This window comes from Lithobates pipiens, unplaced genomic scaffold (genome assembly GCF_037356315.1).
Source record: "Lithobates pipiens isolate NorthernLeopardFrog02 unplaced genomic scaffold, aLitPip1_a1.2 Scaffold_22, whole genome shotgun sequence".
Lineage (NCBI taxonomy): Eukaryota > Metazoa > Chordata > Amphibia > Anura > Ranidae > Lithobates > Lithobates pipiens.
This window is the reverse complement of record NW_027507784.1, coordinates 194,162,201-194,450,558: the sequence shown is the minus strand read 5'-3', so window position 1 is coordinate 194,450,558 and position 288,358 is coordinate 194,162,201. Positions and strand designations below refer to the sequence as shown.

General features: G+C 42.7%; 1 protein-coding gene and 1 non-coding gene across 2 annotated transcripts; one reads left to right on the top strand and one right to left on the bottom strand.

Annotated features, from left to right (window-relative positions):
• Nucleotides 1–31,463: 31,463 nt before the first annotated feature.
• Nucleotides 31,464–31,621, bottom strand: LOC143925772 (U1 spliceosomal RNA). Its single transcript, XR_013262046.1, has one exon. It is a non-coding gene; the product is annotated as a U1 spliceosomal RNA (small nuclear RNA).
• Nucleotides 31,622–45,166: 13,545 nt separating this feature from the next.
• CARD11 (caspase recruitment domain family member 11) lies at nt 45,167–287,535 on the top strand. The gene is made up of 24 exons (XM_077448780.1): nt 45,167–45,330; nt 158,632–158,841; nt 164,197–164,334; nt 172,141–172,466; nt 184,067–184,246; nt 191,289–191,441; nt 195,147–195,272; nt 203,336–203,533; nt 205,576–205,737; nt 209,133–209,181; nt 209,888–210,000; nt 217,361–217,464; nt 217,579–217,616; nt 221,024–221,156; nt 228,115–228,316; nt 233,745–233,871; nt 234,131–234,371; nt 238,244–238,337; nt 240,784–240,876; nt 244,814–244,931; nt 268,744–268,923; nt 270,648–270,772; nt 273,021–273,136; nt 280,022–287,535. Exons 2-24 carry the CDS (start codon nt 158,640–158,642, stop codon nt 280,215–280,217), a joined length of 3,414 nt encoding a protein of 1,137 aa, XP_077304906.1. The 5' UTR covers nt 45,167–45,330; nt 158,632–158,639; the 3' UTR covers nt 280,218–287,535.
• The last annotated feature ends 823 nt before the right edge of the window (nt 287,536–288,358 follow it).

Sequence of the window (288,358 nt, the reverse complement as noted above, 5' to 3'; positions counted from 1 at the left end):
AAAATGCGTCTACATGACCACAGTTTGGTGTCCTTGGTGTTATCTTTGTGAACAATAAAAGGCAATCGGAAGTTCAGGATGTGCAGCCATTTCTTTCTTCTTTACAAGTTTCCCACGGAGGCAGGCCGGGCTGGCACTCCATGAGACATTCCAACCAGTTCTATTTCATTCACCTGGAGCACCGGTTCTTTTTCTTGGAAGGTGGCTTTGGATGGCCGTCAAAGAAGCTTATAGGGCCTCGGAAGTAGAACCTCCCACAGGGGTAGTGGCCCATTCAACTCATGCTGTGGCAACATCCTGGACAGAGCTAGCTGGGGCTTCACAAGGACGAATCTGCAAAGCAGCCACATGGACAAGTTTCTCCACCTTCACGCGTCACTATAGGATGGACTTGCTCACAGCAGCAAAATAATCTTTTGGCAGGAGGTTCCTGCAGGCGGTGGTCCCACCCTAGAGTAAGTACTCGCTTATCTCCAGGTGCTGTCCTGAAAGACGATTTGAGAAAACCTTAGTTTGACTTGTTAGTAACGATATTTCTACGAGTCTTTCAGGACAGCATCTATGACCCTCCTTCAATTTTAATTTTACTGTGGTATTGTTGCTATGTTCTGCTTATATTTTTCAGCATGGCTGGAGGTACTCGATAACTGAGGCCATGGTGGAATTGTCCAGGCTTTAAAGTGGTGACTGCAGTGTTTCCTGGGAAGTTGGATGGAGCTGTGCTTTCTCTCCAGGTGCTGTCCTGAAAGACTAGTAGAAATACCGTTACCAATAAGTCTAAGGTTTTTTTTTTACCCATCGTTAAATCCTTTTCTTTGAGTCCAGTGAGGGACACTACTCTCTCTGCTCATTTCTCCATATTTTCTCTTTGGTTTGAGGAGGAGGGAGGTGTTATGTCCTTAAGGGTAACTCCACTTTTATTGAGAAAAAAACATTCCCCTCTGCACATTGCAAGGGTTGCAACAAACTTTGTTGCAGATTCCTACCTTTTGTTATTCTGAAGAAATCAATGTTTGTTCCTCTGTGCCTCAGTACTGAATGGGTCTAAAGGGAGTGGTTTCATAATTATCAGTCAGCTGTGCACCTGCAGAGCACTAATGAGGAAATCTGCTGAGACATCTCTTTAGGCATATTCCTATTGGGAGTATCTCACCAAAAATGACTAAAATTACAGCGGTTGCAGATTTGAAGGGAAAGGTAATTTTTAATAACATTCAATTACAATATGACTTGTCGCAATTGTATACGCTATATTATTTTTTCTTTATTTGCTATTTTTCTTTTTCCCCACGAAAGTGGAGTTAGGCCCCTTTCACACATGCGGATGGTATGTCCGTATTTCATCCATCCGTTTGCGGATGAAATACGGACATACATTCATCCCTATGGGATAGCGGGTGTCTGTGGATGAGCATCCACAGACACCCGATTTCGTCCGCCTCCGCAACAGTCCGATTCTGCAGACGGAGGAAAATCCTATTTTTCTATCCGTCTGCAGAGCGGATCGGATGAACACGGACAGACGGTCCGTGCTCATCCGATCCCCATAGAGGAGAATGGAGAGCTGACAGGGCGGTCCCCGCACAGTGTGCGGAGACCGCCCTGTCCGCAGCCAGCTCAGCGGGGACAACGGAGCGATCCCTGCTGAGCGAGCGGATCTTCACGGGGCGGATCATTACTGATCCGCCCCGTGTGAAAGAGGCCTTACCTTTTAAAGGGCCAATGTCCATTTCTCCTTTTAAAGTTGTTGTAAAGGCAGTTTTTTTTAATCTGATTGCATTCTGACTTTTTCTGATTGTTACTTTTAAGGCCCCTTTCACACATGCTGACCGTACATTCGATCAGTTCAGTCACGTTTTTTATCATCAGTTGTTGTCAGTTTTTATCCTTTTCATTTCAGTTTTTCATCCGTTTTTCATCCGTTTTTCATCCGTTTTTCATCAGTTTATGTCCGTCTTCATCCATTTTTTGTCAGTTTTTCATCAGTCTTTGTCAGTTGTTATCCGTTTATGTCAGTTTTTCATCCGTTTTTGTCCGTTTTCATCCGTTTTTCATCCGTTTATGTCCGTTTTTCATCCGTTTTTGTCCGTTTTTCATCCACTTTTTTAGAACTGTATGCAATAATTTGTTCATGAATTAGGTGGATTTTCCCATGATTCCTTGTTTTCCCCAGCATGCATTGTGCTTCCCATGCTGCTTTGTGGTTTCAGCTGGCTTTGTGCTTCCTGATTCCTTGCTGTAGTGTATGTGCTTATTTAGCAATGGATTTGGACAGATTTTTTGAGCATGTGACATTATTTGTCATGCTATCTTATTTGAGGAGACAGAAACGCATGAGCAGGAACAAATCTGCAATAAGACGCAGGTACTGGACACATCCCATCCTGCTGAAGAGGCCCACTGAAGGGTTTTTTGCTCTGCACTATGCAGATCTGCGACAGTTCCCGCAAAATTTTTTTAATTTTACGCGAATGTCTCTACCAACGTTTGAATTTTTATTAGAAAAGTTGCAACCCCGTTTGGAAAGGATGAACACGGATATGAGACGTTGTGTGCCTCCAGAGGAGCGACTTCTACTTACCCTGAGGTAAGCCAGCCAGCCTTTCTGCTTATGTCCAGCATAATGTAGGGTTACTTTCATTATTTGTTCTACTCTTCCCAGGTTTCTGGCATCTGGACTATCCTATACGTCCCTAAACCACTACTTTTTGTTGGGAATCTCTACAATTTCTGGAATTGTGCACGACACCTGTCAAGCAATATGGGAGGAGCTTCGGTGTACTGCAATGCCTGTTCCAGATACATCTATGTGGCAGGAAATTGCAAATGGGTTTTGGAATAAGACCCAATTCCCTAATTGTGTTGGAGCCCTGGATGGGAAACACATCCGAATTCAGATGCCACCTGGATCTGGCTCACAATATTTTAACTATAAGAAATACTTCTCCCTTGTGCTTATGGCTATCTGTGACAGTAATTATAAGTTTGTAGCTGTAGATATTGGGGCGTATGGATGTACTGCAGACTCAAGAGTGTTTACAGCATCGAAAATAGGGAGAAGACTACTTGAGGGCCACTTCCATTTGCCATCAGACAAACCTCTTCCAGGAACTGTGGGGCCAGATATGCCACATGTACTTGTAGCTGATGAGGCATTTGCACTTTCTATGAATCTCCTAAGGCCTTATGCCAGGCACAATCTAACTCCCCCCAAAAAAAAATTTAACTATCGGTTGAGTCGCGCAAGGCGACTTATTGAATGTACCTTTGGCATTTTGACCAGCAAGTGGCGCATATTCCATACAACAATTCAACTGAGCCTGAAGAATGCCGAACTAGCTATACAAGCATGTTGTGTCCTCCATAACATTATACGTGAGAAAGAAGGAATTACTGTTGAGGAAGAGGACGAGATCGATTTACCTTCTGTACGGTTTACTGGACTGCGACCCAACAATTCAGTTGGTACCATGCGTGATACGTTTGCAAACTATTTCATGTCCCCAGAGGGAGAGGTTCCGTGGCAGTATCAACATGTGTAAAAACACTCACCAGGCACTTTATTAGGTATACCTTTGTTAGTACATGTTTGACCCCCTTTTGGTACCCTGCATTGTATTTGTTTTCCCACATAAACTGGAAATGCAATAGTTTTAAGAAATAATGCATTTTCATGTTAGCAGTATAGCAGTCTTGTAACTGCTATCAGTGTATAAAGCTTGTAGTTTTCATTCTCCTAGTGCCAAGATCAATCACCATTGACCCTATGACCATCACATTCTTTTGTATCAGTTGTTTTTGTGTTATATAGAGTACAATAAATACAATAAAATATTCCATGCAGTCAATTATGTTTATTAATGTCAGTGACGACAACATAAAAACGCAAAAATAAATTCAAATCTACAACCATATTTCCAAAAATATATATAACCCCAACAAAAAAAATATTGCTGCAGTGCAAACTGGGTGGCCAACTACAATGGGGCAACATAAAATGTTTTTTTTTAAAGGTTTTGATAATAAGGACTGTGGGAAGTGGGATAGGGATTGGACGACTGGGGAGAACTAAGGTAAGAAGTGGCCGGGGAACTGGATGACTCAAAGGTGGGTGCAACTTGAGGTGGGGGTGCAAAATTTTGGGCAGTGGGGGCTGGAGCATGTTGGTGATGGGGGATAATGCCTGGGTGGTGATATGGATGGGGATAAGGATGCTGCGGAGCTTGCTCACCATATGGACGTTGGGGATGGGTAATAACTGGTGGCATGGGATCTCCAGATAGTGCAGCCCTTACGCACACACCAGTGAAATTGAAGATGGCCATGTGAACGTCCATTTTCCGTGCAGTCGGAACCTTTGAAATGTGGGGGTATAGGTTTTTCACAAAACTTGAATCTTCGTTATTGGGGTCGGAAAATGGATCGTTGCTATCCGCCCGTCTCATTGCCCTCATTTCTTGCATAAATGACAGCATAGCTCCATCCATGTCAGGCCTATGCTGTCCGTGTCGTTTGCTTCTGGAAGCAGTAGCTCCAACAGAACGAATCTGAGGGTTGGAACATTTATTAGTACATTTTATTCTATCAACATTTCAAAATGGGACATTTTATATAGGATACTTACAGGCACACGTTGTGGCACACGTCTTTCAAGCGTGGCTGTAGATTGTGAAGATGGGATTTCCTCAGGAGCTTGCTCCCTACCACCAACTCCAATGTCTTCCTCTGCCGCAGGCTGGGTATCCACTGCACCCCCCTCCTCTTCTGTATCTGAAATGTTGCTGGTGGTACTGTAAAATATTTGTTAATAGATAGATTACAGGTGAGTACAGTAGAGTTATTACAATACATGGATCCATGTGTGTCATTAAAGTGGACCACTTATACATACAGGTAGGTGCAAGAAATATCCCCTAAACCTACACGGTTTGGAGATATTAGCAGAAAACCCGTAGACAACGGCGCCTAAGCGTGCCGTTTCTGAAAACGATTGTGCCATGACTGGTGGATCCCACGTGCATGACGTCATTGTGGCTAGGGCCAGTCACAGTACCGAAGCCATAATACGCAGAAGTCACTCAGGGAGTGATGGCGGCAACGGAGGAGGGGAACGGGGACCACAGCGGGGGCTTCCATCACAGGTAAGTAATTCATAATGAGCTAGCATGCTTGTACTTTTCTGTACTTTTGTACTTCCTCTTTGGAGTATATCATTTTTTTTACTCGGCCAAATAATTTAATATAGGGGAAAAATAATGTATTTACTTACTTTCTTAAGTTCATAACACTTCTCAAGAAGTCCAGTGACTCAAAAAAGGGGCTTTTTTTTGTGGATGGTCCTGCTCCACTCCGGCTTTCTCTTTCCTCCTCCTTTAGCTCCTGTCTGTAGCGGTCTCTAAGGGATCTCCACCTTGTGATGATTTTATCACCTGTATAGGAACAGTAGACACAATGAACTGATAGAACTCCAACATGACAATTACTTATAATATGAGGCCACGTGGCCTCTTGACCATGTGGCCACGTGGCCACGTGACATGCCACATGGCCACGTGGCCATGGGACATGCCACATGGCCACGTGACATGCCACATGGCCACGTGACCATGTGGCTACGTGACATGCCACATGACCACGTGAAATGCCACATGACCACGTGACATGCCACGTGACCACGTAACATGCCACGTGAAAGGCCATGTGGCCACGTGACATGCCACATGACCACGTGGCCACGTGACATGCCACATGACCACGTGGCCACGTGACATGCCACATGGCCACGTGGCCACGTGACCATGTGGCCACGTGACATTCCACATGACCACGTGGCCACCTGACATGCCACATGACCACGTGACCACGTAACATGCCACGTGAAAGGCCACGTGGCCACGTGAAATGCCACGTGACATGCCACATGGCCACGTGACATGCCACATGGCCACGTGACCACATGGCCACGTGACATGCCACGTGGCCACGTGACATGCCACGTGAAATGCCACGTGACATGCCACGTGGCCACGTGACATGCCACATGGCCACGTGACATGCCACGTGAAATGCCACGTGACATGCCACGTGAAATGCCACATGGCCACGTGACATGCCACATGGCCACGTGACCATGTGGCCACGTGACATGCCACATGGCCACGTGACATGCCACATGGCCACGTGACCATGTGAAATGCCACGTGGCCACGTGACATGCCACATGGCCACGTGACCATGTGGCCACGTGACATGCCACATGGCCACGTGACCATGTGGCCACGTGACATGCCACATGGCCACGTGACCATGTGGCCACGTGACATGCCACATGGCCACGTGGCCACGTGACATGCCACATGGCCACGTGACATGCCACGTGGCCACGTGACATGCCACATGGCCACGTGACAGGCCACGTGACATGCCACATGGCCACATGACCACGTGAAATGCCACGTGGCCACGTGACATGCCACATGGCCATGAAATGCCATGTGTTTAACCATGCCAAGCCACAAACTGCTTACCACGTATTCGACAGTGCTTATTACTAAGCGACAACCAGTTTGGTGTGACCTCCTCGAAAATCTCCTCCCACTTCATACTGGTGATGTTGCGGTCACTGTACTCGGCACATGTTTTGTCCCATAAGCCTGGCCTGGCATGCACGAGCTGAATGAGCCTTTCATGGGAGACATCTCTGGCCATTTCTTCACTTCTCTCCAGGCTGCTCTCCTCTCTCTCTTTCTTGGCAGGTCTCCTCTCTCTTCAAATCACACAGGCTCAGGCAGATTTCTCTCTACAGTAGGCAGCTCTCTTTCTATGCAATCTCCTCTCCTCTCTCCACTAGCAGCATGTGCTTGTGCATGTGACTGACCACTACCTGGGTCAGAGGTCACCTGTACATTAATGTATATTTTTTGCATAAAAACGGATGTCCGCGGAACGGATCGTCCGCAAACGTCAGTTTTACGTCCGTTCCATTTTTTTGACGGAAGAGACAATAGGGTTTTCTTCCGTTCAGAAAACCGGAGCTGAACGGAAACGGACGTTAACGGACGTTAGCGGATGATCATCCACTAACGTCCGTGATGCCATTGACATGCATTGTGCTCCGTTTTAATCCGTAAACGGATGTAGGGAAAAACGGACGAACGGTCCGCACATGTGAAAGGGGCCTAAGTGAAGCTGGAAAAGAATGACAATGGGTAAATAAACATTGCAAACTGTGAAAAAATAGAAAAAAGACAGACCTGCGTTTCCTGTTATCCTTCTCGTCAAGGAGAGAAGACATTAGTATTATGAAGATGTAGTTCCAGCTGTAATGATCTGAGAGCATGAATTAGGTTTCACAAAGCTTCTGGGGCAAGTAATATATTAAATTTCTCTATTGTTCCTCAGGTGGTGATACAATGCGATACTATGACTTGATAATTGCAGATAACATTATCCTAAAGCTAGTCATACACTATTATATTTTTAAACGATCTTTGATATAATAATTTGTAGGAAAAGTCTCATCAGTACATTTGATGACATGACAAATGGTCATCAAAAGTACTGTACTGTTTGCTTTTAACATTCAACATCCTGAACAAAAATGACCGGATACACTGTTAGAAATTTGTTGGTTTGTAAAAAAAATTTCCATCCTGATTCTTCAAATTTTCTTGCCACTGCTGCCAATTTGACCCCATTAACAATTAGAAAATTGAATGAACATTCTTAACCCTTTCATGCCTAAGCCTATTTCTGACATTTGTTGCTTACAAGTTAAAATCCGGATTTTTTGCTAGAAAATTACTTAGAACCCCCAAACATTATATATAGATTTTTATTCCGAGAATCTAAAGAATAAAATGGTGAGCGTTGCAATATTTTATGTCACACTGTATTGGCACAGCGGTCTTTCAAGCTCAATTTTTTGGGGGAAAAAAACAGGAAAGTTAGCCCAATTTGTTTAATAATGTGAAAGATGATGTTATGCTAAGTAAATAGATATCTAAGATGTCACGCTTTGAAATTGAGCACACTCGTGAAATGGTGACAAACTATGGTACCTAAAAAGGTCCATAGCTTTAAAAAAAAAATAACGGTTACCAGGTTAGAGTTACAGGGGAGGTCTAGTGCTAGAATTATTGCTCTCAATCTGGCGATCACGGTGATACCCCCCATGTGTGATTTGAACACTGTGTACATATGCGGGCGCGTCTTGCGTGTGCGTTTTCTTTGCTGTACGAGCTCGCAGGGACGGGGGTGCTTTAAAAAAATAATTCTTATTTTGTACAAAGCGGGCCAGGGAGCAGCGGATACGGGAGTTGACCTCCTTGTTAGAAGCGGCGGATGCGACGTGGAAGGCGCGTCCTTCGGTAGCCCATAGGCGGACACGTGACAACTTGGCCACTGAGTTGGACCTGCTCGCCTCCGCTCAGGCGGAGAAAGCTCTGCGCTGGTCCAAATATAAATTTTATAGTTGCTCGAACAAACCTGGGCCCATGTTGGCTAGGAAACTTAATTCAGTGGGGGGTCTGGGCAGGCCGGTTCGATTACAGGTGACGGGTGGGGGATTCACGTCCAATCCTTCCAAAGTAGCTGCTGGCTTTGCCTCCTTCCTCTCTTCCCTCTATAGTGGACCAGCTGCCTTCGACCGAGACAGGGCCGAGAGTTTCTTCCAATTAATTAGTCTTCCTTTATTGTCCTCAGCGGCACAGGCTAACTTGAATGCTCCCATAACTGAACTGGAGGTCGCCCAAGCCCTAAAGTCCCTTAAGCCGTCCAAGGCCCCGGGTCCAGACGGCTTTACCGGTCTATACTATAGGACATTTGCATCCCTGCTCACGCCTCATTTAACATCTTACTTCAATGCCTGGCGGGAAGGTGCGAGACCCTCGCCGGACTCGCTGAAAGCCCATATCTCTATGATCCCTAAGTCATCCGAGGAGGCCACAGACCCACAGTCCTTTCGTCCCATCTCCCTGTTGAATGTTGACCTGAAGGTTCTGGGAAAGGTTCTGAGCACGCGAGTCAACAGATATCTTCAGGCCCTCATTCACAGGGATCAGGTGGGCTTTGTGCCCGGTCGCCAGGCGGGGGACAATGTCCGCAAGGTGGTCCATCTTCTTCATATACTTCATCAGCGTAAAATACCAGGACTTTTGCTATCCCTAGATATTTATAAAGCGTTTGATTCGCTCTCCTGGGATTACCTTTACTTTGTTCTAACCAAATGGGGATTTGGTAATTAAACAGAGGGATAGGGTGCGCTATGGAATCTGTTATACAGAGAGTCTGTAGTGTAATGTAAGGTAAGAGCAGCCTCTATTATGTTTCCATCCAGATGGATGGAACAGTAAAATAGGGGAAAGAAGAAAAATAGATGTGGCGCTATACCTTATAAAACTCCCTAGGAAATATAATATAAATAAAATTGTACAAATTTTCCAGCTTGCTGGCTAATATTTTAAAAAACAGCGAGAAACCTTAATGGACTATATAGTAAAATCAATAGTAAAATCAATAGATAATAATAAAGTGCTAGGGGTTAGTCCTTATTAATTAGTGAATGCAAAGTGAATATAAATTTTCCAGCCTACTGGTTAGTAAATGGCCAGATACGTACACCTTCAGCACAAACGGCGTGTCAGCCGAGTGGATGTTCCGAACGCTTTTAATACAATACACGTTTTTTTCGTACTAAATGTGAGTATTTTTAAGGTTGTTTCAAATAAACTGAGTTTCAAACATACTACACCATGGGCAGTCCTCTTTTCTATCATATGTAAACGAGGTACAACATCCCCACGGAAGAACGAAGGATCTCCCCAGCAGCATAGCAGAGACAGCCCAAGAAGCGACACAGTGGCTTATACTGTGGAGGCTGATCCACCCCGGACGGGGTCATATCTCTGGTGAGAGTAAAATCCATAAACGTTCACTGCAAACGTTCACTGCGAACGAATATCGATGTCACTTTCTTCACTTACTTTTTTCACCACCAAATATTCATTTCATGTTTAAATATCAATTTTAAACTTTATTCAATTGGACTTTCATATTAGACTTATCACCGCAAGACTTTTTAGATTTTTTACTTTTTACTTTTTACTTTCTGGACTAAAATATTTTTAATTTTTTATAATTTTTTATCATTTTTCATTTCCTCACTAGTTTTAATTTTCTATTTTTCAATTTTTTATTGTGGTATTTTTATTTGACACAGTGTGTTTACACCCACCACCCCACCAGTATTCACGTTTATATAGGTTTGATTGTTCCCCTTGTGTCCATTCATTTGGTTGTGCTACAATCACAGTCACAAGCAACTCTAGTAGCTTTCACTATTAAGTATTGATTGATTCATGATAGTTTTATTTATCTAAATATTTATTTATTCACCTTTACCTAATTTGAGTGGACCGTACAGTTTTATTGCATTTACTAACCAGTAGGCTGGAAAATTTATATTCACTTTGCATTCACTAATTAATAAGGACTAACCCCTAGCACTTTATTATTATCTATTGATTTTACTATTGATTTTACTATATAGTCCATTAAGGTTTCTCGCTGTTTTTTAAAATATTAGCCAGCAAGCTGGAAAATTTGTACAATTTTATTTATATTATATTTCCTAGGGAGTTTTATAAGGTATAGCGCCACATCTATTTTTCTTCTTTCCCCTAAATGGGGATTTGGACCACATTTTCTACAATGGATTCAGGCCCTCTATTCCGCACCGTCGGCATCGGTGAAATATGCGGGCTTCCTTTCTGAACCTTTCCCGATACTCCGGGGGACTAGACAGGGATGCCCCCTGTCCCCGGCACTATTTATCCTGGCATTGGATGATGCCTGACTGTGGTGATATCTCGGGAATCCCTTACGCGGGCACTCAATACAAAGTGAACCTCTTTGCGGACGGCGCCCTATTGACCCTGTCCAACCCGCTTATCTCCCTGCCCAACTTGCAACTAGTATTAGACCGATTCTCGGCCTTCTCAGGTCTTCAAATTAACCTCTCCAAGACCACAGCGATGAATGTTATCCTCCCTCTGGAACTGGTGCAGCGCCTTCAGGACCATTTTCCATACCGTTGGGCTTCCCACTCGATTGATTATTTAGGTGTCAAATTGACACCGTCTTATTCTTCCCTTTTCTCGGCCAACTATTATCCCCTGTTGCGAACGGTGTCCACCCTTATGCAAGCCTGGCAATTCCCCACACTCTCATGGGTAGGCAGGATCTCTGGGCGAAGATGACCATCCTTCCTAAAGTCCTTTATTATTTTCGTACTTTGCCTGTCCGGGTACCCCCTTTTTTTCTTCGACTCTTGCAGAATAGGATCCTCCAATTTATATGGGCGCGCAAACGTCCCAGGATACCTAGAGCGACCCTTTACACCCATAGGCTCCGTGGAGGCCTGGGGGTCCCCAATATCTCTAAATACTACACAGCGGCCCAGATCGCTCCGTTGACTATGCTCCATGCAACCACGGATGTTCCTCTGTGGGTGCTCCTGGAGGTGCCTGGCTGTGACCCTTGTGCACGTCAGGCACTCCTCTGGCTCCCCAGAAATCTGCGCCCTCCCTCCCTCAGCCCCATGCTCCTACATAGTCTGCAGGTGTGGGACTCAGTTCGCTTTTCCAGCAATCTGATGTCCCCCTTTCTACCCCTACTTCCCATCACCCATAACCCTCTTTTCCCCTGGGTCTGGAGGAGCCCCAGGCATTTTCCTGGTGGTCCTCACATGGCTACCCACGAGCCCAAAATTTTCTTTCCTCACGCTTATTCCCCTCCTGGGAGAGTATCCGGGAAACAAAAGGGGCGCCGGCTAGCGAACATTATCGCTTTATCCAATTAAAGCACTGGATTGCAGCGTTGCGCCACAGGTCCACCTACCCCTTCCAAAAAATGTTTTTTGAACATTCAGGGTCCCCAGGCCTTATTTCGGCCATTTATGCCTCCCTGAATAGCCGTTCGCCATCAGCATCCCTCTCTTATATGACTCATTGGGAAAAGGACCTTCAGACCCCAGTGGACCCAGAGGACTAGAGCAGGGCCTGGAAAACAATCACCAAATGCTCGTTCAACACAAATACCCTGGAGGCTGCATATAAAGTAATGCTCCGATGGTATTGGGTACCTGCCCGCACAGCTCGGGCTTTCCCTGGGAGTACGGACAGGTGCTTCCGCAACTGTGGACAGCGAGGTGATGTTATGCATACATGGTGGGCTTGCCCAAGGCTGGTGGGGTTCTGGTCTAGGATTTTTGGTTTGCTGCAGACACTTTTCCACCTAACCATCTGAAGGGACGCTAAGCTAGCTCTCCTACATTGCCCGGTACCTGGTTTGCGGGGCCCTCAACAGAAGTTGGCTACTTATCTATTTATAGCGGCCAAGCGGACTATTGCCCAAGCCTGGAAGTCCCAACGGGTAGATTTTCAAGGTGTTAAAACCCGCATGACTGCAATGTTACTTCAGGAACGTATGTCCAGTATTGTTCATGATTCTCATGCTAAATTTCTAAAAATCTGGGAGCCGTGGATCTCCTATGAGTTCCCCGCTTCAAGCTGCATGCCTGGGCTTGGTCTGACTCCTCTTGGCGAGGCACCCACACCCGAATCTCTCCCATTGCTAACAAATTCTGCTGCCCCCCCGTAGGAGGGGGTGGTGGAAGAAGGGCCTGCCCTCCGGAAACGACGAGGGAACGAGTTGCCTGGTTCTGAAACCAGTCTCGATACCATCCCCTACTCATATACCCTCCTTTTTCTTCTGTTTATTATAAGTATAATGTGATGGCTGGCCCTTTGGTTTTACGTTCATGCTTTGTAGCCCCTGCGAGGGCGTACAAGGAGCAAATTGTAGTCTCTTGTTTATTCCTGTTTATTCAACTTTTCAATAAAAATATTGAAACAGAAAAAAATAATTCTTATTTATTTTATTTATTTGTATTTTTTTTACATTGTCACTTTAAAAAAAAATTATTGATCACTTTTATTGCTGTCACAAGGAATGTAAACATCCCTTGTGACAGTAATAGGTGGTGACAAGTACTCTTTATGGAGGGATCGGGGGTCTAGATGACCCCAAATCCCTCCTTTGCACTTCAAAGTATTCAGATCTCCAAAAACGTTGATTCTGAATACTGTAATTTTTTTTTAACACGGCGCCATTGGGGTGGTATAGGGTAGGTTGGATTAGTATATTGTCAGGTCGGGGTGGTACAGGGCAGTTTGGGGTGGTGCATTGCAGGTTGGGGTGGCACAGGGCAGTTTGGGGGTGGTACAGGGCAAGTTGGGGGTGGTACAGGGCAGGTTGGGGTGGCACAGAGCAGTTTGGGGTGGTACAAGGCATGTAGGGATGTGTGACAGTGTGCTGTGCAGTAACTTATAGCATATCTCTGATTACCTCATGCTTGCAAATGAACACTCCCGCGGGTGGGCTGGGCTGCTGTGTCCTGACCTCTATTTCCTTCAGCTGTGGGATCGGCGTGAAGGGGTCTGTGGGAGGAGCGGAGGAGGCAGCCACACCCCCAGCTCCGCCCACCTAATCCAGCTTCCACGGGAGATATTGGAGATCCTGGCGTGAGTGACAGCTGGGGAGTGTTATAGGCAGCCTCCCCCGCATGGCTGAATGCCCTGCTCGCACGGCATTTAGCGTTTAGTGGCAGCCCCGGTGTCACCCGGTGCGGGCCACACCCCCCAAACCGCCATAGCAACACCACTGGGGATAATGCCTGCAGCTGCGATATAACCCCTGAAAGCCGAGGCCGCATATGTGTGTAGGGGTGGTGGAAAGGGGTTAATTTCTTGAATAAAATTCTAGTAGTGTACCCAGACTGTGCAAATGGTTTGAGCTGTGGAGATGTAGAGAAGCAGTGAGTGAGTTCTGTTATTTTGCTGTTAGGATCTGGCCTCCATCAGCTTTAGTTATGTCAGGATTTCCTATTAGCCAGCTGGCATTCATCCACTCTTTTATAGTTACTGGTGATGTGTCATGAAGGAAATGTATAGTCGTTTGGATGGAATAAGTTCAGGACTGAAAAATACAAATTCTATCTTTTTTATTTTTAAATGAGGCAAATATGAAATACTACATGAATATTTAATATTTTCATTACAATTTTTAACCACCAGGTGGAACTCAAATCCCACATATTTTTCTGACATTACTTTAAAGCTGGGTATACACTCAGTTTTTTTTTTTTTTTTTTGCTCAACCAGCAGGTTGGAGGGCCATTTTTATGGTTAATAAATAAAATTAAACGCAAACAATTTTTTATTATAACAAATTAAGTATTTTCAACAAACTGCTCGTTCACACTGTATGTACAATAGAACCCGTGTGAATGAGCCCATTTTTTCAATTATTTGTTGTAATCTTTTATTGTTTACATTTTTACAATTTAACTATTTTTTTTCCACAATGCTTTGGAAGGGTGTCAGTAGTGCAGTGGACGGTGTGAGCAGTTTTTTAAATATTTTTGTTGAATTTTTTACAATTTCATTTTTATTTAAAAACATTTTTTTTCTAAATGCTTTTGGGGCTGGGTTTGGCAGTGGGCGGCATCAATAGGACAATGGCAGTGCCCAAATGGTCAGTCCAACCCTGCTGGGCCTATATTAAAGTAGGGGCCTGGAGCTGCAGCTCCAATAGCCCCTATGTTAATTTGGACTTGCCCCCCCCCCCCCTTACCAGAATAAACTGAGGTTGATTTACTAAAGGCATATAGACTGTGCACTTTGCAAAGTGCAGTTGACCCAGAGCTTAGTAAATGAGGTAAGGCTTCACTTTGCAAAAAGTACCCAATCACATGCAAGGAAAAATAAATGCATTTTTGCTTGCACAGGATTGTAAGATCTAGAGCAACTGTACTTGCAGAGTGCAAAGCGCACAGTCTTTTTGCCTTTATTAAATTAACCCAACTGATCGCAGCCACTGGATGCTGTTTTTCCAGTATGTCCCTTCAGCAAAAGCTGGTCGATAGACTGGCTTCTGTAGGGCAGACAGCTGTACATGCAGGCTGAAAGTCGTCGGTTCCAGCTGAACCTAACGATTTTCATCCCTCGTGTACCGGGCTTTATCTGTGTTGCTAGAAACATTTGTTTGCAGAACTAAAACTCAATTTACACACCAAGCTGAATCAGAATCACAAAGAGAGAGGCAGCATCCAGGCAAATCTGTGAGTCATGTGCACACAGCCAAAATATAAAGGCTGCTGCCCCAGGATTACATGCCTGTGTGATCCTTGGGCCAGCATCCTAATTCATTAGGTAGATGGTGACCCTGGATGATGCCTCAGATCACGTGCACACTTGACCGTTTTTTTTAGCTCAAAGCTCAATGCTCAAACATGCAACAAGCAAAATCCCAATCATTTGAATAGGCCCTGTTCACATTTGAGCGTTTTGTAGCTGTACCAAAACACATGTTGCTCGAAAAAGTACATGAGCTACTTTTCAGGCAGATTTGAGCATTTTGGTCCCCATATACTTCAATGGAAAACGCCTGCACAATGAGAAATAAGTGTTTTTTCAAGCGGGTTTTTTATTTCAGGCATTTTCAGCTCAAAAAACAGCTTCACTCCCCTTTTCTAGCATCACTCAACACCTTACACGTTTCTATTGGCCACAGCAAAAATACCTAAATGAAAAATGGCTGAAAAAAATACTTAAAATAGCTGCAAATCTGCTCAAAACAAAATTCAAAAACGCCTTGAAAAAATGCCTGAAAACGCCCAACTCAAATGTGAATGTAGCCTAAACAAAGTTTGTACTGGCTTTCTAGCATGAGGGAAACTAAAGGTATTGTCAAGAGGAGCATGGACGTCCGCAAGGGGGTTCAAGTGCCCCCCCCCAGAAGTGGACTTCACCCAGGCGCTGCAAGCTGAGGCAGAGGGGTGTCAAAGCTGTCAGTGCTCCCCGGCTCCTATGACGAGATCTGCACACACACAGGTCCTCTGTCTCCGGGAGCTTCAGGCAGCTGTGTGGGGGAGGGGCGCTGAAGTCATCCTGCAGGAGCCCAGGAGGAAGAAGATCTATCATGCTGCTAAAATGAGGGGATTGTGCAAAAACTAAATTTTGGGGTGAAATGATTGTACCGGGGGCAGACTGCTGCTTCCCCCCATGTCATGTTCAGTGCAGTGACCACCATGTGATGTATTGTGTCCACTGTGTGCTGTGCCCACCATGTCATGTACTGTGCCTACATTTGGTGTGCCCACTGTGTAATGTGCTGTGCCCACCATGTAATGCGGAGTGGTGGGCCTCTGTGTAATGTACTGTGCCCACCATGTCATCTGCTGTGCTGTACAGTGCCCACCATGTCATCTGCTGTGCTGTACAATGCCCACCATGTAATGCGGCGTAGTGTGCCCACTGTGTAATGTGCTGTGACCACCATGTCATCTGCTGTGCTGTAAAGTGCCCACCATGTAATGCAGAGTAATGTGCCCTTTGTGTAATGTGCTGTGCCCACCATGTCACCTGCTGTGCTGTACAGTGCCCACCATGTAATGCAGCGTGGTGTGCACTTTGTGTAATGTGCTGTGCCCACCATGTCATGTGCTGTGCTGTAAAGTGCCCACCATGTCATTTGAGGTAGTGTGTTGTCTTGTGCAATGTGCTGTGCCCACCATGTAATACAGAGTAGTGTGCCCACTGTGTAATGTGCTGTGCCCATCATGTCATCTGCTGCGCTGTACAGTGCCCACCATGTAATGCATAGTGTGCCCACCATGTAATCTGCTGTGCTGTACAGTGCCCATCATGTAATGCGGAGTAGTGTGTCCTCTGCGTAATGTGCTGTGCCCATAGGTAATGTGGTGTACTGTGCTCACTGTGTAATGTACAGTGGCCAGCATAATGCAGACTGGTGAAAAAAAGTGAAGATTAAGAAGAGTAAGTAAAGCGGGATCTATTCTATGGGGGACCTTCTTTAAAGGGGATCTATATGGGGGACCCTGGCCTGTGCTTTATGTGATAATGACTAAGCCCCTCCCTTTCATGACATTGTCGAAAAAGGAGCAGAGAATGGGTGACCTTAAAATGATATCCCCCCCGAACAAAGTTCTGCGGACGCCCATGAGGAGGAGTACTGTGATCTATTTTAAGTTGCCTATCATAATATTGAAAGACTGTGCCATATTACTATGCTATGCTATGATCTATAGCTTTCCCAGTAGCACTTTTTTCCAAAGTTTTGATTTGACTGGGGCAGTAACAAATCAGGATGGATCTGCAATTTATATGAAGGTGGAGGATGCTGCATATGTAAACATACTGTCCATAAGAAAAAAACACCATAAAAAGCCCTTATTGTTCCCCAAAGAGAAGAGGTGATGGACACTGGAAAGGGATCAACTGTACTGAGGTGGAACATGCTCTGTGTATTTAATTAAAATCACTACTGGGGGCTAAATTCTGCAAAACTAAAACAGGATGTTACACTATTTGACTTTATATTGTATAGGATATTTCAGTCTGTTCTGAATGATCAGTTTCATTCCATCCCATACTATTACTTAAAGTGGAACTAAACTGGAATATGTAGTTCAGTTTTGGGCACCAGTTCTCAAAAAGGATATCGAGGAACTGGAGAAAGTGTGGAGAAGGGCAACCAAACTGATAAGAGGCCTGGAGGAGCTCAGCTATGAGGAAAGATTAGAGGAACTGAATTTATTCTCTCTTGAGAAGAGGAGATTAAGGGGGGGGGGGGGATATGATCACCATATATAAATATATGAGGGGTCCATATAGTGAATTAGGTGTTGAGTTATTCACTTTATGGACCAAAACACTGAGGACACGGGGACACTCTTTACATCTAAAGGAAAAGAGATTTCACTTCCAAATACAGAAAGGTTTCTTTACAGTTAGAGCTGTGAAAATGTGGAATAGACTCCCGCCAGACATGGTTCTGGCCAGCTCAGTATATTTCTTTAAAAAAGGCCTGGATTCATTCCTAAATGTACATAATATAACTGGATACTAACATTTAGGCTACTTTCACACTGGGGCGGGCGGGCAAGCATCGGCCAATAACCCCCACTAGCCGAAAAAGGGTTAAAACTTGATTTCAATGGGCAGGGGCGCCTTAGGAGCGGTATATACACCGCTCCTACAGTGTTGCAAAGATGCTGCTTGCAGGACTTTTTTTTATCATCCTGCAAGCGCACCGATCCAGTGTGAAAGCACTCGGGCTTTCACACTGGAGAGGCTCTTTACAGGCGCTATTTTTAGCTCTGTAGCACCTGTAAAGAGCTTCAGTGTGAAAGTAGCCTTATAGGTAAAGTTGATCCAGGGAAAATCTGATCTCTCTGGGATCAGGAAGAAATGTTTTTGCCCTGCTGTAACAAATTGGATCCTGCTTTTCTGGGGGGGTTTTTCGCCTTCCTCTGGGTCAACTGTGGGTATAGGATTGGGTATATTGGATTGTATGTTTTTTGGGTTTTTTTTTGGTTGAACTAGATGTTTTTTTTTCAACCTATGTAAACTGAGTATTTAATTAATTTTTAACAGCTTTTTTATCTTGTTTTGCTCAGATACAAAGCAAACTCACCTATCCATACATCCCCTAGCATTTCTAGCCATTGTCATCTTGTATAAGGGCAGAGGATTCATGTAGCATGTACTTCCTGGAATCCATCGGTCCTTAGCTGAGGCATGCAGGCAGGAGGGAGCGCTTAGCTGAGAAAGTCCCTCCTCCAGATGAAAAAATAAAAAATGTCCATGAAGACTCCTTTGATGAATGCCATTATTTTGGCCAGAAATCAGGAAACAACCGAGATAATAGGAAAAAGTAAATATATTATACATTTCTTTCTGTTTACTAAAGCTAGCAGTTTAGGGATAACACAAAGTTAATGTTGATTGAAAAGGTTTACCTCACATCTACTGTACAGTATATATATATTTTTTTTGTTAACACCAGTCTCCCATCATATCCCCTGGCACTGTATGTATTGTAATATGTTGGTAGATTTATGTGGGATTTATATTATTATATAATATATATATACGCATACAGTACAAGATTGACCAGGCCAGATTTCAATTGACTGAGTGACTTGTCCAAGCCAACTCAATTACACATATCAAAGGGGACTTGTTGATCAAAAGGTTGTTAAGGTGGTATCTGTTATTCTAATTGCGCATATTAAAGGAAACTTGTTGATGTTACCGTAGTATGCAAGAATATAAATTAGGGCAGTTTATGACTACAGTTATTAAACGGCCAATCAAATTGCTCAGCCATTCAGTGTTTTGGGGATATAACATGGCGTTCAGTCAGTCTTGTCTGGGTATGTGGTTATGAAGGCATCAAGGTCTAAGGAACTTTTCTTCCCCAACACCCTATTTTTATTCTTCTCCCTTTTATTTTGCTTTTAATTATTTATTTTTTACATTATGTTTTATTTCTTGAACTTTATCTTAAAACCAGAGCGAAGCATTTAAACCTAAATTCATTTTCATAACATCCATACATATTACATATTGCATATTGATCAATATATTTGACATCTAAGGTGAGATGCTGCACAATGGCTTGGCATAGCATAAGTTATAACATGTTGGGTGGTTTTCCTAAATTTATAAGAGGGGTGAGTGAAATTCATCACTCCAGTCATGATTTGAAACTTTGTTGAATCAGTTGTTTATAATATACTAAAGGCTATGATATATATGGATGAAAAATACTTTTCTACCTTTCATGGTGAGGATACTGGCAAGCATTTCCACTGCCGCTTTGTCTGGATAGCAGATCTGAGAAACACTGATGTCAAACTGATTCTATCTTAACCATCGTGTGGGGGTATACCATTCAGGTGGAATTATGGACTGAATGATCCAAGGAACTGCTCTATTGAAGGCAATGGGGGGTCGGCCTACGGCAACTTACAAAAGCAAATTGTGGCTGGCAATCAAAAAATTCAGGTACTTGACAGGTACACAACAGGTCATCATTGCTCAAATAGGAAATGGAAAGAAGCAGATGTGAATTGTAAAATGCTCAGATGGACTCATGAATGTCAAGTGCAAGTAAATAATTTGCAGCACAGAGTTTTTACTGCCGTATCCAAATCTTTTGACCTTGAAACTGAGTGCTGGTACATTGATGGTTCTTCTTATTATGAAGATGAAAGTAGAATATTTGTGTAAAAGCATCTTTGAAAATGAAAAGCTTGAGCCTGGAGATGAGAGAATCCTGGACTGTGGATTGGAGCTCCCAGAGCATACCAAGTTTACTTTCAGTGAGATGGTGAAAGATGTGATGAAGTCAGACCAAAGAATGGACTGTGACATATAATACGGCCTTACAGCTATATGGGCCACTGATGTTTACCAAATCCTTTTCCAGTCATGGTCTAAAAGTTATATTATCTAATAACTGTTTCATGGGGATATATTAGAGGCTGGTGAAGAGAGATGTAACCAGTTTCAACTTCATATTTTATATGAGCCATTGCAAAGCATTCAGTACCTTAAATCATGATGATATTTTTTTTGTTGTTTGATTTATGGGTCAGTACTAGTAGTTAGAACCGACCAAAGTGGGGGTATATGTTGTAATATGTTAGTAGATTTATGTGGGATTTATATATATATATATTGTGGTAGTACGGAATCTCCAATCCTGGGACCGGGTTTTGGGACCAGCCAGCAGTCTGGCTGGATGATTGCACAGGTGGGTCTTGGGCTTAAAACAAAGCCAACACCATGGTTCTGGGCTCCACCCTCCCGAGGAGTCCAGGCGTGTAAGGGAGAAGAAGTGTGCATGTCTGCACAGGTCGGTCGGTCTGTCAGAGCAGACAGAGGGTCCAAGCTTGTGGGCTGAAAGAGAAGCTGTTAAAGAGTGCTGAGGTACTGGGTGTACAGGAACTCTGTTAAAGAGCCAAGAGGGCTGCAGCAGAAGTCTGAGCAGCAGTGCTGCTAAAGAGAGCCAGGTGGCTTGGTATTTTTGGTTCTACATACATTACTGCTGTGGAAAGCTGAAACCCCTGTGTGGGCAACTATTTTGTTATCTGACTTTTCTTTCTTTAATAAAAGTGGGCCTACGAGCCCTTAAACGACATCTGGTGTGGATCCAGCTCACTGGTAAGCTCTACCTTTAAGCTAAAATAACCCCCAAATATTACAAGTGGTGGAGAATGCGGGTATTAGATGGTGGAATCCGGGTCCTTGCTCCACAGTAAGTTCAAGTCAGGAACTATTGGCTGTGTGTGGAAGTGCAGCCAGGCAAAAGGCATTGCGTGTTGCAGGTGGTGTACCTGTGAATGAAAAGTCAAAAAAATTTATTTTTTTTTCTCTTGCTATGAACTGTGTTTGTGTGCATGAGACAGCACAATCAGTGTGTGCAATGTGCAGGTGAGGAAAGCTTGCATTAAGAGAAAAGCAACTTGCTTTAAAAGAGACCCTTTCATTTTCCTGGACTGTTTAAAGTTGTTCTGGAGTCTCTAAGTATGGGGCGGTCAAAGCTCTTAAAAGAAGCCAGGTTTGCTGAAATGAGAGACAGAGCTCTGTGGTTGGAGGGGTTGTTACCGCCTGAACGAGCCCCATACCTACCTGATCAGAGTTTATCAAGGAGAAAAATGGCTGGGGTTGTCCCTAGCAACACTGGTGCAATGAGTGCACAGGTGACTGCTGTTATGGAGAGTCCACCAGCATTTGAATCTGCAGTGGATTGGTGCAAGCGGCATTTAGCAGCACTGGACCAAGCTACAGAGGAAAGGAAGCCAACCCTCAGTGCAAGGGAAAAGCCGCTGGATGTCCATAACTGGAAGAGGGCTGTTGTTGCCCCTGGCAAAGCTGCTGCAGTTAAAACAACAGCTATTGTGAAAGATGTGAATGTGTCACAGCATGAGATGGGATCCAGCAGAGAGAAGCCCATGCGATATGCAAGGAGAGAGGCTGATCAAAGGCTGAGGATGAGAGTGGTTGCCCATAGCAACGCAAAGGAAGCCAGTCGGGCTGTCTCTGTACCATGGGCTATGTCTAATAAGGATCGTGGAAAGTGGCTTAAGGAGGAGCCAGTTTATTATGTTGGAGAGAGCCAGCAAAGTTCTGCTGGGAGAGTGCGGTCTCCCATGGCAACCGGAGTGAAATTTATGCCTGAAAGGAGCTGCAGTAGAGGTTTGGTTCAGCGTCCCCACAAAGAGGCCTGTGCATTCCGGCCAGCTGGGAATCACCAGGAGAGAATCGCTTTGGGAAAAAGTCGTCCAGTAACATGCCTGGAATGTGGCCAGCTGGGGCATGGCATGTTTTCTTGCCCTAGGTTGTGGAATACGGCTGGAGATAATGTTGCTGAGAAAGTTTTGTCTGTAGGCCCAGATTCCGGTGAAAATATGTTTGCAGTCACCCCTAGCAACAAGAAGTTTCCTGTTGTGCCTGCAGGGGGTGCTAAACGGTGGAAGATGCCTGCTGTAGTTTCATCCCATGGCCACCAGGAGGAGTTGGCCAGTAAAAGTGCAGCAGAGGACTGGTGCATAAGACGACGTACTCAAATGAAGATGGTGACCCCAACTACTGCGGTGGGTAAGACTGTCTTTAATGAAATGATGGCTGGAACTGCTGATTTCATGTATAAAAGGACTGGTTACGAGACTGTCCATGATGATGTGAGAGTGACCCCAGTTAGTGGGGCCACTGAATGTGCACTTGAGAATGACTTTGACTTTTCCCTATATAGTGGGAATGCAAGGGTTAAAATCCAAATAGAACCTGTGTTGATATCTAAAAGTGTTGTGTCTAGTGACTATCAGGCTCAAGTTGACCATGGGCTAGGACAGCCTACAAATGCGAAAAATGCTATAAGTGTTACTGTTAATGAAAAGTTTAATGCTGTTGGGAAAACTTTTGCTCTGAAAGAACCTGGGGTTATCAAAAATGGGCCGTTGCCTGTAGCAACTGGTGGTAAGACAGCACAGTTGTCCACAGGAATCTCCAGGGAACTTCATGTGTTGGAGTCAGAGGTTGCCCTGGACAACTGCGATGTCACTCTGGTGGGACAGAATGGAACTGTACCGTGTAATGGTAATGTGTTAGTGCAAGCTGCTAGTACTAAAAATGTGCAGGTAAATGGTAGATTAACACAACCTGTGAAAAATGCAAAAGTGTGTGAGGCTTATGAAATGCAAGCAGAGAAAGGTGGTGAATATGGTGTATTGCAACCTGTGCTACCACAGTCTGACATGATTTACAATGACTGGTGTTATGAGTCTGCAACTAAGCCAGTCTGTTCTTATGTGTCTCCTTGGGCAGAAGGATCGGTGCTGAGGAGTACCGCAGAAGGGAGCGCACATACAACAGATTGGGATAGTTGGAGCAAAAATCTTATCTCCCTGATAGATAAGGCTTTTATGCACAAAGATAAGGTGGACACGGTTTCTGCTGGGCCAGCAGGAGGGGCTGCAGAACAGCCTGTACCTGAGGGCGCGGTGGCTGCTGCAGGGGTTTACCCTGGTGAGCAGGATGAACCAAATAAGGGCACAGCAGAGACATTGTCCGTGACCCACAAAACTGAGGTTGGCATGGAGTGTCAAAGTGACGTTGTCACTGGTAATGTTCTGGAGCAGTTCACTGATGCTGAGCCTGAGAAGTTGGGTATGAGTCCAGCAATTGGCAGCGCTCTGGTGGAGCACCAGGCTGTGTTTACCTCCAGCTGGGAGGAGGTTCCGTTAACCATTGCAACTTTTCAAGTCTCAGCAAGTGAGTCTCTCTGCATCCCCAGTGTCATGAAAATCCCCAGGAAGGACTTGGGTCTGGATTCAAGGGCCTGGTTTATAACCGAAGCATTAAAAGAGATGCTTGAACTTTGGGATATACAGCCAATCTATACTAGTGTGTTTCCTCCACAGTCTGATGGTCTGGTATTGCGGAGTACCACTAGGTGGAGCACTGTATGGCAGGCTGTACAGAGCAAAGCAAAACGGGACAGGAATGGTTTATTCCTAAACTTGCTACTTTTGTTAAAAGTTGCCGCTACGTATGCGGCTAGATTAGATCCAGAAGAAATATTTGAGACAGACGTTGGAGAAGTTGAAAATAAGCCTAAATTGCCTGTGGTTACACCTCCTAACAGCCAGATGGGAAGCATTTCTGCTGCTATGGTCCAGTGTGGTGCTGGTCAGTTGGTGAAGGGCGTGTATACTGCACCAGTAGAAAAACCACATGAGGTGGAAGGGCCATGTGTGAACCTGAAAGCAGCAGAGATCCTGACCAGGGCTCAAACAAAGGTGGTTAAAGAGACTGGGGTCCCCAGTCCAGTGGTTGGTTTAGGTGACAAATCTAATAAGGTCCCCGGGACAGGGGAATGGACAAGGAGCGTGGTAAAAATTGTATGTGGATCAGACGAGAGCTTGCCTGTTCCGGTGGATAAAAATACAGATGGCATCAGAACAGGTCAAGTGATAGGACAGCTGCCTGCAGAGTGGGTGAACCCAGGGGAGGTGGCGTCCTGTGAGGTTCCTGTGGGTGATGGCGGCCCTCCAGTATGTGTGCCCTCTGTGGACTCTACCCTAGCAAATGTTGGAAAAAAAGGCATTGGTGACATGTGCAACATTGAGAGGTCTAATGTTGGTTTGAATATGTCTGTCAATGATGAACCAAATAATGTGTTAATGGTACATGATAATGTGGTGCCCAAAGGTACAGGTAAACCTAGTAATCAATTAGTGACTGCTGAGTCAGGTACCAGAAATAAGAGGTGGGTTTCCGTTCTAAACACTATAGAAATAGGCCCCCTACAGTCTCAGAACAGTACTGCTGAGAGAGTTTTGGGGAAACCTGGGAACCTGAAGCGTGGAGGCAGAAGGGTTGGTAGGAAGACCAACGGGAACCCATTAAGATTTCAGGAGAGGAAGTGCTTGTGGAAATGCACTCGGAAGAAAAGTTGGGAAGGTCGCATCAAAGCTTATAGCAGAGTGACAGTAAGGCTTAGAGGGAGACACCAAAGGAGGCATTGGGTGGAGTTCCCCGTTAGGAGAAGCGAGGTTGGACAGGAGGGTACTTCTGTAAATGGTATCTGGCACAGAGGTACCAAAAGGAACTTGGGTGTTCCGCCCTCTGGGTCGAAACAAAGGGGGGGGATATGTGGTAGTACGGAATCTCCAATCCTGGGACCGGGTTTTGGGACCAGCCAGCAGTCTGGCTGGATGATTGCACAGGTGGGTCTTGGGCTTAAAACAAAGCCAACACCATGGTTCTGGGCTCCACCCTCCCGAGGAGTCCAGGCGTGTAAGGGAGAAGAAGTGTGCATGTCTGCACAGGTCGGTCGGTCTGTCAGAGCAGACAGAGGGTCCAAGCTTGTGGGCTGAAAGAGAAGCTGTTAAAGAGTGCTGAGGTACTGGGTGTACAGGAACTCTGTTAAAGAGCCAAGAGGGCTGCAGCAGAAGTCTGAGCAGCAGTGCTGCTAAAGAGAGCCAGGTGGCTTGGTATTTTTGGTTCTACATACATTACTGCTGTGGAAAGCTGAAACCCCTGTGTGGGCAACTATTTTGTTATCTGACTTTTCTTTCTTTAATAAAAGTGGGCCTACGAGCCCTTAAACGACATCTGGTGTGGATCCAGCTCACTGGTAAGCTCTACCTTTAAGCTAAAATAACCCCCAAATATTACAATATATATATATATATATATATATATATATATATATAATATATATATATATACGCATACAGTACAAGATTGACCAGGCCAGATTTCAGTTGACTGAGTGACTTGTCTGAGCCAACTGAATTACACATATCAAAGGGGACTTGTTGATCAAAAGGTTGTTAAGGTGGTATCTGTTAATCTAATTGCGCATATTAAAGGAAACTTGTTGATGTTAGTATGCAAGAATATAAATTAGGGCAGTTTATGACTACATTTGTTAAACAGCCAATCAAATTGCTCAGCCATTCAGTGTTTTGGGGATATAACATGGCGTTCAGTCAGTCTTGTCTGGGTATGTGGTTATGAAGGCACCAAGGTCTAAGGAACACGGGGCTCTGAATATTTACTAGATTTGTAAGATTTACTCTGTTGGATTGTGTCATCTGTTGCAAGACTTTGTTCTGTGTTGGAAGTCAATAAAGTGCATCTCTCTGGAAGAATTGGGTTGCTGCAGAAGAGTACTTATAATAAATAATTATCTACCTACTATATAAAATATATCACTACATGTATGAGTAAACACAGGTTTTTGTTAAAGCAAACTCACAGGCATGGCAAGGTAGTTTATGTACAAAGTATACTACAGAATAGGTATCATGTTGTATACTTGGGGATAACATTTTATGTAATGTCCCCTCTTCTAAGTCTGGTCTCAAAATTGTAAAATGTGCCACAAAAAATACATTAGTCTTAAGCTGGCTACATAGATCGAAATATGGCCAGTTCAACAGGGATCAGCCAAATTTCAATCCATGTATGGGCACCCTGGTTAGGTTTTTCTTGATTAATCAGTGCCACCAGGAGGATTCCCCATCCACATTAAATGTGCGGATGGGCGGAATCGGATCCTTTTTTTTTTTTCATTCAACCAACTGGTTAAATTGAAGAAAAAAAAGGATGCTCCTTTCAGTCCCTTGAAAAATTATTTGACCCCCCCGGCTTTTTACCTATATTGTTACATTACAGCCTTTAGTTCAATGTTTTTAATCTGAATTATATGTAATGGATCAGAATACAATAGTCTAAGTTGGTGAAGTAAAATAAGAAAAATATATACATAAAACAATTTTTCAGAAATAAAAAACTGATAATTGGCATGTGCGTATGTATTCACCCCTTTGTTATGAAGCCCATAAAAAGTTCTGGTGCAACCAATTGCTTTCAGAAGTCACATAATTAGTGAAATGATGTCCACCTGTGTGCAATATAAGTGTCCCATAATCTGTCATTACATATACACACATTTTTGAAAGGCCCTGGAGGCTGCAACACCTAAGTAAGAGGCACCACTAACCAAATACTGCCATGAAGACCCAGGAACTCTCCAAACAAGTAAGGGACAATGTTGTTGAGAAGTACAAGTCAGGGTTAGGTTTAAAAAAAAAAAAAATCCAAATCTTTGATCCCTAGGAGCACCATCAAATTTATCATAACCAAATAGAAAGAACATGGCACAACAGCAAACCTGCCAAGAGACAGCCACACACCAAAACTCACAGACCAGGTAAGGAGGACATTAATCAGAGAGGCAGCACAGAGACCTAAAGTAACCCTGGAGGAGCTGCAGAGTTCCACAGCAGAGACTGGAGTATTGCCGTGTACACACGATCGTAATCTCCGTTGGGAAATGTTCGATGTCAGCTTGTTGTCGGAAAGTCCAACATTTGCTGTCGGAATTTCCACACACAAATGTTTGAGAGCAGGTTCTCAAATTTTCTGACAACAAAGGAAAGTCCAATCGTGTGTACACAAGTCCGACGCACAAAAGTCCACACATGCTCAGAATCAAGTACGAGACGGAAGCGCAAAACTAGTGTTCATAACGGAGACAGCACATTCGTCATGCAGCAAGTTTTTCAATCTTTCAATGCAGCGCATTGTCTTCTTCTTTATAATGCTAGAATAATGAAGTTTCTTTGCTGCTGATATGCAGTTCTGACAAACAGATTTTTTAGTATTTCTCGTGATCTCATGAATAATCTTTGTTTTTGTAGGTTTTTTTATCAAGATCTCCAGAATATTTATTTTTATTTTTATAGTGATCTCCTTTTAAAAAAAAAAAAAAATTCTCCAGGTTTCCAGAATAATTTTTATTTTTTTCTAGTGATCTCCATAATTTTTTTTGTCATTTTATGTGTAAAGTTACCACAACATCATTATTATATTGTATTTTTTCCTCAAATAGGTTGGTTAGTGTCCCTTGTTAATTTGACATTGTATTTTTGAAATGTACCTGCGTACTCACAAACTGTCCTTTTTGAAGTAAAACACATAGCCAAGTATTTGTCCAAACCAGAAATTTTAATTTATTAGGGGCCCTAACAAAATAAAGAGGAAGGCAACGCTGGAGAAACAGTTGGAATTGGTGAAGCCTTTGTACCCCAGGGCAGACCTCAATTATTTGACTTAATAGGGAGCACAATACGGTCCAGGACGTCAAGAGATAGGGAGCAGCAGCAAATGACATATATGTCCCAAGGCTGTGGTCTTACAACACCCTGTGTCTTTTGTGAGACCACACCAAATCCAGGCCATCACTCTCAACACTTCCTTCCAAACTGCTGTCGTAGGTTGGGTGGCTGTGTTTTTTGAGTTGTCGCTGGAGGTGGTGGAGGTGTAATATGGTCCAACTCACACAGGTAGGTTTTAGTTGTAAGTTGGCCTCTCACCCCCTTGTTTAGAGTGTTTTGAATTATTATCTCCTCACAGATGAAACGGCCCTCCTCGATTTATTCCAGTTTACTGGCTGTCAAACAGACATATGACTAGGGTCCACCAGGGGTTGTTGTGAGGACCGCAGTAGCCTGCCGAATCAAAACAGTTGCTGACTCCTCCAGGTTCTTCGCCTTCCTGGTCCTTTTTGTTGGAAGACGGAGGGCAGGAACCTGGGATTCGGTCAGGCTGCTGGGCAAGGCCACCTCCTAGCTGCCACTTTCCATGGCCACCTCCTGGCTGCCACTTTCCATGGCCTCCTTTTGGCTGAGACTTACTCCTATGTATGAAAATGGTACATAGTTTTAGTTTTTTGGTCATCAATCACACACAATTTTGAGCTCATGACTGTTGCAAATTGAATGTTAACAAATAGTAAAGACTATCATTCTGACCCCAGCATTTTTCATTCTCATCCCAATTATTTTTGGTTACTATTGTCTATTGATATGTAAACCTCTTTATTAAATCAGAAATTAGTGATCAATAATAACATCTGGTTAACATCATTCAAAATATCAAGAAATATGTTGAACAATGCTATACCTGGCTCAAGCTTGGCTCCTCCACCTGGACCTGGACCTTTTTGTGCTCCCTATTATATGTGCTCCTCAGGCCACCAATTTTGGCGTTCAAATAGGTGATGTCTGTCGTGGGAGTCACCGGCTTCACCAATTCCAACAGTTGCTCCAGCACTGCCTTCCTCTTTAGCTTGTTGGAGTAGTCTCAGTGTTTGTCTTGCCAGCAACATGGCAGCTCCCTGTACATGTCTATGAAGTTTGACAGGGAGTCTGGGTCAGTAAATTTATCTGCAAGACACAACACAAGACAAACCCTAATGTCAGGCTCAACTCTCCTAATCTTGTCCCAATATAGGCCTCAATCTAAAAGCAGTATAGGCCGCTAACCACCGATGCCCCAAGTTAAAATTGTACCTTTGTTTGCACGAACAGCGCTTACGCAACTCCATCCTCCACTTACAGATCTATGTACAATGCATGTTATGCTTTATATAGACTGCACATGCGTAAAACTCCACCCCTGACCTTCTTTCTAGTGTATTCCCCGCCGCCTTCTCTTTCGGCGCAGTGGGAGAGCACATGGCAGAGAGACAGCAGGTGCATGATAATAGCAGCAACGAGCAGGACTACTAAAGCCCGGAGAAAGGCAGTTCCCAATCCAGGAGGAGATATAAGGCCTCAAATATGTCCTTTGTAGAGATGGTGGACATTTTGAAGAGGGACAACTATGATAGGAATTATGTACTGTACAGCAACCCAAATGTGAGAAAGGCCGAGATCATGACTAAAGTTGTGAGAAGTGGTAACACTGGTCAGACCTGAAATTGAGGGAGCAAGATCAGTACAGAAGGATCAAGAATGTACTGCAAAAAAGTAAGTATTTGTCGTGTGTTCCTATTATTATTATTACTTTAGTGCTGCTCCATGTGCTTTTCTTTACTGTTGTACAGTTTAAAATGTTTCAGGTTCGTGGGCACAGTAATCGTTCATAGTAAACATTGTTTGTTCGCCCACTAATACGATATTTTTGCAGATGCAGGTTAATACATTTGTTCATGCCTATTTGTATTAAAAGAAGTTTAATACATTGTTGTCTAGATGGGTTTGTAACTAGAATGAATTGCAAACTAGATTCAGTGTAAGGAGGGGACACTCAGCAGCTGTTTACACATCTGGATGCAGGAGCACTAGTGTGGGACACCAGAACACCCTTTTTAGGGTGTCCCACATATTTATAGATTCTCTGGAATATCAATGGCCCCCCTACCCAAAAAGTACTCTAGATACTTTTGACGAACTTCGCTTTGGGGGGGGGGGGCATGTCAGGACGGCCAGGTTCAAGAGCCGTCAGAGTTCTTTGATCCGTTAATAAGCCGGCTTCAGTCCCAACTGCGGCCGCATTTTTCGCAAAAAGTTATGTAATATGCAGCATGCAAGAACGATGTGATTGTTTTTATATTCTGCTATGTTGATTGCTGTGTCAGTGTCAGTTGCAAGAAGCATGCATGCAAGAACGATAAGATTGTTTTTATATTCTGCTATGTTGATTGCTGTGTCAGTGTCAGTTAGTCAGTTGCCATCCGTTAGTGTTAGATTACTTGCCGCACAATCACAGTCCCACTATAAGTCACTGATCACTGCCATATACTAATATATAAAAAAAAGAAAGAAAAAATTCCAGTGTATATATACCAGAGTTTCCTGAGTTATAACTTTCACACAAACCAATCAATATACACTTATTGGGATTTTTTTTTTTTTTACCAAAGACACAGCAGAATACATTTTGGTTACATTTATGAAGACATTTATTTTTTTTTGTTATGTTTTATAGCAGAAAGTAAAAAATATTGAGGTTCTTTGTTCAAAATTTTCAGTCTTTTTCGTTTACATAAAAAAACAAACAAAAAAAACAGTGGTGATCAAATACCACTAAAAGAAAGCTCTATTTGTGTGAAAAAAATTATATAAATTTCATTTGTGTTTACAGAAATTATAGGTTAAACTAGCACAGTGCTAAATAGCAAAAAATGGCCTTGTCTTACTAAAGTTCTATATAGAGTAATCAGAACCTAATTTTTCCCTCTAGTGATGAATCCTGGAATTCTATTCACTTTTCCCACTGACTGTTCACACTGTTTGCCCATTTTGCAATCATCTAAATAAGTACTCCCAAATACTTTTACCTCTGTAGTGCCAACACTGTACCCCCCAATGTTGTACTCTGTCAAGGGATTCTTCTTTTCTAGATGTATTATATTACATTTAAAAACCTTGAACTGAAGTTTCCACTGCTTTGACCAATCTTCCAGCAATGCCAAATCATGTTCCATGTTACAGACACCTCCAGGGATGTCATCCCTATTACACACCTTTGTATCATCAGCAAAAAGAAATAACATGCCCAACAAACCTTAGTTACATCACTTACATAAAGATTAACTGTTTCCTGCCCGGCTTATTGTGTTATAACAGTGGGGTGGAAGCTCTTTTGTTCTGGGTGGACCTCATATGACTTCTTTCACAGAACGCACCTTGTGCGTGCCCCATGTATCATGCACAGGAACTTATTTTTCTTTAAAGCAAAATGCAATCCCCCACTACCACAAATTATGCAGTCAAGTTTCCTGCATTTAAGGAAATCGCGGGACTCAGCACAGCCGAAGTGCAATGGCCGAGCCTCGTCCTGGGAGAACCACCTTCAGAATCATGGTATCTCCCCTGCCAGGTAAGTATCACGCACATGAACGTTAATGGCATCGAAGTCTTAGTCTGTATGGTTTAATATTGAGTTGGCCCACCCTTTGCAGCTATAACAGCTTCAACTCTTCTGGTAAGGCTGTCCACAAGGTTTGTGGACTGGTTCAAATCATTTGATGGAGGGGGGATTATGGTGTGGGGTTGTTTATCTGGGGTTGGGCTTGGCCCCTTACTTAGTAAGTAAAGATAACTCTTAAGACGTCAGCATACCAAGACATTTTGGACAATTTCCTGCTCCCAACTTTGTGGGAACAGTTTCTGGATGGCCTCTTCCAGTTCCAACATGACTGCACACCATTGCACAAAGCAAGGTCCATAAAGACATGGATGAGCAAGTTTGGGGTGAAGGAACGTGACTGACCTGCACAGAGTCATGACCTCAACCCAATTAGAACACCTTTGGGGTGAATTTGAGCAGAGACTGTGAGCCAGGCCTTCTCACCCAACATCAGTGCCTGACCTCACAAATGCGCTTCTGGAAGAATGGTCAAACATTTCCATAGACACACCCCAAAACCTTGTAGACAGCCTTCCCAAAAGAGTTAAAGCTGTTATAGCTGCAAAGGGTGGGCCAACTCAATACTGAACCCTACGGACTAAGACCGGAATGCCAGTAAATGCATGTGTCCCAATACTTTTGACAATTTAGTGTATATACCATAATTTGTTGAAGCCATAATTTTCCTATAGACTAAATAATATATATTGATTTGGGTTATTTGTACCAATAAAATACAGCAGCATACATTTTGGCCTACATTTATGAAGAAAGATAATTTGTTTGCAAAATTTTATAGCATTTTTGGTCTTTTTTTATTTATTTAGCAAAAAATAAAAATAAATATAAAATAATTGTAGCACTGACCCCCGAAGGAGCTGCTTCATTGGGCTTACCGTTACCTCACCTGCTCACTGTGTCCGTCTTAGGGGTCTCGTTGTAAAGTGGATTAAAGAATGTTAGCTCCAACACCCAGTCCTTTTTCCATAGGTTTATTTGAAAGAACATAAAGTTTTGCAATAGAGGGGTAGAGGGTTAAGGGGAGTTCAGGTACCTTGTAATTGCGGGTTAGAGGTATTTCCTTGATCCAGAGGACAAATCGCTTCCACAGGCTTGATCTGGCAACCACCGGATAGGCCTCTCTCACTGACCTAGCAGCCGGTGAGATCCTCAAACAAAGTCTTTGCCACAGACTTGTGAACAGGTCAGTATAACGAAATCCTTGTGCAATCCTCTGCCACAGGAAGGTACAACCATCAACTTGTTGAGTAGTTAAAGAACTGTCACACAGTACCAGTTTCTTTCAGCCGGTCCGGCTGTACTGTGTGGTAGGTGACCCGGGATGCATCCTCCAACTGAGTCTCCAGGCTCTTCCATAGATACCAGCCTTGTTGCTCGGTCCACTCCTGAAAAAGTCCTCCCCTGGATTCTCCAGTTGCTTGGCTTCTTCCCGCAGGCGAGAAGGCACAGGACCACCCCAGATCAGTAGGCCCCAAGACTTTTGGGCCCACCCTTTCAGTTACAAAGCCTCGGGCCAGCCGGCCCCGAGATATAGAGACAGGCAGCACACACCTCAGGCCAGGAGGGCCATGAGGTCAGGATAACGAACCCCAAAAAAATAGCGCCTGTACCTTAAGTACCCTTACCCAGAATGCACAGTGGGTGAACCACTCCCACTGGGCTATTTTTGAGTAAAAGTGGTACCCAATGCATTCAGCCTGTTGCATTTCCAACACTTACCGGTGGTGACAGTGACACCCATGGCCAAGTGGAAACTAGCACAACTCAGCTGAACTTGTACAGAACTCCGAACATTAACATAATTAGTCTGAGCCAAGACTGCAGCTTCAGACAAACTTAAATTTACAAAACAATAGCGTCTGCCAGGGGCGGAATGACAACTCATGGGGCCCCCGGGCAATCAGAAATTATGGGGCCACACAGTATACACAAACACACACACACACAGTATACAATCACACAGTATACACAGACATGTTTCTATTGGCTGAGAAGGTACTGGAGAGGTAGGCCAGCTATAATCTCGGGATTTTTAGAACAAAAGGATGTCGATAAGGGACATTTCAGAGACAGATATAAAAAAAAAAAACACAGATTTTTACATACTGTCCCTGGTTTTACTGAGCCTGCCAACCCTGATGGGGTGCCCTAGTGGCCCGGGGTCAGTCAGTCCGCCCCTGGCGTCTGCTTATTGGGAGCAGGGCGCTACATAATAAATATAATACAAATAAATTAAAATACCACCAAACGGGGGGGGGGGCGTGGTCTGGATGGCAGCGGGTAGAGACGCACGGCACTGAAGCTCCTCTCCTGGCCTGCCTCTATAGCTAACTGCCGGCACCTTACTTTGGCTTATTATGGGCAAATCGAAGCGCCACAGGGAGCCCAGCTCTCAGGGACTGAGCACACGGTCCTCCTCGGCTCCTCCGCCGCTTATAACGGAGTATTTTAGCCCGGAGGCAGCGGGACACCACGAGGCCAAGATGGCGCCGGCGGCCGCGCCTGCGGAGGACTCCCCTGCATCCCGCACATCGGAGGGACCTGGCAATCTGGGGTTCGATCCGGAGGGGCTCCTGACATCCGCGGGAGGCGTTGATGGTACCTTACACTCCCGGGCTGCACATACATCTTCCACAGGCAGCTACAGAGGGGACGGACAGCAGGTGCAGCAGCCCCTGCCCAACATGGCACGGACAGTGCTTTCTACAAGCTCTTCTGCAGTACCTGGCGCCTGGAATGCTGACAGCTGTACTACGGAAGGAGGTGAGAACGCTGGGTATGCCACTGACTATCCCCCTCTCACTCGTGAGGGAGAGGGGACATTACATGGAGTCCATCCACCTGACAGCCTGTCCCAGTCATTCCCTCCCTGCCTGATAGCCCCTGTGTCACCTACACAGGGACAGCAGGATCACTCATCCCAGTATACCTCCCCATGGGATTCCCCCACTCCAACATGGGATCCGTGCCCCCTTCCTCAGCGGTCCCAGGGGACCAAGACAACATCCGCTCCCCCAGCGCCTCTCCAGGGACCGCGGTATCAGCCTCGGGCCCACTCCAGGGCACCGCGACCTGTGGACTACCCCGACCCTCTCCCCTCGACGGGTGGGACCCATGGTCTTTCGGCTCAGATGTCCCGCCGCCCTCCCCCTAGCCCATTGATGCCGGGGGTTGGCGCGGCTCGGGCAGCTCGTGTGGACCTGACGGGAGATGCTGGAGGTCCTAAGGAAGATGACTCCGATCCTGAACCGTGCACCTCTTGGAGAGATTACGTTCGTTGTATGCCCACGAAGCAGGACTTTCGTATGCTTATTCAAGAGGTCCGTGAAACTTGCAGGTCTGAGATTAATATGCTGCGTACGGACTTACACCATCTTTCTACCAAGGTGTCCTCCTTGGAAGATGAGCATGAGGGCACTAAACTCGAGATCTCCCACATCCACTCCCAGCTGGCTTCGCAGGCGAGTACCCTCCGCGACTTCCAGCGCCATCTTGAGGATTTAGATAATAGAGGCCGACGGAATAACATTAGAGTCCGCGGCCTTCCGGAAGCGACTCAGGACGAGGACTTATCCATCACGCTTCAAGCCATCTTTAACAGTATCCTGGGCCGCCCTGAACGCCAAAAGATCAAGCTTGAGCGGGCCCATAGAGCCCTCCGGCCACGGGGGCCGGGTTCTAAACCACGCGATGTGATATGCAGAGTTCATAATTACTCTCTTAAAGAAGAGATTATGAGAAAGGCCCGCAACATGCACGCTATTGACTTTGATGGAGCCTCCATTCAACTCTTCCCGGATCTGTCGTGGCTAACTCTTCAGCAACGGCGTTCCCTACAACCTCTCTTGTCACTTTTACATGAAAATGACTTCCGCTATCATTGGGGCTTTCCTTTTAGTCTCACGGCCAAGAAAGATGGGAGATCCACAACGCTCCGATTCCCGGAAGAACTCCAGTCTTTCTGCAGAGACCTGGACATTCCCGTCCCACCCACTCCCGGCTGGGAACCTCTCCCGGTCCCGCCGCCACGTCCGGTTCCTTGGACCCAGGTGGTGGGTCGAAAACGCATGGGTCCCGGCCCGGCTGGAACCCCCCCGCCATCCCGGGGACGACGGGCTTAGGCCCTTATCATGGTCACCGTTGCATCTTGGAACTTACACTCTGGACTGTTTTGTGCCTTCTTAACGCTGGGCCTTTAGCGGGTTTATGTTGGGATTTGACACTGTGAGCCCTCCCCTCCTGGGGCGGTCCCCCCTCAAGGGGGGTGCTGTCCTGGGGGGGGCTGTCAGCGTTTCTGGTTATCATTTGTTTTTTTTTGTTTTAATGTGGGATGCTCTTACCAAGCCCATTACCCCGCGGGTGGGAGTTACTTTACTTGGAGTTGTTCTGTTGGGGGTCATCCCCTGCCGGCGCTCCTCTTGGGGGGCGCCGGCTCGGAGGACTCCTTTAAGTTCTGTTGTGAGGTCCTGGGCCCCTCTAGCTTTCCCCCAACTTTCCTAGTTCTCCCCCGGGGGGACTACCATCCTGTTGAATTGTTCCCTGGTTCTACTGTTTGTTAGTTTGGCTGTGTGGGACTGAGGTTAAAGGCTTAACTAAGGATGGTAAGTGAGGTGTAGCCCATCACATGCTGCTTGGGCCAGGTGCCGGCCCCTATCCTCTTTTTTGTTTTTTAGCTTTATCTGTAGGCAGGCCAGGGAGTTGCGTATCTCTTCCTTGGTCATCTATTTCACCCCCCTCGGAGTTTCCCGACTGGCCTCCTATCTGGCGATTTTGCTAGTTAGGCCACTTTTCGGCGGGCGTGAAGTATTCGCGCCCGTGCGAGAGGGCCCCTCGGGAAGCCCCTCAATGCCACCGGTTTTAGGTGGATTACATGCTGGCGTATCTATGTCGGCTGAGTTGCTATTGATTGCTAGTACGCCATATGTTTGGTTTATTGTTATGTTTTCTCTTTCTTTTCTGGAGCTCAGCCTCCCCTTTTCTTTGCTTTCTTTTTCTCTCATTTCTTTGGACGCCTTCTTCCCTAGAGACTTGGACTCTTTCCGGTTTGCTCCGACCCTGCGTCCCGGGCTCCCTTGGATGGATCTCTGGCAGGAACCTCCGCCACTCTGGTTCGGGAGAGGTAGGAGGGGTAAGCGATGCTTTTTGTTTTCTTTTTGGTCTCCATCATGATTGAGATTCTGTCGTTAAACGTAAAGGGCCTGAACTCCAATATTAAACGTAGTCTGGCCCTTCGTGAGTTCATGCGCTCACAGGCAGACATTATCTTCGTCCAGGAGACTCACCTCCTGAAGTCGGGCACCTTGTCGTTTGACCACAGACACTTCCCACAGACGTACCTTGCCTCCAACACACGCAAACGGGCTGGCGTAGCGATCCTTTTTAAACAAGGCTCCCCCTTCCAATTACATTCACAATATGTAGATCCACTTTGTCACTATCTTATTTTGCGGGGCGCGTGGAAGGGGTCCAACCTAACTTTATGCAATATTTATGCGCCCAACACCAACCAGGTTCCCTTCCTCTCCAAAGTGTTTAAACGGTTGTACTCCTCGCCCCACCAATTTTTGGTGGTTGGAGGGGACTTCAACGTGGCCTTCTCCCCGACTTTAGATAGGCTTTCAGTTACCACGGGAGGGCCGGTGTTATGGATGATAGGAAATCCACCTCGTTCCGCCAGCTGACCAGAAAGTATGCTCTGTTTGACGCATGGTGCACGATGTACCCTTCCGCTAAACAGTTCACGTTTTATTCTCACCCTCACAAGTCCCACTCCCGCATTGATCATTTCTTTGTAAACGCCCCCACGCTCCGCACATGCACGAGTTCAGACATTCAAGCGATATCGTGGTCTGATCATGCGCCAATTACTCTATCACTGGCCCTTGCCCCAGGCTCCTCACGTGCCTGCCACTGGCGGCTTAATGAATTTTTACTTCCAGGTCTGAATTGGAGAGTACTCTGAGGCTCTACTTTGCCGAAAATACCTCTCCTGAGGTGTCTCTGACCTTAGTGTGGGAGGGCCACAAGGCAGTGTTTAGAGGTCAGTGTATTGCACTATCTACGGCCATGAAGCGGAATGCGAACGAGGCGAGACAGCTTCTGCTCAGCAGGTTACATGATCTGGAGGCCAGCCTCCTGCGATCCCCTACGGTTCACACGCTTAGGGCTTTAGTGAGCACCAGGGCGAGCTTACGGGACCTAGAGGTTGGGAAGACGGAGAAGGCTCTTCTTCGTCTGAGACAAACTTTCTATGATAAAGCAAACAAATCCCATACACTTTTAGCAAGGCAACTTCGTGAGAGGACTGCGGTCACCTCACCCGTCTCCATCAAAGATGCGACTGGCACTTTACAATCACACCCTTCTAAAATCGCCCAACTTTTCCATGATTATTATTCCGCCCTTTACAACGATCCGAGCGTTCCCCATAACCCTCCGACACCCGCTTTGGCCCAAGCAATTGACGAATATCTGTCGGACTGTAACCTCCCAAGGCTCTCCCCCACGGCTCTAACTAGCCTTAACTCTCCAGTTGTAGATGAGGAAGTAGAGGACATAATTAAAGCCCTCCCTAACAACAAGGCTCCTGGGCCTGATGGCCTGCCTTACCTTTACTATAAATCTTTTCTGCCGATCCTGCTTCCCCGACTTACTTCACTATTTAATGCTTTCATGTGCACGACAACCATCCCGAGGGATATGCAAACGTCCTTCCTGACCATGCTTCCCAAACCTGGGAAAGACCACACTCTATGCTCTAATTATAGGCCAATAGCTCTCCTAAATTCGGATTTAAAATTTTTTACTAAGTTATTGGCCAACAGACTGAATGCTTTTATGCCCTCATTGATACATAAGGACCAAGTGGGGTTCATCCCCGGTCGTCAGGCAGGGGATAATACCAGGAGAATGATTGACCTCGTGGAGGTGGCGAACAGGAACAATACGGAAGCATTACTCCTTAGTTTGGATGCTGAAAAGGCCTTCGATAGGCTAGGCTGGCCCTTCCTGTTCGCCACGCTCCGGAGGGCGGGGGTGGACGGCCCTTTCCTACAGGCTATCTCTCACCTCTACTCGTCCCCACTGACCCTGGTTAGGACCCAGTTTGCCCTCTCTCCCGCGCTACCTATCACTAATGGAACTCGGCAGGGATGCCCTCTATCCCCTCTCTTGTATGCCCTGTGCATCGAACCCCTTGCTGCCCGTATAAGGCTAAATCCGAACATTCATGGCATCCTGGTCAGGACAAGGGACTTTAAAGTGTCCCTGTTTGCGGATGATGTCCTCCTATCCTTGACTCAGCCACATATTTCCCTGCCGAATCTCCATAAAGAATTGAACGCTTACAGCCTTCTCTCGGGCTACAAAATCAATAATTCAAAGACGGAAGCCCTTCCCCTTAATATGACCCCGAGGACTTTGTCCACTCTGTCTCACTCCTTTCACTACGCTTGGAAGACATCCTCTCTAAAATATCTGGGGGTACATCTTACTCCGTCCTATGAGACTCTATATAAAGCTAATTTCCCCCAACTTTTTAAGGACATTAGGGCGTCCCTGGCCAAATGGAAATTACTAAAACTGTCCCTCTTTGGCAGGTTAGCGACCATTAAGATGACCATCCTCCCTAGACTTCTCTACCTCTACGAGACTCTACCCATCCCTATCCCTCTGGCGCACCTTAGGTCGCTCCAGGGTGACCTTCTACGTTTTTTTTGGAACTATGGAAGGCACCGGTTAGCACGGTCTGTACTATTTGCCCCACGCTATCAGGGGGGTCTAGCCTTCCCCAATGTAACCAAATACTATTTAGCGGCCCAACTTAGACCGATAGCTTCGTGGCGTACGCTACACGCCTATAACCGCTGGTCCCAAATCGAGAAGCTGTGGTTGGCCCCTACGCATCCTAACTCCATGTTGTGGAGCACGGAAATTAGCCTTAGTAAATATCAATTATTGGGACCAATAGCGCTGGTTCGCACTTTATGGCTCCGCTCCAAAAAAGTGTATCCGCTGTCCTCCCCAACCTCCCTGGCCACCTCTTTCTTGTTTACTCCCACTGTTCCGGATAGTCTGACATCTCGAATGTCCCAACCCTGGTTTAGCAGAGGTCTCTTTCGTTTTGGTCAGCTGGTGGACACTAGGACTAAGTTACTTAGATCATTCCAGGAATTAAAGGATTTATATGATTTACCTAAACAAGCATTCTATAGCTATCTGCAGATCCGCCATTTCGCACAATCTTTTACACCGACCCTACAATTTTCCCCTTTAACTGAGTTTGAAAAGGTATGCCTGGAGGGCTCGTCTCCAAAGGGCATGATCTCACGTACATACCAAATTCTAATAGCGGATTCTTCTTTGACGGGTCCGCGGCACGCGTATATGGATAAATGGGACAGGGACTTGGGGGAGGCCGTGCCCTTGGAGACCTGGCAGCGGGTCTGGTCACGTGCAGCTAAAAGCTCCGTTTGCACTTTATATAAGGAAAATCAATACAAGGTTATGCTGCATTGGTATCAAACTCCGTCCCTGCTCCATTCTATTTACCCCTCCACGGACTCCCGCTGTTGGCGCTGCCGTAGTGCAGTTGGGACACTGTTCCATATTTACTGGACTTGTCCACGAGTTGTCCCCTATTGGGAAATGGTTAGGGCCTTATTATATACCATTTTTGAAGCACAAATACCGTTAGACCCCAAGCTGTTTCTCCTGGGCCTCCCTCCTGCCACATTCTCCCGATCCTCCCAATTCCTGTTAGCCCATGTCCTGACGGCTGGGCGCTGCCTAATTGCCCTAAAATGGAAGAAACGGGAGATTCCTTCACTAGTTGAGTTACACACTAGAATTAGAGACGTCAGGCGTATGGAATATCTTACAGCTTCCCTAAATAACACGCTTGACAAACATAACAAGGTATGGGATCTTTGGGATAAGATGGAGGCATCCGCCTTCTGAGTGTGGAGGGGGAGGGGGCGCGGGTTCGGTGGGTCGGAGGGGCGTCCTTTACTTTACTTTTCTTTCTTTTACTTCCCTTTTCATTTCTTTCTTCTTCTTTATCTACTCTACACCTTTTCTCTCCCATTCTAGGGCTGTTCGCACGATTCTTCGTGTTCTTGTTCATCTTTTCTATTTTCCTTCTTTCTCCTTAAGCTCCCTTCCTTTTTTTTTTTTGGTTACAGAAAGGTTTGTTAAATTGACCGGTAGCAGGCTGCAGGAATCTAACTCTCCCGGTAACTGAGTGTCATTGTACTGTAATGCTTGAGTTGATGCAATGCTGTATTCTTTGCCTTTGCTTACTGTGGTCTGTGACCGTTTACTTTTATTGCCTGTGCCTTATTGTTCCTTCTTTGATTTCTTTGTTTCACTTGAAATTTCAATAAAATGTCAGTTTTCAAAAAAAAAAATACCACCAAACGAAAGCTCTATTTGTGTGAACAAAATTATAAAAATTTAATTTGGGTACAGTGCTGCATGACAGCACAAACTCAATTTATTCTTTGTCTGATCATTTGGTCGATTACTGATCCTGTTACAGAACAAATGCTCACTGTGTGGTTTTATTCTTCTATATCTATCTGATATCTAATATACAATAAAATTTATCATAATGCTTCTTCATGCCCAATTATGTTATGAAAATTATTTTGTACCTTGAAATTCCACAGATTTGACTTCATCTGCAGTTTTCCTATTGAGGTAAATACAGTATCTGAGTCCACTATATGCAGAAGCTGCTGTGAGTAATGACTCCACAATCATACCACCATCTCTGATTACAGTTATTACAGGGCATGGAGCAGATATTACTTCATTGGCAAATTGTTTCCCTAAATCCTCACCCAGTGCCTGTATTACTGCTTTTCTGCCAGTTTGAAAGTAACAATTACTGAACAGAAATTAGGTCAGTAAGTAGTAAAATTGGACATCGCATTTTTTTTTAAATGGTCCAGTTGGATTACATGACATTTTTTAGGTGGCTACAGTTTAACTTATGTTTCTCAATATTTTATTTTTATGGTAATGATATTTACAATGGATAGTGGATTTGGGAAATGCATGTTAAATGGGCATAGAGAGTGTAAAAGTTATTAAAAGAGTATTTTTTTTAAAGAGTGACATTTTAATGAGGTTTTAAAGTGTATTTAAACCTTCACCTTGTAAAACTATTTAGTTTAAAAAAGAAATGAAAGGCAAAACATTTCTGTATTGAGATTAAAAAAAAAATATGAATACCTTTTTCCCCCTTTTTTTAAACGTGATCCCTCTGTTCTATGCTTTATAAGAGCTGGGGAAGGTGAAACAGCAGGTCACTGAACTTTCCAGTGAAATACTGTACAGAGGAGTGTTTTAGGACAAGTCTGATCATTGGTGGAGAGCACATTGAGTTCCCAGCATAGCTAGAGATCTGAACATAGTGTGTTCTCCTGCTTAGCGTGGTCAGTTTTTAATAGGAAAGCAGAGGGACTGGCAGGAACACCAGGGATATTACACAAAGGAAGCAATACAAAGAGAACAAGATACTTTTTCATACAGGTAGATGGTACAGGAGGTGCATATCAGGGATATGAATTGTTGGGTTAACATACTCTTATTTGGATTTACGAGATTCTGAACATACAAGGCAGGGCTGTGTACAGAAGGCGTCTTAAAAGACATAACATGACATTTCAAAATTTACAAGATACAGTATAAAAATGTGACCTGTCCTTGTGCTATTCACATGACTTAGAAAATAAACAATAAGCCAAAGTAAGTTTTTTTAAAGCGGAGTTCCACCCACATTTTGAAGTCCTCACCATCCAGCAGTAATATGTGCAGTAATTACAAATTGCCATATATATATATATTTTTTTTCTGGATCACTTTAGTAATTCTTTATTCTTTTCTCACTTCCTCCTTCATGGCAGCAGCCGCATGCGTCATTTCCGACTTTGCAATGTCTCCTGGGAGATGTGTGTCATCAATCCCAGGAGACAACAGGCATCACCGGGCCCGTTGTTATGGCAACACGATAATCTTCCTGCACTACGGCCTGTGTATACTGTGCGAGATCGGGGGGTGCATGCTGGGTATCCAGCAACAACATGTCCCGGAACAGACTCCTATTGGGCTTCTTATGCCCACAGTGAAGATGCAAGCGCTCTGCAAAGAAGAAAATAAACGCGAATACATAAAAAAATCCAGAAATTGAATGGCAAATTTATTAACCACACACATTAAAATATTTTATGCAGTGTAGCAGAACGGATTAGCAAAAAATATAAATAAAATCTGGGTGGAACTCTGCTTTAATGTCCCCAAAGTTATATTCATTAAAAATATTCATATGCCTATAGTAACAGCCTAAAACTATTTTCTTATTGTCAGTCACTGGTGTCTCCAACTGATAAAAGAATATCAAGAAGAACATGGAGGATACCACAATGGGGATGCTCAGAAGAAAGGTCTGAAAACCCTGAAGAAGGATCAGAAGATTCCTTTTGAGAAAATGGGATAGCAAGATAGAAGGCAAGGTGAGAAAAGAAATAGGACAAGAGAGGAGGATGTCCAACTGTGGAGTACAGAAGACACTAGAACATTGCATAGGCTTATAATAACGGGCCTCACAAATAACTTAGTAGAAGTACAGAAATTGACCCACAGATACCTCATGGCTATGAACCTGGTATAGAAAAAAATAAAGTGCAGCGCTTGTTCAATAAATAATAATAATTAAATAATCGCACAAGTGAAATGTACAAAAATGGTGACAATCCAAAACCAAAATAAAGCATTCAAACAAAATCAATATTACCATGTAAATGTGCAACAAAAAATTTATAAAAATGAATTCATATGTGAGTCCATAAATCATAAATAAATGTCCATAGAAATATCAAAAAAATCCAACAGATAGTGTGACTTGATTGAATAAAAATAATATACTTGACCACGTGGGACCCGTCACCTTTAATCACCACTAATAAGATGGGGGCTTACCAGATCATCAGCGACCCCCTGTTTAAGGGAGGTCAGTCAGTGCGTATAATGTCACAAATTCCGGCTCCAGACGACCAGATGTGAAAAAACGGGTGTCTTCTATCTGCAGAATCCGCAGTTCAGGTGATCAGTCACCGTAAACTTCCCAAACATTTGCCAGCGTGAAGGCTCATGCAAAATAAAAAGTGCTCCGAATCGTGTAATATGTTTTAACACCAAAAAATGTTTTTCTTTATTGCATAAAGTCAGATGCTGTAAAAAGGACTCCACGCTGGCAAATGTTTGTGAAGTTTGCGGTGACTGATCACCTGAGCTGCGGAGTCTGCAGATAGAAGACACCCGTTTTTTCACATCTGGTCGTCTGGAGCTGGAATTTGTGACATTATACGCACTGACTGACCTCCCTTAAACAGGGGGTCACTGATGATCTGGTAAGCCCCCATCTTATTAGTGGTGATTAAAGGTGACGGGTCCCACGTGGTCAAGTATATTATTTTTATTCAATCAAGTCACACTATCTGTTGGATTGATATTTCTATGGACATTTATTTATGATTTATGGACTCGCATATGAATTAATTTTTTTTTTTTTATTGCACATTTACATGTTAATATTGATTTCGTTTGAATGCCCCTTTATTTTGGTTTTGGATTGTCACCATTTTTGTACGTTTCACTTGTACGATTATTTAATTATTATTTATCGAACAAGCGCTGCACTTTATTTTTTGTCTTTGCATGTCTGTGCCCAGTATCTAGGTTATGGTGTTCAGCTGCTGTTGTTTAAGTTTAACTGAGAGCGGATATTTACCTACTTACATTATATGAACCTGGTATGTTGTTTATGAAGACTAGCCTAAGTTCCTGTACCCATTCCATTGAAAGAGTATTTTAGTTATGTTTTGGAAAATAAATGGGAAATCTCTGCCCACTTTTTATTTCCTTTGGAAAAATTCAACATGAATTAAAAATGAAAGGTGCATTTTGTTGTATGTTAAAACACATATTTTCCGAAGCAGTGGTGTGAATGCACTCGCAGTAAAGCACATTGCATATATACCAATAAAAAATACAAACAAGTCAAATAAGTAATGGTTGTCAGGAATTTGAAAAAAAAAACTTTTAAATTATACCGTTAGAAATGAAAGAGAAAGCTGTTGTTAAAAGAAGTATGAATGCATAAAGATCATGAACTAGGTGGAGGATTTTCCTTTGTCGTACACCTGCCTACTTTGTAACAGTGATAACACAAAAGGTAGAGATACAGGCAGCCTAGTGCTTGTACTACTGTTTAAAACATGGCTATATGGTAACATTATAATGAGGAAGTGCTGTAATTGTTGAATGCCACAATATGATTTTTACTATTAGCGTTTTAGATCTGCAAAGGAAAAATTGGAAGTCATAAATACAGTATGGCTAGTATTTTTTTATGTCTGGCTTCCTGTAGATTATGGGTTTATGGTTTCCTGTGAGCTTTTCTCATTTCCCTTTTCTTGCTCCTCCCTTTGAGACTGAGATCTCTTTTTAACAAACATTAGTTATACGACCGATCAGTGAATACTACACATCTCTCCAAGAACAGGTGAAAGCTCTCTACATGCAGACAAAGGATCATCAATGACTGTCCACTCTCACTATCCAATGTGTTCTTCTGGTGTTATCAGCTAGTGCTCTGCTAAAGGTAAGATCGCTTGTATGTGATCGTAAAGTGTTTTTTTTTTGTTAGTTACAAATTAAGACGTAGAGAAGAGAAGGTGTGAATAGAAAAGTATGTTTTGAGCATCACCTACAAGCCTGCGTTTGTTTTGAAAAAAATTATCAGTATGATGAAAGAAAAGGACTAGAATTATACATGTCCTCTTATTATATTGTTAAGTAAATGTTCTGTAACTTTTCTGTATTGTTAAGTAAATGCAAGATCCGTAAACATAAAGCTTAAGGTATGTACATACACGAGATGATCATCTCCTGGTATGGCTGATTCCACTCCAATTGATAAAGACATGATAAATAAATACATTTTTGAGCAGTTTTTCATGCCTGCAGCTAAAACTGACTTATTTAAGAAAAAAAAAATTAATTACTTGAAATATATCTTCATTGCATAGTTGGCTGAAACAAGCACAACCAAATAATATCCTCCATCCACCATCTTATGTCTGTGGGTTTGTCTTACCGTTTTTCCATCTAATTTGCTCTTATATCGATATCGGAGAATTTACAGTACATGATCCCCAGAATGCAATCGATTTATTTTGTAATTCATACAGTGTGCATTTTTTTTACTGAAAATTCAAAATAACAGGTGCCAGACTAATGTGTATATTTCATATGCTCAGAGGGGCTGAACTATAAAATACATACTTTAACACATTTCATTATTTACAATATATTATATCATATATTAACAGGATTGAGTATATTTTAATATCATTGATGAAAGCTGCAATATGTTTGGATTTTATGCTCCTGTGTAAAAATAATAGAAAAAATATATTTTGTCTTGTGATACAGCAATAAAAACCCATATATATGGATTATTCCCATTAAACTATTTCAAATTGAAGTCATACTATTATTAAGCTTTGACCATATATAAAAGAAAAAGTAATACCAACTGACCATTTAAATTAATTTTAGATAAACTTATACTGTGGGTATAGAAACGAATCACCCCATTTAAAATGATCACATTTTCTACCTTTGCAACCTGAAATGAAGACAGACGCACATTGGTATTATCCAGCTGTATTTACTGATGCAACTTATAACATCCAAGTGAAAAATATAACACCAACATGTCAGAACTTTTTTTATACATATTAAAAAATAGAATTACTGAGTTGGAAAAAGGATCACCCACCCTTATGTCAGTATTTTGTTGGACCACATTTTTAATTTTAATTACAGGCTCTAGTCTGTTGGGATATGTCTCTATGAACTTTGCACATCTAGACTTTGCAATATTTTCCCTTTCATCTTTGCAGAACTGCTTAAGTTCAGTTAAATTTGATAATAGCTGTTTATGGACTGCAGTTTTCAAGTCATTCCACAGATTTTCAATGGGGTTTATGTCTGGGCTCTAAGTCATGCAAGCACATTCACCTTTTCTCCTTCAACCACTGCGTGGTCCTTTTTGCTGTGTGCTGGGTCATTGGGTCATTGTCATGTTGCAAGGTAAATCTTCTTCCCATTGACAACTTTCTGGTAGAGGGCAGCCAGTTTTCTTTAAGAATTTGATGGTAATTTGCCCCATCCATTTTTCTTCTATTCTGACAAGGGCTCCAGTGCCTGCTGTAGAGAAACACCCCCATAACAGGATATAACCACCTCCATGCTTTACTGTAGGAATGGTGTTATTTGGATGGTGAGGTGTATTGGATTTCCACCAGACATTTCTTTTGGTGCTGAAACCAGATAATTCAATTTTAGTCTCATCTGACCATAACACAATTTTTCCATGTGGCCTCAGAATCTTCAAGGTGCATTTAAGGTGGACAGATGAGACTAAAATTGAATTATTTGGGATTAGAATGGCAGCACTGTGCAATGCAGCAGGGCAAGTAAGCAAGGAGGTGATCTTTAATTGCTTAATTTGGTGCTTTATCTAGGCTTCTCATTTTAAGTATAACTGAATTTACACTATAAACAACGTACATCTGCACATGTTCCTGCAACATTTAAAAATACAAGTATCACAGGTTACCATTTCAAAGGTCCTTTTTCCAAAAGTGTGTAAATACTTATGTACTTTGAAAAATTTGTTCCTGGGAGATGGGCTGCTCATTCAGTGCAGTACACACCAGGGCTGTCTTTTTTAAACCGTGGATTGCAGTGGTAGTCAAGAATCAGGGATGTTAACATCATAGAAAATGTTATTGAAATTCCTCTCCTTTCTCAGTGTTGGTTATTGTGCTTATTAAAATACTTTCTTTGAGAATTGCATACCAAAACTTAACAATGTTATATGATTGTATTTTTATTGGTTTATGTTTCTGAAATAGAGTTTCAAAATACCCTCAGCTTATCATAGGCTCAATTCGGGACACCCCTCAGGCCTTCAATTGTTCTTGCTATCCCATGCTTAGGTTAATTTAAAGTGGATTTTCAACCTTAACCTAACTAGTCTTAAAATGCTCCCCCCCCCCCCCTTCCTAACACCTATGCTGACTAACCTGTGTAAAAAAAAATGATTACATACTTACCTATTTTAGGTTCCGTCACATAGCTGTCTCCCCTATGTTAACCAGCTGCGGCTGCAGGGGAGAGGAGAAGATGCTGGCTGGGACACGTGGCCTATGGGTGACATCACCGCTCCCAGGCAATCCCAGCCATTGTTAAGCATTCTCTCTAATCTGCTGACACAGGATAATGTTTATGGATCAGAGCAGGCTAAAACGATGTACTGCATATACCTAACTAGGGGAAGGGACATTTTCAAAACAAGTAAGGCAGGTTGAACAAAAGAAAATGACTCAATTCCCCCAGCCACATGTTTCATGTGAATGGTGGAATCACTCCTTCTCTGATATTGTATTTTGACAGCAGGGAGCCTTCCCTGCTGTCAGAATACAATGATCAGTGCTGCTGGTGGCACTGATCACTTGGGAAAAACACAACAGACTGGTTGTACACATGTCAATCTATAGATTTGTGAACAACCAGCCCATCCACACATGGATTGAAATTCAGCCATGCCCTGACCGAATTTCAATCCATGTGTGGCTGGCTTTAGGTTGAGGCTGAAAATTGACTTTAATCATAACCATATTCAGCAAGGTCACACCCACAACTGGTTGTGAATTACTTTTGAGTAGCCAGAATTTAGGACAATTGGGCCTGTAAGTTAACACCATGCAGAACTGATCATTCGAATTAGGGAGTTAAAGATTGTTGTTAAATCTTAGCCCTTGTACACACGGACGGACATTCCGATGGACAATGTCCGATAGGACCGTGTTGTTGGATAAACCGACAGTGTGTGGGCTCCATCGGACTGTTTCCATCGGTGTATCCGACGGACCAAGTTTTCCAGCTGGGCTATAAAATTTTCCGACAACATGATCCGATTGGACTTGTCTGATCATGTGTAGAGAATTCCGATCGGACAAAGTGCCACGCATGCTCAGATCAAATTCCTAGACCAAAGCTTTTGGCTACTAGCCTAAACGTAGTCCCGTCGTAATGAAATAACGTCATCACGTTCTGAACGATCGGATTTTCCGACAACTTTGTCCGACCGTGTGTATGCAACAGTTTTCGGACAAAATCCGTCGGACAAAATCCAACAGATTTGGTTGTCAGAATGTCCGACCGTGTGTACAAGGGCTTATACCTATTAATGTATGATTAGGTTGGGAACTCTGGGGCTATGTATAATGAGGAAAAATAGATGATGGTGAAGTGGTCCAGGGTGTGAGAAGTAAAATGTTGGTGTTTAATTAGAGGATGATTTCTTTCTTTTTTTCCAAGAAATATATGGCCAAGCAGCTACATATATTAATTTAATAATGTAAAATAATAGCTGAATATAATTTCAGATGAAGTGATCACCAGAACCAGTTACACATTTTTGTTGTTACATCTTTCCAGCCTTTAGCAATTTTTAAACAAGTTTTTCTTTTTCCTATTCCATTTCTATCTGTTCCTATCCTTCTGAGGAGAGGGATGGCAACCTCCAATCATTCTCCCACATTTGACTGCTATTGAATTCAGATGTTAGATGCCTGTATCCAAATTTAAGCTATATTTTTCTTGGGTCTAATTTATATGTTTTTAAACAGTTTTTACAATATATGCACTATTTGTTTTACAAATACATTTAGAGGGCTTTCACACTGCACCGCCCATAGCGTCGGCGGTAAAACACCGCTATTTTTAGCGCCGTTTTACCATCGGTTTTGCGACGCATTTCGTCCGCTAGTACCGCTTTTACCCCTTGCTACCAGCCGAGAAAGGGTTAAAACCGCCCGCAATATGCCGCATTAGCGGCGTTTTGCTGGCAGTATTGCAGCGCTGCCCCATTTATTTCAATGGGGAGCAGCGGTGGAGGAGCGGTAAACACACCGCTCCTTCACTGCTCCAAAGAAGCTGCTGGCAGGACTTTTCCTGACGTCCTGCCAGCGCACCGCTCCTCGGGCTTTCACACTGGAGGCAGAAGTTTGAGGGCGGATTGCAGGCGCTATTTCTAACGCTATAGCGCCTGCAAAATGCCCTCGGTGTGAAAGGGGTCTTAACCCTAGTACACAAGGGTCGAATGTTTGGCGACATCAGCCGGGTTAACAAAAAAACGGTCGATATCCGGCCTGTGTGTTGTATGGCAGCTTCTGTCGGACATGCATGCTGGAAAACCAGAGGCCGACTGGCTCCCAATCACTGTACTAACATTGGATATTTAGTACAACAGCTCCAACCAGAGCTGTCAAAAAACGTAATGGTGTGTACTAGGCTTTAAAGTGTCACTAAAGGCAAAACTTTTTTTTTCATTTTGGATAGAGTAAGGTAGGTTATAGAAATAAATAAATAAGATTGCGCTATGGACAGATAATACAGTACCTATTCACTGCACGGGTGAAAGAAAAAATATAAAATCAAGTGAAATCAAGTGAAAAACGAATGAGAATTCTATTATATAGAATGAGCTAAAATGAAAAAATAAGCTCAAAAAGATTAAAGCTGCCTTTGCTTAGAACCTGCCCCTAAATTTAGGAGTAGGTCAGAAATGTAAAGTGTAAATTAAGCTTTGGCGCTGAAACCTTTTCTAATGTGCACTATGAGTGCCAGAAAATATATATGTGTGTGTGGTGATCTATTATCCCAACTGATAATAAAAAATAGTGTGAACTAGTGGTTACTAAATAAGTGATGTCTGCCAAATGCGTGTTGATGTATATAAATAGATATGAATTGCAAATGAAACTTGAAATAAAATTAAAAGGAAGCCTGTTGGCTTGCAACTAAAAAATGCACATGTGTTGCAATAACATGGTGAACAAATCACATAACACTAAATGAAACAAACCAAAAAAAAAAAAAAAAAAAAATTTTTTTTTGTGCATATATGCTTAGTGAAAGAAATCGTATGTAACCCACAAACCAGTATAAGTGATCTGTAAATTATGCTATATATTATAAATCCCAAGAGTAACAGTCCAAAAATACTTGTGAAGGTAACAAGAAAAAATAACAAAAGAGATTCTTTCAATGTCCAACCAAAGTTTTCTTAAAATCGCATCACTCAATTACTGAAAAACGCATGGAGTCTTCTCAGGTAAGAGGGATAGAGCAAGGTGACTAGTGCAGAAGGGTTAAAATCATTCCTCTCCGGTGTGCCACTCTGTGTCAGGAAAAACAGGATGTACTAGACCTTGCGGTAGATAGGCATCTGTCAGCCATAGATACTTGTGCCCATTTATTTCTACAAGGGCTAAATCTGGCGCAGGTGTTGCTTATGCCTGAAGGAGACGAGAACAAGGTACGGATAGCTCCAGTGGTAATTCCTCATGAGCCAGTCACAGGAATGAAGGAGTCTAAGCATCAGTAGAGTCTCTTTGGATAGGGCATATTCCAGCAATGGGGGTAGATGAATGGCAGCGGAGAATCCAGAATAGAGGAACTGGTGCTGCCCTGACAATCTACAGCAGAAAAGTCGAGTATAGGTGAAGGCTGCAGCTCCTCAAAGATGAGCTCTAGAGTGCTCTGGAAGCTTTCGCAACTGGGCGAGGTCTTCACTTTTGGTGGCGTGGGACTGCAGCTCAACTCCTAAGCCTTTTTCCAGAATCTTTGCTGGGAGTTCTGTGAGAGTATCAAGCAGTGGTGGTGGCCCTGGAAAGTTCATCCAAAGGAACCAGATGGTTCCTCTTTAAATATGAGCTGGAACAGCAACGTATCACAGATGTGTGGTATGCATCAGACTGATTCTGTCCGAATCTCCGTCGGACCCAATTTTCCAACATGTTGGAAATATTTCCCGACCAACTGGGCCGGTCGGACGTAATCCAATCATGTGTAGAGAATTTTGATCGGACCAAGTGCCACGCATGCACAGATCAAATTCCTACATCAAAGCTATTGGCTACTAGCCTGAATCTAGTCCCATCGTAACTAAATTACATCATCACGTTCTGAAAGATTGGATTTTTCGACAACTTAGTCGGACCGTGTGTATGCAACAGTTTCGGACAAGATCCGACGGACAAAATCCGACGGATTTGGTTGTCGAAATCTCCGACCGTGTGTACAGGGGCATAGACTTGTTGATACTGCTCCCCGGTATCCAGTAATAGTTTCCACGGTACTAGTAATAGCTTCAACGGTAATAGTTGGCTAGCCAAGATGGTTGGAGACAGTGCACGTAGAGTATCTGCACATCCTTCCAGGTCTGGTTGCTATATATGACCCTTATCAGGATATCCACTTATCCGTTGAGAGGACCTTGTTCAGGAGTAAATCTGGAAGCAGGCATGTTTAGTCAGGTTTACTATTACTGGGCAAGCCTAGACAAGTTATAACTAGCTAACTAATGCCATGGTCCCTTTAAAGGTGGTCTTTAGGTATATGCAGTAGGCGTAGTCTCACCCTGGGGGACAAAATGTATGGGTATGGGGGGATGGGTAGTACTCCTTCCATGCTCCCCTCTGCATTGGGAGCCAAGTGTGGGTCACATGGAAGTCCTACCCTAAGGTGGGTTCTTCTGGGCTATGCTAGGCACTTGGGATATCATCACTGCCTTTCACATGGGGTACCTTTGCGTGAACACATGACTGCTCTAGTTAATCCTCATGTTGATATACAGTACACCACCACTGTCACTGTTGAATTTAGGAGTAACACACAGGACCAATGCCCTCTCCACCTGTCCAGTATATCTCCACTACCTCACTCCCTAAAACAGAAAGGGGTCCTGCCATGCACCTAGCACAGACTCCATACATCCACTGCCTTATTTCTTGCTCTTCTATACCAGTGCATAGGCGGAGGACCTCTGCGGTGCTGATCTGCTCCCGTTGCTATGGGAGATGGACCACTCATGGAGAGAGTGCTGACAACAAAACCTCCTGCAAGAGGCTATCCCACCGGTCACATGTACACACTTGCAACAGGTTTTTAGAGAGAACTTTGGGTACCCTTGTTACCCTTGTTTTCATACTGTAATAACTCTTGTCAGTGGTGGCCGGTCCACAAGTTTCACAGGGTCGCTACCCCCCAGCCCACGTTGCTGCCCCCCAGCTCGCACTGTGTGGCCATGCACTGTGCGGGGCACCGGACCAATAGGATTCTACAAGGTCCGTCACCCCCTCACAGGCACATGAACACATGCCGAGGCCCCATTTGGGCAGTTTTACATTGTCCTCGGGCGCAGTGCTCTCTGTGCCCTCGCACCCTGCAATGTCAGCGAATTGGCATTGGCCATTCAGAGAGACGCCACCCTCTTCATAACTGACAGGACAGCCGGGGGATCGAGTGTTGGGAGGAGAGGAGGACACGTGACTTAACCCCTCGTGTGCCTGCCACTGTCAGCGAGACATACATGGAAAAAGGGAGGGCAGTGGTCATGTGACCAGTGCAGGGCATCAGGAGAGTATGTAACATGTGTGACTCAGTGTCCAAATGTCCAAAATCCTCCAGCACCATCCACCACTGACTCTTGAACTGTTGTCTTCATACCCCAATGTGTTTAACTGGCCCAAGCTGTAGACAATCTGTGCCGGTTACTTGCATTACACCCTTTTAGTGACTTTAGACCAGTCAAAAACAACGTCTCAAAAGCTTTACTGAAAAACTTGGTCATTCCAAATAACATTAGCAATAGTCTTTTCCTAACATCCCTAGTCCTTAATTAGTGGCTGCCCCAGCCTACCTGCACAGTATAGAGTCCACTATGGCAGAATTCCAGCATTGGTGTCTTCTGGCATCTTGTAGCTCTCAGGCCGCGTACACACAGGCGGACTGTTCGCCCAACCTTGTCCGCTGAACAGTGTTTGGGCGGACAGTCCGCCCGTGTGTGGGCTTTCAGCGGACAGTTTCAGCGGACAGTTGGACGGACAAAGTCTTTCGGAAATTCCGAAAAACTGTCCGCTGAAACTGTGTTTGAGCGAACAGTCCGCCCGTGTGTAGGCTACTTTCGAAATGAGCAAACTGTTCCCGCTCGGAAAGTCCGCCCATTTCGAGCGCGTGTACAGGTAGGCGGGGCCCGCGAAGGAGACGTCGCGGGCTCCGCTGCCTGGAATGGGCTTAAAGGGGAACCCCAACGCCGAAAAAAATCGGCGTGGGGGTTCCCCCAAAGTCCGCACCAGACCCTTGTCCGAGCACGCTACCCGGCCGGCCAGGAAAGGGGGGCGAGCGAGCGCGGCCCCCCCTTCCCCAAGGCACCCCCCATGTTGAGGGCACGCGGCCTGGTACGGCTCAGGAGGGGGGGCGCGCTCGCTCGCCCCCCTTTCCTGGCCGGCCGGGTAGCGTGCTCGGACAAGGGTCTGGTGTGGACTTTGGGGGAACCCCCACGCCGATTTTTTTCGGCGTTGGGGTTCCCCTTTAAGCCCATTCCAGGCGGCGGAGCCCGCGACGTCTCCTTCGCGGGCCCCGCCTACCTGTACACGCGCTCGAAATGGGCGGATTTGCCTCCTCCTTACGTGGGCGAGTCCGTTCATTTCAAAAGTTGAGCGAACTGTTTGGCAAACAGTTCGCTGAAACAGTCCGCTCGTGTGTGGGCAAGTCCGCTCATGCAAATTTTGAGCGGACTGTTTGCCGAAACTGTTTGACGAACAAGGTTGGGCAAACAGTCCGCGCGTGTGTACGCGGCCTCAGTGGTCCTGTAGTCCTGCACCCTGTAGAGGTTCCTTATCCATAGGTGTTTGGGACTTGGCAGAAGTCTGTGTGGATGGACCCTGGTAACGCCGACATGTCAGGTAGTATGTGCACCCACTCACTGGTCCCCCCACAAAAAAATCAGACCACCGTCCCATATTTATATAGTACAGGACCATAGGGTCCGACTCAGGAAAACCCACCAAGAAACAATCGGTAAACATATTAACGCTAACCCCTCTGACTGGGCAGCATAAAACTCAACCTGCTTACACGCATCTTTATCTGCTAATCACTGTAAACAAAAGGCAATTAAGTAGTCCTTGGTGAAAATGTTAAAATAAGCGTAAACAAGTGCTGGCTAAAAAATATTACATATTTGTAAATGTAATACGTCATTTTTACCTAAGGATTTTGACACATTAATGACTCTGTCAGTGCTAGTGATCCTGCCACCGACAATTTGTCAAAATCTGCAGCAGCAGGATCACTAAGAGACTGCCTGTTTTGTTCTCATGGAATCACTCCCTCTGCAGCTGCTCATATTGCTAGGAATCAAGATTTAGCAGAATTTAGGCCAGCAACAGAGTGACATCTTGCTGCATATGAAAACAGGGAGAACACCCGGGAAGCCTTTTTAGTGATCCTGCACCGGGTGATTAATTACTAGCGGCTAAATCGGCAGTGTATCATCAGCTTAAAAAAATAAATATTTTGTTTATTTTTTATTCTTTAATGCATTCCTCCTCAGGGTGCAGGTTACTAGGCATTGTGGGTGTAGTGTAAGATGGAAAGATGGGAGCCAGTCACTTTTAAAATGAACAAAGAGGGTTTTATTTCCCTTAACAAGAACGGGGGGGAGAGGGGTAGGGCACAGGTCACCCTTATGCCGCGTACACACGATCAGAATACCCAGCGGACTTGGTCCAGCTGCCCAGAGTCCGGCGGACAATCCGCCCGTGTGTGGGCTTCGGCGGACTTTTTCTTTCCAAAGCTCTAGCTCTTTTACTAGCATCCTCCGGGACTGTGACATCACAAGGGGCGGGGACATCACCCGGTGACCCGGCCCATTGTCCCTATATAAGTCGCCGCATAACGCTTCCCTGTCATTGCGGCCAGGGACAGCGTTGAGTCAACATCTCAAGGAAGAAGAGAAGAAGAAGAGAAGGCGGCGGCGGTGACAGAAGACCGGGCCACCGCTAGTAAAAGAGCTGGGAGAAGAAAGCGGAGGTCCGGCAAGAAGAACCGAAGAGGGGAATAAGACCCCCGAAGTCGGAAGAAGACCCCGGACGGCGGCGGCGACGAAGAAGAAAGCCGGGCTCCTCCGCTAGTAAAAGAGCTAGCAGAAGATTGAGCCGAGGAGTCTGGCGAGAAGACCCCCCAAGACAGAAGAAGACCCCCGGAGCTGTGAAATAAACTATTTTAAAAAACGTGTTGTGTTTTTTTCTTTACACTTTTTTCACCAGGTGTCGCAGACCCCGACAACCAACGGCCAGGGTTGTCGGGAAGAGGCCCTTGTCCTTATCAACATGGGGACAAGGTGCTTTGGGGTGGGGGGGCCGCAGGGCCCCCTTCCCAAAAGCACCCCCCATGTTGAGGGCCTGGTACGGCTCAGGAGGGGGGGCACTCACTCGTCCCCACCCCCTTTCCTGACCGGCCAGGCTGTGTGCTTGGATAAGGGTCTGATATGGGCTTTGGGGGGACCCCCACGCCGTTTTTTTCGGGGTAGGGCTTCCCCTTTAAGTCCATACCAAGTGACGGGGCTAGCGAGGTGTCAATCTCGCCGCCGAAGGCGGCGACATTGACTTCCTTCGCTAGTCCCGTCTACCTGGAGCCGCGTTCAAAAAGAACAGACTTTCCTGTGTGGGCAAGTCCGTACATTGACAATGACTTCCTTCGCTAGTCCCGTCTACCTGGAGCCGCGTTCAAAATGAACAGACTTTCCTGTGTGGGCAAGTCCGTACATTTCAAAAGTCCGGTCGTGTGTGGGCAGGCTCCGTTCGGAAAGGACCTCCGCTTCAAAGTCCGGTGGTTTGTCCGCCAGGCTAAGTCCCTTGGATAGTCCGATCATGTGTACGTGGCATTAGGCAAAATGCAATAGCAACTTGACAGAATCCACAGACCAAAAATAGAACTAGGCAGAGAGCAAAATAGAAAAAGGACCTTTAAGCTGAATGCAGCGATCTGTATCTTATAGCAATGGCTGTCTCCTATGGCAATGACTTCACTTACAGTATCCCACTGTAGATCTTCAAGCTCAACTCACAGTATCCCACTGTAGATCCTCAAGCTTAGCTCCCAGCTACCTGCTGGACTTCTCAAGCTTCACTCACAACTACCCGCTGTATTCTTCAAACTTCACCCACACTACCCACTGGGTTCCTCGGATTCACAGGTACCTGCTGGATCCCTCAAGCTTCACTCACAGCTACCTGCTGTACGTCTTGGATGAGTTCTATCCTGAAGCTTTCCCACTTATTTGTTTTCCTGTCCCTGGCTAGTGAAGCCTCTGCTCTGGTACTCTTTCATAACTTCATCCCTTTACACTTGCCTCCGTCAACAAGAGTGGTTGTCCCTTTGGCAACTGTCTCTCCATTACCTCCTGGCAACGATCAGGCTACCCTCAGGCCGAGCCTCTCCACGTGTGGTTAAGCCTCAGGCTTCAGGCCTACACCTCAGCTGCTGCTCCACACACAGCCTCAGCCCGGGTGGAAAGAACCACGATCACCTGACTCTCTCTAAATAAATAGACTATCCCAGCAGCCTCAGAGGCCAAATAAACTCCTGCTGATTGGCTGAGAAAAGCATATTCACTCATACCCTAAATTCACTGTAATCTACAGTTCCTTGCAAAAGTATTCACCCCTCTTGTCATTTTTTGTGTTTTGTTGCCTCACAACCTGGAATTAACATGGATTGTTTGAGGATTTGCATCATTTAATTTACAGACCATGCCCAAAACTTTTTTTTTTTTTTTTTTAGGACAAAATAACAGAAAAAGTCAATGTGCATAGCCATTCACCCCCCTAAAGTCAATACTTTGTAGAGCCACCTTTTGCGACCATCACAGCTCCAAGTCACTTTGGATAAGTCTCTATGAGCTTGCCACATCTTACCACTGGGATTTTTGCCCATTCATCTTTGCAAAACTGCTCCAGCTCCTTCAAGTTGGACGGTTTGCGCTTGTGAACAGCGATCTTTAAGTCTGACCACAGATTGCCTATTGGATTGAGGTCTGGGCTTTGACTAGGCCATTCCAACACATTTACATGTTTCCCCCTAAACCACTCAAGTGTTGCTTTAGCGGTGTGTTTGGGGCCATTGTCTTGCTGGAAGGTTAACCTCCATCCTAGCCTCAAATCCCACACAGAGCAGTACAGCTTTTACTCAAGAATATCTCTGTATTCAACCCTGACCAGTTTCCCAGTCCCAACTGCTGAAAAACATCCCTGCAGCATGATGCTGCCACCACCATGTTTTGCTGTGGGGATGGTGTTCTTTGGGTGATGTGATGTGTTGGGTTTGCGCCAGACATAGCATTTTCTTTGATGGCCAAAAATTAAAATTTTAGTCTCATCAGACCAGAGCACCTTCCTCCATACATTTTGGGAGTCTGCCCCATGCCTTTTCGCAAACTCAAAATGTGCCATTTTGTTTTTTTTCTGAAAGTAATGGCTTTGGCCATTCTGCCATAAAGCCCAACTCTATGTAACACTTAGATTGCACACAGATGGACATCATTTCAATAATTATGTGACTTCTGAAGGTAATTGGTTGCACCAGAGCTTTTCATGGGCTTCATAACAAAGGGGGTGAATACATACGCACTTGCCAATTATCAGTTTTTTATTTGTGAAAAATTGTTTTATGTAAATTTTTCAAATTTTACTTCACCAACTTAGACTATTGTGTTCTGATCCATCACATATATTCAGATTAAAAAAACATTGAACTAAAGGCTGTAATGTAACAAAATGGGTAAAAAACGGGGGGGGGGGGTGAATATTTTTGCAAGACACTGTATCATTCTAAGGCAAGCCAAGCTTAGGAGAAAAACATTTGATCCAGACTACAAATTGACCAGGCTAGTTACCACCCAGCGCCACTAAATTTACTAGCAGCCCTGTTTAGGTCAAGGGTGCTACAACTCTATAAAGACAGAAATATGCACAAAATCACTACACATTCCCTTATACTGGGCCAATGCTACAATTGGATTGTAGAACTTCTGTACATTCTCCTTCAGATTTATTAAAGCAATGTGAGGATCTACCTAATCAAACTTACTAAATTATAGGATAAATTAGGATATTAAACAATTCGTTTTTACAGCTGGGAAAGGGTTAGAACCTCTGTCATGTTTCTATTGCTGTCTGTGTTCCCACAACACAGATTTCCACCTCTCTGTTAAACAAAAAAAGACTGACAATTAAAAAAAAAAAATAATATATATATATATATATATATATATATATATATATATATATTTTACTTTCTGATATAATACATATCCAAATAAAATATGAAAAACTAATTTATTAATCAGTTTAGGCCAATATGCATTCTTCTTCATATTTTTGGTAAAAAAATCTCAAAAAGCATATATTGATTAGTTTGTGCAAAAGTTATAGCGTCTACAAACTATGGGATAGATTTATGGACTTTTAATTTTTTTTTAAATTGTTTTTACTGGTCATGGCAGCGATCTGCTATTTTTTAGCGGAATTGAAACATTGCAGTCGACACATCTGACCCTAAGTGACACTTTTTGGGGACCAGTAACATTATTACAGTGATCAGTGCTAAAACAAATGCATTGATCAATGTATCAATTACACTGGCAGGGAAGGGGTTAAGACCAGCGGACGATCAAGGGGTTAACTGTGCTCCCTCCATGTGTTCTAACTGTGTGGAGGATGGGCTTCCTGGGACAACACAGAGATCACTGTTCCTGATCACTAGGAAGAGCAGTTCTCAGTATTGTCCCCTGCCAGAATGGGGATCTGCCTTGATTTTGTTTGCGCAATTTTTCTACTATTTGATGTGCAACAATTGTTTCAAAATCGCACTGCGTTTAGGGTGCCATTGAGAAATATTGGCATCGCAAACACGTACCACGTTTTTCCACAATTCTGAATCGCAGGCATAATTGCAGCGATTTCGTCCACGATTCAAGTTGCCCAGGTGTGAATGGAGCCTAAATAAGAAGTCTATGCAAGTCACAATGACATTTAAAAAAAGTAGTGCAGAAACCTCTTTCAAAGTAACTTGAGGCGCAACGATTTGAAAGGTTCCATTTCTGGCAATTGGGTGCGACTTGTCATGTGATTTTGAAAGGTCAAATCGCATGATAAACGTACCAGTCTCAACCAGGGCTTAATTCAAAACTAAGGAAAATACAGTATGCTTTAGCTATAGATGTACCCTAGGGCTAAAACACACACTAAAGCAAGGCAGCTCTAATGCACATGTAATGCAGCACACTACAAAGAATGCAAACAGCCCAAAAAACATAAATGCACATTTTTTCAAGCACAGCAATCCACAATGCTCAGTAGGGCACTATTAATCATTATGGTGTGTTGCATCAGAAATAACGCTGCATATTTATTTATTTGTTTGGTTGCTTCCTGTGTGTTAATGGAATACATTATAATGTGTGACACAAAGCACATTGACACATGTGGGTTAACACAATGCACAGGAACAGAGAAGCGTGAAGGGGCTCTGAAAAAGATAACATGAACTTTAGATACATAACTGACACATACAATACTTGAAGTGGAAGTAAACCCTCCTATCATTTTCAGTCAAGGAAGCTGCCATCTTGGGCTCTAATAATTCTTCAACTGCCATAATGCTGCACATGTGATCAGTTATGACACCAGCCATTGGATGGTTTGAAAGTTTGGTTGAGAGCACAACCAATGTGAAAGTTAGCATTTCCGGCATGCCGGGAATGTAAGTGTTTTTTGAAACTGGGTTTACTCCCGCTTTAATTGTGAATATGGGAAGATGTATGTTGCCACAGATATAAAAGCTCATTTTCAGCAAAGCAAATAATGGTTCCTCCACACGGAGCAGAGCAGAACGAATGTCACATCCATGCCTGTTCAGTTTATGCAGACCAGACATGGGCAGACCCTGCTGAGCTCTATGGACAGCCGGCGGTATATGGACTCCACTGTCTGATTACATCAGGCTACTTCTAATACCTCCTCAGACACTGATGTAGGCAGGTGCAAATGGACACAGTCTGTTTACCCTTACCTGACCATAGGCCTTGTGGACCCTCCTGACGGGTGGACCTGATTGGAATGTCTATAGCCCTAATGGCCCGTACACACGATCCGAATATCATACGAAAACTGTCGTCCGAGGAAGAATCTTACGATTTTCAGATCATGTGTACACTACTTTCGAGAGTCGATTAGGATTGTTCATCCTGTATTATTCGATCGGACAAGCACAAATATTTTCCTCGTACGATTTTCGGTTAGTCAGTATAGTTGTCGTCCGAAAATACAACACAAATACATTACAACACATGACATCACTTCCAATTTTTTTTCTGTCATACGAGAGTTTTCGTGACTTTAGTTACCTATTCAATTTCTACTTGCGACTATTAAGCGGAAAAAGTCGTATGATCGTATGGTTTTCGGATCGTGTGTACGGGAAATATGGGACACTACAATTTTGTTCAGCTCCTTTTCAGCTTGCAAAGACAATCATAAACCAACAGGTTACACTCAGTTAATGATTGCACTAACATTTGATCCCCTGCTGATTAGAGCCTAGCAGGATGGATATCACATCTGTGCCCAATCCGTTTATGTAGAGCAGACATGGGCAGACACCACTGAGCTCTATGGGCAGCTGGGTGTAAGCAGACTACCCTCAATTTGGTCTGCCAATATTTAAAAAGATGCAGTCCTTTTTCTTTTTTTCTTTTTTTTTTTTTTTGACTGGACCTGAAGAGAGATGGTGCAAGCGGACACGTCCGTTTACATCCATCTGTCTATAAGGCTCCATGGACCTTCCAATTAGGCCCGCATGAAAAACTGAGAGGTGGTCCTGATTGGAATGCCCATGTGAAAGGGTCCTAAGGGACATTTAAAGTTTTGTTCAGCCCCTTCTCATCTTGCAAAGATGAGCATAAATGAACAAGTGACACTCAGATAATTGTTGCTCTAACAAATAACTCTATGCTGCTGCTAATCAATTTTAGACCTGGTTCACACTAACAGCGGGAATGAAATCATGCAAGGTCATCTGAACTCGCGCAATTTCATTTACGCATGTCAATACCGACTTCCGGCGATTTCAGAAACAGCTGTGTGGGTTGCTGCACAGATGTCAATGGAAATCGCACCCCGAAGTCGCCAAAATAGTACAGAAACTACTTTTGGGAATTGGTGTGGCGTCGCACTGTTTCGGACAGTGCCATTGCCGGCAATTGCCACCGATTTGGCATGGGATTTAACATCTCAAATCCCATACCAAATCGCTCCAATGAGAACCAGGGCTCAAGCTTTCGTTATCTGTCATTTATAGGACACTTGCATACATGAAGCCTGTTGTTCAATAGCTTGAGTTGTCAGCATATGCTGCAGTTTGTTTATATGTACTGTATTTGAAAGAGTTATTACATGAAATTAAAGCGATGATTAGTTATAGTTAGGGTTGCCACCTGTCCAGGATTCACCCGGACAGTTCGGGTTTGGAAGAATGCGTCCAGGTTTCAGACTGCCTGAAAACTGGACACATTATGCAGACTGGACCATGGCTTCCCAGCAGGGTTACTGGCTGCAGTTATCTAAGCTGAGAGTGTCTGTTACACCCGCTTTCACACTGCCTAAAGCCAGCACTCCCCCCAAAAACACACACAGACAGGAGGGGAGAGAGGGCTTGATCTGTACCTCTTACTCTCTTAATTAGAAGTCCAGCATCCTCAGATACATCTGGCTGAGAGGTGCTGAATGCCAAGGGGTGAATGAGCTCACCATCCATCCCTGTCTGGGACTGAAGTCTCCCCCCTTCTCTCTCCTGCCTCTGAGAGAGTACACTTAGGTAAATCAGGGTTCTCAGAGCACCCTTTACACCAAAGGGCACAGTCTTCCCTCTTACATCAAAGTCCTCTCCTTACATCAGAGTTCTTAGTTTCCACCTTAAATCAGGATTCCCAGAGCATCCCTTATGTTAGAGTCCCCAGAGTTCTCCCTTACAGTGAAAGGAAACTCTGCAAGTTCAGATGTAAAAGGGGAACTCTGTGGACTCTGATGTAAAGGGGAACTCTTGTTATTAATGTCATATGATTAGAAATGTTATTTAATAGCAAAATATATGTATGCACAGCCCCCCCCCATCCCCCGCTGATCCAGCAATGTTCCCGAATAACCTTGGCTGTATGGGGACTCTCCCTCCTCACTGGCTGAGACAGCAGCAGGGACCCATTGTCTTCCACTACTGTCAGACACAGCCAGTGATCCACTGAGTAGAGAGTGGGGGCAGGGCCAAGCCACGGCTCTATGTGTCTTATGGACGCATAGAGCAGTGGCTCAGGAGCAAGCATGCAGCGGTACCCCCGGGGCAAGCGTCTTTCTCTGGAGGCACTGCTCAAGGGGGAGGAGCCAGGAGCGCATGCTGGCGACATGACAAGAAGAGAATCATAGTTGCTCTGTGCAAAACCGTTGTATGTTTGATATGTTTGTTATTTAAAAAAAAAATAAAGCTTTAATATCACTTTAAAGTATAATTAACAGCAGACATTGTTTTATTTTAGTGTAAAGGGATTAGAAAACCTGTCAAGTTTTTATTGCTGTCTGTGCCCCTGTTAGGGAGATTCACCTATTCTAGACGTCATGTTTACCATTATCATGAGAGTGAAAGTGAAAGAAAACACCGAATTTTGGGTTGCCCGCCGAACAGGAGTAGAGTGGAGATCTTCTAGTGTGGTTTTGGCGACAGCCATGGCTTCCCCAACTTTGAAGGAATTTCTCTCACTTCTTGATTTGGCTACAGGACAGGAAGTGAAATCTTCCCAATTGAACACAGATAGCTAAAAAAAAAAAAATCAACAGGGATTACAACCTTCATTTTACTCTAAATGCAAAACAACTTTTTTTTTCATTTTGGATAGTTTTTCTTTATTCTAATTTAAGTAGTATTACGAAATTGTATCTATATACTTTAAAATGAACACGTAATTATCCATAATAAATTTTAATATGGTTAGAATGATTTTTCATTTCTGCAAAAATACAGAGCTTTTGGAATTTTTCTAATAGTTCTTTTGGCAAAGTCTATTTTGCCAAATTTTTGGTCATGAATGTTGCATTGGTGGGGATAGGTGTAACAAAAGGAAAAGAGGAGACAAGGGCAATGACATTTATGATGTGCGGTGACCAGAACATTTTGAGGGTATCCCAGTATCCTTCTTGTAATGCAGTTCGTGCTTTAGGGTTGTTATCCCTTTAATAATAAAATAGCTCCAGACAGAAGTTCATAAAACATCAGTATTCGTGAGTATCACTTCCCTTTAAAAGTGAGAACACAGCAGAAACTTACTCATCTGGCAGCCATCTGATTAAAAGAGGAAGAAAAAACAAATCATGCATACATACCAAATTAGCAGCAGTACATGGAGATCAAAGTTTTTATTTTCCGGCTGACTAATTTGAAAAGCGAACAATACATATATTTATATGTGAACAGCAGCCTGCTGCTAAACAATTAATACAAACGGTGATACCGAAGCTATAGCTAAAATGTATAGGCTATAGGCTTTTATTCCTTAGTGCCTGTGTCCACAGGCTTTGGGCTTCTGTTGATAGGAAAATGCAGCTTGCATTTAGGTTCATTCTGCTTGCAATTTGAGAGGATTCTGATATTCAGATTTCAAGGATACAGTTGCAAAAAAAAGTATGTGAACCCATTTGGAATGATATGGATTTCTGCACAAAATGGTCATAAAATGTGATCTTATCTTCATCTAAGTCACAACAATAGACAATCACAGTCTGTTTAAACTAATAACACACAAAGAATTAAATATTACCATGTTTTTATTGAACACACCATACAAACATTCACAGTGCAGGTGGAAAAAAGTATGTGAACCCTTGGATTTAATAACTGGTTGAACCTCCTTTGGCATCAATAACATCAACCAAAGGTTTCCTATAGTTGCAGATCAGGCGAGTACAATGGTCAGGAGTAATTCTTCACCATTCCTCTTTACAGAACTGTTTCAGTTCAGCAATATTCTTGGGATGTCTGGTGTGAATCACTTTCTTGAGGTCATGCCACAGCATCTCAATCGGGTTGAGGTCAGGGCTCTGACTGAGCCACTCCAGAAGGCGTATTTTCTTCTGTTTAAGCCATTCTGTTGTTGATTTACTTCTATGCTTTGGGTCATTGTCCTGTTGCAACATCCATCTTCTGTTGAGCTTCAGCTGGTGGACAGATGGCCTTAAGTTCTCCTGCAAAATCTTTTGATAAACTTGGGAATACATTTTTCCTTCAAAGATAGCAATCCGTCCAGGCCCTGACGCAGCAAAGCAGCCCCAAACCATGATGCCCCCCACCACCATACTTCACAGTTGGGATGAGATTTTGATGTTGGTGTGCTGTGCCTCTTTTTCTCCACACATAGGGGGTTATTTACGAAAAGGCAAATCCACTTTGCATTGCAAGTGCACTTTAAAGTGCAGTCGCTCTAAATCTAAGGGGTAGATCTGAAATAAGTGGAAGCTCTGCTGATTTTATCATCCAATCATGTGCAAGATTAAATGTTGTTTTTTGTTTTCCTTGCATGTCCCCCTCGGATCTACAGTCTACTTTTAAGTGCACTTGCAGTGCAAAGTGGATTTTCCTTTAGTAGCACAAAGGTAAAAAAAACCTTGAGCCTTTATAACCACTTTAAGATGCTGACAGACTGCTTTGGAACTGCTTGAGAGTTGGATTGGTTTTAACCCTTTTGTAGCACCTTCCTAGCATAGGATGTTAGGCAAATTCATTTTTGGCTCCTTCTGTAGTCAAGGGAGCAGTGAATGTTTGCTTTGGTCTGTTCAGAGTTTCACAGGCTGAGAGTTTAACTGCTTCCTCCTACATCTGGAAGAAGTTTCCAGAATATGGGGCTGTGAGAGTCCTGCCTTAGTCTCGCTCATCTATGCCTTTATGGACCTTGCTTTGTGCACTGGTCCAAATCATTTGGTGGAGGAAGGATTATAGTGTGGGGTTGTTTTTCATGGGTTGTACTTGACCCCTTAGTTCCAGTGAAGGGAACTCATAAGGCGTCAGCATACCAATATATTTTAGACAATTTCATGCTCCCAACTTTGTGGGAACAGTTTGGGGATGGCCCCTTCCTGTTCCAACATGGCTGCACTCCAGTGCACAAACAAGGTACATAAACACATGGATGAGCGAGTTTGGGGTGAGGAACTTGATTGGCCTGCACAGAGTCCTGATCTCAACCAAATAGAACACCTTAGGGATGAATTAGAGGGGAGACTACGAGCCAGGCATTCTTGTGCGCATCAGTGCCTGACCTCACTACTGCACTTCTGGAAGAATGGGCAAACATTTCCATAGACACACTCCTGAACCTTATGGACAGCCTTTCAAGAAGAGTTGAAGCTGTTATAGCTGCAAAAGGTGGGCCAGCTCAATATTGAACCCAACAGACTAAGACTGGGATGTCATTACAGTTCATGCGCGTGTAAAGGCAGGTGTCCCAATACTTTTGGTAATATAGTGTATATACAGTATCTCACAAAAGTGAGTACACCCCTCACATTTTTGTAAATAATGTATTATATCTTTTCACGTGACAACACTGAAGAAATTACACTTTGCTACAATGTAAAGTAGTGAGTGTACAGCTTGTATAACGGTGTAAATCTGCTGTCCCCTCAAAAGAACTCAACACGTAGCCATGTCTAAACCACTGGCAACAAAGGTGAGTACACCCCAAAGTGAAAATATCCAAATGGGGCCAGAAGTGTCAATATTTTTAGATCTGGAGATTTGCTTGGTGTCAGAAACCATGAAATCAGACCGAGACAGAAGTACAGTTAAATCACACTTATTTAATAATAAAAGTAAAAAGAACAAACATAGTCAAAACATAGCCAAAGTTCCGTAACCGGAATGGATAGTCAGCCAAGCCAGAAGTCAAGGATCAAAGTATTGGAACAGCAAGCATGATGAAGCAAGAAGGGATGTCAGCAAAGCCAGTCTTTAAACAGGAACGCAGGAGATGTTTCTTGTGATGTTGACCAAGGCGAATGCAGAGCTCCTCTGGACTGGGCTGCTTAAGTAGGCAGGACTGATGAGCAGGATATCAACAACACCTGAGTAACTGTGGAGAGATAGTAGCTGGCAATTAGCCGACAGCTGAGGGGCCAGCTCAGAGAAGGAAGGGCTGAGCCCAGCCCTGACAGTACCCCCTCCTCAACGACCCCTCCCCCTCAGAGGACCACCAGGCTTGAGGGGAAAACGTCTATGGAAATCATGGTGGAGGACAGGGCCATGTACGTCTGAGGATGAGACCCAAGAGCGCCCTTCTGGACCGTACCCTTTCAAATGTACCAGGTACTGTACGCCATACTCCTCATGGTTATCAACCTGTGCAGGGTGAGAATGTGGCACCGGATGTGGTAAAATGGTTGCAGGCGAAAGGTTTTAATATGGAGACATGAAATACATTCAAAATACGCATATTAGAAGGAAGGTCTAATGCGTAAGCCACTGGGTTAATCCTGCAAAGAATACAGAAAGGCCCAATAAACTGAGGTGCTAACTTCAGTGAGGGAACATGAAGTTGGAGATTGCGAGATAACAGCAAGACCTTGTCCCCAACCTGGTAGCAAGGAGCAGGCAGATGTCTGCGGTCAGCATGGAGTCTGGACCTATCATTAGCATGACACAAAGCCTCCTGGACTTGTGCTCAAGTGGAACGGAAACCACGGAGATGCTCCTCTAATGCAGGAATACTCTGCAGAGCAAACGAGTCAGGCAACATGGACGATTGAAAACCATAATTCGCCATAAACGGGGACAATTGGGAAGCTGAATTCAAGGCACTGTTGTGAGAAAACTCTGACCATGGTAAAAGGTCTGACCAGTTGTTCTGTTGGTCAGAAATATAGAAACCTAGGAATTGCACCAAGGACTGATTGGCTCATTCTGCGGCCCCATTAGACTGCGGCTCATACACAGAGAAAAAAGCAAGCTGAATTCCCAACTGTGCATAAAAGGCTCACCAGAACCGGGACACAAACTGACTACCCCTGTCCGAGACAATCACCTTGGGTAGCCCATGTAAGCGAAAGATCTCCTGAGCAAAAATGGAAGCCAGTTCCTTAGAAGTGGGTAACTTCTTAAGTGGAATACAATGACACATCTTTGAGAACCGGTCAACCACCAAAAGGATAACTGTGTTGCACTGGGAGTTGGGTAACTCCACAATGAATTTCATAGTGGTGGGTCCAGGGCATCTCTCCATTGGGTATGGGTTGTAGGAGGCCCGCTAGAAGGTGTCATGGAGTCTTACTCTGAGCACACACGGAAAAGGCAGCTATGAAGGAAGTTACATCAGCACGTAGACTAGGCCACCAGAATTGTTTGGAAATGGCCCAGACGAGTTGATTCTTCCCAGCGTGGCCAGCTGCCTTTGGAGAATGGTAAGTCTGGAGCACAGCAGAATGTAGACTCTCTCGGACAAAGCAGTGGTCACAAGGTTTCTCAGGAGGAGCATGGACCTGAGCAGCATGAATTTTGTCACCCAAAGGAGAAGTGAGACTAGTGCGAACCATAGCCAGAATACAATCAGGAGGAATCACAGGAACTGGAACAGACTCAACTTGGAAGTGGAAGAAAATTGTTGTATCAAGGCGTCAGCCCTTACATTCTTTTTTTTTTTTTTTTTTTAATACAAACGATTTTATTAAAGAAATTCAGCCAATACAAAAATGTAATACATTGGATATAGTACAATGTGGAGTACAGATACTTGTAGAACTAGCACATGTGTAGTATACAAAAGGTGATAGTAACCAGGTGGGGGTCACATGGGGAGAGTGTTTGAAGTGGAAAATCTCGCCTAATATTGAGGTGCAAAGTATCTGGCCACTCGATGCCCACCCGTATAAGTTCACAAATACAGGTAATCCATAGGCTGGTATAACAATCATAAGAACTAAAACTCATAAACAGGAAACCAAGGATGCTATGGGACATCCAATAGGGAAGTGCAGGTAGTTGAGCTTCATGACACAGGGAAACCCAAGTAGGGGAAGGGGAGAGGGGTGATCACGGACCAGGGGGCAAGGACTTCCATTTCAGATTATAAATGGGTGTTGAGTCCATAATTGTGTGAAACACCTTTTCCATTAGCTGGATGGCCACCATGCATTTAAGGACTTGGTCCCAAGGGACCCCTGGGGTGCGCCAAAACAGGGCACTAGCCCAATGGACCGCACTAAATAAAGTGTGGGCGAGCTTTTGTTCGGGGGGTAGCCCCAGGAATCTTGGCGAAAAATAGACACATTTGGTAAGTGAGGGCGGTCGAGGTACCTGTGATCTCGGCCACCTTCTCCGTCACTCCTTGCCATAGGACCCTTAAAGAGGCGCAGGTCCAAAAGATGTGCAAGTGGGTACCCTTATCAGGGCATCCTCTGAAGCAATTCTCTATGACTGATGGGAAAAAATTGTGGAGTTTCGCTGGGGTATAGTACCACCTGGTGTGGAGCTTTACTACTGTTTCTTTCACAGCTACAGATATCATGCATTTGTGCATGTTTGAGATCCAAACCAACCCCTCCTCAGGGGAGGCCTCCTCACCCATCTCTGCCTCCCATTTAAGTATTGCGGAGGATTTGTCTGGGAGGCCTAGGCTGCCCAGGTAGCTTTACAATAGGGAAATCATACCTCTATCCCAAGAAGAGGGGCCACACAGATCTTCAAATGTAGTGAGGGGGTTGGCTTTATACCTGGGGTAATGTGAGTCGTATAAATGTCTGATTTGCTGGTATTTGTAAAATTCTGACCTGGGAAGGGAGTGGGAAGATTCTAAGGATAGAAAGGAGCGGATCACCCCGTCCCCCAGTAGAGAGTCCAGGGAGACCAGCCCCCTGACATCCACAGGGCATATGTATTTGGGTTTGAGAATGCTGCTGGAAAGGAGGGGTCACCAATGAACGAGGCCAACTTCGGGTGGGATGTTAGAAGGGAGAATCTATGTTTATATAGGGACCACAAATGCAGGGATTGACCAACCACAACGTGGCGGATATATTTAGCCCATAAAAGGCCCAGGAGGTAGAAAGAGACAATTGAGGCCCGTTTAAAGCAGAGCCAAGGTATTTTGTGTGGGGAGGTATGCCATTGGGCGAGTTGTGGGAGTCTAGCTGAAAGGTAGTACAGCCAGAGGTTTGGTAGGCCCGCACCGCCCAAGGGTCTGTATATCATTTCTTTGCCCAGGCGAGGTTTTTTATTATGCCAGACAAATTTGTTCATGTCACGTTGTACTTGTTCAATCGTCTGTTTGGACACATAGTTGGGAAAGGGCTCTAAAAATAAATAAAAGTTTGGGAAGTATGGACATTTTCACTGCTTGTATGCTGCCCAGAAATGTGATGCGAAAAGAGCACCAGGAGTGTAGTAGCTGTCTGATACGAGAAAATGCAGGGGGGTAATTGCCACAGTAAAGTTTATGTAAGGAGGTGGCTAGTTTAATTCCTAGGTAGGGTAATGTCAGGCCATCTGTAGAGAAACCAAAGTTGGATTGGATCAGGGAGGTAGTGCTTTGGGGGAGGTTTATTGAGAGGGCTGAGCATTTTGAAAGGTTAACCCCTAAGCTCCAGATTTCTTGGAACCTATGGAGGGTGGCTATGAGGTTAGGGATTGAAATTAGCAGGAACATTAGAACGTTGTGTGCATATAAGCTTAACTTGAATTTGTGTTCCCCCTTAGTATATCCCTTAATGTTATCATCTAAGTGGATTGCTTGGGCGAGGGGTTCAATGGCAAGGGCAAATAAAAGAGGTAACAAGGGGCATCCCTGTCTTGTACTTCTGCCTAAGTGAAGTAATCCGAATTGCATCCTGGAAGTCTGATTCCAGTGCAGGGATGGTGGTACAAGGCCCAGAACCCATGAACAAAGGCCCCAGAAAAAACGAATTTTGCTAGAATCTGTTCCAGGAAGGGCCAAAGGACACTGTCAAAGGCCTTGTATATCCAGGTTCAGGAGGAGGACCTTACGGGAATTTAAATCAGCATCTTGGATGATGTTGGATGCGAGTCTAATGTTGTCAGTGATTTGCCTGGAGGGGATAAATCCTGTCTGGTCTGGGGAAAATTAGGGAGGTGATAATGTTTGTCAGTCTGTCTGCTAAAATGCGGCCGAAGATCTTCAGGTCTGTATTAATGACTGAAATTGGTCTGTAGTTTTGGGGGTGGGAGTGGTCCTTATTGGGTTTTGGGATCAGGGTCATGTTCGCTAAAAGCATGTCATCTGGGAAATTATTACCTTCGAGGACATAGTTAAAGGGTGATTTTAAGTATGGGATCAGGATCAGGATGCCTAGGAATTGAATAACCGTCTGGCCCAGGGGTTTTTGGAGGGTTTCAGGGACTTGACAACATTGATTATTTCAAGGTCTGAGAAATGGACCTTCAGTTCATGAATTTGTTCTAGAGTGAGAGTGGGAAGGGGAAGATTATCTAACCAGGTGCTGAGGTTCAGGGGAGAGACCGGAGGGGAGAGTAATTCTGAAAAAAAAATTTGTGAAAATTTGTGGTATTTCAGAGGGGTGAGAGACTATGTTTCCGGTATGGTTCCTACGTTTATATGTATGTGAGGGTTGGAGGGATTGGTTGAGCTTCCTCGCAAAGATGGCTGAGGCCGAATTGCTGTGGAGGAGGAATTTGGCCTTAGACCACCTTAATGCTTTCTCCGTCTGGTCCAATAGGATCTTGTCCAGTTCGAGTCTAAGGCGATTGATTTGTTTGAGTATATCTGGGGAGTGATTCTGAGAGTATATGTGGCATAGTTTGTCGAGGTCAGTGGTAAGTCTGGTTATGTCTGTAAGTCGTTGTTTCTTTCATTCTGCAGTCATTTGAATTAGGCGGCCCGCACCACCATCTTATGAGCCGCCCAAAGCGTGGCAGGGGAGATGTCATCAGTGTTGTTGATGGTGAAGTATTCTTCTATGTGTTTAGCGATTTGGGGAATTACCATTGGGTCTGACAAGAGGGCTTAGTTTAGTCTCCAGCCAGCCATGTAGGGCTTTAGACCTATATGGGAGACGTCTAGAGAGACCATCTGGTGGTCTGACCAGGGACAGGAATGAATGGCAGCGGAGGTGGAATTAGCAAAGATTATAGGGGAACAAAATAAGTAATCCAGTCTGGAGTAACTGTCATGGGGATGGGAATAGTATGTATATTCCCTGGCGCCTGTGTTATGGGCCCTCCATATGTCAACTAGATTGTGCGAATGTAAGCTAGATTTTAGAGATTTGGGGAAGGCATTTGTGGTTGTGCCTGGCTTACTCCTATAGAGGGCTGAGTATGTCACTATATTAAAGTCCCAGGCTAGGATAACATGAGGGGAGATGTATTTATCTAAGGTTTGAAAGAAGGTTCTAAAAAAGGATGCCTGGGAATCGTTGGGGGCATAGACATTAGCTATTGTAATTTGTTTGCCTTGTAGAGAACCTTGAAGTATAATAAACCTACTAGCTGGGTCTTTATAGCTATTACGGATATCGAATGATAGGCCATTTTTCACAAAAATTGACACTCCTCGAGACTTGGACCCAAAAGTGGTAAAGTGCCCAGAGCCGTAGTCTCTATTAAAATAATTAGGGTGATTTTTTTCGAAGAAATGGGTCTCCTGTAATAATATAATGTCTGCCCACAGGCGTTTGTAATTCTGAAATGCTTTTTTAAGCTTCTGGGGTGAATTAACCCCCCTAACGTTGTGGGAGATTATCCTAATACCCATTTTATTAGGGGGTAGCCCTTAGGGCAAACCAGTCCAGGGGGGTGGTCTCGAGAAGTGGGGAAGTCAGGGAAGGCCAAAGGGGGAGCGGGCTCCAACATGATGCTATAATCAATGTATACTGTGTAAACAGTGACAGCATAGGTAGCACCTCGTAAGTGATCCGACAAAGGAAAATAGTCCCGATGCACAAAAAAAAGAACAAGTTAAGAAAACACGTGTAACTAAAATCAAACATTGGGGTCGGGAGGGGAAAGACCATCCCGACTAAAGGTATCCTAAGATTAATCAGGGGTAACACCACCTGATTAGTAGGACGCTAATTAATGTCCAACGCTCTTGGGGACCCGTTTGAGGGCAAGAGAGGAGGCAAAAAGTAAAAACAAGAAAAAATAAAATAAAAACAAAAGTCTGTCTCTTTGCTCTCCTAAGTCCAATTCTCTCCTTACCTCTTACTGTCCTTTAGTGTAGCTTTCAAAAAGAGCGGGGGGGGGGGGGGGCAACCAAACGGGAGCTACTGTGCTGCAGCACAGCGGGGAGCTGCAGGGAGTAGGTACGATGCATCGGGTGTGATGATAATCCAGGGGGCAGGCATCAAAGGGGGCCAGATCAATATAGGGGGCCCCGTACATGCCTAGGAAAGACCCCGGCCATCAGGTGGAAGTCCAGGTGATGACTCGGTCAGGCAGGACCAAAGTGGGGGAAGGCATGCATGCAATCAATTCTGGCAGCCTCTGAGTTCTTGCCTCTGTCTTCTACGTTCCCTCTGCAGCGAAGGTGTAGCCCAGATAGCTGAGGTGCGGGGGTAGAAGGCATTCTTGGGAAGTCTTCCTTAGCCATCAGGCCTAGCTTGACCAGGAGCTCTTTGCCCTCCTGTAGAGTGACCACTGTGAACGTAGAGCCATTGTGGATAACTTGCAGCTTAAAGGGGAACCCCCATCTATACCGTATACTTCTTGTAGTGGTATGTGATCTGTTTAAGTTTGCGTCTTTTATCCAGGTTGGCTGGGGAAATATCCGGTTAGATCTGGATTCTTACCCCATCAAGGGTGATATTGAAGAATTTCTTCCTTTATCAGGTAGTCCTTGAGACATAGGTTGATATCCCTGGGAGGTTTATCTTTGGGGGGCTTGGGGCGAAGGGGTTGCTGGTAACAGGGACTGGAACAACTTATAAATGGCCAGGGTTAAATCGGTGACTACCTCAGGGACCCCTCTGATTCTCAGATTGTTCCATCTGTTTCTGTTGTCCAAGTCTTCTAAATGATCCTGGAGCTGGGACACCGAGTCTGTAAGTGCCTCATGGTCCCTGTGGAGGTCTGTGTATGCGAGCTGCAGCTCATCATGCTTCATTTCAAGTAGGTCAGTTCTGAACCCTTACCCTAATACTGCTATCTCCTGTTGCAGAGTGCTTTTGGATTCGTGAAGTTCTGTCTGAAACTTCTCCGCAATTTTGACATACATAGCCGTTAGGCTGTCATCTAAGTCTGCCTTGGTGAGTTGCAAGGGGTACTCACTTTCGCTAGATGAATAGGCCGGAGAGGCCGCTGGACTGCCTGCAGGGGCTGGAGCATGCTGGAGCTCAGCGCCATCTTGGGATTTCCCTGCCATCTCACGGACCCTGAGAAATTAGTTTGTGAGGGACTTTTGTGCTGATTTCCCACGATGGGACCAGGAGGACGGCATGCACCGGACTTTCCCCTGGGGGTTCTGGTACTTTTCAGGGTGATTCGAGGGGTGTAACGGCCCCGGGGAAGATGATCAAGTCCCCGCTGTGACGGAGCTCCACTCAGATCCGACTGGTCAGTTTTGCGCCGCGCATGCGCCCCCAGCCCTTACATTCTTAGTACCGGGTAAGAATGAGACAATGTAATTGAAACTTGACAAGAAAAGAGCTCACCGCGTCCTTCTGGGATAGCGACGTTTAGCCTCAGACAAGAATATGAGATTCTTATAGTCAGTAAGAATGAGAACCGGCACAGTGGTACCTTTGAGGAGATGTCTCCATTCTTTCAGGGCTAAATGAATGCCAACAGCTCTCTGTCACCAATCTCATAATTGCACTCCGCAGGTGACAATTTCTTGGAAAAATAGCCACAAGGATGCATAGTGCTCTCAGAGGTAGGGCGTTGAGACAGAAGGGCGCCAACATCAGTCTCAGAAGCATCAACCTCAAGGATAAATGGTAACGTGGGATCAGGATGCGCCAACACAGGAGCAGAAACAAAGGCAGCCTTGAGACTCTCAAAGGCCTTAATTGAATCTGGAGACCAACTCTGTGGATTACCGACCTTTCTGGTCATATCAGTCAGGGGCTTTACCAGAGACGAGAAGTTACGAATAAACTTCCGATAATAGTTGGCAAAGCCCAGGAAACGCTGCCAAGGACGTAAATCCATGGGTCGGAGCCGAAAGTTTCTCTGGGTCCATCGAAAAACCAGCGGTGGAAACTAGAGAACAGAAACAATTAGAGTCTGTATCTCGATGGACAACTTAGCCCAAGAAAGGGTGACCAAAACCAGGGGCTTATCCTTCTGGGTAACTGGGGATGAAAGAATGCCATCTAAAGTCTGTCCGTAACAGGACCTCAAGGTTCGGGCATTCCCTGGATGGGTAGGACAAGACTTCAAAAAATGACCTGCCTGGCCACAATAAAGGCACAATCTCTCCCTCCTCCTAAAGGTTCTCTCATCCGCAGAGAGACGCATGAAACCCAAGGGCATGGGTTCACCTTCACTGTCCAACTCGGTAACAGGAGGCATGGGAGGTGAGGGAGGCACGGGTGGGACTGCAAAGCTCGGAGACAAACATACAGGAGGCTTCTACAAGTGCTTCTTAAGGCTGGGTTCACACTGCTGCGGGGGGAGATCCGGATGTGATTCGCACCGCACTGCAGTGCAAATCACATCCGATCTCCGTAGCGATGCGAGTTCAGCCATACAGATAGTATGGCTGAATTCGCATCGCTCCCGCAGCAAACTCGCACGGGACCCTTTTTTTGGTCCGCAGCAGAATCGGATTGCATGGGTGTTCACACCATGCGATCCGATTCCTGTGCGAGTTTGCAGATCGCACTGCGATATGCGGACGGATCTGGGGGTGTCATTAACATATCATTGACACTCCCAGCCGTCCGCATAGGGCAGTGTGAACTGCCGGCGGGAGTCATGCGATGCGGGAAAACGCCGCGGATTCGCGGCGTTGCCGCATCGCTATAGTGTGAACCTAGCCTAAAAGAGAGTCTTTCTCTGAGCCTGGAGTCAACGAGGATGGCAAACATAAACTTCTCCAGCTCAGTGGGTATATTTCAGGCTGTTATCTCATCCTTGATGGTATCCGAGAGACCATGAGAAAAAGCAGCCACGAGGGCCTTACTGTTCCACGCAACCTCTGCTGCCAGGGTACGGAATTCAATGGCGTAGTCGGCAACAGTTCTCTTACATGGAACATCAAATACCCTTTTAAACGAAGCCACAAACTCAGGGTAACTCAAGACAACAGGTTTTTGCTTCTCCCATAGAGGGTTTGCCCATGCTAAGGCTCTCTTAGAAAGCAAAGATAACACGAAATCTACTTTGCTTCTCTCCATGGGAAATGCATGGGGTAGCATCTTAAAGTATATCTCAACCTAGTTGAGAAACTCTCTGCATTGGACTGGATCGCCTCCCAAATCACTGGGGAAGCAGAGCAGAATCAGACATACCTCTTATAGAGGTAATACTCAAGGCGGGTGCCTGCACAGAGACTGATGCAGCAGCAGGGACGGCCTGCAACACAGGTTGTACCGGAGCAGCCATAGTGGGGGATTCCAAGTGAGCCATTCGACTCAGGAGCGTTTGTAATGCCATGGCAAACTGAACCATGCAGTGATCAGCAGCTCATCAAATCTGGATGCACCGAATGGGTTTTTTGGTGCCGAAACCGATACCGAAAATGAAAAATACACTAGGCCGAAAACCGAAACCGATACCGAAACAGCACCGAAACCGAAAATGGCTTTTTTTATATATTAAAAAAAAAAAAAATGTATATAAAATTGCCTTATAGTATTATTTATTATAGTATTCATATTCAACTGAATCATTAATTTCATGAATAAAAGAATAGTCCAGTAATGTCAAATAACAGTACTTTAATAAAGCAACCCAAATAAATTGGATAGTGGACACAGAAGATAAAATCATAAAATCAAATAAAATACAAAATTAAATTATAAATTACTACAGCATATCCTGCAGTGTAGACTGCAGTCAGTGCACATTGAACCATAACAACAAAATAAATAAAAAAAAATGAAATAAAATAATATAAAAATAAAATGACTAAGATTAAGTCTAAGAAGACTTAATGTCTTAGGCTTAGACTTTATTAACTAGATACTGACCGCCGGCCGTCAAATGACGGCCAGGCGGCGCACCTATTGTGGCGGGAGGCCGTCATATGACGGCCTCCCGTTTAAACAGGGAATGTGCGCGATCGGGCGCACGCATCCCTGTTTCTTCGGTGGCGGCGTGTCATGGAGACACCGCTCGCCACCGAAGGGGGTGAACAGCCATTGGTTATGGCTGTTTACCACGTGATCGGCCGTGATGAAGTCACGGCCGATCACAGATGGTCACACCCCGGCTGTGCACGGCGCATGCGCGCGATCGCGAGCGCTCTCACGTGCACGTCGGTGGCGGCCGTGTTCCCCGGGAACACTGCTCGTCGCTGACGCTGGTAAACAGCCATTGGCCGGCTGTTTACCCACGTGATCGGCTGTGAAAGGATCACAGCCGATCACTAAAATGTAAACAAACCACGGTAACGAGATGTTACCGGGTTGTTTTTCCTCCTCACACACCGATCGTGTGTGAGGAGGAGATTGCTGTAACATCTTGTTACCGCCTAGTGTACACCAATCACACTGATTGCGCCCCCCCAATAAAGAGGACCTGTCACCGCCCCTCATATTACCTGTCATTCACAGTCCATCAGAGTACCTGTCACAGTCCATCAGAGTATTTGAGTACCTGTCACAGTCCATCAGAGTATTTGAGTACCTGTCACAGCCAATCAGAGTACCCGAGTACCTGTCCCAGTCCATCTGAGTACCCGAGTACCTGTCCCAGCCCATCAGAGTACCCAAGTACCTGTCCCAGCACATCAGAGTACCCGAGTACCTGTCACGGCCCATCAGAGTACCGAGTACCTATCACGGCCCATCAGAGTACCCGAGTACCTGTCACGGCACATCAGGGTACCCGAGTACCTGTCACGGCACATCAGGGTACCAGAGTACCTGTCACGGCCCATCAGAGTACCCGAGTACCTGTCACGGTCCATCAGAGTACCTGAGTACCTGTCACAGTCCATCAGAGTACCCGAGTACCTGTCACAGTCCATCAGGGTACCCGAGTACCTGTCACAGTCCATCAGGGTACCTGAGTACCTGTCACGGTTTAACAGTGTACCCGAGTACCTGTCACAACCCATCAAAGTACCCGAGTACCTGTCACAGCCCATCAAAGTACCCGAGTACCTGTCACAGCCCATCAAAGTACCCGAGTACCTGTCACAGCCCATCAGAGTACCCGAGTAGCTGTCACAGCCCATCAGAGTACCCGAGTACTTGTCCCAGTCCATCTGAGTACCCGAGTATCTGTCCCAGTCCATCTGAGTACCCGAGTACCTGTCACAGTTCATCAGGGTACCTGAGTACCTGTCACGGTTTAACAGTGTACCCGAGTACCTGTCACAACCCATCAAAGTACCCGAGTACCTGTCACAGCCCATCAAAGTACCCGAGTACCTGTCACAGCCCATCAGAGTACCCGAGTAGCTGTCACAGCCCATCAGAGTACCCGAGTACTTGTCCCAGTCCATCTGAGTACCCGAGTATCTGTCCCAGTCCATCTGAGTACCCGAGTACCTGTCACAGTTCATCTGAGTACCCGAGTACCTGTCACAGTTCATCTGAGTACCTGAGTACCTGTCACAGTTCATCTGAGTACCCGAGTACCTGTCACAGTTCATCTGAGTACCTGTCACAGTTCATCTGAGTACCCGAGTACCTGTCACAGTCCATATGAGTACCTGTCACTGCCCTTCAGAGTACCCAAATACCAGTCACCAAGCCATCAGAGTACCTGTCACCAGGCCATCAGAGTACCCGAGTACCTGTCACCAGGCCATCAGAGTACCCGAGTACCTATCTCCAGCCCATCAGAGTACCCCAGTACCTATTTGCAGCCCATGTCTCATAGAATATACGTTGGGATGTTTGCTTTCCAAAATGGGGTCATTTTGTGGGTAATTTCACTGTCCGGGTGGTCCAGGACCTTCAAAAGTGTGATAGGTAGGAATGAAATGAGATGTGTCATTTATGCTCCTAGAACGCCTGAACGTACTACTTCAATGTTCGGCCTCTCTATGTGACCAGGCTGTGTAAAAGTGCTACACATGTGGTATCGCCATACTCGAGAGGAGTAGCAGAATGTGTTTTATGATGTAATTTTTGCTATATACATGCTATGTGTTAGAAATATCTCATAAATTGACAATTTTGTGTAAAAAAATATGTGTTTTAATTTTTTTCCACATATTCCAAAAACTTCTGGAAAAAAATTAACCATTCAAAAGACTCATTATGCCTCACAGATTATACGTTGGGGTGTTTGCTTTCCAAAATGGGGTCATTTTATGGGCAATTCCATTGTCCTGGTACTCCAGGGCCTTCAAAAGTGTAATAGGTAGTTGAGAAATGAAATGCGTCATTTTTGCTCGTAGAACGTCTGAAGGTACTACATCAATGTTGGTGCTCTGTATGTGGCCAGGCTGTGTAAAAGTCTCACACATGTGGTATCGCCGTAGTCGGGAAGAGTAGCCGAATGTATTTTGGGATGTAATTTGTTGTATGCATATGTTATGTGTGAGAAATAACCTGATAATATGACAATTTTATAAAAAAAAATAATAATAAAAAAAATCTTCATTTTGCAAAGAATTGTGGGAAAAAATGACAACTTAAAAAAACTCATCATGCTACTTACTTAATACCTTGGAATGTCTACTTTGTAAAAAGGGGTCATTTGGGGGGTATTTGTACTTTCCTGACTTGTTAGTGTCTCAAGAAATGAGACTCACCTGATGTACTGAAGGCCTGATCAGATGTGATCAATTTTCAGCGATTGGCACCATAGTTTGTAGGCTCAAAAACCAAATAATATATACTAATGTGGGTTATTTTTACCAAAGATATGTAGCAGTATAAATTTTGGCCAAAATGTACGAAGAAAAATTACTAATTAGCAAAGATTTATGACAAAAACAAAGAAAAAGGCATTTTTTTCACAAAATTTACGTTTTATTTTATTTATAGCACAAAAAATAAAAAACTCACTAGTGATTAAATACCACTAAAAGAAAGCTCTATTTGTGTGGAAAAAAGGACGCAAGTTTCATATGGGTACAGTGTTGCACTGAGTAATTGTCATTCAAACTGTGAGAGCGCTGAAAGCTGAAAATTGGTCTGGTCAGAAAGGGGGTGTAACTGCACTGTATTGAGGTGGTTAATTTTCAACTTAAACCAGAAGAACTAGTAGTAATTCAGTTATCTCTCCCTAAGGTGTCAGCGGCTGCATGTGCGATAAAAGTGTATGTATGTAGCTGTGGGTTACATACATAGTCATACAGTAGACCACACTGTTTTCCGGCCCCCGGGTATGAGCAGAGACATCCTGGAACACAGTCTACAGTCTGGTCTACAGCAGCGGTGCTCGGGCAATCACAGCAAGCAATGTAGACTAGTCTATTTCTGGAAGTCTCTGCCCATATCTGGAACACAGTGTGGTATAGTGTATAGTACTGGAATATGTAGACAGCCACAGATACAGGACATACAGTTTTGCACATTCAGCGGGCTGAAAGCTTAGGGAGAGACAATCAATGACTGACAGTTTTGTCCCAACAACAAACTATAAAGAATAACAATGGCAGAAGGCTGTTATTCTGTTTCACAGTAATATATAAGTATGCTAAATGCAATAAATATTTTCAACCTGAGAGAGCTGTAGTAATTTTATTTTTTTCCTCCTAAGTTCTCTCCCTAAGGTGTCAGCGGCTGCATGTGCGATAAAAGTGTATGTATGTAGCTGCGGGTTACATACATAGTCATACAGTAGACCACACTGTTTTCCGGCCCCCGGGTATGAGCAGAGACATCCTGGAGCACAGTCTACAGTCTGGTCTACAGCAGCGGTGCTCAGGCAATCACAGCAAGCAATGTAGACTAGTCTGTTTCTGGAAGTCTCCGCCCATATCTGGAACACAGTGTGGTATAGTGTATAGTACTGGAATATGTAGACCGCCGCAGATACAGAACATACAGTTTTGCACATGCAGCGGGCTGAAAGCTTAGGGTGAGAGAGATATAGTTTGGCCCAACAGCAACAAACTATGTATGATGTGTGTGTACAGTACTAAAACTGGAGATCTCTTAAATTGAAGAAGTGCAAAAAACTGTAGAACTACTACAATGAACAAACAACTAATGGCAGTATGGCACAACTAGACAACTGGAACATACCGGTAGTCAGTCATACTATGTTGTATGTTCCAATTGTCCAATAGCACAGTCCAATGCCAATTCATTTACTATGTTCAACAACATGGTAAAGGAATTGGTCTATGCTACGGATTTATAAATCTATTTCAGTATAAGTGGCAGATTTCGCTTTAAGAACAAAAGTTGCTCCGCTTTCTCACAGGAGAGACAATTTCTCTTCTCGTCAAGAATATGAGATGCTAGACTGAATAGCCTCTCACTCTCTGTACTGGTGCTTGGGGAAGATAAATATCTGCGTTCAATCTGTGCAAGCAAAGCAAAACGTTGTTTGTTGATGCGCCAGTACACAAGGGGATTGTCACTTCTGGCGATAGGCTGTTCAGCTAAATAAATGTCCAGCTGTTGGGTAGCTGCACTTGTTGTTGCACTGCTATGGAACGGGGTGCATTCATGTAAAATGTCTTCAAACATATCAGATATGGAGGGAGCGTGTTCCTTTTCACTTGTATGCAACCGTTTCTTCTCACTTTCCTCTGTGCTACACCTCAAAACTCCTTCACCAGATTCTTCCACCACCTCCATTTGTGCCTGTTAATTTCCCGTGCACGCTGCTTTTTCTCAACATTAAAATAATGCTCTTTAAATCGAGGATCTAGAACTATTGCAATGCAGTACAGAGGGTTGGACTTGGTGTCTTGAAACCGGTTGGTAACAGCCTCCAGTAGAGTGGTTTTAGCCGTTTTTACGCCATGGTCTGTTTCTATCTCTTTTCCTAGCAGGACGCTTCAGTGCGGCAATCAAGGGAATAACTTCAGAAATGGAAGCATTAGTTGAGCTTATTTCTTTTGTTAACTGTTCAAATGGAGATAGAAGAGACAAACTATTTTCAACTAACATCCACTGATGTGCACTCAGTGTTGCCGGCAGCTCGTAATCTGCAATGTATGCAGCTAAAACACGCTTTTGTACAAAAAGACTTTGCAGCACATAGTAGGTGCTGTTCCAACGAGTGGCTACATCTTGCTTCAGTCGTTTCGGTGGCATTCCAAACTGTATCTGCAAAGCTTGTAATCTGGAATAAGCAAGCGGAGAATGCTTAAAGTGACCCACAATTTTTCTTCCTTTTGATACAATATCAGATATGGTGCGCTGACTCAGCAATCCTTCATTCACAGCCAATTGCAGCGTGTGTGCCATACACGGTATGCTTTTAAGTTCACTGTCCTCCATTGCCTTTGCCATGTTCCACGCATTATCTCGTACAATCAAATGCACTTTAGACTTCTCAATGTGCCAAGTGTCAAGCATGGATTTTAAAGTGTCAGCTATTGCTGCTGCAGTATGTGATCCAACAAACTCACGTGCGTTAAGTAGGATGTTTTGCAATTGAAATTTGTCATCTATCCACTGCGCTGTCAGGCTAAGCATGCTCGTTGGACTGACGTCAGAACTTCAAATGTCGGTAGTAAAACTGATTGCTATGATGTCGGTAGTCATGAGCTCTTGAACGTGTTTTCTAACACTGCAAAACAATTCAGGTAGACAGGTATCTGCAAAGTAGCGTCTGCTTGGTAGTGAGTAACGCGGCTGAATATGTTGCATGAGCCTACGGAATCCAATGTCCTCCACAACAGAGAATGACTGGTCGTCTAATGCAATAAATTCCATAATTTTATCTGTTATGGCACGAGCTTTGGGACTGTCACTTGCAAATTTTTTAACCTTTTCAAAGACCGTGGCCACAGATGGTGTTGAGCCTGAGTCACTTTTTGGAAGTGGCACTGTTTTCTTGTAATCTGAATGCTGAACTGGATGTCGTGTTTTCAGGTGGTGTATCAAACCTGTTGTTGAAAAATGCCTTGGCACTGTACCCCCTCTTGAAATTTCTGCTGAGCAAAGACTACAGATTGTAAATTTGGGGTCTTTATCAGAAACTTTAAAATATTTCCACACTGCAGACATGGTCCACCTTTGCTGGTAGCGCAGAATAATAGCATAGAATGATCTATAGTGGGAGTGAAATCTGAGGGGGAAAAGAAAAAAAAGGACGAAATCAATTTAAAAGCTAAACCCCAGGAGGCAGCTTTAAAAAATAACATTTTAAATGCTGTAGCTCTTGCCATGCAAGGTAGTTAATAATATGTCTGCACTGCAGTACATCTGACTTGTACCAAAAAGATAATATAATTGCACTGATTAAATTTCATTGCAAATGGAATGGACTGCTTGCATGCAAATTGCAATTGCATGCTATATTAAATTTTTTTTTAGCTATTCTGCAGTATAATATACTATAACTTCATGTGCTTGTTGTTGTACAATAAAATATATAATATATATATAGTTGTTAAATATAATATATTATATTGCGTACTGTCATGTTTTAAAAAAATCCTGTGCTTGCTGTCATGTCAGTGTGCTATACTATACCAAAATTACAAATTCAATGACAACAAGGGCATACATTTTATAGTATACTAGACTAGTATTACAGAATAAATAGCATGCCATTCCATTTTAAATCAGTTTTATATAAAAAAAAAAATTTTGCTACGTCACGATGTACTGTAAGACATATTTAATTAATACCATACTGCATGGCACAAAAGGCACAAAGGCGTAAGTAATACATGTTGTTTGACTGCTATGACAGTTTCAGTAGTATAGTAAAATAAATTAGTTGGATTGTTTGGCAGTTTAAGGCAAAAAGGCAATGCATTGCTCACCGGCGAATAGTAGTAATGGAGGGACAGTGCTCACTGTTGTACTTCAGTATGCTATGTGCAGCCCTCTCTGAAGCCGTCTCGGGTCCCAGCAGCATCTCTCGGGTCCCAGCAGCGTCTCTCGGGTTCCAGCAGCGTCTCTCCGGTCCCAGCAGCGTCTCACAAGCACGAGGAGCGTCCGCGGGGAAGGTGCCAGCGTCTCAGCAGGGAACGTGCTTACGAGTGCGGCGTCTTATCCGCAAGGAACGTGCAAGCCGCCCACAGAACGAGTGATGTCATCCGAAGTTTCTCCCACCACTACTGCGCATGCGTGATTTTCGTCGCCATTATCGGCAAGAATTCTCTTTCGGCAAAATGCCAAAAAGGCCATTTTCGGCCGATATGTTTCGGCGGCCGAAATTTCGGTGCATCCCTATATATTATTATTAAAAATATTATTATTAAGTGGATTTCTTGTATCTTCTGAATTCATGGCCTTCACCTACTGTCAGAAACCATGAAATCAGACCGAGACAGAAGTACAGTTAAATCACACTTGTTTAATAATAAAAGAAAATAGAACAACCGTAGTCAAAACATAGTTCAGTAACCAGAACAGATAGTCAGACAAGCCAAACGCCAGGGAGTCGGAGATGAGCGTAGTAAAACAGCATGCAGGATCTGGAGCCAGAAGGGATGTCAGCCAAGCAATTCTTTAAAAGGAATGCAGGAAATAGTCTCTGTGATGTTGACCACGGCGAAGGCAGAGATCCTCTGGGCTGGATGGCTTAAGTAGGTAGTACTGACGTGCAGGATATCATCAACAGTTGAGTAACTGTGGAAAGATAGGAGCTGGCAATTAGCTGACAGCTGAGCGGCCAGCTCAGAGAAGGAAAGGCTGAGCCCAGCCCTGACACCAGGACGGATAGTCAGACAAGCCAAAACGTCAGGTAGCCAGAGATGAGCGTAGTAGAACAGCAAGCAGGATCTGGAACCAGAAGGAATGTCAGCCAAGCAAGTCTTTAACAGGAACACAGGAGAGAGTCTCTAGAGATGTGACCAAGGGAAAGGCAGAGATCATCTGGGCTGGATGGCTTAAGTAGGCAGGACTGATGAGCAGGATATCATCAACAGGTGAGTCACTGTGGACAGATAGGAGCTGGCAATTTGCCAACAGCTAAGTGGTCAGCTCAGAAAATGAAGGGCTGAGCCCAGCCCTGACACTTGTCTTTGTACTCCTAACCTGGTTGAACCAAATAAGTTTATCTTGGTCCCATCAAACCACAGGACATGGTTCCAGTAATCCTTGTCCTTAGTCGGCTTGTCTTCAGCAAACTGTTTGTAGGCTTTCTTGTGCATCATCTTTAGAAGAGGCTTCCTTCTGGGATGACAACCATGCAGACCAATTTGATGCAGTGTGCAACGTCTGGTCTGAGTACTGACAGGCTGACCCCCCCACCCCTTCAACCTCTGCAGCAATGCTGGCAGCACTCAAAAGATATGGCGGTGAGCACATGCGCTCAATGTCTTTGGTCGACCATGGCGAGGCCTGTTCTGAGTGGAACTTGTCCTTTTAAACCACTTTATGGTCTTAGCCACCGTGCTGCAGCTCAGTTTTAGGGTCTTTATGTTGAGCAACAATTCTTTTTTCAAATCCTCAGAGAGTTCTTTGCCATGAGGTGCCATGTTGAACTTCCAGTGACCAGTAGGAGAGAGAGAGAGCGAAAACACCAAATTTAACACAACTGCTCCCCATTCACACCTCAGACGGGAGGGAAAATGGCTAATTGGGCCCAATTTGGACATTTTCACTTAGGTGTGTACTTACTTTTGTTGCCAGCAGTTTAGACATTAATGGCTGTGTGTTATTTTGAGAGGACAGTAAATTTACACTGTTATACAAGCTGTACACTCACTACTTTACATTGTAGCTAAGTGTAATTTCTTCAGTGTTGTCACATGAAAAGATATAACATAATATTTACAAAAATGTGAGGGGTGTATTCACTTTTGTGAGATACTGCATATCTTAATTATTTTTATCAAGTTACAAAATGCAAAGTCAAGGAACTGAAGAAAAATCTAAATCAAATCAATACTTGGTGTGACTCACCTATGTAAAAATGTATATACTATATATATAAATACTTGCGCTAATGGTGTGAAAAATGATAAATGGAAAACGCAGCTACTATTAACAAAGTGCTAAACGCTTTGAAAAACATATGAAGATAAATACAGCACTTGCAAACACAATAAGTGAAAAAAACATAAAAAAAGTTCAATAAACAAAGTCCAAGAAAAGTGACTGTAAGTGCTCCAATCAAAAGTGAAGGAAATATAAGGCGCTTCATGTGTACAACACCCCCTCATGTTTCCCCACTCACCAGATCAAAACAACCCCCAGCTTTTCAGTCTGGTGGGCCACTTAAAGCTTGGTAATGGTATCCTGGGATGGTGAATATGGTGTCAAGTCATCAGGTCCAGGATTCCTTTAAGAAGTTTCTCAGCTAAACAAACAGGTACCCAGAAGTAAAACAGAAGAACGGAACTGATAGTGAAGCACCATTAAAAAAAGGTTTTATTCTATAAGGGAGTGGGTACTTACAAAAAATGCGATCAAAAGAGCCTCAAACATGGAGCTGTTTGTGTAAAAACGCCGTTCCTGGCATGCATTCTATGGGCTCTATGCATCAATGTTTCGCCCTCCCACAGGGCGGCATCAAGGACCTAATTTCTGACTAGCTGCCCCATCTTTAAATAGAAAGCGGAGGAGGACAATCCCCTCCATAGATCCAATCAAATTTGGCATGGTGGCCATTTTGTTGGTGGGATAAAAACGTTACCCCTATGGATAGAGCACAAACCATAGGGGAGACAAAAACGCCATTTTATTGGTTTGATCAAATCAAACAAATACTTCCAAGGAATCATTAGACGCCAATTCTGGCAAATTAGTGGTACTGTTGACATAAAAACCTTTGAACATATAAAATTTTGAAAATTTTTTTTTTATGTAAAACTGAAATTAAACTACAAGTAAAATAACAATGAAAATAAAATAAAAAAGTAAAAATAAAATAAAAATAACATAGAAAATAAATGGAAATAAAAATGAAAATAAAAATAAAATAATAAAATGGAAATGAAAATGAAAAAAATATAAATGAAAATGAAAATGAAAAATAAAAATAAAAATAGAAATGAAAATAAACTAAAATAAAAATAAATATAAAAATAAAAATGAAAAGGAAAAATAAAAAAATAATAAACCAAAAATAAAATTAAAATAAAAAAATATAATAAAATAAAATGTAAATAAATAAAGAGTAAATGACACAAAGAATATACAATATGTAAAAATGCATATGAAATCTTCTAAAAATTGGACGGGAAGAAATTTAGATCCAATTCAATATTTAACCCCAGGGGACTCATCGTTTTGAGAGGATGGATCCACTGGGTCTCATTACAAGAAATAGCTCGCTTGAAATTACCACCTCTCCAGTGTCCCTCAACTCTATCTATACCACAGAAGGTGAGGCCACCATTGTCCCTTCCGTGGTCTAAAATGATTGGACGGACTGTGGTGTTTTTAACCCTTTTTGATTCTATTAACATGTTCCCTTAGCCTAACTCCCAATGCTCTGGTGGTACTTCCCACGTACTGTAACCTGCAAGGGCAAGACAACAAGTACGTGACGTGGGTGGAACCCCCCCCCCCGTAATGAACTTATTAATTTTAAAGGACTCACCAGAGGACTGGGCTGTAAACTCAGGGGTTTTCCTCACCCTATGTTTAGATGTTTTACACATTACACATCTCTCCCAGCTGAAAAAAACCCCCAGATCCAGAAAAAAGTACATAACCTTTTCGGAGGAACAACATTTGGTGCCAATTTCAACTGCAAGGTGGGGGTTTAGTGTTGATAAACCGGGGTTTACTGGGTAGAATTTTGGATAGATCATTGTCATTTAGTAAAAGATGCCAATGTTTACAAATAATTTTCTCCACTTGTCTATGTTGGCGGGTATAACTAGTCATGAAAGTGATACCAAAATCAATCTCAATGACCTCCTTTTTTCTAAACAGATCGTCTCGGTTTAAACTTCTTACTGCTGATAAAGTTTTATTGAACTCTCGTGGTGGTATAACCCTTTTCCACAAATCTGTCAAACAAAACTTTAGCCTGTAAGTCAAAATCCTCAATACTGGTGCAATTACGCCTAACTCTCACAAATTGGCTCTTGGGAATAGAACTGAGCCATCGAGGATGATGACAACTCCCCAAAGGGATATAATCATTTCTTTCCACCTCCTTGAAATAGGTTTTAGTGGACAGTAGATGGCTATTTTTGAAGATTACTAAATCTAGGAAGTTGATACTGTGATGTCAGAAACTGCTGGGAAGGATATTCCATATCTGTTCTCACCAATCTTTGACAAAAATTGTAAAAACTACTCATGTGATCCTGCCCAAATAATAATAATGTCATCGATATATCTCTTATAGAACTTAAGCTGAGGTATATTTCCACCAAAAATTGCATCTTTTTCCCAGTGACTCATGAACAAATTAGCCACTGAAGGGGCATACTTTGACCCCATATCTACCCCTTTTTTTCTGCCTAAAGTACTGTTTATCGTGCCAAAAAAAGTTGTGACTCATAGCCAAATCTAGGGCATGAACAAGAAAATACCTTTGTTTGTTTTTCATTTTAGTATTGTTCAAAGCCCATACCACAGCTTCAAATATGACGTAAATAACAAAATATACCACGCTGTCTACACAATAGCAGCCAGCACCAAAGTGTAAAATAAACAGAGATATATATGGAAAATGTGCAGCGCTAAGCAAATAATGATCAATATCAAAAATAAAATTGACATTTGAAAAAATGCAATATAAATAGGTGTACACCTGTATGAGTCTATCCTTTCTGGTAGGCGAATGGTGTTTTTGGTGGCAGATCTTCTATGTTACCTCTCTCACATTTCGGATGTTCACTCAGGATTTTTGTGATTGTTACCCATTTATGTTTTGAACTTCACTTCTTTGGAATACATTTGGGACTTGTCTGCGTCCCTTTTTTTTGTTTACACCTTGAACATTAATTTCTCGCGGAACACATGTCACTATTTATATTGCATTTTTTCATATGTCAATTTTATTTTTGATATTGATCATTATTTGCTTAGCGCTGCACATTTTCCATACAGACCACCGCTTCAACAGCATGTTTTTGCTGGATGTTGGTATACAAAGAATTGACATCAATACTGGCCAATATATGACCCTCATTCTTGTGTTAGGCTGGACAACTCTGAGCGGCTGAAGGAAAGAATCCAGATATTCACCAATTCTGGCAAACAAAGAATCCACCCCACAATGGGTCTGCACGGAGGTTTGGCCGGATTCTTGTGAATTTTGGGTAATTGGTAAAGAACTGCCACCCGTGAGGCATCGGGTACCCCAGGTATCTAACATCTCTTTTGGTGATGACACTTTCATCCTGGCACTTTTAACCAGACGTCTCAGCTTAGCTTTGAACTTATTGGTTGGATTACCCGCCAATTTTTCATGTTTCAGCATCATAGACCAGTCTGTTAAGTTCTACTAAATAGTCAGATCTATTGAGGATAACAAGACCCCCCCATGTGCACTTCTAATGACTATCTGTTTATTTTTTTCTAAGGATTTAATTCCCCTTTCAATGTCTGTTTTCTGCCTACTAGGTTTAATAGATAGACCCTCTAAGTCTTGTTGGACCACAGATCTGAAAACCTCTAAAAAATGGCTGTTGGGATTTCTAGGATTAAACGCCAAATCATTCCTCAAATTGGTGTGACTATACTCTGATGATCCCTGTCCTATATGGGGTGTAACTCTACTATAGTATTTCTTAGTATTTACTTTCCTCATAAATTTCTGAAAATTAATAAAAGTATCAAACTTATTAAGATCCTTATTGGGCAAATTTAAGACCTAGCTCTAAAACTTTTAACTCATCCAAAGTAAAAGTGGCACCACTTAAATTAAAGATACCCTGCATTAGGTCTCTCTTTCTTTTTGCTTTTGCCTCCTCTACAGCCTCTGTGTGTGCTTGGCTTGGCTCTCCCTCGTATGGTCTGGGGGGGTGCCATAGGATACCAAGGTTTGCACTCCCCTCCCCATTCCCCTGGGGATATTGCCCTCTCCCCCTCCCTCTGGGGTGTTCAGATGCCCTCCCCCTCCCTGGGGGGCCACCATACCCCCTTTTTTGAAAATACCCCCTATGATTAGCACCAGGTTATCCTCTCTGTGCTTTCAGAGATGGACCACCTCTGGATTAAGGCAGAGCCCAACTTGGGCTATTCCAACCTCGATTACCATCTTGCTGATTATAAGTATAGGAAGCATAATATTCTTCCTGTTGTAGGGGTTCATACTTGTTATATATGGGAACTCCATCAGAATTATGATCAACCTGAGGTCGTCTAACATTGCTGTTACTCTGTTAAAAAAAATGAGGAGTTGACCCATTGTGAGAGATATAAGGTGTTACAGGGACGGTGTCTCTATCGTTCATTGAGGTCAAAGGTGTGATCTCTTCAGTCAATATGGCCTCCTGCCATTTATAAACCTTGTTAGTTTTGTAATCATTAGTATCTCTCACATATGTTTTCTATTTTTTAAAAGTGCTCAGGATGAAGGTGTCATCACCAAAAGAGACGTTAGATACCTGGGGCACCCGATGCCCCACAGGTGCCAGTTCTTTACCAATTACCCAAAATTCACAAGAATCCGGCCAAACCTCCTGGCAGACCCATTGTGAGTGGGGTGGACTCTTTCCTTCAGCCGCTGGCACAGAATTATCCAGCTTTGAACAATACTAAAATGAAAAAAAAACAAAAGGATTTTCTTGTTCATGCCCTGGATTTGGCTATGAGTCACACCTTTTTTTGCCATGATAAACAGTACTTTAAGCAGAAAAAAGGGGTAGCCATGGGGGCAAAATATGTCCATTCAGTGGCTAATTTGTTCATGAGTCACTGGGAAAAAGATGCAATTTTTGGTGGAAACATACCTCAGTTTAAGTCCTATAAGAATTATATCGATGACATTATTATTATTAGGGCAGGATAAAATGAATTGTTTTTACAGTTTTTGTCAAAGATTGGTGAGAACAGATATGGAATATCCTTCTCAGCAGTTTTTGACCATCACAGTATCAACTTCCTAGCTTTAGTAGTTTTCAAAAATAACCATCGGCTGTCTACTAAAACCTATTTCAAGGAGGTGGACACAGAAATGGTTATATCCCTTTGGGGAGTTGTCATCATCCTCAATGTCTCAGTTCTATTCCCAAGAGCCAATTTGTGAGAGTTAGGCGCAATTGCACCAGTATCGAGGATTTTGACTTACAGGCTAAAGTTTTGTTTGACAGAATTGTGGAAAAGGGTTATACCCCACTAGAGTTCAATAAAACGTTATCAGCAGTAAGAAGTTTGAACCAAGACGATCTGTTTATAAATAAGGAGGTCATTGAGAGGGATTTTGGTATCGCTTTCAAAACTGGTTATACCCGCCAATACAATGATCTATCCAAAACTCTACCCAGTAAACCCCAGTTTATCTACACCAAACCCCCTACCTTGCGGTTGAAATTGGCACCAAATGTTGATCCTCCGAAAAGGTTATGTACTTTTTTGGATCAGGTCGGTTTTTTCAGCTGTGGGAGATGTGTAATGTGTAAAACATCTAAACATAGGGTGAGGAAAACCACTGAGTTTACAGCCCAGTCTTCTGGTGAGTCCTTTAAAATTAATAAGTTCATTACATGTGTTACCACCCACATCACGTACTTGTTGTCTTGCCTTTGCGGGTTACAGTCCGTGGGAAGGACCAACAGAGCATTGGGAGTTAGGCTAAGGGAACATGTTAATAGAATCAAAAAGGGTTATAAACACCACAGTCTGTCCAATCATTTTAGACTAGTCCACGGAAGGGACAATGGTGGCCTCACCTTCTGTGGTATAGATAGAGTTGAGGGACACTGGAGAGGTGGTAATCTCAAACGAGTAATTTCTTGTAATGAGACCCAGTGGATCCATCCTCTCAAAACGATGAGTCCCCTGGGGTTAAATATTGAACTGGATCTAAATTTCTTCCTGTCCAATTTTTAGAAGATTTTATATGCATTTTTACATATTGTATATTCTTTGTGTTATTTATTCTTTGTTTCTTTACATTTTATTTTATTATATTTTTTTATTTTTTATGTTTTTATTTTATTTTTGTTTTGTGTTTTTTTAATTTAAATTTTTTTTTTTTAATCAAAAAGGTGTTTATTGAAGTTACAGGTATACAGCAATTTCCAGTGCACAGTTACATCCGCGTGATACACATTTGTCAATATACAGATAGGCAATATATCAGCCCCAAACTTCCTCCCTCCGCCCCATAATCGCACAAAGTTCCCCAGCAGGTATATCATTTCCCGGCTAAGCATCCCTTGCCCGCCCTTTGCCACACGTTTTACAATAATCTGGACAATATTAATTCGTTTGGACTTAGCCCAGGTGTATCCAGCCAATGTGACCACAGGCGCTCAAACCTTCCCAGGCATCCCCTGTGCTGATAGATGTATTTCTCCATGATAAGGGTCCTGCCCATATGAGTTATCCAGGTTGCCACTGCTGGGGGTTCTGCAGATTTCCAGCCCAGCAAAATAAGTTTCCTGGCCTGGAATAGCGCCCTGGAGACTGCCACCCTGATTGGTTCCAAAGACACCACCTCCTCCAGTACCCCTAGAATACAACATACGGGATCCAAAGGTATCTGCGTGTGAAACACCATATTGACAGTGTCCACTACCTCCTTCCAATATCTGTGGAGCTTCGGGCAACGCCACAGGAGGTGGATAAGATCCCCCTCGTGTTGCCTGCACCTACCGCACAGGGGGTCAGCCGTCCCACCCATCCTACACAGCCTAACCGGTGTGTAGTGCGCTCTCAGTGCGATATAAAGTTGGGAGACTTTTTGCGCCACATTCAGTGAACAGTAGGTGATGGCCTGCATGGCCTCCTCCCACTGCTCACCCGTGAGTGTACCTACATCCTGTTCCCAAAGCGGCAGTGCTTTGCACGGGTGGTCATGCAGGTGCCGTGCTAGCAGCATCTGATAGCATTGTGAAATCATGCCCTTTGTGCCGTCCGCAGAGTGCAACACATGGTATAACGGGGTGGGCGACAATACCCATTCTCCCGAGTCCCCTTGCGCGGCCACCGCGTGCCTTAGCTGCAAGTAGGGAAAGATCATAGCCTCCGTAAGGTTAAATTTTCGCTGCATGGCTGCAAAGGAGAGAAGCTTTCCATCCTGAAATATATGGGACAGCATTTTTACGTTATGGGCACTCCATCTAGGGTCAGGCTGTATTTTAGCGATCTCTACATACGTATGATTACCCCATATCGGACTGTATTCCCTGAATCCCTGCACTCCCTGCAACTGTCTACTCTTGTTCCATATTTTTTGTAGCATGGACAGCGTAGGGGTTAGTTTATTGGAGCCCTTAAACATCTGGGCCTCCAGTCCCATAGGGATGGTCTCTGCCCCCGACGCATGAAGCAGCAGCCTCGCTGAGGAGCCCGCCGGTTCATGCGACATGGAGCCCACCAAATGTTGCAACTGGGCCGCAACATAGTACAGCCAAGGGTTGGGTACCGCCAACCCTCCGCCGTCCTTGGGGCGCTGCAGCTGTTCCAACTTGATCCTAGGGGGCTTTGTGTTCCACAGCAACTTCCGAAAAAGCGTGTTCACTACTCTGAAAATTTTTAAATGTATTACTATCGGTGAGTTGTGGAGGAAATAGAGCAATTGGGGCATTAAAATCATTTTAATAAGATTGGCCTTCCCGGCCAGGGACATCCTAAGGGTGTTCCATGTGTTTATCCTGTCCCGGAATCTCGACAGCAGAGGGCATATGTTCACTGAGCAGTAGTCCCCTACTTTGGACGTTATTTGTACCCCCAAGTATTTAAAACTAGTCACTACTGGCACTGGGCAGGACTCCGGAACCGCCACCTCTCCTCCATCTAATTTCAGCAGGGCCGACTTAGACCAGTTAATGGTCAAACCGGAGAACCGTCCAAACTTTTCTATTATGGCCATCACCTGCGGCAGGGACCGGCTGGGGTCGTTCAGGAAAAGCAGCATATCAACCGCATAGAGCATGATCTTTTCGTGAACAGCCCCATACTGAAATCCCTGTATTCCTACACTGTCTCTTATAAGGGCAGCAAGAGGTTCTATCGCAAATGCGAAAAGCAAGGGGGAAAGCGGGCACCCTTGCCGCGTCCCCCTGGCCAAGGCAAAATCGGCAGACATCTTGTCTGTCATCCTAATATTGGCCTTCGGGGAGGCGTACAGTAGTTTAACCCAGGCTATAAAACGCTGTCCGAAGCCAAACTTACCTAACACCGCCCACAGGTACCTCCAGCCTATACTATCAAACGCCTTGTTGGCGTCAAGGGACAGAAGGGCCCTACTCTCCCCATTATCTGCCTGCAGCTGCATGTTCAGAAATAATCTCCTAAGGTTGGTTGCTGTGGACTTATGTGGCATAAAGCCAGCCTGATCTTGGTGAACAATAGTGGACACTATCCCGTTTACCCGGAGTGCCAGGACCTTGGCCAGGATCTTTACATCGCTTTGCAGCAAAGAGATGGGTCTATATGACCCAGGATCCACTGGATCCTTCCCCGGTTTAAGCAATAAAACAATATTAGCCCTTGACATGGATTCGGGGAGGGCACCACCCTCCAAGCATACATTAAACACCTTCAACAATTCAGGCAGAATATCCTCCCGAACTGTACATATACCTCCATGGGAATACCATCTGTCCCGGGCGCCTTACAGGTGGGGAAAGAGCCGGCGGCCGCCATCAATTCCTCTAGGGTGATCGGGGCATCGAGATGACGCACGGCCTCTTCCGAGAGCCTGGGTAAATTTATTGTGGCCAAGTATGATTGTAGATCGTCATCCGAGTAGGTTTCCCTCGACCTATAAAGATCCTGGTAGAAGTCAGCCAGCTCGGATATAATGATCTCCTGGGAATTGACCACCTTGCCGTTTTTGGCTCGAATGGCCCCTATGGCCGGGGACATCTGTTGCGCTTTCGCAATTCTGGCGAGTAGGCGCCCCGTCTGTTCCCCCTCCTCATAAAACGCCAATTTTGTAAAGAATCGTCTACGCTCTGCAGTGGAGGATCTCAGGCGATCCAGGGAATCCTGTGCCGCCATCCATGCCTCCCTTGCCGAGTCAGTAGGCCCCGTGACATACTGTATTTCCAACCTTTTTACCAAGTCTCCCGCCTGCTCCAGCATTGCCGTGGAGTTCTGCTTTACTAGGTGTATCTCATGGACAAACACCCCTCGCAAAAATGCCTTAAAAGTTTCCCACGTCAAAAGGTCATTGGGGTGGTGGCGGTGTGTCTGGAAGAAACCCTGGATTTGGGATGCAATCCTATCAGGCGAGGGGAACAGCTTGAGCCAAAAGGCATTCAGCTTCCACGGGGCCCTGGGCAGCGTGCTGGGGGGTTGAGTAGTTAGCCACAGAGCCAAGGGGGAATGGTCCGACACTCCCCGAGGGAAGTATTCCACCCTCGAGGTGAACCCCACCATGTTGGGAGTACCCACACAGAGATCTATACGGGACAGGGATCCATGGGTTTTGGAAAAACATGAAAATTGTCTAAAGTCTGGGTTTCGGATCCGCCATATGTCAGCCCACCCTACTTCCGTCAGTAATCTGCTAAGGGCAGTACCCCGGTTGCCCCCAGGTGGCGCCATTGGGGGGTGTCTGTCCATTTTGGGATCTAGGTAGCAGTTAAAGTCCCCCAAAATTAAAACCGGGACCTCCTGTTTATTGGCCAGATAGGAGATCAGCAGCTGAAGCACCTCCCGTGAAAACGGGGGGGGGGGTATGTATACAAAAGCAAGAATTAAAGTGAAAGCATAGATTTTACAATACAGAAAAACAAATCTGCCAGACACATCAACAAGTGAATCCAGTTCCTGGTATGCCAGTGCCCGATGTATCAGAACACTCACCCCCCGAGAAAACTAGGTGTGAGTGGAGTGATAGGCCTTCCCAACCCAGGCATAGTGGAGAAATTCCACCGTGTCCCCCTGTAAATGCGTCTCTTGAAGGCCTACAATGGCCGGGTGGAATTTTCGTAAACCTGCAGAAATCATGGTCCTTTTCAGAGGATCATTTACCCCCCGGACATTCCAAGTCACTATAGGTGTAGCGGACATAAACCTGTTGTGTAGAATCTACTGTACCTACTGGGGGTTCCAGGTCCTCCAGACATCTCTCCCGCTGGAGCCAGACTTGCACCCCTCAAACATACAGGAGGGACTGGTATAAAGAGCGTCAAGCCCAAGGTAGCAAAAAAGATGTAGCCCAAAACTGCAAAAAGAGTGTATCCTGCGCACTGGATATATAATGCTGAGCGGTAAAAAACCTCTAAATTCCGCTGCCGAGTCGTACCGACTGAGCAGCAACAATAAACGTATTGATCAACTTGTATTCCTGCTCCTGCCAACCGGGCAGGATGAACATGCCCCCTAACAACAAAGGGGTGACCCAAGTGCGCCTCCAGCTTGGCAGCCGGGCCCACGTGGGCTCCATCACAGCTTGACATCCACCGAGGTTGTAGGGAGCAGCTGTAATCCACATTCCAACCGAACATAAAACTCGTCACCGTCGAAGGCAAACCGTGGACGGAGATAAGTTCGCTGATAACAACCATTAAGTAATGTCCCCTCGGTAACTGTGCAAAACATCTCAGGTAGATACGTGCCGACTCCTCCCGAGCCCTCCATAGAAAGACAGCATGGGATCAATCCTCTGCTCTGAGACGGATGACGTTCTCATTGTGGTCAAGCCATCGGGCAGCATCTTGCGCATTTTCAAAAAAATGGTTCTGGTCCATGGCGGTGATACGAAGCTTTGCCGGAAATAGCATGGCATATTTCAGTTGTAGCCTCTGTAGGTGCTTTTTAACGTCGGCGAACTTAGCACGTCTGCGTTGCACTTCAGCAGAGAAGTCCGGATAGAAGGATATTCTACTGCCTTGAAATTGCACCGAACCCCTCTCTCTGGCCAACCGCAACACAACTTCCCGGTCCCTGTAGTTCAGGAGTCTGACCAGCATCGCTCTTGGGGGGCCGCCCGGTGGAAGGGGCCGCGGTGGGACTCTGTGCGGCCGCTCCACTGCATATAAAGGGGAAAAAGCTTCCTTGCCAAAAACTTCCTGCAGCCAGTTTTCCATAAACTCAGTGGGGTCCCTACCTTCCACCTTCTCCGGTAACCCCACTATCCGGACATTGTTGTGTCTTAAGCGATTCTCAATGTCGTCTGTTCTGTCAAATGCTAAGTGTGCTTGCTGCGTTGCGATTCTCACATCGCGGTTCAGGTGAGGCAGTTGATCTTCCATATCACTCACCCTCCCTTCCACTGCCGTGGTTCTTTCCCTGATTTTTTGTATATCCTGGCGCAGCAATGACACAGTCTCTTTCAGCCCCCCAAATTTCTCCTTAAGGTCATCCACAGATGCTGTGCATCTCTGTACTGCATGCAGAATCTCACTTAGTGTGGGCATGGGTGTATCATCTGGCTGCTCCTCAAGTATACCAGGCATAGGGTCAGGAATAGAATCCATAGGGGCACCAGTATCATCCCCATCAGCATGGAGTGAGGAGGCCTGTTCTACAATGGACGCTGAACACAGCGATGCTTCTGGGGACATGTCCTGTGTTCCTGTAAGTTTCTGGGCGTAATACAACATGTCCCGAGGCTGGTCTTTAGCCTGTGGGGGTTTAGTCGACTTACCCCCCTGCGAAGCTTTCTTCTCCTGGCCGCGCGGCGTGCTGTGTGGCTGTGACTGCCAGGCGCCATCTTGGCTGTGTGCGGAGGCCGCAGCTGCGGTTTCTCCCCGGTTTTTGCGGGTCATCCCGTCCGTTCTGCGAGCAGCAGTGTGGCCCTGAGGGTCTGGGCGTTAGTGCGCGGCAGATCCACCCGGATTTCGGCGGTATTGTCGGCGGGGAGAGGATCAGTAAAGGATCACCAGCGGGAGCTCCGTAAAACACCGCTGCTCACATGCCCAGTCAGGCCACGCCCCGTGTTTTTTTAATTTTAATTGTTAATTTTATTTTTATTTTCATTTTATTTTTATTTTTCATTTTCACTTTCATTTTCATATTTTTCATATTTTTTTATTTTTATTTTCATTTTTATTTTCATTTATTTTTATTTTCTTTGTTATTTTTTTTTATTTTCATTGTTATTTTACTTCTAGTTTAATTTCAGTTTTTCATTTATTTTTATTTTTCTATATTTTAATATTAAATGTTCAAAGGTTTTTTTTTTGTCAACAGTACCACTAATTAGCCAGAATTGACATCTATTGATTCCTTGGAAGAATTTGTTTGATTTGTGCTCTATCCATAGGGGCGACGTTTTTATCCCACCAACAAAATGGCCACTATGCCAAATTTGATTGGATCTATGGAGGGGTTTGTCCTCCTCCGATCTCTATTTAAAGATGGCGCATATAGTCAGAAATTAGGTCCTTGATAAAGCCCTGTGGCAGGGCGAAACATTGATGCAATTTCCGGCATTACTGATGTCACCCACTCCCTTATAGAATAGAACCTTTTTAATGGTACTTCACTATCAGTTCCATTCTTCTGGTTCACTTCTGGGTACCTGTTTGTTTGACTGAAAAACTTCTTAAAGGAATCTTGAATCTGATGACTTGACACCATATTCACTATCCTAGGATACTATTACCAAGCTTTAAGCCGTCCACCAGACTGGAAAGCTGGGGGTCGTTTTGATCTGGTGAGTGGGGATACATAAGGGGGTGTTGCACACCTGAATTTGAATGCACCTTATATTTCCTTCACTTTTGAATGGAGCACTTACAGTCACTTTTCTTGGACTTTGTTTATTGAAAAAAATGTAATGTTTTTTTCCCTTATTGTGTTTGCGAGCGCTGTATATATCTTCATATGTAACTACCCTTTGACCTCAAACCTGCATCAATTCTTACACTTGCACACTTTCTAAATTTGCATCCCAAGTCAGGGATTTTATAGGATTAGATTCAGACATATGATTAACCAATTATACAAAGCAGGTGCTAATAACCATCAATGTAATGTGTAGGTTTAAACACAGACATTAATTGACGCAGTGAAGGAGGCTTACAATTGGGTGAGGAACAGCCAAACTCTTTTACCAAAGTGAGGATGTGGAAGACAGTTTCATGTCACAGATCCTACACCATGGCAAGACTGAGCACAGCAACAAGACACAAAGCAGCTATACTTCATCAGCAAGTTCTTTCCCAGAAAAAGATTTTAAAGCGGACTGTGGTTATGGGATGTGCTGTTAAAGATCTTTTGAAGAAGCACAAAGAAACGGACAACGATGAGGACCATAGATGCAGTGGCTGGCCAAGGACTCATAAGGCAGCAGATGAAAAAACATCATGCTTACTTTCCTTCGACATTAGAAGATGTCCAGCAATGCTATCAGTACAGAACTAGTGGAAACCAGTGGGACCCAGGTACACCCAGCTACTGTCCAGAGAGGTCTAGCCAGAAGCACTCTTCGTGGAAGAATTGTGGTCAAAAACCCATACCTCCGTTAGTCATCTATCTTCAGCGTAAAGAAGAACAAGGAGTCCTGAAAGTGTTGGTTTGGCCCCCACAGAGCCCTGATCTCAACATCGTAGCGTCTGTCTGGGATTACATGAAAACATAGAAGGATTTGAGGCAGCCTACATCCACATAAGATCAGTGGTTAGCTCAACAAGTTGCTTGGAACAACCTACCTGACACATTTCTTCAAAAACTGTGTGCAATTATACCTAGAAGAATTGATGCGGTTTTGAAGGCAAAGGGTGTTCACACCAAATATTGATTTCATTTGGATTTCTCTTTGGTTCATTTTCTTTCCATTTTGTTAATCGTAAGAAAATTCTATTCTATTTCTAAAAATCTTCTATTTCTAAAAGCTTTAAAGCTTTCTTAATTGACAGCATTTTTTCACAGCACATCCCTCACTTTTCTATAATGTAGAGTAGTGAGTGTACAGTTTGTATAACAGTGTACATTTGCTGTCTCCTCAAAATAAAAATAACTCAACACACAGCCATAAATGTCTAAACCGCTGGCAACAAAAGTGAGTACACACCTAAGTGAAAATGTTCAAATTGGGCCCAAAGTGTACATTTTTGTGTGGCCACCATTATTTTTCAGCACTGCCTTAACCTTCTTGGGCATGGAGTTCCCCAGAGCTTCACAGGTTGCCACCATGACGACATCATGGAGCTGGTGGATGTTAGAGACCTTGCGTTACTCCACCTTCCATTTGAGGAAGTCCCACAGATGCTCAATAGGGTTTAGGCCTGGAGACATGCTTGGCAAGTCCATCACCTTTACCCTCAGCTTCTTTAGCAAGGCAGTGATCGTCTTGGAGGCGTGTTTGGGGTTGTTATCATGTTGGAATACTTTCCTGTGGCCCAATCTCCGAAGGGAGGGGATCATGCTCTGCTTCAGTATGTCAGAGTACATGTTGGCATTCATGGCTCCCTCAATGAACCGTAGCTCCCCAGTCCGGCAGCACTCACGCAGCCCCAGACCATGACACTCCCACCACCATGCTTGACTGTAGGCAAGACACACTTGTCTTTGTACACCTGGTTGCTGCCATACACGCTTGACACCATCTGAACCAAATAAGTCTATCTTGGTCTCATCAGACCACAGGACATGGTTCCAGTAATTGATGTCCGTATTCTGCTTGTCTTCAGCAAACTATTTGTGGACTGTTTTTCTTATGCATCATCTTTAGAAGAGGCTTCCTTCTGGGATGACAGTCGTGCAGACCAAATTGATGCAGTGTGCAGCGTATGGTCTGCACACTGACAGGCTGACCCCCCCACCCCTTCAACCTCTGCTGCAATGCTATCAGCACTCATACGTCTATTTCCTAACAACCTCTGGATATAACGCTGAGCATGTGCACTCAACTTCCTTGGTTGACGCTGTATGGTCTAGGCCACCATGCTGCAGCTCAGTTTCAGGGTCTTGCAAATCCTCTTATAGCCTAGGCCAGTGGTCAGTATGAGAGAGAGCGATAATACCAAATTTAACATACCTTTAAATTGTAGCAAAGTGTCATTTCTTCAGTGTTGTCACATGAAAAGTTAAAATAAAATATTTACAAAAATGTGAGGGTGTACTGTAAATCAGGTTCATCCAAAATTCTTAAAGGCATTCTATAGGTTTTTTTTTTTTTTTTTTTTTTTTTAAATAACAAACATGTCATACTTACCTCCACTGTACAGTTCGTTTTGCACAGAATGGCACCAATCCTCGTCTTCTTGGGTCCCTCAGCGGTTGTCTTGGCTCCTCCCCGCAAGAGCTAACCTCCCTCTGGGAAGCGCTCTCCCAAGGGGGTTAGCTTGTGGGCACGCTCACAAGTGATACACTTGGCGTCCATAGCCGCTGAGGGTATCACTCAGCCCCGCCCTCCACGGCACGCCATGTCATTGATTTGATTGACAGCAGTGGGAGCCAATGGCTGCGCTGCTATCAATCATCCAATGTAGAGCCCACAGGAGATGTGGGAAAGTAACGCAGGATCGTGCCCACGGAGATTCAGGGCTCAGGTAAGTAAAACGGGGGCTCAGGGGAGCCGGAGAGTGCAACGTGTTTTTTCACCTAGCATAGGATCCATTAAGGTGAAAAAAATACAATTTCTTTACAACCCCTTTAATTTTACATGTGTTTTGAGGCTCAATTCTATAACTTTGTCCTTGGCAGTAGCCTACTGCAAGGGTTATATGATCAGTAATTTTCCACAATTATGAAGATATCTATGTTTGCTGCTATTAGTGCAACTTAGGAGGAAAAAGGAACACAGAGCCACACTACTAATCAGTAAAATGAACATCTATATAACACTGAACATAGATGTGGTCTGCTGCTGAGGCAAGTCACCACTGGCACCGTCTGCACTGTTTCCTGGTAAGTGTCATTTTGTGTGTTTTATTGTTCAGTGCTTGCTGGGTAGCAGACCCACATAAACGGAGTTTGAAAGGTTAGGCAGGATCAGCATTGGTGTGTGTTGGTGACTTCGGACAAAGATAATACTGTATAATATATAACGAAAGAGTCGTAAAATTCCAGGTATGATTTTGTTCAGTCTCATTCACGTTTGTTAGTGTTTGGAAGTACTTGCAAGGGCCCAGTTTAGTTATTATAGTCTGTTCAGCTGGAGACCCCAGAAAAAAAAAAAAAAAAAAAAAAAAAAAAAAAAATATTATATATATATATATATATATATATATATATATATATATATATATATATATATATATATATTTCATGACTTGACCTCTCTCCTGAAATTAGTTCATGGCTTTCAAACAAGTTGTAAATAGTTTGCATGTGTTGTTTAAGCCTTTTTTTTTTATAACTAGGGCATGTAGAATTCTCATTAGCTGCAGTTGAGTTGTTGATGCTATGCCATTGGTGGGTGTATTCATCAGTTGCAGTATGGCAATGTATGCATCTCTTCCAATTTATTTTTGTCTTTGAAAGCAAATTTTTGACAGTCTTACAGTTCTCTCAATTTTCACATTTAACTGTGGTTAGTTAGGCCTATGGGCCAGTTTACACCAGGATTGCGGGCTGATTTCCAGTGTGATTCCTGCTTATTCCCGTGTGGTGCAATTTTGCAGCCTATTCATCTGATTATAACATGAAAAAGTAGTACATGCACTACTTTTAAAAGCATGTCACACCAAACTGCATGATACTGCGCTATCATGCGATTTGGTGATCACAAATTCACTGTGTTTGTGTTGAATTTGGGATGCCGTTACATTACATTGGCACCCACGTGCAGATCCCAAGGGCAGTGCAATCACCTGTGGTATGGGAAATGTGCACGAAACACACATTTACAGCACCATGTTCTGGCGTGAACAAACCTTTTTTGAAAATACCCCCCTATGATTAGCACCAGGGTGTCCTTGCTTTCAGAGATGGACCACCTCTGGATTGAGGTAGAGCCCAACTTGGGCTATTCCAACCTCGATTACCATCTTGCTGATTATAAGTATAGGAAGCATAATATTCTTCCTGTTGTAGGGGTTCATACCTGTTATATATGGGAACTCCATAGGAATTATGATCAACCTGAGGTCGTCTAACATTGCTGTTACTCTGTTAAAAAAAATGAGGAGTTGACCCATTGTGAGAGATATAAGGTGTTACAGGGATGGTATCTCTATCGTTCATTGAGGTCTAAGGTGTGATCTCTTCAGTCAATATGGCCTCCTGCCATTTATAAACCTTGTTAGTTTTGTAATCATTAGTATCTCTCACATATGTTTTCTGTTTTTTCTTCTGGGCTGAGACGTCTGGTTAAAAGTGCCCAGGATGAAGGTGTCATCACCAAAAGAGATGTTAGATACCTGGGGCACCCGATGCCCCACGGGTGCCAGTTCTTTACCAATTACCCAAAATTCACAAGAATCTGGCCAAACCTCCTGGCAGACCCATTGTGAGTGGGGTGGACTCTTTGCCAGAATTGGTGAATATCTGGATTCTTTCCTTCAGCCGCTGGCACAGAATTGTCCAGCTTTGAACAATACTAAAATGAAAAACAAACAAAAGGATTTTCTTGTTCATGCCCTGGATTTGGCTATGAGTCACACCTTTTTTTGCCATGATAAACAGTACTTTAAGCAGAAAAAAGGGGTAGCCATGGGGGCAAAATATGTCCATTCAGTGGCTAATGTGTTCATGAGTCACTGGGAAAAAGATGCAATTTTTGGTGGAAACATACCTCAGTTTAAGTCCTATAAGAATTATATCGATGACATTATTATTATTAGGGCAGGATAAAATGAATTGTTTTTACAGTTTTTGTCAAAGATTGGTGAGAACAGATATGGAATATCCTTCTCAGCAGTTTTTGACCATCACAGTATCAACTTCCTAGCTTTAGTAGTCTTCAAAAATAACCATCGGCTGTCCACTAAAACCTATTTCAAGGAGGTGGACACAGAAATGGTTATATCCCTTTGGGGAGTTGTCATCATCCTCGATGGCTCAGTTCTATTCCCAAGAGCCAATTTGTTAGAGTTAGGCGCAATTGCACCAGTATCGAGGATTTTGACTTACAGGCTAAAGTTTTGTTTGACAGAATTGTGGAAAAGGGTTATACCCCACTAGAGTTCAATAAAACGTTATCAGCAGTAAGAAGTTTGAACCAAGACGATCTGTTTATAAATAAGGAGGTCATTGAGAGGGATTTTGGTATCGCTTTCAAAACTGGTTATACCTGCCAATACAATGATCTATCCAAAATTCTACCCAGTAAACCCCAGTTTATCTACACCAAACCCTCTACCTTGCGGTTGAAATTGGCACCAAATGTTGATCCTCCGAAAAGGTTATGTACTTTTTTGGATCAGGTCGGTTTTTTCAGCTGTGGGAGATGTGTAATGTGTAAAACATCTAAACATAGGGTGAGGAAAACCACTGAGTTTACAGCCCAGTCTTCTGGTGAGTCCTTTAAAATTAATAAGTTAATTACGTGTGGTACCACCCACATCACGTACTTGTTGTCTTGCCTTTGCGGGTTACAGTACGTGGGAAGGACCAACAGAGCATTGGGAGTTAGGCTAAGGGAACATGTTAATAGAAGCAAAAAGGGTTATAAACACCACAGTCTGTCCAATCATTTTAGACTAGTCCACGGAAGGGACAATGGTGGCCTCACCTTCTGTGGTATCGATAGAGTTGAGGGACACTGGAGAGGTGGTAATCTCAAACGAGTAATTTCTTGTAATGAGACCCAGTGGATCCATCCTCTCAAAACGATGAGTCCCCTGGGGTTAAATATTGAACTGGATCTAAATTTCTTCCTGTCCAATTTTTAGAAGATTTTATATGCATTTTTACATATTGTATATTCTTTGTGTTATTTATTCTTTGTTTCTTTACATTTTATTTTATTATATTTTTTTATTTTTTTATTTTATTTTTGTTTTGTGTTTTTTTTTTATTTTAATTGTTAATTTTATTTTTATTTTTTATTTTCATATTTTTATTATTTTTTTATTTTTATTTTCATTTTCATTTTCATTTATTTTTATTTTCTTTGTTATTTTTTTTTATTTTCATTCTTATTTTACTTCTAGTTTAATTTCAGTTTTTCATTTATTTTTATTTTTCTATATTTTAATATTAAATGTTCAAAGGTTTTTTTTTTTGTCAACAGTACCACTAATTAGCCAGAATTGACATCTAATGATTCCTTGGAAGTATTTGTTTGATTTGATCAAACCAATAAAATGGCGTTTTTGTCTCCCCTATGGTTTATGCTCTATCCATAGGGGGCGAAGTTTTTATCCCACCAACAAAATGGCCACTATGCCAAATTTGATTGGATCTATGGAGGGGTTTGTCCTCCTCCGCTCTCTATTTAAAGATGGCGCATATAGTCAGAAATTAGGTCCTTGATAAAGCCCTGTGGGAGGGCGAAACATTGATGCAATTTCCGGCATTACTGACGTCACTTCTGGTTCCGTGGACTGCACACCAGGAATGCAGTTTTTACACAGCTCCAAGTTTAAGGCTCTTTTGATCATATTTTTGTAAGTACCCACTCCCTTATAGAATAGAACCTTTTTTAATGGTACTTCACTATCAGTTCCATTCTTCTGTTTTACTTCTGGGTACCTGTTTGTTTGACTGAAAAACTTCTTAAAGGAATCTTGAACCTGATGACTTGACACCATAGGATACTATTACCAAGCTTTAAGCCGTCCACCAGACCGGAAAGCTGGGGGTCGTTTTAATCTGGTGAGTGGGGATACATGAGGGGGTGTTGTACACCTGAATTTGAATGCACCTTATATTTCCTTCACTTTTGAATGGAGCACTTACAGTCACTTTTCTTGGACTTTGTTTATTGAAAAAAATGTTATGTTTTTTTCACTTATTGTGTTTGCGAGCGCTGTATTTATCTTCATATATGACTACCATTTGACCTCAAACCTGCATCAATTTTTACACTTGCACACTTTCTACATTTGCATCCCAAGTCAGGGATTTTGTAGGATTAGATTCAGATATATGATTAACCAATTATACAAAGCAGGTGCTAATAACCATTAATGTAATGTGTAGGTTTAAACACAGACATTAATTGACGCAGTGAAGGAGGCTTACAATTGGGTGAGGAACAGCCAAACTCTTTTACCAAAGTGAGGATGTGGAAGACAGTTTCATGTCACAGATCCTACACCATGGCAAGACTGAGCACAGCAACAAGACACAAAGCAGCTATACTTCATCAGCAAGTTCTTTCCCAGACAAAGATTTTAAAGCGGACTGTGGTTATAGGATGTGCTGTTAAAGATCTTTTGAAGACGCACAAAGAAACAGACAACGATGAGGACCATAGATGCAGTGGCTGGCCAAGGACTCATAAGGCTGCAGATGAAAAAACATCATGCTTACTTTCCTTCAACATCAGAAGATGTCCAGCAATGCTATCAGTACAGAACTAGTGGAAACCAGTGGGACCCAGGTACATCCAGCTACTGTCCAGAGAGGCCTAGCCAGAAGCACTCTTCATGGAAGAATTGTGGTCAAAAACCCATACCTCCGTTAGTCATCTATCTTCAGCGTAAAGAAGAACAAGGAGTCCTGAAAGTGTTGGTTTGGCCCCCACAGAGCCCTGATCTCAACATTGTAGCGTCTGTCTGGGATTACATGAAAACATAGAAGGATTTGAGGCAGCCTACATCCACATAAGATCAGTGGTTAGCTCTACAAGATGCTTGGAACAACCTACCAGACACATTTCTTCAAAAACTGTGTGCAATTATACCTAGAAGAATTGATCTGGTTTTGAAGGCAAAGGGTGGTCACACCAAATATTGATTTCATTTGGATTTCTCTTTGGTTCATTTTCTTTCCATTTTGTTAATCGTAAAAAAAAAATTCTATTCTATTTCTATAAATCTTCTATTTCTAAAAGCTTTAAAGCTTTCTTAATTGACAGCATTTTTTCACAGCACACCCCTCACTTTTCTATAATGTAGAGTAGTGAGTGTACAGTTTGTATAACAGTGTACATTTGCTGTCTCCTCAAAATAAAAATAACTCAACACACAGCCATAAATGTCTAAACCACTGGCAACAAAAGTGAGTACACACCTAAGTGAAAATGTTCAAATTGGGCCCAAAGTGTAAATTTTTGTGTGGCCACCATTATTTTCCAGCACTGCCTTAACCTTCTTGGGCATGGAGTTCCCCAGAGCTTCACAGGTTGCCACCATGACGACATCATGGAGCTGGTGGATGTTAGAGACCTTGCGCTACTCAACCTTCCATTTGAGGAAGTCCCACAGATGCTCAATAGGGTTTAGGCCTGGAGACATGCTTGGCAAGTCCATCACCTTTACCCTCAGCTTCTTTAGCAAAGCAGTGATCGTCTTGGAGGCGTGTTTGGGGTTGTTATCATGTTGGAATACTGTCCTGTGGCCCAATCTCCGAAGGGAGGGGATCATGCTCTGCTTCAGTATGTCAGAGTACATGTTGGCATTCATGGTTCCCTCAATGAACCGTAGCTTCCCAGTCCCGGCAGCACTCACGCAGCCCCAGACCATGACACTCCCACCACCATGCTTGATTGTAGGCAAGACACACTTGTCTTTGTACACCTGGTTGCTGCCATACACGCTTGACACCATCTGAACCAAATAAGTCTATCTTGGTCTCATCAGACCACAGGACATGGTTCCAGTAATTGATGTCCTTATTCTGCTTGTCTTCAGCAAACTGTTTGTGGACTGTTTTTCTTGTGCATCATCTTTAGAAGAGGCTTCCTTCTGGGATGACAGTCGTGCAGACCAAATTGATGCAGTGTGCAGCATATGGTCTGCGCACTGACAGGCTGACCCCCCCACCCCTTCAACCTCTGATGCAATGCTGTCAGCACTCATGCGTCTATTTCCTAACAACCTCTGGATATGACGCTGAGCATGTGCACTCAACTTCCTTGGTTGACCATGTTCTGAGTGGAACCTGTCCTGTTAATCCGCTGTATGGTCTTGGCCACCATGCTGCAGCTCAGTTTCAGGGTCTTGCAAATCCTCTTATAGCCTAGGCCAGTGATCAGTATGAGAGAGAGCGATAATACCAAATTTCACATACAGTGGTGTGAAAAAGTGTTTGCCCCCTTCCTCATTTCCTGTTCCTTTGCATGTTTGTCACACTTAAGTGTTTCGGAAAATCAAACCAATTTAAACAATAGTCAAGGACAACACAAGTAAACACAAAATGCAACTTGTAAATGAAAGTGTTTATTATTAAAGGTGAAAAAAAATCCAAACCATCATGGCCCTGTGTGAAAAAGTGATTGCCCCCCTTGTTAAAACATACTATAACTGTGGTTGTCCACATCTGAGTTCAATTTCTCTAGCCACACCCAGGCCTGATTATTGCCACACCTGTTCACAATCAAGGCATCACTTAAATAGGAGCTGCTTGACACAGTAAGGTCCACCAGAAGATCCTTAAAAGCTACACATCATGCCGAGACCCAAAGAAATTCAGGAACAATTGAGAAAGAAAGTAATTGAGATCTATCAGTCTGGAAAGGGTTATAAAGCCATTTCCAAAGCTTTGGGAATCCAGCGAACCACAGTGAGAGCCATTATCCACAAATGGCGAAGACATGGAACAGTGGTGAACCTTCCCAGGAGTGGCCGGCCGCCCAAAATTACCCCAAGAGCGCAGCGACGACTCATCCAAGAGGTCACAAAAGACCCCACAACAACGTCCAAGGAACTGCAGGCCTCACTTGCCTCAGTTAAGGTCAGCGTTCATGCCTCCACCATGAGGAAAAGACTGGGCAAAAATGGCCTGCATGGCAGAGTTCCAAGGAGAAAACCACTGCTGAGCAAAAAGAACATCAAAGCTCGTCTCAATTTCTCCACAACACATCTTGATGATCCCCAAGACTTTTGGGACAACATTCTGTGGACCGATGAGACAAAAGTGGAACTCTTTGGAAGGTGTGTGTCCAAGTATATCTGGCGTAGAAGGAACACTGCATTTCATAAAAAGAGCATTATACCAACAGTAAAATATGGTGGTGGTAGTGTGATGGTCTGGGGCTGTTTTGCTGCTTCAGGACCTAGAAGACTTGCCGTGATAAAAGGAACTATGAATTCTGCTGTCTACCAAGAGATCCTGAAGGAGAATGTCCGACCATCTGTTCGTGTACTCAAGCTGAAACGAACTTGGGTTCTGCAGCAGGACAATGATCCTAAACACACCAGCAAGTCCACCACCGAATGGCTGAAGAAAAACAAAATGAAGACTTTGGAGTGGCCTAGCCAAAGTCCTGACCTGAATCCTATTGAGATGTTGTGGTATGACCTTAAAAAGGCCGTTCATGCTCGAAAACCCTCTAATGTAACTGAATTAGGACAATTCTGCAAAGATGAGTGGGCCAAAATTCCTCCAGGACGCTGTAAAAGCCTCATTGCACGTTATCGCAAAAGCTTGGTTGCAGTTGTTGCTGCTAAGGGTGGCCCAACCAGTTATTAGGTTTAGGGGGCAATCACTTTTTCACACAAGGCCATGATGGTTTGGATTTTTTTTCACCTTTAATAATAAACACCTTCATTTACAAATTGCATTTTGTGTTTACTTGTGTTGCCCTTGACTATTGTTTAAATTGGTTTGATGTTCCGAAACACTTAAGTGTGACAAACATGCAAAGGAACAGGAAATGAGGAAGGGGGCAAACACTTTTTCACACCACTGTACCTTTACATTGTAGCAAAGTGTCATTTCTTCAGTGTTGTCACATGAACAGTTATAATACAATATTTACAAAAATGTGAGGGTGTACTGTATATCAGGTTCATCCAAAATTCTTAAAGGCATTCTATAGGTTTTTATTTTTATTTTTTTTTTAAATAACAAACATGTCATACTTACCTCCACTGTGCAGTTCGTTTTGCACAGAATGGCACCAATCCTCGTCTTCTTGGGTCCCTCAGCGGTTGTCTCGGCTCCTCCCCACAAGAGCTAACCTCCCTCTGGGAAGCGCTCTCCCAAGGGGGTTAGCTTGTGGGCACGCTCACAAGTGATACATTTGGTGTCCATAGCCGCTGAGTGTATCACTCAGCCCCGCCCTCCACGGCACGCCATGTCATTGATTTGATTGACAGCAGTGGGAGCCAATGGCTGTGCTGCTATCAATCATCCAATGTAGAGCCCACAGGAGATGGGGGAAAGTAACGCAGGATCGCGCCCATGGAGATTCAGGGCTCAGGTAAGTAAAACGGGGGCTCAGGGGAGCCGGAGAGTGCAACGTGTTTTTTTTCACCTAGCATAGGATCCATTAAGGTGAAAAAAATACAATTTCTTTACAACCCCTTTAATTTTACATGTGTTTTGAGGCTCAATTCTATAATTTTGTCCTTGGCAGTAGCCTACTGCAAGGGTTATATGATCAGGAATTTTCCACAATTATGAAGATATCTATGTTTGCCGCTAATAGTGCAACTTAGGAGGAAAAGGAACACAGAGCCACACTACTAATCAGTAAAATGAACATCTATATAACACTGAACATAGATGTGGTCTGCTGCTGAGGCAAGTCACCACTGGCACTGTCTGCACTGTTTCCTGGTAAGTGTCATTTTGTGTGTTTTATTGTTCAGTGCTTGCTGGGTAGCAGACCCACACAAACGGAGTTTGAAAGGTTAGGCAGGATCAGCATTGGTGTGTGTTGGTGACTTCGGACAAAGATAATACTACATAATATAAAACGAAAGAGTCGTAAAATTCCAGGTATGATTTTGTTCAGTCTCATTCACGTTTGTTAGTGTTTGGAAGTACTTGCAAGGGCCCAGTTTAATTATTATAGAATAAATAAATAAATATATAAATAAATATATATATATATATATATATATATATATATATATATATATATATATATTTCATGACTTGACCTCTCTCCTGAAATTAGTTCATGGCTTTCAAACAAGTTGTAAATAGTTTGCATGTGTTGTTTAAGCCTTCTTTTTTTTTTATAACTAGGGCATGTAGAATTCTCATTAGCTGCAGTTGAGCTGAGTTGTTGATGCTATGCCATTGGTGAGTGTATTCATCAGTTGCAGTATGGCAATGTATGCATCTCTTCCAATTTATTTTTGTCTTTGAAAGCAAATGTTTGACAGTCTTAGGCCGCGTACACACGGGCGGACTGTTCGCCCAACTTTGTCCGTCCAACAGTTTCGGCAAACAGTCCGCTCAAAATTAGCATGGACGGACATGGCCACACACGACGAACGAACAGTTTGCTGAAACCGTGCGCGATGACGTGAACGGCACGTACGACGGGACGAAAAATACGACGTCCTATACACTGCATTATAGCTTTCGGCGTGAAAATCCTTTCTGAGCATGCGCGCAACTTTGTTTGACGAACAAGCCTACACACGGGCGGACTGTTCGCTCAAACAAGGTTTCAGCGGACAGTTTTTCGGAATTTCCGAAAAACCTTGTCCGTCCAACTGTCCGCTGAAACTGTCCGCTGAAAGCCCACACACGAGCGGACTGTCCGCCCAAACACTGTTCAGCGGACAAAGTTGGGCGAACAGTCCGCCCGTGTGTACGCGGCCTTACAGTTCTCTCAATTTTCACATTTAACTGTGGTTAGTTAGGCCTATGGGCCAGTTTACACTGGGATTACGGGCTGATTTCCAGTGTGATTCCTGCTTATTCCCATGTGGTGCAATTTGGCAGGCTATTCATCTGATTGTAACATGAAAAAGTAGTACATGCACTACTTTTAAAAGCATGTCACACCAAACTGCATGATACTGCGCTATCATGCGATTTGGTGATCACAAATTCACTGTGTTTGTGTTGAATTTGGGATGCCGTTACATTACATTGGCACCCACGTGCAGATCCCAAGGGCAGTGCAATCACCTGCAATCACACATTTACAGCACCATGTTCTGGCGTGAATCAGCCCTAAACGTTAGTAATCATTAACTTTAGTAAATTGTTTTAATGCTGATGAAGCAAACTGAAGGCCATTGTCTGCAAACTGTGCAATTGGTTCATTTACACTTTGCCTAATGTTGAAGAATTTGCATGTGGCATAAATTCAGTTTTCATTTTGGAGTCAGTGGATCATTATCCATTATGTGATAAGCACTGAGCTGCTTAATTCACACTGCAGACACATCTATCTATGTGCTGTAAAGGTTTCTGCTTTGACTGGTGCAGTGTCCACCATTCTAAACTCGATAATTCTCAAAACCACAAACACTTTTTCTTTCTTCTCATGGAATGATACTGTATCAGCCAGAGTTTTATCTTTAGAGAAGAACTAAAGCGAAAAAATGTTAGGATGTAGATTTTTTATTTTTTTTGTAGAAGAAATATTTTACGTCTCTTCCCCTTTTTCCTTGCAAAAAAATGTTTTGCATGCACACTGCCAGTAGTACATACACAGTGCACTGTCAGCTTATGTAAGGTTCCAGTAACTGACAGAGCAATGAGGAAGGAGAGAAAAGTACCATATATGCTTCTGGGAAGAGGAGCATTAAAGAATATGTTACTCCAACATTTTATGTTCATGTACAGTGCTGTGAATAAGTATGTGTCCCCTTCCTTATTTTATTCATATTTGTCACACTTAAATGATTCAGACTATCCAACAAATTTTAATATTACACAAAGATAACCAGAGTAAATACAAAATGCAGTTTTTAAATGATGATTATATTTATTAACCACTTAAGCCCCGGACCAATTTGCAGCCAAAGGACCAAGCCCCATTTTGCGTTTCGGCACTGTGTCGCTTTAACTGACAATTGCGCGGTCATGCGACGTGGCTCCCAAACAAAATTGGCGTCCTTTTTCTCTCACAAATAGAGTTTTCTTTTGGTGGTATTTGGCCATCTCTGCAGTTTTTATTTTTAGCACTATAAACAAAAATAGAGCAAAAATTTTGAAAAAAATGCAATATTGTTTACTTTTTGCTATAATAAATATCCCCAAAAAATATATTAAAAAAAACATTTTTTTTCCTCAATTTAGGCCGATACGTATTCTTCTACATATTTTTGGTAAAAAAAATCACAATTGGCTATTATTGATTGGTTTGCGCAAGAGTTATAGCGTTTACAAAATAGGGGATAGTTTTATAGCATTTTTATTAATATTTTTTTTTACTAGTAATGGCGGCGATCAGTGATCTTTATTGTGACTGCGACATTATGGCGAACCAATCGGACATTTTTGACACATTTTTGGAACCATTGTCATTTATACAGCAATCAGTGATATTTAAATGCACTGATTCCTGTGTAAATGACACTGGCAGTGAAGGAATTAACCACTAGGGGGCAGTGTAGGAGTTATGTATGACGTTATTTGTTTTTTTTTATTGTAGATGGCATGGCCTGGCATGTGAAATCACTGATCGTCTTTCCCTATATCAGGGAACAGACGATCGGTGACAGCCACAGTAGGAAGCATGGGGGGAGAGGTTTGTTTACACAGACCTCTCCTCGTTCTTCAGCTCTGTGACCCAATCGCGGGACACCAGCAGCAATCAGTCCGCTGGTCCCGCGGTCACGGTCACGGAGCTCAGGACTGGGTCGACCCACGGCTGGGCACTTAAAGAGCAATGTACAGGTTCGTGCTTGTGCCCAGCCGTGCCATTCCACCGACATATATGTGCAGGAGGAGGTCCTTAAGTGGTTAATATGCTGTTCAAACCTGCCTGGACCTATGTGAAAAAGTAATTGCCCCCTAAACCTAATAACTGGTTGTGCCTGCAATCGGGCTACATAGTTGCATAGTTAGTTAGTCTGGCTGAAAAAAGACTACCTAGTTCAACCAAAAAAAGGGAAAAGAAATATACAATCCTATAGGCACAATTCTAAAGCACAGCAAAGCATGACCCAAATTGCTCCAGCAGGGGGAAAAAAATCCTTCCTGATTCCCCAAGAGGCAATTGGATATTCCCTGGATCAACTTTAACTATACTTGTTAGTATCTAGTTATATTATGTACATTTAGGAAAGAATCCAGGCCTCTTTTACACCAGCTCTTGAGGGAGTTCGTTCCACATTTTCACAGCTTATCATGAAGAAACTTTTACGTATTTGGAGATTAAATCTCTTTTCCACCAGAGGGAAAGAGTGCCCTCTTGTCCTCTGTGATGGCCTTAAAGTGAATAACTCAACACCATGTTCACTATATGGACCACTTATGTATTTATACATGTTGATCATATCCCCCCTAATTTCCTCTTCTCAAGAGAGAATAAATTCAGTTCCTCTAATCTATCCTCATAGCTGATCTCCTCCATGCCCCTTATCAGTTTAGTTGCCCCTCTCTGAACTTTCCCCAGTTCCCCAATATCCTTTTTTATGAACTGGTGCCCAAAACTGAACTGCATATTCCAGATGAGGTCTTACTAATGATTTCTACAGGGGCAAAATTATATCTCACCTCTGGAGTCCATACCTCTCTTAATACAAGAAAGGATTTTGCTCACTTTGGAAACTGCTGCTTAGCACTACATGCCATTATTAAACTTATGATCTACCAAAAAACCCAGATCCTTCTCCACTATTGATTCCCCCAGTTGCACTCCCCCTAGTATATAGGATGCATGCATATTATTGGCCCCCAAGTGCATAACTTTACATTTATCAGCTTTGGAGGGGTGTGGGTTGAGTGACCTTAAGAAATCCGGCACCTCATTCTTTGTATTGAGAGTCAAAGAAAAGGGATTTTGTTAGGGATTATAGCGGTGCCCAAACATGCAGGAAAATACAATTTTTTATTAAAAAATATAAATTTTATTACAAAAGTACAGTACAGAAATAGGGTGAAAAGGGGAGCAGAGTATATATAAATTAATACTGGCCAAGCTATCCATATACATGAAGTAATCACTTGTGATCACTGATGCATATCAAGCCCCTACATGTTTCGCCAAAAATGGCTTCCTCAGGGGAGTTACATTTATCAACATTAAACCTCATCTACCACATACAGTATCTCACAAAAGTGAGTACACCCCTCACATTTTTGTAAATATTTTATTATATCTTTCATGTGACAACAGAAATTGTAAAAGAAATTACACTTTGCTACATGGCACCTCAAGTCCAACATGGCACCTCATGGCACAGAACTCTCTGAGGATCTGAAAAAAAAAGAATTGTTGCTCTACATAAAGATGGCATAGGCTATAAGAAGATTGCCAAGACCCTGAAAATGAGCTGCAGTACTGTGGCCAAGACCATACAACAGTTTACCAGGACAGGTTCTACTCAGAACAGGCCTCATCATGGTCGACCAAAGAAGTTGAGTGCACGTGCTCAGCGTCATATCCAGAGATGTATGAGTCCTGCCAGCATTGCTGCAGAGGTTGAAGGGGTGGGGTCTGCCTAGCAGTGCTCAGACCATATGCTGGACTTTGCATCAAAATGGTCTGCATAGCTGTCATCCCAGAAGTAGGGATGAGCTCAGGTGTGTTCACATGGAACACGTGGAGAGCCCGCCAGGAAGTCGGTGCAGCGCTGCGCTAATCACAGGCAATGAGACATTTCCCGATCACTGCAGCCACACATTGGGGCAATGTCTCACTGCCTGTGATTAGCATAGCGCTGCACCGACTTCCTGGCAGGCTCTGCACGTGTTCCATGCGAACGCGCCTGAGCTTATCCCTATCAAGAAGGAATCCTCTTCTAAAGTTGATGCACAAGAAAGCCCGCAGTTTGCTGAAAACAAGCAGACTAAGGTCATGGATTACTGGAACCCTGTCCTGTGGTCTGATGATACCAAGATAAACTTATTTGGTTCGGATGGTGTCAAGCGTGTGTGGTGGCAACCAGGTGAGGTGTACAAAGACAAGTGTGTCTTGCCTACAGTCAAGCATGGTGGTGGGAGTGTCATGGTCTGGGGCTGCATGAGTGCTGCCGTCACTGGGGAGCTACAGTTCATTGAGGGTACCATGAATGCCAACATGTACTGTGACATACTGAAGCAGAGCATGATCCCCTTCCTCAAACGGAAGATGGAGAAGCACAAGGCAGTGCTAGAAAATAATGGTGGCCACACAACTATTGACACTTTGGGCCCAATTTGGACATTTTCACTTAGGGGGTGTCCTCACTTTTGTTACCAGCAGTTTAGACATTAATGGTTGTGTGTTGAGTTATTTTGAGGGGGCAGAAAATTTACACTGTTATACAAGCTGTACACTCACTACTTTACATTGTAGCAAAGTGTTGTCACATGAAAAGATATAATAAAATCTTTACAAAAATGTGAGGGGTGTACTCACTTCCATGAGATACTGTGTGTGTGTATATATATATATATATATCTGTATACACATAAATATAACAGGGGGGCATGGTTACTGTCTTCGGGGGTCTGATCGAGGTAGAAGGAAGTCCCTTCTTCCCCCTCAGTTCCCCCCAGATTCTCTCTTCACTCCCCGATTCCCCACCTCTGAGCTGGTGAATCTGGGAGGGAGAATTCTGGCACAGATCACCAGTGACGTGCTGAGATCACAGCTTCACAAACTGGCCGTTTCTGTGTCAGTCAAACATGTTCTCCCCCGATTATCTGTTTCATAATCCATTTATGGACTGTGATCAGTGGTGATCCTCTGCATCACCACTGTTCACAGTTTCATAAACGGACACCAATGTACAGATATCACTGTAAATATAACCTATTCACATCAGTCCCTGCCCTCAAGGAGTTTACAATCTAAATGTGCTAACTCACATACATTTGGGCCAATTTAGACAGAAGCCAATTAGCCTGCCAGCATGTACAAATACCATACATGTGACCCCACAATAGAGATAAAACTTTTCCATGAAAAGGAATTTAGTGGCCATTCACTAAAATTAGAAGCGAAACAGTTTATCCTTAAACTGCGTAGAGGTTTCTTTACTGTAAGAGCGGTAAGGATGTGGAATTCTCTTCCACAGGGGGTGGGTTCACTACAGACATCACAAAGGACACAGCTTAAAGTGGTGTCCAAAATGAAAAATTAAAAAACATATCCTTCTATGGTGTGTCTTGCCTTGATTCAAAGCACCTAGTGTGATTTCTGTCTGCTCTATCATTTCTCTATTTGCATGAGCTACTTCTGACAGTCTATGCCACAGCATAGACCATCCCAGGAAATGCCCCCCCCCCCTCCTCCCAGCCTACAGCAGGCGATTGCCATGCTTAGCTCTGCATGTTTCTTTATGAGGCTGTGTAGAGGAGGTGTGTCTATTCCCTTCACTCAAGTCTCAGATTACACTTAGCTCCCTGCTCTATGCTGTGCAGTATATGACATCAGATGCCCATCCCCTAGCTTCTGAAGCTCAGAAATGCTGTGCAAAATGTGTGCTTTAGGAGGATGTAGAGAACAGGATGGCTGCAGATAAACAGGTACAACTTATGCAGGGGGATTTGTTTCATCTCTGTGTATCACCTGAATCTACTCACTTCACTGGGTATATGTAAGGATTTACAATCACGTTAAGCCTTCACTACAGATATCACTAAGAATGTTACCTATGCGTTTACTAAAGACATCCCTATGCCTTTAAAAGACATCATTAAAATCACAGCCTAAACATTTACTACAAACACATCACTGAGAAGTCTAAGCCTATGAATGTACTACAGATGTCACTGAGAACGCAGACTGAGTTTTCAGTATATTCCTCACTAAGAAAGCAGCCCAAGCATTAATTACAGGAATCACTGGAAATTCAGTGAATGCATTTACTATAGACATCATGGTGAATGCAACCTACAAGCATTTACTACATACAGTAAGTACATAACAAGAGACTTTTTGCTTTACTGGTCTCAACCTGTCTTAGAAAGTTGTGAAAGTGTATAAATATGCTTATAGGCGATACCTGGCATTGTAATGAATAGCTATATCTCTGTGTTACTGCTGTCTATAGCATTAGGCGCAATACTTTAGCCTTAAGTGGAAATACTGAAAATTCAGAGTGTCTCATTCATTTTTTTAAAATAAATTAGAGGATGTTTTCTGGTAAACATGATCATGTTGATATTAAGCCCTAATATATTAATTGCAGAACATTTTTTCTTCACTGTACCTTTAGATCAGGGGTGCCAAACTTAATTTCATCACAGGCCACATCAACATTATAGTTGCCCTCAAAGGACCAGCTGTATCTGATTATGTATTTAATAATTGCCTATGAATTCAATTATTATTGGTTTTAATAATAACTTAAATCGGAGTTCCACCCATTTAAAAGTCACCAGCTACAAAAAGTGTAGCTGCTGAATTTTAACAATCAGACATTCACCTGTCCCACGGTCCAGCGATGCGTGCTCACGAAACCCCGCTCCTCTCCTCCTCTCCGAGGCACTGATATTCTAACTGTGGGCGCCCAGCTGTGGCTAACAACCAAACACGCACTGCGCATGCTTGAGCCATGCTCCATGCTGTGAATGGACCTGTGACGTGTCCCTGAAGACTGCAGATAGGTAGGAGGGAAAGGTGAATTTCCTTCCGGCGCTGCGGAGCCCGGGAGGAAGTGGAGCTGGGTGCCCATAAAAACTGGGTATCCGCTCCCCCCCCCCAAAAAAATGACATGACAAATGTGGCATGTCACGGGGTCACCATCACTTAAAGCAGAAGTTCCATTTTTGGGTGGAACTCCATTTTAAGTAATAACTAGCTCTGAAAGTAGAAGCCTTGGAAAAAATAATGGCAAGCAGATATTCAAGTGTACAGCTATTGCACAATATATTGAAAATGTAGTTTTGATAACAGAAAGTATGCACAGAATCCAGAGTTCAGGAGTACGCTATGTACACAGTGAAGAGTTCAGGCCCACGCGGCTTACAGAATGCAGAGTTCAGGCCCACGGGCTTACAGAATGCAGAGTTCAGGCCCACGGGCTTACAGAATGCAGTTCAGGAGTACAATTTTATTACAAGTACAAATATTGTACAATTTATTGAAAAAATCATTTTGGTAACAGAAAGAGTTCAGGAGTGTGCTACATACACAGTTCAGGCGTACAGAGTGCAGAGTTCAGGGGTGCACTGTATACATAGTGCAGGGTTGAGGAGTGTGCTACATACAAAGTGGAAGGTTTAGGGGTATGCTATGTACAGTATACAGGATACGCTGTCGCATCTCACCTCCACTGCTTGACTCTGACCTCTGCACCACTCTCCCACATCCCCCACCTTTGCCCACATCTCCCTCCACCGGCTTCACCCCAAATAAACCAATATAAACAAGAGATATTACTTGCAAGTTTGTGCACTTTAAAGTGATTGTAAAGTAAATTTTTTCCCTATAAAAATAACAATCATGTTATACTTACCTGATCTGTGCCATGGATTTGCACAGAGCAGACAGTATCCTCCTCTTCTTGGGTCCCTCTTCTGTGATCCTGCACCCTCCTTCCTGTCCAGTGCCCCCACAGCAAGCAGCTTGCTATGGGGGCACCCAAGCTGAGCTCCCTGTGTCCATTCAGACCCCCTCTCTGCCTTGATTGGCTAGTTGACTTTAATTGACAGCAAGGGGAGCAAATGGCGCCGCTGCTGTGTCTTAGTCAATCAGGAAGGAGAATCTCAGGTGCCTGAGACACTCATGGACATCGCTGAACAGAGAGAGAACTCAGGTAAGTATTAGGGTGGGCTGCTACACACAGAAGGCTTTTTATCTTAATGCATTGAATGCATTAAGACAAAAAAGCTTCTGCCTTTACAACCTCTTTAACCCTATATCGAATTTATATGATGTATTTATGTGCCTGGAAGAATGTATCAAAAAGCAAGATGTATGACTCTTTTGGAGTTGTCTCTGTAAGAATAATAAACAAGTATATATTTAAAGTGGTTGTATACCCACATTTTTAACTTTTACCTACAGGAAAGCCTATAATAAGGCTTACCTGTAGGTAAAAAAAATATCTCCTAAACCTGTACGGTTTAGGAGATATTCCCCTCAGTATGCGCCGCTGACTGCAGCGGCGCATGCGCACAAGGGGTTTCTCGCCGTCAAAATCCGGCAGCAGCCGAGCGGCCGGACTGAAATCTCCCGCGCGCATGCGCGGGAGTGACGATATCGCGGCTCCGGCCACTCACAGCGCCGGAGCCGCGATACCCGGAAGAAACGCCGAGGGAGCATGTCAGCTCCCTCGGCGTGGATCGGGCCAGATGTCGGGGCCTCGTTCTAAGGTAAGTATTTCATAATGAGCTAGTATGCGGTGCATACTAGCTCATTATGCCTTTTGCTTTGCAGGTTTAAAAAAATAAATAAAAAATGTGCGGGTTTACTACCGCTTTAAACTATCATTTCTGTATTTTTCCAAATATTGAAAGATACAATTATCCATGTAAAACAATGTATGATAAACATTTCCATATATGAGTTCAATAATCACCCCCTAAAGGCCAAACTGTATACTAAGCCCTATGGGCCTAAAGACATATAACGATCATAATAGTTGAGCATTCAATACAAATATACTGTACAGTGATCACATTTTGTATAATGGTTATGGATGGTGCTACACTCAAAAAGGTTTTGCTTAACCACTTAAGCCCCAGACAATTTTGCAGCTAAAGGACCAGGCCCCTTTTTGCGATTCGGCACTACGTCGCTTTAACTGACAATTGCACGATCGTACGACGTGGCTCCCAAACAAAATTGGCATCCTTTTTTTCCCACAAATAGAGCTTTCTTTTGGTGGTATTTGATCAGCTCTGTGGTTTTTATTTTTTGTGCTATAAACAAAAAAAGAGCGACAATTTTGAAAAAAATGCAATATTGTTAACTTTTTGCTATAATAAATATCCCCAAAAAATATATATAAAAAAAAAATTTTCCTCATTTTCGGCCGATGCGTAAAAAAATCGCAATAAGCATTTATTGATTGGTTTGCACACATATTTTAGCGTCTACATAATAGGGGATAGTTTTATGGCATTTTTATTAATAACTTTTTTTTACTAGTAATGGCGGCTTTTAGTGATTTTTATTGTGACTGCGACATTATGGCTGACACGGACAATTTTGACACATTTTTGGGACCATTGGCATTAATACAGTGATCAGTGCGATTAAAAATGCATTGATTACTGTAAAAATGTCACTGGCAGTGAAGGGGTTAAGTATGACCTAATGTGTGTTTATTACTGCAGGGAGCGTGGCTTGGCGTGTGACATCACTGATCGTCGTGCCCTATGACAGGGAACAGACGATCAGTGACAGGCAACTAGGAAGCACGGGGAGAGATTTGTTTACACTTACCTCTCCCTGTTCTTCAGCTCTGTGAGCCGATCGCCGGACACCGGTGGCGATAGGGTCCGCGGGCACGGTCACAGAGCTCAGGACCGGGTCATGAGCATGCTGACGGCGGTGCACGCGCGACCCATGGCTGGGCTCATAAAGGGCAACGTACCTGTACGTGCTTGTGCCCAGCCATGCCATTCTGCCGACATATATCGGCATGAGGTGGTCCTTAATTGGTTAAAGTGAAAGTAAACTTCCATCACCAACTTTTACCTATAGGTAAGCCTATAATAAGGCTTACCTATATGTAGTGTAAATATCTCCTTTACGGACACCATTTAGGAGATCTTTACTGTACATGTGACATCACTGGCGCATGCGCTCTGAAAGAACGGCCATCCGTGCCATTCTACCACCACAGCCAGTGGTTTACAACTGCTTTAAAATCCTCTTTCACACTGAGGCAAATTTCAGGCGTTTTTGCGCTACAAATAGCCTCTAAAAAGCGCCTGGAAATTGCCTCCTGTTCTTTGCAGTGTGTGCTTTCACACTGGGGCAGTGAGCTTGCGGGATGTTATAAAAAATCCTGCAAGCAGTATCTTTGGGAGCGCTGTAAATAGCGATTTAAACGCGCCGTAAAATGGGTCTCTCTTACATTTTTTAAGGTCACCTTGTCAGGACCTCAGGAGTGGGGTACTGTAAGGCAAACAACAATAAAATGACATAAATATTTTGAGAACAGCGAGATATTTAATCACAGCCACATTATACACTGGAGTCTGAATAGAGAAAATCATACAGTAAGGATGTAAGTTGTTGCTCAAAGATGTTATACAGCCATGTTATACGAGGCATGCATCCCCAAAAACTGATCAAGGACACCGGTGGGGCAGGCATCCAAGGCGCATCAAAAACCCTAAGAAAAGGTATTTGAATAGTTATTACATACAGAATTCCATATTAAATATGTCTCGTCACTGAATTGACCATTTTTTACAGAGAGGTGAAGGGAAAAGTTTGAAACTTTGTTCCAGCACCTCAGTTTTGCGTTATGTGTAATAATAGAAGTATGAGTCCTACAGACATTAGAGAATTCTGGCTGCATAAGGTGTTTATGGCCTGATCAGGGAGCATTCCTACATCTGTAACCATCCCTCCAATATAAGTGCTGAGCCTGCTTAGGGGAAGTGTATATAAATCTTAAATATAAAGTATTATTATTATCTTTCTTGGGTACTGTGATTTCACCTTCGCTATGTAATTTTTCTTTTATAATTTGCTATCTAGTGCTTTCTTTGTACAGCAAACAATGCTAACCATGGACTGCAAATCCTCTGACAGTGTTGTCATCATGCCATCCTCAGTTCCGCACTGGGGGCTGTCTTCAGTCTGTGCCATTACAGGCTGGCACACACCCCTGTCCTGCCTTGAAGTGTGTGATCGCCATCAAATCCTAACTAGAATCTCATAGGCAGCGGAATATAGTGTTATTTCACTATCCTCCTTCAAACATATTACCGTATTTACATTTAGGGGGTTTGTAGTGTTTTATTTAGATCTTTATTCAAGTTAAATCATGCCCCCATCCAGGATGCATAATCCCCTCAGACATTGCAGTCACGTGACTATTGATGAAAAGATTAAAGGTCTTATAAAAGGTATTAATGAATAATTTGGTTCTATTATTGGAGTCTATTATTACCTGCATTTGGGCATCCCTCATTGACAGTTCATGCCTTCACATCTATCTTTAACCCCTTCCCACCGAGCTCCCGGGGGGTATACCGGGATGACTCGGCTCCCGGGGGGTATACCGGGATGATGCCCGCACCTGCAGGCATCATCCCGGTACCGTTTTTTCCAGCGGGCGATTGGCTATCCAGCCATAACAACCGATGCGGCTAAAAGCCGCTTGGCTGTTATGCCGGAGGAGCGGGAGGGGATGTCCCACCCTCCCGCCACCTCCCGCCGCTGTTACCGGTGCTCCCGCTCGATCGGGAGCACCGATTCCACATCCGATGCCTCCGGCTGCTGGGGAGGAACTGGAACGAAGCCGTAATCGGCTTCGTTCCAGTATCCAAATAGTAAAGATGGAAGTGACGTCATGACGTCACTTCCCGTTTACTCGGCTGCCGATAGTGCCGGTTTAAAATAAATATACGGTATTCAGAATCGCCGTTTTCAGCGATCTGAATACATTGAAGTGTAAAGGAGGGATGGGGGGGGGGTCTTTTAGACCCCCCATCCCTCCATAAAGAGTACCTTTTACAACCTATTACTGTCACAAGGGATGTTTACATTCCTTGTGACAGCAATAAAAGTGATCAATTTATTTATTTATTTTTAAACAATTTAAACAATTTAATCATTTAAAAATAAATAAAATAAATTGAAAAAAAATTTAAAGCGTCGCCTATTGAGATTTTTAGGTACTGTACTTTGTCGTCAATCCACGAGTGCGTGCAATTATTAAGTGTGACATGTTTGGTATCTATTTACTCGGCGTAACATTATCTTTCACATTATGCCAAAAAATTGGGCTAATTTTACTGTTTAGTTTTTTTTTAATTCATGAAAGTGTCCCTTTTCCCAAAAGGTTGCGTTTAAAACACCGCTGCGCAAATACCTTGTGACATAAAATATTGTAACAATTGGCGTTTTATTCTCTAGAGTCTCTGCTAAAAAATATATATATAATGTTTGGGGGTTCCAATTAATTTTCTAGCAAAAAATATGGATTTTAACTTGTAAACACTAAATGCCAAAAATAGGCTTAGTCATGAAAGGGTTAAGGTCTAGCAAATATGTAATTGCCCAAAGTAGTCCTGATAAATTAAATTCTATTGGGAAAATGCCTATTTTATAGTATCACCACAGCTGCTAAGATTATTCTTCACTCCCTATCCAATTAATAAGATATTCAGGAATTCTGTAGAACTGTACTTCACAAACTCCCTTTTATTGGGTTTTTATGTGATTGACCAACACAAAGGTGGCACATAATTGTGGAGTGGAAGAAAAATGATAAATGGTTTTGATTTTTTTCTTACAAATAAATATCTGAAAAGTGTGGCATCCCCCCAACATGATGCTGCTACCACCATGTTTCATGGTGGGGATGGTGTAGTGTTAGTTTTCCACCACACAAAGCGTTCTTAGGATAAAAAGTAAAATTTTGGTCTGATTTGACCAGAGCACCTTCTTCCACATGTTTGCTGTGTCCCTCAAATGTCTTCTCGCAAACTGCAACCGGGACTTCTTATGGCTTTCTGTTAACAGTGACTTTATTCTTTCCGCTCTTCCATAAAGACCAGCTTTGTGGAGTGCGCGACTAATAGTTGTCCTGTGGACAGATTCTCCCACCTGAGCTGTGGATCTCTGTAGCTCCTCCAGAGTTACCATGGGCCTCTTGGCTGCTTCTCTGATTAATGCTTTCCTTGCCCGGCCTGTCAGTTTAGGTGGACGGCCAATGTCTTGGTAGGTTGCAGTTGTAGGTAGGTAGGTTTGCAGCTGTGCCATACTCTCTTCCATTTTCAGATGATGGATTGAACAGTGCTCCGTGAGATGTTCAAAGCTTGGAATATTTTTATAACCTAACCCTGCTTTAAACTTCTCCATAACTTTATCTCTGACATGTCTGGTGTGTTCCTTGGTCTTTATGATACTGTTTGTCCACTAAGTTTTTCTAACAAACCTCTGAGGGCTTCACAGAACAGCTGTAGTTATACTGAAATTAAATTACACACAGGTGGACTCTTCCCTATTCCCTAGTTCCCTATTCATGACTACATGTTATAGCAGAATGTAAGCCCAGAGAACTCCATATCTTACTGTTACTGTGACATTTATTTTCTTGTATATCTGAAATTATACAGTATACTTATCTATAATTCTGTTATGATCAGCATACACGGCTAGCACGAAATAAATAAATATGGTGCATATATACCATTGTACAAATGTAGTCATGGTAGTATGAAGTATAAAGTGCAAGGCCAACCCTGCAATTTAATATGAAATGCCTTTATTAGAGTCAATATAATGTATTATGTTGAGTGAAATAAAATACACCTGTATTTCTGAATTCTAAACTAGGAGCATGTGACCAATTTCACACAATTAATCAATTAAAAAATCAAGTTTAAAAACACACATTATATGTTGCTTTAAATATTATTATAAAAATAACAAATATGTCATACTTACCTGCTCTGTGCAGTGGTTTTGCAAGGAGCAGCCCCAATCCTCCTCTTCTCGGGTCCCTCTCCAGCGCTCTTGGCCCCTCCCTCCTGCTCCCAGAGCAAGCAGTTTGCAATGTTGGCACCCAAGCAGGCTCGTACCCAAGCTGTGGCTCTGTGTTTCCATTAAAAAACATGGCTAGGTCCTGCCCCCTCTCTCTCCTCATCAGCTCACTGGCTGTGATTGGTAGCAGTGGGAGCCAACATTGTCTCAACCAATGAGGAGGGAGAGTCCCCAGAGAGCTGAGGCTCTTGTGCAGATCGCTGCATCAAGATGGAGCTCAAATAAGTATTGGGGGGACTGTAGGGACCGAAGGTAAAAAACCTTAAGCCTTTTTTATATTGCAGCTTATCAATCGTGGTAGCGACATTATTTTTTTTCTCTTTGCCTTTATCCCCTCTGTTTTCACTTGGTAATCTGGCCAGTAACACCTACTGTGTTAATGAGACAAAACTCTGAATGAATGTGCACAGGCGGCACAGCAGACAGCAGCATTTTCAGTCTAGGGAGAGAGTAGTGGTAAATGTAAAAGTAGATTTACAGTAAATACTTAACAAATTGAAGCCAAACTCCAGCTCACACATTATAAGCAGTTACAGCATTTTGGGATAAAGGGTTTACAGGAATAAATAAAAGCTGTTCATGTTAATCACCCTTGCCAGTGTTAAGTGGTTTGTCTCATCCATGTAAACCGATACATTCGGCTGGAGAGTTTGTGCTGTGAAAACAACAGATTTACTGGCTGGATCAGCAGATGAAACTAGAAGAAAGAAATCCTAAAAAAGGAAACTAATGCAGCCACCATGTCTAAGAATTGGTAAGCTGCATAATAACAAATGTTTGCTTTTGGGTTAATTACTGCTTTAATTGCTGTATTTACAAAGCCATGAACCCCTCCTATATCGAAGGGAAATATGTACATTTTCTTAGATAAGGAAGACTTCACTTTCGGGGGCTAAGACCACATTTCCACGCTGAAAATATCATACAAGGAGAACCTCCTTCAGCCAGTTTGCACTGTTTATGGAGTCTGAAGCTGTAGTATGAGATCCTCCTTGTCCTCTTCATGTTTAATGCCTCATTCCCCCACACAATTGAAGAGGAGATAGCAGAGCACTGCAGACTATCAGAAGAAACTGATACAGAAGAGAAAAATATGCAGGCATAGGACACACCCCTTGTTACACCCCCTTAAATGAGAATTGTACAAAAAAACATGATCGGTTAAACCCACAAGTGCTTTTTTTTACCACTACTATTCCTTTGTATTGGCTTTTGGAATTTACAAATGAAGCAATTTAGAAATCAGATGAAAGGTTTAGCACTGGGAAACACTTTTTCATAGATAAAAAGTGCATTTTATATATAACTCTATAGATCAGATCAAAATAAGGGACAAGTGAGGAGGAATGAGGGGCAGAGGGACATTGGTCCAAATCAGGGACAGTCCCTCGAAATCAAGGACAGTTGGGAGCTATGCACATGGTTTTCTTATTTATCTGATGTACGGAAATCTAAGAACAACGTTGCCTGACAAAGGAATGATTGGGAAAAATATGTTTGGGTGGCCTGTTTTCAGCTGTGCCAATAAAGCTGTTTTTTAACCAGAGGTGCCAATCATCTTTTCTACTTGATTGATATTTTTAGTAAGGAAATGTGATCTGAGTACCTGTCAGCGGATTGGTGTGGAGTTATGAGCCGACAGGTGGGCTGTTTATCTGATTTATTCTATGGAGCTTTCAACTGTTACATACAAGTAGATTTGATTTTTAGTTCTTTCTCCACTCAGCAGTAAAACATTTTGGCTGCACAAGGTAATAACTTCTCATTTGTCCCTCTTTGCAATGATTTTACTAAAATGTGGAGTTAAACATGCCAGAAAACTCTGAAAAATCCTGAATTTCCAGGTGTTTTTTTTCGATTTTTCACTTTTCCGGCTATCTCCTGCTGCCCTGTTTTCACTTTGTTACACCAAAGGTCTCTGGCAGAGGTCCCTGAATACAGCCTCATAGTATCACATCTGGGAACATTGAGAATATCCACTGGAATTGCTCTCAAGTCCCTCCATCATCCCAGGTCTCTGATCAGACTTTGTTTTCTTCCACAAGCAAAGAGACTTCATACAATGAGGACACATACTGCATTGTCTGTATTATATCAAAAAACTCTATTGTGCAATGAAAGTAGTGAGGGCATTCCACCTTCTCCCATCACGTATTTCACCCGTTCTATCATGGCTTTGTTTTATGATCTCTGATAGACTTACCAAAGGAGTCGAAAATCAACACAAATTAATTTTCTCTTCAATCATCAAAGCATGTGAAAAGCAAATTTGTGTACAATACATTGGCAAGACCTCATCTGGGATATGCAGTTCAGTTTCAGTTCCCCAAAAGTATAATGGGGAACTGGGGAGAATGCAACCAAACTAATAAAAGGTATGGAGGAACTCAGCCATAGGAAAAATCACTGTAACAGCATACCTTCCAACTTTCTGAGATGGGAACAAGGGACACCTGTTAGCAGAATTATGTAGGCATAGGACACACCCCCTGTCATTAACCCTCCCATAAAGGAAAATTATACAAAAAAAATTATTGGTTAAAGCCACAAGTGCTTTTTTTTTTTTACCACTAATATGTCTTAATATTGGACTATATAGTTTAGAGAAAAATGAGGAGGAAAGAGGGACAGATGGCTTTTGTTCCAAATGAGGTACATTCCCTTGGAATCAGGGACAGTTGGAAGCTATGCTAACAGCGCTCACCACAATTTCCAAGAAAGGATAGATCCATATTTCCTTGTATCAATCGTTCAGGCTGGGGGTGGTGGTGTAATGGTGTGGGGAATATTTTCTTGGCACACTTTGGGTCCCTTGGTAACAACTGAGCGTCATTTAAACCCCGCGGTCTACCTGAGTATTGTTGCTGACCATGTCCACCCCTTTATGACTACAGTGTACCCATCTTCTGATGGCTACTTCCAGCAGGATAATGCACCATGTCACAAAGCTCAAAGAATCTCAAACTGATTTCTTGAACATGACAATGAGTTCACTGTACTTCAATGGCCTCCACAGTCACCAGATCTCAATCCAATACACCTTTGTAACACCTTGTTGAATCTATGCCATGAAGAACTAGGCAGTTGTGAAGCCAAAGGGGGGTCCTAGCAAGGTGTACCTTATAAAGTGACTGGTGAGTATATACAGTTGTGCTCAAAAGTTTGCATACCCTGGCAGAAATTGTGAAATTTTGGCATTAATATTGAAAACATGACTGATCATGCCAAAAAACTGTCTTTTATTTAACCACTTGGCGCCCCAAGCTACGTCATATGACTTTGTGGACTTTGTGGCGGTATATCTGAATGATGCCTGAGGTTATACAGACATCATTCAGATAACGGCATTTTCAGCCGGCGATTCCCTGCGCCATAAGAACGATCATAGCGGCTGTTCCGCTGCTTGATCATTCTTACGGGCTTCTTACGGTGTTTGTACCGACTCACCACTTCCATCAGTGAGTCGCTCACAGTATCAGCCGGCCCCCGGATGATATCATAGAGATTTCCGGTGGACCAGATGGTCCCCGGAGTCTCTATGATTGTTCGGAGGCCGGGCGCGATGTTATGACGTCATGCCCAGCCTCTGCATTCAAATTAACGGCGCTGCTTTGGCTGGGAAGCCAGGATCATTTTTTTTTTGTTTTTGTTTTTGTTTTTTTAGGCTTCCCAGCCTAGAGGTGAGATGTGGGGTCTTATTGACCCCATATCTCACTGTGAATAGGTCCGATCATGCCATATTCCTATTACAAGGGATGTTTACATGCCTTGTAATAGGAATAAAAGTAATCAAATATTTTATTTTTAAGTGTCAAACTAAAAAAATTAAAATAAAATTAACAATAATAAAAAAAAATTGAAAGCGCCCCTGTCCCCGTGAGCTCGTACGCAGAAGCGAAAGCATACGTAAGTCCCGCCCACATATGAAAACGGTGTTCAAACCACACATGTGAGGTATTGCTGCGCAAGTTAGAGAGAGAGCAATAATTCTAGCCCTAGACCTTCTCTGTAACCCAAAACATATAACCAGTAAAAAAATTTAAAACGTCGCCTATGGGGATTTTTAAATACCAACGTTTGGCGCCATTCCACGAGCGCATGCAATTTTGAAGCGTGACATGTTGGGTATCTTCCTCTTTCACATTTTGCAAAAAAAAAAATTGGGCTAACTTTACTGTTTTTTTTTAAAAGCATGAAACTTTTTTTTTCTGAAAAAAAGTGTTCGAAAAATTGTTCAAAAATATAATGTTTGGGGGTTCTATGTAATTTTCTAGCAAAAAAATTATGAATTTTACATGTAGGAGAGAAATGTCAGAATTGGCCTAGATGCGAAGTGGTTAAGGATAGCAATCACATGAAGCCATTTATTATCACATAGTTTGTTGGATCCTTTTTAAATCATATCGATAACAGAAATCACCCAAATGGCCTTGATCAAAAGTTTACATACCCTGGAATGTTTGGCTTTGGTACAGACACAGAAGGTGGCACACACAGGTTAAAATGGCAACTAAGGGTTAATTTCCCACATTTGTGGCTTTTTAATCACAATTAGTGTCTGTGTATACATAATCAATGAGTTTTTTAGCTCTCACATGGATGCACTAAGGCTAGACACTGAGCCATGAGGAGGTAGAAAAGAACAGTCAAAAGACCTGCGTAACAAGGTAATGAAACTTTACAAAGATGTAAAAGGATATAAAAAGATATCCAAAGCCTTGAATATGCCAGTCATTACTGTTTAATCACTTATTAAGAAGTGGAAAATTAGGGGCTCTTCTGATACCAAGCTCAGCGTTTGACCCATATAAACAATAGGTCAACATGCGCCTTCCCCTTTAACATCTTTCCTCATAATCCTTAGAATTTTCCCAGGAGCAATGAACCTTGTCCTGTATAAAACTCTTTTGTATTCCCCACAATCGGTGCTTAGAGAAAAAAAAAAAAAGAATCTGCTGAAATGTTGTAATTTTTATTAAAGTATAGCAAAATACCTCTCACAATTCAAAATGCATGGAACACCTGTTTAAAAGGGGCCTAACACAATATGTGTAGATTCCTGAAGAACAATACCCTGATCTAGATTATACTCAGATTGTCCATTTGTGCACTGGAGTATAAATGGTGGTCACCTACTGTTTACAGACAGGTTGTGGTGCTATATAGTTCTGCACTAAAAAGATATAGATTTTAGTATTTTTTTAATATATTTGGCAACTGTATAACACCACAGTGTGACAACAAAAGCTGCTGGTCAGCCAGAGGAGAGAGAGTAGAGTTCAGCCCAAAATTGCTGCTCATAGCTTGAGCAATGGACTATACTACTCTATGGAGAAAGCAAAGAAACACTGGAACTGATAAAACAATGTGACTGCTGTTTGTTAAAGTGATTGTAAACCATCACCTAGTAAAACAACCCATTCAGTTTAAAATAGAACTGAAAGGCAAAACATTTCTGTATAGATATAAAAACATTAAAAACATGATAAATACCTTTCTTTACCCCTTACCATTTTAAACAGGGGGGGCGGGATCTGGGGGTCCCCTTGTTAAAGGGGGCTTCCAGATTCTGATAAGCCCCCCGCCCGCAGACCCCCACAACCACCGGCCAGGGTTGTGGGGATGAGGCCCTTGTCCCCATGGTGCTTTGAGGAGTCACAGACGTTGTTGAGGGCATGTGGCCTGGTACGGTTCAGGAAGGGGGGGGGGCGCTCTTTTCCTACGGCCTGCCAGGTTGCGTGCTCGGATAAAGGGTCTGGTATGGATATTAAGGGGGAACCCCACATCTATTTTTTTTTATTTGATGCGGGGTTCCCCTTAATATCCATACCAGACCTGAAGGGCCTGGTAATTGAATTTAGGGGAACCCCACACTTTTTTTTTTCTTTATCAATGAATGAATTGTCGGCTCCGGTAATACAGAGAACACTCATTGAGTGTTATCTGTATTATGGAGCCGACAATTCATTATAGCTGCGAGTGATTTTAAAAGACTTTTTTTCCTGCAAAAATTACACTTTGTGCAGGGACAGTTCTAAGCACGGGAAACATGCGCCCCTTCACAGGCATACTATAGACACCCCCCAGGTACGAAATTTAAAGGAATATTACACTTTTATTGTTTCATTATAATCATTATTAAAATCACTGCTCCTGAAAAAACGGCCGTTTTTAAAACTTTTATTTGCATTGATCCATGTCCCCTGGGGCAGGACCCAGGTCCCCAAACACTTTTTAGGACAGTAACTTGCATATTAGCCTTTAAAATTAGCACTTTAACTTTGAACGTTCGAGTCCCATAGACTTTAATAGGGTTCTAAAGTTCACACTAAGTTTAGGTCTGTTCGCAGGTTCTGGTGCAAACTGAACAGGGGGGTGTTCGGCACATCCTTATTCTCTAATAATAACCACTCACTGCCATTCTGTTTCATTGTTTTCTAACCAATCTACTGTAGGGTTCCTGCTAAAACTGTGTTTTTTTTTTTGTTCGTTTTTTTTTATTTTGTTTCTATCCTATCAACGTGGACAATAAACTGCAATTGTTTAGAGTTGAATATGCACTTACAAAGTTTACTGTATTGGTTTGTTTTTATATGGTACAATAAAGTGGTATTATACTATGTGATTCGTACTCGATCTATAATCTGAGGTTGTGCTGGATACAAGTTTATGAGGAGTACCACCTTGCCAGCGTACTCATGCATGCATGGCGGGGATTATACAGTATGTATGAAAATCATTCTCTGATTTAACAATAATTTGGAGGTCTACATTTCTGGTGAGTTATTTTCCTACTGGTTGAGGGTCACACTGGTGGAGTCTGCAAGGTTTATTGAACAATGGTCATCAAGAAAAAGAAGCAGAAGGCAACTCCATAACATCAAGCATGTTTATTGTAAAACCTTCACAGTGAGTACAGTCAGCAGCAGACTCATTTCAGCGAAGTCTTGTTGACAGCACACATATATGTTGAAAAGCATGAACATTTATACATAAGAGACTATCAAGTGACTACTTCTCCTCTCCAATCAACAATGTATTCGATTTAAATCTGGTCATTGGTTACAAATTGTCAACAGATGTGAATATAATAAGTGAGAAGCAAAGAGTCTAGCAATAATACAGCACATGAGATACAAAACATACAAAAAAAGTTTTCTGAACAATGTTAAAATGAGCCTGTCTCAAGTCTGTCATTAACAAACAGTGCAAGAAGCCCAGGCTCTACACCTTTATCCCTTTGTTAGGATGGGGAGTGTTCAAATCAAGTTACAATTTATAATAAAGATCTGCATGCACAGTACAGACAGGGTTAATTATGGCACCTGCCCAGCTTCCTTATAGGCTCGGTTCACACTGATGCGACATAGGATCTGAGTTGCGAGACCCCCAAGTCAGATGAAATGTGAAATTCAATGTTTCTCAATGAAAGCTGCCTTAAAGTCAGACTCCAAAGTTGCACTGAAAGTTGCGTGACTTTGGAGTTGGGCTAGTGTGTAGTGATGGACGAACTTCCGACGGGACGTTTCGCGAACGCGAAACGCGAACGGACACAAACGTTCGCGAAAACGACCGTTCGCCGCGGGCTCCATTGACTTCAATGGGAGGCGAATTTCGCAAACCTTTAGGTCGAATTTGCGGCCACGGGGTAATTATTAGGGGGTAGCACGTAGTCCCACCACCTGGACAATAGCATAATACATGTATGAGGTGAATTTGGGATCGATAACTACAAGCATTTTTTTTTTATTTGGGAAATTGTTCTGACAATTCAGGACTATGGAGCTAATGAAGGCAATGGAGGAGAGGGAAGGTCAGGGACCAGGGTAGGCAAACAAGAGGGTGCAGGAGATACAGAGCACTGACAGCAGCACCGTAATACAGAGCACTGACATCAGCACCGTGACATACAGCGCTGACAGCAGCTCCGTGACATACAGCGCTGACAGCAGCTCCGTGACATACAGCGCTGACAGCAGCTCCGTGACATACAGCGCTGACAGCAGCTCCGTGACATACAGCGCTGACAGCAGCTCCGTGACATACAGCGCTGACAGCAGCTCCGTGACATACAGCGCTGACAGCAGCACCGTGACATACAGCGCTGACAGCAGCTCCGTGACATACAGCGCTGACAGCAGCTCCGTGACATACAGCGCTGACAGCAGCTCCGTGACATACAGCACTGACAGCAGCTCCGTGACATACAGCGCTGACAGCAGCTCCGTGACATACAGCGCTGACAGCAGCACCGTGACATACAGCGCTGACAGCAGCTCCGTGACATACAGCGCTGACAGCAGCTCCGTGACATACAGCGCTGACAGCAGCTCCGTGACATACAGCGCTGACAGCAGCTCCGTGACATACAGCGCTGACAGCAGCTCCGTGACATACAGCGCTGACAGCAGCTCCGTGACATACAGCGCTGACAGCAGCTCCGTGACATACAGCGCTGACAGCAGCTCCGTGACATACAGCGCTGACAGCAGCTCCGTGACATACAGCGCTGACAGCAGCTCCGTGACATACAGCGCTGACAGCAGCACCGTAAGCAGCCCCAGGAGGAAGTCAGCACAGCACAGGGATGGTGTGATCCCCTCATAATAAGAACCCCCAGGAGGAAGTCAGCACAGCACAGGGATGGTGGGAGCCCCTCATAATAAGAACACCCAGGAGGAAGTCAGCACAGCACAGGGATGGTGGGAACCCCTCATAATAAGCAGCCCCAGTAGAAATATGACACCGCTCAACCTCTTCAAAGAGGAGGGTAGGGGCATATAGTACGGTGTGCTTTTTTGGGTCAGGGAAGTGAGCCAAATGAATTAAGAAGGTCTGTGTGCTTGATTCCAAAAATTGTTTATAGACATATACATGGTCTACTGATCACATGTGTTGAATTCCTCCGAGATCCATGCCTCATTCATTTTTAGAAATGTGAGGTAGTTAACACTGTGGTGAGCTAGGCGAGTACGCTTATCGGTCACAATCCCCCCTGCTGCGCTGAACGTCCTTTCGGACAGGACACTGGATGAGGGGCAAGCCAACAGTTCGATTGCAAATTGGGCAAGCTCTGGCCAGAGGTCAAGCCTGCCCACCCAGTAGTCTAGGGGTTCATCACTCCTCAGAGCGTCCACATCGGCCGTTAACCCAATGTAGTCGGACACCTGACGGTCTAGGCGTTCCCTGATGCTGGATCCGGATGACACCTGTCGATGGGTCGGCTGAAAGAATGACCTCATATCCGAAGTCACCAACACATCTTCAAACCGGCCTCTTCTTGCAGGCGCTGTTGGATTGGTACCCGCAAATCCTTCTCTGGGAGTGGGAATTGCTCCTCTGCCAGCGCACGCAAAAGCAGAATGCAGCATTTCTCGAAGCAAGGCCTGGAAGTGCTGCATTCTGACAGCCCTCTGCGACGGCGGTAACATTTCCGCCATTTTGTGTTTGTACCGGGGGTCTAAGTACGTTGCCACCCAGTACTGGTCCTTGACCCTCATGCTTTTTATACGGGGGTCCCTATTAAAACACTGGAGCATGAAGGCCCCCATTTGCACTAAAGTGGAAGCGGTGTGGTGGCCTGGCTCCTGCTCATCATCCAGGATAATGTCGTCCTCTTCATTCTCCTCTCCCCATCCTCGCACAACAGGGATCCCAGAAAGGTTTAAAGCATGCTCTTCTTGCTCCTGCTCATCCGCCCCGGCACCATCCTCCTCTGACTCCTCATCAGACTCCTGTTGTTGACTTGTCTCAGATAGAGTAGCCCCCCCTGGGAATTCATCCAGCATTGCGACTTCCTCATCTTCCCGCTCCTGCTCCTCCACAGCCTGATCAATGACACGACGCAATGCACGCTCCAGAAAGAAGGCATAAGGTACCATGTCACTGATGGCGCCATGGCTGCGACTGACCAGTTTGGTGATCTCCTCAAATGGCCGCAGAAGTCTGCATGTGTCGCGCATGAGCAGCCACTGGCGCGGTGAAAAAAAACCCAGCTCCCCAGAACCGTTTCTTTCGCAGAGTTCATACAGGTAGACGTTAACTGCACGTTTCTGCTGGAGCAGCCTATCAAGCATATAGAAGGTTGAGTTCCATCGCGTCGGGCAATCGCAAATAAGACGTCTGACCGGCAGATGGTGTCGCCGCTGAATGTCAGCAAGGCGAGCCATGGCCGTGTAAGATCTTCTGAAATGGGCCGAGATTTTCCTTGCCTGCCGCAAGATGTCCTGGACCCCAGGGTATTTGACAAGGAATCGCTGCACGACCAAGTTTAAGACGTGTGCCATGCACGGCACGTGCGTGATTTTGCCCTGTTTCAATGCGCTAAGCAGATTGGCACCGTTGTCACACACCACTTTACCAACTGTCAAATTGAGCGGTGTTAGCCACTCATCTGCCTGTGAACGCAAAGCTGAAAGGAGTGCCGGGCCAGTGTGGCTCTTTGCTTCCAGGCACAACAGACGCAGCACGGCATGGCAACGTCTCACCTGGCATGTGGAATAGGTTCTGGGGAGCTTGGGCGGTGCAGTGGAAGAGACGCTAGCAGCGGAAAAGGAGGAGGCAGCTGAGGAGGAGAGGGAGGAGGATGGAGTAGGAGGAGGAGAAGAAGAGTCAGGCCTGCATGCAATCCGTGGCGGTAAAACCAAATCTACACGGGTGCCACGGGTTACATGCTTGACGGCCGTCAGAAGGTTCACCCAGTGGGCAGTAAAACTGATATACCTTCCCTGCCCGTGTTTGCTAGACCACGTGTCTGTGGTCAGATGTATCTTGGCACCGACACTGTGTGCCAGAGATACATTCACTTGCCGCTGAACATGGCCATATAGCTCTGGGATGCCCTTCTCTGAGAAATACTTCCTTCCTGGGACCTTCCATTGTGGTGTTCCAATGGCCACAAATTTGCGAAAGGCCTCCGAGTCCACCAGTTTATATGGCAGTAGTTGGCGGGCTATGAGTTCTGACAAGCCAGCCGCCAACCGTTGGGCAAGAGGGTTATCCGGCGTCATCATTTTTTTACGCTCAAACATTAGGCCCACGGAAGCCTGCCTTTTTGCAGAAAAATGTGAGCTTGGCGTGATGGAAGGTGGAGTGGAGGACAATTGTGAGGAGAGAGGAGAAGGAGAAGTAGAAGACGAGGCTGGACGGTGAGAGCCTGCAGTGTGGCTTTGTGTGTTCCGTTGCTCCCACTGGGCTCGGTGATGGCTGCTCATGTGCCTTCTTAAGGCGGTCGTCCCTAGGTGAGTATTGGGCTTACCGCGACTAACGCGTTGACTGCAAAGATTGCAGATGGCAACGCTATTGTCAGCAGCGGACACGTTAAAAAAAGCCCACACTGCGGAGCCATGTGCCGGTGTCCTGGGAGCGCCAGATGTGACCGTACATGGTCGATGACTCGCTCCTGATACATTTGCAGTCTGCTTTGTCCCTGCTGTGCAATGTAAGTCATTGCTGCTTCTCCTCCCTATCTGCTGGTCCATATCTCCCTCTGAACTCCCCTCCTCTTCCTCTCTTGTGGGCACCCACGTGACATCACTAGACACGTCATCATCAACGTCACCTTCCCCACCGCTATAAGTAGAGTAGGCAGCAACACCGGGGACCAACCTCCTCCTTGGGCTGATCTGGGTACTGGCGTCAGACTGCTGAGTAGCGCTTGTTGCTACCTCCTCTTCCTGATCCAATACCAAGAGTGGCTGCGCATCAGAAATGTCCTCTTGATATGGATCGGAAAATAATTCCAGTGACTCAAGCGGAAGGTATGTGGTGGTGGTGGTGGTGGTCGTGTTGTTGGTGGTAGTGTCTTTGGGGGTGCACATAGCAGAGAGTGAAGAAGAGGGTGCAGATCGAGAGGATGAGGAGGGTGCAGAAGAGTAAGGCTGAGCGAGCCACTCAACCAAGTCTGGTGCATCCTTTAAAGTAATTGAACGCACCTTCTGCAACTTCCCACTTTGGCTCAAGCCTGTTGCTCCTGCCCTACCCCTACCACCCCTGCGGAAGGGCCTGCCTCTTCCTCTGCATGTCATTTTTTAAATGACCCTGTGACAAAACTCTTAGTCCCTATACCGCTGAAGGACTGCTGCAGTATAGGTGAGCGGTCAGCAGTGGTGCACGTCAACCCTATCTATTGTGGACCTATAGCGGTCCTTACAGAACAGCAGACTGTACCGCACTCAAGCCTATGTACCGTAGCACCCTATACCAAGTTACCAGTCCTTATAAGAACTTTTGTGGACCAAGCAGGTTGTGTATTAGTGTTTAGCAGACTGTACGTCAGTCCCTATACCGCTGAAGGACTGCTGCAGTATAGGGCAGCGGTCAGCAGTGGTGCACGTCAACCCTATCTATTGTGGACCGATAGCGGTCCTTACAGAACAGCAGACTGTACCGCACTCAAGCCTATGTACCGTAGCACCCTATACCAAGTTACCAGTCCTTATAAGAACTTTTGTGGACCAAGCAGGTTGTGTATTAGTGTTTAGCAGACTGTACGTCAGTCCCTATACCGCTGAAGGACTGCTGCAGTATAGGGCAGCGGTCAGCAGTGGTGCACGTCAACCCTATCTATTGTGGACCGATAGCGGTCCTTACAGAACAGCAGACTGTACCGCACTCAAGCCTATGTACCGTAGCACCCTATACCAAGTTACCAGTCCTTATAAGAACTTTTGTGGAACAAGCAGGTTGTGTGTTAGTGATTAGCAGACTGTACGTCAGTCCCTATACCAATGAAGGACTGCTGCAGTATAGGGCAGCGGTCAGCAGTAGTGCACGGCAACCCTATGTATTGTGGACCGATAGCGGTCCTTACAGAACAGCAGACTGTACTGCACTCAGGCCTATGTACCGTAGCACCCTATACCAAGTTACCAGTCCTTATAAAAACTTTTGTGGACCAAGCAGGTTGTGTGTTAGTGTTTAGCAGACTGTGCGTCAGTCCCTATACCGCTGAAGGACTGCTGCAGTATAGGGCAGCGGTCAGCAGTAGTGCACGGCAACCCTATGTATTGTGGACCGATAGCGGTCCTTACAGAACAGCAGACTGTAACGCACTCAGGCCTATGTACCGTAGCACCCTATACCAAGTTACCAGTCCTTATAAGAACTTTTGTGGACCAAGCAGGTTGTGTGTTAGTGATTAGCAGACTGTACGTCAGTCCCTATACCAATGAAGGACTGCTGCAGTATAGGGCAGCGGTCAGCAGTAGTGCACGGCAACCCTATGTATTGTGGACCGATAGCGGTCCTTACAGAACAGCAGACTGTAACGCACTCAGGCCTATGTACCGTAGCACCCTATACCAAGTTACCAGTCCTTATAAAAACTTTTGTGGACCAAGCAGGTTGTGTGTTAGTGTTTAGCAGACTGTGCGTCAGTCCCTATACCGCTGAAGGACTGCTGCAGTATAGGGCAGCGGTCAGCAGTAGTGCACGGCAACCCTATGTATTGTGGACCGATAGCGGTCCTTACAGAACAGCAGACTGTAACGCACTCAGGCCTATGTACCGTAGCACCCTATACCAAGTTACCAGTCCTTATAAGAACTTTTGTGGAACAAGCAGGTTGTGTGTTAGTGATTAGCAGACTGTACGTCAGTCCCTATACCAATGAAGGACTGCTGCAGTATAGGGCAGCGGTCAGCAGTAGTGCACGGCAACCCTATGTATTGTGGACCGATAGCGGTCCTTACAGAACAGCAGACTGTAACGCACTCAGGCCTATGTACCGTAGCACCCTATACCAAGTTACCAGTCCTTATAAGAACTTTTGTGGACCAAGCAGGTTGTGTGTTAGTGATTAGCAGACTGTACGTCAGTCCCTATACCAATGAAGGACTGCTGCAGTATAGGGCAGCGGTCAGCAGTAGTGCACGGCAACCCTATGTATTGTGGACCGATAGCGGTCCTTACAGAACAGCAGACTGTAACGCACTCAGGCCTATGTACCGTAGCACCCTATACCAAGTTACCAGTCCTTATAAGAACTTTTGTGGAACAAGCAGGTTGTGTGTTAGTGATTAGCAGACTGTACGTCAGTCCCTATACCAATGAAGGACTGCTGCAGTATAGGGCAGCGGTCAGCAGTAGTGCACGGCAACCCTATGTATTGTGGACCGATAGCGGTCCTTACAGAACAGCAGACTGTAACGCACTCAGGCCTATGTACCGTAGCACCCTATACCAAGTTACCAGTCCTTATAAGAACTTTTGTGGACCAAGCAGGTTGTGTGTTAGTGATTAGCAGACTGTACGTCAGTCCCTATACCAATGAAGGACTGCTGCAGTATAGGGCAGCGGTCAGCAGTAGTGCACGGCAACCCTATGTATTGTGGACCGATAGCGGTCCTTACAGAACAGCAGACTGTACTGCACTCAGGCCTATGTACCGTAGCACCCTATACCAAGTTACCAGTCCTTATAAAAACTTTTGTGGACCAAGCAGGTTGTGTGTTAGTGTTTAGCAGACTGTGCGTCAGTCCCTATACCGCTGAAGGACTGCTGCAGTATAGGGCAGCGGTCAGCAGTAGTGCACGGCAACCCTATGTATTGTGGACCGATAGCGGTCCTTACAGAACAGCAGACTGTAACGCACTCAGGCCTATGTACCGTAGCACCCTATACCAAGTTACCAGTCCTTATAAGAACTTTTGTGGACCAAGCAGGTTGTGTGTTAGTGATTAGCAGACTGTACGTCAGTCCCTATACCAATGAAGGACTGCTGCAGTATAGGGCAGCGGTCAGCAGTAGTGCACGGCAACCCTATGTATTGTGGACCGATAGCGGTCCTTACAGAACAGCAGACTGTACCGCACCCAAGCCTATGTACCGTAGCACCCTAGACAGACCAAGTTACCAGTCCTGATAAAGAGCTTTGTGGAACAAGTGAGTTGTGAATGATTAGCAGACTGCAGCAGAAGGGCAGCAGTCAAGTATAATATTCTTTCTATATTTGGAAGAAAGAATATTATACGTGTACAAGCCTATTACCGTACCACTGATACCAGTCCTGAAAAGAACCTTTGTGGAACTAATAGTAACAGCAAGTCTTTAAAATTATCCTCACTGCCTGACACACTGCTTCCTGCCTGTCCCTATACAAATTGGCAAAAAAGAGTAGGCTGGAACGATTAGCTGGAACAGCTCTTTTGTGGACCTGATAGTAACAGCTAATGATGATGATGATGATGATGATGAAGAAAGACTAATCTGGCTGAGCTGTCCCTAAAATAGCAGCATACAGCGCTCTGTCCCTTTATCTAAACTGACAAAAGAAACTCAGGCTGCTGACCTAACACCTATACCAGTCCTGAAAAGAACTTTTGTGTACCAAATAGCTAGCGTTTTCTCTGTCCCTACTCCACACAGGATCCTTTCCCTACAGTGACAGAAGAAAGAATGTAAAATGGCCACCGGATCGGGTGTATTTATAGGTTAGGGGGAATGTCCAAGTGTCCATGAGCTGTCATGTCTCAATTGGTTGTCCTGTAACACATGATAAACGTGTCACGAAAGGTTAAAGTTCTTGTATACATTAAACACGTAAGTCCGCCGGGGCGAACGACGGAAAAAGGCGTTCGAACCCGCGGACGGCGAAAGTCGGAAATTCGCCGCGAAACGACCGCCGGGCGAACCGTTCGGCCATCACTACTAGTGTGAACCGAGCCATAAACAAAGAAAACTACCAATTATTTTTCCTTGCTGGTGGATCCAGAATAGAGCATCCAAAAAGTTAGGCTGTAATTTTTACTTACATTTTTTTTTACGTTATACAATGTGACTGGAGACATAACAAATATAAAGTAGGAGTTATCCCAATTTGGCTGCAAACGTGGAAATGCACGCTAATGCCACGTACACACGATCGCACATTCCGAAAACAAAATCCATGGTTTTTTTCCAAAGGATGTTGACTCAAACACAAATGTTGACGGAAATTCCGAACGCAGAGAACACGGTGACGTACAACTAACCAAGAAAATTGAAGTTTAATAGCCAGTGCGGCTCTTCTGCTTGATTCTGAGTATGCGTGGAATTTTTGTGCGTTTGAGTTGTGTACACACGATCGGAATTTCCGACAACAGATTTTGTTGTCGGAAAATATGAGATCCAGGTCTCAAATTTTGTGTGTCGGAAATTCAGATGGAAAATGTCCGATGGAGCCTACACAAGCTCAGAATTTCCAACAACAAGCTCCCATCAAACATTTGTTGCCGTGTGTATGCGGCATAAGGGTTTTCTGCCTTTTTCTGGGTTTACTGTAGGTATAGGGTTCTGTATATGGAGGTTTTCAAATTATTCATTTTTTGTATTGGTTGAACTATATAGATTTGTATCTTTTTTTCAACCTGGTTAACTATGTAGCTATGTTTTGAATATCCAACTATGTGCAAATTAAATAAGAAAACAGAAAATTGCTTTTTCACATAACTGGAAAACTCAAATGAAATTTCAGACATACTGGAACTGATTTACTGAAGGCAAACAGACTTTACGCTTTAGAAGTGCAGTTGCTCTTCATAAATGAGGTTAAAGTGGTTGTAAACCCTTACAAACCACTTTGACCTACAGGTAAGCCTAGATTAAGGCTTACCTGTAGGTCCAATAAATATCTCCTAAACCTACACAGTTTAGGAGATATTTACAAAAAGACAGGCACCGCTGTCTGCGACGCATGCACCTTAGACAGTGGCGGGCAGGCGCACTGAGCATGCCGCTGCTAACGACGATATGCCGTTAGTGGCGGCTCCCGTGCGCATGCGTAGGAGTGACGTCATCGCTGCTCCAGCGCTGTGAGTGGCCGGAGTAGCGATACCCGGAAGAAGATGGACGCTTCATGCTACAGGGGACAGCTGTGACATCGCTGGCTCCTGTGTCAGGTAAGTGACACATAATGGGCTACTATGCAATGCATAGTATCCCATTATGCTTTACCTTTGCAGGGAGACAAAGAGGAAGTAAACCCATCAGGGTTTACTTCCTCTTTAAGCTTCACTTTGCAAAGAATACCTGATCACATGGAAGGAAAATAAACAAACATCAATTTTGCTTGCACATAATTAGATGATGGAAATCAGCAGCGTTTCACCTCATTTACTAAGCTCTGGAGCAAATTCCCCTGCAGAGTGAAACTGCACTTGCAAAGAGAACAATCTATTTGAATTTAGTCAGGCCTCATTTACACTTGCATACACAATCAGCATGATTCTGTCCTTGGTTCCAAATCATGCTAGACTCTAGGCAAAAAGGTTCAGTGCGATTTTGCTCTGACTGTATTATGGCAAAACGCATGAGTAAAAACAGAGCCAAAATGTGGTCCTTCCTTGAGCTTCTTTGGTTTGACAAATGCACATCAGGTGAATAGGCTATGTGCAGCATGTGGAATCGCATGTGAAAATGGCCCACACAAAAACGCAAGCAGAAACGCATGTTCCCACTGCACAATGTGTGAACGGAGCCTAAATTTAACCCTATTGTGTCTGTTTTTTATAATCTCATTGTTTTTTGTTTGTTACTAAGAACCTCATAGTTAACATTTACTGTTGGCAGCAGATAGTTCCTGTTTTCAGCATGTAATCTCTTTATTCTAAGTAACAATGTTATGTAGCTAGCGATCTCTCTGCAGCTCTGCAGAACGTCTCTGTGCTAATTTTATTTTTTTTACAGGAAAGGAAACTATAAACTAATGTTTTCCAAAACCTCAATTGTTCCTCTTTTGCTGAGCTTTAGTTCCTTGCAAGTTTGCAGACTATTCATTAATGTGTGTAGATTCCTGAAGAACAATGTCCTGACTAGGGATGAGCTTCGTGTTCGAGTCGAACGTACGTTCGACTCGAACATTGGCCGTTCGGCCGTTCGCCGAATTCCGAACGTTTTGGCCGTTCGCGTCAAAATTCGCGCGGACCACAATGCACTGCGTTGGCGCAGTGCATTGCTGCCCGATGATTGGCCAAGCATGCACTGTGACCCCGCATGCTTGGCCAATCGCAGCGCCGGCAGCGAGGAGAGCCATGATTGGCCACAGGCATCCTGCCTGTGGCCAATCATAGCTCAGGCTGTGTAGTGCACGCCCCACACTATATAAGGCCGCCTTTAAGGCGGCCTCCTGTAGTGTGTTACTTTGCATCTGAAGCAGTGGGTGTTCTGTGTACCTTCAACACAGTACACACCAATCGTTTTTGGCTGATTTCCTATCTTGCTGCTGTGTAGTGGTTGTTGTCTGTGCCCTGACTGCAGTATACACCACTATATTCACCTCACCTATATAGCTAGTGATCTAGCTTTAACCACTTAACAACTGCCCATTGCCGATTAACGGCTTCAGGGCGGTTGTTTAACTCAGAGAGGCCGTTAATTAACGGCCTCCCAGAATTCTGCTCTCGCGTGCCCCGAGGTGTGCGCACTCGAGAGCATCCGTGACCGTTGCGTAGCGGCCGTTTACCACGTGATTGCTCCGTCAAATGACGGAGTGATCACTTGGAAACAAACCGGCGTCATGTTATGACGCCTGTTCCTACCTCCCCTTTCTGTACCGATCGGTACAGCGGAGGGGAAAGAGATCGGTGTCAGCAGCGATGTGGGCTGCATCTGCAGTGCCCACATCACTGCTCACCGAATTTAACCCCTCAATTCCCTGCCAATACTCTGCAATACCAGTGCATACTCTGCAGTACCCTGCCATTACTCTGCAGTACCCCACCATTACTCTGCAGTACCCTGCCATTACTCTGCAGTGCAGTACCCCGCCATTACTCTGCAGTGCAGTACCCTGCCATTACTCTGCAGTGCAGTACCCTGCCATTACTCTGTAGTACCCCGCCATTACTCTGCAGTGCAGTACCCCGCCATTACTCTGCAGTGCAGTACCCCACCATTACTCTGCAGTGCAGTACCCTGCCATTACTCTGCAGTGCAGTACCCTGCCATTACTCTGTAGTACCCCGCCATTACTCTGCAGTGCAGTACCCCACCATTACTCTGCAGTGCAGTACCCTGCCATTACTCTGCAGTGCAGTACCCTGCCATTACTCTGTAGTACCCCGCCATTACTCTGCAGTGCAGTACCCCGCCATTACTCTGCAGTGCAGTACCCTGCCATTACTCTGCAGTGCAGTACCCCGCCATTACTCTGCAGTACCCCGCCATTACTCTGCAGTGCAGTACCCCGCCATTACTCTGCAGTGCAGTACCCCGCCATTACTCTGCAGTGCAGTACCCTGCCATTACTCTGCAGTGCAGTACCCTGCTATTACTCTGTAGTACCCCGCCAATACCCCGCCAATACTCTGTAATACCCTGCCATAAATTGCCATACCCAGCCATACTCAGAGATACCCAGCCATACTCGGTGATACCCTGAAATACCCAGCCATAGACGCCCCCCACCCCTCACCGCCCTCCGGTGCTTCTACCAACTCGCCAGTACGATCAAAGCCAGAATCTTTTTTTTATTTTTTATTTCAGGCTTCCCAGCCTAGAGGTGAGATGTGGGGTCATATTGACCCCCCAGATTTCACTGTAAAGAGGACCTGTCACCCCATATTCCTATTACAAGGGATGTTTACATTTCTTGTAATAGGAATAAAAGTGATCAAAAATATATTTTTGGGAAAAAAGTCAAACTAAAATAAATAAAGTAAAATGAACAATAAAAAAATAAAATAAAAATTAAAGCGCCCATGTCCCCATGTGCTCGCATGTGCCACACATGTGAGGTATCGCCGAGAATGTTAGAGCGAGAGCAATAATTCTAGTCCTAGACCTCCTCTGCAACTCAAAACATGTAACCAGTAAAAAAATATTTAAAGCGTTGCCTATGGGGATTTTTTAAGTAGCGACGTTTGGCGCCATTCCACGGGCATGTGCAATTTTGAAGAGTGACATGTTTGATATCTATTTACTCAGCATAACTTCATCTTTCACTTTATGCAAACATTGGGCTAACAAGTGGTTAATAATAGAGCTTGCAGTCAGTAGTGTTAGGAGTGCGTGCTGTCTGCGTGCTCTGTACCCAGTACATACCACTATAATATAGGGCAGGCCCCTACTTTCAAACATCCAACTTACAAACATCTCCTACTTGCAAACGCAAGGAGACAGCAGCAAGTGAGATGAAAAAAGATGGACGACAAAACAAATTATACAGGGGTGATAACCCTTCCCTATGTTTTCCAAAAAGCTTAAAGATAGTTTTTTTGACTGGAGCTACACTTTAAAAATGTACCGGTTGAAAATGACAAACAGATTCAACTTAACACAACAAACCTACACAGTCCCTGTCTTGTTTGCACCGCCTGTATACTGCTGTTCTGAGTATATAGGGCCTGGGGGCCACACGCATTTCCTTTTTTTAATATGGGTACGGGGTTCCCCTTAATATGCGTACAAGACCCAAATAGGCTGGTAATGGGCAGGGAGGGCTACCCATGCCATGTTTCTCAATGATTTTCAACCATATTGCAGGAACCAGATATAACATTAAAACCGCAAGCAGTTTTAAATGGTGTTATTTCCGTTTAATGTCATTTTGTGCAGGGACTGTTCTAAACACGGGAAACACGTGGCACTTCACAGGCATACTACAGACACCCCGCAGGCACCATATTTAAAGGAATATTTCACTTTTTTTTTTTCACTTTAATCGTCATTAAAATCAGTGCTCCCGCCAAAACGGTAGTTTTTAAAACTTTTTTTTGCAGTGACCCATGTCCCCTGAGGCAGGAGGCAGGTCGCCAAACCCTTTTTAGGACACTATCTTGCATATTAGCCGTTAAAATGAGCACTTTCCAATTCGAACGTTCGAGTCCCATAGACTTCAATGGGGTTCTAACGTTCGTACCGAACGCGGGGGTCGTTCGCAAGTTCTGGTGCGAACCGAACCGGGGGGTGTTCGGCTCATCCCTAGTCCTGACATACTTGGGATGTCCATTCGTGCACTGGACTATAAACGGTGGTCACGTACGTTTTACAAACAGGATCTGATGCTGAAATTCCATATATTTCTGTACTAAAATATATAGATTCTAGTATTATTTAAATGTATTTGACAAATTGGCGACCATATAATACTACATTGTGAAACCGGAAGCTGCTGGTGAGCCGCAGGAGAAGGTAGAGAGTTCAGCCCAAAATTGCTGCTCATGGCTTGAGCAATGGACTAAACCATATGCTCATATACGGAGAAAGCAAAGCAACACTCAAAACAGGGTGACTGCTGGTTGTTAACGTTCATCTTTAGCCTTTTGTAGTATGCCATAACTGAGTGGTTCTTTCTTCTCTGAAAAATATAGGTCTGTGTATTATTCACTGCATCGGATGGTGCATACAACACTGCTTTACCAAATTTAGTTTGTTTGGTTGTTTTTTTTCCGTGTTTGTGTGTGTCTATCCTGTCATTGTGGACAATAAGCTGTGATTGCTAAGGGTAGCATATGCACGTGGTACAATAAAGTGGTATTACACTATGTGATTCGTACTGTATCTACCTGAGGTTGGGCTGGATGCAAGGTTGTGAAGAGTACCACCTTGCCAGCGTACTCATGCATACATGTTGGGGATTAGACAATATGTATGAAAATCATTCTCTGATTTAATAATAATTTACAGGGTCTACATTTCTGGTGAGTTATTTTCATACTGGTTGAGGGTCACACTGGTGGTGACTGCAAGGTTTTTTTGAACAATGTTTGCCTGTCCCAAGTCTGTCAATAACAAACAGTGCAAGAAGCCAGGCTCTACACCTTTATCCCTTTGTTAGGACAGACAGTCTTCAAATCTTGTTACAATTGATAATGAAAACCTGTTTATGGCAAACAATTATGGCAAACAAAGCTGCCCAGCCCTTGCGAAGTGAACAGTCTATTTGCTATTAATCAGTTCAGGTCCACCCCATAGTTTTACTGCTACAGGGTCGCACCTGTGCACTGGATCACGTATATATTCGTGATCCGGCTCTTCCTGGTAGGGTGCATGTGCATGCCCCGCCGGTGATCACACGCAGTGGAGATGTCTGCTGACACCCGCTGATGATCGAGGAGAGATCACCATAAAGAAAGGCAGATCACCGTTCTGTCAGTAGGAAAGGGATGGATCCTGTGGCATGGGTCCATGTCTTCCCCCCAGTAAAAGCATCTTCCACAGTTTAGAAAGACAGGGTAGGCACACATTTAACCCTTTGATCGCCCCCGATGTTAACCCCTTTCCAGCGAGTGTCATTAGTCCAGTGAGTGCATATTGTTTAGCACAGTATTAGTGTCACTGGTCTCCAAAAAGTGTCAAAAGTGTCAGTGTCCAAATTGTCCGCGGCAATATCACGATCCTCACCATAAGTCGCTGATCGCTGCCATTACTAGTAAAAAATAAAAAATAAATTAAAATATCCAATAGTTTGTACTTACTATAATCTTGCGCAAACAAATCGATTTTTTTTAATTAAAAATATGTAGCACAATTTAATTGGCATAAATTGATGAAGAAATTCAATTTTTTTTATTAGATATGTGTTATAGCAGAAAGTAAAAAATATAGTTTTTTTCAAAATTTTCAGCTTTTTTGTTTATAGCGCAAAAAATAAAAAATGCAGAGGTGATCAAATACCACCAAAATAAAGCTCTATTTGTGGGAAAAAAAGGAATTGCAATTGTCAGTTAAAGTAATGTAGTGCTGTATCGCAAACAATGGCCTGAACATGAAGGGGGGTAAACCAGAGGTCAACCACTAGCCGATGCAGTTATACTGCGGCAAGTTGCCATGGCTGCGCAAATCGCCATAGCTATACATTGCTCCTTTAAGATGCCATAGCAGGCACGCGCCCACCACGTTTCCCCAGGGCCAATGCACGTGCCCAGTGGGAGTGATGTCCGCCGGGCCCCCCGCAATTACTTGTAACAAAACGAGAATAGGGATGTGTAAACACACAAATTCCGGTTCTCTCAGGGGAGAGGAGTTCGATCGCGTGTTCCTACTAGGTAGGAACACTGATCAGTCTCCTTTCCCAGTCAGCCCCATCCCCCCCTACACACCTAGGGAATAGAGTTAACCCCTTGATTGCCCCCTATTATTAACCCATTCCCTGCTAGTGACATATATACAGTAATCAGTAGCTATTTTTAGCTCTAAACGCTATATAAATGTCAATGGTCCCCGCCATTACTAGTAAAAAATAATAATAATAATAAAAATGACATAAATCTATCCCCTATTTTGTAGACGCTTATATATACGCTTATTGAGATTTTTTTTAACAAAAATATGTAGAAGAGTATACATCAACCTAAGCTGATAAAGAAATTTGTTGGGGTTTTTTTGGGGATATTTATTATAGCAAAAAGTACAAAATATTGTTTGTTTTTTTTTCAAAATTGTCGCTCCTTTTTTGTTTATAGTGCAAAAAATAAAAACAGAGGTGATCAAATACCACCAAAAGAAAGCGCTGTTTGTTGGAAAAAAAGGACATAAAGTTTGGGTACAACGTCGCACAACTGCACAATTGTCAGTTAAAGCAAAGCAGTGCCGTATTGCAAAAAATGGCCTGGTCAGGAAGGGGGCAAATCCTTCCAGGGCTGAAGTGGTTAATAAATGAACCCAAATATGTATATCCTACTGCAATACTTTTAATCCCTTAATGTGGAGTTCAACTGCTGGGGTTTATTATCATTTGTGAAGATTGATCTATGGGCACATATGGACTTTATACAATGAAATGTATTAACTTTTAGCGCTTATATTTATGTGCTTTGTTTAAGCACTGCTTTTGGATGCATTTACATTCATAATTTATCACTGATTTAATTTTGGGGTTAGCTGCTGTATTAAGTATATAATTTTGTGCATGCATTGTGGTTAAAGACTTTATTCTTTAAAGTAAACCTGTCATGAGAGAAAGATGTGGGCTCCCATTGCTGATCTCTTTCAGAAAATGCTAACTGTCTGGATGTTATGCTAATCCATATGGCTTCAATGCTTTCTCATTCAGTGACCTGAAATATGCATTTAATTAATTCTGACGTCACTCTTTGCTTTCTTGTTCTGAGTGTTTTAAAGCCAATGACAGCCAGGCATCTAGCATTTTTAAGAGGCCAGCCATATTTAATTCATGACAGGTTTCCTTTGAAGCTCCACTATGGTATGCATCCTTGTCTTTACACCTTGTCATGATACCGTTTATGAAGTTGTATCTGACTAAGGTAGTCACCTGGTATCTAGAATAGTGATGGACGAACTTCCGACGGGACGTTTCGCGAACGCGAAACGCGAACGGACACAAACGTTCGCGAAAACGACCGTTCGCCGCGGGCTCCATTGACTTCAATGGGAGGCGAATTTCGCAAACCTTTAGGTCGAATTTGCGGCCACGGGGTAATTATTAGGGGGTAGCACGTAGTCCCACCACCTGGACAATAGCATAATACATGTATGAGGTGAATTTGGGATCGATAACTACAAGCATTTTTTTTTTATTTGGGAAATTGTTCTGACAATTCAGGACTATGGAGCTAATGAAGGCAATGGAGGAGAGGGAAGGTCAGGGACCAGGGTAGGCAAACAAGAGGGTGCAGGAGATACAGAGCACTGACAGCAGCACCGTAATACAGAGCACTGACATCAGCACCGTGACATACAGCGCTGACAGCAGCTCCGTGACATACAGCGCTGACAGCAGCTCCGTGACATACAGCGCTGACAGCAGCTCCGTGACATACAGCGCTGACAGCAGCTCCGTGACATACAGCGCTGACAGCAGCTCCGTGACATACAGCGCTGACAGCAGCACCGTGACATACAGCGCTGACAGCAGCTCCGTGACATACAGCGCTGACAGCAGCTCCGTGACATACAGCGCTGACAGCAGCTCCGTGACATACAGCACTGACAGCAGCTCCGTGACATACAGCGCTGACAGCAGCTCCGTGACATACAGCGCTGACAGCAGCACCGTGACATACAGCGCTGACAGCAGCTCCGTGACATACAGCGCTGACAGCAGCTCCGTGACATACAGCGCTGACAGCAGCTCCGTGACATACAGCGCTGACAGCAGCTCCGTGACATACAGCGCTGACAGCAGCTCCGTGACATACAGCGCTGACAGCAGCTCCGTGACATACAGCGCTGACAGCAGCTCCGTGACATACAGCGCTGACAGCAGCTCCGTGACATACAGCGCTGACAGCAGCACCGTAAGCAGCCCCAGGAGGAAGTCAGCACAGCACAGGGATGGTGTGATCCCCTCATAATAAGAACCCCCAGGAGGAAGTCAGCACAGCACAGGGATGGTGGGAGCCCCTCATAATAAGAACACCCAGGAGGAAGTCAGCACAGCACAGGGATGGTGGGAACCCCTCATAATAAGCAGCCCCAGTAGAAATATGACACCGCTCAACCTCTTCAAAGAGGAGGGTAGGGGCATATAGTACGGTGTGCTTTTTTGGGTCAGGGAAGTGAGCCAAATGAATTAAGAAGGTCTGTGTGCTTGATTCCAAAAATTGTTTATAGACATATACATGGTCTACTGATCACATGTGTTGAATTCCTCCGAGATCCATGCCTCATTCATTTTTAGAAATGTGAGGTAGTTAACACTGTCGTGAGCTAGGCGAGTACGCTTATCGGTCACAATCCCCCCTGCTGCGCTGAACGTCCTTTCGGACAGGACACTGGATGAGGGGCAAGCCAACAGTTCGATTGCAAATTGGGCAAGCTCTGGCCAGAGGTCAAGCCTGCCCACCCAGTAGTCTAGGGGTTCATCACTCCTCAGAGCGTCCACATCGGCCGTTAACCCAATGTAGTCGGACACCTGACGGTCTAGGCGTTCCCTGATGCTGGATCCGGATGACACCTGTCGATGGGTCGGCTGAAAGAATGACCTCATATCCGAAGTCACCAACACATCTTCAAACCGGCCTCTTCTTGCAGGCGCTGTTGGATTGGTACCCGCAAATCCTTCTCTGGGAGTGGGAATTGCTCCTCTGCCAGCGCACGCAAAAGCAGAATGCAGCATTTCTCGAAGCAAGGCCTGGAAGTGCTGCATTCTGACAGCCCTCTGCGACGGCGGTAACATTTCCGCCATTTTGTGTTTGTACCGGGGATCTAAGTACGTTGCCACCCAGTACTGGTCCTTGACCCTCATGCTTTTTATACGGGGGTCCCTATTAAAACACTGGAGCATGAAGGCCCCCATTTGCACTCAAGCGGAAGGTATGTGGTGGTGGTGGTGTTGTTGGTGGTAGTGTCTTTGGGGGTGCACATAGCAGAGAGTGAAGAAGAGGGTGCAGATCGAGAGGATGAGGAGGGTGCAGAAGAATAAGGCTGAGTGAGCCACTCAACCAAGTCTGGTGCGTCCTTTAAAGTAATTGAACGCACCTTCTGCAACTTCCCACTTTGGCTCAAGGCTGTTGCTCCTGCCCTACCCCTACCACCCCTGCGGAAGGGCCTGCCTCTTCCTCTGCCTGTCATTTTTTAAATCACCCTGTGACAAAACTCTTAGTCCCTATACCGCTGAAGGACTGCTGCAGTATAGGGCAGCGGTCAGCAGTAGTGCACGTCAACCCTATGTATTGTGGACCGATAGCGGTCCTTACAGAACAGCAGACTGTACTGCACTCAGGCCTATGTACCGTAGCACCCTATACCAAGTTACCAGTCCTTATAAAAACTTTTGTGGACCAAGCAGGTTGTGTGTTAGTGTTTAGCAGACTGTGCGTCAGTCCCTATACCGCTGAAGGACTGCTGCAGTATAGGGCAGCGGTCAGCAGTAGTGCACGGCAACCCTATGTATTGTGGACCGATAGCGGTCCTTACAGAACAGCAGACTGTAACGCACTCAGGCCTATGTACCGTAGCACCCTATACCAAGTTACCAGTCCTTATAAGAACTTTTGTGGACCAAGCAGGTTGTGTGTTAGTGATTAGCAGACTGTACGTCAGTCCCTATACCAATGAAGGACTGCTGCAGTATAGGGCAGCGGTCAGCAGTAGTGCACGGCAACCCTATGTATTGTGGACCGATAGCGGTCCTTACAGAACAGCAGACTGTAACGCACTCAGGCCTATGTACCGTAGCACCCTATACCAAGTTACCAGTCCTTATAAGAACTTTTGTGGACCAAGCAGGTTGTGTGTTAGTGATTAGCAGACTGTACGTCAGTCCCTATACCAATGAAGGACTGCTGCAGTATAGGGCAGCGGTCAGCAGTAGTGCACGGCAACCCTATGTATTGTGGACCGATAGCGGTCCTTACAGAACAGCAGACTGTAACGCACTCAGGCCTATGTACCGTAGCACCCTATACCAAGTTACCAGTCCTTATAAGAACTTTTGTGGACCAAGCAGGTTGTGTGTTAGTGATTAGCAGACTGTACGTCAGTCCCTATACCAATGAAGGACTGCTGCAGTATAGGGCAGCGGTCAGCAGTAGTGCACGGCAACCCTATGTATTGTGGACCGATAGCGGTCCTTACAGAACAGCAGACTGTAACGCACTCAGGCCTATGTACCGTAGCACCCTATACCAAGTTACCAGTCCTTATAAGAACTTTTGTGGACCAAGCAGGTTGTGTGTTAGTGATTAGCAGACTGTACGTCAGTCCCTATACCAATGAAGGACTGCTGCAGTATAGGGCAGCGGTCAGCAGTAGTGCACGGCAACCCTATGTATTGTGGACCGATAGCGGTCCTTACAGAACAGCAGACTGTAACGCACTCAGGCCTATGTACCGTAGCACCCTATACCAAGTTACCAGTCCTTATAAGAACTTTTGTGGACCAAGCAGGTTGTGTGTTAGTGATTAGCAGACTGTACGTCAGTCCCTATACCAATGAAGGACTGCTGCAGTATAGGGCAGCGGTCAGCAGTAGTGCACGGCAACCCTATGTATTGTGGACCGATAGCGGTCCTTACAGAACAGCAGACTGTAACGCACTCAGGCCTATGTACCGTAGCACCCTATACCAAGTTACCAGTCCTTATAAAAACTTTTGTGGACCAAGCAGGTTGTGTGTTAGTGTTTAGCAGACTGTGCGTCAGTCCCTATACCGCTGAAGGACTGCTGCAGTATAGGGCAGCGGTCAGCAGTAGTGCACGGCAACCCTATGTATTGTGGACCGATAGCGGTCCTTACAGAACAGCAGACTGTAACGCACTCAGGCCTATGTACCGTAGCACCCTATACCAAGTTACCAGTCCTTATAAGAACTTTTGTGGACCAAGCAGGTTGTGTGTTAGTGATTAGCAGACTGTACGTCAGTCCCTATACCAATGAAGGACTGCTGCAGTATAGGGCAGCGGTCAGCAGTAGTGCACGGCAACCCTATGTATTGTGGACCGATAGCGGTCCTTACAGAACAGCAGACTGTAACGCACTCAGGCCTATGTACCGTAGCACCCTATACCAAGTTACCAGTCCTTATAAGAACTTTTGTGGACCAAGCAGGTTGTGTGTTAGTGATTAGCAGACTGTACGTCAGTCCCTATACCAATGAAGGACTGCTGCAGTATAGGGCAGCGGTCAGCAGTAGTGCACGGCAACCCTATGTATTGTGGACCGATAGCGGTCCTTACAGAACAGCAGACTGTACTGCACTCAGGCCTATGTACCGTAGCACCCTATACCAAGTTACCAGTCCTTATAAAAACTTTTGTGGACCAAGCAGGTTGTGTGTTAGTGTTTAGCAGACTGTGCGTCAGTCCCTATACCGCTGAAGGACTGCTGCAGTATAGGGCAGCGGTCAGCAGTAGTGCACGGCAACCCTATGTATTGTGGACCGATAGCGGTCCTTACAGAACAGCAGACTGTAACGCACTCAGGCCTATGTACCGTAGCACCCTATACCAAGTTACCAGTCCTTATAAGAACTTTTGTGGACCAAGCAGGTTGTGTGTTAGTGATTAGCAGACTGTACGTCAGTCCCTATACCAATGAAGGACTGCTGCAGTATAGGGCAGCGGTCAGCAGTAGTGCACGGCAACCCTATGTATTGTGGACCGATAGCGGTCCTTACAGAACAGCAGACTGTAACGCACTCAGGCCTATGTACCGTAGCACCCTATACCAAGTTACCAGTCCTTATAAGAACTTTTGTGGACCAAGCAGGTTGTGTGTTAGTGATTAGCAGACTGTACGTCAGTCCCTATACCAATGAAGGACTGCTGCAGTATAGGGCAGCGGTCAGCAGTAGTGCACGGCAACCCTATGTATTGTGGACCGATAGCGGTCCTTACAGAACAGCAGACTGTAACGCACTCAGGCCTATGTACCGTAGCACCCTATACCAAGTTACCAGTCCTTATAAGAACTTTTGTGGACCAAGCAGGTTGTGTGTTAGTGATTAGCAGACTGTACGTCAGTCCCTATACCAATGAAGGACTGCTGCAGTATAGGGCAGCGGTCAGCAGTAGTGCACGGCAACCCTATGTATTGTGGACCGATAGCGGTCCTTACAGAACAGCAGACTGTAACGCACTCAGGCCTATGTACCGTAGCACCCTATACCAAGTTACCAGTCCTTATAAGAACTTTTGTGGACCAAGCAGGTTGTGTGTTAGTGATTAGCAGACTGTACGTCAGTCCCTATACCAATGAAGGACTGCTGCAGTATAGGGCAGCGGTCAGCAGTAGTGCACGGCAACCCTATGTATTGTGGACCGATAGCGGTCCTTACAGAACAGCAGACTGTACTGCACTCAGGCCTATGTACCGTAGCACCCTATACCAAGTTACCAGTCCTTATAAAAACTTTTGTGGACCAAGCAGGTTGTGTGTTAGTGTTTAGCAGACTGTGCGTCAGTCCCTATACCGCTGAAGGACTGCTGCAGTATAGGGCAGCGGTCAGCAGTAGTGCACGGCAACCCTATGTATTGTGGACCGATAGCGGTCCTTACAGAACAGCAGACTGTAACGCACTCAGGCCTATGTACCGTAGCACCCTATACCAAGTTACCAGTCCTTATAAGAACTTTTGTGGACCAAGCAGGTTGTGTGTTAGTGATTAGCAGACTGTACGTCAGTCCCTATACCAATGAAGGACTGCTGCAGTATAGGGCAGCGGTCAGCAGTAGTGCACGGCAACCCTATGTATTGTGGACCGATAGCGGTCCTTACAGAACAGCAGACTGTAACGCACTCAGGCCTATGTACCGTAGCACCCTATACCAAGTTACCAGTCCTTATAAGAACTTTTGTGGACCAAGCAGGTTGTGTGTTAGTGATTAGCAGACTGTACGTCAGTCCCTATACCAATGAAGGACTGCTGCAGTATAGGGCAGCGGTCAGCAGTAGTGCACGGCAACCCTATGTATTGTGGACCGATAGCGGTCCTTACAGAACAGCAGACTGTAACGCACTCAGGCCTATGTACCGTAGCACCCTATACCAAGTTACCAGTCCTTATAAGAACTTTTGTGGACCAAGCAGGTTGTGTGTTAGTGATTAGCAGACTGTACGTCAGTCCCTATACCAATGAAGGACTGCTGCAGTATAGGGCAGCGGTCAGCAGTAGTGCACGGCAACCCTATGTATTGTGGACCGATAGCGGTCCTTACAGAACAGCAGACTGTAACGCACTCAGGCCTATGTACCGTAGCACCCTATACCAAGTTACCAGTCCTTATAAGAACTTTTGTGGACCAAGCAGGTTGTGTGTTAGTGATTAGCAGACTGTACGTCAGTCCCTATACCAATGAAGGACTGCTGCAGTATAGGGCAGCGGTCAGCAGTAGTGCACGGCAACCCTATGTATTGTGGACCGATAGCGGTCCTTACAGAACAGCAGACTGTAACGCACTCAGGCCTATGTACCGTAGCACCCTATACCAAGTTACCAGTCCTTATAAGAACTTTTGTGGACCAAGCAGGTTGTGTATTAGTGTTTAGCAGACTGTGCGTCAGTCCCTATACCGCTGAAGGACTGCTGCAGTATAGGGCAGCGGTCAGCAGTAGTGCACGGCAACCCTATGTATTGTGGACCGATAGCGGTCCTTACAGAACAGCAGACTGTACCGCACCCAAGCCTATGTACCGTAGCACCCTAGACAGACCAAGTTACCAGTCCTGATAAAGAGCTTTGTGGAACAAGTGAGTTGTGAATGATTAGCAGACTGCAGCAGAAGGGCAGCAGTCAAGTATAATATTCTTTCTATATTTGGAAGAAAGAATATTATACGTGTACAAGCCTATTACCGTACCACTGATACCAGTCCTGAAAAGAACCTTTGTGGAACTAATAGTAACAGCAAGTCTTTAAAATTATCCTCACTGCCTGACACACTGCTTCCTGCCTGTCCCTATACAAATTGGCAAAAAAGAGTAGGCTGGAACGATTAGCTGGAACAGCTCTTTTGTGGACCTGATAGTAACAGCTAATGATGATGATGATGATGATGATGAAGAAAGACTAATCTGGCTGAGCTGTCCCTAAAATAGCAGCATACAGCGCTCTGTCCCTTTATCTAAACTGACAAAAGAAACTCAGGCTGCTGACCTAACACCTATACCAGTCCTGAAAAGAACTTTTGTGTACCAAATAGCTAGCGTTTTCTCTGTCCCTACTCCACACAGGATCCTTTCCCTACAGTGACAGAAGAAAGAATGTAAAATGGCCACCGGATCGGGTGTATTTATAGGTTAGGGGGAATGTCCAAGTGTCCATGAGCTGTCATGTCTCAATTGGTTGTCCTGTAACACATGATAAACGTGTCACGAAAGGTTAAAGTTCTTGTATACATTAAACACGTAAGTCCGCCGGGGCGAACGACGGAAAAAGGCGTTCGAACCCGCGGACGGCGAAAGTCGGAAATTCGCCGCGAAACGACCGCCGGGCGAAACGTTCGTCCATCACTAATCTAGAACCTCATCCCAAGAAATCAAATATTCAAAGAGAAGGAGTTGGGAGGGGATTATCACGGTGCTTACAGATAATTTAAACCATACATATAAAAATTATATAAATTTATTATGAAAATGATTAAAAATCAAACATAAAAATTTGCTGAGTCTTGTTTGACATTTCCATTATGGTGGTCATACAAAAAATGGGTTCCAGGGGTTCCATGCTAACAAGAGGGCAGATATGTCACACAGGTCACCCTCAATCTCTGGCCAGAGATTGAGGGCGACCTGTGTGTCATATCTGCTTACTTGCTAGCATCATTTAAGGGGCTTTGAGGTGTTTTCCATACGCATTGGTTGATTTGTATATATCCCCTGATGAAGCCATGAGGCGAAACATGTAGGGATAACACACAAATATCAAATCTTTGTTCGACCAGAACCCCTTTTTTATATGACCACCATAATGGAAATGTCAAACAACACTCAACGAACTGTTATTTTTGTTTTTTAATCATGTTCATAATAAATGAATATAATTTTTATGTGTATGGTTTTCATTATTATCTGTAAGCACCGTGATAATCCCCTCCCAATTCCCTCTATTTGAATACTTGTCATTATACATTGTCAACCCTGTGGTGTAGGATTCCAGTAACCTCCAGCTTGTGTTTTAGAGGGTGGTTGGAAACAAACTGATTACTGATCAGTATGAGTGGGTTTGCTGCAGACTTCAATATCCAAGTTTCCATTTGCTTTGATGCCATGTACACTACCATGGTCTAATAAAAACCTTACAATCTTTATGTATTCTGTTGCGTGGCAAACAAATAATTTGTATATTATGAAGTTACGGTGGGTAAAATTTAATTGACTAACTACACAAAAACAGCATCCCCATCCATTCCAACTAGGAAATGTCAAGAATGTATTAAAAAAATTCTATTGATTAAATAAAAACAAAATCTAAAAAAGATCACACAGAATTAACTACAGAGAAAATAAATACACAAATTTGTAAAATAATTGAATTTTTAATTGTAAACTTATGTATATTGTATGCCAAACTGGTTGAAGGACATTTCAAAGGAAAACTGCTTCTGGCTTCAATGCTTTAGTAATCATTAAATAAGTATGCAGCACGTTAAGTGAGACTTTAGTAACATCTCTATATGCAACATTGTTCCAAATCAGTAACGCTCAGTTATTCTCTTCAGTACATTTTGAAGCTATCGGATTAGTATGATAGCCATGCATTTAGTATTTTCAGATTTCTCTTCTCCACTTTAATTATTCATGTTCCAGTCAACGTTATGACATTTTTTATTTGCTTCTCTAGAATAAAACATGATGGATAATGAAACTGAAATTTTGAAGAATGATGAAAATGAAATATGGGAGAACATTGAATCCAACAGACATATGCTTAGCCGGTACATAAATCCTGCAAAGTTAACACCCTACTTACGACAATGTAAGGTTATTGATGAGCAAGATGAGGAAGAGGTTCTCAACTCTCTGTTGTTCTTATCCAGGACTACCCGTACAGGTAGGTTTGGCAAGATTATACCTAGTTAACTAAGCGGTTATTCAAACTCTATGCAAAAATGTAGTCCCAGTGGGATCAGTTCATTCTAAATAAAATGATGATCTGTTTGGCATTGTGCTTTACTTATTAAAAGTAAATGATATAAAAAGTATATGATATTCAAAATGGTCACACATACATGGTAATATTATCTGTGGAGTTTAGTCTAGTCTCCAAGGCATATTTCACTTTTATTTATACTATGTACAAGCATCCCATTGCCCAATAACTAAGAAGTTACGAAGGAGGACTACAAAGAGCACATCCAGGATATTTGCATAAGAGCGTATGACTCTTGTCATTGGAAGTTCATAGCAGCTGGTGAGTGAGTGAGCACAATTTGCACCACATTGGAGTTTACAGCACTTGGCACTTTTGCACGATGAAACTTTACTTCACAATTAAAGGGGTTGTAAAGGTTTGTTTTTTTAAAATAACAAACATGTTATACTTACCTCCTCTGTGCAAGGGTTTTGCACGGAGAGGCCCCCGATCCTCCACAGAGAGACACTTTTCATGGGGGCACTCACGCGGGCGTGCTCCCGAGTCCTGCTGCTGTATCTATTGACACAGACATCAGTACTCGGCAGGACGAGATCCCGCCCCTGTCCCTGCATTAGATTTACAGCAGTGGCAGCCAATGGCTCCTGCTGCTATCAATCTATCCAATTAGGACCCGAGACACCAGCTGGAACTGCTGTGCTCATCACTGTTGCTGGAAATATCGGGTTCAGGTAAGTAAAAGGGGGGCTCTGGGGGGCTGCTGCACTACAGAAGGGTTTTCACCTGTATAGAATGCATTAAGGTGGAAAACCTTGAAGGTTTACAACTCCTTTAAGAAGATTAGACTTTTATGTGAATTATGATACATTGGATTTAATATATTTGTACCAATTATTCACTGTTGATTGATAGTAATTATTTAATTATTTTGTTTTTATTCATGAGTTTAGCAAAAAAAAAAAATATATATATATATAATTGTCATTATTTAGTTTTTTCAATATTTAATAAAAAAAATGCCTATGTAGATAAGGGAAGTCTCTTTCTCTGTTTCAATCCCCATCACATGTACTTTTTCTACCCTGATGAGCTCTGAGCTCAGCATTTGAGAGTTCCCTCCTGTGGTGGTGAAGGTAAACAACATCTAGGCATGTCTTAGCAAAGTTCTTAGCAACATCCTCGGGAGTTTGTTAGTCAGGCTTCATGAAGTACATAATAGGCCTACACCTATAGCAAAAGCATGATTCAACTTCATCTACTAGACTTGTGTACAACTGAAAATGTAGTTTAGTTTCGGTTCGTTGTCATTCGAAAAATACATAATTTCGTTCTGTTATATTGGTTATGTTACGTTAATTTGTTTTCGGATAATTCGTTATTTCTGTAGAATCATGTTGAATTGATTTTTTATACCCGCTATAATGTCTTTCGTATTCGTCGAAATTCGATATTTATGTATGTATATATATTCGTGATAGTGATTCATAGTTTGGATGCATGAATGCCCAAAAGATGCAAAATTTGGCTGAATTTCGATTCGTTACGAAACAGATTGCACATGTCTATTATCTACAGACATCCCTTATCTGCAGTTTATTGGTAAAGGTGACCTAAACCTTTATAGTAGACCCTGCAACAAAAATGCAAAATCTGCTTATCGGCAGTACTACCCTCCCACAGAGCCAACAAAAATTGCATTAAAAAAGTGGTATGGAAACCCCCCCCCCCCCCCCCCATCTTCTGGATGCAAAGCCTGGGCAAGGGTGATTCTGTCCTTCTCCAGAAAGGTCAGAGAGAATACAAAGTAGCCCAAATGTCTGAAAAACATGCTCCTGCACTATGTTTGACAGCCGTCTCATGGGATTTGGGCTACTTTGCCTTGCAGGTAGGTGGATGAGTACACTCCCTGTAGTTACCTATGGGTATATATATGATGCAGACTACCACTAGCATTACCACAGCAGTTTTTATTTTTTGACTCCTGTTAACCACTTGAGATCCGCGCTATAGCCAAATGACGGCTACAGCGCGGATCTCCTTTTCCGGGACGACGCCAATAGACGTAGTCCCGTGCACGAGCGCCCTGCGCGCCCCCTGAGGGGCGCGCGCGGCGCGCTCTGTGATCGGCGAGTCTACGAGACTCGCCTGATCACCGATCCGTGCAAGGGGTCGATCCCGACCCCTTATCACGTGATCAGCTGTCAGCCAATGACAGCTGATCATGTGATATAACGGAGCCGGTAATCGGCTATTATTCCTCCTCGCGCTGACAGCGCGAGGAGAAAAGAAAAAAGCCGATCGCTGGCGTCCGTGATCGGGACATCAGTCCCGATCATGGCCAGCCCTGTTAGTGACCACCTGCCCCCTGCCAGTGCCCACCTGCCCCCTGCCAGTGCCACAATAGAAAAAATAAAGGGCCCCCCGTCAGTGCCACCCAGCAGTGCCCACAGTGCCACCCAGCAGTGCCCACAGTGCCACCCAGCAGTGCCCACAATCTGCCTCAACATAGGTGCTGCACCCCAGTGCCACATATCCGTGCCCATCAGTGTCATCTACCAGTGCCCAGCAGTGCTGCCCATCAGTGCCCAGCAGTGCCACCTATCAGAGCCACCTATCAGTGCCACCTATCAGTGCCCATCAGTCCCATCTACCAGTAGTACCTATCAGTGCCCATCCGTGCCACCCATCCGTGCCACCCATCTGTGCCACCTATCCATGCCACCTTATCTGTGCCCATCTTTGCCCATCAGTGCCGCCTTATCTGTGCCCATCGGTGCCGCCTTATCTGTGCCTATTAGTGCCGCCTTAACTATGCCTATCAGTGCCCACCAGTGCAGCCTATCAGTGCCCACCAATGCAGCCTATCAGTGCCCACCAATGCAGCCCATCAGTGCCCACCAGTGCAGCCTATCAGTGCCGCCTCATCAGCGCACTTCAATGAAGGAGAAAAATTACCCGTTTGCAAAATTTTATAACAAACTATTAAACATGATTTTTTTTTTTTGCATTTTTTTTGTTTGTTTAGCAAAAAATAAAACTCCGAGCTGTAATTAAATACCACCAAAAGAAAGCTCTATTTGTGGGAAAAAAATGATAAAAATTTCATTTGGGTATAGTGTTGTATGCCCGCGCAATTGTCATTCAAAGTGCATCAGCGCTGAAAGCTGAAAATTGGTCTGGGACTGAGGGGGGTTTAAGTGCCCAGTAAGCAAATGGTTAAATAGTTTGATTACCTGTGAAACCAATCAGTAAATTCATTGTTTTTCCTCTTCCTGTAACAAGCCAGGGTGTCCAGTAAAGTGGCAGTTACCATTACAGGAAGTCCCAGTCTCAACTGCTAAATGGTCAGAGCAGCTGTCAGTTAACACAGGGTGGTCACTATCCTGCAGCATTGGGAGCTGGTGGTCACCCTATTAAAAAGGCCACAGATGCTGGTATGATTAATAGTAAAACATTTTCTCACCCTCCAAAAACTTTGCACAATTACATATAAAAGGAACAATGAATCCACAGTATTTACACAACTTTAGAATTTGATCTTAAATACACATTAAGGTGTAAAAGTAGCAGTCTTCTGAGGGGCCTACCATTTAATTTTGTTACATTTTAGTGGACACATCTATAACAAGGAACACAAAAACTTTATAAAGGGAAATTATATTGGTTTAACAGCAAAACACAAGAAGTTATGCCACGTACACACAACCGGACTTGTCGAGGGACTAGGTCCGACGGTCTTTCAGATGGACTTTCGGCGGAGTTCCGACCGACTTACCGAATGAATGGACTTGGCCACACACAATCACACCAAAGTCTGACGAATTCGAACGTGATGACGTACGACCGGACTAGAATAAGGAAGTTCATAGCCAGTAGCCAATAGCTGCCCTAGCGTCTGTTTTTGTCCGTCGGACTAGCATACACACGAACGGATTTCTCGGTCCGGCGGAGTTCCGGTGGAAAAATTTAAAACATGTTCTATTTCTAAAATCCGCTGGATTTTTGGCAAGCAAAGGTCCGATGGAGCCCCCACACGATCAAATTGTCCGACGGACTGTCGACCTTTGCTGTCAAAAAGTCCAGTCGTGTGTACGTGGCATAGGAGGAGAATATGTGTATTTCAAAAGTGCAGCTAAGTGAATTGGCACCCATTGGTATGATGGTTGCTCCTGTGGTGGTAGTTTCAGTGCATCAGGTTGAACCAGAATGGAGTAGCAAGGGAAAATAAATATTGTTAATCACACTAACACAGTAGCAATCACTAAGGAGAAAGGTTAACTCCATTCATTTTCACATTGGTAATCAAGTAGCAAAGTAGTTAAATCCAGAAAAATTCAAAGTGACAAATGCAGGGTTACAGACAAGGCAGGGTGTGGGAAGTGCTAACTCCTAAGCTCTATAGATTATTGTCAATGAGCACCTACTGTGTTTGTGCAGTGAGTAAAAATGCAGACACTTGTACTAAATACAAAGGAATGATTAACTTTCTACATTTTTTTTTTTTACTTTTCCTTTAAAATGACTCTGTGTACACATTTAAGTAAAACAGGCCGCAGATATAAAAAGCAGGCATATATTCACTTATATACTCTACAGAGCACCTTTACTGTTAGCCCAAGACTTGAAATGTAGGGTGCTCTGTTATGAAGATATCAGCCATCATCTGTCATTGAGAACTGTAACCCATCCCCTCTTTTGGTCAGTAAGGCTATCTGTAAAAGTAATGAGACAGTAGAGAGCAGCTGGAGGAAGGAAGAGGCCAGAACTCTCAACCACAGATGTTGGATGAGATTTACAATACAGAGTATATCGGGGCTTCGGGAGTGTTCTGCAGTTTATGCAGGCTTAGATGCCTGTTTTTTATATCTGCTGATTGTTTAGCATGTATAAAGTGACCACAAGGTCTCTTTTCTAACCAAATAAGTAATTGGTTATTTTTAAATTAATGTGCATGTACACACCCACAATCTATTTTTCAGTATATTTGACTTCATGCCTAACTGTGTTCAGTTTTCCTTAGCAAATGCTTTTTGTGAATCTGTTCCAAAATTTCTTTCCTGGAGATCCTGCTAGAACCAACATTTTCTCCTGCTCGCTTTTAGCAGTAGCATGGTCTACAGTACCTGCACACTCCTTCAGTTAACCAATGGAACTGTAGGAGGCACGCACAGGCCTGAAGGTTTATTAAATGTGAACCATCCTGAAAAATTGATTTAGCATTTTCATACACTTTAATGTGAAACCCTATAGTCCAGGAAGAAAGTGAGAATTATTTTGTATGTTTTGAATTGTTCTGTATGTATACATTCACAGGGCGACTTTTGGATATTCTTCACACAAAAGGACAACGGGGTTATATAGTATTTTTGGAAAGTCTGGAGTTTTACTACCCAGAACTCTACAAACTCGTAACAGGAAAAGAACCAACAAGAAGATTTTCTACTATAGTCGGTAAGTATGGTCTGATAATAATGTATTTATATAGGTTGTAGACAGACAGGCATTCTGAGACCTTCTACCTTTATATCCCATTCAACAACAACCTGCTGGCCCTGTGGGAAAGCAATAGATTTCTACCTGCAACTTTTGGTAAAAAAAATCATGCCTTTCTAGAACTCTTTGGTTTGTTGATCTTCAATTTAAAGCTGTTAAGGGGAACCTAATTCTTGTTCTCATATCAAAGGCTATCAAATCACCGATCCCCTAAGGAGGTAAACAACAACTGCTAATGATAGAGGATTGGATTTTCTAGGTCAGCCCTTCTCAACCAGGCTTTCATGGCAGAGTGTTGTGTTCTAAGATCTTTTCCCACCTTTTGGCTCAGCAGAAAAACCTTTCTCATTGCTACTGCTACTTGAAACGCATTGTAAATCCTCCAGTCCCCAATTTTGCTCCACTGCCTGCCTTGAGTGACCTGATCACCTATGATCCTGTCCAGCACATACTGCCTAGGTTTATGAGTACACTAGGCCTTGCCTTATTTTGATTTGAGTTACATTTACTCTGTGCAACATGTCTATTAAAAAGTATTCATAGCACAGTCTGAAAGCATCAGGTGACCATGAATCAGACTAAGACAGAAGTACAGTTAAATCTCACTTGTTTAATAATAATAAAAAAAGGTAAACAGACTTTCATGGTACGGTATAGACTTACACAACTTTATACAAAAATATAAATTTATTAAACAAACAGATTATAATTTAAAAACAATGGCAGACATATAGCACACAAAGGATGCTGAGTATCCCAGAAAAGCGGCACCCTTAAAGCGGAGTTCCAACCAAAAATGGAACGTCCGCTTTAAGTGATGGTGACCCCCTGACACGCTACATTGGGCATGTCATTTTTGGGGGGGGGGGAGTGGATACCCAGCTTTTATGGGCACTCAGCTCCCATTTCGTCCCCGGGCTCCACGCCCCCTGGAAGGAAGTTAACCTCCCCCTACTTCCCTGCAATCTTCTGGGACATGTCACAGGTCCCAGAAGATTGCCCGACCATTCACATCTTGGCTCGCGCATGCACAGTGTACGCCAGGCTGTGAAGCCAGAGCTGGGCGCCCACAGTTAGAATGTCAGCACGTCGAGAGGAGCGGGGCTTCATGAGCCCGCATAGCTGGACCATGGGACAGGTGTGTGTCTGATTATTAAAAGTCAGCAGCTACACTTTTTGAAGTTGCTGACTTTTCAATTGGTGGAACTCCGCTTTAAATGATTCAATTTCTCTGACATAAACTGGATAAGAAAGAGTGTAGGTATGATCCCGCAATACAGTTTACAGTATCAATCTTAATCCAGTTGTAGTCTCTACATTTTTTGTGGAGACCCACTTCAGGAGTATGATTCAGAGGATATTTTATCTAGAAGGAAACAGATATATAAGAGAAATGCATATAACATTTGGTCAAAGCTTGAATAAGCTGAAGTTAGAAGCTGATTGGTTATAATGCACAGCTGCCCCATATTGTGCACACTTCAGTTTTAGTAAATCAACCCCAATGTCTCTCTTTTGGATATTGGGACCCCTATTTAAATAGAATCATCCTTATCAGCAGTTTCTATGTGTCCACTGCCTGAGCATGAGGCTTGCACTGTGTTTTCCAGAGCAGTCTAAAACTGAACCTAGTTCTGAGCCTATGGAGCCTTTATCTCTCAGAATGCTTGTTACCCCTATTCTTATCAATACATTTAGAATTGGAATCTTCACGGCCTACTCCTGTAGAGTCTGTATTTGACCAGGTTCTGCCAACTATTGTTTCCAGTCTGACTGATGCTGTATGCTCTGCTATGGGCCTAGAGTACACCTGCTGTATCAGGTGTAAAGTCTGTTAGAGCTCATGCTACTGAAAAGACCATACCTTACAGTGCCTTGAAAAAGTATTCATACCTTTTAACATTTTCCACAGTTTCTCATGCTACAACAGAAAACGTAAATGTATTTTATTGGGATTTTATGTGATAGACCAACACAAAGAGGCACGTAATTGTGAAGTGGAAGGAAAACAATAAATGGTTTTCAAAATGTTTTACAAATAAATATCTGGCATGCATTTGTATTCAGCCCCCCCAAAGTCAATACTTTGTAGAACCACCTTTTGCTGCAATTACAGCTGCAAGTCTTTTTGGGGATGTCTGTAGCAGCTTTGCACATCTAGAGATTGACATTTTTGCCCCTTCTTCTTTGCAAACTAGCTCAAGCTCTTTCAGATTGTATGGAGAGCGTTTCTGAACAGCAATTTTCAAGTCTTGCCACAGATTATCAGTTGGATTTAGGTCTGGACTTTGACTAGGCCATTCTAACACATGAATATGCTTTGATTTAAACCATTCCATTGTAGCTCTGGCTGTATGTTTAGGGTCGTTATCCTGCTGGAAGGTGAACCTCTGCCTCAGTCTCAAGTCTTTTGCAGGCTCTAACAGATTTTCTTCTAAGATTGTCCTGTATTTGACTACATCCATCTTCCCATCAACTCTGACCAGCTTCCCTGTCCCTGCTGAATTAAAGCATTCCCACAACATGATGCTGCCACCACCAGGTTTCACTGTGGGGATGGTGTGTTCGGGTGATGTGCAATGTTAGTTTTCCGCCACACATAGCATTTTACTTTGAGACCAAAAAGTTAAATTTTGGTCTCATCTGGAGCACCTTCTTCCTCATGATTGTTGTGTCCCCCACATGGCTTCTCGCAAACTGCAAACAAAACTTCTTATGGCTTTTTTTTCAACAATGGCTTTCTTCTTTCCATTCTTCCATAAAGGCCAGATTTGTGGAGTGCACAACTAATAGTTGTTCTGTGGACAGGTTCTCCCACCGGAGCTGTGGATCTCTGCAGCTCCTCCAGAGTTACCATGGGCCTCTTGGCTGCTGCTCTGATTAATGCTGTCCTTGCCCAGCCTGTAAGTTTAGGTGGGCAGTCATGACTTGGTAGGTTTGCAGTTGTGCCACACTCTTTCCATTTTCTGATGATGGATTGAACAGTGCTTGTGAGATTTTCAAAACTTGGGATTTTTTTTTATAACCTAACCCTGCTTTAAACTTCTCCACAACTTTATCCCTGACCTGTCTGGTGTGTCTTTTTGTTCACTAAGGTTCTTTAACAAACCTTTGAGGGCTTCACAGAACAGCTGTATTTATACTGTGATTAGATTACACACAGGTGGACTCTATTTATTAATTAGGTGACTTCTGAAGGCAAGTGGTTCCACTAGGTTTTAGTTAGGGGTATCAGAGTAAAGGGGGCTGAATACAAATGCATTGTATCATTTTCCTTCCACTTCACAATTATGAGCCACTTTGTGTTGTTCTATCACATAAAATTCACATAAAATACATTTATGTTTTTGGTTGTAACATGACAAAATGTGGAAAATGTCAAGGGGTATGAATATTTTTTCAAAGCAATGTATATCCTCTGTATTTGAAAAGCCCCCCTCCCTATATCCTCTGTACTTGAAAAGCCCGCCAAAAAGATTGGGACTGAGAAGAAACATTTTCCCTCTGATAGGGATTACCTTGACAAATTTTTCCTATCTACTGTAAACTTTTCAGTTCTTCACATTGATGGGCATTTCATCAGTTTGGTTGATGCTTTACCTTTAGTAACTTCACTGATAAACAGACTCCCTATTTAAGTCTCAGTTTGTATTGAACTCAAACCACTCTCTATCTTTTGTCGAGACATGGTTTCTGAAACCATGTCTCAATGGATAACATTTTCTTAAAATAACTCCATAAACGCAAGTCCAAATCCTCTGGCTTTGACACTTGAACAAATGTTTGAAGCCTTCACTTAAAGGTTGATTTAAAATGATCTGCTATTTCTATTTCCCTTAATGGACAATGGATGTTAAGAAAAAGATTTTGTGGCAAGTGCAAAAATCTTATTTTACTTCACTTACCTGGAAACTGCAGGAATTCTTTCTGTCACCTATGAGATTTTTTAACAATTCGATACCACTGGCAGCCTTCCTTCTAGTTGTGGCTGCCATATGAACTTTAATGCAGTATATAAGTTTGCCAGCATACAACAAACATTTACTATCTGTTGACATCTGTTTGACATATGTTGTTATATACACTATATTACCAAAAGTATTAGGACGCCTGCCTTTACACGCACATGAAATTTAATGGCATCCCGGTCTAAGTCCATAGGGTTCAATATTGAGTTGGCCCACCCTTTGCCGCTATAAAGCTTCAACTTTTCTAGGAAAACTGTTGACAAGGTTTAGGAGTGTGTCTATGGGAATATTTGACCATTCTTCCAGAAGCACATTTGTGGTGTCACGCACTGACGTTGGACAAGAAGGCCTGGCTCGCAGTCTCTGCTCTAATCCATTACAAAGGTATTCTATTGGGTTGAGGCCAGTCAAGATCCTACACTCCAAACTCGCTCATCCATGTTTTTATGGACTTTGCTTTGTGCACTGGTCCAAACCATTTGGTGAAGAAGGGATTATGGTGTGGGGTTGTTTTTCAGGGGTTGGGCCCCTTTGTTCCAGTAAAGAGAACTCTTGGCCCTTGTACACACGGTCGGAGAATCCGTCGGAATGTGTCCTATCGGACCGTGTGGTCGGATAATCCGACTGTGTGTGGTATGCATCGGACTGATTCCGTCGGAATATCCGTCAGACCCAATTTTCCAACATCTTGGAAATATTTCCCGACCAACTGGGCCGATCGGACATACTCCGATCATGTGTAGAGAATTTTGATCGGACCAAGTGCCACGCATGCTCAGATCAAATTCCTACATCAAAGCTATTGGCTACTAGCCTGAATATAGTCCCATCGTAACGAAATTACGTCATCACGTTCTGAAAGATCGGATTTTTCGCCAACTTTGTCCGACCGTGTGTATGCAACAGTTTCGGACAAGATCCGACGGACAAAATCCGACGGGCAAAATCCAACGGATTTGGTTGTGGAAATCTCTGACCGTGTGTACAGGGGCTTAAAGCATCAGTATACCAAGACATTTTGGAAAATGTTATGCTCTCAACTGTGTGGGAACAGTTTGAGGATGGACCCTTCCTGTTCCCACATGACTGCGCACCAGTGCACAAGGCAAGGTCCATAAAGACATGGATGACCGAGTTTGGGGTAGAGGAACTTGACTGGCCTGCTTAGAGTCCTGACCTCAACCCAGTAGGACACCTTTGGAATTAGAGTGGAGACTGGGAGACCAGCCTTTGTGTCCTTTTTTGGTCAGCAGTGGCTTTTGCCTTGGATCTCTCCCATGGATGCCATTTCTGCCCAATCATGAACACTGACCTTAAATCGTAACTCCACTTTTGTCGAGAAAAAAACATTTCCCTCTGAGTGATCTATGTATATTGCAGGGATTATAACAAACTTCGTTGCAGAGTCCAACTTTTTGTTATTCTGAAGAAATCACTGTTTGTTCCTTGGTGCGTCTGCGCTGAGTGGGTCTAATGGGAGTGGTTTCATAATTATCAGGCAGATGCTGCACCTGCAGGGCACTAATGAGGAAATCTGCTGGGTCTGCATCCCTTTAGACATGTTTCTATTGGGAGTATCTCACCAAAAATTACATTTGTTCCAGGGGATGCCAGAAATCTGACTTGTATCTTAGGCAGACTTCTAGGAAATTTGGTGAGCCAATCACACAAGCAGGAAATTATGTTCCTGGGGTGTGTTGAGTACACATTCTGTGTACAGAACAACTCCGGGTAGCCATATTACATTGCATTTTCAGAAAATTACAGCGGCTGCAGATTAAAAAGGAAAGGTAATTTTTAATAACATTCAAATACAATATGACTTGTGTCACAGTTGTATATGCTATATTATTTTTTCTTTATTTGCTATTTTTTCCTCACGAAAGTAGAATTACCCTTTAACTGAAGCTGAGGGGGGCTGCAGTTCATTAAATGTTGTTCTGGGTTATTTTATTACCTCCTGGATAAGTCTTCGTTGTGCTCTTGGAGTCGTTTTGAGAAGGTTCCCCACTGTTCCAAGTTTTCTCCTTCTGTAGTTAATGGCTCCCACTGTGGTTCGCCGGAGTCCCGAAGCCTTAGAAATGGCTTTGTAACCCTTTTTCCAGACTAATACATGTAAACTACATTGTTTCTCATCTGTTTTTGAATTTCTTTAGATCACGGCATGATGTGTTGCTTGATGTGGTATGTTGCTTTTTTAGATCTTTTAGAGTGCTTCACTTTGTCAGACAGCTTCTATTTAAGTGATTTCTTAATTCAACAGGTTTGGTAGTGATAAGGTCTTGGTAAGGCAAGTGAAATTGAACTCAGCTTTCCACAAATTGTGGTTAATCACAGTTCATTCATGATTTAGCAAGGGGGCAATTACTTTTTCACATAGGGCCAGGCAGGTTCGGACAACTTTTTTCCCTTATTTAAAAACTGCATTTTGTGTTTACTTGGGTTATCTTTGTGTACTATTAAAATTTATTTGATGATTTGAATCATTTAAGTTCAATAATATGCAAAAAAATAAAAAAGAAGGGGCAAATACTTTTTCACAGCACTGTATGCATTTTTTCTGCTGTATGATCAGCCCAAGTTTGCTAGTGAACAATACAGGACAATACATGAAATGAGACTAAAAAAGCCGGAGCCAATCCAGAAGCAGGAGAGACACGTGCCTTGGGTGCTGTGGTGGAAAGGGCTCAACTGGGCCATGAACCTCTCATGTTTCTGCTCTCCAGCTGTATCCTGTGCTCTGCATGACCAATATGTCAATGGGCAAATTAGCCCCAATGACAATGGTCACCAGGGCAAACAGTGGATCTTTCAAGACCTTTAGAATTCCATAATGTCACATACACACAATCGGAATTCGCGTTGGAAAAATCTCTGATGGTTTTCCCGATGGAATTCCGACGGAACTCTGCTCAAGCTGTCTTGCCTACACATGGTCACACCAAATATAAAGCAGTGACGTATACCACGTATGACGGGACTAGAAAAAGGAAGTTCAATAGCCAGTAGCCAATAGCTTCTGTCTCGTAGTTGAATCTGAGCATGCGTGATTTTTGGCGTGTTGGAATTGCATACACACGATCGGAATTTCTGATAGAAAGTTTTTCCGTCGGTAAAATTGAGAACATGCTATAAATTTTTGGCTGGCGGGAATTCAGACAGCTAAATTCCGATGGAGAATACACACGGTCGCATTTTCAGATGAAAAGCTCTCATCTGTCTTTTTCTGGCCGGAATTCCGATCGTGTGTACGCGGCATTAGTGTGCAGCACCGAAAGGGTCAGTGCTTGCATCCAATTCATGTACCTGTCACAGACAGGAACATACATTTTTCCGTGTCTACACTGGGAAAAGAATGTCCACGTCTTCTTTACTATGGGTGAGCAGAGCCTAATGGGGTACTGAGTGACTAGTTCCCAATCAGGTCCCCCCTACTTTTGATTGATAGCGCACTGGAGTGGGTGAATCCATAGCCAATATACAGTCAAATAGCGGCTTTGGAATCTGCCCTCTTTTGTGCACTGTCACTCAAAAGTGAAGCAGACTTGATGGGAAACATTCTTAAATGCATCATATGCATAACATATTGCAAGAAAATATTGTTTTGTTGTGCAGATCTGAATCTATTTTTATAACAATTTGCACTTTAATTGCATTACACCTATTTTTTTTAATAGGCTGCTATACTAATAACTTTGAACAGCTGACTGAAAGTGGCTCCAGGCTGCAAACAATAAAAGTTTAAGCTGAAAATCTGTTGACTGTCTGATATTGACCGTGTTCTTTCTTCTTTTAGTTGAAGAAGGCCATGAAGCTCTCACACAGTTTCTGATGAATGAAGTCATCAAGCTGCAGCAGCAGTTAAAAACGAAAGAAGTTCAGAAATGTGAACTTGTAGCTAACTCCAGACAGCTTGAGGATGAACGGAAGCAGCTAAAGCTTGTTAACTTGGAGCTGTTAACATTTCAGGAACGTTACAACAAAATGAAAGAAGAGCGAAATAACTGTAATGATGAGTTAATTAAAGTGAAGGATGAAAATTATAATTTAGCAATGAGGTATGCTCAACTCAGCGAGGAGAAGAACATGGCTGTTATGAGAAGTCGAGATCTGCAACTTGAGGTGACATTTTATATATTTTTATTTGAAATGCACAAAGGAAACCTAACATTTCTAATGAGATTGAATATTTATTTTTAATTCTATAATTCTTTAAAAAAAATGAATATGTCTTATTATTATACCAGCATTTGATATATTTAACAAATTTAATTCGCTCACCTCTAAAGACCCCGTACACACGAGAGAACTTATGTCCGACAGACTTCCGAAGGAGTTCTGCCGGAGTTCCGACGGACTTTTCGACTGAGCGGACTTGGCCACACACAATCACACTAAACTCCGACGGATTCGAACGTGATGACGTACGACTGGACTCGAATAAGGAAGTTCATAGCCAGTAGCCAATAGCTGCCCTAGCGTCGGTTTTAGTCCGTCGGAATAGCATACACACGAGCGAATTTTTCGGAGGGACCGGGTCCGGCGGAGTTCCGTCGGAAAAATTTGAAGCATGTTCCATATTCTAAAGTCTGTCAGACTTTGGCGAATCAAAAGTCCGTTGCAGCCCACACACGATCGAATAGTCTGACGGAATCATTCCGTCGGACTTTGGATGTTCAAAAGTCCGCTCGTGTGTACGCGGCATAAGACATCTTTTATTCCAAACCAAACATGCCCAGTTTTTCCAGCTTTTTATTGTAGTTAAGACTTTCCATTTCCTTTATAAAGTTTCCTACCACAAACTCGAAAACACCTGTCTCATTTTTACAGTGTGGTGCCCAGAACTATACCTAACATTAATGCCATCCTAGTTTATAACTCATTGCAAATCCTTCTGCTCCTATTAAACGTTAATTTTACAACTTAAGTATTAGTGTATTTTTAACACAGTATGCTGCATCGATGTGACAATTACATTTCAAAGTTACTTAGAATCTTTTGGTTTATGATTTTTTGCTTCTATTTAAGTCGGAGTATATTTTTATTTGTATGACTCACTGGCATATCCACTTGATTTTCTGAAGAAACTTGAGTTTTCTGTGATCTTTGCTGCACCTCAGTAGATTTATTTCTATTGTTCTTTTTATTGAATTGCTTTTTGACTTTTGGGGATTAAAAACAAAAACCAAAAAAACAGGTACACCCTGTGTATACGGTTCCTGGACTAATTTTAAAACAGCAAGAAAAAAATGGAGCTAAGTTCTTTCAGTTCATAACATTCCTATGTTTTTTTCCAAATTCTCCCACAAGTATGAAGCATGAATAGTGCAGATCACCACAGCTACTGCATAGAATTTTTCATAAGGTTCCTGCTTTTACTTTAGATCTTTTAATTACTGTTTGAGATTTTTAACCACTTGACCTCCAGAAGGTTTTTACCCCCTTCATGACCAGGCAATTTTTTGCTTTTCAGCACTACTTTAACTGCCAATAGTGTGGTCATATAACACTGCACAGAAACAAAATATATATAATTTACACACAAATAGAGCTTTCTTTTGGTGATATTTGATCAACACTGTTTTTTTTTATTTTTTTATTATATAAACAAAAAATTACAGAAATGTTTGAAAAATAAAATATTTTCTACTTTTTGTTATAAAGCATATCCAATTTAAAAAAAATAAATAAATTGGCGGGGGCGGCTGCAGCTGCCATGGCTAGATTCATTCATAGCATGAGCTCTATCTCTATCTACTCATATAGAGAGTGGTGTTGGAATAGAGGGAGCGGTGCCCGGGCACCCCTAATGGATGGGCTGCCAACGATAGATACTATACTGTAATGGCAGTGATCATGACTTATACTGGGACTGTGGTAGAGTGGCGGGCAATCTGGTACTAACAGACTGAGAGGTACACTAACTGACTAACTGAGACTAACGTCGCTAGTGACACCATTGGTGTGCGCAGCCTATTGCATTAGGGTGTGCACCCCAAAGCACAAACACACATGCATGTATATCAGCAGAGCAGTGGACGGTGTCAGTAAAGCAAAGTTTGGGGTCAGTAGAACAGTGGATGGTGTCAGTCGTTGATTTTTTTTTCAAATTATTTTTTACAATATAATTTTTATTTAATTTTTTTATTTTATTAGGAGCCATGCTATGGGGCTTTGGTGAAATATCAAGGGTCTAAACAGACCCCTGATATCTCACTTTTGAGACAAAGAATGAAACAGAGGACAGATTCCCTTTCTCTGCAGCCTGATGTAAACACAGTTTACTATGCTTCAGTTAGGAATGTAGACATTAGCCATTGTACAGATCACTCACTGTGTTCATTCAGAAGAGGAGAGGAAGGAAGCTGGCAGCACTGCGGGGGGGAGGGAGAGAGGAAGCAGGGGGTGTTGGCACCACACAGGATGATTAGGTGTGTGTCCAGGCACGCCCAGCACACCCTGTGCACACGCCTATGAGTGACACTAATACAGTGATCAGATGATCAGATATAATAACACTGTACACTGACACTGTAGTAATAATATTGGCTGGGAAGGGGTTAACATCTAGGGGCAATCAAGGCGTTACCTGTGTGCCTAACAATGTGTAACAGATCCCCCCCGGTTCGGTTCGCAGCAGAACATGCGAACAGGTAAAAAAAAAAGAGTTTGAACGCTTGAACACCGTTAAAGTCTATTGCCCCATATACACGGTCGGAAAGTTCGATCGGATTATGTTGTTGGAAAATCCGATCGTGTGTGGGCTCTATCGGACTTTTTCTGTCGGAATTTCCAACGGAAAAAGTTTGAAAGCTGGATCTAAAATTTTCCGACAACAAAATCCGATCAGACTTTTTCCGATCATGTGTAGAGTATTCCCACACACAAAGCGCCCCGCATGCTCAGAAAAAATTTGGAGACGAAAGCTATTGGCTACTGGCCTCTACGTAGTCCCGTCGTAAGTTCCGAATGTCACCTCGTTCCGAACGATCGGATTTTCCGACAACTTTGTGTGAACGTGTGTATGCAAGACTAGTTTCGGCTAAAATCCATCAGAAAAAATCAGACGGATTTTGTGATCGGAATGTCCGACCGTGTGTAAGGGGCATATGGGACACAAACCTGAAAGTGCTAATTGTAAAGGGTTATATGCAAGTTATTGTCATAAAAAGAGTTTGAGGACCTGGGTCCTGCCCCAGGAGACATGTATCAATGCAATGCAATTTTCGGGAGCAGTGATTTTAATAATGCTTAAAGTGAAACAATATATCTGGGGGTTGTCTATAGTATGCCTGTAAAGTGGCGCATGTTTCCCGTGTTTAGAACAGTCCAAGAGCAAAATGACATTTGTAAAGGGAAAAAAGTAATTTAAAAGTACTTGCGGCTATAATGAATTGTCGGTCCTGGCAAAACACATAAAAGTCATTGAAAAAACCGGCATGGGATTCCCCCACAGCCAATTGCCAGACCCTTCGGGTCTGGTATGAATATTAAGGGGAACACTGAACCAAAATTTAAAATAAAATTGCGTGGGGGTCCTCCCAAATTCCATACCAGGCCCTTCAGGTCTGGTATGGATATTAAGGGGAACCCCGCGCCAAAATTAAAAAAATTCTTTGGGGTACTCCTCAAAACACCTTGTCCCCATGTTGATGGGGACAAGGGCCTCATCCCCACAACCCTTGCCTGGTGGTTGTGGGGGTCTGCAGGTGGGGGCTTATCGGAATCTGGAAGCCACCTTTAACAAGGGGACACCCAGATCCCGGCCTCCCTCCCTGTGTGAAATCGTAATGGGGTACAAATGTACCCCTACCATTTCACAAAAAAGTGGGAAAATGGTAAAAATTACATGACACAGCTTGGGGACAAGTCCTTTATTAAAAAATAAAAAAATTAAAACTGTCCCACAAAGTCTTCTTCTTCTCTTGCCCCACCGACGGACCAAAAAAATAAATGCGACTGACCTGCCTCCATGGGAGAGCTACGGGTAAGCCATAGGGATGTCCCCGTGCATCAGAGTGGCGGGAGCCTCCCATGGAGGCAGGTTGGTCGCATTTTTTTTTCTATTTCAGTCTGTCGGCAGAGCAAGAGAAGAAGAACACTTCGTGGGACAGTTTTATTTTTTTTTTTTTTTTTTTTTTTGTGAAATGGTAGGGCTACATCTGTACCCCGTTACCATTTCATACAGGGGGGAGGATTGAATCTGGGTGTGCCCTTTTTAAAGGGAGCTTCCAGATTCGGTACAAAGGGTAAACCGCGCTACTCAAACAGCAAGAAAAAGTAACCTATAAGCAGCAACCCTAATCGTAATACTCCGATATCAAACTAAATAGGTGAACAAAATGAGCTGCGCTAAAAACAAAAAATTATATACCTAAAGTCTAATCCAAAACTATACCGATAGATATAGAAAAGAACAATATTAAGTGACGAAAATATAATTAGTAAATAGTATACATAAATGTTATCATATCATCATATAAGTGAATAAAGTGTATACTAGATCTGAAATGAAGTTAACGTAAATCATATAGAAAAAACCCCCCACAAAAATTAATGTATATTAAAACAAAAATTGTGTGTACTAAATCTAAACCAATAAAATTAGCAAAAATAGTATTCAAAAGCAATAAAGAGTTCATATATAATGAAGAAAAAATTGTCCAAAAAGTATTGTTGATTCCTCAAAATTGATATTAAGGTGCAAAAATATCCACAAATGCGTGTATATAGAAAATAATCAAAACAATCCTCCACCAGTGAGAAGAGGGGCCGCTTACCAGAGTTTTAGATCCCAGTGTTAGTGAGATCAGTGAGGCAACAGCACAGAGGTTTCTGGATAAACCGTCACAGGCACCACACCATTTGCATCTCCAATACGAAGGCTCCAATCGGGAAACGAAGGTATCGTAGATTGCTGACACCACGCTGCTTCTATCTCCAATACGAAGCCTCCAGTCAGGAAACGAGGGTATCGTGGATCATGTGTAAAAAATCAAAGGCACTCGCATAGCGTAAAACCACTTGGTTTAATGAAATAGAATAAAAAAATTTACACTCACATAAGTATAGAAAAAACGATCACATAAAAAACGAGCCGGCCGGACTCGTGTGCCGCCCGCACTTCCTGGTTGGGCGTAGAACGCGGAGACGTCAGAACGCCATAGGCGTTCTGACGTCTCCGCGTTCTACGCCCAACCAGGAAGTGCGGGCGGCACACGAGTCCGGCCGGCTCGTTTTTTATGTGATCGTTTTTTCTATACTTATGTGAGTGTAAATTTTTTTATTCTATTTCATTAAACCAAGTGGTTTTACGCTATGCGAGTGCCTTTGATTTTTTACACATGATCCACGATACCCTCGTTTCCTGACTGGAGGCTTCGTATTGGAGATAGAAGCAGCGTGGTGTCAGCAATCTACGATACCTTCGTTTCCCGATTGGAGCCTTCGTATTGGAGATGCAAATGGTGTGGTGCCTGTGACGGTTTATCCAGAAACCTCTGTGCTGTTGCCTTACTGATCTCACTAACACTGGGATCTAAAACTCTGGTAAGCGGCCCCTCTTCTCACTGGTGGAGGATTGTTTTGATTATTTTCTATATACACGCATTTGTGGATATTTTTGCACCTTAATATCAATTTTGAGGAATCAACAATACTTTTTGGACAATTTTTTCTTCATTATATATGAACTCTTTATTGCTTTTGAATACTATTTTTGCTAATTTTATTGGTTTAGATTTAGTACACACAATTTTTGTTTTAATATACATTAATTTTTGTGGGGGGTTTTTTCTATATGATTTATGTTAACTTCATTTCAGATCTAGTATACACTTTATTCACTTGTATGATGATATGATAACATTTATGTATACTATTTACTAATTATATTTTCGTCACTTAATATTGTTCTTTTCTATATCTATCGGTATAGTTTTGGATTAGACTTTAGGTATATAATTTTTTGTTTTTAGTGCAGCTCATTTTGTTCACCTATTTAGCTTCCAGATTCCCCCCACCCACAACCACCGCTCTCTCGTCCCCCCTCTTTTAATGCGTCCTGCTCGGATAAGGGTCTGGTATGAATTTTTGGGGGGACCCCCACGCCATTTTCTTTTCATTTTGGCACGGGGTTCCCCTTAAAATCCATACCAGACCTGAACAGTCTGGTATGGATTTTGAGGGGAACCCCCACCCCATTTCATTTATTTTTTAATTTTAGCTCTGGGTTCCCTTTAATATTCATACCAGACTTGAAGGGTCTGGTAATTGACTGTGGGGGAATCCCATGCCGTTTTTTTCAATGACTTTTATGTGTATTGTTGGGACCGTCAATTTATTATAGACGTGAGTACTTTTAAATGACCTTTTTTCCTTTAGAAATGTAATTTTGCTCTCAGACTGTTCTAAACACAGGAAACATGCACTACTTTACAGGCATACTATAGACACCCCCCAGGTATGAAATTTAAAGCAATATTTCACTTTTATTGTTTCACTTTAAGCATTATTAAAATCACTGCTCCCGAAAAAACTGCAGTTTTTAAAACTTTATTTTGCATTGATACATGTCCCCTGGGGCAGGACCCAGGTCCCCAAACATTTTTTATGACAATAACTTGCATATAAGCCTTTAAAATTAGCACTTTTGATTTCTCCCATAGACTTTAAAGGGTGTTCCACGGCTTTCGAATTTGCCACGAACACCCCAAATTGTTTATCTATTCGGGGAACACACGATGTTCGAATTGAACTTGCGTTCGACTTGAACATCAGGCTCATCCCTAGTTAGCAGGGGGTGTTAGCAAGCGTACATGTACGTGATCCAGCCTGCCATGCTACAGTAAGGGGAACCCCGTACCCAAATTTCAAAAAGGAAAGGCGTGGGGCACCCAGGCCATATATACTCAGAACAGCAGTATACAAGCGTGGCAAACAAGACAGGGACTGTGTAGGTTTGTTGTGTTAAGTAGAATCTGTTTGTAATTTTGAACTGGTACATTTTAAAAGTGTAGCTCCAGTCAAAAAATCTATTTTTAAGATTTTTGGAAAACATAGGGAAGGGTTATCATCCCTGTATAATTTTTTTGGCTGTCCGTCTTTTTTCATCTCATTTCCTGTTGTCTCCTTCCGTTTGCAAGTAGGAGACGTTTATAAGTTGGATGTTTGAAAGTAGGGGCCTGCCCTATATGCTCTGCAGAATTGGGGTCCTAAGGTGTTGGTGTTGCCACAACACTGTAAGCCCTCAAAGTGACTCTTGCTGGAGCGCCCTGCTGTGAACGATTATATCAAGAATTGTAATTACATGCCATTGTTGAACAGTGGTAGAAAAATAGGGCCTTTGGTGGTTGTAGTGGTGGTGCTGGTGCCACAACACTATAAGTCCTCACAGTTACTCTCGGTTGGCGCAGGAAAGGGCCCTGCTGGGAAATATTATATCAAGAATTGTAATTACCTGCCCCTGTTAAACATGGGCTGAAAAATTGGGCCTTAGGCACTACTTGCTGGTGCCACGACACTGCAACCTCTCCCATATACTCTAGTTGGAGTGCAGGAATGAACCCTGCTGCAAAGCATTGCATCAAAAATTGTAATTACATGCCCCTGTTAAACAGGGGCTGAAAAATTGGGCCTTAGGCACTGGTGCTGGTGCCACGACACTGCAACCTCTCCCATATACTCTAGTTGGAGTGCAGGAATGAGCCCTGCTGCAACTCTAATTACACGCCCCTATTAAACAGGGGCTGAAAAATTGGGCTGGTGGCATCACCCAGAACCAAAAATCTTCTTCCAAGATATCAGAAGGATCATTGAGGAGGAAGAGGATAGTCAGTCAACATAACAGAACAGTCACTCAGCATCAGCATAGGCAGTCTTGAAGGGATGTGACATTTCAAAAAAATGATTTGGTTACATCAGCTTCCGGTGCTTGGTAGCTGCTGGTGATCCAAGACTGATTCATCTTTATGAAGGTCAGTCGATCAACCGAGTCGGTGGACAGGCGCACCCTGTGATTGGTTACAAAGCCACCAGCAGCACTGAAGGTGCATTTAGAAAGAACACTGGATGCAGGACAGGCCAGTAGCTCAATTGCATACTGTGCAAGATCTGGCCAGTGATCCATCCTCAAGACCCAGCAAGCCAGAGGATTTTCGGTGGGAAAGGTGTCGGCAATGGTTGCTGGAACTGATCATACCTTGGGGTTGCGGACTAAAAAATTGTCTGAACGCATCGGTCATCGGTTGCAGGATCAGGGAGGCCATGCGGCGTAGGTTAGCTGAGGCATTTGGTCCGGAGTCCTCTGGGTCACTAAGGACAAGATGATCTGCAGCCACCTCCTCCCAGCCACGTACAAGTCCACGTGTTTCTTGGGACTGTAAATCATCCCTAAAAGACTGCTGCTGCTGATGCTGAGTGCCAGGCTCCACCTCCATGCTGACACAAGCCTCCTCCTCCTCCTCGTCCTCTTCCTGTGTGATGGGTGGGACAGCAGGAACACTGTCTGGATAAAGGGGGCCTTGAGAGGCAAGGAAGTCTCCTGATCATGCCCTATTGGCGTGGTGAGAAAAAACCGAGCTGCCCTGACCTTGTCCTTATGCCGTAGTCACACAGGTATTCATTGATGGCCCTCTGCTTCGTGTGCAGCCGCTGCAGCATTTCCAACGTTGAGTTCCACCTGGTGGGCATGTCACATATAAGGCGGTTCTTGGGCAGGTTCATCTCCTTTTGGAGCTCAGCCAACTGAGCACTGGCATTAAATGATCGGTGGAAATGCACACAAACTTTCCTGGCCTGCCTCAGGACATCCTGTAAGCCCGGGTACCTGCCCAAGACTTGCTGAACCACCAGGTTAAAGACCTGTCCCTGTCGGAGGGCGGAGAGGAGGTTGATGCCATTGTCGCAAAACACCATTCCTGGCTTGAGCTGGCGCGGGGTCAAGTCTACCAACTGAAAAGGCAGCAGTTGAAGTGCTAGCAATTTAGCCAAGCTAGCATTCAACTGCTGGGCATGTGGCAGTGAACTTCTTTCAACAGTCCAGCAGCTGGGGCAGGGAAATTTGCCTGCTACAATCGGACGTTGGTGTACTGCTAGCAGAGTGCCCGCAAGTACTTGGCTGTGACACACCTAATTCTACACCTTCATTCCTCTCAGTGCAGGTTTCAGAGAGGACTGAAGGTCTAGTGGGGTTGGAGATCCCAGCTGATGAGGCGCAAGCAGAGGTCCGCTTTGTTCTTTGGTGTGGATCTTTAAGGTATGCTTGCCAATGAGCTGCATGGCAGGTCAACATATGTCTGGTCAAGCATGTGGTGCCCAAGCGGCTGATGTTTGGGCCACGCGAGATACGCTTGAGACATATGTTGCAAATAGCAGCGGTGCGATCTGATGCACTGGTCTCAAAAAAGGCCCACACCAAAGAACTTTTGGAATAACTCGCAGAGGCAGCGCTCTGCACAGGCGGAGCTCTGCGGTGTGATTCAGTCAGTGTGCTGCCCCTAAGCTGGCCCCCGGAGGGCATCCTGCCTCGTTGGAGATGTTCCTCCTCCTCCTCTCTCCTATCAGGCACCCACGTGGAGTCAGTGACCTCATCATCCCCTCCCTCTTCATCACTGGAGCAAACCTGGCAGTATGTTGCAGCTGGTGGATCATGACTGCCAGATTGCTGTCCTTCTTGAGCATCTCCTCTCTCTGCGTTCACGCTACTGCATTCCTCTAGCTGGGTATCATCATCAGAGCCTTCAAAATGCTGGGCATCCTCCTGGAGCATGTACCCAACACTGTGCTCAAGCAGTACGGGGGACTCCTCAGGAGGACATGATGGATCTAGGGAAGGAGTGACTGATGACATTGAGACAAGGGAAGAGGATGCGTTGGCAGCTGCTTTGCTAGTACCCTGAGCCTGGGTGAGAGAGGATGAGGAGGATGAAGAGGGCTTGGTCATCCACTCTACCAAGTCTTCGGCATGATGCGGCTCAACACGTCCAGCTGCTGAAAATAAGGATAAGCGTGTCCCATGGCCACGTGCTGATGACGATGCACCGCGTCCATGACCAGCACTGTTGTCTCTAGACACAGAGCCTCCTTGCCCCCTTTTATTGGCTCATGACTGTCTGCCTCTCCTTGTTGGCCTTCCAGACATAGTAATGGCCTGCAGGGAGATGGGAAAACCAGCAATTGGGTAGTGTATATTGTGCAGGAGGCACACAACACCCACTAACTCCTGCAGATGCCTGTATGAGAGAACACCAGCAATAAAGGGTAGATACAGGTGTATACTGCGCTGTGCTGGAGGCACACAACACCCACTAACGCCTGCAGATGCCTGTATGAGAGAAAAACAGCAATAAAGGGTAGATACAGGTGTATACTGTGTTGTGCTGGAGGCACACAACTCCCACTAACTCCTGCAGATGCCTGTATTAGAGAACACCAGCAATAAAGAGTAGATACAGGTGCATACTGTGCTGTGCTGGGGGCACACAACACCCACTAACTCCTGCAGATGCCTGTATGAGAGAACACCAGCAATAAAGGGTAGATACAGGTGTATACTGTGCTGTGCTGTAGGCACACAACACCCACTAACTCCTGAAGATGCCTGTATTAGAGAACACCAGCAATAAAGAGTAGATACAGGTGTATACTGTGCTGGAGGCACACAACACCCACTTTAACTCCTGCAGATGCCTGAGAAAAGAACACACTGTCCCTGCCTATCTAGCTCTTTCCCTGCACGCCGGAACACACTACACAAGGCCGCAGTGCCGGCGGCCTTATATAGTATGAGGCGTGTACTAAACTCCCCTGAGCTATAATTGGTCACAGGCATCCTGTTCTCAAAAAAGGTATCGGGGAACTGGGAAAGTGCAGAGAAGGGCAACCAAACTGATAAGAGGCATGGAGGAACTCAGCTATGAGGAAAGATTAGAGGAACTAAATTTATTCACTCTTGATAAGAGGAGATTAAGGGGGATATGATCAACATGTACAAATATATAAGGAGTCCATATAGTGAACTTGGTGTCGAGTTATTCACTTTACAGTCAACAAAGAGGACAAGGGGGCACTCTTTATATCTAGAGGAAAAGAGATTTCATCTCCAAATACGGAAAGGTTTCTTCACAGTAAGAGCTGTGAAAATGTGGAATAGACTCCCTGCAGAGGTGGTTCTGGCTAGCTCAGTGGATTGCTTTAAGAAGGGCCTGGATTATTTCCTAAGTGTACATAATATAACTTGGTACTAACATTTATAGATAAAGTTGAAGGAATTTTTTCCCCTGCTTTAGCAAATTGGATCATGCTCTGCTGGGGTTTTTTGCCTTCCTCTGGATCAACTGTAGGTATAGAATTGGGTATATGGGATTGTATGATATTATTATTATTATTTTTTTTGTGGTTGAACTGGATGGACTTTTTTCAACCTGACTAACTATGTAACTATGTACTGTTATCAGGGTTTTGTCCTTCTATAAGACAGTTCTATCAGGAATGGATTAACTGATGCCAAGCACTTGCCAACCAGCTTCTGAACTTAACCCTGTACTCCAATGATGAAAGTCTTTGTTGATTTGAGTCGCCTGTGCAGCACCAAACACTACAATTGCTGGTTCCAGAATATTTTTATAAATAGAGGTGCATGCTAAATGTTGCACTTTGTTTAAAATTTAAAACTATTTTCAGTCACAGAATTTTCTTAAACTCATCTCTTTGAATAAATGCAGACTGATCGCCTGAAACACCATTTAAATAAAGTGGAAGAAGAGTGTAAACTGGAAAGAAACCAGTCCCTCAAACTGAAAAATGACATTGAAAATCGCCCAAAGAGGGAACAGATGATGGAACTCGAGCATGAAAATGAAATGCTAAAAATAACAATACAAGAGTTTCAATCAATGATTCAGGTAAATTCATTTTATCCCTACAATGAAACATGAAACGTGTGCTTAAAGTTGTATTTGGCCTTCCAATAAAAAATATGTGCAGCAGCACTTGATTATTATTATTATTATTATAAGTGCTTCTTTGTTCACAGCTTTTTATAGTCTCCCTACAAAGTCCCACAAAGGTTTGTCCACATCCACATAATGCAGCTTCCACTGATGGCGTAGCACCTATGCTGCACTGTTCCTGACTTCAATGCAGAGTTGCCACTCTCATGAAGGCTGTGCCTGCTTGTATAACAGTGGGGTGAAAAAAATGTTGCAGAGGGTGTGGCTATTAGCAGTGTTGTTGCTGATTCACAAGCATTTTACTTTTATGAGGCTTGTGCATCACACAGTAACTCGATTTGATACTTGTTACACACAAAAGCCTTTAAATGTACTTTAAAGTATAAGTGCACCCTAACACTAAAATCTCTACATCTACAGACATCCATGATCTAAAACTAACCTATCTAACCCTGTAAAGAAGAAATCAGTATACATACCTTTTTTGAAGCCTATCTGACCCGATTCCACTCTGGGCTGTCAGCTGTTACTTCGCTGTGGAGGTGGGCGCAGAAGACACAGCCGACAACGGAAGCCCCGTAGTAAGTCTATAGGTGACGTCACTCCCCATTCATTTCACAGCCGTCATCGGCTGTGTCCTTGGCAGAGCTTCCGCCGCTGGAGACCGGACCAGGGTTGCTTCAAAAAAGATATGTATACTGATTTCGTCTTTATAGGGATAAATAGGTTAGGCTTTTATCGTGGATGTCTATAGCGATTTTAGTGTTAGGGTGGACTTATCTTTTAGACCTGGTTCACACTGGTACGACATACGCTCTGACTTTGGGAGCACATAACGCATGACGTTTACAAATCAATGGTTCCCTATGAGAGCCGTCTTAACTTGTCCAACACAAGTCGATCAAACGTTAAAAAAGGTTCCTGCAATACTTTGGCCCAACTTTGGTCCGTTTTCAGCCCATTCAATATCATTGAAGTCGGATCAAATTTGGATCCTCCTCGTCCTAACCATCCAACTTGTGACATGGTGATTACGGCCGGATTACTTTGGGAGCACATGACGCATGACATTTACAAATCAATGGTTCCCTATGAGAGCCATCTTAATTTGTCCGACACAAGTCTATCCAAATTTAAAAAAGGTTCCTGCAATACGTCTGTCTGACTTTGGTCCATTTTCAGCCCATTCAATGACGTCACTGCCCGGGGCATGATGGGGCAGTGATGTCATAAGGGGCGGGGTCACCATGTGACATCACCCAGTGACAACGCCCCATGCCTATATAAGTTGTTGCACACTGCGCACACGGCATTACATCGGGAGAGAGCGGCGTGTCAAATTAGATGAAGACCGGAGGGAAGAAGACGATGGAGAAGACTGGGCCAACGCTTGTAAAAGAGCTGGCAATAGAGCAGAAGATAGCGGAGGAGCCTAGCAGAAGACACCCCGAAGATCAGGAGAAGAGGCCAGAGAGCACGGAGAAGATGCCAGAGAGAGCGGAGAAGTCGGAAGAGACCCCCGGAGCTGCCTAATAAATTACTTTAAAACCCGGTCTACTGTGTTTCTTTTATTGACACTTTTTTCTCCCAGGTGAATGGTTAGGGGTACGGTGTACCCCATACTCATTCACATAGGGCAGGGGGCCGGGATCTTTTTAAAGGGGGCTCCCGGATTCTGATAAGCCCCCCACCCGCAAACCCCGACAACCAATGGCCAGGGTTGTTGGGAAGAGGCCCTTGTCCTCATCAACATGGGGAAAAGGTGCTTTGGGTTGGGGAGGGCCACAGTGCGGCCCCTGCCCCAAAGCACCCACCCCCATGTTGAGGGCATGCGGCCTGGTACAGTTCGGGGGGGGCGCTCACTCGTCCCCACCCCCTTTCCTGACTGGTCAGGCTGCGTGCTCAGATAAGGGTCTGGTATGGATTTTGGGGGGACCCCCACGCAGTTTTTTTTTCGGGATAGGAGGTTTCCCTTAAAATCCATATCAGACCGAAGGACCTGGTATGCTCTTGGAGGGGGAACACATGCCTTTTTTTATTTAAAATTTGGCGTGGTGTTCCCCCTTAAGATCATCAGAGCCCAAGTCGCATGCCAAAGTTGGATCAGACAAGACGGCGATCTGACTTTGATCCGACTTCAATGATATTCAATAGGCTGAAGTAGGATCAAAGTTGGACCAAAGTAGTGCAGGGAGCATTTTCAAAGTCAGACCGAAATATTGGGAAATATTGATAGGGAAATATTGATTTTCACAAGTCATGTGACATGAGCTCCCAATGTCGGAGCGTTTGTCGCACAAGTGTTAACTTCATCTGACATGAATCCTTATGGGTAGAGCTCAGACTTCAATGATATTCAACGATAATTCTCCCATCTACAAGACTCTCGTCCGGCCGCACCTAGAGTATGCTGTCCAGTTCTGGGCACCGGTCCTCAGGAAGCATGTACTGGAAATGGAGCAAGTACAAAGAAGGGCAACAAAGCTAATAAAGGGTCTGGAGGATATTAGTTATGAGGAAAGGTTGCGAGCACTGAACTTATTCTCTCTGGAGAAGAGACGCTTGAGAGGGGATATTTCAATTTACAAATACCGTAATGGTGACCCCACAATAGGGATAAAACTTTTTTGCGGAAGGGAGTTTAACAAGACTCGTGGCCACTCATTAAAATTAGAAGAAAAGAGGTTCAACCCTAAACTACGTTGAAGGTTCTTTACTGTAAGAGCGGGAAGGATGTGGAATTCCCTTCCACAGGCCTTGGTCTCAGCGGGGAGCATTGATAGTTTCAAGAAACTATTAGAAAAGCACCTGAACGACCACAACATACAGGGATATACAAGGTAATACTGACATATAATCACACACATAGGTTGGACTTGATGGACTTGTGTCTTTTTTTCGACCTCACCTAATATGTAACCATGTAACTATGTGATTGCAGCAGCAGTAAGGCCCCTTTCACACTACTGCAACTTCAAAGTCATGCAATTTTGCGGCTGCAATTTTTCCGCAATTTCACTGAATGCCTGTGTAACTGGCAACAAAGTATGTAACTATGTAATATGAATGGTTGTCATTGGAAATCATGGGGAACGACTTGTTATGCTACTTTGCAGTCCCAAATCGTGGGACAAGTTGTACAAGTGTGAAAGGGGCCTAAGTCTGGGTTCACACTGGTACGGCACGACTGTCATCCTACTTTGCCCTGCATCATCGGTCCTACTTCAGTCCTACTTCCATCTGACTTGAATGAACAAGATAAGATTTTGCTCCGACTTTGATATAGTCGGAGCAAATTATTTTGTTCCGACTTTGATATAGTTCCACCTGTCTTTTGACCAATCAAAACAATCCCAGTGTGACATAAATTCCTTTTACTGCTGCTGTAATCACCATGTCGATTGTCACAAGTAGAATGGTTAGGAAAAGGATCCTACTTCAATGATATTTAATGGGCTGACTTGTGTTTGACCTGTTAGGATGGCTCTCATAGGGAAACATTGATTTGCACACGTCATACGACATGAGCTCCCAAAGTCAGAGTGTTTCTTGTCGTACCAGTGTGAAATCAGCCTAAGGCCAGGTTCACACTGGTACAACATGACAGTCGTGCGATTGTGGATCCGACTTTGCCCTGCGAATTGAAGTACGAACGGGGATCCGACTTTGATCCCGACAGTGCAATTCAATCCTACGGTTAATACAAACTGCTTAGATTTAATTCTGTACAATTTCTTAGCACTGAGTAAGCCATGGTATCTACAGTATAAAAGTGCACAAGCTTTCACATGCAGTAGTAGTTCATAAAGCTTGTGCTTCGTAGAATTATTTAAATGTTCTCCCTTTAAAATATACAGCATTCAAAAATATTATCCTTATATGCCTAATCCCAAATGTTTCCTGCTGCATGTTTGCAGTCTATAAACATCTCCTGTAGCACACCTGCCATCTGACCATCCAATTGTAGCACTTACCTCCACAGGATTCGCTTGGTATGACAGGTCCTTTGCTCGCTGCCACAACTCTAAACCAATTGCCCCCTCTGACACACCTGGATATATAGTAGTGTGCTGCAAGGACCTATGTTAGCTCAGGTATTAGAACACTGCCCACAACTATATAGAAAACCAGACTAAAAAGTAAGTATATTGTCAAAAGGCTACGGCAGTACACCTGCATCAATGAACAGGTAAAGAGTCCAATAAATTACAGTAAAGTAATTGGCATGAACACTAGGCTAGGATACTACAATAATACTGAACCAAGTTAACAGTGCCGGGACAAGGTCATCTAGCACCCAGATGCCAAATTGCTCCTCCCCAAAATGTATAGATATTATGTGTCAGCAAAAACCCTCATCTCTCCAGAAAAAAAATTAAAGCCCCATAGTGAGCTATAAGATCGCAGCGTCGAGGTCCAACACTAGAGATGGCACTGGCTGTCAGATTACCACTGTGTGGTGTTTGCTTACCTGCCCCTACCCATGTTCTTTATGGGAAGGAGATGGGGAGAATAAACAAACACTGCACAGTGGCGATCTGGCAATCCTGATCCAGGAGAGCTGCAGTCACAGGAGACAAAGCTGGAGGGGAGAGAGAGAACAACTCATCCCTCTTCCCTGCTCTCTTCTCCTTTCTGGATCTGGCGCGTCTCCTCCAGCGCTAAGCTGACAGGAATAGTGAAGCTGCTGTCACTACTCCTGTCACCTTGTAGGTAAGAACCCTTCATGTGGTACCCCCTCCCACCTCACCTGATACCACTGTGCCCAGGGCAGCCGTCCCTCCCGCTCACCCCTTGTCCCAGCCCTGCAAGTTATCCTGATACACATAGCATGAGAAGAACTAAATACCCCTTAGCAGACTTTTTAGGCACTTATATATTGAGAATAGTATGAATCAAAATATGTATATAGAAAAGGATGTTTATTTAACAAAATATATTAAAAACACTTGCATATGGACAAAAACATGGAATATATACAGAACTGTGTCCAGAAACACCATAATCATAGCACAGCATCCAGTACTGTCCTTCACTCGATGCGTTTCAGTTTATTTCCTTTCCTCAGGGGTGTTTTATTAAGAGACAGATTATACTTCTAAAATGTAATCATAAAGAAATATGTAAATGTCAAATAGCAGACTTTTTATTTAAAGTAGAACAATTATAATATGTACATTGTTCAAATTCCTACGATGGTGTCACAGGTGAACATTTCATTGAAATATCTTTTTTGTTTAAACAAAGAAAATCTAAAAAGGACTGTGTCTCAAGGTTGCTTCTCAAAGGCCCAATAGAGAGTTTGTATCAACAGTGAATCAACTGTTCGGTGATGCTGTGTTCCCTCGACCATGGGGTGATGGACAAATAAGAGCACTGAGGCCAGAAGGTGGAAAGGATGTCCTAAGGACAAAAAATATATATATAATGATAATATATGTCCTGCCCATTCAGGCCAAAAAGTACTATGGGGTTACTTAAAAGTGAAAACATGCTACCTGAGTAGTGTAGTTGTTCAAAACAGGGACAGAAGGATTCATAAAAGATATATAGCGATCCTTAGAGACTGCAGAGTAACCTATGTGGAAAGCAGCAAGTAAACTATATGGTCATCTAGGGGTCCATGAAATTAAACAGCAGTTCAATTGAGTTACCTTAATTTTATGTATCCCCAAAAGGGGATTATGTAACCCCAAAGAGAGGCATGAAATCACTGTCAAGAGTGTTACCTATAAATATTAAAATGTCTGGTGGAAAAAGTAAAATGGCCAGCTAGCTCACACTTTATTCAAATAATTAATACTGCAATACCCAAGCCTGGGTTTGTCAGAATCTTAATGGTTCCGACAAACAGACAGAAATCATGGGGAATCATTTGAGTTGCATATTGATATTGTTTGTGATGGGCAAGATCAAAATCTCTAATCAACACTAAATTATGCTTGAATAAATACCTCGAAAGTTTGTTAAATCACGAGAGCTCAACGTCCTGACATTCAGCTTCCTCAGAGCGGATGCCAGAAGTGTGAAAGCTGATAAATGTGTTGGGACAGAGGTAGGTAGGCATTCCCCTTCCTGTTTGGCCTTCTGAACTGCAAGCGCACCACCCCGCCTCGACTGCGCATGCATATTGCGTCAACACAGTGGAGTGACGTCATGTGCGCACAGTCCACCGACACATGTTGATTCAACAGCGGACTTGTCATGTCCGCTGCAGAAGCAAGATGGGGGCCAGGCGAGCAAGTTGCACTCCTGAGCTCCAGAGGTCCCTCATGGGCTGCCTGACCCAGGCAACTTATTGTACCGGGTGATTATATGTTCCCTCAAGAGTGAGGGAGATCGGACATCACCATCAATTGATCAAAATACTTATCTATAACACAGTTAGAGCTTAATCAATCAGATAAAATTAAGTACCTTCTTAAAGAGTACATTCAAAGATTGACATACTGTACATTCATCGCCCCTAAAAGCTATTGCACAAAAAAGATCTAACATATATCATACACATGAGTTGCAAACAATAAGACACAAAACAAACATATTTATGACAAAATAAAAGTACAGACATTATTCAAATTGAAATGACAGGGAATAAATGAGATTTTGGTTTCATTAATGCAATCCAATCAGATAATTATTATTGATTGGAATACATATTGGTGATACAAGTCGAGAGTGTTGTAGAAAATTAGAGTATTATAGAGAGATCAGAGACCTAAGTAACCAAAAAACGAGAATGTGTCATGAGGGATAAAAAACGGTGATTATTACCAATCCCTCATTTCTCCATTCCCCCAGACGCAAACCCTTCTAAAAAGGGTTTAAAGAAAATTGCTTAATTTAATCCTGGTAACTGTGTGGCCCTTAAATTGTGGATCCACTGGAATTCCATTTGATGGATTTTGCAATACATCTGTCCTAAGGCTTAGTTGTTGACACTGTCTAAATAACTTTGAAATACTCTACTTCTTATGTTTTATATACTCTAAAGGGAGGAAGTCCCAGTTTGCCAGATTCTGATAAAGCTATAGTTGATATTCTTGAACACGATCGTAAGGAAGCTCTGGAAGATCGCCATGAATTAGTAAACAGAATATTTAATCTTCAAGAAGAAATACGTCAAGCTGAAGATTTGAGGGACAAGGTAAGAGAAAACTGCTTTGGCATTGGAGGAGTATACAGTACAGCTTAAAGGCATATTATCAATCAAAAAAACACAAACTATAATAAAAATCCATACTAGGATAAAATGACTTTGCTTAGTAATGTCTGTAGGCTTTTCATGTAAATTATGTATATGTGTTTATTGATATTGATTTTTTTAACCACTTCAATACAGGGCACTTAAACACCTTCCTGCCCAGACCAATTTTGAGCTTTCAGCGCTGTCGCACTTTGAATGACAATTGCGCGGTCATGCTACACTGTACCTAAATGAAATTTTTATCATTTTTTTCCCACAAATAGAGCTTTCTTTTGGTGGTATTTGATCACCTCTACGGTTTTTATTTTTTGCGCTACAAATAAAAAAATACCGAAAATTTTGAAAAAAAAAATGTTTTTTTTTGTTTCAGTTTCAAAACTTTGTAAATAAGTACGTTTTCTCCTTCACTGATGGGCACTGATGGGGCTACACTGATGGGCACTGATAAGGTGGCACTGATGGGCACCAATGTGGCACCAATGAAGTGGCACTGATAGGCGGCACTGATGGGCGACACGGATGGGCGACACGGATGGGCGACACGGACGGACACTGATAGGTGGCACAAATTGGCACTGATAGCTGGCACAGATGGGCGGCACGGATGGGCGGCACGGATGGGCATGGATAGGCGGCACAGGTGGGCATGGATAGGCGGCACAGGTGGGCATGGATAGGTGGCACAGGTGGGCATAGATAGGCGGCACAGGTGGGCACGGATAGGCGGCACAGGTGGGCACTCAGGCGGCACAGGTGGGCACTCAGGCGGCACAGGTGGGCACTCATAGGCGGCACAGGTGGGCACTCATAGGCGGCATCGGTGTTATAGTAATGGATGCCAATCAGTGCCAAACAATAATGCATCCCAATCAGTGATGCCCATTGTGGCCACTTATTGGCATCCATTATGGGCACTGATTGGCACCCATTGTGCTGACTGGCACCCTGGTGGTCTAGGGAGGATTATGGATTTTTATTACCTTTTCCCTGGTGGTCTAGTGGTGTCCCTGGTGGTCCAGTGTGGGCATCCTCGGGGGGGCTGTGCTGATAATCGATCAGCACAGACCCCCCCTGTCAGAGGAGCAGCCGATCGGCTCTCCTCTACTCGCGTCTGACAGACGCGAGTGAGGGAAAGCCGATCACCAGCTCTTCCCATTTACACTGTGATCAGCCGTGATTGGACACGGCTGATCACATGGTAAAGAGTCTCCGTCGGAGACTCTTTACCGAGATCGTAGTTGCCGGGTGTCAGACTGACACCCCGCAACAACGATCGCCGCGATGCGCGCCCCCGGGGGCGCGCAGCGGCTCATAATCCTAATCACGTCATATGACGTCCGGTTAGGATTATAAAACCACTTTGCCGCCGTCAATTTGTAATAGGGCGGGCGGCAAGTGGTTAATGTTCAAAAGGCTACTCATGGTTTAGCTTTTCAGTTTTTTTTAGAACAGTTCCAGTTTTGTTGACTTGCTGGAAAACAGTTTAAAGCAGAGCTCCACCCAAAAGGAAAAGTTCTGCACTCCTTTCCCCCTCCCCTGCCACATTTGGCATCATTTTTTTGGGGGGGGGGGGTACCTATTTTTGACAGGTACCTGCTCCCATTTTCACTGGGATCAAAGTTCTTCTCTCCCCCTCCCTCCCTGCAGTCCTCTCAGACACATCACACATCCCAGAAGATTGCCGGACAGGCGCAGCGCGAAATGCAGATTGCACAGTGTGCGACTGGCTGTGAAGCTGCAAGCTGTCACAACAAGGTGCCCACAGTTTAAATGCCGGGGAGAGGAGAGGGAGAGAAGCGACGTTCGGGTGACCACATGGCTGGATCGTTGGAAAATTAACTTTGTGTTCACTAAAAGTCAGCAGCTACACTTTTTGCAGCTGCTGACTTTTATTAAACACAAAAACAACTGGAGCTCCACTTTGAGGGAAGGTATAGTGTATTCTCAGTAAAAACATGTTTTTGAGTTATTTTTGCAATATTTTTTACCTTAATTTTTAAAATATTTTTCTATTTTTGCAAGCTTGTTCTTTTACATTTTTATTTTATCAAATGTAGTAATTTGTAATATAGCAATGAGAAGGGCTCTCAAACGGCTTAGTGCAACCTTGTCTGTCACTAATAACAACAGTTAACATATGTGCCACACAGGAAGATTACTTTTTTCAGGAGTCAGTCTACTGATAGGCGTGCATTGTAAGAATCAATAAAGCACACCAGGGGGCAGAACCTGTATGTGTATTGAATAAATATGGATCCCTTATGTGCTTATATCATTACAATTTATACATGTGAAGGTTTTTTAACTATTAACATATACTGATAATATTATTTGCAGCATGATAATAATTTGTACTTATTTATCTGGAAAAAAAAAACTTACTGTACTTTTAAATACCCATAGACTTAAGTATTTTGCAAACACCTGTTCCAGCTGTTTGGCCATTATGGTCTATGATCTAATGCCGGATCTCATACCAGCTCATATCAGAAGTATTTAGCGATCTGGCAGCTTAGGTTAGTCTTGATTGCTATTAATGTTCAAATGATAAGCCAGTGTCTGCACTGCTACTGGTTTCTTCCCTCCACTCCAAATAGAATACATTTGTCAGCCTGACTCTGTGAAGTATATTGCAGTTCACTTCAGTTACCTACATGCACATCAACTACCTGCTAAGGTCTGTAGCCAGCTTTAGAATGCACAGCTTGAATTTTGGCATAATCCAGCTTAATCAGTTGAAGTTCAAGCTGTAGGTGGCCCTATTAAAGCCACACAGCTCAGCAAAAGTCAACTTGAATATTGAAGAAGCTGGGTGAAAATGTCAGCTGAACCAATTAGATACACTCCCTGTTCAGGTATTCAAGCATTCATAGATGCTGTGGCTGCTTGGATACAATAGCCGACAATGCAGATTTCTCCATCTATGCTATTTGGTGTGAATAAAGAAATCCACCCATGTATGGATAGCATAAGTCTACACCCTCTTGTTTACTTATGTAAACTAGTCAGTAAGTATAAAACTGTAGATGATAGTATATCAGTGATCCCTGTAACAAATATTTGGGCGATTTCTACTTGTCCTCCAATGACTGCAATGAGCCCCAGGACCTGCTATAATACTTCCCAACGCTAAGTACAGTACGTTTTATCTTTTACTCTTCTCCATACAGTGGGCATGAACAGGACCCACTTAAAGGGAGATTTTAAAACGCATTGGAACTTTAACTGCCAGAGGCTATTACTATCATCTACTAGACTAGAATAACAGATGCATGCTGATAATTGCAAGTGATGCCTAAAATCGGAAGGATCTCTTTTGTTAAACCATGTATGGCCCGCTTAACTATAGCCACAGATATCCAGTTTATGCAGGAGTAGTTTGTTCTGTAATATGGTGATAAAATATAGAAACAGGAAGGGTGGATAGTACGGAAACATCAAACACATACCATAGCATGAAAGCCACAAAATACCTATCTTTGCAAATTGACTACATTAAATAGGCCTTTTACAGTAAGTGTGTACAATATTAGACTTACAATCACAGATGGCCCTGATGCTGGGATGTTGTTCTTATAATGTTCTGCTTGCCATTATCTGTGTTAACTGTGCCCAAACCAATTACTTGTTAACATTTTTTTACAGTACCTGGAAGAGAAAGAGGACTTGGAGCTCAAGTGTTCTACACTTTCTAAAGATTGTGAGATGTATAAACACCGCATGAATACTGTAATGGTGCAGTTAGAGGAAGTAGAGAAAGAGCGAGATCAGGTATTTTGTCAGTATTTTTAAAATGCCTAATGCAAATACGGAATTCAGTGTTATGTTGTTTCTTGAAAACACATGGACATGACCTTATCTTTTTACCATTAATCTCAATATAATCCTAATGTATCAGGCACGGATAAGTGATTAGAGTACTCTATTTATGCAGTCATGTACATGAACCCTTAGTCTATACATAATGTATATGCATGAAATATGCTGTAGTGTTTTCAAAAAGAGTCTAATTCATCAAGCTGTGATATTAGTTATTGTGTGCTTAGAGTAGCATTTTAGTAATATCATAGTAACCACTTAACTCATCAAAAAGGGAACATTTCAGAGAATAATAAAATCTTCAATGCTACACTTGCAAAATGAACACCTGTTTCAAAAAGCTTTTCTGCAGGTGAAAAACCAAGTTAAGGTCCATGCACACTGTGCTTAAAAAACGCTAGTTGCCTTGGCAGCAATAAACGTTCATATAGAGCATTTTTGTACAAGCATTTAGGCAAGCTAAGGAGTGTTTAGCATTTTTTTCTGCCAGAAAACTCCTCTCAAAGACTCAATCCAGAAGTTTTTTTTTTCTGTCTCTAAAAGTTAAAATATGCCTCCAAACATCCTAATGTGCATGGACACATAGAATAACATTGAGCTGCTTCTACAGGAAAAGTGCAAAACTCCAGTAAAAGCAATATTTTCCAGCTCATTCCACATAGAGACCAGGACACAATACTACTGAAACTAACTCCTGAGAAAGGGGACTTAAAAAGTCAAATCATAATCACAACACGCCAAATCCAGCTAGAAGGTATCCCTCTAGGGATCAACTACCTGTATCTGTAAGTAATGGTAATTCTTCAGGTCCTAAAACTTTGCACAACATGGGCCTGAGAACAATGAATCTTGGGTCCAATATAAAGATAAAGAAAGTAAACAAACACCAAAAAGTAAATATGGTAATAAAAACAATGATAATAGTAAAGCAAGTAAGACTAACCCTTTGGTTACCCGAGAGACAAAAGATAAAAATGGGAGACCCCGAGAGGGTGAGATTGAAGCTCATACATCTCCTCCTGAGCCACATGCCCCCCTTGTTCCCCCACACCAAGTTACACCGGAGGATACATATACCATTAACATCCCCACTTCTAATCAATTTGAGGTCAATTAATCAGAAGGGCTGGGTACTATTATACCTATAGATAACAGCAGTAACATCAGTCATTCTACCCCATCAAAATCTATGACTGCATGTAGTTCCATAGAGCTGATTTAAGACACTAATATTTTTTTTAGTGCTTCCCTTCCTGAAAAAAGAAAAATAGAAGAAAAAGGGAAATTAGAGGAGGGGTTAGAGAAAGAATAAACAAGGGTATCAAAGAGGGGAAAAATAGAAATTTGAGGTCCGCTGTGAAGATTTTTAATCTATCATCACACTTATTGGTGGAGAGTGAGGTTAGTCTTCTACAAAAAGGTTTAATATTGCCCCAAACAGTGATGCATTGCTAACCTATTTGAACTGTTTAGGGATCTACATAAGTTTATTTGTGACATCACAGTAAAGCGCTATTATAGCTTAAAAACTGGTGAGAATACAAATACTGTATCATCACGTAGCACTGAAACAGCACCTATACCCCTAGTAGATGAAACCAATGATCTAAGCATGAATGATATGGATAAATTAACATTCTAGAAGAACTATCCAGGCAGGGAGAGTCAGAAGTGGAAATCCCCATATCTACACCATTCTTTAATGGGATGATACATTCTACATTCCGTTCGAAGTTCACGTTTTAGGCACATCATATTAAAAATGAATTTATTAAAACCTTTTATGCTATGGTGTATGTTGACTTTCAAAAACTATGTGAGTCACCATGGGGGAAGGTAAACATGCATAATCTTTTGATGCCGGAAAAAGAGGCCTTACTTGCTTTTAAAGAGAATCATGATCTATTTATCCTCATAGCAGACAATGGAGGAGGTATCAGAATAAGGAGAAGTACTTGAAAGAAGCATATAGACTTCTATCAGATGAAGCCACATATGAAATACTCCAACATTATCCTCTCCCTAGGTACAAATTGGAACTAATAGAATTGATGAATTAAGCTGTTATCCAAGGTATAATACAAAAATCAGAGAAACTATTTTTCCTGGCCAACTACTTTAAGACACCTTATTTCTACCACATCCCAAAGATCCACAAGGACCCATTATGCCCACCAGGTAGACCCACAGTGGCGAGTATAGATGGAATTACCAGTCGGTGTGTCTCAGTATGTGGATGCTTTTATCCAACCACTTGTCACTTCTCTTCCTGCTTATATTAAGGATTCTGCACATGTCCTGGATGCCCTACAACATTATAAGTGGGAGCCAGGAAATCTGTGGTTATCCTTGGACATGAGTTCACTTTATATGTCAATTCCCCATGGCGGTGGACTACGGGCAGTTGAATAATTTTTATCAGAATCCGACCATATTAATCCCATTCAATCCAAGTTCATTTGTCAATGTACTCGATTCGCCCTGGAGAGGGATTTTTTTTATTTCCAGGCTCAGTTCTATATGCAGGTATCTGGCACTGCCATGGGTTCACATTTTGCACCCTGCTATGCCAACCTGTTTAAGGGGCATTGGGAGAAATTCCATATTTGGTCCCAGAATCCCTTCGCCAAACATGTGGTATACTATGGGAGGTATATAGATGATGTTATTATCATTTGGGATGGGCCTCTTGATACTGTGGACCAATTTGTCTCCTATTGTAACATCAACCAGTTTGGAATTCACTTTACGCATGATCTGGGTAGTGATGTTGATGGTAACATCACATCTAAAATCCATTTCAAAGAAACAGCTGCCAACTCTTATCTCCATCAAAGGAGTTGACATCATCCAAAATGGAAAGAGAACATACCTTACAGTCAGTTTTGCCAGTTACGCAGAAACTGCGGAAATATTAAGGATTATGAAGATCAGGCCATTATATTTACCACAAAATTCCTAGAAAAAGGACACAGACCCCAACATATCCAGAGGGCAGCTGATCGATAGAGAGAAGGTACTATCATTAGGGATACGCCCATACTTGCTAAAGACTAGTATGGCACCTTCTTTATTACAAGATTCAATGCCCAACATTGGGCCATTAAAAAAGCGATTCAAAAACATTGGACAATCCTGGGGCAAGATAAAGCATTTGGGAGAGTTCTCCCCAGTAGGCCCCAGGTGGTCTTTTAACATGCAACAAACGTCAAAAGTCTTATTGTCCCCAGTCGTCTTAAAGAAAAGCAGAGTCTCAGGATGGCAAATATCTCCCAATTTTTTAACATCACAGGATGTTACAAGTGTAAAGGTATCAAGTGTAAAGCCTGTTGATTTATCTCACATGGTCAAAAATCTTTTTGTAGTAAAGATGGACGCACTTTTTACATCAAACAGTTCATTTGTTGTAGCACCCAGTTTTTCATATATGGACTGAGGTGCCCATGTGGGTTCTTTTATGTAGGCAGTATGGTGTGTGCCATGCAGACATGTTTTGGTGAACACCATAGGCTTATAGAGAAGAAAATTAAGAAGCATGCCATTTTCAACACAAACATGGTGACAGCACTGAGTACTTGGAACTATTTGGCATTGAGTCCATATCCATGTCTATCCCGGAAGGTGAAAGATTTGCCTATTTATGTAAACTAGAATCTTTTTGGATATTCACCCTAAATAGCATGACACCTGAGGGGTTAAACGAGGAACTTGAGATAGGTACTCTGATGTGAATTATTATTATATTGCTAAGTAGTATATTGTTCGCTATATTTATGTTTGAAAAACTCTCAGTCCCTTTTATAGATGTTAATTATTTCAATAACTGCATATTTATTGACCGACCACATTTTATTCATATATTTTCTATTCTTATAAAATTTTATTCATTTTAGATTAAAATGATGATTCTAATAGGACTAACCAAGGATGAATTTCAGTAAAAATACGACAAATGTTCTCAAATAATTTTTTCTGCTAATGATAATAAATCTGATCTTATATATTATATATATATATATATATATATATATATATATATATATATATATATATATATATATATATATATATATATATATATATATATATACATGTATATACTATTGCTATTTTTTTTATTACATTGTATTAAAGTAAATATAATCAATGTATATACATGTGTTTAAAAAAAATTCTTAGGACACTGATGCTGTTACTAAATATCAGGCCCCCCCCTCACTGAATATATTTCCTGTTGATCTCCGTGCATCTTGGTCTGTTGAACGGCATTGGCTTTCCTGGGGGAGGGGCTGGAGGGTTCATATAAAGACAGGCTAGAGGTGGTAAGGGCATGAAGAAGATAGCCGTGCCTCCGAAACATGTAGTCTTGGCAACCGTTTTTGTTACCGAAAGAGGAGACACTTCACTCACCTTGTCTTTCTTCTCTGGCCACGAGTGACGTCACACAGCTTCAGCTGGACCGTGCGTGTGCCCCACAGCAGACAAAGCCTGATGAGATGGGAAAGCAGAGTCTGCAGTGACATTCCATATCATTACCACTTGTTTTTGGGAGTCAACCCAGCCATACAGGCCAGGAAGGGAGACATACATCCTGCTGTACATGTGATCCAAGTTCCATGCTTGTGAGTGCAATCCTCTATTATTTGAATCTGCGTTTGTATCATTAAAACATTATTACACTAGGGCAGCCATGCGCTCTCTTTTTTCTTGTATATTGAAGTAGATACTTACCGTCCTCATTTTTACAGCGTGTCTCCTAGGATGTGCAGCTGTGCACAGTTCTAGGTTTTACCCCAAGAGTCCTGTGCCCTGTATGCTCTCAAGTTAAATTCAGCAGCAGGTGTCCCTCTGGTATCTTCCAACCCCTACCCTTTCTAGCTAAACCCTGGGCAGACATTGTTACGGTCTTCATCACAGACTTCTGATTCAGATCTCACTTTCCAAATGTTGCACAATCATCTGGGCGATTTTAGACTGATTTTTGAAAATGGCACACTGTTCCCCTAAGTGTCTTTCTTATGAGCCAGCACTTTTTTCTGCCTTTTATGAAGGAGATTTTCAGCCCTCAATGTCTGCTCACTCACATTACATCACACTTCAGAGGTACTGGTTCTCCACTCACTGACCTCCTTTGGTCTCAAGTCTTCGATTCACTGATCCTGGCCACTCAATGTCAAAAATATAACCCCTGGGCAGCTCCTGTAATCTCAGTGAGAAGGTTTGACCTGGTACCAAAAACCACCATCTCAAAGTTCTCTCCTTCAAGCTTGCCTCTCACATTATCAGTCAATATTAAGTCTCTGCTAGAATCAAATTACAAATTAGAATCAAACTTATCACCTCCTCCCCAGCTCTGTATTCCCAATTCTTTCCATCTTTTGGTATTGAAGCCTCTGGTACCTAATCAATTATCTAGACCTGTCTGCCTGTCCAGCCCTTTTACTCAGTCCTTGGAAGAATTTGAAGTCAATACTATAAAAAAAATATCATGGTTGCTGACCTCCAATGTCCTTGCCCACAATTAATTTACAGGTTCCATCAATGCTTCCCTCTGAAGCCTAGCCCCAAACATGTGGGGAGACTGTGTAAGAGGAGCTACTTATCATCCTCGTTCCAAGCTGCCTGCAATCTTCCTAAAATGCCTGGCCACGGGCATTGTTCCTGGTAAGCTCCACCTGTTGCACCAGGCTGCAAGCACTGCTCCTGGTATGCTCTGTTTGCCAAATTCTGCTCCTCTGAACCCTTGCAGCAGGGCAGAGCTATTTCTGATGTACTCTGTTTGCCAAACTTCTGCCTTGAGCCCTTGCAGCTGAGTGCATCTACGCCTCAATTTTTCAAGCTGTGTTACTCCCAGTCCTCATAGCTGTGCACAACAGACAACAGAAAATATAACAAATCAAATCATTATTATTCAACCAAAAAATAAAATAAAAGCCTCATGCATGTATCCTGCTTCTTAATATAGGGAGTTAACAATGCAAAGAGTTGGTGAAAGCAGGGGTCCATCAACCGGAGATAATTCCGAAAATCATCTAGATTATTCTCCTGGAGGTCACGCAGCAAAGGCATATGACACAACTGGTCATAATTAATAAAGAAACCAATTTTTGGTCCAAGAAATCCTCCTTCATTCTGTTCCTGGACTGGACTTGGATCAAAGCAATAACTCCAAGACCAATAATAAATAACACGTTATCTCCCCCGATACTGCAACATGTCTGGTTGATGAACGGGTGTTCAGAAACAAACTGAAGTTTGGAAGTTAGGTAGTATGTAAACTTCCAAATTTGCCTGAAATGGGGCCTGAACACAAAAATAAATGGATACGGTATTATCAATTAAACACAAAAATCTAATTTCTGACATAGCAGTACATGATTGATAGACCATTAACTACATTTGAACAACTGTTAATAGAAGAACAAAAATCGAATCATAAACTCATGAACTGATCTAAAGTTTAGAAGCTTTTACTTCCAGCGGGACCCCTTAATTAATTAACTAGCAAGTATTAGAAAATGGGACAGTGAATTCGAGAATCCAATCCCATTAATAGAATGGGACAAGGCATTTTTACTAACACATAAACTATCAGTAGCAGTTAAACATCCAGAGCGCAGCTATAAAATTATGATGAGGTGGTATTGGAGTCCAATGGATCTAAACAAAATAAATAAAGATAAACAGAGAAATGTTAGCAATGCCTCAGAGATAGAGGAACAATGACACATATTTGGTATGAATGTCATATGGTGAAGGAATTCTGGTACAAAATATTTGAAATATACAAACTGGTGTCTGGATATGAGATGCAACCAAGTGTTAAGGTCTCGATACTGTATATAATACCTGGATCATTAAAATTTATAAAGATGGATATTCTTCACCATATGATAAATGCAGCCAGGACAATAATAGCTCGAAAATGGAGAAAGATAACTAGTCCAATAATAGTGGAATGGATATGTGAACTGAATGAAATACAACATATGGAGGACCAGATTAGGAGAGAAGGGACTGACAAGAACCAAAAGTCCATAATATGGCACCAAGGGGAAAGGTTTAGGACCTTGATAAAAATGACACAATTTCTATGAAAGGGAACAGAACATCTCAAAAAGATCTCTTTCTTTTCCACTCCCCCCTTTTTCTTTTTCTTTTTTTAGGTTGTGTTAAGTAAGTGTACCTGTACAGAGTGTATGCTTGGAACAGAAGATAGTGATGAATGGTAGGGATGAATAGAATATGGACATTGTAAGAAATATAAGTCAGATGGATTAGTACAGAACTGGATACTAGAAATGATTGCGGAATGTTGATAACCTATAGCGAGGATGCAATATATTATATATTATATGTATTTGTATAACTGTTTTAAAAATGAATAAAAGAAGATTGAAAACAGAAACAAACTGAAAACTAAGAAATGAAAAACGCAAGCTGAAAAACGCTAAATGAAAAGCACAAAATGAAAAGCATGAATCAACACTCACCAAACTTCTACTTACACGAACCTAAAGATTGGCGCTAAATAGCTGAAAAACCATGTAGTACGTTACTACATCGTGCTTGTTGGCCGACAATTCCTTGCCGTTTGTATGCAAGACAAAATCCAGGTACACGCCTTCGGACAAAAGTCCAAGGTTTTGTCTGCGGAAAATCTGATCGTGTGTACAAGGCTTTACTTGTTTATCTGTACCTCAAGAAAAAAATCAACATCATGCTATTCGGGGAAAATCCAGTATTTCAGTTTTACATAATATATCATCTTAACCATTTTAGACATTAAAGAAACTCCAAAAAATGTAATACACAAATACATTTAAACTGCTTTATACAGTCGGTATGGTGTTCCAGGAAGTATGTTTTAGGTCACTTGGATTTGCAGGAATGCTGCTGTTCTGTGAAAAGATTTTATAGAAACCTTTGAAAAATGTAAAACATAATCATTTATCTCTGATACCCCAATGGAAAGTGACATTTAGTATTTTCTCTGTTTTGTTTTTGCTTGAAAGGCATATCGTTCCCGTGATGATGCTCAGACACAGTACTCACAATGTCTGATAGACAAAGACAAGTACAGAAAGCAAATTCGAGAGCTGGAGGAGAAGAATGATGAACTTAGAATTGAGATGGTTAGAAAAGAGGCAAGGGTTGTCAATCTGGAGTGCAAACTGCGAAGAATGTCAAAGGATGGGATCTTCCTGGACCAGGTGCATTTAAAAAATAATATAATATACATTTTATTTTCTAAAACTCTGAAGGGTAAAGCAGAAGGTATAAACAAGCAATGGGCAATACAGAAGGCAAGAGTAAGTAAATAAATAAATGTGTAAGTTAAATATTCTAGTTAAACAATGTCTCTGGTCTCAGTGATACAGAAGCGTAAAAAAGGGATGAATACAGCTAAAGAAGAAGAGGGCAGTGTAAAATAAGTCTGAATTAAGAGGAACAAATTATATATTCTACAAAATAGCAGTACCATGAATTAATTTCAGAAAACACAATCAGTTGTATAAGGTCATGGCATATGTTAAATCATACTAAAAAGATAATAAGAAGGGTCATTTTTAAAATATATTATAAAGTCATATACAGGCTGTAGACTGTGCTCTGTTTGAGATATTTAAATTGGCAAACTTGTTTTTTTATTTTGGATAGTGTAAGGGTCAGTTATGACACCTGTCACTTTTTTCCCATCTGTGTCCCATTGGGGGGATTTCTCTTCATTTCCTGTTGCATAAAGTGTCCAAAGAAAATTCCAGGTGGAAATCACACTTGTGGCCCCCCTTTCACAATCCGTGCACTGTGTATCCCAGCCTCTCACCTCTAATGGAGACCCCAATGGGTCTAATCATACATCTGCGTAATCCTCAGTGGAAATCTCCACTTCTCTCCTCTTTGATTATGACACAGTGATGCAGGCAAACGGCTGTAGCTCTGGATAGTGAAAGGCTCCTCTCCTATGTGCTTCACGGTCTTATAGACCTCTCTCCAGCTCTCCTCCAATTCAGGGGTCATATATAAGGATAGAAGGAATCTCCATAGTGTAGTATTCAATAAAATAATATTATTTTAAAAGTAGTAACTTACATATCAAAACTTTAATGTTTAACAGTGTTAAATTAAAGACTTCCGGTCTCGGCCACGACTGGAAATGACATCGCCTGGCTCCTCCCGATGTATTGGGTCACTATGACGTGACACGGTATTTGAGAAAAAAATGCGTCTTTATATGCAATGGGTGTGAGGTACAGTTTATCTAGGAAGTTAAGCCAATACATGTTGATTTGAATAAAGTGTTTAAAGTTGGGCCTGTGGTGTCAGGGAGAAAGGAAAAAATCCTGAAGGGCCGCACACTGCTAAAGGCATCTTTATTTACATGATTAAAATCCAAAAAAGGTCAAATCTTGTGCATAGAAGACAGGGAAAACCATCTACTGCATTTCACATCATGGATAGATGCTTAGTCAAACCCATCAGATATGACTAAGGTCATAAACTATGACCTTGGTTAATCTGTGTTAACCTTTAAGTGGCCACTTGCCAGTCTAAAGCCTAGTACACACTATACGTTTTTTTTTCCTTCAATCTTGCGGGTGGAAGTAAAAAAGCTGACAGCTCCAGTCGGAGCTGCTATACTAACAATCTGATGTTACTACAGAGATCTCCCCCTGCTGAGCTATTGTGTTCTGGAAGGGAGACGCCCTTCCTCCCCCTGCTTGAACACTCCCGTCAAAGCTTGGTCTAGGGGATTAGGGGATTGTCTGATGCGGGGAGGATATTCAGGATCACTGTGCAAATTGAGCTGCACAATAGAGGTAAGTATGATATGTTTCTTATTTTAAAAAAAAAGAGCCTTTACAATCACTTTAAGTAGCAGCTGCAATAAACCCTCTATTGACCCTAGGCCCAAGTTTATCTGCATTAAGTCTTTAGTGACAATTATTCAGAATAAATGCATTAACACATTTAAAGTGCAGCAAAGCCTGCACTTTAAAGCCATTGATATGTGCTGATAATGTACTGTATGGTAGCATGCTACAAAAAAACACACACATTCAAAGTATTGCAAATAATATATAACATAAATAATTCTTTCTGTTAAAATATCTTAGATGAATAAAAAGGCAACAGAAAATATTACAAAAAAGGGTTCTTTTTTATGACATTATGACTGTATAGAGACCTGCAAAATCAGTACTTTACCACCTGGGTTTATTGTTAATTTTTTTTGTTAAACTTTCCTCAATAGAGTTTGCCAAGAAATCTGCACATCATCATGTCACCGGGCTCAAAGACTAGTGGTCAGGAGGCTGAGGATTCATCTGATTCTATGGGATCTCCCGATGAAAAGTATTTCTTCAACGGTGAATCAAAGAAAAGAAGGAGGATGAACCTAAAAGGCATTCCCCAAGTGTGTTTTTCAGCCATTATATAGTCTTTACCAATGGAAAAAAAAATGCTTGTTGGGCATTAAAGTAGAACTAGTGTCCCCAGTGGAAGAGTTCTACTCTATTACTTATCTAGGGACAACCCAAAATTTGGGATTTTCTTTACTTTCACTTTCAATAATAATGGTAAACCAGAAAAATAGAGAGGTGAAACTCCTTAACTGCTTAAGGACCGCCTCACGCCAATATACGTTGGCAGAATGGCACGGCTGGACACAATCACGTACCTGTGTGCGATTCTTTAAATGCCCAGCCGTGGGTCGGGAGCACACCGCCGGCGGTGCGCTCCAGACACGGTCCTGAGCTCTGTGACCGTGGCCGCGGGACCAGTGGACCCGATCACCACTGGTGTCCCGCGATCGGGTCACAGAGCTGAAGAACGAGGAGAGGTCTGTGTAAACAAACCTCTCCCCGTGCTTCCTAGTGTGGCTGTCACCGATCGTCTGTTTCCTTTTATAGGGAAAGACGATCAGTGATGTCACATGCCAGGCCACGCCCCCTACAATAAAAAAAACATAACGTCACACATAACCCCTACACTGCCCCCTAGTGGTTAACTCCTTCACTGCCAGTGTCATTTACACAGGAATCAGTACATTTAAATAGCACTGATTGCTGTATAAATGACAATGGTCCCAAAAATGTGTCAAAAATGTCCAATGTGTCCCCCATAATGTCGCAGTCACAATAAAAATCGCTGATTGCTGTCATTACTAGTAAAAAATATATATTAGTAAAATGCTATAATACTATCCCCTATTTTGTAAATGCTATAACTTTTGCGCAAACCAATCAATAATCGCTAATTGCGTTTTTTTTTACCAAAAATATTTAGAAATATACGTATCGGCCTAAACTGAGAAAAAAAATTTTTATAGAATTTTTGGGGATATTTATTATAGCAAAAAGTAAAAAATATTGCATTTTTTTCAAAATTGTCGCTTTTTTTTTTTTGTTTATAGAGCAAAAAATAAAAACCGCAGAGGTGATCAAATACCACCAAAAGAAAGCTCTGTTTGTGGGAAAAAAAGGACGCCAATTTTGTTTGGGAGCCATGCCGCACGACCGCGCAATTGGCAGTTAAAGCGACGCAGTGCCGAATTGCAAAAGGGGCCTGGTCCTTTGGCTGCAAATTGGTCCGGGGCTTAAGTGGTTAATGGGGCACAGACAGCAATAAAAACTGACAGGGGTTCTAATCCCACTTTTCAAACTTAAAAAAGTTTTGCCTTTAGGTATACCTGAAATGTTTAATTGTATGGGGGTTTTCTTTTTATATTTTTGCAAAAATTAACAATAAAAACAATGATTTACATACAGAGATCAATAAAGTGGAATGCCAGCTTAATACTAAAACCACCATTTATTCCAGTAATTTACCCAATAAAAAGCCATTCAAATACAGATAATATCAATCCATGGAAGTGTCTTTATATTAGCTTCCTGTAATCCCCTATACAGAAACCTTCAGACTAAGGCCTGATTCATACCTATGCATTTTTAGTGCTTTTTGCATTTTGCAGATTTGCACTACAGTCCATTTAATGTGGTTTCCTATGGAACACGTTCTGTAGTGCAAATCTGCAAAATGCAAAAATCACTAAAAATGCATAGGTGTGAATCAGGCCTAAAAGAAGGAGGGTTGCACATTTGTATTAGTCTACTGCTGCTAACAGCAGAAGATAGCCCTTGAACAATATCATCAATGTGGTTCTGCTTCATTGTCCAATCAGCAAAGACTGGTTAGGGAGCAGATAACACCTCAGTAGTACTACTTTAAAACCCAAAACACAGCTTGATGATAACTAAAAAAGCATTGATTTGAAAATACACTGAATAGGTGCATATCTATATAAACAAACATGTATTCAACAAACATTCACTACAGGTGAATCGCCCAAGTTTATGTGTTTTAAATGACAGTGACTGATTCACCACCAGTGAATGGTTTGGTGAATTTCACAAGCACATTAGGGTTTACAGGTACATAAACATTAAAGAATTCATAAACAAACAGCTATAATGTTTGAGAAGATCTGGTTAAAAATACCTAGTGCATGGGATCCCATGGGTAACCACATTCAGGTCTGAACAGACTAATTTGAACAATCTATGTTCTTTATAAACAGCTGTGCTAGCTGTCTGTATAACTAAAATATATAGGGTCATTCCACTGTAACTGGTCTACTATTAGTCCTGTTGAGTGATCCATCTACTGTATATCAGCACTACAAAGAACTTGATTACATATCTCTGTCAAAATTAAAGTTAACAAATGATGAGCAATTATCATTTCATTTTCTTCACTTGCAATTTGCTCAGATTCACAATACTGCCAGAGTTTATTAAATAAACAAAAAGTCCAGTGTACCTCTGGCTAGTTCACTTAGGACCTTGCAGAGCAGGCAGGGGGCGACCTTCCATAATGGATACCCATGCGCCAATACAGAATGTATTACCTGTCTCCCACCAGTCAGCGGTTTGGTGGGATCTATTGGGGATTCTGCCTTCATTTATGTGCAGAGGACACAGAAAAGATGGAGCAAAACTTTCTATCCCTAGCATCTATACAAGGACTACGTAAAAAAAGGAAGCACTGTATAGTATAAGACTTCCTCTACAGAGTAAGGAAAGGGATGGTCGGTACTCAGGATGACATCCAAAATAGTATTTCTTTATTCAGTAAAACCTACGTGTTTTGGATGTTATTCCTTTGTCATGGCTCAATGCGAAGAGCACTATGTGCTATGCCACTACAGAAATCAACTGCTAAGTGGTGCTTTGACAAACACCCGAAGGCCAACGGTGAATCCCTGGTTAAATGATTTAACTCATTCATTCCCAATCAAATGTATTCAAACTTTATTACAGAATTTATAAGGTTTCTGTTCTGAACATAATACAAACATCTATTTCTCATAGGGCCAGCCCAGGCAGCTACAATTTTCAAAATAGGAGGCAAGAGGAATGTTCTGCAGGGAGAATGTAGTCATTATAACAGTTCCATATGTGAGTGCTTTCATGCAGTCAGATGAGTCTGATGTTAGCAGAATGATCAGTTACAATGATAAACTTTTTAATGTTATCGTGATTCATAACACCTCATAACAGTATTCTGTGAATAAGAAGTAATTTATTCAACTTTCTTTAGTATATTCTTCTAATTAGCTGCTGTTAAAAAAAAATCAGCATTCAGATCAACACAGAAAAACACCAGAATCCAGAATTTTAAATCTACCAATAACAGAAAAGTAGGTTTCTTGATCTTTGCGGAGTATAGAACTTTGGCTTTTTATGACCTTTGTAACATAATATTGATTTAAGAAACATCTACATGTTATCTCCCTTTTCTGTTCTACAGATTGTAAGAACAAAGTCTCCAGTATCCAACAGGCAAAATGGATTTCAAGGTTAGATATAAATATAGCCCTAAACCTTAATTTATCTAACCAGATATGTGTACTTTTTCATTGGGCGATCCCAAATTAACTCTCTGTATTGCTGAAACTGCTTCAGAGAAGTTTCTTGCTAATTGTATTTTCTTTAATTTGATTCCAGCATTTGTATATATATATTTGTATATATTGTATATTGGAAGTAGGACCAGGCCAATGGGTAGGCACACAAGGCTCCCACCTTTCATGCATTAAGTGGGAAATGTGAATCAGGTTTCCCTGTGTAAACGTTAGCCCAAACCTCACCCTTTTTCTATGGCTCTAAATTTTGGACTAGGTATACATCCATACTGTCATGTACTGTAGTCTCAAATGTAAAGTTTGTCTATTACACTGCCACTACACCCTTTTCAGCAATGCATTTCCTGTGGTTCAACTGTACTCTCTCAATCCTGTGGTATTCAGGTACAGATATATTTAATCCACGAGGGTCCTCTTTTTAAATCAATGGAACTCAAGTTCAGCAAGGAATCAGTAAAGGAAGCTCCCATATTTCTATAGGCATAGAATAAGAGTTTGTTTTCTCAATTTATGTTTCCTTAGTGTTTTAATGTCATGTTTGATATTTGAGCAACATAAGCATTTCGTTTGCACACATTTTTAATTTGCAGTAATTAATTATAGTGTTAATATTATGACTGTTTTCCCACTTTTTATAAAGCTTCTGAAGATCTGGAAGCCAAAATTGATTGCATCAATTGTCAAACGGAGTCAGTGCCTTGTAGGTCTGGATCATTTACCAATACTATTGTCAACAGTTCTGATATTTCCAAGGTAGTATGTTGTTGTTGTTCATACATTATGTGTCTATTTTCTTGTCCAAAGTTCATTGAACCTTGTTTGTGTAAATCACCAAACTATAACGTTACAAGTATGAAGAATACAGCAAAATGCGTAAAGCTGTAGTGGATACTGTATATCATGCATTTTTTTCTGGCTGCTGTAATTGTCCTAAGCCCTTGTACACACGGTCGGAGAATCCGTCGGAATGTGTCCTATCGGACCGTGTGGTCGGATAATCCGACTGTGTGTTGTATGCATCGGACTGATTCCGTCGGAATATCCGTCAGACCCAATTTTCCAACATCTTGGAAATATTTCCCGACCAACTGGGCCGATCGGACATACCCTGATCATGTGTAGAGAATTTTGATCGGACCAAGTGCCACGCATGCTCAGATCAAATTCCTACATCAAAGCTATTGGCTACTAGCCTGAATGTAGTCCCATCGTAACGAAATTACGTCATCACGTTCTGAAAGATCGGATTTTTTCGCCAACTTTGTCTGACCGTGTGTATGCAACAGTTTCAGACAAGATCTGACGGACAAAATCCGACAGGCAAAATCCGACGGATTTGATTGTGGAAATCTCCGACCGTGTGTACAGGGGCTTAGACTGTGTGCCATGTCACCTTAGTGTAGAAGATTTGTAGAATTTATTTTCTTAGTAATACTGTATGCAAATATTTGTGGTATTGTAATTTTAAAAAACTGCATGGCGTTAGCTTTTGTAAAGGTTTAGGGGCCCACATCACAATCTCAATAAACTTGTATGGTAGACACGTATACTGTATATACATGTATGAGAAGTATTTTTTTATTTTGCAAAGCATGCAGCTTTCATATTTTATAATCATTCCCAGTCTGAGGCCACATATAGTCTGTTTTCTTACACTCCCTTGGATTCTATTTACCTTATGGAAAAGCATCTCTGGCAAAATCTCATTCAGAATGGGGCAGCATCACTGACATCACAACTCCTATTTCTGCAAACGTCTATTTAGTGACCACCCTGGTCCTCATACAATGCCTCTCTTGCCTTCTTAAATGATTTCCAAACAGCAACATTATGATATTTACATCCTGAACGGTAGCTACTGGGTGGGTTTAAAGAAGCACATGCACGAACCTGTTACATAAGTACTCATAGATACAGTATATATATTTTTTGCAGCCTGAAATTCAAAAGTACCGTATATACTCGAGTATAGGCCGACCCGAATATAAGCCGAGGCCCCCAATTTACCCCCAAAAAAACTGGCAAACTTATTGACTCGTGTATAAGCCGAGGGTGAGACATGCCTGTCCATCCCTGTGTGTGTGTCCGTCCATCCCTGTGTGTCCGTCCATCCCTGTGTGTCCGTCCATCCCTGTGTGTCCGTCCATCCCTGTGTGTCCGTCCATCCATCCCTGTGTGTGTGTGTGTCCATCCATCCATCCATCCCTGTGTGTGTGTGTCTCCATCCATCCATCCATCCATCCCTGTGTGTGTGTGTCTCCATCCATCCATCCATCCATCCCTGTGTGTGTGTGTCTCCATCCATCCATCCATCCATCCCTGTGTGTGTCTCCATCCATGTGTGTGTGTGTGTGTGTGTGTGTGTGTGTGTGTGTGTGTGTGTGTGTGTGTGTGTGTGTGTGTCCAGCCTACCTTTGTCCCGAGCCTCCGTCCCGTGCCTTGCCTCCTTGCCTCCGTCCCGTGCCGTGCCTTGCCTCCTTGCATCCGTCCCGTGTCGTGCCTTGCCTTGCCCCCGTCCCGTCCCGTCCCGTGCCGTGCCGTGCCGTGCCTTGCCTTGCCTCCGTCCCGTGCCCTCTTCGTCGGCGGCCATTGTAAAGTTCAAAAGCTGCGCCGCCGCCTTCGCCTGTGATAGGCGGAACACTGAATTTCCCAGCAGCCTGTGTTCCGCCTATCACAGACGTCGTATCATCCTCGTCCGTAGTACGAGGATGATACGATGTCCGTGATAGGCGGAACACAGGCTGCTGGGAAATTCAGTGTTCCGCCTATCACAGGCGAAGGCGGAGCCGGAGGCGCGGCTTTTGAATAGAATGGCCGCTGTCTGTCTGCTCGACACGCTGATCGAGCGGGCAGACAGCGATGACTCGAGTATAAGCCGAGGGGGGCACTTTCAGCCTCAAAAAAGAGGCTGAAAATCTCGGCTTATACTCGAGTATATACGGTAATAACACTTGAGTGGTTTAAATTACTTATATTTTTATATATTCTTTGTAGAGCTGAATGCAGACTATACAGTCTGTTTTTGTACTGCAAGTGATAACAGCATAGTACATAGTAATCTTATATACAGACTTATTTTTATTTGTTTTTGACAACATGGCTAATTAAATGTCTGAGTAAATGAGACACTAAAACTTACTGCACTAACCCTGTGTGGTCCAATAGGAACTCGAGTTAGACCTCATTACATTTAGTAATCAGCTTTCAGTAACCAGGGTGGTTGACACAGCCTCTCTACTCTATTTGTGTTGCTGTATTGGTCACTGCAAGCTCATCTGGGACATCTGGGACTTATTCAGAAGGGGACAGCACCATTGATATAAGTATTCCTCCTGCATAACTGATATTTAGTGACCATATTGTACCTCATCCACCCTTCTGTCCTTCAAGTCTGAGTGAGGACACTTATGCTTGAGGGATATGGCTATTGTTCAGTTTTGCCAACAAAGACCACTAGAAGAAAGGCCCAGAAGCAGCATATTTGCTGAGAGAATAAAGTATATTAAAGCATCCTCAAGCAAACATCATTACAAAACATAACGTGCAAGGGGTACAGGACTACCAAGAGATAAAAAAAAAAAAAACTTGAATTTTCAGTTTTGCTTTTAACACACAAAGACGAAGATAACATTTATAATTTCCCTAATACGCATATATTTAACAATAGCTAAAGTGGAAGCAAAACATATGCAAAGGGTTTTGTTATGCAAATATAACTTTCATTTAACTGTTATGATAACTGGAACAATATGACTGACTAGATATAAGATGAAATGCCAATGGCCCACAATGTCCACTGTTGTGTATGGCAAAAACAATGGTCTTCTTCATATGTCTGTCTTTGGCTAACCTTGCGGCAGTTCTCTGTTATTGGTTTCAAACTTTTCAGTTTTACCTCCACAATATATACAAAAATATTTTAGGTTGACCTTACCTTTATGTCCTTTTGTTCAGTGAATGAAAATATTGTTGGCTAAATCTGTAATCAAACCTCTCCCATGTCCATTATACCTTTATTGACTTTGATAGTGGTCTTGTTCTCTAGTCGACAGTAAATAGGAAGATTATCATTTGAGATCTTCTCTGGCTAGGAAATCTATAGGATCGTTTGCATACTTGTATTGTGAAAGGATGACATTGTAGTCAGGTTATTTTCTGTCATTCTTCAACACTTTGAGATATCTAACATTGTTGAAAAGCCCCAGCTCTGGCACAGGTGAAGTTTGGTGTACCTGGTGTATTATGCTGACCTTCAAGTACAGTTTATAGCTTTTCTTTTGCTCGGCCCACTTTTTAATGCAATTTTAAGAGACAATTTAATTGTAAACCTTCCTACTGTATGGTTAACGTTTGGTTATACAAGGTCTTTCTCCTTTTGACAAAACTGTCCTCTAAAGCCGAGTGCACACTACAGTTTATCTTTTGTGCAAGCAGCGGGTTGCACAAAAAAAAAACTGACTGTTGTACTAACCATGCGAGGTTAGTCCAGTGATCTCCTCTGCTGAGCTGTTGTGTTCTGACGGGGAAGGCCCCACCGCAGGAACACTTCAATCAACACTGTCTGCCACTGCCTGATCGGGAGACTGACAGCTGCTGTTTTTTCAGCATGCACGTCCGACAGAAGTCAGCCGAACGGCCGGCTTCTGTCGGACAGACAGGCATACACACGGGCAAAATGTTGACCAGTATTTTTTTGTACCGGCAAATGTCTGCCAACATTCTGCCCTTGTGTATGGGACTTAAATGGGGGAGATTTAGTAACACTTTTGCACACAAAATTTGCTGCAGCTGTGTATGGTAGACAATAAGCTTCTAATAAGCTCCTTTAAAGGAACTAAAGTATATGTAAATCTTGACACTTCAAAAGTGAGAGGGGTGCATCAAAGCTTAACTTTGACAGGGAGTAAAGGGCATTTTCAACCCCTTTTCTCCCTCCTGAGCAGGGTGGTATTTAGTAACTTTTGCATGTTGCTCAGGTGCCTGTATTTCAGTATCCACTAAATGCTTTCATTTTTTTTTTACCATAGTTAGCCTCTGCTCATGTATTTTTTTCATCATACGATTTGATCATAAACATAATTTCAGCACAAATGTTATTTTTGTAGTTTTAGTTAGAGGGAGGATAAATTGAAACCTGGAAAAGGGGGGTAATATGGCGGACTCCAGGATTTAGCCAAAGACAAAAAAAATATTATATATACAGTATATATATATATATATATATATATATATATATATATATATATATATATATAATATATAGGATAGGATAGGCAGGATACTGGGCATCAATAACAACAACAGTATTTATAGTCTGTAAAAATAGTCTTTAGTAGAAGCTGTGCACTAGTGGGCTGCCAGCCTTTAAAGCAAGAAGAAGCTCTAAGGGAACAACAAACAAGAAAGAGAGACGGCGCCCTCTAAGTGCAGAGATTGGGTTAACATAAATTTATTGAATAGATTAAAAACACTCACATGTAAACAGTGGTGTACAGGCACATCAATACTAAAGAGTTCTTCCGTATATCCCTGTGGGACACAGATCATGGGGGCTGTGGTACAAAGGTCTCAGCGTTCGTCCTCTAGCCAGTAATCAGTAACGTGGTGTGTTCCATGGCGATTCAGGATGGTCGGAGCATGAGCGAACAGTGTAGTACCCTTGCTTTGTTGTATGCAGATGCTGTGTCTTCCGGGAACGGGCTTGAGCCTGAGGAAGGAGCACGCATGCTCGAAAGCGCCGCTCACTCCAGCCTGTTCCCGGAAGACACAGCATCTGCATACATCAAAGCAAGGGTACTACACTGATCGGCCGCGCTCTGACCAACCTGAATCGCCAAGGAACACACCACGTTACCGATTACTAGCTAGAGGATGGACGCTGAGACCTTTGTACCACAGCCCCCATGATCTGTGTCCCACAGGGATATACCGAAGAACCCTTTAGTATTGATGTGCCTGTACACCACTGTTTACATGTGAGTGTTTTTAATCTATTCAATAAATTTATGTTAACCCAATCGCTGCACTTAGAGGGCACCATCTCACTTTCTTATAAGTTGAAACCTGTGTCTGTTTTTAAAACTTTTGCCTGAGATCCATATGATCCGCTTGCTCAGCGGGGATCGCTCTTTTTATCCCCGCTGAGCTGGCGGGTGACAGGGCAGTCCCTGCACAGTGTGCAGGGACCGCCCTGTCAGCTCTCCACTCTCCTCTATTGAGGATCGGATGAACAAGGACAGTCTGTCCGTGTTCATCCGATCCACTCTGCAGACGCATAGAAAAATAGAATTTTCCTCCGTCTGCAGAATCGGACCATTGCGGAGACGGATGATATCGGGTGTCAGCCGATGTTCATCCACAGACACCCGCTATCCCATAGAGATACAGCAGTAAAAGGATTGTCAGAAGTTCTAAACTTTCCCCACTCATCTATAAGTGTGGTTTTATTTTTTACCTGAGGAGAAATATTTTGAATAGGTACCAGTGACGGCTGGTGCTCAAAATATTTGGGAGGGCGGAAACAAACTGAAATATTCGGGAAAAAAAAAACATCAATTGCAGCCTCACTGTGCCCATCAAACACAGCCACTGTGCCCATCAAATGCAGCCACTGTGCCCATTAAATGCTGCCATGGAAATATATAGGAGATCTATTGACTAAGAGATACAAATTTATATTTGTTCTATAACCTCCATAACACACATCACTGATACATTCACAGGTGCAGTATGATGAGATGGAAGTAATAGGCAGGTATATTTATATACAGAAGATCAGTTTCACATAAAGGCACATCCATTGCAGAGATGCAGGGAGAAAATACTATATACCTACATACACACACTAGATATAATAGTGACACACACACACACACAGGTATATGATGCATACAGGACGCATATCCATAAATACCTATATATCCCCTCTTCCTCAGAACCAACTGTCACCTCTATAGGCCAGACACCATCATACATATCCATGTACACACAGGTTAATGAACAAATATAAATCACATATATCCGTGGTGTACAGTACACATATCTATGATGGATACATATAGATCACATCCTTCTCCTCCTCCACTGAGCCAACTGTCACCTCCATAGACTACAGACACCATATCCATGTACACACAGGTCTATCTATGATAAACAAAAATGGATCAACATTTCCATGGTGTACACAGATCAATGATGTATAAATATAGATTTCTCTCACTAGGAATGAGCTTCGAGTTCGAGTCAAACTCATGTTCTGCCATCTTTCTGGGGAGTCACAGCTCACAAGCACCACCATCCACCTTCTCCTGGCTTTGTCACTTCACTGCATCAACGGGTCCCTCCCTGAGCACGCTCCCCAGCCTCCCTTCTTGTCTGCCTGCCGCAGGGCATGCTGGGATTTTTAGTCTGGAGACAGGCCTGGCAGGTGCAGGGGGTGGGCAGGATCCTGCATAGAAATCGATGTGCAAAATTCCTATAGTGTCACTACTGGACAATGATGAGACTTAAAGGGGCACTAAAAGAAATATGTTTCAGTTGCAGCCCATCCATTCCTTGTTTTCTCTGTGTGTTCAGTGGAGAAGGGAGGGGCCTCCCCTCTCCACTGAACACAAAGGGATTAGTCCTCATGGCGGCCATATTTTGGTAGCCTGCTGGGCTGATGCTGGTCGGCGCAATCGATTGTGCCGCAAAGCATCCCCAAACCCCACTAATGAAGCTCCGCGTTTGCAATCTCATGATTGCATTGATGTGGCCCTTCCCATAGTGCACTGTGTCCGGCGCCTGAACACAGTGCACTTAGAACATTTATTTTATTTTTTTTCTTAAAGGGGCCATTTAAAAAAAATATATATATATAGTTTTTTTTTTACTACAGCGGGGGCGGGGGGGGGGGGGGCGGCACCTGGGTGCCCCCTATGGACGGGCCGAAACTGATAGGTACTAAGAGATACAATACAATTCTGACAGAGGCTCTAGTCTAGTGCTTCCTTCTTGTATACAAAAGCAAATTAAAAGCTTTAGCTGTGGTTTGATTTTTAAAATATGCATAATATATAAGATAGAAGCTAGTCATTGTTCATATGCATTACATGTCTCCCTTTCTCTTTTGCAGTACCAAATAAAAAATCGAAGTTATAGCATAATGTCCACAACACCAGAACCCCCCGGGAATGACTCTATCGTGAGAAGAAGTAAAGAAGATGTGCCCACATACAGGTCCGATTACTATGCCCTATTGTATGTAATACATTGTTAAAGAATACCAACTTCTGCAGGAGTGTGTGACAATAATCAACTAAAATTCTGCATTTATTCTAATTATTTTAACAGTGCTGTTGATGAGGACAATGACAGTATAGAGTTAGATGGTAAGTTTTGAAATATGTGCTACATAGTTACATACTTAATAAGGTTGAATAAAAACACCTGTCCATCTGATTCTACTCGTATGGGTGTGGGGGTCTGTATGTGTGGACGTGTGTGTGTTTATGCCAATACCATTTCACATATCCATGTACAGAATATTGCACTCATATTGATCATCACATGATTGACCAGATATTTTTAATAACTTGAGTTTGAATAAGCAGAAATATCCATGTACTCTATTCCATTGCTAAAAGCAAAAAAGGTAACCAAGCTTATCCAAACAAAGAAAAAACATTTATACTACAGGAAGCAACTCCACAAACAATGTGCATATGTTAAAAAAATATATTTTTATTTCATAATAAATATGAAGTAAATACAATACAACCCTCAAAAAAATTATTCCCTATCAAATAAAAAATTACAAATATTGTTCCCCACTGCAAAAAGCTGTGCTTTCCTAATAATGTTAGCTGTATTTCAGCATTGTCATTTGCATTTCATGGCATGTGAAGCCTCTTTTGCCAGCATTTGACTCCCTCCCATCAGTAGAGCAGTGCAGGGGAGTGTCGGTGAGACACTAATGTAATCCAATTTCAGAATTCCCCACACCGCGCCTGCTCTGAGGGGTAGGCACTGTGCCCCCACACATTGTAAAAGATGGGAAGCATTGTTTGGTTCTCTAATTTTGCTGTAGCTGCGATCGTCAGCTTTTGCAATGGGGAAGAGTTTGGGTGCAGTTCTGCTGGGGGGGGGGGGGGGATTTGGCGGCGATCCTGGTTTCCAGGAGGAGGAGGACTGTCATCGGCCATCACAGTCCTGCTAGCCCCGCCCCCTATCTGGAGGAAGATGACTCGCTCGGCTGCCACTACGAATCTCAGAATAAAGGGATTTCACTGTGATTGAGAAAACCACAATCGGGTGACAGTTTGCAGAATTACTGTTGAGCTTCTGGGAACTTTGTTGAAATTATTCCTGAACCTTTGCATTACTTACTACTGAACCCCTGCACTCTGTGTCCCTTTAAGCCAGAGCCAGTATACAGCGCAATGAAAAATCACACCCAACTTTTATAGCAAATCCTTTTCGTGATTGAGAGTGTGAAGTTTAAATTTTTTTGTTATAAAACTGTCCCGTTCAATTTCTTTGAAAATATTTTTTGCCACACTGTGCTCAAAAGGTTGCCTACCCCTGCTCTAGTGTATCTGTAGCCCAAACTTTCTAATGATAGGCATGTTACCCTAACAGGTGTCCTCATTGACAGATTGTAATTTGCATCACTTCCTGTAATGGTGGCAATGGTCACCAGTACAAACATGGATGGTAGATCTCCCCAGCAGAGGTTGTAACCCTTTCCCACTGTACCCACAAATAAATAAAAATAAAAAAAAACACTTCATTTCTGGCACCTGTCCTGCTGCTTTCTTGAAAGTTTGTGAATGGTTATGTTAATTACAGTCACTTTCTCTTTTCTGTGCAAGAAGTGGGAGATTACTATAATCATATGATCAGTATCAGTTAAAATAGGCTAAACAACATTTGAGACAAGCAGTGAGCTTATCAAAAGACTGGCAAATGACATTTCAGGTGGATTTCTGCTTCCCTAAAGTGGACAGAATTCCCTCAGTTGAGTAGATGATATAACAAAATACTTTCAGTTTGAGTGTGATAGAAGCACTGAAAAGGCCAATTCAGAGGTTTCTCAAACTTTCAGAAACTCCCCCAGTTATTATAGCCTTGCACTCTCCATGGCTAGACCATCCCTGCCACTGCCATGTTCTCTGGTGCTTCTTCTATACCCAGCATCTTATTTCATCTATTGGTCTGCATGTGATGTTCCATAAGTTCACACTGTTCTGCTCATGCACTACAGGCAGCGCACATTTAAAAAAGTTGCTTGCAAAAAGACAAAGAAGATGTCTTTTTTAACCTGCCTAACTATGTAACTATTAAATTGGTTTAGATGCTGAATGCTGTTCAGCTATTATTCTGTTATTCTGGTGCACAGATACATTTGGGCACAATAACTTGTTTAGATGCATTTCTTTTTAAGGATAGTCTTTGTAGTATAAAAAGCGGTTTCCAATCTATTTGTGATTTAATCACATGCAGTTTATCAAATCATTTTCCTGTAGAGCTCATGGGGTGACCCTGGTGATTCTGCTATCGCTAACACTTTGTCAGCAGCAGAATCACCAAACTGCAGCTGTCACTTTCTCTAATAAAAGGGGAAAGTGGTATACCACGCTAATAGCTCAAATAGGATACAAATAGCAGTGACACAATATAATAATGCAAACATAAATAATCAACAGAAAAAGTTGCGCTTAATAAATGAAGATGAAATATATACTGTATATATCAAACAAAAAAATTACAATGTGGATATATGTGAAAAATGAATTACACAAATGTGAAGTAAAATTGATAAAAATGAATTACACAAATGTGAAGTAAAATTGATAAAAATGAATTACACAAATGTGAAGTAAAATTGATAAAAATCAATTACATAAATGTGAAGTAAAATTGATAAAAATATAACATAGAGAGATAAGTAGAATAAAGTGGCAAGTGAACGTAGAAGAATAAAGGAATAAAGTGCAATAATGTTCGCAAATATGTGTGAAGAAAATCAATCTGCAGTTTTTGACCCCGCTAATACAGGAGGTCCACTCCCTCTGGTAAGAGTCCCCACTTATTGAATTTTCTTCACACGGAGATCTCAATTATTTCTTGGTGGTGGTGAAAGCCTTGGAATATCTCATCCTGCGGGATTTTTCATATTTGTGAACATTGTTGCACTTTATTCCTTTATTCTTCAGAGACGTTCACTTGGCACCTTATTCTACTTATCTCTCTAGAGACGTTTATGTTATATTTTTATCAATTTTACTTCACATTTGTGTAATTGATTTTTCACATATATCCATATTGTCATTTTTTGTTTTATATATATATTTCATCTTCATTTATTAAGCGCAACTTTTTCTGTTGATTACTTTCTCTAATAGAAGTCATTCCTTTGTTGACCAAAATGCTGAAAAATCTCAGTTTTTTGGGAGGAAACAGTAATTGAATAATTGTAGTAGGAAAAAGTAAGCTGAGTTTTAGCAATTCCCATGATAGCATGTTGTTGCCAGTAGCGTAATTAATAGTGGAGATAGGAAATGAACAATCAAGCTACATAGTTACTTAGTTAAATGATATTGAAAGCAATTCAGAAACCTATAGGTGGGTTTACTAATCCAAATTTCAGGCTTTCACTTCAGAAACAGGATTATTACTTCCCTATCGTCCCTATCAGTGGGTCCATTTAAACAAATACATTTACAGTCATAAGTGCTGATCTACATTCACACCTTAAAACCTGTATGTACTAATGCTATTTCTTTTGTCTTTGCAGATGAGTTTCATGACAGATACTCATATGGTCCTCCATCTATTCATTCCTCCTCTTCTTCACACCAGTCAGAAAGCCTGGACAGCTATGACCTTGAACAAGTTAATTCTATGTTTCGAAAGTTGTCTCTGGAAAGGTACATTGATTATACTCTCTCTACATATTGTCAATGTAAATTATATTTTTATACACAGTACATTTTCAGATTGCATTGTTTGTACAGTTGCAGTAGCTTGTCAAGTCAAAGCCTTCCAATTGTAACAGAAAATAGTTAATAGGAATGGGGGGAGGGGGGCAGGAATTTTCTGAAGGGGTAATATATTAAACTAAATATAGATATGCCTATCTGTGTGTGGTGTGTGTGTCTAACCAGATCGAGTAGTCAACCAGCCCAGAGTTCAGTAACCAAATCGGATAATCAGCCAGGCCGGAAGTCAGGGATCCAAGTAGAGGAACAGCAAACAGAATAAGGAGCCAGAAAGGATGTCAGCAAGCCAGTCTTTAAACAGGAACGCAAGAGATGTTTTTTTGTGATGTGACCAAGGTGAAGGCAGAGATGAAGTGATCTGGACAGCTTTAAGTAGGCAAGTCAGACAAACAGGATCAGGAACAGCTGGGTAACTGTGGAGAGAGATGAGCAGCCAGCCCAGAGAAGTAAGGGCTAAGCCAGCCCTGACAAGCACTGTCCAAATTGGGCCCAAAGTGTTAATATTTTGAGTGGCCACCATTATTTTCCAGCACTGACTTAACCCTCTTGGTCAAGGAGCTGGTGGATGTTAGAGACCTTCCATTTGACGATGCCCCGCAGATGCTCAATAGGGTTTAGGTCTGGGGACATGCTTGACCAATCCAACAGTTTTACCCTCAGCTTCTTTAGCAAGGCAGTGGTCATCTTGGAGGTGTGTTTGGGGTCATTATCATGTTGGAATACTGCCCTGCGGCCCAAAGGGAGGGGATCATTTTCTGCTTCAGTATGTCCCAGTACATATTGACATTCATGGTTCCCTCAATGAACTGTAGCTCTCTAGTGCCGGTAGCATTCATGCAGCCCCAGATCATGACATGTCCACCACCATGCTTGACTGTTGGGAAGACATATTTGTCTTTGTACTCCTCACCTGGTTGCCACCACACGCGCTTGACATCATCTGAACCAAATTAGTTTATCTTGGTCTCATCAGACCACAGGACATAGTTCTAGTAATCCATGTCCTTAGTCTGCTTGTCTTCAGCAAACTGTTTGCAGGATTTCTTGTGCATCATCTTTAGAAGAGGCTTCCTTCTGGGATGACAGCCATGCAGATCAATTTGATGCAGTGTGCAGCGTATGGTCTGAGCATTGACAAGCTAAACCCCCACGACTTCAACCTCTGCAGCAATGCTGGCAGCACTCATATGTCTATTTCCCAAAGATACTACACTGAGCACATGCACTCAACTTCTTTGGTCGACCATGGCTAGGCCTGTTCTGAGTGGAACCTGTCCTGTTAAACCACTGTAAGGTCTTGGTCGCTGTGCTACAGCTCAGTTTCAGGGTCTTGGCAATCTTCTTACAGCCTTGGCCATCTTTATGTACAGCAACAATTTTTCTTTTACGATCCTCAGAGAGTTTTTTGCCTCGTGATGCCATGCTGGACTTCCAGTGACCAGTATGAGCGAGTGAGAGCAATAACACCAAATTCAAAACAGCTGCTCCCCATTCACACCTGTGACCTTGTAAAACTAATGAGTCACATGACACCGGGGAGGGAAAATGGCTAATTGGGACCAATTCGGATATTTTGACTTGGGGTGTACTCACTTTTATTGCTAGCGGTTTAGACATTAATGGTTGTGTGTTGAGTTACTTTGAGGGGACAATTAATTTACACTGTTATACAAACTGTACACTCACTACTTTACATTGTAGCAAAGTGTAATTTCTTCAGTGTTGTCACATAAAAAGATATAATAAAATATTTACAAAAATGTGAGGGGTGTACTCACTTTTGTGAGATACTGTATATCATTTTGCCCCGTAAAGATCATTGGTAAGACCTCCTCTGGAATATGCAGATTCGTTTTTGCCCCTAGTTCACAAAAGGATATTGGGGAACTGGAGAAAGTGCAAACAAGGGCAACCAAACTTATAAGAGGCATGGAGGAGCTCAGTTAGAGGAACTGAATTTATTCTTTCTTGAGAAGAGGAGATTAAAGGGGATATAATCAACATGTATAAATACATAAGTGGTCCACATAGTGAACTTGGTGTTGAGTTATGCACTTTAAGGTCATCACAGAGAACAACAGGCACTCTTTAGGGCTGGAGGAAAACAGATTTCATCCCCAAATATGGAAAGGCTTCTTCACAGTAAGAGCTGTGAACATGTGGAATAGATTCCCTCAAGAGCTGGTTCTATCCAGCTCAGTAGATTGATTATTTCCTAAATGTACATAACATAACTGAATACTAATATAAGTAAAGTTGATCCAGGGAATATCTGATTGCCTCTTGGGGGGATCGGGAAGGAATTCTTTCATCTGCTTTTTTTTTTACTTCCTCTGGATCAACTGTGGGTATAGGATTGTTTTTATGATTGTAACAAATGTTTTTATTTTTTTCCACATTTATTGATTAACTAGATGGACTTGTGTCTTTTTTTCAACCTGACTAATTATGTAACTATGTAATATATTACTACTGATCCACTTTCACGACCCATTGGGACACATATTACATAGGTTCACTCTGCACTTTTCTTTTTTCAGTTATATCAATTGTTGCCGGGTCACTAGATCACAACCATCATGACTACATATTTACATGGCATAGACATATAGCATAAAACTTTCCCTGTGACACTGCGCTATCCAAAAAAGAAAGAAAGCTGCTAACACAATCACAAGGATAAAACAGTGAATAATAAAACAAATACCAAACCAAAGTGTAGCGCTTAACAAAGTTATGAATAGTCTAGTTAGTGCATCATCATACAGTTTAACCAAAACACCTTAAGTGTGACAATTCTTGAAAACTTGCATAGAAATAAAAAATACAGTCCAAACGAATAAAAATAAATTAAAAGTCTCTATGTGAGGAGTTGATCCAGTCCAAACGTGAAATACAGGTCACCATCCACCTTCTTAAATGAGACTAGCATGCAGGCACCCTGTGATGTTCCCGTCACCTTTAGAATTAAAGGCTTACCGGATAGTATGGATCCAAACGAATCTATATTCGAAGGATCATACAAGCTTATGACTTAGAAGCCAAAATTTGCAGGTGTAGATTTTCAAGGAAGTATCAACTCAGACTCCTCATAAAGTTGTCCCAACTAGTTGTTAAATCCACATCAGTATACTCCAGCTCAAAATGTTGAACTCATACAAAGGAAAAATAAGGAGCCACAATAGTGTAAATCCGTTTAAGAGAAAAAAATTTAATAAAAAAGTAATGAACTCACATGTAACCAAAGAAATCAAGCGCTTAATCCATAAAAACAGTGCTACAGCAGTAGTCCCGACGCGTTTCGACCCCAGATGACGTCTGTAGAGGACGAAACGCGTCGGGACTACTGCTGTAGCACTGTTTTTATGGATTAAGCGCTTGATTTCTTTGGTTACATGTGAGTTCATTACTTTTTTATTAAATTTTTTTCTCTTAAACGGATTTACACTATTGTGGCTCCTTATTTTTCCTTTGTATGAGTTCAACATTTTGAGCTGGAGTATACTGATGTGGATTTAACAACTAGTTGGGACAACTTTATGAGGAGTCTGAGTTGATACTTCCTTGAAAATCTACACCTGCAAATTTTGGCTTCTAAGTCATAAGCTTGTATGATCCTTCGAATATAGATTCGTTTGGATCCATACTATCCGGTAAGCCTTTAATTCTAAAGGTGACGGGAACATCACAGGGTGCCTGCATGCTAGTCTCATTTAAGAAGGTGGATGGTGACCTGTATTTCACGTTTGGACTGGATCAACTCCTCACATAGAGACTTTTAATTTATTTTTATTCGTTTGGACTGTATTTTTTATTTCTATGCAAGTTTTCAAGAATTGTCACACTTAAGGTGTTTTGGTTAAACTGTATGATGATGCACTAACTAGACTATTCATAACTTTGTTAAGCGCTACACTTTGGTTTGGTATTTATAGACATATAGCATATAAGCATAAAATGCTCATGATAATATAGCATGTCAATCAGACTTACATAAATATAAAAGCCAGGCAAGCAATAATTTTCAGAAGCAGATCTTAGAAATAGCAGCCTGTGTATATGTTTTCAGCACAGGTTTTCATTAAAAGATAAAAAATGATCTAGGGCAATATCATTGATGAAATTAAGGCATCATCTATGTCCATATTGGTTCCTTGTATGATTGTGGAAGCCCTTACGTCTGAGGCCAAGGTGAGATAAAAGGGAATAAGTCACAACTTGGCTTATGCAAGAATCTATTTATTAATCCAGTTCTAAATTATCATAATGCTCAAGCTTATCCATGAAAGATTTCAATGTTCCCATTTATTTAGCTTTTGGCTCTGTTTGAGGATGGCTGTAGGTCCTGGAGTCAAAGGTGAGGGGTCACCTAAAGTCTCACACTTGCTGCTCTGCCAATGACCTGACCTCATGCTGATTGTGCACATCATATCTCCTGAGTGTGCATAGCATGTTCTCATATCAGAGCCCATTCCTGGCTAAATATCTCTATGCCAGTAACTCAAACCTAGGGTACAATTAGCTTCAAAAAGAACAATTTTATGATTGGTATAAAACTTGCAGGTACTGAAAAGTATTTGTTTTCGAGCACTGTTGTTATCTAAGGCATATATTTAGGTCAAGCTCACTTTAAAGGCCACCTTTTACACCATGTTAAATATGATACCCATAATTTGGGTGTAACATGTAATATGGTTCCCAGCTGTCCTTCCTCACCCCTGAACTGCCCCCCCTCTTACAGGGTTGCTGTGGTTTCTTCTTGCCAGACGCTGTCACTTTATTGCCCAGCCAAGCATGGCTCTACAAGTACAACCACTTAATTTATTTTCAGAGATCCTTGAAGGAATAAACAATAAGTCCCATCTGCCTCTGCAGCAGTAGGATTTGTAGTTATTTATAGAATGCTAGTGAAGGTGATTACTTCTCATAGTCTGTTGACACTTCCTCTAGCTCCAAAACCAAAAATCCATACCCTGGTATGGCCTTAGCGCTGACAAAGTCTCCATGAAACTACTACAATACTTTGCAGGCTCGTATAAAAAAAAAAAGAATTCATTTACTTTTTTTCTGCAAATGTGAATGCATTTGTTATTTTATTTTTGGCTTTTAAAATTAAAAGATCTTAAAACATCAAAGGATTCAATATTATTTTTTTCGGGTATTTTATTTTTATTTGCAGCAGCCCTGTAGGTTTTTCTTTCTAAACAACTATATACATCAACATCTATTTTACTCTGAGCCCAGAATTGCACTTTAAATATGATCAAAATAGTAATATCATATTTGAGAAATGTGTGCTGTATGGAACCAGTCATTTTACATAGACAATTGCAATAACTAATAAAATCTAATAATATTAATAATAGTGTTCATGGTAAAAAATTCTGTTAAAGCACAAGCTGTGGCAACATATACTGTGCAAATGAGTTTTAGCTAAGTATGGTGCAGATGTTTGTATACTTATGTTTTCCAGGTATGTCAATGAAAGCCTGCCAACCATTTTTTAATATATTGTTCTACCTCAGAGCGGGCACCACAAGATGCTGTTATTGTTTTTGTTAGCCAGAAAAGCCCATTTGTTGCATCAGTGTTTTCTGTTTTATGGTTAAAGTCCTGTCTACTGTAGCTATTACTCTCCTCATTAGCCAGCCCAATTCAGTAATAGCATATCTTTGTCCCATAGTGAAGATCTCAGTGGACAGGGGAAAGGTTGGTGGGTAGGGATGAACCGAACACCCCCCTTGTTTGGTTCGCACCAGAACCTTCGAACGGACCTACATTTCGTAAGAACTTTAGAACCCTATTAAATTAAATGAGACTCGAACATTCTAAATCAAAAGTGCTAATTTTAAAGGCTAATATGCAAGATATGCAACAGACAACACCAGCAATAAGGGGTATTTTCAGGTGTATACTGTGCTGGAGGCACACAGCACCCACTTTAACTCTTGCAGATGCCTGTATTAGAGAACACCAGCAATACAGGGTAGATACAGGTGTATACTGTGCTGTGCTGGAGGCACACAACACCCACTAACTCCTGCAGATGCCTGTATTAGAGAACACCAGCAATAAAGGGTAGATAAAGGTGTATACTGTGCTGCACACAACACCACTTTAACTTTAAGATGCCTGAGAAAAGAATACACTGTCCCTGTCTATCTAGCTTTTTCCCTGCACGCCGGAACACACTACACAAGGCCGCTGTGCTGGCAGCCTTATATAATGTGGGGCATGTACTAACACCCCCTGAGCTATAATTGGCCACAGGCATCCTGCCTGTGGCCAATTATGGCTCTCCTCGCTGCCGGCGCTGTGATTGGCCAAGCATGCAGGGTCACAGTGCATGCTTGGCCAATCATGAGCCAGCAATGCACTGCGATGGCGTAGTGCATTGTGGGCCATTCATGCCACACGAATTTGGTGTGAACGGTGCACAAAGTTCTGAATTCGCCGAACAGACAAACGGCCGATGTTCGACTCGAACACCGAGCTCATCCCTATTGGTGGGTATGCTCCAGGGGCAGGTCCTAGCCCTAAAGTTGACATAATAGGAATAAAGTATAACAAGAACAACAGATGCAGACAATGCTTTACTGACTAACAAAGGTAATAGCAGGTGCCAAGGCTTACCTGGTCTTAGGCAAGCATAGGCTTAAATCTGACCTTGGAAATTATATACATGCGTAAACCACTTTATACTATGATGTGTAATAAAACAATCTATTTGGCTCTTGCATGGAAGGCATATGTGGTGGTACTGTGTTTCTGTGCACATTTGCAGTATACTGTTACAAGTAACACTGAAAATCATTGACAGTTATGTTAAGTCTTCAATTATACATTATAGTCCCTCTTAATATCTTAGACTCAATTTTTGTTGCAGGCCCTTCCGTCCATCTGTAACATCTACAGGACCACCCAGGAGCACCAATCATTGTGTAGCGCTTGCCACATTGGATGGAGATAATCTAATGATGGAAATCTCATTAGTTGGTGGAAATGAAAGAGGCATTTTTATTGGTTCTGTTAAACCTGATTCAGGTGCAGAAAAAGCAGGTCTGAAAGAGGGACATCAGCTTTTATTGGTAAGTGTATGACTAATGGTTTGCTAATGATTTGGGGAGGCTCTCTGGGGACCCTGATTTTAAAGGGGAGGGGGAGGCTCTCTGGGGACCCTGATGTAAGGAGGAGGCTCTCTGGGGACCCTGATAAAAGGGGGAGCTCTCTGGAGACCCTAATGTAAGTGGGGGGCTCTCTGGGGATCTCTCTGGGGATATACACACGCACACACACAGACACACTCTCTGGAAACCCTGATATAAGTGAGGGGCTCTCTGGGGACCCTGATGCAAGGGGAAGGCTCTCTGGGGACTCTGATGTAAGGAGGAGACTCTCTGGGGACCCTGATGTAAGGGGGGGCTCTCTGGGGACCCTAATGTAAGTAGGGGACTCTCTGGGGATATACACACACACACACACACATACGTATATTACTGTATAGACATATGTATGCCCGCCCAAGCGTATGACTTTTTTACTTCGCTGCTATGGGCTCTAGCCCCAGATCTTTTGTAGATCTAGCAACGCCCCTGCGTACAAGTGTGAAAACTCTGATTGTAGAGCACTAAAGGTGGTGTTTTTGTTTAAAAGTACAGTTAGTATTGGGGCAATATGGAATATATAGTGATGGTAAATTCATTTCACACAGTCTGTAAACACTAGCACCAGTGTTATCAACTTTATTATTCCATGCACCACTTTAAAAAAATCAGTCTTCACAAGTTTTCTTTGAAGCCTCTTTAGAGGTCTTATTGGAGCATTTAGTAACATAAACATAGTCTTGATGAAGAACACAATAATTGAAATGTTTAGTTCTATAGAGATTGAAATAGTCACAACCATCTCAAATGGATGAATATTCATATGTGACCACAGCCTCTAGAACCTTAGGGGTACTTGTATAGCAATACTCGTGTTTCTCGAGTCATGTGCGATCTCATTAAAATGTTAAAATAGTAAATAATCAAACTAAGTTTGATAAAACATGGCAGCTGTGGATACAATACCTGATATTTAGTGATATCATAGCTGAACCCTAATCTCTGGAATGTTTTAATGTAGCAGCCTGAGATACAAATTGTAAATACCAGACAAGCCAATGATTTTCCTTATACTCAAGTCTCTATTATTTTCAATAATAATTTGAATTGCCTTTCCAAGTAGATTTTACAATCATTCATTGCATGAACAAAGGTGGTATGTAGGTTAAGCAGTACATGGGGGTATTCCGTTTTGGCAAATGTAATTTTAACTAACAAATAACATTCCTTATGCCGCGTACACATGATCAGACTCCACCAGACAATTCGCCCGTCCGGCGGACTTAGAAAGAAGTTTTGACTCAAAATTGTCCGCCGGACTCGGCAGTGTGCTAGTCCGCCAGACTTTCCAAATGAATGGACTTGCCCACACACAGAGTAAAGTCGGTTCAATTTGAACATGACTCCAGGTAGACGGGACTAGCGAAGGAAGTCAATGTCGCTGCTTCCATCGGTGAGGTAGACACCTCGCAAGCCCTGTTGCCTGGTATGGATTTTAAGGGGAATCTCTACGCCGAAAAAACAGCGTGGGGGTCCCCCCAAAGTCCATATAGAACCTTAGGGGTACTTGTATAGCAATACTCGTGTTTCTCGAGTCATGTGCCATCTCATTAAAATGTTAAAATAGTAAATAATCAAACTAAGTTTGATAAAACATGGCAGCTTTGGATACAATACCTGATATTTAGTGATATCATAGCTGAACCCTAATCTCTGGAATGTTTTAATGTAGCAGCCTGAGATACAAATTGTAAATACCAGACAAGCCAATGATTTTCCTTATACTCAAGTCTCTATTATTTTCAATAATAATTTGAATTGCCTTTCCAAGTAGATTTTACAATCATTCATTGCATGAACAAAGGTGGTATGTAGGTTAAGCAGTACATGGAGGTATTCCGTTTTGGCAAATGTAATTTTAACTAACAAATAACATTCCTTATGCCGCGTACACATGATCAGACTCCACCAGACAATTCGCCCGTCCGGCGGACTTAGAAAGAAGTTTTGACTCAAAATTGTCCGCCGGACTCGGCAGTGTGCTAGTCCGCCAGACTTTCCAAATGAATGGACTTGCCCACACACAGAGTAAAGTCGGTTCAATTTGAACATGACTCCAGGTAGACGGGACTAGCGAAGGAAGTCAATGTCGCCGCTTCCATCGGTGAGGTAGACACCTCGCAAGCCCTGTCGCCTGGTATGGATTTTAAGGGGAACCTCTACGCCGAAAAAACAGCATGGGGGTCCCCCCAAAGTCCATACCAGACCCTTATCCGAGCACACAGCCTGGCCGGGCAGGAAAGGGGATGAGGACGAGCGAGCGCCCCCCGAACCGTACCAGGCCCCCCCACCCCAAAGCTCCTTGTCCCCATGTTGATGAGGACAAGGGCCTCTTCCTGACAACCCTGGCCATTGGTTGTCAGAGTCTGCAGGCGGAGAGCTTATCAGAATCTGGGAGCCCCCTTTAATAAGATTCTGGCCCCACACTATGTGAATGAGTATGGGCTACAATGTACCCCTACCCATTCACCTGGGGGGAAAAAGTGTCAATAAAAAAACACAACACAGGTTTTTAAAGTAGTTTATTAGACAGCTCCGGGGGTCTTCTTCCGACTTTGGGGGTCTTCTCGCCAGGCTCCTCCTCTATCTTCTGCTCTTTTACCGTTCTTTTACTAGTGGAGGAGCCCGGCTTTCTTGTTCGTCATCGTCGCCGACCGGGGGTCTTCTTCCAACTTCTGGGGTCTTCTTCCGACTTCTCCCGCTCTTCGGTTCTTCTGCCGGGGTCCTCCGCTATCTTCTTCCAGCTCTTTTACTAGCGTTGACCCGGTCTTCTCATTCATCGCTGTCACCACCGCCTTCTTCTTCTCTTCTTACGATGTTGACAAGACGCTCTCTCCGGCCGTAATGCCTGGGAGGCGTTGCGTGGCAACTTATACAGGCATAAGGGGCGGGGTCACCGGGTGATGTCACATGGTGACCCCGCCCGTATGATGTCACAGTCCCAGCATCCCCGTGTCTGTGACATCATAAGGGGCGGGGTCACCATGTTACATCACCTGGTGACCCCGCCCATTATGCCTATATAAGTCACTGCGCAATGCGTCCCTGGAATTACGGCCAGAGAGAGCGTCGTGTCAACATCGGAAGAAGAGAAGAAGAAGGTGGCGGCGACAGCGACATTGATGAATGAGAAGACCGTGCCAACACTAGTAAACGAGCAGGAAGAAGATAGCAGAGGACCCCAGCAGAAGAACCGAAGAACGGGAGAAGTCGGAAGAAGACCCCCGAAGTCGGAAGAAGACCCCCGGTCGGCGACGACAAATGAGAAAGCCGGGCTCCTCCGCTAGTAAAATAGTGGTAAAAGAGCAGAAGATAGCGGAGGAGCCTGATGTGAAGACCCCCCAAGTCGGAAGAAGACCCCCGGAGCTGTCTAATAAACTACTTTAAAAACCTGTGTTGTGTTTTTTTATTGACACTTTTTCCCCCAGGTGAATGGGTATGGGTATGATGTACGCCATACTCATTCACATAGGGTGGGGAGGCCAGGATCTGGGGGCCCCCTTATTAAAGCGGGCTCCCGGATTCTGATAAGCCCCCCGCCTGCAGACCCTGACAACCAATGGCCAGGATTGTCGGAAACATGGGGACAAGGTGCTTTGGGGTGGGGGGCCAGAGGGCCCCCCTCCCCCAAAGCACCCCCCCATGTTGAGGGCATGCAGCCTGGTTAAGGCTCAGGGGGGGCTCGCTTGTCCCCACCACCTTTCCTGAACGGCTGGGCTGCGTGCTAATTGGGGTCTGGTATGGACTTGGGGGGACTCCCAAGCCATTTTCCGGGGTTCCCTTTAAAATCCATACCAGGCGACAGGGCTCGCGAGGTGTCAATCTCGCCGATGGTGGCGGCGACATTGACTTCCTTCGCTAGTCCTGTCTACCTGGAGTCAAGTTCAAAATGAACGGACTTTACTCCGTGTGTGTGCAAGTCCCTTAATTTGGAAAGTGCGGCGGACCTCCAGCAAAAGTCTGGCGGATTGTCCGGCGGAAAAGTCCGGTCATGTGTGGGCATGTGTGGGCAAGTCCACTTGTTCGGAAAGTCCGGTGGACCTCCGCTGCAAAGTCCGGCGGATTGCCCACCGGACTAAGTCCGGCTGATAGTCTGAATGTGTGTACGCGGCATAAGGGGTTTCAGTCCCAGGATTAAAAGGATAATGAGTAGGGAAACTTGGAAAGCAAGATAAACACTGTGGTGGACACCTGAGAAAAATAGGAGAAGAAAAACAGAAGTGATGCCCAGGAAGTCAGGGAAAAAGTCAGTATGCAGCATTTGTATTCAAAGGAGAATCCCTGTGATATTTGCAAACAAACTACCATAAATTATATAACCACTATGCTCACATAATTATAAAACAATAATAAAAATATAACTCACCACAGCTGCTGACCTCTATGAATAATATCTGTTCAATATACGGTTAAAGTTTGAAAATTCCAGGAGTCAGGATCAACCAGGGACCCCTTGCGCCTTTCATAGTTAGTCAGCTTGAAAAAAGACACAAGGCCATCTGGTTCAAGCAATAGAAAATAAATAAATAAATATTTTGAAATCCTCCATATACAGAACCCTATAACTCACAGCTGATCCAGAGGAAGGGCAAAAAAAAAACTTAAAGCATGGTCCAATTTGCTTCACCAGAGGGAGAAAAAAATTCTTCCTAATCCCCTAGGACAATCTGAATACCAGGGTCAGCAATCTCTGTTGTTATTACTTATAAGAATTACCAGACAGTTAATGTTCTGTGCATTTAGGAATGCATCTATATCATGGTAGCAGCTTAACAGTTTTAAGTTGTATGTTAATATATACAATTAATATATGAGTGCAGTTAAAGATTTAGTAAACCGCAAAAATAAAAAAAAATGTGGGGCCCCTGCAGCATAATATCATAATGTGCTAGTATGCACTGCATACTAGCACTTCATCGCAGACTTACCTTAAAACAAAGCCCTCCAGCAGCATGTTGTCACCGCTGCTGGGACTTCCATCTTTATCCAGTCTTTCTTCCAGGTTCGCTGTTTGAATGGCCGAACCGCAATGAGGTCACACCCGTGCATGCACACGGGAGTCATGGCCATGGCCCAGAGCTCTGAATGAGCAGTACCGTGAATCTTACGAATTATATGTGGTCAGGTAGACCTATTTCTCTTAATTTTATAGTTTCATATAGTATGGATTTCTTACCCCAAATAACAGGTGCTATACCAGATTGGAATCTAGACAATTCTTTGGCCTTTAAAGCATAAATGAAAGGTCCACTTATTAGGCCTGGGCACCCTCTCCTTGTAAAATCTCTGCCTTTTAAAGTACTTGAAAAAAAAATGCATATTGTTAATTAAAGTTTGATATTTATTTTCACAGTTAGATGGATTCATCAAAGGAAAAAAACAATGTGTACCCATGGACTCATGTACAAAAGAAGAAGCTCACTGGGCGATACAAAGATGTAAAGGACTGGTTACTGTTCATTATAAATTAAACAATGAAGGTAAGGAAACAAACAATATTAAAATGTACAATTATTATGCTTTTTCAATTCATTCACTATTTAAAAAAACTACAACATTCAGTGTTGGACATTGTGCTCTGTAACCCATCTATTACTATTAATTCAGGTTTTTATCTGTATACCCAAAAATGTTTTCATTTCTTTTATTTGAGTTGGTTCACAAGACAACAAAAGATAAGTATTTATCAATTACACACTGTAAAATTAATTATTACTATTGACGCACTTTGTGTTGCAGGATACAGTAAACTAATGAAAGATCTAGAAGAAGGGAAAATTCGATCAGGGGACTCCTTTTATATTCGCTTAAATTTAAACATTTCAAGTCATCTAGACAGCTGCTCACTTTCTGTAAACTGTGATGATATTGTACATGTTGTCAACACTATGCATCAGGGAAGGTATGAGTGGCTTTGTGCCAGAGTTGATCCATTTACAGTACGAAACCTGGATGTTGGAACAATTCCAAGCTACAGCAGGTATGTGATCAAATCTACATGCTGTATGTGGGTTGTTAAGTGGTTTTGGGGTATATGGCTGGTCAGTATGTGGTATATAATATACAACACACTATATACTGTGAAGCAGTGTGAAATATACAAGGTGTGTCTATTAAATAACAAGACTGCGATCCCACCTAGTAAACAAAGCAGTCAGAACTGGTCATAACTGCATGCATGGTGACCTTGAAAATGTTTGAACCTGCATGACAAGAAGCAACACTCTATGACATTCAGTTGATTGTGAGTCGCCATTTAGTTTGGTTGTGTTTTCTGTAGTGTGCCAGAAAAATGCTAAGTTTAAAAGTTGAACATCGTGTCAATTTGAACTTTTTAGTAAAATTGCACAAAACACCAACAGAAAGTTTTCAAATGCTTACTATAGCTTATGGGAATGATGGCCTGTCTCGTGCGCGTGTGTTTGAGTGACACAAAAGATTCAGCGAGGGATGTGAGAATGAATTCCCAAAAGTTAAATCAGTGCTTAAAGGGACAGTTGAGTCAGTTGATGCTGTAAAGAAGAAAATGGTGGATGTGTTAAAACTGCTGACAGAAATAGATTTTCTCCATGTCTTCGACCAGTGAACAACAAGACTGCAGTAATGTATTGGTGCAAATGGGGAATATATTAAAGGGGACAAACATTAAATTTGTAATACATATAAATAAAGGTCAGTTATTTAATGAGTCTCATTATTTAATAGACACACCTTGTGTAACATACAGAACAACATATAAAGTAGACCAGGATTGTGTATATACTGTATTATATAGCAAATCAAATACTATAGTATATTTTGCGGTTGTTAAAGTGTACATAAACCCTAAATTTGTTTTTAAGGTTTGTGGGATCATGTCTCACTTTATACAGTTTCTCAAGCAAATAATTTTTTGTCAATCAGTTGCAAAGGATTACATGACCCATGTTGGATACCCAGATTCCGAGTTTGCACTCCAGCTATAACCATTCATTGTGTGGTCACTGCTGCACCCGATCGACTGTGTAAGCTCCTTCAATTGGTCAATGGGGTGCCTAGTGGACAATAGCCCACTAAAGGAGCTCACAAAGCAGGTTGACAATGCTGCTGCTGATTGAGAGGCATTGGCCTAGCACTGTCAGCATGAAACTGGTAGTTCTGTTACCTGCAGAATCTCTGCATAAGAAACTTTGCAACAGATTCACGAAAAATGATTTGCTTAAAAAAATTGTATACAGTGCATGATGCCAGACATGCTTAAAAATAGATTAGGGTTTACATAAACTTTAATTGACAGCTTTTAATAACAGAAAGCAAATAGTCTTGCCCTATAATGCGCTGGACCTCTATTCTTATTTGGTAAAATCCTGTTTATTTACAGTCAGAGTAAGGAGTCAGACAATGAACATTTTGGTAACCACTGTAGTTTTAGGGTGAACAGGCCCCAAGAATCCCTATATTACCTCAGTGTTCACAGCATTTTCATTTTCAGCACAAAACAGACAGGATCACAGTAGTAAAAGGGGACAGCAAGGTCATTTTAGCACCAAAAAAGCTGTGTTTTTGGAGATGTTCTGCATGTGGACATTTGACAGGATGTGCATTGCAGTCAGGCTGTTACTTTTCAAAGTTAAAAGAGAGAAGAGGTTTGCACTAATGTGATCAGAGGAGGGAGATGTGTTGATCAGCATTGAGAGTGCAAAAAAAAAAGAATATACAAGGAGCCATTTTAAATTTAAATGTAAACATTTCACATCAACTATTCACGTAGCCATTTGTGCTTAGTCTGACTATATATACACTATATATATATATATATATATATATATATATATATATATATAAAATCTAAGTCACACATTATGGGGTTGCTACACTCTATACAGTGTCAGAATACTAAACACAAACCAAAATGTAATACAAAAATAGATGCACTGTCCCTTTAAATAATGGTATTTAATCAAAACAAGGTACATAAAGTGGCTATAGTGATGAACACACAATGTAATCACACTCAATATATAAACAAAAACAAATATTGTAATCAGTCCATGTGACATTTGAACTACATATGCCAGCAATCTAAACCTTCAGTCCTCCAACACCACAAATACACACTATCTGCTTGCCAAAAGATCTGACCCCAAGGTTAAGAGGTTAATACCACTTGTGTGTAGGATGGTATTTTAAGACCACTGAGTTGTTTTTAAAATGAAAATCGTCAATAGTCTTAAATGTTTGGTGCTTTTAGTGCAATGACCGGCTAACAAATAGTAGTACCAGCAAGGCCCCAGCCAGCATGAAGGAGAACAAAGAAGCTAGAGTGCGTCATCTTTAAAACCACCTCTTTATTGATTTGAAAAGGATATCCCCTGAAGACATCTATTGTGATGAAATACATCTAGCGGGGACTTGGTGGTAACGTCATCGTGCATGTGTGCCCAAATGAGTTTTTTTTAACTATAAGCTATCTTGCACAATTTATTGTGTTTGTTTTCCCCTAAAATTAACAAAGAATGCTTTTTACTGAAATTTTGTGTCTCCTAGACATTTGTACTAAAATCGTGTAAAAGTTGTATAACTACCACCATTTTATTCTCTAGGGTGTCTGCTTTCAGAAAAATGTATTGTAATAAATATAATAAATATTTAAATAAATAAAATAAAGTGATTTTTTTTAACCATGTGTGCAAAAAAACAAACATGACTCTGGCAGCAAAAGGGTTAAAGGCTACCCGGTGATCTTAAAGTACCATCTTGTTCACAATCGTTACAGACCTCTTAACCTTGGGGTCAGATCTTTTGATAAGCAAGTGATGTGTATTTGTGATGCTGGAAGACTGAAGGTTTAAAGTCTGCACCGTGGATTACTGGTACATGTAGTTCACATGTCACATGGACTACTTACAATATTTGTTTTTGTTTATATATTGATTGTCATTAAACTGTTTTCATCACTGTAGTGACTTTATTTAACTTTTTTTGATTGCTATTATTATTTAAAGCGTTGTTCCAGCTGCAAACATTTTTTTTTTTAAAGTCAGCAGCTACAAACTATGACTTTTAATAAGGACACTTACCTGTCCAGGGAGCCCGCAATGTCGCCCCCCCCAAGGCAGATACATCCATCGGATCTGGTGCAGGCGCCATCCTAACTAAGGGAAACCGGCGGTGAAGCCTTTAGGCTATACAGCCTGCTTCCTACTGCGCACACGCAAGTCAAGTCGTGCTTTCGGAATGGCCCAGTTGTCTTCTGGGACATACAGAGGTCCCGGAAGGCAGCGGGGGAACAGGAGGCTATGACGCCCATGGCCGTGCCGAAACTGGGATGGAAGTACATTATGTACTTCATTTAAGGTATTAAAGAAAAAAAAAAACAATTGTTATCCAAAAATAAGTGGTGTAGGGGTGGTCTTTCCTTTAAGACCAAGTTATAAAAGTGGGTGGAACTCCGCTTTAAAGGGACTGCGCATCTCTTTTTGTATTACAATAGGGGTGTCAAACATACAAAATTTTGAAATATATTGCCATGCTTTTGTTTCAGAGGTTTAGGTGGGTTGAGGAATGGAAACTGATTATGCAGTGCTATGGTGCAGTAGTGTCAACGAGGTCCTCAATAATACTTATCTCTTTTGAAAAATGTGGTTTATGGGGTTTACATGTATGGACTTTTTTATGGTCAGTCAGGTGTTGATAAGCTAACATACGGTATGCTAATCTATACCTCTGGCATGTGTACAATATACATCCATTAGTAAGGCTTAAACATTGGACAAGTATATATTTATATTTTATTCATTGCCATTTATGTCTCAGATACAAACCCTCCTTCTTATACTTTTTCCATCAAAATTATCTTTTTTTATTTGTTAGAGCCCAACAGTTATTTTTAGTTAAACTACAACGATTAATGCATAAAACCAAGGATGAAGTGGAAGGTACAAGTAACACACTCAAAGCTATGAAGGTAAATTCAGGTTTATTTCCTTTGCATAATCCAAATGTTATTTTCCCTTTTCATTAAAGGATAATCATTTCCAGAGATAAGAGACATTTTTTTTTATTATATGGCAACTTCTGCCCCTCTGGTACACCTGGTTGAATAAAAGCTACTGCAAGCACATATAAGAACATAACTAGAGACACCTTTAGCTTGGCTGTGAATTAGCACCATGAAATAGACACAAGACTGTTTAGTTGTAAATCAATTTAATGTATTGGTACTGGCTAGAATAAATGGTGGTTTGAGCAAAATGAACACGCAGAAGGTAGGCTCGGGCACAATCTGCTAAACAATAAATTCACTATGCCAAGATAACATATAATATATTTCTGTACCACTAGACTGGAATCAACACATAAATCAGCAAAGTCAGCAATAAGGCCAGTAAACTCCCCAGAATGTTATCCTATGTGTTCATGCAAACATAGGCCTTTATCAATGTTTTTTGGCAAAGACGTTTTCAGGCTGGAAAAAAAACCATGGACTACTGTGCTTGAAAAGGAGTTTTTCAGCTGTAAAACCGCTCTAACATTGAAAAACACTGCAAAATGCAGGTATCCTTTGAGCATTTTTGAGCCTCAAGCTTTTGTGGGAGTATTGTTTTGCTATAAAAAGCAAATGCAAAAATACAGCTAGCGCTACTGGCGTTTTTTTTATTATCAGTGTGCACGAGGCCTAAATAGTGACTACAAGCCTTAAGTGCAATGTACCGTAAATAATATTTATATAACTGGTCTACTCTAGTGCACTCTAGGAAAATTACTAGGATATAGTGCAATGTCCCCTGAGAGGTACCTCTTAACATAAGCAATAGGTAAAGGTCTCTCTGTAGCAACTGTAAGGTTCCGTCTTTAGTCCTATTTCTTCAGCCAGCTAGCGTTGGGGACCAATAGTACACCCAGAATATTTGTTTCCAAGTATGCACATTATAGTGGGGATTTTCTGCCACTTTGTTATTTCTCCCTTCCTGTTGTGTTTCAAGCATGGGAAGTCATGGGAACACTCCCAAATTGAACTCAGAAAGCAAAAATAAAACAGAGGTTCAATACATCATCTACACTGGAACTAAATATGATTACATTTTACAGGAGAAAGTCATCTTCTCAAAATTGTTACATGGCTCAACCGTAGTGATCTAAAAATGACTAGTGAAACCCTGACTCCCATGAACTACCAACCAATCTCTGTAGAAATGATAGACCTCACTATATTCACTCTAATTTTGGCGAAACCTGTATACATAGTCCTCAACAGTCCTTCAAGGGACTGTCCCTGATTTGGAACAAAGTCCCTCTGTCCCTCTTCCCTCCTCATTTGTCCCTCATTTTGGTCTGATCTATATAGTTTTATATAAAATGCACTTTTTATCTTTCAAAAAGTGTTTCCCAGTGCTAAACCTTTCATCCAAATTCTAAATTGATGCATTTGTACATTTCAAAGGCCAGTATAAAGGAATAGTAGTGGTTAGAAAAAAAGCAGTGTCAAGAGGTGTGTCCTATGCCTACATACTTTCCCTAATAGGTGTCCCTCATTCTCATCTCAAAAAGTTGGGATGTATGTGTATACAAATTCCAGAGCTCAAAAAACATTTTTTTTAAGGAACATTCATGCAAGCTATAGTATTTCTAAACTCTAGTGATATAGCATTTCTGAAATTACCTATGTCTCAATCTTCCCCTTAACTGTTCAATGGGGAGCAAGGCAGAGGTGTTCACTCTCACCAGTACTCTTTTGCAAAAACCACTGAAATACACAAATGACAGTTGCTAGCAATAGATGTAAAGTAGATCACCTATAATTATTACCTATAACACCCCTTATGTCTATTCTAACCCCTTTCAACTAGTGAATTATTTTAGCTCCATCTTGTGCCACCCTCTAATTAAATACTAATCCAAATTTATTTATTTTTATACCACCTTCGCTACAAGATATAGAAAACACATTTGGATCACACAGATAACCGCACTACCTCATTTATTTAGGTACTAAAGGGTAACTGTGTTATAAACTTTTCTAATACACCGCTGCACTTCCTGAAGTAACCTGCGCTTACACTTCACACCAACTTCTTCTTCCTATCTACTATCACATGTTTACACAAAGCCCTTTTCTAACAAAAATCCTGCAAACTCAAGGGCCGTACACGTAAGCCGAATATAGGGCACCATTGGCCAGTTCACCCAGGCTGTGTGTATGGCAGCCAGTCAAAGTTTAACTTTAAGCTTGTTGGCCGGAACAGAATATTCAGTAAGCATTGTTAAAGTCCTGAATTTGCATGTTGACGACAGAGTGCAAGATAATGCATATTATATGTGTATCAATTGGTTAGGGTTGGATAGATGGACTAAATAAATCCACTATAAATAACATGACAATCTGTAATAAATATTTTACTATTTTATTGCAGAACGCCCTTCAGCCGGAAGAGTCACCACAAACTGATTCCAAGAGCAGTCCTCGTCTTTCAAGAGCAAGTTTTCTTTTTGGACAAATATTTCCGGTATATTTTTCAAATATTTCTACAGTATTATTTACTGTACGTAAGAGTGGTAAGAGAACTACTTTAATGTCCAAATACAGAAGGCTTCTTCACAGTAATAACTGTGAAATTGTGGAATAGACTCTCTCAAGAGGTGGTTCTGGCCAGCTCAGCAGCTTGCTTTAAAAAGGCCTGGATTCTTTCCTAAATGTACATAATATAACTGGATACTAACATTTATAAGTAAAGTTGATCCAGGGAATATCCGATTGCCTCTCAGGGATCAAGAAGGATTTTGTTCCCCTGCTGGAGCAAATTGGATCATGTTTTGCTGGGTTTCTTTTTTGCCTTCCTCTGGATAAACTGTGAGTCTAGGATTGTGTATATGGGATTATATGTTTTTTTTTTCCCTTTTTGAGGATTTGCATCATTTAACTTACAGAACATACCCATAACTTTGAAGATGTTTTTTTTTTTACTGTGAAGCAAACAATAAATGGGACAAAATAACAGAAAAAGTCAATGTGCATAACTATTCACCCCCCTAAAGTCAATACTTTGTAGAGCCACCTTTTTCGGCTATCACAGTTCCAAGTCACTTTGGATAAGTCTCTATGACCTTGCCACATCTTACCACTGGGATTTTTGCCCATTTCTCCTTGCAAAACCGCTCCAGCTCCTTCAAGTTGGATGGTTTGAGCTTGTGAACAGCAATATTTAAGTCTGACCACAGATTTTCTATTGGATTGAGATCTGGGCTTTGACTAGGCCATTCCAATACATTTACACGTTTCCCCCTAAACTACGCAAGTGCTGCTTTAGCAGTGTGTTTGGGGTCATTGTCCTGCTGGAAGGTGAACCTCCGTCCTAGCCTCAAATCACGCACAGAGTGGTACAGGTTTTGCTTAAGCTTAAGAATATCCCTGTATTTAGCACCATCCATCGTTCCCTCAACTCTGACCAATTTTTCAGTCCCCACTGCTGAAAAACATCCCCATATAATGATGTTGTCACTGCCATGTTTCACTGTGGGGATGGTGTTCTTTGGGTGATGTGTTGGGTGTGTGCCAGACATAGCGTACATTTTAGTCTCATCAGACCAGAGCACCTTCCTCCGTACATTTTGGGAGTCTCCCACATGCCTTTGCTGAAAGTAACGGCTTTTTTCTGGCCACTCTGCCGTAAAGCCCAACTCTATGGCGTGTACGGCTTATTGTCATCCTATGTACATATACTCCAATCTCTGCTGTGGAACTCTGCAGCTCCTCCAGGGTTACCTTATGTCTCTGTGCTGCCTCTCTGATTAATGCTCTCCTTGCCCAGTCTGTGAGTTTTGGTGTGCGGCCTTCTCTTGGCAGGTTTGTTGTTGTGCCATGTTCTTTCCATTTGGTTATGATAGATTTGATGGTGCTCCTAGGAATCATTAGGGATTTGGATATTTTTTTTATAAACTAAACCTGACTTGTACTTCTCAACAACATTGTCCCTTACTTGTTTGGAGAGTTCCATGGTCTTCATGGCAGTGTTTGGTTAGTGGTGCTTCTTGCTTAAGTGTTGCAGCCTATGGGGTCTTTCAAAAAGGTGTGTATATGTATTGGCAGATCATGTGGCACTTAGATTGCACACAGGTGGACATCATTTAACTAATTATGTGACTTCTGAAGGTAATTGGTTGCACCGGAGCTTTACATAGGCTTCATAACAAAGGGGGTGAATATATACGCACATGCCAATTATCAGTTATTTATTTCTGAAAAATTGTTTTATGTATATATTTTTCTAATTTTACTTCCCCAACTTAGACAATTGTTCTGATCCATTACATATAAGTCAGATTAAAAAAACATTGAACTAAAGGATGTAATGTAACAAAATAGGTAAAAAGCCAAGGGGGTGAATACATTGCAAAGGCACTGCATGCACAAGCAAATCCTGTAATTTTCACCTATAAAGGTGTAGTGTGTTTGAAGTTTTCTTTTTTTTTCTTTGGATCAGCTAAAGGCTATGAGGATACATGGTTATTCTTTTTTCACTTTGTACATGATTGTGTGTCTTTACTACAATTGTACATACCTTGATCTACATGTGTTTTGGTGGTGTACCTTGATGATATCCTAATCTTTTCTTCTCACACGTAAACTCACTGCAAGTGATATTATGATTCTTCATTGGTCAGTTTAATGGATTTTATGCCAAACTAGAGATATATTTGTTTGAAAAGACATAGTTGCCTTTTCTGTGAAGCATTATTTCTGTGCAAGGCTGCCAAATGGACCTGGATTTGGGTACTAGATAAACAAGCTTTTGACTAAACATTCAGAAACTATTTCTTCAGCATAGAGGTTTAACCCAGTCATTCCCCTTGGCTTTGTTTTTTCCCAGGTACTGCTTCATTCTGACTTGTCACCTGGAAGGAATTAATTCCAAGGGTGAAGTACTGTTTTGATCATTTGATGCCCAAGGGTGCAATCCAGAACCTGGCCATATTTGGTTTGCTGAACCACTCTAGCTGGAATAAGTTCCCCTAAAGATTTCTTGCGTCATGCCATATGTAGCGGATGACATTTGGGATAAAATGTCACACGCATTGTAAATTTCGTTTTTGGCCTCAGGTCAATAAAGGTTCTGAGGGTTAATTATTGTAGGTAGGCCTAACACCAGTCTGGCCAGGCTGTGTTTGGAAGTTCTGCCTGGTCATGTGAATGGTGAGGTGCGCATGACAGGTCAGAACCAAGTCTGGTTGGATGTTTGGGTATCGGCCCTCTCAGAGCCAATCAGCGGGAGTGCCGGGGGCCCGCTGAGGAGTCTGAGAGGGGGTACTTAAACAGGTGTGGGTCACGTGTTCAGGGTTCTGGAGTTGTTCGTGAGACCCATGTGGTCTGTTCTGGTTCCAGGACCGGGGTAGCCCTGTGAGGGGTCCCAGTTATGGGGTGTTTGACATCCCGCAACATGTTCCTGTCAGTGGCCCCTGATAGACCTGTCAGGTCTGGGGGAGGGATCCGTCTGTTCCTGAGTCTCGGAACCTGCTGGTCCGAGGCGCAGTAACTGAGGGAGGATTCAAAGTGTCCGGGTGTGCTCTCGGCTTGGAGGGACATCACAGCTCGTGGAAGTGACCGGGGGAGGACTCTTCAGACGAGGGCCGGCAAGTGGCATCCAGAAGTGCCTGATTACTGAGTTGGGAAGGACATTGACGAATTCACAATTTTCCAGTACCATAAAGGAAGCGGGAAACGTTCCAGGTACGGTTGGAAAAAGGTTCCTGTATACCCTCAGTTGATTGTTCAAGTTTTGAGTCAACGTGCTGACTGCCATGATCTCTGGCTAGAGATCTGTTCAGCCTTGAAGTGCACAACTGTGAGTGGCTACTCTCTGGGTGGAAATTTAGACTTTGCTAAACCTGCAGTTCAAGGTGCCTGAGTTCTTCACCCGTGCCCTCTGTTCCCAAAGAGACTGTTCGTGAAAGTTCTACTGCAAAATAAACCTTTTTGAAAGGACTTTATCTGTGTCAGTGTACACGTCGTTGGGTATCAACCCTGGGAAACCCTAGACATGGAGGAGCAGGCCAGGAGAAGGTAACCGGTAAGTCCATTAAGTTAAGGCCGCCCTGCAATGGATTATGGCCGCTACACATAAATCTACCTTTGCACAACATGACTATTTTCAAAAACACTGGGACTTATTTGGTGCAACTTTCTTGGTTAACTATTATGGAAGAACCTTGTTGGAGCCTAAAGTATGTGGTTGAAAAACTCCCAGATGCTTACCTGATGAGTAGCTGTCACCTATTACTGGATAACCATACTGGGTACCATCACAGTTTCTGCACTTGATAGGTGCACCAATCATTGTGTAGGGTTTTTGTAAAATTAAGCATTTTCTCAACTACACAGTGGGCAATGTCTGTCTACCTTGTACTGAATGGAAATATCATTGTTACATGCTTCATTTGTTTTTCCAGTTTGTTTATCGGTCTGAGAACAAATACAAAAGGATGAACAGTAATGAACGTCTGCGTGTGGTGTCATCTAACTCACCGTCCATGGAGACCATGAAACTTTTATTAGACAGACAAGAGGGTATGGATTGTGTTTTTGGGGTATTCTGTCATTTAGTTTTGGTGGCATCATGTGTAATATGTACAGTAATGTGAACATTTGATCAAAATGGGTATGGTATAAATACTGTATGTTACTGATAGACATTCATCATACTAAAATGACTGGCTGACCAAGGTTTACACATCACTTTAGCTGATAAATTGTTTCTGTTACAAGCAGATAACAATGTAAAATGAAAGTGCAAGACTTAATAAGTGAAACATCATTGTAAAAGACCAGGTAATCTTTCTTGGATCTGAGTACTCCAAATCAGTGTTCACTCCCTGATTGGGAGAATGAGCCACTGGGATGACTTGAAGAAAAACAGCCTACACAGGTTCCTTTCAGCCTTATAAGGGGTAGTATTCTAAGGCTGCCCTATACGTAGCACGCACTTTCGCATGTAAATCGTGCTCACAAATCACTAGCTGGAACCGATATGCGAGTCTAATGCCCCATAAACACGGTCGGAAATTCCGACGGAAAAAGTCTGATCGGATTATGTTGTCGGAAAATCCGATCATGTGTGGGCTCTATCGGACTTTTTCTGTCTGAATTTCCGACGGAAAAAGTTTTAGAGCTGGATCTAGAATTTTCTGACAACAAAATCTGATCGGACTTTTTCTGATCGTGTGTAGAGAATTCCGACGCACAAAGTGCCACGCATGCTCTGAAAAAATTTGGAGACGAAAGCTATTGGCTACTGACTTCTACATAGTCCCGTCGTACGTTTTGTACATCACCTTGTTCGAACGATCGGATTTTCCGACAACTTTGTGCTACCATGTGTATGCAAGACAAGTTTCGGCCAAAATCCGTCTGAGAAAAATCAGGCAGATTTTGTGGTCGGAATGTCCGACCGTGTATATGGGGCATTAGAAGCCGCCTTTCCGGAATAGCCACTTCCAGGATGTGAGCTAATTAAATATCTTTGGTACTAACATAATCTTTATTATAACCCATACATTCTTCCTAACTATCAATATATAAAAATAGGTGCGCTATACAAAAATAAACAATAAAATACAAGTAAAAATATGCAGTGTACAGCAACCGAAAGAAGCTTACCTGTGGTTAATAAGTGCAGGAGCAATATTACAATAAATCAATAATAATGTCCAAAATAATCTTTGATAAAGTTCACTCAAATTAGCTGAATAGTTTATTGACAAGGACACTCATAACTATGAAGCCATATAGCAGAAATAATATCCAAAATGATCAGTGATAGAGTCCAGATAAAAAGTTTATAAAATTATGTATGTGTGATAAAATGTACAAAAACTACTGAAAATATGCTCTATGAGGCTGGATTCACACCTATGCAGTTTTAGTGCTCTTTGCATTTTGCAGATTTGCACTACAGTCCATTTAACATGTTTCCTATGGAACACGTTCTGTTGTGCAGATCTGCAAAATGCAAAAAGCACTAAAACTGCATAGGTGTGAATCCAGCCTAAGGGGCGGTTAACACTAGTCCAACATGACTAGTCAGCTAGCTACGATTTCCAGAGCACAAGTCGCATGACATGTCAAAATCAATGGTTCCCTATGAGAGCCAACTTAACTGGTCCGACCTGTGTCAGTCTGACTTTGAAAATGCTTCCTGCACTACTTTGGTCTGACTTGGGCACAATTTACGCCCATTGATTTGAATGGAAGTCAGAATCATCAACTTAACTGATCCAATTTGTGGCATGCGACTTTTACTCTGAGGATCTTGAGGGGGAACTTCACATCAAAATTGAAAAAAAAAAAACGGCATGGGCCCCACCCGCCCCCACCCCCCCACCCCAAGACCATACTAGACCCTTCGGTCTGGTATGGATTTTGAGGGCAAACCCCATGGCAACATTTTTTTTTTTAAACAGCGTGGAGTCCCCCCCAAAATACATACCAGACCTTTATCCGAGCATGCAGCCTGGCAGGTCAGGAAAGGGGGAGAGAGTGAGCGCCCCCCTCCTGGACCATACCAGGCCACATGCCCTCAACATGGGGGGTAAGTACTTTTGGGCAGGGGGACTCATAGATTCATACCAGGTTCAAAGGGCCTGGTATGGTCGGATCAAAGTCAGATTCCATTCATTGAAGTCGCATGAAAGTCGGACATGAAATCACAGGGCAAAGTAGGATCAGAAGTCATACAACTTTTGTGTAGGATCAGTGTGAGCATAGTATAAATAGTGAAGCCAATTGACTCAAGCTACACCTCCACTTGCAATTACCCTAGGTTGTGGTCTCACCTTATGGTTTGACCTCCATTACGAATGGGTAAACAAGCACGAACAGATGAACAGATAGATAACCAGGCAAGCTCCTTGGATACTCCCAAAGATAATGGAGGCTCTCTCCCACCACTTCCAAATAAAACACTCAGTGCTACATTATAGTTACACAGTTAGTCTGGCTGAAAAAAGACACAGGTCCATCTAGTTCAACCAATAGAAGGAATATATATATATATATATATATATATATATATATATATATATATATATATATATATATATATATATATATACAGTATCTCACAAATAATGAGTACACCCCTCACATTTTTGTAAGGCTACTTTCACACTAAAGGAGTTTTTCCAGGTGTGTTAGCACTAAAAATAGTGCCTGAAAACCGCCTCCCGTGCCACCCCAGTGTGAAAGCCCAAGTGCTTTCACACTGGGGTAGTGTGCTTACGTTATAAAAAGTCCTGCAAGCAGCATTTTTGGGACGGTTTGGGTGCCCTGCATACAGTGCTCCTAAACCGCCCCTGCCCATTGGAATGAAAAGCCCTTCGGAAGCACCGCAACATAGGCAGTTTTAACCCTTTCTTTGGCCACTAGTTAAAAGCTCCCCACTAGCAGCTGATAAGCACCACTAAAACTACGGTAAAACAAGAGGCGCTTTACTGCTATCGCGTGTGGCTACAGTGTGGCTACAGTGTGGCTACAGTGTGGCTACAGTGTGGCTACAGTGTGAAAGTAGCCTTAATATTTTATTATATCTTTTCATGTGACAACACTGAAGAAATTACACTTTGCTACAATGTAAAGTAGTGAGAGAACAGTTTGTATGACTGTAAATTTGCCTTCCCCTCAAAATAACTCAGCATGCCATTAATGTCTAAACCGCTGGCAACATAAGTGAGTACACCCCAGTGTTAATTTTGGCAGGAAATTTCAATTAAGTTTTAGTTTTAGGACTAAATTGGCATTTTAATTTTAGTTCCATTTTAGTCTTCTGCAATTGTTTTAGTTTTAGTCGTATTTATTTGGCTAAATCTCCCGTACATTTTAGTCGACTAAAATGTCCTACGTTATAGTCGACTAAAATGTCCTACGTTATAGTCGACTAAAATCTCCAGTACATTTTAATCGACTAAAGCTAATTTTAGTTGTATCAAATCGAATGGGTGTAATTAAATTGTAATGCATTCATTAAAATGTCTCTACAATTTCCAAACTCATTATATACTGCTGGAGTGAAAAATCTAATATGCTATTATTTATGGTATTGAGGTATGAACATGCACTACAGACCAGTGTTCATTTTGAAGTTAAATTTTAATTTTGTTTTAGTCTTAGTCTTTTGACTAAAATGGCATTTTCGTTTTAGTCCCATTTTAGTCTTAGTCGTATTTTAGTCATCTCAGTTGTTTTAGTTTTAGTTGTATTTTAGTCAACCAAAATAGTATTCATTTAGTCAACTAAAATGTTTTAGTCGAAAAAATTAACACTGATAATTGGGCCCAATTAGCCATTTTCCCTCCCCGGTGTCATGTGATTTGTTATTGTTACAAGGTCTCAAGTGTTACACGGTGTGAATCGGGAGCAGATGTGTTAAATTTGGTGTTATCTCTCTCACTCACTCTCTCTCACTGGTCACTGGAATTTCAACATGGCACCTCTCTGAACTCTCTGAGGATCTGAAAAAAGAAATGTTGCTCTACATAAAGATGGCCTAGGTTATAAGAAGATTGTCAAGACCTTGAAACTGAGTTTTAGCACAGGAGCCAAGACCATACAGTGGTTTTAACAGGACAGGTTCCACTCAGAACATGCCATGGTTGACCAAAGAAGTTGAGTGCACGTGCTCAGCGTCATAACCAGAGGTTGTCTTTGGGAATGAGATGTATGAGTGCTGCCAGCGTTTCAGTGCTCAGACCATACGCCACACACTGTATCAAATTGGTCTGCATGGCTGTTGTCCCAGAAGGAAGCCTCTTCTGCTTGCTGAAAACAAGCAGACAAAGGACATGGATTACTGGAACCATGTCCTGTATTCTGATTAGATCAAGATAAACTTATTTGGTTCAGATGTCAAGCATGTGTGACAGCAACCAGGTGTGGAGTAAAAAGGCAAGTGTGTCTTGCCTACAGTCAAGCATGGTTGTGGGAGTGTCATGGTCTGGAGCTGCATGAGTGCTGCCACCACTGGGAACCATGACTGTCAACATGTACTGTGACATACTGGAGCCGAGCATGATCCTCTCCCTTTGGAGACTGGGCCGCAGGACAGTATTCCAACATGCTAACGACCCCCAACACACCTCCAAGAGGACCACTGCCTTGGTAAAGAAGCTGAGAGTAAAGGTGATAGACTGGCCAAACATGTTTCCAGACCTAAATCCTATTGAGCATTTATGTGGCATCCTCAAATGGAAGGTGGTGGAGCGCAATGTCTCTAACATCCACCAGCTCTGTAATGTCGTCATAGAGGAGTGGAAGAGGTCACCGGTGGCAACCTGTGAAGCTCTGGCGAACTCCATCCCCAAGAGGGTTAAGGCAGTGCTGGAAAATAATGGTGACCACACAAAATATTGACACTTTGGGCCCAATTTGGAAATTTTTACTTAGGGGTGTACTCACTTTTGTTGCCAGCTATTTATATAGATGGATGTGTGTTGAGTTATTTTGAGGGGACAGCAAATTTACACTTTTAAACAAGCTGTACACTTACTACTTTACATTGTAGCAAAGTGTAATTTCTTCATATATATATATATATATATACATATGCACATACAATCCTATACCCACAGGTGAAGGTGATCCAGGGGAACAACAATCCTAAATAAAGCATGATCCAATTTGCTCCAGCACGGGGAAAAAATTCCTTCCTGATCCCCCAAGAGGCAATTAGATATTCCCTCTGGATCAACTTTACCTATAAATATTAGTATCCAGTTATATTATGTGTATCTAGAAAATAATCCAGGAGTTTCATAAAACAATCTACTGAGCTGGCTAGAACCAGCTCTTGAAGAAGTCTATTCCACATTTTCACAGCTCTTGCTGTGAAGAAACCTTTCCATATTGGAGATGAAATCTCTTTTCCTCCAGGCGTAAAGCTTGCCCCCTTGTCCTCTGTGATGACCTTAATGTGAATAACTCAACACCGAGATTCTATTTTTATATTTTATATTTTTTTTCTATAAAACCCAAAAGCAAACATTTATTATATTGCAGCTAACCAATTCTGTGGTGACTGCATTTGTTTTATTTTTTAGGCTTTCTTGCCTTTATTTTTATCTGGTGATCTGGCCAGTAAGTCTGTTGTTTTTCAAAAGAACAAGCTCTCTTACAAATGTAGCAGTTTGACTGTTGAGATAAACCATTTGCCATTAATCAGGGCGCGTGCAATGATCAACTTATATTTATTAATGTAAAAGCTTTATAGCAAAATGAAAAAACTGTTGCTGTAACTGTTGTGTAAATGCAATGTGAACTGGAGCTTCAATTTGTTAGTGAATCTAATGCTGCGTACACACGATCAAACAATCGGGTGGAAAAGTCCGGCAAACTCAAGTCCGCCGGACAATCCCCCCGAGTGTAGCCTCCGGCAGACTTTTTTGACCCGAAAGTACGGCGGACTTAGAAAGTAGTTTTGCACTCCAATCTTCCCACCGGACTCGCATTTCGGTGGACAATCCGGCCGTGTGTATGCCAGTCCCATGGGTTGATGTCACATGGCGACAGTCCCAGCATCCTCCGGAACTGTGACATCGTAAGGGGAGGGGTCACCATGAGACATCAACCCATGTGACATCAACCGATGACCACACCCCCTTGTCCCTATATAAGTCGCCGCGCAGCGCGTCCCTGGCATTGCGGCCGGAGAGAGCGTCGAGTCAACATCTCCAGGAGAAGGAGAAGAAGAAGAACGGAAGGCGGCGGCGGCGATGACGACGGCGACAGAAGACCGGGCCACCGCCTGTAAAAGAGCTATAAGAAGGCGCGGTGGCCCGGCAGAAGAACCGAAGAGGGGGACAAGACCCCCGAAGTCGGAAGAAGAGGTCGCGGCGAGGAAGAAAGCCGGGCTCCTCCGCTAGCAAAAGAGCTACAAGAAGATAGCGGAGGAGTCCGGCGAGAAGACCCCCGAAGACGGAAGACCCCCGGAGCTGTGCAATAAACTATTTTATCTTGTGTGTTGTGTTTTTTTTGTACTTTTTTTCACAGGTGAATGGGTAGGGGTACATTGTATGTTGAGGGCACGCAGCCTGGTACGGCTCAGGAGGGGGGGGGCGCTCGCTCGTCCCCCCCTTTCCTGGCCGGCCGGGTAGCGTGCTCGGACAAGGGTCTGTTGTGGACCTGGGGGGACTCCCACGCCAATTTTTTTCCCCTTTAAGTCTATACCAGGTGGCGGGGCCAGCGACGTCTCCTTCGCGGGCCTACCTGGATATGCGCTCGAAATGAGCGGACTTTCCTCTGCGTGTGGGGGCGAGTCCGTTCATTTCAAAAGTAGGGCGGATAGTACGGCGGACTTAGTACGCCGTATTAGTCCACTGAAAATTGCCGTGTGTGGGCAAGTAGCCCGTTCGGAAAGTCCGACGGACAGTCTGGCGGGAAGTCCGCCAGACTAAGTCCGTCGGATAGTCCACTACGTGTGTACGCGGCATAATTCTGCTCCTAAATCTAACACTCCGCCCCAGATTAACAATGCTGTTGCACCCTTACTCCTTCATCCAGAGTAAGGGCATTCTAATACTGGAGGTGTGTTACTGGCCAGTAGGCATGAACTTTCATTGTTTGGACGCTCGGCAAACATCCAAACAAATGGGTTGTTCGACCGTTTGGCCCCTCGAACTGATCATAATGCATTGCAGCACTGAAGTTTTTACAGGACACAGGAGTGATCTCTCTCACTGTGTCCAATTCAGAAAAGGCAGGGGTCAGTAAATGACTAGTCCCTTCCTCCGCTTGCCATCCTGACAGATCCCCACAGCTGGCAGGAGAGGAGAGGAGGGAAGCCAGCTGTGGGGGATGAGGGGGCAGAGGAGGAGGACAGGGAGCCAGAGAAGAAGGGGGGGTTGAAGGACATGGAGGGGAGCTTTAGAAGAGCGGGGGAGAAAGACATGGAGTGGGGCTGGAGGAGGAGGATACAGGGAACAGCCAGGGATGATCGGTGCAGCAGGAGGGACAGCTGTAATCACCGATCTCCCTGTATAGTTTTTTAGCATACAGCCGCAGGAGGGAGAGAAGGAGAAGCAGCAGTCAGCTATACACGGAGATTGGGGTTCACAGCTGTCCCTCCTGCTGCACCAATCGTCCCCGGCTGTGAACCAGGGGACAATCTAGGATCAGCCCCACAGCCGGAATATTGGGCAGCACTTGCATGTGTCTGGGAGCTGCCCCCGAAATAACAGGGTAGAATATTAGTTTAGTGTCAGTCTAGGGATAGTGTGAGTGTAGTGAGGAGGACCATCTTTTAGCTTTGCATAGTGTGCAGCTAGAGTAGGGACAGCTCATATAGTTTCAGTGTAGTGCAGTGAGATTGTGTCAGTAATCTTTACATTAGTGTATAGCTAGAGCAGGGCCAGTTCAGATAGCATCAGTGTAGTGATGGTTGAACACTGTTTATTTGATTGTATTACTGCCAGTTTAATGCCATTTACATTTGTGTGCGTTACTGCCAGTTAAACGCTATTTACTTCTGTGTGCATTACTGCCAGTTTAAAACATATAGTTTTGTGTGCGTTACTGCCAGTTTAACGCCATATAGTTCTGTGTGCCTTACTGCCAGTTTAATGCTATATAGTTCTGTGTGTGTTACTGCCAGTTTAATGCCATATAGTTCTGCATACGTTACTGCCAGTTTATTGCCATATAGTTCTGCGTGCATTACTGCCAGTTTAACGCCATTTACTTCTGTGTGTGTTACTGCCAGTTTAACGCCATATAAATCTGTGTGCGTTACTGCCAGTTTAACCCCATATAGTTCTGTGTACGTTACTGCCAGTTTAACGCCATATAGTTTTGTGTGCGTTACTGCCAGTTTAACGCCATATAGTTCTGCGTGCATTACTGCCAGTTTAACTCCATATGGTTATGTGTGTGTTACTGCCAGTTTAATGCATATAGTTCTGTGTGCGTTACTGCCAGTTTAATACCATATAGCTCTGTGTGCATTACTGCCAGTTTAATGCCATATAGTTCTGTGTGCGTTACTGCCAGTTTAACGCCATATAGTTCTGCGTGCCTTACTGCCAGTTTAACGCCATATAGTTTTGTGCAATACTGACAGTTTAACGCCATATAGTTCTGTGTTTGTGACTGCCAGTTTAACGACATATAGTTTTGTACCTTACTGCCAGTTTAATGCCATATAGTTCTGCATGCGTTACTGCCAGTTTAATGGCAAATAGTTCTGTGTGTTACTGTCAGTTTAATCCCATATAGTTCTGTTTGCGTTACTGCCAGTTTAATGCCATATAGTTCTGTGTGTGTTACTGCCAGTTTAACGCTATATAGTTCTGTGTGCGTTACTGCCAGTTTAACGCCATATGGTCTTGTGTATTACTGCCAGTTTAACGCCATATAGTTCTGTGTGCGTTACTGCCAGTTTAACGACATATAGTTTTGTGCCTTACTGCCAGTTTAATGCCATATAGTTCTGCATGCGTTACTGCCAGTTTAATGGCAAATAGTTCTGTGTGTGTTACTGTCAGTTTAACCCCATATAGTTCTGTTTGCGTTACTGCCAGTTTAATGCCATATATAGTTCTGTGTGTTTTACTGCCAGTTTAACGCCATATAGTTCTGTGTGCGTTACTGCCAGTTTAACGCTATATAGTTCTGTGTGCATTACTGCCTATTTAATGCCATATAGTTCTGTGTGCATTACTGCCAGTTTAATGACATGTAGTTCTGCGTGCATTACTGCCAGTTTAATGCCATTTACTTCTGCATGTGTTACTGCCAGTTTAACCCCATATAGTTCTGTGTGCGTTACTGCCAGTTTAACATCATATAGTTCTGTGTGCGTTATTGCCAGTTTAACGCCATATAGTTTTTATGCATTTTAACACCATACAGTTCTGTGTGTGTTACTGCCAGTTTAATGCCATATAGCTTCATACGTTACTGACAGTTTAATGCCATTTACTTCTGTGTGCATTACTGCCAGTTTAACGGCATTTAGTTCTGTGTGCATTAATGGCAGTTTAACGCCATATAGTTTTCTGTGTTACTGCCAGTTTAACGCCATATAGTTCTGTGTGTGTTACTGCCAGTTTAATGCCATATAGTTCTGTGTGTTTCTGCCTATTTAACGCCATATAGTTCTGTGTGTGTTACTGCCAGTTTAATGCCATATAGTTCTGTATGCGTTACTGCCAGTTTATTGCCATATAGTTCTGCGTGCATTACTGCCAGTTTAATGCCATATAGTTCTGTGTGCGTTACTGTCAGTTTAATGCCATATCGTTTTTTGTGCGTTACTGCCAGGTTAACACCATATAGTTCTGCGTGCCTTACTGCCAGTTTAACGCCATATAGTTTTGTGCGATACTGACAGTTTAACGCCATATATTTTTGTGTGCGTTACTGCCAGTTTAACGTCATATAGTTCTGTGTGCGTTACTGCCAGTTTAACGCTATATAGTTCTGTTTGCACTACTGCCTATTTAATGCCATATAGTTCTGTGTGCATTACTGTCAGTTTAATGACATGTAGTTCTGCGTGCATTACTGCCAGTTTAATGGCATTTACTTCTGCATGCGTTACTGCCAGTTTAACCCCATAGAGTTCTGTGTGCGTTACTGCCAGTTTAACATCATATAGTTCTGTGTGCGTTACTGCCAGTTTAACGTCATATAGTTTTATGCGTTTTAACACCATACAGTTCTGTGTGTGTTACTGCCAGTTTAACGCCATATAGCTTCATACGTTACTGACAGTTTAATGCCATTTACTTCTGTGTGCATTACTGCCAGTTTAACGCCATTTAGTTCTGTGTGCATTAATGGCAGTTTAACGCCATATAGTTTTGTGTGTTACTGCCAGTTTAACACCATATAGTTCTGTGTGCGTTACTGCCAGTTTAATGCCATATATAGTTCTGTGTGTTTTACTGCCAGTTTAACGCCATATAGTTCTGTGTGCGTTACTGCCAGTTTAACGCTATATAGTTCTGTGTGCATTACTGCCTATTTAATGCCATATAGTTCTGTGTGCATTACTGCCAGTTTAATGACATGTAGTTCTGCGTGCATTACTGCCAGTTTAATGCCATTTACTTCTGCATGTGTTACTGCCAGTTTAACCCCATATAGTTCTGTGTGCGTTACTGCCAGTTTAACATCATATAGTTCTGTGTGCGTTATTGCCAGTTTAACGCCATATAGTTTTTATGCATTTTAACACCATACAGTTCTGTGTGTGTTACTGCCAGTTTAATGCCATATAGCTTCATACGTTACTGACAGTTTAATGCCATTTACTTCTGTGTGCATTACTGCCAGTTTAACGGCATTTAGTTCTGTGTGCATTAATGGCAGTTTAACGCCATATAGTTTTCTGTGTTACTGCCAGTTTAACGCCATATAGTTCTGTGTGTGTTACTGCCAGTTTAATGCCATATAGTTCTGTGTGTTTCTGCCTATTTAACGCCATATAGTTCTGTGTGTGTTACTGCCAGTTTAATGCCATATAGTTCTGTATGCGTTACTGCCAGTTTATTGCCATATAGTTCTGCGTGCATTACTGCCAGTTTAATGCCATATAGTTCTGTGTGCGTTACTGTCAGTTTAATGCCATATCGTTTTTTGTGCGTTACTGCCAGTTTAACACCATATAGTTCTGCGTGCCTTACTGCCAGTTTAACGCCATATAGTTTGTGCGATACTGACAGTTTAACGCCATATATTTTTGTGTGCGTTACTGCCAGTTTAACGTCATATAGTTCTGTGTGCGTTACTGCCAGTTTAACGCTATATAGTTCTGTTTGCACTACTGCCTATTTAATGCCATATAGTTCTGTGTGCATTACTGTCAGTTTAATGACATGTAGTTCTGCGTGCATTACTGCCAGTTTAATGGCATTTACTTCTGCATGCGTTACTGCCAGTTTAACCCCATAGAGTTCTGTGTGCGTTACTGCCAGTTTAACATCATATAGTTCTGTGTGCGTTACTGCCAGTTTAACGTCATATAGTTTTATGCGTTTTAACACCATACAGTTCTGTGTGTGTTACTGCCAGTTTAACGCCATATAGCTTCATACGTTACTGACAGTTTAATGCCATTTACTTCTGTGTGCATTACTGCCAGTTTAACGCCATTTAGTTCTGTGTGCATTAATGGCAGTTTAACGCCATATAGTTTTGTGTGTTACTGCCAGTTTAACACCATATAGTTCTGTGTGCGTTACAGCCAGTTTAACGCCATATGGTTTTGTGTATTACCGCCAGTTTAACGCCATATAGTTCTGTGTTTGTTACTGCCAGTTTAACGAGATATAGTTTTCTGCCTTACTGCCAGTTTAATGCCATATAGTTCTGCATGCGTTACTGCCAGTTTAATGGCAAATAGTTCTGTGTGTGTTACTGTCAGTTTAACCCCATATAGTTCTGTTTGCGTTACTGCCAGTTTAACGCCATATAGTTCTGTGTGCGTTACTGCCAGTTTAACGCTATATAGTTCTGTGTGCATTACTGCCTATTTAATGACATATAGTTCTGTGTGCATTACTGCCAGTTTAACCCCATATAGTTCTGTGTGTGTTACTGCCAGTTTAACATCATATAGTTCTGTGTGCGTTACTGCCAGTTTAACGCCATATAGTTTTATGCGTTTTAACACCATACAGTTCTGTGTGTGTTACTGCCAGTTTAACGCCATATAGCTTCATACGTTACTGACAGTTTAATGCCATTTAGTTCTGTGTGCATTACTGCCAGTTAACGGCATTTAGTTCTGTGTGCATTAATGGCAGTTTAACGCCATATAGTTTTGTGTGTTACTGCCAGTTTAACTCCATATAGTTCTGTGTGCTTTACTGCCAGTTTAACGCTATATAGTTTTGTGTGTTACTGCCAGTTTAACGCTATATAGTTCTGTGTGTTTCTGCCTATTTAACGCCATATACTTCTGCATGCATTACTGCCAGTTTAATGCCATATAGTTCTGTATGCGTTACTGCCAGTTTATTGCCATATAGTTCTGCGTGCATTACTGCCAGTTTAATGCCATATAGTTCTGTTTGCGTTACTGTCAGTTTAATGCCATATCGTTTTGTGTGCATTACTGCCAGTTTAACACCATATAGTTCTGCGTGCCTTACTGCCAGTTTAACGCCATATAGTTCTGTGTGCGTTACTGCTAGTTTAACGACATATAGTTTTGTGCGTTACTGCCAGTTTAACGCCATATAGTTCTGTTTGCGTTACTGCCAGTTTAATGCCATATAGTTCTGTATGCGTTACTGCCAGTTTATTGCCATATAGTTCTGCGTGCATTACTGCCAGTTTAATGCCATATAGTTCTGTGTGCGTTACTGTCAGTTTAATGCCATATCGTTTTGTGTGCATTACTGCCAGTTTAACACCATATAGTTCTGCGTGCCTTACTGCCAGTTTAACGCCATATAGTTCTGTGTGCGTTACTGCTAGTTTAACAACATATAGTTTTGTGCGTTACTGCCAGTTTAACGCCATATAGTTCTGTGTTTGTTACTGCCAGTTTAACGCCATATAGTTCTGTGTACGTTACTGCCAGTTTAACGCTATATAGTTCTGTGTGCATTACTGCCTATTTAATGCCATATAGTTCTGTGTGCATTACTGCCAGTTTAATCACATGTAGTTCTGCGTGCATTACTGCCAGTTTAATGCCATTTACTTCTGCATGAGTTACTGCCAGTTTAACCCCATATAGTTCTGTGTGCGTTACTGCCAGTTTAACGTCATATAGTTCTGTGTGCGTTACTGCCAGTTTAACACCATATAGTTTTATGTGTTTTAAGGCCATATAGTTCTGTGTGCGTTACTGGCAGTTTAACGCCATATAGCTTCATGCGTTACTGGCAGTTTAACCCCATATAGTTCTGTGTGCATTACTGCCAGTTTAACGCCATATTGTTCTGTGTGCGTTAATGCCAGTTTAACGCCATATAGTTTTATGCATTACTGCCAGTTTAAGGCCATATAGTTTTATGCATTACTGCCAGTTTAAGGCCATATAGTTCTGTGTGCACTACTGCCAGTTTAACGCCATATAGCTTTGTGTGTTACTGACAGTTTAACGCCATATAGCTTTGTGTGTTACTGACAGTTTAATGCAATTTACTTCTGTGTGCATTACTGCCAGTTTAATGACATGTAGTTCTGTGTGCATTACTGCCAGTTTAATGCCATTTACTTCTGCATGCGTTACTGCCAGTTTAACCCCATAGAGTTCTGTGTGCGTTACTGCCAGTTTAACATCATATAGTTCTGTGTGCGTTACTGCCAGTTTAACGTCATATAGTTTTATGCGTTTTAACACCATGCAGTTCTGTGTGTGTTACTGCCAGTTTAACGCCATATAGCTTCATACGTTACTGACAGTTTAATGCCATTTACTTCTGTGTGCATTACTGCCAGTTTAACGCCATTTAGTTCTGTGTGCATTAATGGCAGTTTAACGCCATATAGTTTTGTGTGTTACTGCCAGTTTAACACCATATAGTTCTGCGTGCCTTACTGCCAGTTTAACGCCATATAGTTTTGTGCAATACTGACAGTTTAACGCCATATAGTTCTGTGTGCGTTACTGCCAGTTTAACGCCATATGGTTTTGTGTATTACTGCCAGTTTAACGCCATATAGTTCTGTGTTTGTTACTGCCAGTTTAACGAGATATAGTTTTGTGCCTTACTGCCAGTTTAATGCCATATAGTTCTGCATGCATTACTGCCAGTTTAATGGCAAATAGTTCTGTGTGTGTTACTGTCAGTTTAACCCCATATAGTTCTGTTTGCGTTACTGTCAGTTTAATGCCATATAGTTCTATGTGTGTTACTGCCAGTTTAACGCCATATAGTTCTGTGTGCACTACTGCCAGTTTAACGGCATATAGTTCTGTGTGCATTACTGCCAGTTTACCGCCATATAGCTTTGTCCGTTACTGACAGTTTAATGTCATATAGTTCTGTGTGCATGACTGCCAGTTTAACGCCATATAGCTTTGTGCATTACTGACAGTTTAATGCCATTTACTTCTGTGTGCATTACTGCTAGTTTGACGCCATATAGTTCTGTGTGCATTACTGCCAGTTTACTGTCATATAGTTCTGTGCGTCACTGTATATTTGGCGCATTATATTGCAGTATATTATAGTGTATCCATGGAGTGTGTCTGTGTAGTGTGAGTACTCAAATTAATGTGCTCCAAACACCACTTTACATTTATTAAAGTGCATCTATGTACTGATTTCCACTCCTTCTTTACATTTGCTTATAAGCACCGCCCCCTCCCTCCCAATATTGTATGAGAGGACAAGGAGAGGCAGACATTCCTTTGGCTCTGTAAGGGGGCCAGCAACAAATGGGTCCACGGGCAAAGGTGGACATGGTGGTCAGTCCTCAGGCAGGGCATCATTTCCTCTGTTTAGTGAGTTTGCCCATGCTATCCAGCCACAGCATGCAGAGGAGATGGTGGACTGGCTTCCTAAACCTTCCTCATCATCCTCTGTCACACAAGCAGAGACAAGTGTGCAGTCCCCTGCAGTAGCCAGAGTGGATAAACCTGCCTCCGTGTCCACATCTATTCCTGCCATAGCCCAGAGTTATTTGACCACAGCATCAGTCACTCACCCCTTGATGATGCTCAGCCATTACTGGATTCAGATGTTGGTTCTGAGGTTGTCAGGGCTGGGCTTAGCCCTTCCTTCTCTGAGCTGGCCACTCAGCTGTCGGCTAATTGCCTGCTCCCATCTCTCTCCACAGTCACTCAGCTGTTGATAATCCTGCTCATCAGTCCTGCCTACTTAAGCTGTCCAGTCCAGATGATCTCTGCCTTGGCCTTGGTCACATCCCTAGAAATTATCTCCTGCGTTCCAACTACTTGCCACCCAGGCCAATTCTGACATTTCTCTCCTTCATGTACAAATCATAATTTGTTTGCTAGAAAATTAAATAGAACCCCAAACATTATACATATTTTTTTAGCAAAGACCCTAGAGAATACAATGGCCATTGTTGCAACTTTTTATCTCGCATGGTATTTGCTCAGCAATTTTTCGAACTTTTTTGGGGGAAAGAAACAGTTTTGTGCTTTAAAAAAAAAAACAGTAAAGTTAGTCAATGTTTTTGCACATTGTGAAAGATGAAGTCACGTTGAGTAAAGAGATACCTAACATGTCACGCTTCAAAATTGCACACACTCATGGAATGGCGCCAAAGTTCAGTACTTAAAAATCCCCATAGGCGACGGTTGAAATTTTTTACTGGTTACATGTTTTGAGTTACAGAGGCAGTCTAGGGACAAAATGATTGCTCTTGCTCCAACGTTTGTGTCGATACCTCACATGTATGGTTTGAACACCATTTTCATATGTGGGCAGGACTTACATATGCGTTTGCTTCTGCGTGTGAGCACACGGGGACAAGGGCACTTTAAAAAAAAAAATGTATTGTCCATTATAATTTCTTTTTTTTATTTTGACACTTTTTTGAAAAAAAAAATGTGATCACTTTTATTCCTATTACAAGAAATGGAAACATCCCTTGTAATAGGAATATGACATGACAGGTCCTCTTTATAGTGAGATATGGGGTCAATAAGACCCCACATCTCACCACTAGGCTGGGAAGCCTGAAATAAAAAAAATGTAAAACCGATCACAGCTTCCCAGCCAAGGCGGCGCCATTTTTGAATGCAGAGGCCAGGCGTGACATCATAACATCGCGCCCGGCCTCTGACGATCATAGAGACTCCGTCGACCATCTGGTCCACCGTAAATCTCTATGATCAACATCCGGGGCCAGCGGATCCTGTGTCTGACTCACTGATTGTAGCGGTGAGTCGGTAGAAGCACCGGGCGGGTGGCGGGAGGGGGGACGTAAGAATGATCAAGCGGCAGAACAGCTGCTATGTTCATTCTTATGGTGTAGGGAATCGCCAGCTGAAAACCGCAATATCTGAATGATGTCTGTAGCTAGAGGCTTATCCCCTAAGTCCGTCAAGTCATCTGATGGCGAGCTGTAGACTGTAGCCAGCAAATTTCTCTGCCCCATCTGCTGCAGCAGAAAAAAAAATACAGTCCCTGCCACCCACATGCCCAGCATCTAAATGCAAGCTTATCAAAGGTGTTGGCTCTCCAACTTCTGTCTTTCAGCCTGGTGGATTCTGCCCCCTTCCGTGAATTTGCACAATGTGCTGTACCACAATGGCGGGTTCCCAGTCACTACTACTTTTCACATAAGGCCGTTCCATCTCTCTACCACCACGTGGAAGGAAATATTCTGGCATTGTTGGGCAAGACAGTCAGCCGTAAAATCCACCTTGCTGCTCACACGTGGTCCAGCAAGCATGGGCTGGGAAGATATATTTCCTTCACAGCACACATGTAACACTGCTTGCAACTTGAAATGATGCAGGACAGGGCTCGGTGCTGCAGCTTGTTGTGCCCCCATGTCTCAATACAGCTGTGGTAATGATGCCAGAAATATGAGCTCTACCCCCTCCTCCCCATCCTCTTACTCTGCCACCTCCATGCCCTCCTCTGCAGAATTGTCCTATAAACATCAGGTACCCCCCTAAGCACCCAAAGGGCTATTCCATGAGTCAGACTAAAAGGTGCCATGCAATGCTTCAGCTGGTGTGTTTAGGGGGCAGGAACCCCATCGGAGCAGAGATTCTTACAGCTCTGCAAGGACAGGCCCGGAGGTGCTTCACACCATGCCAGCTGGAGCCAGGAATGGTGGTGTATGATAATCGCTCAAACCTCCTGTCCGCCCTTAGCCAGGGAAAGTTGACACATGTGCCATGCCTGGCACAAGTCCTCAATTTCAGTTCTCTCTGATTTATGCATTCCCTCCTATTCTGCTACTGCCACGACTTCTGTGCAGGATCAGGCAGGAAAAGTCAATGCTTCTGGTGGCCCCAGCATGGCCCAGAAGAGCTTGGTATGCAGAAATAGTGAAGATGGCGGTAGGCTCTCCTTGGACCCTACCGTCCCGTCAAGACTTGCTATCCCAGGGACCAGTATTCCATCCTACCTTACAAATGCTAAATTTATTGGTTTGGCTATTGAAACCCACATTCTGAAGAATCGTGGGCTTTCGGGCCCTGTGATATCTACCTTGATTAATGTAAGAAAGCCAGCTTCCAGAATGATTTATCACAGAGTCTGGAAAGCATATGTCTCCTGGTGTGAATCCAGGGGTTGGCACCCCAGAAAATATGTCATAAGCAGAATCCTCGAATTTCTGCAAAATAGGTTAGAGATGAAACTGGCCTTGAGTGCTATCAAGGGCAAAGTCTCGGCCTTATCAGTTCTGTTTCAACGTCCACTTGCTTTGCATTCTTTGGCCCGAAGCTTTATACAAGGGGTAACGCCCCTTAATCCTCCAGTTAAGGCGCATCTGAACCCCTGGAATCTGAATTTGGTTCTGTCAGCTTTACAGAAGCAGCCTTTTGAACCGATACATCAAATTCCCTTCTGTTGACAAGGAAATACATTTTTCTGGTGGCCATTTATTCTGCCAGAAGAGTATCAGAATTAGTGTCCCTCTCTTGTAAAGAGCCGTATCTGATAATGCACAAGGATAGAGTGGTGTTACCATCCTAGTTTTCTACCGAAGGTGGTCTCAGGTTTTCATCTAAACCAAGATATTGTTCTGCCTTCCTTTTTTTCCAAATCCCCGCTCTATGGAAGAGAAGTCACTACATTCTTTGGATGTAGTGAGAGCAGTCAAAGCCTATCTGGAAGTGACTGCTCAGGTTCGTAAAATGAATGTTTTGTTCGTATTGCCAGAGGGTCGTAAGAGAGGACAGGCAGCGTCTACCATTGCTAAATGGATTTGACAAGTAATTGTTCAAGCTTATGGTTTGAAGCAAAAGATTCCTCCTTTTCAAATCAAGGCACACTCCACTAGGGCTATTAGTGCTTCATGGGCAGTGCATCACCAGGCCTCCATGGCTCAAATCTGCAAGGCCGCAACCTGGTCATCAGTTCATACATTCACCAAATTTTATCAGGTGGATGTGAGAAGGCATGAGGATCTCACCTTTGGGCGTAGTGTGCTGCAGGCAGCGGTACAGGGTCCTCGGGTCTGATTACACCCTATGTTGTGTGGTTCCCCTCCCCTCAGATAGCATTGCTCTGGGACATCCCATCAGTAATTACTGAGTCTCTAAGTCCCGTGATGTACGAGAAAGAAAATAGGATTTTTATAACAGCTTACCTGTAAAATCCTTTTCTTTTGAGGTACATCACGGGACACAGAGGTCCCTCCCCTCTTCTAATACACTTATATTGCTTTGCTACAAAACTGAGGTACCTCCAGTAGGGGAAGGGGGTTATATGGGGGATTGAACTTCCTGTCTAGGGTGTGCCAGTGTCCAATCACCTAGTGATACCCTATAACCCATCAGTAATTACTGAGTCTCTGTGTCCTGTGATGTACCTCAAAAGAAAAGGATTTTACAGGTAAGCTGTTATAAAAATCCTATTTTTCAGCACCTGTTTGACAGGTGCATAACATTGTAATTTTTTTTGCCTTCATCAATAGCACCTCTATAGGGTTACAGTGGGAAGGCACCCCTGACACCCAAAGACCAATTTTTCTGCACCTGTTTAACAGGTGAATATCATTGCATTTTTTTACAGCAAGGCCAATTCTTGCTTTCATCAACGTTACCTCTATAGAGTTAAGCGACACCAACACCCAAGACCAATTTTTACGCACCCGTTACTTCTATCCAAAGTCAAAGTGACACCAGAATGTATCCAAAAAAACTCAAATCTTGTTCCCAGTGCACTACATTGTGGCCTCATCATGCACACTGGCTCCCCAGCTGTTGCTGAGCAAAATAAAGGCAGCTTGCAGGGAAAATATCATTTTTTTTGTTTTATAAAGGCAACTAGTGCAGATTCTGGACATGGTACAGATCTGCCACTTTACAGGTAGACTAAGGGGAAAAAATAGACTAAGGCGACCCCCCATCTACTATATTAGAAGGAATTTTAAATTTTTATGCTTTCAAAAAAATCACTGCTCACTTAAAATTATGTTTTTCACAAACTTTTTTTTTTATTGATACATGTCCCCCAGGGCAGGGCCCAGACCCCTATAACCATTGTATGCCCAATTACTTGCATATAAGCCTTCAAAATGGGCACTTTTGATTTTTGACATTCGGGTCTTATTGACTTTAATGGGGTTTGTTATTCATTAGAACTTTTGCGGTGTTCGCAAGTTCTGGTGTGAACCGAACAGGGGTCCGTTCGTCCCATCCCTGCTGACCAGATCACCAGGTGAAAACGGAAGGTAAAAAGTCTAAAAAAAGAAAAGTAATGCAGCCACCACATCTAAGCTACAACATATTAAATTTTTTGTTTTAATACCGCTTTAAATAAGTTTTCTGCACCATTATAACGGAGGAGTGGCATGCACCATGTTAACTAAGTAGACCTGTTTCAGTCCTGCTTACAGTAATGCTGACTTTAACTGTGGCAATTTGATTGAACCATTGAACTTTAGATAAATTTTTCTGTAGAAATCACAAGGTATAAAATAGTGGTTTTGACCAAAAACTGGGATTGATCCTGCCCCTGTCAACTTATTGCCCAGTTTCAGCTTTACAACTGACCATATTCTGGTGGTTGATCAAAATCATAAGTGACAGATTGCTTTGTTTTTGGCGATTCCTTGCGATCTTTTGTATGCATGTATTTAAAAGTGTATTTGAACCCTTACCTTCCTACCTTGTAAAACCCATTCAGCTTAAAATATAAATGAAAGCCAAAACATTTGTGCATGTATATATATATATATGTAGAACTAACCCCCGAAGGAGCTGCTGGTTATTTTTGGGCTTACCATTACCTTCTGCTTCTTCTTGTTGCACGTCTAGGGGATGTCCCGTGGTAGATGGCCCAGTAACTTGAGACTGACAATAGATCCACTTGAATGGATTTTAATTGCAAACTTCAACCATTGAACAGTATTTTAACTTGGGATCAGAGGGTTGGAAAGGAATTCAGTTACTTCAGCCCTTCCAAGCTCTTATTAAGAAAACCAAACTCACTCGTGGTGTTCTTCTAAAGAGTCCTGCCCTGGAATGCTCGAAGTCCAATGGGTCTCTCCCGGACGGCACCCATCCACCTCAGAATCCTTCCTTAGTTTCCATGCCTTGGGCTAGCCAGCCCCGAGGCATTAAAGTCGGGTGGAACCACACCCCAGGCCATAGCCTTCCTGGGGGCTGGTCAGGAGGACCAGGACCATGTAATAAGCACTTCATACTGGACCGGAACACCAAACCACGTGACGTCCGCATCTTAAATACCCTCTCCCAGAGGGCACAGCGAGAGGGCCACTCCCACTGACCTGACTCAGAAAAAGAGTAACTTAAGCGCCTGACCAGACCATAGTTCCACACCTGCCACCAGAGACAGTGCCCCCCGCGGCCAGGCTGAACATCTCACAGTCCAGTCAGACTGACACAGAAGTCAAATTTAGACAAATAGACCCAAACCAAATTGTAGTTTGGGTAAAGTTAAAATGTCTTTATGGACCTTGTTTGTGCACTGGTGTGCAGTCATGTTGGAACAGGAAGGGGCCATCCCCAAACTGTTCCCACAAAGTTAGGAGCATAAAATTGTCCAAAATGTCTTGGTATGCTGACACCTTCCCTTCACTGGAGCTAAGGGGCCAAGCCCAACCCCAGAAAAACAACCTCGCACCATAATCCCCCCTCCACCAAATTATTTGGACCAGTGCACAAAGCAAGGTCCATAAAGATATGGATGAGCGAGTTTGGGGTGGAGGAAGTTGACTGGCCTGCACAGAGACCTGACCTCAACAAAGCCTTCACACACACACATTAAACTTTAATGGCAGTGTTGCTCCATATAACAAGTTCCACTCCTCTGGGAAGACTATCCACAAGGTTTTTGGAGTGTGTCTATGGGAATGTTTGACCATTCTTCCAGAAGCGCATTTGTGATGCCAGGCACTAATGTTGGACGAGAAGACCTGGCTCGCAATCTGTGCTCTAATTCTATTCAGTTATTTTGAATTAAAGAGTAGAATTTAACAAATTACGAAAGGACATTTGACAATATCTGCTCACATATGACAGTAAGGCAGTTGCTAAGCATGACTCAAAGGCTCAGAGGCATTATGTTTGAATACATTTACACAGTACTAGTCTGCTATGAAATGAAACAAATCGTTTGATTTTAGTCATAATATAAAAGTAACAATAAGGTAGGGACATACAAGACTAGGAAAAGTCACACTAAGAAGAAAATTCAAAGGAAACTAAAACAAAAGAAATACAGAACAACAAAAAAGAAATTGAAGTTCACCACCATTAGTTTGATATTAAACATCACTAAGTGCCATAATGGTTGAGGTACCAGTATTTCATGGAGGAGTCTCTGGCAATCTTGCGACCCATATGTGCCACTTTTTTGCGAATAGAGAGATTGAATGGGAAGAATAAGCAAATAATTTTTCGTAGCGGTGTTGGCTTTTAACTCTTTTTATTACGTCTATTACGTTGGGTGCATTAGCTGTCCCCCAGAGTGTGGTAATAGTTAGACCTGCTGCTATGAGGACGTGGGTGACTATACATCAATGTTGTTTGGGTATGGCTTCAATACCGAGGTTAAGAAGGGCTAAAGCGGATTTAGGAGGGGAGATAACTCCTGTAACGGTCATTATCAGGGAGAATACTGAGTTCCAGAAACTCCTCAAAGATTTACATTCCCACATTAAGTGGAATAATGTTCCTTTGGAGCCACAGTCCCCCCGGCATAGGTTAGGAGTGTCTTTGAAAATGTACGATAATCTTACAGGTATAAAGTAACTCCTATGTAAGAGTTTCAGGGCTAGGTTTATAGTTAGACTGAATTGCCTTATTCCATTCAGATAGAGCATAAGTTTTGTTGAGATCCTTTTCCCAATTTAGCATACTAGAAGCTTTTTTGAGGATATGATTACTTTGTAGTTTTTGGTAGAACCATAAGAGGCCTTTAGGTTTGTGGAATAAAGTGGTTACCGTAAATATTCCCATATGTCTGGTTGTAAAGTTCAGTGGGAATATAGATTTTTGATATAATAGTGGTGTCTTTGAATTGAGATGCAATAGTAGAATATTTTGAAATTAGCTTTTTATATGTGGTTTCTTTTGTCAAGGATCCTCTATTTACTTGGATGGAATAAGGTATTCGCAAACTCCAAGTGAGAGATCTTTCCGGAGTAAGGATGTACCTTGGTTAGCTCTGCTCTAATTCCTCCCAAAGGTGTTCTATCGGGTTGAGGTCAGGACTCTGTGCAGGCCAGTCAAGTTCCTACACCCCAAACTCGCTCATCCATGTCTTTATGGACCTTGGTTTGTTCACTGGTGTGCCGTCATTGTGGAACAGGGAGTGTCCATCGTAGTTTAGTGCATTACTTGTTTTCTTTGAAACAATTGTACCTGCTAATTCCAGGTCTTTCTGAAAGTTCCCAACAAGTGTTCCTTGGCTCTTGGACAACTTTTCTGACAATTCTTTTCACTCCTCTGTCAGAAATCTTGCAAGGAGCACCTGGTCGTGGCCGGTTTATGGTGAAATTATGCTCTTTACACTTCCGGATTATGGCCCCAACAGTGCTCAATGGAACATTCAGAAGTTTAGAAATCCTTCTGTAACCAATGCCATCATTTGCAACAATAAGGTTTTCAAAGGTCTTTGCTTTTACACCATCATGAGATGTTTCTTTTGTGACACTTTGGTAATGACACCTTTTTATAGGCCATCAGTTGAGACTAAACCAGCTGATATTATTTTGCAGTGACAAGGGGCAGGATTGCTTTATAATCACTTATAGATTTCAGCTGGTGTCTTGGCTTTCCATGCCTTTTTGCACCTCACTTTCTTCATGTGTTCAATACCTTTTCCCTGTGTCATTCCATTCTATTGCACATAAACTAATTGCTGAACATATTTGTTTTGGTTTCTTTGTACGTATAGATTGATAGATTGTATGAGCTGCTACCCACATTTGGTGACAATTTCATGTCAATAGCACCTTTAGAAATATATTTATCTAGAGTAATGCTGACATGTTCAATACTTATTTTACCCGCTGTATATAAATAAATAAATAAATAAATATAAATAAATATATAAATATATATATATATATATATATATATATATATATATATACATATACACATTAATCCAGCTTTAACCAACATTTGTTTTTAAGTTTACACATTTTACCAGTTAATGGCCTTGAGCTATTCAACCACAAAAAAAGAAAATGGCTATTTAAATCATACCAATCCTGAAATCTCTTGTCATATGATTTTCTTTTCTAGATTTGGATCCTGATCATGAAATTAAAAAAAATTTCAACTTAGTGCCCTACAGTTTGGTACACCCCATCCACATTGAAAAAAAGAGACCAGTCCTGTTTGCACCTTGCACAATGGCAAAGCCTATCATTCAAAAGCTCATAAACAGTCCTGGGACAGTGGACTTCAACATGTGTAAGCCAGGTAAATAACATTTACATAATAAAATCATACATGTTTAGTAGAGGGGCTCCAACCTAAAACCTTACTGTTCCTTTAGTTTAAATCATCTAACTACATTCCAAGGACATAAAAACAAAAGGTGGTTAACGTTTTTATCATTTTCTTTCTAAAGCAGCCACAGCCTAAACAGAAACCCTGTCCCCTGCCAGCAGCTGCAGAGTGGGACCCAGGGGCATAACTAGAATTGTGAAAGACCTGAGGCACCCGTGGTCACCCTAAGAAAATTAATAATGTGGTGTGTGTAGGGGTATGGTTAAACATAACCTGAGCCAACTCTGCTCTTGGTCAAGAGTAAAGCCATATACACACAACCGGACTTTCCAGCAGACTAGGTCCAACGGTCTTTCCGACGGACTTTCAGCGAAGTTCCGACTGACTTTCCGAACTAAGGGACTTGGCGACACACAAACAGACTAAGTCCATTCGAAAGTTCGTTCGTTTTGAACGTGATGACGGAAGACGGGACTAAAAAAGGAAGTTCAATAGCCAGTAGCCAATAGCTTCCCCTGTGTCGTATTTGGTCCGTCAGACCAGCATACAGACGGATGGTTTTCCCCGATAGGAATTGAGTCCGTCGGACAGATTTGAAACGTGTTCTATTTCTAGGTCCGTCAAATTTTTTTAAACGAAAAGCTCGGATTAGCCCACACACGATCAGATTGTCCGAAGGACTGATTCCGTCTGACCTAGTCTGCTGGAAAGTCCGGTTGTGTGTACGCAGCATAAGTATGCACAGAGTGCAGGGATCAGACGTGAGTATTGCAGAGAGTACAGGAGTAAAGAATGCACATCTGATAGGCAACAGGATATAAAAAAATGGTGGGCGTTTGTGGGTGGTACTGGGACTAGGGAAGCCCAGCACTAGATGTGGGGCACATGCCTAAAGCTAGTTATGCCCCTGGTGGAACCTTTGCTCTCTGTGGAGAAGCAATGATCTCTTTACATAGGCCAGAGCTCTCCAATCAACAAGAAGCACAAGCTTTCCTCATTTCAGAGCTATAGGTCTGATTCTATAGGGGTGTTTCAGACCCTGAAAAGAGATTACAGCTTATCCACAGAAAGAAAGAAAGCACCACAAAAAGCTTCTCCACTCTGAATCTGCTGGGGGCAGGGGACAGGCTTTTCTATTCAGGCTGTGGTTGCTTTTAAAAATAAACTTTTGTTCGGGAATTTATTTGGATGATTTAATCTGAAGGCTTCATTGGGCCTTAGCAAATAGTTAGCAAGAGCTTTTCACATAAAAAGTGGAAATCTAATTGAAGCAGACACAAGGAACAATGTAACCCCAGATATGCCAATGTATTTCATAAAGAATCTTTCAGAAGTTGTTTGAAGTTTAGCACATTAAATAGTATTTCTGGCCAAAACATTTTTGATTGGTTCTGGATATAATGGAAAAATCATAGAATTCTCTTTCAGGTTTTTATTGCTGTGTCCCCACTTGGGTGATTCACCCCCTCTGCAGGTCTTGGTGAATATCATCATAAAGACAGAAAGTGATGAGAAAATCTAAAAATCATAAAGTTCCGTCATGTCTCTGGGACACAGGCAAAAAAACAAAACAATACAACTTCCTTTGGTTTTAACTATTTCCTAGTCCATCCAAAATAAAAATAAAAAACATTTTGCTACAGATACACTTTGATTAACATTTGAATGTTAATTATAAATGTGTTTCATCCTAGAAATTGCAACAAAGGCTGAATTTCAGAAGAAACATGAATGTGAGCTTATTATCTACTCCAGAGAGAGGAACACAAGTACCTATGAATGTATTACATCTGCTAATATTGAAGCTGTTGTTGCTAAGGTACAGTAATCAATGCTGGCTTCCACTGGAAAAATGGCAGTAATCATTAGATGTGGGGGTAACACATTTCATGCTGCAGTTCACACTGGCAAATCTGCAAGGCCTGAATAGGCAACACTTATTTCTGATAAACTGCTGTTGCCTGACCTCAAAGATGCAAGTGCTGCAATGCATAAGGTATTCACTGACAGCTTTGTGTTGCTTGTAGAGGCAGAGGGGGAGTGAGCTCCTTGTTGCATGCCGAGCTGTGAAAGAGAAGGCTGTTTTAACTTTGCAATACCAGGAGAACATGTTAGCCATTTAAGACCTGCTATCATGGCTATTGATTATTCTGTCCAAGCCTGCAGCCTTTTTCAAATTTGTATATTTTTACATATTTTTAGAAAAGGGAATTTAAAATGTGAGTTGTGTTCTTGTGAATGCAGTGTAGGAGGAACGGTGCGCCTGCTGTTCAGATGTTATGCATGGCCCAACAGGAAGGTTATTGTCCTTTAGTTTTTATTTTCTCCCACGTATTTCTATTGGCCCATTCCTATGATGAAGGCAGCACTACATTTACTCCTGTCTTGCCTTGTACTCTAAAGGCTGAGAATACACAGGAACCTCCATTGACAAGATGCCACATTTATGAGATGTATTCCATCCAGCAGAGTTTTGTGACAGAATGATTGATATTAGTGAGAAGACCATGTATGGGAACAGAGACTGTGTATTATTAATGGAACCCTCAGGTACCCTGTGTTCCCTCCACCCTCCTTCCCACTCTTCATGCAGGTGCATTATTAAAACATCTAAAATATATTCAAAGTGACTGGTGCCTTTAATTAATCCACCACCACCTGGGAAAAAACACTTTCACCCAATATGGAATGGAAGGAATATTTTCAACACCTTGTTGAACATCTTGCCACAAAGAATTAAGGCAGTTCTGAAGGCAAAAAGGGGGTGTACCTAATAAAGTGGCCAGTGTGTGTGTATATATTATACACACACACACACACACACACTCACTATCTCGCAAAAGTGAGTACACCACTCCCATTTTTGTAAATATTTCATTATATCTTTTCATGTGACAACACTGAAGAAATTACACTTGCTACAATGTAAAGTATTGAGTGTACAGCTTGTATAACAGTGTAAATTTGCTGTCCCCTTAAAATAACTCAACACACAGCCATTCATTTCTAAACCGCTGGCAACAAAAGTGAGTACACCCCTAAGTGAAAATGTCCAAATCTGGCCCAAAGTGTCCATATTTTGCATGGCCACCATTATTTTTTCAGCACTGCCTTAACACTCTTGGGCATGGAGTTCATCAGCACTTCACAGGTTTCCACTGGAGTCCTCTTCCACTCCTCGACATCACGGAGCTGGTAGATGTTAGAGACCTTGCGCTCTTCCACCTTCCGTTTGAGGATGCCCCATAGATGCTCAATAGGGTTTAGGTCTGGAGACATGCTTGGCCAGTCCATCACCTTTACCCTCAGCTTCTTTAGCAAGGCAGTCAGGACATGGTTCCTGTGCAGAGTAAAACAAATTTTTAAACACTAGTCATTTTTATATGTCTTTTTGTTTATAGATTGCATAGAAAATAAAATATTTTTTGCAGAACAACATTACTAAAAGAAATGCTGATTTGTTCCTCCAAGTAGGGCTTACCAAATAGGTAATGTAATCCAAATTTATGGTCATATAAATAGGCCCTTAGTGGAAATGTAAAAAAATCCCTGGTCCATAAGGAGTATAAAGGTACATCTTTTATCTGCTAAACAGTTCTTTACTTGTATACTATACATCCTCAACTTCTGCACTGGGCTATTATCAACAACAGTTTTGAGCTCTTTATAAAAATCTAAATATATTAATAGTTTTACAACTTTCCATCTGGTCCAGCTTTGTTATCTATTGATAAATGTGTAACCACACCTCTTAGTAAAGATGATTGGGGACCATTGGTTAACTCTCTTCACCATATTAACCAATATACTTCTGCACTATAAGTTTCATAGTAATTTAAAAGCACAGAGTTACAAGGAATAGGCTGCAGGCTAGCTTCAGTAATGTGTTCATCTACAATACGATTATCATTTACGGTGAGCTTTATCCACGTAATTCTGGCATACAACTAAACTTTTTGCCCAGTTTGAATGTTATAGGAAGGACTGCTCACTCATACCTATTCTGTGTTTTCTTAATTTGTCACTTCATTTAATTAGCATACAAAATGTCTATTTATTTTTTGTAGAATAAACACTGCTTACTGGATGTTGGACTGGAATGTGCAAAAGAACTAATCAAGGCTAAAATTTTTCCCATCATCCTCTTCATCAGGGTTTCTGAGAAAAACTTAAAAAAGTTTAGGTAATGTTTCTGTGATGTCTATAACCAGTTTCAAATGTAAAAAGTAAGAATTGACAAAAAGATGGTATTGCATATCATGCAAAGAGTTATGGCTGTAAAGGTGGTTGGCTCAACAGTTTTAAACAATACCTGTCTTGAAAGAAGTAGGTGGCTTGCTTTGTTGACCTACTACTAAAAATGCTAGTTCACTGGCTGGCACCCAGAGCTGGCATCAATGTCTTCTGACTTAGTTCCCAAGAACAAATATGTTCTTGACTTGTATTGGTGCACACTTTTTTCATGACAGATACCAAAGGATCGGCATGACAGTCAAGCAACTAGCATTCTTAGGGATCATTCAAATGGCAGATTAGTGACGTCCTCTGTGCACAGCTGCTGGCAGATGTGGGTGCACCCACCTTGGAGCTGCATGAGGCACTGTGTATGCATCTCTGCACCTGCTCCTGTCCACATATCAAACTTTGACAAGTAATTGTGTCCATGCCAGTACTGTGTGTACATTCACTACTATGCACTGCCTTTATGTAGCTCCAAGGTGGGTGTACCCGCATCTGTCAGTGGCTTTGCACAGAGGACAGCACTAATCTGCCATATGAATGAGCCCTAAAAAGAAGATCCATGATATCAGCCACATAATGTATATCTCACGTGACAGATTCCTAACATCCTTGTGTATGGTGTTGACCAGTAATTGACATTTCCCAAATTAGCAATAAATCAGATATCACAAGGTTACTATGGTATAATTTGTCTTAAAGATGCATGGTTTTGTGTGTTATTGAGGCCAACATGGTCAGCATGTGTAATTTGTTTGGAAAAAAAAAAGATATGCTAGATTATGATACAGAAGTAATGCTGAAATAGAAAACAAACAATCCTGGGATGATCAGTGCAGCAGCGGGAGAAGTTATAATCACTGATATCCCTGTGTGGCTTTTAGTAAAGCAGCTGACAGCCGCTTCTCCTTCTCTCTCCTCCGTGGGTTTAAGCTGCTTTATTGAAAACCACACAGGGAAATCGGTGATTATAACTTCCCCCGCTGCCGCACTGTATACTCCTGCTCTCTGTGTCCTCCACTGTGCTCCTCCATGGGCTCCTCTGGTCCCCCCCCCATCCTCCTCTCTAACTGAGCATCCTAAACTGTGTTTACAATGCTTCGGTTTATGAATGGACAGGAGCCTCTGTATGAGTCTTTTGCATTGGTATCCTGTTGCAAACATCAGAAGCTGAGTGTTCAGTGGAGTCTCCCTGAGAACTACTGCTGGAAGGCTTAATAGGGCCAATATTGGTTTGAAGCACTTGTTGAAAAATATTCTGCCTAACCGAACCAATAGTAGATTTTGCATTCTTGGCAATAAGACCAACCTGAGCTGTCTGTAAGTGGTTCTCTGCCCAACGAAAAGTTTCTCTGCAAGATATAACAGGAAAAGGATTTTTGTATCCCCTTGTCAGGAAATATAGGCTATTACTGTCTTGTTGTCAATCAACTTTACTCAGGCACCCTTGAAGAAGTTCCTGAAAGGCTTGCAATGCTAGAAAAGGCTTCCTTCCATTCAAGATAATGATAATGGAGTCTGCACTCCACCGTGCTCCAATGGCCTTGCACCTGTTTCTTCAGATTGTGGATTCCCCAGTCCCAGAGACTGGCATCTGGCTTCAGAATCATCCCATCTCCTTGGCTGAGAGGCATGCCCCGAAAGAAGCACAGTGACGATGTCCAAAATTCCAGTTCTTGCAGAATTTGTATAGGGCAGGAGATTTTCTGATCCATAGACAGCCCAGCTCATAGACAAAAGAAGGAAAATTGAAACACCCTCATGTGCCACCTGGCCCAAGGTACCACCACTGTCAACAAGATCTTCAAAAGATTCCTGGGGCTGTGCCAAATCTGTAAAAGGCCGACACCTTAACTGGAAGTGACATCTAGCCACTGCAACTCACATTGTATGTACTGTACACATTCAATTCCTTCAAACTGAAATAGGCCAGAGGGCTCCTGCCTTAGGTACTAGAAAAGCTGTGGAGAAAAGCCTCCAGATGATTCTATGGGTTCTGCATCACTGGCATGTTGGCCTTGTAGAAGAACAAATTCTTATACCGAATCTTGCAAACATTTTCTCTTGTAAGATCCGTTAGTCATAAATGAAATGGATTCAGTGGTCACCTTTGGAATTCTCCATCGTACTCCTACCTAACTGGTCTTTGATGATTGTCGTCCAAGAAGGAGAATCATCAACTGCACTCAGGCCTCCTGGCCCCAACTGGAAGAGACTGGTTGGGCGCACCTTCAAAAGACTTTTCAGCCATCTTAGCATCTTGCTCTGGACTTCATGTAAAAAGTAACTTTGAGGCACCTCCACTGTGGTCTGTTAAATCTGCAGCCTGTCCTATAAGATTTGGCCTCCTGCACCTGTTTGAAGTTCAATAGGCTTGAGTGAAAGATGGTGGCCTCCTTTTACTAGTCAGTGGCCACAGTCCAGTCTTTTCCTTCTGTCATTCGCTTAACTGAGTTGTTCAGCATTTAAATGTTGAAGGCTTGTGTATAAGTTCCACTGGCTCTCCAGTGGAGTAACCATAACGCTCTCATGGCAGTGACTTAGTGTGCCAGAGCTTGTACTAGATCGAGCAAAGCATTCACCAAAAGTCAGTTGCCAGGTTCAACTCCTCCAGAAACGATGCCAACTCTTGCAGTTTCCAATCTTGAACTTAATTTCTAAACAGTTTACTGTATATAGCAAAGTTAATGCTATTGCTGGTTGACTGGCAAAACCTGTCACTGTATAGATTCTCTACAAGCCTGTTGGCCAGATCACCACAATTCTGTGTTCCAGATGTTTTTCTGCATTTGTGTTTTTGATGCATTCTAATGCATTTTGCCACTTTCCAGATGTGTTCCATAGAGAAACAATGTAATATATTCTACTTTTATTGACTGCACTAGAATGTGCTGCACTGGTGTGAACAAGGTAATTGAACTCCAAGTTCAACACTGTCCATGCGTTCTTGATGCAGAATAAAAATGTACTGGACTGCATCTGGTGTGAACAAGTCCACTTTGCCAGCCATAGGATCTCTCACGGCAACTGAGTTACAAAAAGGCAAAGACACTTGATGCACCAGAAGCTAGAGGGCAGCTTCCACCCCTGGAAGTGCAGTGAATAAACCTAGATCAGCCATCTTATTTGGATAAGGCTTAGAGAGCCTGTTATTGTAAATTGGTCTTTTGATGAAGTCTCTGCAATCCTTCATCAACAAGCTCTTTACGCTCTGTCATTATGGGTGTTGTTTGTGGCATAGATACTTGCAGCATACTTTCTGTAATAGCCGCTTTAATATATCTTAGAATTTTGCACAACCACATCCTTGTGAGGCAACCTGTGAAATTAAATTTCTTTGCCACTGCAGACTGCATGCAAGCCCAAAATGGTCCCTGAGCTGGGGAAAGCATTTCCAATTATGCCTGCATAAACACATGTGAGCCAGTGCCACATGGGCGCTGGGGAGCCTGAAAGCCGCCCTGTGGAGGGCTTCATGGCTGGTCAGGATAAGATGATCGTTGGTGGGTCTTATGTTTTTTTGGAGCGTTTGCATTCAGGTCTCTGCTCCTAAAATAATGAAATACACCTTCATTTGCATTCCTTGAGCTCTCTTTTAAAAACCATGTCCCACGCTTCCCCCTCCCAGCTTTGCTAGTCTTCTCTGCCACTAACACTTTAGTTGGGGAAGGGGCTATCTTTTATTTAGCTAGGAACAGGTAGGTGGTCCTGTGGTACTCCAGAGTAGGTGTTAACCCGTTGTCTGCTGATGTGAAGTGGGCCAGGAAAACAGCATTGTGGCATCACTGGAATTGGCAGGTGCTAATGGAACGTTTTGCTTACCACTACTGTGGATTTGGGCAGCTTTTCAACTTTTTTTCCTTGAAGGTAAATGTAAACCTTTTTAGTTAAAGTACAGATCACAGGTGATTGATATATTTACTAAGTAACTTTTCTTTACGTATGTTGTTGTGCACATATGTTGTTGTGCAAGTCTTGCCTTTTCATTTAGAATAGCCAAATATATTTAACATGCCATATGTAAAAGGGAAACAAATTGTTTTTATAAATATGTAATACATGCATTATAGGATTTGACAGCAGCCCCAGCGCAGCCCGAGCAGATCTGCCTGCTATACTCACCCAGTCTATGACATTGTTCCCAGTCACCAATCCAGGTTGAACATACCTCCTGTGAGCCCAAGGTTTCAGGACTCTGTGCTCACAGGAGATTGCTGCAAGGTGTGGTTGCCACTTCATTACATGGCGCCACTCTCTGCAGAATTTAGGGTCCACCCATTTCCCGAGACGGAAACAGAACTATGTCACCAGACTGAAGACACCTGAATAGAAGGTAAATATAGGTTTTTTGGTAATGATTTAGGGATTTATTTAAAAGGGTGGGAAAATGAGTGGGGGGTTAGTGAGCCTGAAGTTGAGCTTTAAAGTGTATCTAATTGCAGTTGTTATTTTATTTTTAGAGTAGGGAACTGTTAAAATACATTATACTGAAGAAAAAGAGGGGAAATACTGCACTAAACCCAAATTCAGTGCAAAAGCTGCCAACACTCAAACAAAGTCAAGCAAACATGTGAAACAATATGTGTAGCGCCTAAAATTATTACCATATGCATGAACACACTATGGTGAAAATAATACGTAATATGTGAAGCAAAAAAAAAGTGTCCCAAAAAATTTGTGTATAAAATCCGAAGTCCCTTAAAAGGGACCCCGTGGGTGCTGCAATGAAAAATAACAGTACATAGGCCAGTGGAGGAGTCCTTGGTAATCTCCCTTGCTGGAAGCCCTGGTAAAGATGTAAGTGGGTCAATCGGATCCCAAAGGCAATACACACACTGGTCCAATGACTATAATTTCGCATTTTCTCGAACTTTCGGTCTTGGAAATAGATAGGTTAATCTTCCAAACATATGACAGGCCAAACAAGTTTTCTATCCTTCTACAATTATTTAACTGTACTTAACCACTTTACGACCAGCGCACGACAATGTACACCATTTTTTGAAGAGGGATATCTCGGTAATGGCAACAGCTGCTGCCACAACCGAGATATCCATCTCATCTCTTCAGGCACTGGTCATGTGTACGATAATGGTGGTCTCTGTGGCGGTGGGTGCCCCCTGCCACTCCCCCGTGCCCTCCGCCGCTTACCGGAGCCATCGGTAGTGGCGGAGACGATCAGGACCTGCCTTGTCTGTGGTATGGAGACAAGTGAGGCTAAGATGGCCCCCAGCCGTCTCTATACCATAGCAGGGCGGAAGCGCCATCAAAACGTCACTTCCGCCCATACCTCTTAAAGGCACATTTTTTAAATGTAATTATTTCAAATTACATTTTTTTTTATTGCATTTAAGTCCAAATATGAGATCTGAGGACTTTTTGACCCCAGATCTCATATTTAAGAGGACCTGTCCTGCTTTTTTCTATTACAAGGGATGTTTATATTCCTTATAATAGGAATAAAAGTGATCCAATTTTTTTTTAAAACAGTGTAAAAATAAATAAAATCAAGTAAAATAAATAAGAAAAAAATGTAAATTTTTTTTTACAACACCCCGTCCAGACGAGCTCGCGTGCAGAAGAGAACGCATATGTAAGTAGTGCCCGCATATGAAAACGGTAGTCAAACCACACATGTGATGTATCGCCGCGATTGGTAGAGCAAGAGCAATAATTCTAGCCCTAGACCTCCTCTGTAATGCAAAACATGCAACCTGTAGAATTTTTAAATGTCACTTATGGAGATTTTTGAGGGTAAAAGTTTGACGCCATTCCACGAGCGGGCGCAATTTTGAAGCGTGACATGTTGAGTATCAATTTACTCGGTGTAACATTATCTTTCACAATATAAAAAAATTGGGCTAATTTTACTGTTGTCTTATTTTTTCCAAAAAAGTGAATTTTCTCCAAAAAAAGTGCGCTTGTAAGCGCAAATACGGTGTGAAAAAAAGTATTGCACTGACCGCCATTTTATTCTGTAGGGTTAGAAAAAAAATATATAATGTTTGGGGGTTCTAGATAATTTTCTAGCAAAAAAAACTGTTTTAAGCATGTAAACACCAAATCTGAAAAAGAGGCTCGGTCCTTAAGTGGTTAAATAGCGCTATCAATTTATCCAGCGCTTTACATTTTTTATTGCACATTCACATCAGTCCCTGCCCTTAGGCCTGGTTCACGCCTATGCATTTTTTTAGCATGTTTCCAGTTTTGCAAACACAGTCAATTTAACATGGTTTCCTATGGATGTAGGTCACATCTGTGCATTTTATGGAAAGGGCCAGGGACTTTTTTTTCTGGTGTTTGGTTCCATAGACTTCAATGGATGAAAAGCATGTATTGAAAAATGCAAAATGCACCTGCAATCAATATGCAACCTGCAAATCGGGCTTTAAGGAGCTTACAATATAAGGTCCCTAAGTCACATTCATACACGAGGGCCAATTTACCTACCAGCATATCTTTGGAGTGTGGGAGGAAGCCAGAGTATCTGAAAAAAACTGACACAGGTACAGTGAGAATGTGCAAACTCCAGGCAGGTAGTGCTATGGTTGGGATTAAAACCGATGACCCTAGTGCTGTGGGGCAGAAGTGCTAATCACTTAGCCACTGTGCTGCCCCTACTCTATCCTGCACAAAAATAATACTGTCATATTGTGCTAAAGGCATGTGACAGTAGTGCATGAGAAGCAGCATAGACCATCACAATATTATTAGCCCCCAAAAATCACTTGTAGCTTTTGAAACAGTTTCCTGCAATGTTATTGTATCTAAAGTGAAAAAAATTTTTTTCTTACAATATGAAATTTCACAAAGAAATCTTCTCCTGCAGGAGGCTACTTTCAAAACAAGAGAATGAAGAGGAGTTTTTACGTACATGCCGCCAAAAGGAGAAGGAACTTGAAGCTCTTCCTTGTCTCTATGCAACAATAGAGGCAGATGCATGGAACACCGTTGATGATTTTATAAGAGTAATCAAGGAAAAAATTTCAGAAGAGCAGCGTAAAACCATCTGGATAGACGATTAACTTATTTAAATGAAATGAACACTTGTCATATTCATGCCCCAAATCATAACATTGTATTTTACATGTTCATATAAATAAGAAAGTTTTATTAATAAGTTAAATATATGTATAGTGTGTGATAGAATGTACAAATTGCAGTGTTTTATTGTTAACATTAAAGAAAAAAGACTGAGAAAATGAGATTAAAAAAAAAATCATTTCACTACCTACTGATATTGCCTTTCTTGATGCATCTCTATGGCAATACACATCCATGCTGGGTTTTTTTTTTCTCTTCAAACAAGAGCCTCAACTAACTTAATTGAGATATATATATATATATATATATATATATATATATATATATAAATCTGTGCTTGGGTCCCAAAAATTACAATTAAAAAATATAAAATAAAAGTGATATAGGAATAGGAAGCAGCCAGCACTACAAGGGACAACTTGTGTATATAGATAAATAACAAACAGTGCAGCGCTAATCTGGGAATAAGAAAATTCATATATATATATATATATATATATATATATATATATATATATATATATATATACATACAGTAAATAGTGACTATGAAGTGCTCACAAATATTGAAAGCCAGTATAATAACACACATAAAACATGAAAAATATTGACATTCATATGAATGGTAAACTACAAAATTGTGAATAATTATAATCATAAACAACTATTCACATATGCTCACAAGATGTATGGGCTGAAAGAGTGCAGTCCAATTGTAAAAGATAATAAAGTGAACAAGTTCAATTAGGTGTGTGAGGTATATGATCAAAAAAATCTTAATCCGAGAAATTATGAATAAGTCCTGAAGATAAAGAGTTACCACAGTGGAAGGGTCTACCATCAATAAGACATGAGGGGGCTTACCAGAACATTTGGACCCAGTTAGCTTATACCAAATGGGTCCAAACAGGCGGTGGTGTTAAACACCTCGTAAAGAATCGCCACTCCACATGTCACCAGACAAACATTGAATCATTTAGGGGGATGATCAACTTCCACTGTTATTTCTGAAGCAAAATTGTACACAGCTATGCAGGACCACCAAGGTCAGTTCAGAGGTAGAATCCTCTCACCATCACTCCATTACCACATAAATCCAAGAGGGAAAAACAAAAGACTCAACATAGTGTAAAACCATAAGGCAAGAGTTTAATTTAAAATAATGTACAACACTCACATTTCAGCAGATGTAAAAGCAAATATCGGAATATTTCTTTTGGACAACAAGACAGGACACAATGGTATAAACAAGACCATTTTATCTCTGTCATTGCGTTTAAATAGTTCATATGACCCCAAAGTTTATAACCGGCCAGGGACACAGCATGCGTGTATTCTAATCCACTTCCTAGATCACAAAATGGCACGGTTGCGTGCTGGTCAAGCATCACTTTGGTTCCGAGGCTGAACAACACGTGACCGCTACGTCATATGTGCGGGCCAATCCGCGTTATATTGAGGACAACATGCTACCACCATGTCGTGCTTGTCAAGCCTCACCATGATACAGGTGCAGATAACAGACTACCGCTAGGTCATTGTTACACTTTCAAAGCCTCAGCATATGAAACGGGTATATGCGGCTCAAACCTTGTCTTAACGACTAAGTTGGTCACATGACTTCCCAATTTTGGAGTTTCAGATGAATTATAGTGACAAATGTAGTGAAGTCATGTGACCAACTTTGTTGTTAAGATGAGGTTTGAGCTACATATACCCGCTTCATTTGCTGACGCTTTGAGTGTGGCGATGACGTAGCAGTAGTGTGTTGTCCGCCCCCGGTATCATGGCGAAGCTTGAACCGCATGCACAACATGGTGGTAATGTGTTGTCTGCCTCGATATCATAGGGAAGCTTGACCCGCACATATGACGTAGCGATCGTGTGTTGTCCAGCTTCTGTACCAAAGTGAGGCTTGACCCACACACTACCATGCCATCTGCTGACATCCATGAAGTGGATGATCATTTTCGTATTTAAACGCAATGACAGAGACAGTTTGACACTGCAGATTTCTGTTTAAGACGAAAAGCGTCGGAGCCTGGTCCTGTTTATGGCATTACATTCTATCTTGTTGTCCAAAAGGAATATTCCGATATGCGCTTTTATATCTGCTGAAAGTGAGTGTTCTACATTATTTTAAATTAAACTCCTGCTCTACCGCTGAACTGACCTTGGTGGTCCCACATAGCTGCGTGCAATTTTGCTGCAGCAATTACGGTGGAAGTCAATGATTCCCCCCCCCCAGCGGTCAAAAGTTTGTCTCGTGCCACTGCGACTCCTTACCCCTATACGCGTTCCGCTGAATGGGCTGCTATACCACCGTGATTTCTTCAGTAAGGGTGAGCATCTTGTTGTTTCTATGCATCCTGAGCCTGGACTGCTTAAGTGTTTTTTCTGACCTTCTGGTGAAACAGGGGTTAGAACATGAGGTCAGCGGCTAGAATATTGAGGTGGAGGAGAGCACTTGTATTTTCAATGTTTATGCACTGGTGGTGTGTTGTGCGTTTTTTGTGCAGACTCTGAGGATTATTTTTGTGCATTCAGACTCTTATTTTTAGGCCCCTTTCACACGTGCGGATGGTATGTCCGTATTTCATCCATCCGTTTGCGGATGAAATACGGGCATACATTCATCCCTATGGGATAGCGGGTGTCTGCGGATGAGCATCCGCAGACACCTGATATCGTCCGCCTCCGCTAATGTCCGATTCTGCAGACGGAGGAAAATCCTATTTTTCTATCCGTCTGCAGAGCGGATTGGATGAACACGGACAGACGGTCCGTGCTCATCCGATCCCCATAGAGGAGAATGGAGAGCTGACAGGGCGGTCCCTGCACAGTGTGCGGAGACCGCCCTGTCCGCCGCCGGCTCAGCGGGGACAACGGAGCAATCCCCGCTGAGCGAGCGGATCATCACGGGGCGGATCATTACTGATCCGCCCCGTGTGAAAGAGGCCTTATTCTATTTATTTTTTGAGTGTGTGGACTTAATCTTTATTGTTTATTGTTCACTATTCCCACTGAGGGAACACTTATATTTCATTATTGTGTATTTTTCACCATTCCTAGTCAGGGAACATGAATATTTGATTGTGCACTCAGTAGCTTGCTATATTGCATATTAATCACATATTCTTATTTAAGGATTTATTGGGAGTTATTTAGGAAGTGCAACAGTGTTTTGAGTATGTATGCTGCCATGGAGATACGCTAAGAAAGGAAAATAAAGGGATGCAGTGAAAATATTTTCCATTTTCCTTGTGCCTTAATGGCATCATGAATATAGTTAAATAGCAAAAGAAATCAAACAGAAATGGTGTATGATTTTTTGTTAACTGCTCATTTTTGTCTAGGGGTGAGGTGAGAGGAGATATACTTACCTAATAGGCCGATTCTCTGATCGCAAGACCGGTCCCTGCCTCTCCCCCCGCACGCCAGCAATATTGTGCAGTGGAATGTTACTGCCATCATCATGCTCATAGACCAGCTCTGGATACGAGGACAGCAGAAGCAGTCTCCACTGCTGGATGCGGGTGGTGGGGGGGGGGGGGTGCTGTTTTCCGAAGGATCGGGTGAGTATAGCCTTTCTGTGTGCCCCTGGAAAAAACAAGCAGTTAACAAGTGCACTGTGGGTACAGCCCCACTGCAAAGGAAAATGGTTTTCCAAGAATTCTGCTTTAAGCAAGGTAAATTTTCACTTTGCGAGAGAATTTGGATTTTTTTTCCTTGTTGTAGTGAATGCTGTGAACCTCTGCTAACTTTAATAAACCAACCATGTTCAAGCAAAAATCCTTTTTTTTTTTTCCTTGCACATGATTCAATGTTCTTTGCAGTGATATTTCACAGCATTCACCATGCAAAGTGAAAATTCCCTTGCAAAAAGAGCATGCTCTATTCCTTCAGTAAATCCAGTCTGTTGAATCGAGGTAAAGGCTAGAAAGTCATTTTTATGTGGATGAAAGAGTGTAGATTTTTTTCATGGTAATTTTCTGAAAATGTGAAAGCTGATTTAATGGCCAATAAGGGTTACTGGTTTAATGAATTATTCATAAGTCTTTAATTCAAGGCTTTTGACACTCACTACCCTTTACATACTGAGCCTAATTTACTAAAGGATTTGAGAATGTTCACACAGTGAATTTTGTGAAGATATACTTTAAATACCCAAATGTGCAGATACAATAAGAAAACAGATTTTCTTTTCACGTGACTCCATAACTGTAAGTCTTTACACAATTGATTGTGTAAGCAGTCTTAATCCCTTTAAAAACACAGGCTCAGCAACTAGAGTTCTATTTTGGTGTAACTTCTTGTGAGTTATAAAGCCCCAACTTACCCTATAAAATGTGAATGGTTGCAGTGCTTAACCTCCCTGGCGGTATGATTCAGTCTGGAATAAGGTGCTGAAAGCGGTACAATTATTTTGCATGGAAATCTGGCTTTTATTTTGTAGTCCTGTAATTCTTAGGAATAACGCTCTGAAATCTCTTCAAACCAGAGTCTAGCGGACATCCCGGGTATGATAAAGTTTATAATATAATAAAGAATAATAAAAATTATTCAATAATGTAATCAAATCCAAAAAAAAATGAAAAAGGGACATGTTTTGGTTGCTATGGACAATCTCCAAATTACAAGCAGTAAAAAACAGTATTTATAATATAAAAGTGCATGCAGGGCATTGCACAGACCACTAGGGACAAAGGGGGTGTGTATTTTTTACTACAGCACTGTAATCTGTAAGATTACAGTGCTGTGTGTCTTTTGTGTCTTTTTACATTTTTGAATTTGCCGCCGTTCTCCGCTCCCGTGCGCCGTAACGTCGCAGGGAACGGAGCTCGGCGGCATTCGGCACTGTGAATCGAGCGCAGGACGGCTCGATCACACAGCGCGGCAGACATCGCTGGATCCAGGGGACAAGGTAAGTGACGTTACCTGTGTCCTCCCCTGCATCGAGCGGTGCAAGCCCGAGTCTGGCTCGGGGTTACCGCTATTGTAATGAAATTCCCAACCCGAGCCAGACTCGGGATTACCGCTAAGGAGGTTAAAGTGGTTCTGCACCTTTAATTATTAAAAGCCAGCAGCTACAAATATTGCAGCTGCTGACTTTTAACAAATTGACACTTACCTGTCCCAGGGTCCAGCGATGTCGGCGCCAGATGACGAGCAATCGCTCGTCTCTCTGCTGCCCCCACCGCCATCCTCTGTCAGGGAATCGGGAAGTGAAGCATTGCGGCTTCACTGCCCGGTTCCCTACTGCGCATGCGCGAGTCGCGTTGCGCGTCTCTGCTGGTCCCCGCTGTGTCCTGGGAACTGTGTGTTTCCCAGAACACAACGGGAGAGGGGCATCTGCGGCAGTCTGCGGCGGTCTTGTCCCAGAAGTGGGTGCAGATGCCTGGATTATCCAGGTAACTGCACCCCCTCCCCCCTGAAAGGTGCCGATTGTGGCACCGGAGGGGGGGAGCGATCAGATGAGCGGAACTTCCACTTCAGGGTGGAGGACGGCTTTAAAGAAGAATTCCAGGCATGGTATATTTTTATTGTTACTATGTATATACCATACCTAGCTGATACCCATGGAAGCTGGAAATCACTAATTCAGTGATTTCCAGTTGCTCCGGGTCCCTTGCTGAGCAGCCAGCCTGATGCATTGTGAACACAGGAGGTTGGCTACTTGGCACAGGTGCTATTCAGAGTACTTTGAATGAATGCAAAGCATTCTCTGAATGGAAAATGGGGGAAGCATGGGCGGCAATGTCATACTACGTAAAAGTGACATTTCAAAACAGTTCTATTCACTGCAGCAACAATGTGGTGGTTCGCATTGCAACGGTGCAATGTGGTGTAAACTGCTCTCATAGAGAATGAGGCATTTTACCTTGTCTTCCATTGGCACCTGCTGTGATAAGCCCTAAGTGAATAACAATGTAAAGCCTAACTGCAGCCAACACTTAGTAGCCCTTTTGAGATAAAGAATGAGTAATGCTGATCATTGTAAGCACCCACTTCAGTGTTAAACGAATAGGCATGCAGCTATGTATAATGTCCCTGTGAAAAGCAACTTGTGGTGGATAGTTTTCAGAGAATTTAAAAGGCCATATGTCACCTCTTCACCAGTTGTGTTAACTATGGGATGCATGCATCTCACACTGTTGCAGAGTGGTTGTGGCATTAACCTAAACACTTGAATATGCTGTGTTTAGTGGACATTCCAAATGCCAAAAGTAAGAGGTGGTGAAAGTTGCACCACACCACAATTGTGGCAATGTGCCATGTTAACTTGCAGCTTCGCAGTCAGGAGGTGGTTAAACTGCCTGTTTTTACCACTCCTTGGCCACTCATGTATACAAGGTAATAAGACCATTACATGGGGACCTCAGAAAAACAAAGGCTGCTGTGTTAAGCTAGGGACACAGTGTATCATATATGGCATTTTTGTTTTTTCCCATAGTTTTACATTAAAACAAACTATACCAGACTGCTTTGAATGTGAAGTTATTTATTCTCAACGATCCTCAGAGATCACAACAAAAACGCTAAAGTCAGGTTTCTAACAGTTTAGGACATCTGTTTACTTACATTAGAGAGCTGACAGGCTGTCACGGTCTGTTCCAATAAAAAAAAGCCTACATGTTCATTGCCTGTGTTGAGACACTTGAAAAAGAATGTCTATGCAGTATATTATAGATACATAGTTGAACAAGGGCTTGTTTTAAAGTGTTTTACTGTTTGTTCAGAATATGTAAATACTTTAGTGTACATGATCTGGGTATAGGGTCACTTTGATGTCTTCTGTGACCTGCAACCTTCTAACCCCTATATCCCAATTACACTTTTGCATTATAATTTCATTGATAGTTATTCCCCTAGTATTCAACTGGGTTAGGTCTGTAGACAAGATTTAGTTCACTGTTATGAGTTGGGATCTGATTGGCATTCATATAAAGTGGTAAAAAGTCTTATAGTTAGAGTTCCTTTCCTGCTTTTCAAGTTTATTTATTTATTTTTTTACTATTAAACGGTTATACACATCAGCTTTAATGTAGAAACTTTATACAGTGGTACTGTAAATGTGTTTTTTTTTGTATTTTTACCCTCTAACATGAATTTACAAGCTAACAAATGTGGTCCTACCTTTCCCTGGATTTAAGCCACATTTTTAAGACCCACTCTGACATGGTTTATTTGTTGCTTTTAACCACCTGCTCTGTATAATGTACTGCTTTATTTACATGACTGTTGTAGCATTTCATTAGTCTTGAAACTGAATAAAAATAATAATTTTGTTAAAAGAAATTACAGAAATCTGAAGATGCTACAATAGTAAACTACTACTGCAGCTTGAAAAAAGGAGGGAAGCCCCCTGCTGTGTACAATCTCCTATCTGGTGTCTCCAGTGAGAAAACATAAGCAGGTTGTTGTAACAGGTTAGAAATGGGAAATTTGCTATAGGAAACCTTTCTTCACCCCCTGTTTTTCATCATTATAATTATCATGAAAAAGGGAACCAATGTAGCACCAATATTTAAAAAGGGCCCAAAATACATCCATGGGAATTACAGGCCAGTTAGCCTAACATCAATAGTATGTGAACTCTTGGAGGGGATGATAAGGTACTATATACAAGATTTTAGTAATGAGAACAGTATCATTTGCAGTAATCAGCGTGGATTCATGAAGAATCATTCTTGCCAAACCAATCTATTAACCTTCTATGAGGAGATGAGTTTCCATCTAGATAAAGGAAGGCCTGTGGATGTGGTGTATCTGGATTTTGCAAAAGCATTTGACACAGTCCCCCATCATAAACGTTTACTGTATAAAATAAGGTCCGTTAGCATGGACCATAGGGTGAGTACATGGATTTAAAACTGGCTACAAAGGTCGAGTTCAGAGGGGGGTGATAAATGGGGAGTACTCGGAATGGTCAGGGGTGGGTCTCCCAGGGTTCAGCACCAACCCTATTTAATTTGTTCATAAACGACCTGGAGGATGGGGTAAACAGTTCAATCCCTGTATTTGCAGACGATACTAAGCTAAGCAGGGCAATAGCTTCTCTGCAGGATGTGGAAACCTTGCAAGATCTCAACAAATTAATGGGGTGGGCAACTACATGGCA

Coding starts and splice junctions, on each gene's coding strand:
- CARD11 (XM_077448780.1), top strand. CDS start 158,640: ATGATGGATAATGAAACTGAAATTTTGAAGAATGATGAAAATGAAATA. Junction 217,465..217,578: donor GAAGATGTGCCCACATACAG/GTCCGATTACTA, acceptor TTATTTTAACAG/TGCTGTTGATGAGGACAATG. Junction 221,157..228,114: donor CGAAAGTTGTCTCTGGAAAG/GTACATTGATTA, acceptor TTTTTGTTGCAG/GCCCTTCCGTCCATCTGTAA.